Genomic DNA, 239,911 nt, shown 5'->3' with positions numbered 1-239,911 from the left:
TGGTCTCTGGGGTCTGAACCGCTCGCTGGTTTTAAGGTGAAGCCAGAATTCCAGCGGAATGGTCCTCCGGAGCCGGGGTGGAGAGCCCTGCGCACCGTGTAGCAGCGTGGACCAGAACTCGCAGCCTAACTCTGTGCCCGCGTACTGCACGGATATTAAACATCACGATTAAAACTTTCTTAGTGAGGGTCAGCCCTGCTTTCGGCCTGCCTAATAGTTTCTAATCTGAGAGATGATAGCGGTGGCCAGAAGCTCAGCGAAGCTTACGGTTTCACAGTCCTCTGTGGGCCTCCGGTCTGAATGGAGGAGGGTTACGGGCTAATTCTTTTTACGAATGTTTTCTTGCGCACGCTTTGTTGTGACAGTTGCACTTTCGCGTTTCGGGCTGGTCCGTCGCGGTGCGGGAACGACCGAGGCCATTCTGACCCCCATCCGAACATCCAGAGCTCCGCTTCGAGGGGCTGGTCGCTGTTTACGAGCGCCGGTGGGACGCGGAGCGCGACCCCGCCCGTCGTCCAGCCTCGGAGCCCCGCCCGAATCCACGGCGCCGTTAGGAAGGGGCCCGTCGAGATGAAACGGCGGGCTTGTTTTTCGTGACGCTTCTCCTCTCCTCTTTCGGAGGGTTCAGAAATGCGTGCGGAGCCGTCCCAACAGGGCATGCTGGGAAATAAACCCCTCACCTCGTTGCCGCTCTTCACCTCTGCCTCCCCGCTGAACCGATCGGAGGGCGAACGTTTCGCCTGAAGTTTCCCTACCCCTTGCGCGTAGACCGTGTCACCAAAACGCAGATAAAACGTTTTCTTCCTTCACGCTTCTGTCCTGTAATAGACGTTTATATTTAAGCTTTTTTTTTTTAGCGGGATGTTCTTAACTTACCGAACTCGCTTTGCTGGAGTTTGACGGGCTCTAATCCGGCTTACGCTCTTCGCGCGCGCTCTATTTTCGCGGGCGGGTGTTTACCGAAGCGCTCGGGATTAAGCGGCAGCGTTGCGGCGGTGCGGCGACGGCTCTCCGCACGGGACCCGACCCCGCAGCCTCGAGAGTTAGCGTAGCTTTGCCGCTCCGCTAGCTTTCGCTTTCATCACCTGTTCGCTCTCATTTCTTAACTGATCCGGGATTAGAGTCTGTTCTGAGACAGGATGCTGTATTGACGTGAAGATTCGACTCGCATTAATACGATCTTCCGAGAGCCCTTTTGTTCCTGGGCTCTCCTGTTCTGAATGATACTTAGATATTCTGAGATATTCTGCTCATGCCTCCGGCATGTTTATCTGATAAATGCTGATCTGACTCAGAGAGAGTCCCACAATGTGGGTCACCTGAGGTTGGCTGCATGATGGGAAATGTAGTACGACTGTTTAAGGACTAGGCTTGGAATTTAAAGGTCGCAAGTTCGATTCCCAGGTGGGATGCTGCCATTGCACTCTTGAGCAAGGTACTTGTGTGCCTACCCTGCATTGCTTCAGTATATGTCCCGCTGTTATGAATGGATACTAAAAATGCAAAGAATTTTGGATAAGAACATCTGCTAAATGCCTGTGATGTAATAATTGGAATAACTTATTTTCCAGAGGTATGTTTTCACGATTCCATATTTGGACATGAGTTGAGCTACAAGGCTGAGAGACAGGTGGTGGGAAGTGGGCGTGGGTCAACGTTTCAGAAACCCCCTGCTGTAATGCGGTTGGTCAGTCCTGTTTCCTGTTTGAGTGGGTAAGGTAGGGTGCTGCCGGTCTGAAGGGGAGGGGCAGAGCGGTCACATGGCAAGTGCGGCCGGGTCACAAAGTGCTGTAGGGTTAGGGTCTACAGAAGGTTAGGGGCGTCGGCTGCGGTCCGCATTGAGCTCTCTGGGTTCAGAAGCGGTCGATCTTTAAAACGGCGGTCTCGGCGCTTTTCGGGTGAAGGAGGAGCCTGTGTACGTCAGAGACCCGCCCACCTTCCTTCCTGTCCTCAGACAACGTGGCCCGCGTCTGCCCTGAAGCTCAGTAATGAGAGTGCGGCTGAGGGAACGCCAGCTCGCTCGTTCGTGTTTCTCCCTTTAAACGCGGCCTTTTCCCGAGGCTTCTGCAGGGGAAATGGCTGCTGTGATCTCGGGTTTTGTGGGTAAAACCTGGTTTCCTGTGTGCATGTGTGTCTGAGAGAGAGAGAGGGAGCGAGAGAGAGTGAGGGAAGAGAGAGCAAGAGGCAGGGAGAGTGAGCAAGAGGCAGGGAGGGAGAGAGGGAGGGAGAGGAGTGACAGAGGAGAGAGGAGAGAGGAGAGGGAGGGGGAGAGGGGAGGGGGGAGAGGGGGGAGAGAAGAGAGAGAAAGTGGAGAGGGAGGGGTGAGAGGAGAGAGAGAGGGAGGGGGAGAGAGAGAGGAGAGAGAGGGAGGGCAGAGGGAGAGGAGAGAGGGAAGAGAGGGAAAGGAGAGAGAAGAGAGAGAGAGGGTGGGAGGGGAGAGAGGAGAGAGAAAGTGGAGAGGGAGGGGGTGAGAGGAGAGAGGGAGGGAAGGGAGAGGGAGAGGAGAGAGAGGGAGAAGGAGAGAGAAGAGAGAGAGAGGGTGGGAGGGGGAGAGAGGAGAGAGAAAGTGGAGAGGGAGGGGGTGAGAGGAGAGAGAGAGGGAAGGGAGAGGGAGAGGAGAGAGAGGGAGAAGGAGAGAGAAGAGAGAGAGAGGGTGGGAGGGGGAAGGCGGCAGCGGCGGTGTTCTCGTGCGTGCTGTGCTAGCCTGCCATCACTCACCCCACTTACGGGACGCGGTGGCGTGGCGGGTCAGCGCCGTAAACTCGCTGTCAGCGCCACGGTAACGAGGGACGCGATCCGCGGGGCGAGATTGATACGCACCGCTCGGCGGTCCCGGGGAGGGGGGGGGGAGAGGGAGGGGGAGGGGGGGCAAATTCCCTTTGATCCTCCTGACAGGAGAATAAACGCTGTCAGTCCCCTCTGAAATGCCGGCCCAGCCTTCTGACCCCCCCCCCCCCCCCCCGCCCCCCACTGTGATGGATGCTTGAGAAAAAGACAGCAGTGCAGTTCCTGTGGCCTTACAGCAGTGAATGGTGGGTAAAGAGGCTATAGTCCTACAACAGCAGCAGTGCATGGTGGGTGAAGAGGCTGTAGTCCTACAACAGCAGCAGTGCATGGTGGGTAAAGAGGCTGTAGTCCTGCACCTGCAGCAGCATATGCTGGGCAAAGAGGTTGTAGTTCTGCTCCAGAAGTAGGGAATGCTGGGTATAGAGGCTGTAGTCCTGCACCTGAAGCAGTGCATGGTGGGTATAGAGGCTGTAGTCCTGCACCTGAAGCAGTGCATGGTGGGTATAGAGGCTGTAGTCCTGCACCTGAAGCAGTGCATGGTGCGTATAGAGGCTGTAGTCCTGCACCTGCAGCAGTGCATGGTGGGTAAAGAGGCTGTAGTCCTACACCAGCAGCAGTGCATGGTGGGTAAAGAGGCTGTAGTTCTGCACCCGCAGCAGTGCATGGTGGGTGTAGAGGCTGTAGTCCTGCACCTGAAGCAGTGCATGGTGGGTATAGAGGCTGTAGTCCTGCACACGCAGCAGTGGGTAAAGAGGGCAGAGAGGCTGCAGCCGTAGCCCCCCCCCCGCTCAGCTTTGCATCGTGGGTAAATGGGTCCGGAGCGGTGAGGAAGGGTGCGCCGCCCGGCATCTGCGTAGCGCAGATAGCATTAGCTTCTGCTCATTAACTGTGGGCCCCCGCAGCCCTGGCCGCGTTCCTGAGCACCTGCGCGATTAGGGAAGCGAACCAAACCCAGCGCCGCGGCGGGGGAGCGGCGCCCCAGCTGTCCGCCGGCCTCCGCCAACGGCCGCGGGGAAGAGGATTCTCGGCGGCGGCGCTTCCTTTCGCCGGCGCCCGGGAAAAAAAACGGGAGCGGGCGTGGGTTTTTTTTCCTCCCGCCGACTCTTCCCCCCGCTCCCCCGCTCTCTCCCCGAGCTAGCGGCTGTGTTGGACCGCGCCTCCCCTTCCCCAGAGGGAGCCAGGTACTCCTTTAATCTTCCGCGTCTGTTTGTTTCTCAGAGAAAGGAAGTGTTGCATTACAAAGGCGTGTCCCCTGGGTTCCTCCTCGCTCGACGGCGGCGGCGGCGGCGGCGGCGACGATGGCGGGAAAACGGCTCCGGGGCAGGAAATGACATTCCGCGTCGTTTCCGAGGACGGGCGAATCGCGGCGGGGGCCTGAGCTCCGGGGGAAATTGAGGGGATTTGGGCGCGCGTTCCCGTCCCCGCATTCCGATTGGGTGGGGCTGGGGGGGTTTTGGATGCGTCTCTGAGGTTCTCTGCCTCGTGGTAATGAACTAAAACGGAAAGCGACAATGGAAGTAGAAATTACAGTGGGCCAAGGAATTAAGGGGAGGGGGTTGGAGAATATATGCGAGGTGCTAATTGCTTTGTGTGCTCAGATTCGTTCGGCGATAAAACCGGGAGGTAACATTGCAATACCGCGAGTGTTTTCCTTTTTAATAACCGCCGAATGGTTCTGGGAGACAGGCTCATATATTAAGATAACCCTGAAATGTAATGGAATCCTATTTCCCTGGCGGTTCAAATGACTTTTGGGGTTGTAAACTGATAGTGAATGAGATTTTGCTTTAATGAACCAAGACGTATTGTGCGCAGTGTAACCGAGGGGAACGAGCGTGCGCGCGCGCGTGGGGGGGTGGGCGGGTGGTGGTGGGGGCGGGGGCGGGGGGGGTGTTTCGCCGCATCATAACGCGAGGCGTTTTTATTGCGCTTGTTTGTCTCGGCGAAACACGACATTCATCGCCTAAAACAATTAAGGGGAGGGGTTTCCAGATAGCGAGCGAGGGTTGAGCGGGGTTTGCCCACGGACTCCGTCGCCTACCGAGCCGATCGAAAGCGAGGACGGGTTTTAATTTGGGAACCGTCGTCGTTCCCCCGCTGTTTGTTGAGACGCTCCCTCCGCTCGCGCCGGTTAATGAGAACGGCTAACGTTTTATAATGATCTCGCCGAGCGCGGGCATCGGCGTTTCGCACGTACGGGAAGTGTTCGTGTAGCGGGAAGGGGGGGGGGGGGTGGGAGAAGGTGGAGAGGGGGGCGGGAGGCAGACCGCTCTCGGAGTCCATTTGTTAGCTCGCTCACTAAATGAAAATGTTTCCTCTCAGTCTTATTAGAGATGATTCACGGTCCTCGCGGGTCGCGGTGCTGATTAAAAAACAGACCTTTCTCTCTCCGTGCGGTCTCCCAACAAGCTGCAGAGAGCCTCTCTCTCCCTGGCCTGGGGTTCAGGGCTCGGTGCGGTCTCCCAACAAGCTGCAGAGAGCCTCTCTCTCCCTGGCCTGGGGTTCAGGGCTCGGTGCGGTCTCCCAACAAGCTGCAGAGAGCCTCTCTCTCCCTGGCCTGGGGTTCAGGGCTCGGTGCGGTCTCCCAGCAAGCTGCAGAGAGCCTCTCTCTCCCTGGCCTGGGGTTCAGGGCTCGGTGCGGTCTCCCAGCAAGCTGCAGAGAGCCTCTCTCTCCCTGGCCTGGGGTTCAGGGCTCGGTGCGGTCTCCCAACAAGCTGCAGAGAGCCTCTCTCTCCCTGGCCTGGGGTTCAGGGCTTGGTGCGGTCTCCCAGCAAGCTGCAGAGAGCCTCTCTCTCCCTGGCCTAGGGTCCAGGGCTCGGTGCAGTCTCCCAACAAGCTGCAGAGAGCCTCTCTCTCCCTGGCCTAGGGTTCAGGTTCTCGGGACCGGAGGGCGTGGGTTTGGGGGCCGGTGGTCGAGTGAGCCGACCCAAACAGCACGGTTGCGATTCTCTAGAGCATTTATTTGCTCGGCACGTCGTCTTATCCAGATAATGCACCATCATGGCCAGTAACCCACCGGACACAGCAGAGGTCCTGTATGACAGGAACTGCACGTGCGGATTAGCGAGTAAAAATTTCAGCGATAAAGCTTCAAGCATAAACATGCATGAATTGAGCTCACACAGAGTTTCCAATGATCCTAAAGAATGTTTTTGTTTTTCTTATCTGGGCACACAGTTTCCAATAAAAGATCATAAAAGCTGTGTGAATGTACGTCACGCTAGCAGGGGTAAATTCCCTCCGGCGGATCCACCATTGCAGGGGGAGAACCGCGTTTCAGGTAGGGAGCTAAATTTAGCGCGCAGGGTTGCCACACTCAGGGATTTCACCCCAGTATGCGGATTCGAAAAATCAATTCGGGGGGAAGTTTGCGTTAAACAATGCGTGGGAGTCAGTCGAAGGCGGGGGAGATCCCGGGGCATCTGGCAACGCTGGCGGCTGCGCGCGCCCGAGTCCTCGGAGCCGAGATGGCGGGTGTTTTGTGTAAACAGAGGCGTTTAATCTCCCCTGTCTGTTTCAGCGTCTTCGGGTGTCGTGTTTGCACACAACACAGGGCCGGCTGCATTGAATAAATGCAAATGCGGGACGTGTAAATTTCGGCTGTCAGACACCTCCTGCAGCTCCTTCCTCACCTCGCGACGCGCGAACACGGGGTGTGGGGGGGGGGGGTTAGTGTTTATATCGTGAAGCGACGAAAGGCCACCGTGTCACCGCTGTTTCGCCCTCCTGTTGTATCGAGAGCTGATAGGATCTTATTATGGGGGGAAAATTGTATTAGACAGGATTAAACGTTAATAGCTTAAAGATTTATCGACTGTGTACGGAAGGCAATAAACAGATACAACTGTAGTTATAAAGATGTCAGTCTCTTCTGTCACTAAACAGTTTCGCGCTTTTTTTATGGTTAATGCATTTTTAAAGATTTTTTTATTGTTAATTCGTCTTAAAATATGTTTTATGGTTAATGCGTTTTTAAAGATGAAACATATTGGTAACAGTACAGTCTCAAATCAGAAATATTGGCGACGCATTTTGATTCATCAAAAATCTGTGTCATCTTGTGATTATCTCCTCACTCCACAGTCTTATGAGAATTATGAGGGGTTTTTGTATTATGAATAAAGGACATTTCTGTGGAAGAATTTAATTTGGTCATGTTTCATCCATAATATATATAAATATAATATGACATACAGTACATGGCCAAAAGTATGTGGACCTGACGTACAAAATTATGGGTATTAATATGGAATTGGTCTACTCTTTGCTGCTATAACAACCTCCACTCTTCTGGGAAGGCTTTATACTAGATATTGGAGCATTGCTGCAGGGATTTGCTTCCATTCAGCCAGAAGAGCATTAGTGAGGTTGGGCACTGATTGGGCGATTAGGCCTGGCTTGAAGTTGGCTTTCCAATTGATCCCAAAGGTGTTGGATGGGGTTGAGGTCAGGGCTCTGTGCAGGCCAGTCAACTTCTTCCACACCGATCTTGACAAAACCATTTCTGTATGGACCTCGCTGTGTGCCTAGGGCCATTATCATGCGGAAACAGGAAAGGGCCTTCCCCAAGCTGTTGCCACAAAGGTGGAAGCACATTTTGTCTAAAATGTCATTGCATAAGATTTGCGCGTACGGTCCATACCAGCCTCCTGCAGTCGCCCGACTCCCTAATAATGGACATTGCTCCGATTTTTACGTTTTCTGTTCGCTGGCCGTACCGCAGGCCTCGGCGACAAAATAGAAAATAGCGATTCGCCGCGGTGACGTTTGTCGTAAGCCTCCGTTGAAAAGGAGTGCGGGAAGCGTTCCGTTTGGTTCGCAGTCGCGTCTTCGTCTCCCCCGCTGAACCGCCACCGCTCGCTTCCTGAAGGAGGGAACGTCAACGCGCCGTCTGTTGCGTGCCGAGCGTTAGCCTCTGGGAGCGCCGGTTGCTTCCTTTGCCCCGACCGATTTCCCTGGCTCTGCCGCTCCAGTGAGATGAGTTAATTAGCCACGTGCGTTCCAGTTTCCAGGATACTCATTTCCAGGAATGCATTGGAAAAATAATTATTGGGTAAAGGAAACCAATAAGGCCACCAGCTGAGCTGCATCATTTGCTAGCATGTGAAAATGTCACACAGATTGCATTGCTTCGCTAAATGAATCATTAAACGCAGGGCTCTGAGCGAAGCAAAGGCCGTGCTGGAATTGTGCCCGACAGCCCAGATTTAAACCCCACCCCTAACATCTGCAGGGTGAAGTGTTTTCTCCTGTGTGTGTGTGTGCACGCTTCAGTATTAGTGTGAGGTGAGGTGTCTGTGGAGGAGGGGTGTGTGTGTGCTTCAGTGTTGGTGTTAGGTGTGGGGTCTGTAGAGGAGGGGTGTGTGTGTGTATGTGCTTCAGTGTTGGTGTTAGGTGAGGAGGTCTGTAGAGGAGGGGTGTGTGTGTGTATGTGCTTCAGTGTTGGTGTTAGGTGTGGGGTCTGTAGAGGAGGGGTGTGTGTGTGTGTGTGTGTGTCTGTGCGTGTGTGCTTCAGTGTTGGTGTGAAGTGTGTGTGTTTACCCTTTACATCCTCATCATCTCTAATGAGCTGTGAGTCCTGGCTACACAGGTAAAGAAAGAGCAAGCAACTCTCCCAGAGCTTCTACTCTCATAGACCCCTATGGAACCTGAGGAGCCCACACGCTACGTAAACCTGATTGGGAGGGTTGTGTGTTTGAGTCCCAGGCTTTGCCCTGATTGGGAGGGTTGTGTGCTTGAGTCCCAGGCTGTGCCCTGATTGGGAGGGTTGTGTGCTTGAGTCCCAGGCTGTGCCCTGATTGGGAGGGTTGTGTGCTTGAGTCCCAGGCTGTGCCCTGATTGGGAGGGTTGTGTGTTTGAGTCCCAGGCTGTGCCCTGATTGGGAGGGTTGTGTGCTTGAGTCCCGGGCTGTGCCCTGATTGGGAGGGTTGTGTGCTTGAGTCCCAGGCTGTGCCCTGATTGGGAGGGTTGTGTGCTTGAGTCCCAGGCTGTGCCCTGATTGGGAGGGTTGTGTGCTTGAGTCCCGGGCTGTGCCCTGATTGGGAGGGTTGTGTGCTTGAGTCCCAGGCTGTGCCCTGATTGGGAGGGTTGTGTGCTTGAGTCCCAGGCTGTGCTCTCATTGGGAAGGTTGTGTGTTTGAGTCCCAGGCTGTGTTAGCATTGTGTCCAAATGGGAGCGTAAAATTTTAAACCACAAAAGTTGCTTGGGATGAGGGTACGGGCAGTGTGAGAGAGTTTATTGAATATTTATTGACTAAAGCTTGGCAGGGCTCACTCTAAAATAAAAAGCAATTTTGACATGAAAATAGTGGCTCTTCATTTTGGTTCATTTAGTTACTTTTCTGTGTTCCTGGTTTCTCCTCTGTCTGTGCCCTCTAATTCCTAGGAGACGCTCACAGACAAGCTTCTGTGATTGCAGCAGGACTCCCTGTAAAAATATCATCAGAAAAATGACTAGTGCGGGACCTGCAGACATCACTTAAATAAAATGAATATTTAGCTGTTTAAAGGAACACCGTAAAGACGAGGTTCCTGAAGCGATGGTCCTCACAAGGTTAGCCAGAGACACTCTTTGCTCTGGGTGACCTCACAAAGTAATAAATATGAGAAATAAATGTGTGTATGCGTTTGTGTGTGAGATGTCTTTTGTGTGTGCAATTAGACCTACCGCTCTGAATGAAAGGTACGTAGTTGCAAGGATCAGGTCAGATGAAGTCTTTCCTCTGCTCGCTTTTTCTTGCCGTCATTCCGCCATTCCTCGTTATGAAACTCAAACCATCTCTCAAAAGGCTGTCTGTTGGGGAGGCTTCTGATGACAGGCAAGTATTTTCTCTTTTTTTTTCCTCGTCTTGAATCACCCCTCCTTTTCTCCCTACCTCTTCCTGCCCCCCTCCCTCCGATATCATTTTGGCTGACTGTGCCGATCTTCCCCCGTCCCTCTCTCCAGCCTCGAGCGAGGCCTCGCGCCTCTCAGGAGATCACCGGAAGGTCCGTTGGCGAAAAGTAGTCGAATCGCAGGCGAACGCGTGTAAATCCGTGCCCGCTAACGTGCGTTAGCCGACTGTTAACGTCACCGAAATGGATGCCAGGGCCGAGAACGTTGGCAGCGGGTGAAATCCAGGCTGTGCGGAGATCCAATTTCTGGCCCAGTAGTGGAGAGATTGTATAAAGGGGTGGGGGGGGGGCGCTGGTTGCCGGGGGATATTGGCGAAACGGTTAAAGTGGGAACCGCGAGACAGAAGCGCAATTAGCGGCGCTGCGTTGTTGATTAATTGCCGCCCCGTCCTGCCAGCGCCGTCATCTGCGCTCCGCCGTCTGACGAGCGTACCGGGACGATCCGGCGCTCCCGCGTTCCATCGCCACGGCGACGGCGTTCCGCTCCGCGTCGTTGTTATAATGCGGCTGCTCCCCTCCGCCGCCGCGCGGCCCGTCGCAGCGCTAGAACCCGTTGCCCGTGGATCCCGTTGCCATCTTCATCGTTAATTTAGAGTCTGCAGAGTCGAATGATTTCACAGATAGGCCTTTGCTTTAATCCTTTTCCCTCCAAAAATTTTTGAGCAATTTGAGCAATTTTTTTGAAACCATAAAGAGTATTTGAAGGTCTAATTTGCTTTCATGCTGGTGTTTTAGCTTGAAGTCACAATTAATGAGATTTTGATGTCGATCTACTTAGTGCAAACATCTTTGGAACATGCAGAATTCAGTTTTTAATCAGATACTGTATGAGATTTTAGGCTAGATTATTGGTGCATGCTTCTCAGAAACTGAGCGTTTGGATGATATATGGCCGTTTGCCTTGTGCAGATGTGCACGCGCGCCGCCCTGCATGCGGACGGTGAAATGCGTGGCTAGCCTGGACTGGGCTGCTCGTCCGAACCAGACAGGCAGGCTTACAGTAAGGGTGAGGCGAATCTCGGGGACGAGAGGCACATACAGGGAGGGGGCGGGGGGGGGGGAGAGATGTGAATAACGGCCGAGGAGGAGCGGAAACCTGGAGGAGGCGCTTTTCTGGCCTCATCATTCTCCTCTACTTCAGGCCCACTTTGGAAAGGTCACAGCCGAGAAATAATTGTGTCTCTCGCTCGCCCTTTTCCCCATCACTTATACTGGCTCCTGTTGGGCTTCTCTCTCGCTCTCTCTCTTTCGGCGCTCCCTCTCCCTCCCCGCCTCTGTCTCTCTTTCCCTTTTTGTCTGTCTCTTTATGTCTCTCTTGGTCTTTCTTTCCCTCTCTTTCTCTTCATCTGTGTTTGTCTCCCTGTCTCTCTCTCTCTCTCTCTCCCTCCCCCTACCTGTCTCTCTTTCCCTTTCTGTCTCTTCGCCTCTTTTTGTCTCTTGGGCCTTCCTTCTCTTTCTCCTCTCTGTGTTTGTCTCTGTTTCTCTCTCTCCCTCTCCTTCCCTGTCTCTGTTTCTCTCTCTCTCCCTCCCTCCCTCTCTCTGTTTCTCTCTCTCCCTCCCTCTCTCTCTCTCTCTCTCTCTCTCTCTCTGTTTCTCTCTCTCTCACATCACATCTATCATCTCCGGCTCATGCTCTTTTCTCCAGTATGACAGCGTCTGAATGGTGGGGGGGTTACTGAGAGGATTTCTGGAAGGTCGCTGCGCAGTCCCGTTCGCGCTGCGCCAGGGGCGCGGCCTTCATCTGCCACCTCATTAGCACCCAAACCGAGGCGTGATCCCCGCTAAACCGCCAGTCGCCGGCTCTGGCTCAGCGAGAACTCGCGGATCGGTCGACACTCGCCATGTTTACCGTGCGCGGGTCGGCGCGTAGCGGGGGCAAATTCTCCACTTTTGGATTTTTGTTTGCTGACTGAGGGGGGGAAGCATGGCCCCAGCATGTTTCCCAGATCGGGGGGGGGGGACGCTTTGGATCTTGGGCAGTTTCTTTTGGGCTCCAGACTTGCTCTTGCCATCACTCTGATACAAGCGAATCTTGATCTCATCTGTCCACAAGACCCTTTTCCAGATCTCTGCAGGCTCTTTTAGGTGCTTCCGGGAAAACTGTAACCCGGCCATCCTGTTTGGTTGGCTAACTAGTGGCTTGCATCTTGTCTCTAGTTCTGTTCATGTCTTTTGCAGACAGTAGTCACAGACATATCCTCAGCCTGCCTCCTGAAGAGTGTTTCTGATCTGTCAGACAGGTGTTTGGGGGTTCTTCTTTATTATGGTGAGAATTCTTTGGTCACAACTGTAGAGGTCTTCCCTGGCCCACCAGGCGATTACTGACCTCACCAATGCTCTCTTTCTTATTGATGTTCCAAACTGTTGATTTTTAGAAAGCCTAAGGCTTGGCCTACTGTATGTCTCTGACTGTTCCTTCTTATTTCAATCTCATAATAGATTCTTTGGCTTCCATTGGCACAACTGTGGTCCTCAGGTTGTCAAATGCTATCAACAGACCCCAAAGGCTAGAATCAAGGATAGATGCTGAAGGCTCTTCACTAAGGAAGCAATTGATACACACCTGACTAATCGGAAACACCTGTGCAGCCATTTGTCCCAAACATTATGACACCCTGAAACTGGGGGTATGTATAACCACTCTTTACCCACATGTGAACTGTTAGATTACTAATCTAAAATTGTGGAGCACGTAGCCAAATTTTAAAGATAAACAAATTTGTCCCAGACATTATGGAGCTCGCTGTACATGTGCGCATTCATAAGTGGCTCGTGTTGCTGAATGTTTAGCAGAGCATTTCCAGTCACAGATGGGTGTTATTTGATGTGCCACGGCCATGCTGCCACTCGAGGGATTTGAACATATGGCCTTCCGGTGCACTGCCAATATGGTCCTCTGCCAGCGAACCACTGGGTTTCATCTCGCTAAAAAAAATCAATCAAAATTCATTGTTTGTTTTTTCTTCTTTCTTTTCATATCACAATATCTTGATTTACATCACATTTAAATTTTCATTGAAATGCAAAGATTTTTAATTTTTTTTTTTGTTCTTCATTCTTCCAAACCTCCTGGCGCTCGTGAATAGTATTGAATAATCTTTGTTCCCCCTTTGCTCCGGGCCTGTGTTATCTCCCAGATTTTTGATTGGATTCAGCAATGTGAATAAGCCTTTATATGGCGGAACAGTTTAAGAAAAACATTCAGTTACTTCTGTTTGAGTAAACACGCGGAATTAAGAAAATAACGCGCGTGACGAAGAGTTGTCTTAGCAACAAATCCAAGAGCCTCGTGTGAAGGGTAATGTCCTCCATAAGAATAACTTTTGGTGATACACAAAGTGAATAAATAACTAAAGTCTGGATCATTATTTTTTTGTATACTATTATAATGTTCATATTTGTATACAAACTGTATTTTAGTCTGATGCAGCATGGTTAAATGTGTCAATGTATGAAAAAAATGCTAGGGGGTGGTACAGTATACGTCCTAAGACTAGATCACAAAAGGCCATTAATTAGTTTCGGCAAAGACCGTCGCTTCCAACCGCGGGGAAATCGGGCCGTACCGCGCCTCGAATCGGGCGCCCAAAAAAAAAAAAAGTTAAGCGGGTGGATGGCGGCCAGTCTGGCTCGGTCGGCGAAAGCGCTGGTGGCGAGCGCACGCCAGGCCCTGTGCAGCAGTTGCCGGTTCGAGCGTCGGCCGCTTCGGCGCCAGGGATCTGGACCGTGACCGCGAGCGGCGGTTCGGAAACCTAGGCGACGGGCGGTCGCTAACGGCTAAAGCGCCGATGAATTAATTAACGCCACATCTGAATGAATTTAAAATGTCGGACGGCTTCCACCCCGGCCCCGAGTTCTTCCAGACGGGGCGGCGATGCTGCTATGGCGATTACGAATATGCCGCCCAATATGTCATTATATTTAGTTCTGTGCAATAATATATAAATATAAATGATTATGTAAATGATGCATGAAGATATGAAGTGGCTTATATGCATTGTGAAATTACATGGAGAACATAACTAACTAATTGCTGTTCTGTTTATGCATTCATATTATTTATCAATATACATCGTTATATTGTCTATGCTTCACTTCACATGAACAACATTAAAACTGGTCTTCGCGTTCTCACCGACTTACAGTTTATTAAAGTGTCACTAATTACTTACATGTAACTCCTGCGCAATTTTTGAACACATGCTGTAATTGGAGAACAGATTATTGTTTCAGAACTATGTTCAAATTAGGTTTGATTGGATTTTAGAGTGGGGTTGTGGGTTTTGTGTGTGGTAGGTATGCAGTTGAAGAGAGGGCTAGTGGTCATGTTTACACTGCACAGTCTATCCTCCTTTCTTTCGTATGCATTTGTATGAGTCAGGCTCGGTCACCTTGCAAACACTTTTATCAAGCTGATAATAAGAATTTGGATTTACAATGTAAGTATAAAGCTAAATTGACTGTATAATGTAAAATGCACCTGTAGGTATTGGGTATCATGGGAAAATTATATAAAATGAAAAATTTGAAAAAAAACATAAAAAAATTGTAACGATATCAGAATAGATAAACAGCTGTCAGAATCTTTCCTCTTCTTTTTCTATCTCTTCTCCCTTCCTCAGTCTTCTCTGCATGCTGCCTCTTGTTTTCTCTCTTCTTCAACCTTCACTCTCTCTGTCCTCGCCTATGTCTCCTTCCCCTACTCTCGCGCCCCCCCCCCCTCCTTTCTGTTTCCTGCTGGTTCCCTGACAGGGCACATCTCCAGAATATAAAGATTACCCATGATGCCGCTCACCTCTGCCCCTCTCTGCTCTCCGATTGGTGGATCTCCGGAGCCTCTGTATGTAGGGTCTGTGAAGCTTCCGTGGTGTTTTTTAAAGGGCAGGTTAGTAAAACTCTGAAAGAATCGCATTAAGCAATCCTCGGTAGTGTCAGCAGCTCTGTGCGTGTCAGAATCCTTTACTTCTGTCATTTTTCAGCATTACATTGATGACAAATGTATCCTGCGTGGACGTAGCATATGGCTGGCGCATGCTTCGACTACGAAATTGACACAGTGCTGCGTCGCGCATTAATTAGCTGCGTCCTCGCAAGATTCCTTTTCTATCGAGTTCACGAATGCGGCGATGCGAGCATTGCTCATTATTACGCTGTCACTTTTTATAATGACAATTACCGTGATTTATTGTTAAATATGTGGCAACCAGATATTGCAAAATTTGAAAAGGAGGGACGGGAATGTTCGGGTTTAGCGACAGTAGTCCGGGGGTGAAAAAACCGAACCTGCTGTTTGAGATACCCCAGTCAGACGCGCACAGGTGTCAATGTGAAGTTTTATTGCGTGCAGCCTTGTCGGTGAGTTCTGTACAGGCACAAACCTGGACAGCCCGCATTGCAGCCCAAACCTTCTGAACCAACGCAGCTCGCGCCCTAGCAGAAAGGCTCCAAATTTACCCTGTCCAGAGGGGCCAAATTAATAACTGCAGAAACCTTCAAAATCAGGACTCAGGGAAATGTATGGGACATTGGTTTGAAACAATAGATAAAGGAATGACGTAAAACTGCTGGCCAGTCCAGTTAGCCTGTTTATTAGGCTATTAGCGTTTATTAGGTTTATTAGTTTGAAGTCATAAAGAGGCCGAGATTGAACAACCTAATTCTGCCTACAGTGTAAGAAAATGCAGAACAAGGGAAGGACTTTTAAATTTCTTTTTTGGTTTATGCTGACGAGGGTTTTACGCGCTGTAAAAAGCGGTCAGCTCTTCTCGGTCGTGGGCATTTCGCTGCCGCGCTAATGGTCTCCCTTTTCGACGCCGTTTTTCTGCCCCCACAGAGAGAGGAGCTGAGGAAAGGGAGGAGAGAGGAAGGTCAGTCGGTTTCCTCCGTGTTTTATCCGCCTTCTTCCCCCACCCAAGCCTCCCCCCCCACCCACCACCGCCCCAGAGCCCAGAGTACCGCTGGACCGGATCTATCGCGACGTGACGAAGGTACCCTCCGGGTTAAGGGCATAGATGTAGAACAGCCAGACTGGAACTGCTCATTTTTTGATAAGCGTATGAAAACGGAACAGTAAATTTAACCGTTGGTCTACCGCATTAGGCATATCCATTCAAACCCAGGGGGCGTGTGGGACTAGCATTTATGTGTAAACACGCGTATTCAAATGCGAATGGGGTGTTCAGTAACCTTCTGATTATATAGATTTGGCTCCAGCAGATAGCGAAGGGTGAGCGGATGCTGGGGAGGAGTCGCATGAAAACATTCAATCCCCATTTATTATTATTGGGAAAAGAAAAACAATCACAAATGCCAAAACAGAATATCACGTAGCAACATGCAGTGCTTTCAGAAAATATTCTATATAAAATATAAAAAATTATACAGTAACACAAAAATAAACAAAAATAAGACAGGGGGGGGGTGAGAAAAGGGGAAAGAACACACGTTTCAGTCACTTTGAATGCCCCCTCCTTCAGATCTCAATCGCTACCTCTCGTCGGTCAGAAAGCCATCCCACCCCCACTCCCAGTCTCTCTGCGATATCGCCTTGGGCCACAGAAAGCCATCCAGTCAACGTTAAGGTCAGTGGAACCATGAACCTGATGGGCTGAGGCAAAGCCAGTGATCCCAGTCGTACCTCGAAACGAGCCAGGAAATGGTTAACTGTCCACACAATCGCCATTTTGCAACGGTCGTCACAGTCTCCAGACTGGAGCCTGATCAAAAATTTGCGGTTCGGTTTGAAGAGGACAATAATCCGCAAGCACAGACCAAATGGTGTGAAGGTTTCTGAAAGACTCTGCATGGAGGACTGATTAAAGGCCCTCACGAGTGCGTTCACAGATCTCGTAAAACTCAATTGAAGATGACTCAGTGGTTTTATCCTTTGTGAAGGGAGGGTGCAGAGTGAAAACTGGAGTGCCAATAATTTTGACACCTATTTTTGTGAGCTAAAGTGATTGCTTGTTAAAAAAGCTTTTTCCCTGAGCAGTTTTATTAGAAGGAAAAAATATTGTTTTCCCATATTTTTCAGCAGGCAATATAGCTCATTACCCATGTTGGTTTTTTTATTTATTTATTATTTTTTATTTTTTTTACAGCCTTTTTTTGCTCGTCTTTATCAAGGCTGCTAGTAATTCTGCAGGCGAGTATTCGTGTGTTTATCATCATGTGTTTATTATCATGTGTTTATTATCATGTGTGTATTACGGACGGAGTGTAGCACAGTGGGTAAGGAACTGGGCTTGTAACCGAAAGGTTGCAGGTTCGATTCCTGGGTAGGACACTGCCGTTGTACCCTTGAGCAAGGTACTTAACCGAAATTGCTTCAGTATATATCCAGCTGTATAAATGGATACAATGTAAAAATGCTATGTAAAAGTTATGTAAGTCGCTCTGGATAAGAGCGTCTGCTAAATGCCTGTAATGTAATATGTAATGTAATGTATTATCACATATTTATTATCACCTGTGTGTATTATCACGTTTATTATCACCTGTGTGTATTATCACATGTGTGTATTATCACATGTTTATTATCACCTGTGTGTATTATCACATGTGTATTATCACATGTGTGTATTATCACATGTTTATTATCACCTGTGTGTATTATCACATGTTTATTATCACCTGTGTGTATTATCACATGTGTATTATCACATGTGTGTATTGTCACATGTTTATTATCACGTGTGTATTATCACATGTTTATTATCACATGTTTATTATCACACGTGCGTATTGTCACTTGTTTATTATCACGTGTGTATTATCACATGTTTATTATCACATGTTTATTATCACATGTGTGTATTATCACATGTTTATTATCACATGTTTATTATCACCTGTGTGTATTATCACATGTGTATTATCACCTGTGTGTATTATCACACGCGCAGATAACTCATAGAGACCCACTGCAGCCTTTTTTGTTTACAGTGACCGATGACGTCCGCACGTCGGGAGCGACACGCGCGCTCCCAATTTCGCTGCAAATTTTTCACTTCCTTTCGTTGCGTTCGTCCATTCCGGCTCTCGGCTGAAACGTGAAGCGTCTCGCGTCGGAGCGCTTCCCCTCCCCGTGTCTCGCGTCGGAGCGCTTCCCCTCCCCGTGTCTCGCGTCGGAGCGCTTCCCCTCCCCGTGTCTCGCGTCGGAGCTCTTCCCCTCCGTGTCGCGCGGAGGCCGCGCGGCGGTGTTTAAAAGCCGCCATGGCCCGGTCGGCCGCGGAGATCATTGCTATTAACGCGCGGAAATTGGTTTCTACTTTGTCGCGGCCCTTGTCGGTAATGGTGTGCCGGTGCATCCTGTTTTAAATGTCCCACTCTTTTGATTTGTCAGTGATGATGACACTTTATGATGAAGGTCAAACTTTCCATCTACTCTAAAATGGCAATTTGTTTTTTCTGAGATTCGGGGAACGGCATGTGACAACGCATATCAAGGCAAACGGGTAAGAAAAATGGAGGCATGGTGACACAGAGTGTAACTTTTATTTTCCTGTCCGTTTTGGGTCAGAATAATTTATTTTTCAGCTTCGTGATGGTGTTTTGTTTCCTTTTCACTTCTGTAGACAAACACAGTTTTCTCCTGTATGTGCTTTATGTATTATATTTTCTCTGTAGGAGGCAACCTGTGTTACCTCAGTGTTTTCTGCATGTCTTGATGTGATTCGATAAATGCTGTTTCCTGTTATGGGAACTCGGCAGATGAAGGTTAAGGAACCAATCTTCCTCCTGAACAAATAAGCGTGTGTGTTTGTTTGTGTTGCGGAGTGTGTGTATGTGTGTGCGTGTGCGTGTGTGTACGTGTGTTTGTTGAGGAGTGTGTGTGTGTACATCTGTGTGTGCGTGTCTGTTGGGGAGTATGTGTGCGTGTGTGTGTTGGGGGGTGTGTCTGTTTGTGCGTGTGTACGTCTGTGTGTGCATGTGTGCATGTGTGTGTGTGTCTGAGTTAGGTGTGTGTGTCTGTGTCTGTCTGCGTGTGTATGTGTATGTAGATGGAGGTGTGTGTGTTTGTGTTGGGTGTGTGTGTGTGTGTCTGTGTATGTTGGTGGAGGTGTGTGTGTGTTTGTGTTGGGTGTGTGTGTGTGTGTCTGTGTGTTTGTGTTGGGTGTGTGTGTGTGTCCGTGTATGTTGGTGGAGGTGTGTGTGTGTCTGTGTATGTTGGTGGAGGTGTGTGTGTGTGTGTCTGTGTATGTTGGTGGAGGTGTGTGTGTGTTTGTGTTGGGTGTGTGTGTGTGTATGTTGGTGGAGGTGTGTGGTGTGTTTGTGTTGGGTGTGTGTGTGTGTGTGTGTTTGTGTTGGGTGTGTGTGTGTGTGTATGTTGGTGGAGGTGTGTGTGTGTTTGTGTTGGGTGTGTGTGTGTTTGTGTGTGTGTGTGTGTGTACTCTTGCAGCCTCCCAATTCATCCTCTTTAATTTGTGCTTCGGCTGGCATAAGCCGAGCCTGTCTCTCTGTGCTGCACAGGCGTCTGCTCTCCGGTGCCCAATGCGCCTTTATTTCCCCCTGGAGCGGGAGCCAAGCAGGTGGCATCAGTATCGATCCATTCGGCCTGATATTTCTAATACAGAGGACCGGTTAGAGAAATACGACCCTCACAACGCTGCTTATTCTCAGTCAGTCTAGCCGAGCGCTGTTTGTCCACCTGTGCACAGGTGAGCCTGTTACGGCCTTCTTATGAGCCTGCTGTTCCTTACGGTGTGTATCAGACTGAACCTTGGGTCGTGCACAGGGGCGATGCGAGGGGGATGTGTGCTGGACTTTGAGAGCGGGAGACGGGAGAAAAATATACAGGAGAAACATGAGGAGCGGAGAATCGGGAGGAGAAGGTGAGAGAGGGGAGGAAAGACGGATAAAAAGAGGTGAAAAGTGAAGTGTTTGAGAGATGATGAGAATGGGAAGGAGCGTGAGGGGAAGAGAGAGAGAGAGACAGAGATTGAGAGATAAAGAGGGAGTATATGAAAGCATTTGGAGAGGACAGCACCCCCTCAGATGGGTAAAGGATCTGTTTGGTGTTTCTGGTGAGAAGAACAAGGGGTATCCATGTGTGGGACAGATAATAGTGTGTGTGGTGTGTGTGTGTGTGTGCATATATGCAAGTGTGCATGCATGAATAGGTGCTTATGAGTGTGTGTTTGCAGTGTGTTTGCATGCGTGTGCACGTGTGCATGCACGTAGAGATGACTTGTGTGTGTGCTTGTCTTTGTATGGTGTGTGTGTGTGTATGTACATGCATGCGCATGAATTTTATCAATTGGGGAGATGGGCTTTAAATACAGACGCTATTGCATTTGTAGAGAGAGAATGGTGGGACAGAACCGCGGGGATAAGCTAATGTCGTTTGTATGTAAAAGATTCACTCCATCTTCCTGGGGCGTGGAATTGAGCGTGTGCATTACTTCGCCCAGGGCATGACTACACATACAGCAGACATACTGCGGCTCAGATTCCAATCCACCACTGTGGTAAGGTAATAACCCTGGTGCTGTGACTAATTCACTGCGATTCCTTGCTATGTTTATTTGCATATAAGACACCCTTATGGTCTGTGGAAAATTCCTCTTGTAAAACTCTACACACATTCCATTATCGAATCCTGCGCATGGATATTATACTCAGCGACGAGATGACTCTTTCCTGTGGAATGTCTTTTATATATTGAAACGTATTCATTTTTCATTATTTTAGAGTTAGCTTTCTATCTACTCATTTTGTATGGGATAGTGGATGTTTATAGGGTGATTGTTGAAACATTTGGATAAATTCAGGCATGTGGCAGGATGGGATGTGAAGTTCTTTGGCGTAGGTGGGTTGGGTCCAGTTTATATTTCTGAACGAAATAAGAAAAATCGAAATGCAACCGAAATTACATTTAGGCGCTTGGCAGACGCTCTCATACACAGTGACTTACACGGTGTCCTTACACAGTATCCTTTTATGTGGCCGGATATTTATTGAAGCAATTGAAGTTAAGTGCCTTTGCTCGGGGGTACAATGACTGTGCCCCACCTGGGAATCACGCCTGCAACCTCTGGGCTACAGTCCCAGTTCTTTAACCGCTACGCTACGCGGCATCAATCATCGCGCTGATTGGCACTGGCACAGGTCGCAGGCGCTCGGCGTGTTCCTACGAATTCGGAAGCGTCCGCACAGCACACTCGATCTGAAAGGATAGAATAATGCTCTCAGCCCCTCATGCATCCCAATCATTGGTTATTATCCTAATGTTTTTTTTTTTTTAAATGACAGGCCTTGGTGGAGTACGGGAGGATGGGGTCGGGCGATGTGTCCGAGCGCGGAATGCGGCGGTGACGCCGCGGTGACGCCTCGGCCTGTACACGCGGGATTTCGCTGCCTTGACTGGGGACCGCGGGATTCGTCTCCGCACGCTAATCGCATCCCGCGGAATGTTGTGCGGAGAGCGAAGGAGGCGGTCTGAGTCCACAGCAAACCCGATTTCCCTTACAGCATCGGCTCCTCAGTGTGTGTGTGCGTGCGTGCGTGTGCTCGTGTGTGTATGTGGGTTTTTTTTTTGTTGCTGTACTGTTATCACACTTAAACATAGCGCAGTTCAGTTTTGGAATATTTCTGCTGACAGGTATTATAAGTGTGTACAGTAGAACTTCAGATTTAGTTTGGCCCATCTTTATTTATTTATTTATTTATTTATCGTACTATTATTTCGGCGCTATTGCTCGGGTAAATCAGGTGAACGCGTTTACGTTCTTTCACGTTGCTGGTTGCTGTGGATAAGAGCGTCTGCCGAATGAATGCAGTGTCATTCCGGAGTCTGTTACATCTCCATCGGAGCTCCAGGGCAATCAAACGCATTATTGTGCTAACTGAATAGATTAGACAGAGTAATTCTGATAATGGAGAACATGCCCTGTATTAAAGCACTTTCCTAAGAAATGCATTAAGCGCCACAGTGCACTGAATAGCGGTCGATATAATGCATTTAACTCCAGCTGTTTTCACGACAACTTGACAGAAGACCATGTTGACTAAAAGAAGTTCTCATGGTCAAACACTATTTGGAAATACTTAAGAGTTTAATAAATATAATCCGCTTTTTTTTAATCCACTTTTTCGTTATCTTTCTGAAAAAAAAGGTTTACTGTTTATGACCTGCCTTTACATTTTAGAAGGCTCAGACGATTTGAAGACATCAAACAAGTGACAGTTTGATGAAATCTGAATGAATGACAAAAGACAGGGGGCATTGATGTTTTCATGTGGGAATTTTTTTTTTACAATTTATCTTGCTTTAGAATGTGTAAATATTGCATTTTCAATATTCTTTTTGTTACAAAGTAATAAATAATATTGCAGTGTCAGTGTTGATGTGCCTTTCTGATTTTGTGTTTTATTTGAAATTTAATGTTTAAAAGCAAAAACAATTGCCACAGGTAAGCATAAATATACATTGCCTGGCCAAAAAAAAGTCTCCGTTTGGATTTTTTTTGGACAGTGCCCACTGTACAAGCCTCTGGAGGCAGTGTTATGATCTGGGGTGGCTTCAATTGGTCAGGTCTAGGCTCAGCAACATTATGCGGCAATAAAATGAAGTCAGCTGAGTACCTGAATGTACTGAATGACCAGGTTATCCCATCAATGGATTTTTTCTTCCCTGGCGGCACGGGCATATTCCAGGACGACAATGCCAAGATTCATCGGGCTCAAATTGTGAAAGAGTGGTTCTGGGAGCACGAGGAATCATTTTCACACATGATTTGGCCACCACAGAGTCCTGACCTTAAGTCTTTGGGATGTGCTGGAGAAGACTTTACGGAGTGGTTCGACTCTCCCCCCTGTCAATACAATACAACAATGTAATTCTGGACAGAAATAAATGTGGTGACGTTGCCTAAAGTTTTCTAAACAATGGCATGACGAATGCACCATAATCAAAGCTAAAGACGGTCCAACGAAATATTAGAGTGTGCAACTTTCTTTTTGGCCAGGCTGTGTATTACTGAAATTTAAATAAATACTGCTGAATTAAACAAAAGTGCGTGTGCGTGTTTACATTAACAAGCACTGGTCTCATTTTACATGCATATTCAATTAATAATCTCATTCAGTTGATTGTGTGTAATTGTGATGACTTAGATATGTCTGCATCAGGGCTCTCCAAACAGTGCCCTGGAGATTCAGTGGGCCCTGCAGGGGCCCCAAACCCTGTTCTGAAGGGCCACAGGGTCTGCTGGGGTCCCCAACCCTGGTTCTGGAGAGCCACAAGGTCTGCTGAGGTCCCTAGCCCTGGTTCTGGAGAGCCACAGGGTCTGCTGGTTTTCACTGTTACAAAACACCCAATTGATCAATAAAGGCAGTTGATCATGTAATTACCTCTTCTCGTCTGGGTTCTTAGGTCTAGACTGGTTGCTAAATTTAGGACTTCCTTACATCAGAAGACTTCTAGACAACTGAAGTCCGACACACTGTTACGTTTAACGACAATCTGTCATAAGTCATTGGTTTTTAGTCCTAGAGGTGCACACAACTTCACGATTCTATGAAAACGGGGAATCATGCAGCTTCAAACAAGTCAGGATTCTTATGGAGATTTTTCTTTTTTTATAATCTCATCTCATCTGTCCTCTTCCTGTCATAAACTCGCTCAAAGAAGAAGAAGAAGACAGCCCCGTGTAAACTAAATGGGTAGTGGAGAAGCAGCAGCAACAACTTTTGACCACCACCACACGAACATGTGCAAAAACAGCCGAAAAGACCCTTTCCCGCTTGCATCGCCATGTTTACAGCTGGAGCCTGGTCACTGCCGTTGCGCTGATGTCAGACAAAGACAGCACACCTATTGGCTGTTGTCAGTTTAGAATTATAAGCCAAGTTGACTGTCACAAACTTTTTGAGCCAAGACTAAAAACGTGTGATATTACTAAACATTTTATTTTGTCGGAGCGTTCAAGACGTTAAAAAAAGAGTTTGTGACCGTCTCACAATAATCGTGTTTCATGATGAGGGTGTCTGAGGCAAGACTTGTGATTTTCCTCTAACTTGTATGACTGTGAAATCACTTCAAATATCTAGTTTAAGGTCTGCCTTAAGGTGAAAGCAAAAACCAGTGGACCCAGAGCCTCTACAGGACCAGGATGGTTCACTTAAGACCAGTTATAATAGCAAGTTCTTCCCTTTAGTTTTCATTGACCCTATTTTAACAAAATGCAGGTCGAATTGGTGCCATTTTATTTGTCTTTGACTGCTTCGTTTTTCACAAATGGTTTGGGTTCAGTGACCAGGTGTCTACACTCTCAGCAATTAGGACCACACAGATTGCTCTTGTCAGTGAATAATTTAAACAATTAAAAGCCTCTTTTTTTGTAATAATTTGCCATATAGCTCATTACGGAAAATGAAAACGTACATTGATCCGACTGATTAAAAGTCCAGGGATGTGACGTTTGTTTATCACAGCTTGCATGACCATTCCTGACATAATGAGGCCTGCAGAGTGTACATCATCCCTCAATAGATATTAAAACCGTCTAATTAAGCACAATTAACTGCTCGTTCAGAGGTTGAAATTATGGCCGTAGCAAAAACCATCAAACCCTGGAGCTCCCCAAGACCGGGGGGGAAGTAATCTGAATGGGGATTTTGACTCTGGAGGACTGAATTACAGCCAATAAACCACAATCAGAAACATGTAGGGCCTTGACCATTGGATAATAAATATACTTTTTCCATGCAGCTAAAATCATTACCAGCAGTTCCAAGTGAAGGCAAATGTCTTGCTGGCTGTTATTTTGAGTAAATATTTAGAGGCAATCTATTAATATCAAAGAAAGGACTCCAATAGTTTAAAAAATGATTGTTAAAATGTAAAGGGCCTGTTTACTTTCAGTTTTAGTGCACAGATATGTACGGTAGGTTTGTTGGTGGCAGACCGGTGTCAAATACATATTTCTTTTGGATTCAAATAATTTTCTATGCTTTACTGATCTTGTCTGGTGTATCGGAACCAATGAAATACTCTCGAAAAGTGCAAACCCCGCTTTCTGGTCGTATCGGCAGGCTCAATTACATCAGGCAAGATCAATAGAGCACAGAAAAGTATTTGAATCCAAAACAAATAGGTTTTTGACCCAGGTCTGGTTGGTAAGTATGTTTCTGATGACCTCCCGGCTTCACACAAATGGCACAGGGCATTTTGTGGTTTGCGGTTTAAAGAAAAAAAAACCCGAAATAAACGGTGCAGCTTGTGCACTGCTGTTATGCCTCAAAAGGTTGCATGTACAGTCTTTACATGACCTAATATTTTTCCAAAAATTCTGTTTAGTTTTACTTTCCATTAGAACTGTTTTCAACAACCTGAGACCATTGTGTTCAAGGAAGGAATTACCTGCACCGTATAAAAACTGATATTTATGTTTATAATTCTGAATAAATGTAATTTAATGAATCTGCTCATATGTATAGACTCTGGAAACATAACTTTGCTCTTCACTACCTTTGAGTTGAAATGTATTTTCTTACTTTAAACCAGGAACCCCCAAAAGTTTTGTAGCTGCCATTGTGTGAACCTGACAGGTTGTCAGCGACTTCTGTGAGTATCTAAAATATCCTTCATCGTATGCAAAAACTGCCTGGGCCAATTGAAAACATGCACCAAAACTGAAAGTATATAAAAAACTGCAGAATTTGAACCATCCCTTTAAATGTACATATTTTATATATTATTTTTAATGACACAGAAAATGTTTTTCTCCTGTAATATGTCCACAGGACAAATATGCAAGACTTTGGAATGCAAGACATTTCAAAATCTGCATTTGACACTAATTCCGTTGCATTCTGATAAAAATAACTGTTTTTGGTATGAGCTTCTTGGCCCACCTTTGAGTTCAGCTACTTCTGAAAACATATGAACAACAACCCTGCCTGACGTGGTTGGCCAACGCCTCGTACGAACCGCTCTGTTTGCAGCAGACTAAACGGCCGACTGACAGTGCAGGGTGACCTCAAAAAATAAAATTATATTAAAAAAACAAACTCAAGTGGGCTGCTGAAACGCCTGGCTCGATTCACAGTTCCAGTCTGACCCTGGTGGCTGCTGCAGTAACGACTGCATTGTATTGCCAGTTAATCAGCAGTTTCTGGAAATGACAGATCATTCCGGAAGATTTTTCAAAAAATTCTCAGTTTGTTTTTTTAGGTGCGTCAAGAAAAGGGCCAATTTGGTGTTTTCACTAAACAAGACTAGGAAGCCAGTATATGGCTGGACCTATCACACGTGATCCGGTCAACCAATGGTGTAACTTCATCACTCAGTCACTCAGTCACAGACATTCGCGTTTTTAGGGCTGGCCCAGCCAAAAATTATAATTCATGATAATAAATTTGCATTATATGTATTAGAGCAGGGTGTCCTATCTTATTCGAAAAGGGCCGGTGTGTTTGCTGGTTTTTGCTGTAGCCCACCTGATTCACCTAATGAACTAATCGTGGTTTTCAATTAAGACCGTGATAAGTAGAATCAGGTGTCTTAGTGCTGGGTGCTGACTTGGATCACAAAAAGGGATGTCTGAATCAGTCGCTGCAGCTAGTGGCACACGGTGCAATTTGCTGGGGTTTTAGTGTGTAAGGTGTGAAATGAACACTGATCCACACCTCCAAATGATCTATTGAGCCCCCTTTATACCGGACTGAAAAGCCCTTTTCACCTGTCTAGCACTAAAAACGACCAGAGATGAAAATGGCATGCTTTGTACAAAGTGGCGTTTTTATACACGTGTGCCTTTCTAAAATCCCAATTCAGCCTGCACATTATTGTGACTGTTATCTTGGCTCTAGTACAACTGTTGCCAACTGATGTCAAGGATTCTTGTAAAACATGTCTATAATTTGTGTGTGATTCATAGCTGCGTTTTAAGCGCTAACATTTGTTCTCTTCAAAAAAAGTCTGGAATAGAAAAAAGACTTGAAGATAGTGTATCGTGTATCCTGAAGGTTGTCTTTCTTTGCCACCGATAAACTGGTCAGTCAATTGCGCTGATAATTGAATTAAGAGACCATCTGTTTTTTCTGCGGAAACCTGATAATTATGATGTAATTTTCATGCTCCTGGCAGCTGTCTCTATAATATCCACAAGCAGAAGCTTCCAATAAAAAAGCAGGTGGTTAGGGAGACTTCTGTTTCCCTCTAATAAAATCATGCGGTCCTGAAAACCTGTATCTTGCCGGAGATTTAAACATGTTGCCAGGCGACTGTTGCTTGGTTCTGCACCTGCAGGCCACAAAATGAGACAACACTAATAAATGGCTCGACATGTGACATTGTCTAAGAGCCTTGTTGTGCCGTAGATATATACTGACTCTGGAGATGTCAGCCTAACCTGGGATAGCAACAGATTAACCTTGTTCTATTTTTGCATTTCTTCCTAATGCTTAAACAAAAAGTTCTATTTATTTGTGTTTTTACTTTTTTTTCCCCCTCTGTCTCTGTAGCCATGTTTTCGGGACCCTTTGCTCTGAAACACTCAAGCTGGTTCTCATCTTGTTTGTTTTCGTGCAGTTTGGTTTATGCCGCGGAACCTCTGCCATTTTAGTGTTTGTTCTGTGTGTTTTCATCTGGTCTTTCTGTGCTAGCCATCCCAAAATGTTATACTTTCATTGCACGGTAAGTTGTAAGTAGTGCAGCTTATTAAAGTATCGATCCCAGCTGGTGAAGACAGGGATAAGGTTTTTGCAAGGTCCTAGCTTGCTGCTATCACAACGCAATATGTTGACAAAATGGATGGGCTAATATTTAAAATACTTCAGATATTAGGATGCATAAACGGATGGAATACTGTTATAATTATTACATTTGTGACTATTGGCAGCTACAGTGCAGTCTGGCCGTGTTTGGACAGTGACACGATTTTTGTAGTTTTGGCTGTGTGCTCCAGCACATTGGATTTGAAATGAAACACTGAATAGGAGGTGAAACTGGAAAGACTGGCAGCTTTAATTCGAAGGTATTCACATCCACGTTGAGTGATCTGTGTGCAGGAATTGCACTGGAACTTTTTTTGTCCCCACAGTCATATCTAGTACTTTTTAGCAAATCCTTTGCATTCGATAACTGCCTGAAGTCTGCCACCCTCATCCACAGACTCTGGGTACCTTCCTTGGTATGGCTCTGCTAGGCCTGTGCTGTTGCGACCTTCTTTAGCTGCTGTTTGTGCCTGGGGGGCTTTTTGCCTTCAGTCTTGTCTTCAGAAAGTAAAACGCACATTCAATTTGATTCACTGACTTGGCCTCTGGAAAACATTCCACTTTTTTTGTCCTGAAAAACCTTGGCGGTATGTTTGGGGTCATTGTCCTGCTGCAAGGTGAAGTGTCGTCCAATCAAGCTTTGAGGCATTTGGTTGGATCTGAGCAGATAACATGTTTCTGTACTTCTGTTCTGAATTCATCCTGCTGCTGCTGATGGCAGTCACATCATCAATAAAGACACGTGAGTCAGCCCCAGTGGCAGCCGTACATGCCCAAACCATAACACTACCTCCACCATGTTTCACTGCTTTGGGTCATGAGCCAGTTCCTTCCTTTCTCCACACTTTGTTGCCTGTGTAAGTCTTCTCTCTGCGCTAGTCTTTGACACAGCTGTGCCTACATCCCGGAGAGGGATACGGATATAAATATCCTCAAATTAAAGCCGGCAGTCTGCACTTTAACCTCATATCCATTTCAAATCCAATTTACCGGAGTATGGAGCCGAAACGGCTAAAATTGTGTCGCTATCCAAATACTTACAGACTGCACTGTACTCAGCGACCCACACGCGTGAGTCTGGTGATGCACATCCAAAGTGGAGCCTCTGGCCTTTGTGTTTTTCCTTTGGGAGATTGTTTTATGAAAGCCCGCACGCCACGGAGCACCTGACGAGTGCGTGTGCGGTCGCGGAGCTCCGTTCCCGCTTGTCTCTCTGAGCGTTGTGAGTTCCTGTTGGTCCCTCTGAGCGTTGTGAGTTCCTCTCGGTCTCTCTGAGCGTTGTGAGTTCCTCTCGGTCTCTCTGAGCGTTGTGAGTTCCTGTTGGTCTCTCTGAGCGTTGTGAGTTCCTGTTGGTCTCTCTGAGCGTTGTGAGTTCCTGTTGGTCTCTCTGAGCGTTGTGAGTTCCTCTCGGTCTCTCTGAGCGTTGTGAGTTCCTCTCGGTCTCTCTGAGCGTTGTGAGTTCCTGTCGGTCTCTCTGAGCGTTGTGAGTTCCTGTTGGTCTCTCTGAGCGTTGTGAGTTCCTGTCGGTCTCTCTGAGCGTTGTGAGTTCCTGTTGGTCTCTCTGAGCGTTGTGAGTTCCTGTTGGTCTCTCTGAGCGTTGTGAGTTCCTGTTGGTCCCTCTGAGCGTTGTGAGTTCCTGTTGGTCTTCTCGAGCGTTGTGAGTTCCTGTTGGTCTCTCTGAGCGTTGTGAGTTCCTGTCGGTCTCTCTGAGCGTTGTGAGTTCCTGTTGGTCTCTCTGAGCGTTGTGAGTTCCTCTCGGTCTCTCTGAGCGTTGTGAGTTCCTGTTGGTCTCTCTGAGCGTTGTGAGTTCCTCTCGGTCTCTCTGAGCGTTGTGAGTTCCTCTCGGTCTCTCTGAGCGTTGTGAGTTCTTCTCGGTCTCTCTGAGCGTTGTGAGTTCCTGTCGGTCTCTCTGAGCGTTGTGAGTTCCTGTTGGTCTCTCTGAGCGTTGTGAGTTCCTGTCGGTCTCTCTGAGCGTTGTGAGTTCCTGTTGGTCTCTCTGAGCGTTGTGAGTTCCTGTTGGTCTCTCTGAGCGTTGTGAGTTCCTGTTGGTCTCTCTGAGCGTTGTGAGTTCCTGTTGGTCTCTCTGAGCGTTGTGAGTTCCTGTTGGTCTCTCTGAGCGTTGTGAGTTCCTGTTGGTCTCTCTGAGCGTTGTGAGTTCCTGTTGGTCTCTCTGAGCGTTGTGAGTTCCTGTCGGTCTCTCTGAGTGTTGTGAGTGCTGTTGGTCTCTCTGAGCGTTGTGAGTTCCTGTTGGTCTCTCTGAGCGTTGTGAGTTTCTTCTGGTCTCTCTGAGCGTTGTGAGTTCCTGTCGGTCTCTCTGAGCGTTGTGAGTTCCTGTTGGTCTCTCTGAGCGTTGTGAGTTTCTTCTGGTCTCTCTCTCACCAAAGCACTCCACTGCTTGTCGGAGAGGCTGATGACACGTGCATGCACGAAGGATGCAGAGCCCGCATTCCCTACAGGAAGTTTGTGGAGATGGACTTTTTATTACCCTGAGCTTCCCCTTCGGCAGGGCGCGGTACTCAAGGAACGGTATGGATATTTTTCCTCGGCAGATGTTTCCAAGGGAACCTTTATGCGGCGGGGGTACACAATGAGGGATATAATTAGCCGGCTGAACCAAAGACCAAGGTCCTTGGACCAAGGAAACCGATGAACTCTTTTTCTTTTTTCCTCCGGGGGTGAGTCACGTTGCGCGGTGCGCATTCTTGCGCTGGCTCGCTTCTCTGAACTCCGCCACGCGTACATGTAGGTGGCACTTCAGAAACGTTCATCTTTTATACATCGTGTTTATTCTGCAAGGGTGTAGTCTAAATTCCTGATGTAAATGGACTGCATTTTATATAGCGCTTTTATCCAAAGCCTTACAATGATGCTCTCTTCGCCAGAGCGTAGGGTAGGTCTTGCTCAAGACATCGACACGCCCAGGGGGTTGACCGCAACCCTCCGACTGCCAGACAATCGGTCTTACCTCCTGAGCTATGTCGCCCCATACAGAACTGCCACAACAAGTCTGTCAAGCCCCAGTCTCAGTCCGTTCCCCCCGTCAGTACTTCCCAAACAAGTCCCAGTACTAGTCCGACCCCCCAAGGTCATAGTACTGACGCCCCGGTTTCACGGTTCCTCAAGTCTCAGTGCTCCCAAGTCTCTGTACTTCTTCACATCCCGGTCTGCATCCCTCTGCAGTGCTGGTGTGGGACCATAGTCCCATTAAGGGGGGGTCCAATCGGAGTGCACATTCCTTTCTGAATGTGCACTCCGATTGGACAATAACTAACCGTGTGTTTTCACAGACTCCCATAGGCTAAAACAATCAACAGCAGGTCTGCTGTCTGCGATCACCCTTATGAGTCTGAAAATGGGTCAGAGATCTGATCTAATATATGAATATGACCGCATATATTCGCATATCAATAAGAAATGCTTTATAATATTAGCAGGTGGTATTTGTGAATATGTGAAATTGAGGAGTAACATATTTAAACCACTAGGCTACCGGTGACTCAGATATGTACTAATTTGCATACACTGCATATTTAATAAGTGGATAACATTAGGGAATCCATTGTATCCTTGTGTAAAGAGAGAAGTATGTCAGGGACTGCTTGCTAGGGAGTGTGTATGTTATGAGACTGCAGCGTTTCAGAAAGTGTGGCGTGTTACGACAGTGTAGTGTGTCGGACTTTAATATGTTGTGTGTAGTATGAGAGTATACATGATAAAGAACATTTCAGAAAACACATTAGAAAGAATAACCGTGTGTTCACGGCATGCCCTTCGACTTATTGAATAAAACGGAAGATGGAAGAGAGCATTGTGCAGATATGTGTTTCCCCAACCCCCCCCCACCCCGCCCACTGAGAGACTAAAACTGTGGTGGACAGGCTAAGGTTGAGCTGTCAAATGCAATCGTCCTTTTGGACGGAAGAACGAACGAAAGAAAGAAAAAAAAGAAGAAAAAAAAAACACAACAAAAGAGAGCCTGGCTCTTAAACGATGTCTCCTTTATTGATGCAATTTTTCCCCCCTCTTGCACTGAAGGCGCTGGATAGCCCTGGTTTAAATTAAATTCTCCATCCAAGGCTGTTTATGAAGGCAGGGAGGCGTGGGAGGGAGGGAGGGAGGGAGGGAGGCAGGCAGCCGGCCTGAAATTATAAAGCGTATTAAACGCACCTCTTTCAATCTGTCTCTCTCTCCCCGTTTAGCTCCGGTACCGGGCCGCCCGTAAACACGGGCGCGGCCCGGACCGCCACACAAATCAACCAACGAGAGGGGCGGGGCGTGACTGTGCGCCGATACGGGGGGGGGGGAGAGAGAGGGGGGATAGAGAGAGAGAGAGGGAAAGAGGGAGAGAAAGGGGGAGATGAGAGAGACAGACACAGGGAAAGAGAGAGAGAGGGGGGAAGAGACATGGGGAAGAGGGTAGAGAGGGAGAGAGAGATGAGGAAGAGGGTAGAGGGAGAGAGGGAGAGAGATGGGGAAGAGGGAGAGAGATTGTATGTTATGTCTATAAATTTATCCGTGCTCTGGCAATATAAAACTTCCCTTGCCATGCCAATAAAGCTCTTTGAATTTGAACTTTGAATTTGACAGACAGAGAGAGAATGAGACAGAGAGAGGCAGACAGAGAGAGAATGACTGAGAAAGAGAGAGGGGGGGAGGGGGGAGGGGCTTCCAGTCTTCCAGCATGAGTGAGAAAAACCATGGGGTAATCTGCTGCTTTCAGCCTCTCTCTCTGGTGTATTCACACAAGCACCTCGTCTTCAAGCCCTCTGACAGCTGTGACTCACAGACTCAAAGAGCTCTAAGGATGCTGGGAAGGATGGTTTCCGTTCTGATTTTTGTCATATTGGCCCTTTTTAGTCTTCCGAGGTTTACTGCTGCCTCTATGAAAGCACCTTGGGGAAACAGTCTATCGTCCTCCGATTCGCGATAGCTCTCCTGTAGCACCGCGTGGACCGCGGCATGCGAAACGGTCGCTGAGTTTGACCGTTCTCGCTCGTCTGCGTCCTTCCCCTGAACTGACACGGGAGGACACAGCAGCACAAATTGGCTGTTCCAAACATAGAAAATTGGGGTAAAATAAAAATGTTAAAAAAAAAGAAAAAAGGAACTCGTTTCAAGGAAAGGAGTGCCTGCGTAGCTCGGCTCTGTTTACCGGCTCGGGGGCTGCTGAGCGGGGCTCACATCGCCGAGCTTAACGGGGAGCGATGGGCCCAGCTCCTCCGGTGGCTACGGCCTACGCTTCAGTCTGAAGGCCAAAGTGGGCCAGATGCAGGCTGGGAGTTTCTCTGCTTTGTAGTTATTTATGGAAGTGCAGTTCAGACTCCTTTTTTAAAAAAAAATTTCACAAAGCTTCCTGTGCTCCAAATCACTTACCCTGTGATGAAGCTATCGCATCTTTTAATTTTTTTTTTTTGTTGCAATGTCTAAATCTTGTTTTCCACCCCCCCACCCCACCCCACCCCCTTTCCCCACCCTTTCTCTCTCTCTCCCTCCGTCTCCTTCTCCTGGCTCTTTGAAATGTTTCAAAGCACCGAAATGTGGTGTGGTGGCTGGGGAATAGAATCCAGGATGCCGTACCGTCGAACAGGGTGCTTAACCTGAATTGCCCTAGTTAGCATAAATGCGGAAAGCGCAGTATCAACGGGTAATATTTAAAATGAAATGAAATTAAGGCAAAATTATGCACATCGCACAAGGCATCTGATAATCATAATTATAGTCTAATGTATTTTAACTAACTGAAATAAATGAGGGGGAGCCTTTGATTGTTTTTGAATTTCGAAAATATGAGCAGCTAATGTGAAGAATGAGACGAAACCGGTATCCTCACTCTTACTGACGTTCACTGCTATTCTGCAGGTAACAAGGCTTCACTACAGGGACAGTGCAGTACGCCGTGCTCAGAGGGGAATTTGGAAATGAGATGTGGCCTCACCTGTTGCTTTGTCCTGAGGTGAGCTGTCTTTATCGCATTATCTCTCATGAACTCACTGTGTGCTGTTAAACAGTCAAACACTTTGTGTACTATTAAACAGTCAAACACTCTGTGTACTATTAAACAGTCAAACATTCTCTGTACCATTCAATAGTCAAACACTCTGTGTACTATTAAACAGTCAAACACTCTGTGTACTATTAAACAGTCAAACATTCTCTGTGCCATTCAATAGTCAAACATTCTGTCCCATTAAACAGTCAAACGCTCAGTGTCCTGTCTTACCGTCAAACACTCTGTGTACCACTAAACAGTCGAACACTCTGTGTCATATTAAATAGTCAAACACTCTGTCCCATTAAACAGTCAAACGCTCAGTGTCCTGTCTAACGGTCTGTGTCCCTTCAAACGGTCCAACACTCCTTGTCCCATTAAACTTGTCAAAAAGTTGGTTTCTCATTGAACAGTCTATGTCCTGTTAAGCAGTGAAACACTTCCTGTCCTGTAAATCAAACACCGTGTCCCATTTAACAATCAGTCTGAGTCCCTTTAAACGGTCACTCTGCGTCCCCATAAACAGTCAAACGCTCCGTGTGCCATTAAAGCGTCAAACGCTATCTTCCAATAAACAGTCAATGGCTCTGTGTCCCTTTAAACAGCCCAGTTATTTCTGTGTCCCATTAAACAGTCAAACGATTTGTGGCCACCATTTAAACATTCAAACCCTCTGTCCTATTATTAAGCAGTCAAACACCCTCGGTCCTGTTAAACAGTTAAATCCGTGTCTAGTTAAACAGAATCTGTGTCTAGTTCGATGTGTATGGGTGGAGGGATAGCATTTAGCGGGGGGGTTGGGGGCGGGGGGGGGCACAACACACTCCCACCACATTTCAGAATGAAATGTCAGGATGAATATGTGGTCAAATAGATTAGACTTTATTTGGGTTATGAGATACCTCTCAGCAGTGATGAGTCACTGACGCTATACGCGTGTGTGCGCGTGCGAGTGTGTGTGTGTGTGTGAGTGTGTTTGTGTGTTTGTGTGTGCGTGAGTGTGTGTGTGTGTGTTTGTGTGTGTGTGTGTGTATAAAAACATTATGACAGTACAGAAATCACTTATCTATAATGCAGTGCTATTTACAGTGTAGAGGGATTGACTTTTGTGTACCTAATACCATGATGCTATTTAAAACGCTCAAACAAATTGCTTCATCAGTAGAGGAAATTCACCGAGCACGCTCTGCATTTTGTTTTATTTTTTCGCCGGTCTGAGGAGCATAAAACACAGTTTTTTTCCCCAATCCCCGCAGACGTCTTCTCCAGCCCCGTTTATTAAATATTAAACACCTTAACTTCGGCCTCCCAGGGGACGTCATAATAGCAATTATAGCGAAATACATGACAGCGTTATTTCTAATACATGCGGTCCCCGCTGTATCCACGAGCGGAATGATCGCGGCGTTCGGCCCATTAAAACCGAGACCGCGGCGTAGCGGATGCTTCGCGCATGTAAAATGAACACGGCGCGGCGCGGCGTTCAGCTACGTATGCGCAGGACGGCCGGGGTAATTTCAGTGGCGGTTTGACTCCCACGCGCGTGAACATCAGGTGTGCGGTATATGTGCGGAACGCATTCCGGCCCCGGTCTGATTGCGCTGCTTTGCGTGTGCGAACATCCCATTAAGCGCCATTACTCAAAATGGAGGACGGCTGAAGGGTCCTAATGCGGGGGGGGGGGGGGGTAAATGAGGCTGTAATGTGAGCGATGATCTTCTCTTTCGTCTGATGCGCGCTCGTCTTTATGAAGAGGGGGATGATGATGGCTGCGCTGGGGCGGCCGGGGGGCGGCCGGGGGGCTGCCCGCGCTTCCTGCGTAATGAACTGCACGCTCCGCGGCGGCTACGCCTCAGACCACACAGCGACGGGAGGGGTTACTGTGGTGTCCTTTCATACTGAGACTGGCACACTGTCTCTACAAACTGTTACTGTCACGCTGTCTGTACACACACTGATACTCTCACACTGTCTCTACAAACTGTTACTGTCACACTGTGTGTACACACACTGATACTCTCACACTGTTTGTACAAACATTGATACTCTCACACTATTTAAACACTCACTCATACTGTTCCTATACACATACGTATATACACACTGATATTCTCCTTCTGTCTCTACACTCAAACAGGCTCCCAGAGCACACACAGTTGCCCGTAGTGCGTAAACAGTGACACACATTTTTTCACACAGCTTCTCCTCCTTCGTACCGTTAGATTTACACTGACTTAAAAAAGAAACGAGTCAGAGAATCCTGTTACACATCTCTTTGTCTCACTGCAGAAATGTAATTCACATCCCAGACAGGTTGTCTTTCATTTCATTTCCTTGTTCTTGCCGTCTGTAATATCTGCTATTATAATTCTGTGTATTATTAATGTGGGAGGGAGGGGGAGGGGGGGAGCCCAGCTGGGTGAAGGATGAGCTGCCGCCTCAGACAGACAGCGACGCCGGTGCCCGTGTAATTCCGGGCGTGATTCGATGAAGCCCCTCGCCGAGGCCGAGCGCGGGCCGCTCTCCCCGCCGCGCCGCGCCGCTACGCCGCGCCTGGCGGGATCCTGCGGGGGCAGCGGCGATAAACGCGGCGCAATTTTATTGAAGGGAAGTGCGATGTCGCGTTTGGCCTGGTCTTCTACCACGGGGTGGTGGTGTTAAATTTGGTGTGTGTTTTTTTTTTTGGGGGTGGTGGGGTGGGGGGGGGGGTAGATAGGGTAGCAGTATAAAATTTGGTGTGTTTTATGGGAAGGGACAATGGTATTACATTTGGTGTGTGTTTTTTGGAAGAGATGGTGCTGTTAATATATGGTTTGGTTTGATGGTAGGTGATGGTGCTGTTAAATTTGGTGTGGTTTTGTGGTAGGGGATGGTGCTATTAAATTTGCCATGTTTTTTTTTGGAGATGGCTGGTGGGTGGGATTCAATTTGGTGTGGTTTTAATGGGTTATGGGGTATGAGGCGCTAAATTGGTATAATGGTATATTTTGGTGTGGTTTTTATGGTTATGGGGTAGGTGGTGCTTTAAATTTGGTGTGTGTTTTATGGGAGCAGACAGCAGTGTGAAATTTGGTGTGCATTTTACGGGAGGGGGCGGTTGCAGTGCAGTTATCGTGGCCTTCAATGAACATTTTCCCCCTTCATCTCATTACCGCCGTTCTCCTGCCAGCCGTAATGGCAACAGTGTGCACTGAAGGCTTCAGGACAACCTGAACAAATATAAAAATATCCAATTACTTCTTAAAAGGAACGGGAGCAGAGCGGAGAGCAGAGAAAAAATGTTCTCTTGCAGATTCTGAGGAAGATTTGCTGAGGACGCTGCTAATTAGTGTTTCCCATTTAGCCGGGTATTTACTAATAGCCACGCGAATGAACACAATTGCAACATGTTCATTTGAATTGCATCATAAAATCCAAGGGCTGTTTCGAGTGCGTGAAGAAACCGAAATTTAACACGGAGCGTGAGAGGAAACTATTTAGTATTTATTAAGTGTTACAGATATGATCTTGGCTGAGGTCAAGCCGAATCGCAACAGCACAATTTTGCGCCTGTTTTAAGATTTATGGAAAATGCAACGCTTTTGGTGTTGTATTTGGGGAATGCATTACTGCTCTCCGTGCCAAGGCTTGAGCCCTGGAATGTTGCGAGACAGCTGCCGCATGCACCACTGCGGGCTGCGGTAGATCATGAAATGCAGCGCACCGCGTAGTTTGGCGGCTGCACGGACGGCACGGATCCATTCTGTGACAGGCTCCAGGTCAGCTGACTGAATAAAGTGATTATCCCATGATGTGTTCTTATCGTTTTCTTGGGCACCTCAACTATTGCCCATCTTTCAACGCGGTCTGAAGACTCATCTCTTCAGACTATACCTGGACTAGCTAACTATCACCACTCTGCGGGGCACTCCCAATCTGGGATCATCTTTATCACTTCAATCCCTCTACTTTGTTCCTATAGCACTTTCATATTACACGAGCCTCCCGTGTCACTTTCATGTTACATGCTCCTCCATCCAGCACTTATATTGTACTTTGTATTATTATCTTGATGCTGTAGCTTGTCATGCCTCCTAAGTTGACTTAGCATAGGTTAGGTCTGAGAGTAATGTTCACTGCGTGAACTGGACTGAATGTGTCCATGGCTATGAATAACTGTTACAAAACGAGTATTGTACCTTATCGGACCTGTGTCTTGTCGTTGTTCCAATGACCTTCGGTGTGCACTTATCGTACGTCGCTTCGGATAAAAGCCTCTGCCAAGTACATGTAATGTAAATGCAATGTCTGTTATCACGTGTTTTAGGAATGTTCTCCCCGTAGCGCCGCACGCAGCCAAGTAAAAGATTTCTCCTCCCGCCATTAATAACCGTTGCCGTGCCGACGTGCCTGAGTGAAGTCGCCGCCTGCGTTCTCCGGGCGCTAAATAACGCAGGTAAACCCGCGAACCTTGATAAATCACTCCTGACGGTTCGCGCGGACGTATTTTACATTCTCCCCGCCCGGGTTTTTTTTTTTTCCCCCCGCAGCCCAGCCCTGCGTCCCGAAGCCGAATGAGGTACGCGTTACGGCGAATCGCCAACGCTGCCATCCCGCCGGCGGTAAGGGCCCCTCCGGCGCCGCCCGGCCTCCATAACTCCGCCCCTCGACGCCTCGGCGGCTCAGCGGGGTTCTGCCGCGATTCGTCGCGGGGGGGGAGGGGGGACCGCGGACCGTGACCGAAGGGATTCGGGGGGGGCTGAAATTCCGACGGGGTTCCTTCCTCCGTTGCTCGCGGGGTCACGGCCGATAGCTCCCTCAGTTCCGCCGCGGTAGCGCAGCGTGAACGAAATCAAAAAAAAAAAACCTCCAGAGTTTCTGTTGCCGTCTGAAAGGCTGCATTACAAAAAAAAACTAAAAAAAACTAAACTAACAACGAACACAGCTCCGCTCCCTGCTGCGGGGACCGGGAGGGAGGGGGGGGGGGGGGGGGGGTGGGGAGAGAGGGCAGCCGGCGAATGTGCAGTCAAGTGGCGGGCCTTTCCGGAACAAATGTACGAAGCGCGCGGGCGGGCGCAGGTGGCACAGAGGCGGGAACCGCGAAGCGGGGGGGGCGGGGGGGGGGCGGCCCGCGAACAAGCCGCAGGTGTTCGAACACGGCGCCCGAAAAAAGAGCCGGCGCCAGTCATTCATGGAGAGAGAGAGAGAGAGAGAGAGAGAGCGCTTCGGAAGAAAAAGTTAAGGCGCCGGCGAACGCGCGCTACGCGCTACAGGCGAGCGCTTTCTGACGATGGCGGGAGGGATAGCGGGAACGAGGAGATAAATTCTCTCTTGCTGCTTGGCGGGTGGGGGTAAAGCGGTGGTGTGCTGAGCGTCGGTTCGGTGGGGAACGAGGGACCCACCTACGCCGCTGTCCGGGGGGGAGTTGACAGGGGCCCTCAAAAAAATATCTGAGCGTATCAGATTTTCTGGGGTGTTGGGGCCTAACGGGAGATCTTTTGATGGGGCCCAAAATTTGTGGTGCCACCCCTGCCCAAGGCACCTACGTCCGCCTCGCTTACACCACCCCTATAACTGACACCACCACCTACCTCCACCAACACTGCTACACCACCCACAACCGTGCTCACCATGTGGTCCCTGAGAACCAGGAGCGCTCTACCGATACCTCATCCGTCCCAAGGCGTCAGCTGCCTTAACCTCCCCAAACAGCTGAAAGGTAGGTGCGCTTTGAGAAAGTCAATACAGACTGCAGGCATCAAACACCTTAACAAAAATCAAATTGTGTCTGACAAAAAAACATCAAGCCTGTATTTGCGGGTGTTCATACTGTCGGAAGCCTGGGCGAACTGATAGATTGTCAATGTTCACGGACGCATTTCAGCTGCTGAGAAATTTGGCGGGGTTCTATTTTCCGTGTCTATCTTTGGGAAGGAGCTCTCTGGCACTCCTGATTTCTCATCTGTGGGTTGCCGCGGCTCAGGCCGGTGTCTTATAAACGGTCTCTTGATTGGTGTGTAATACAGACGGAGCGGAGGAGCCGGGTCTGGCGCTCTTCATGCTTAAGAGGATCGGCTGGCTGAGAGACCTGGGGCTCCTGAGCTTCTCCTGTGAGGGAACGCCGCTGCTCAACTTCACGCCATCGCACAACACAAACACGCACTTACACACACATACACACACATACACATACACACACGCATACATACACATGCACGAACACACACGCATACATACACACCACATGCACACACACACACATCTAACACACACGCACACACACATCGTACACACACACTACACACACACACACACACATACATACACACACATACACACAAACACACACACACAAACACATGCTCACTCATACACACTCTTTCTCTCTTTCATACACTCCCTCTCTCGGTGTCACATACATACTCTCTTTCGTACTCTCTCTTCCTCTTTTTCATGCACTCTCTCTCTGTCTCATACACAGTCTCTCTCTTCCTCTCTTTCATCCTCTCTCTCTCTCACACGCGCAGCCAGCTGTGTGGACAGAAGCCGCTAGCCTGTGGCGGTTCTGCTTCCCTCTGATCCGGGCGGTTATTGCTCAACGCTTTCTCGTCTGTGTCTCCTTTCAGGCATTTACACTGCCTCCCCCCCCCTCCCCCCAGGCCCCCTCCCCCCTCTGTGCTTTTACTTCTCCCAGGAGGGTCATCTGGGAGGAGAGGTGAGCCGAAGGCCGGGGAGCTGGGGAATGAGAGCGCCAACCCGCGCCTCTCTTCCTGTCCTCTCCCAGCGACCCCGCCGCTTCCACGGCAACCCGGCCGCCAGCTGTCCCGGTCTGCATTCTTTGTGCTTTTCACAGCGAGAGCGAGAGTCTGTCCTCATACCACAGGCATTCGTGCTTTACTGTTTCGTTTTTTTCGCGACCTCGTTGAGTGTTTAACATAACCGTTTAACAGTTGACGTCCTCCAACCAGATTTAGCCAAAGTTCAGCCATTTTTATCTGGAGCTACAGTCCTAACAGGTGCAGCGCAATGGCCAATCAGCAAGAAGAAATACACGTCGACGCATTTGACTGTGCTGTAATAGTTGCAACATTACACAGCATCTCCTGCAAAAATGTTGAATACCATCTGAAATCCTCCCTAACACACACATGCACTCAAAACCTAGCTCTAGCCAGCATAGTCTGCACCAGAATTGGACAGTTTAAAAGACAGAAATATTATCCAACCAGCCGATTTCATATTCTGCAGGCCCCCCACCCCCAGAATGGGCTGAGGACCCCGTCAGTGAAAGTACAGACATCGGTTAAACGAGCTCAGCGCGAGAAGCGTTTTTTTTCCCGGAGAACAGATTTCGCGTTAAGGCCATATTTGATACTGTGCCACGGAAGCAGAGGGGGAGCAGTTCTCTTAATGATTACCTTGATGAAGGTCACAGCGGCTAACGCTACAGCCCTGTTCATATAACTTTATTGCCTTCTAATGCGCCCGTAATCATTTTCGGCATCGCGGTGATTTTGCATAAAATATGGCCGCGGTAATTGTTGCTGATATTGTAAATACGCTGTAAACGGGAGTTTAATTGCCCGCGCGGTGGACAAGCGGCTCTCTGGCACCCATTAAACCCCGCTCCCGCGCGCGCTACACGGGAATCCTTTAACACTGTTACCGTTATAGGCGCAGCTACTGTACGGCGCTACGCGCTAGGGCTAGTGCTCATTAGAGCGGGCGCTTCTGTGAGAGCGCGAGTGCCGACCTGGGTTCAGTTTCACCATTTAAGCTTGTGATTGATTAGCTGAGGCTACGGGTGGGGGAAAACTGATCCCAGGTCAGTAGTCTGAGACTCTTTACGAATACGGGCCCTGGTCTAGATTCAGGTTTGCCGTTAAGCCTCGTATTGGAGAAGGGTAGGATTTAGCCGGGGGGGAAATTGATCCCGGGTGAACAGTACTATTCTGAGAAGCTTAATGACCTTGGTTCAGTTTGGGCTTTCAGCCCGTAATGAATAAGGTTAGGATAGGGTCAGGGGAGACCTGATCTTGGATCAGTATGGCGTACGACTGCGGGTCACCCGGTCACAGCAGCATCAGGGTGCTCTGGGCAACCTGACAGGCGGGGCACCGGTAAGGGGGGGGCGGGGGAGATTTAGGGCCCCGCCCATCGATGGAAGACTGCTCTCTGTATGAGAAGACGACGGGGTGGCATCAGTACCAATTTGACGGGCAGGGGCGGAGAGGGGTTAAACTGCAGCGAGAGGAGCCCCCGGGCCACATTTAAGCGGGAACCCTGAGATTCGCGTGTCACTCAAAGATTTCGAGGTGTGTTTTGTTGCACCACCCCCCACCCCACAGGTGCCGGAGGGCAGTGGGATTTTAATTTACCGTGGGCCAGCAGCTCGGTGTTTTGATTAAATCTGAGCTTTTATTGCTTTTTCTCTCCCGCCCTGGATGGCGGTACGGGCAGGGGGGAGCGTGGGCGGATTTCGGAGAGAGGAGGGCTTAGCGGGCGTTGTTTTTTTTTTGTTTTTCAGACGGTCCCGGGGTGGAAACGCGGGTCTCCCGGGTTACGCTGTGGAGCGGCTCCCCCCAGCCCCCCCACCCCCACCGCGCTTCTTCCCACCCGGCCCTTACGCGAGTGGGGTGCAGGAGTTTAGGGCGTCTCCCACAACGGGGTCCCTGGAGCACCACGCCCGGCGGTGCGTCCTGAGGCTCGGCTGGCCACGCCTCCTCCCGTGGATCTGGCGGCAGTAGTGTGAGGTCACGGCCGTGCTGCAGAGGCTGCGCATGCTCGCCTGCGTGCTCCTGCTGTAAGATGGCTCTGCAACTGACAAGTTACAGATCAGGTCACAGAATGAACAACTGCCACTACAGCCAAATCGGCATCTACAACGGCAGCCATTGCAGTGATGATTAGAATTAATAATTGTCATGATTCAACAGACTTCAGTGCTTTCCTATGCGTGTCTGTACTGCCACAGGCAGAATGTCTTAACAGGGATTTGCTGTCATGACTTGATTAGAAGCCTACCAGAAAATTGCATTTCTGATTGGTAGCTTTCTCAAACTAGCATTTACACCTGTGGTGACATTACAGGTTGCCATTAGCACATAGCAGCGTCTCACTGACGGTGGCGGCGTGCCCAAACGCTCGAATCTTTTAGCCTCGACTTTGCCAAAACTCATGGAGTGTGGACCATATGCGAGTGAGTCACAGGCGAGCGTCGATTCAATTTACAAATACTCCTTTTGGCCCGGGTTGGTTCGGCACTGTTTTTAGCAGGCACTCTTCGTACCCCACGTGGCTGCTAGCTAACCGATTGTGCTACCAAACCCACACACAACATGCGCAACACTCCCTCGACGCCCGAGAACCCCCAAGTAACCATAGTTACATTGCTCTCGGAGTCTAGTCGCACCGCACTCTGTCCCTTCTTTACCCTCCTCGTTACTTTGAAAGACTTCGCGGATGGTCTTTTTGCGCGAGTGACCGGCAGCGGCTGGACTGAAGCGACGGTACGTCCCCCGCCCGAGACACCAAAAGGAGCGCGTGCGACCGCCATGCCGGCCCTTCCCCCGCCCCGAGAACCCGGGGCACACGGCTGGTTCACGGTCTCCCATCCTTCGCTATTGATTTGGCTGTGAATATATTTCACGGCAATAAACCGGAAAATCCCCGAACGCCGGTTAATGTGGAGTCTGCTTTCTCCGCCGGCGGGTGCCTTTCAGAAGCCTGCTGTCATATAAGACATGCTCCGACATAAACATGACCCTGCGCCCTATCGCCGTCGATTATGGAATGGGGTTATATGCAGTCTGATCACACTGCCATTCAGCTTTGAGCTTTTGTGATAATCCATCACGCTCTCGGATCTTTTCAATTCTAATATTTCTATTTACAGTCCATGCATCTCCAGAATTTCAGAAACTAAATGGAAGCCTTTCTTAGGTTTGCTATTAGGGGGAAAACATGCTGTTGTGGGGAGACTGAATGGCGCCTTTTTTGACCAATGAAATGAAAGGAAATTGTATTATGACCTTGTCTCATTGGCAATGCAGCGGAGAACAGAGGCCGGCAGTATAGCTGAGCCCGATAAACTCACAGCTCATGTGACCCCTGACCCTGACCCAGCCCTTTAACGACAGGCTTTGTCAGCAGAAAGGCCTGTGTGACCATGACCTCCGGGAATTCTTGGCCTCCCAGGTCAAGCACAACCTCCCTGTTGTTTGCTTTTTCTCCATTATCCTCCAGTTTGTAATGCCCACTCGAACAAGCATGTGCTCTACTCTGAAGGAAGTGATGGCAGCCACCGCTTCTCATCATACCGTAGTTCACAAGTCAGGTTCTCACAGACGTGTGTCAGAGGAATATACTTTCATGCACAGCTCCTGATTGGCCAACAGGTGTGCGTGACGAGATGCTGTCATCCTGGTCGACCGAAAACCCTCCCATCCCTGGGTGGCCCCAGTACTATTTGTGGGTCAGGATTTGGTATCTGACCGAGGGGCCCATCCATGCACTAGAACAAGGCCTTAACAGGATGAGCCACCCAGCAGCCCTACTCCTGCAATTTATACAGGCTGTGTGGCCCCTCCCACCCTGACTGTACGAAGCTAAGCACATTCACTCTTCTCCCATCATGCACTTGTGCCTTTTTGCATTGTGTGTTTTTGGGGGTGGAGGAAATCCATGATTTTGGACTTGGTAAACATGTTTCAGCTTTGACCATCTTAAATGGATAGCTCAAGTTTTTTGACATTATTTCAGTTTTAGTATGTGTTTTGTGTGCGATGAAGAATATTTCACAAACTCACAGGGCAGTCAGGTTTGTGGTTTAAAACAAAAAAACACTACTGGTTACCCCATAGCCGCTTGTACCAGGACATTACGTTCATCATAATTAGTTTAATAATCTTTATTCACAATTCTATACATAAATATCAGTTTCTGTGTTTTGCCGGTACTTTTTTTCCTTCTCATTTCTGAAGCAGTGCAAGCTCTTCACTCCCAAGGACCCCTGTAGTAATACTGATATAGGACGCCCTGCCATGAGCTCCTCGAGCGCAGGTTATATGGCCATAGAAAATAATTCTTTGAAGAATAATTGGGTAATGTACACACGTACGGCCACCGGAGGCGAAGCGTGCTGTACGAGCTTTGAAGTCGCTTAAAAGTGATTTTCTCGCTTCATGCCACGAAACCCCGAATGCCCCAATACCCACTATTATAAAGCCATCAGGTTGTCGTCTGTAACTACCTAAAATATACTGCATCACACACACAATCTGTCTGGGCCAATTAGAAACGTACAATAAACCTGAAATACTATAACTCCCTTTTAAAGATGCAGACAAATGCAGACAATTATGAAACAGAAGCATTACACAGTGCAAACAACCATGAAAGTCAAAACCTGTAATTGTACCATCTGTACAGTTGGTTGAAAAAGACTTTAACCAATGATTAAATAAGAGGAGAACATAATAAGTTTCACAACTGTGATATTCATCATAGATGGTAGTTCTGGTCATCTGGACAGGACCTCTCAAACAAGCACTACAATTTGAGTGCAGTAATTACCAGGGTTAGATCGGAACTTGAATATCTAACAAACTTTTGGCTAAAAGCAAATATCAACATCCCGGGAGAATACATTTCTTTGTGCTCAAAGCGAGCGTAGCCAGATGGAATGATTAGAAATGGCCATTTTTTTGACATGGCATTTAATGTGAGGGGAAATCAATTATGAGTGTGTTATGAACTCTAATGAACTCGCATTTGTTCAGTTATTTTTGTTTTTCTGCTCTTTGCCTTGGGCACGGAAACAGCTCATTTGAAGAGTGAAAAGGGGACGGGTGTAGGATGAGAGGAGAGGACGAGGTCAGGTTTTAATTGAATCGCCGCGTTTCGAGCGGCCTGTAACAAGCAGCGTGCCCCAGACAGGGGGCTGAGAATTAGAAACTGAAATAATGAAGTCGACGAACGGGAGGCGCGTGATTAATGCGTCGTCGCGGCAACCAAGAAAAATAATTCCAGGTTTATGATTTCACTCCCGGGCAAATGATACAAACTCTGGAAAAAAAAGACCACTTTCATTTTTCAGTCTCAATTTTTGGCAGTTGAATTTGATAATGCGCTGTGCTTTTTTTTTTTTTTTTTTGGTGGGGTGACCACCAGGGGGAGCTGCAGATAGAAGGGAATACAGAACAAGTTGGCGGAGATAGAATACTTCATAAAGCTCCACTACAGCAAAAGCAGCGCAGTGCGGATGTATAATCATGTCGTTTGGTAAAAACAACAATGTGGCGATACAAAGGAAGATGTCCTGGTGTGAGTTTCAGTGACTGACAGCTGAACTTGCTGATGTTTCTAGAGCATTCAGCTATGAAGGATGGGCCTTGTAGTCTTGCCATATACTGTATTTTTATATGTACAGGAAGTGGCCAAAAATGTCCATACATGTCTTATTATGGCATTGGGCCACCGTGTATCTAGTATCTTTGGCTTGTATCTGCCATGGCAAAAACAAATATACCAGCACATGGAATTCTGCACATGGGATGGAACACCACAAAATCATGCCTTGTTGGTGGAGGTGGAAAAAAACCATTTTATATTGTTCCAGAATCTTCTATTGAGCTCAATTGTGCGAAGATCTGGTTACCGAGAAGGCAGGGACATATGGATAACATTGATGTCATGTGCATTACACGATTGTGTGACCACACGTGCTCTGTGGACAGGGGCACTGCTGTCCTAGACAGAGGTGGAAAGTCCAGGGATCAGAAAGTAAAAGCTCAGCCATGCCTTTCTTCCACCTGTGAACCAGCTGATTTCACTAACTGGTTCTACCTCCTGGCTGGAGAACTGTCCTAATTAGCAAATGCATACGACTGGAACAAAATCCTGGGGAGGACTTTTACACTCTGAACCTAGATTTTTCACCTCTAATCCTGGAGGACAGAACCCCCCCAAACCCCCCCCCCAAGCAGGAAGGATGCTGCCGCGTGGGATGACGGTGATCATACTTGGTGAGTCCATACTTGGTGATTAGCGCTGACCTTTCATTCTGAAAGGGTGAGTGCACCCAAAAGAACCGTAGCAGGAAAACGGGCCCCTGGCCATTATGGACCTACGGAACCGTTCACCGATGATTCAAGCACTCAAGCCTGTGGCGCTCTTTGCGCGCGCTCCACGCATCCGTTTGTCGAGAACACAGTGAAGTAGCCTCTCCACTGCCCAGTTGCCCAGGGATACTCACATCTGGTCCTCGAGGCCAGGAGAACTGTTGATTTTCTTTTTTCCCCCACACGAAAGTTAATTGATCGATAAATGCCACCGATTAGCCGGAGATTTAACACATCTGGTGCTCCGGGTTTAAATGAGCCCTGATTAGAGCAGAATAAAAACCAGCAGCACCAGCAAGCCTTGAGGGCCAGATTGAGTATCTCTCCTGCAGGCCCTCGCCTGTGCCCTTTGTAGATATAATGAGTGCACTGCAAGCCGCCTATGCCATTGTGCTCCGTTGAGTTCTCAACAGCCTGCTCTTGATTAAACTCATGCCCTAGATTGAAATTTGAAGTCAATTGATTTGGAGTTGCTCGTCTGTTCAGCCTTGTTCCTCAAAACAATGCAAAAACTCTGTGGTCCAGAGTAGTGCTTCATAAACTTGGTTCAGGGGACCTGCGGATGCTGGGTTTTTTCCCCCCAGAATTTTAAGAAGCTGTTAATTTTACTTAATTGCATGCTTGGATGTACCATATTTGCTTTGTGCTTATTGTGCAGTATTGCAAATGATTACATAAAATAGGCATGATAATAGATAATAGTGTGGACATCTGGCCAATAAAACCAATGTTTTAGTAAATAATGAATTTGAGGCAAACCTGTATTGTGTTAATTAATTTAAGGAAAACATTATGAAAGAACTTAAACACGTGTTCGACCACCTGGATTGAGCAAGAGATAAGGCTATAACAAAAATCTGCATGAACAGGGGTCCCCAGGACTGAGTTTGACAAGCAGTGGTCCAGATTATGCCCAGATTTTGACCATTATCACCTTCTGTTTCTGTCTATGGTCTTGCCCTCAGAGATCCATAGTGACAGCACCTTTTTGTCACAGTCAATATCTTGATCAATTAAGGTTGTTAAAAGCAGGTTCTAACATAATTCAGCACTTTTACTTATTCCAGCATAATGCAGGTTTGGCTCAGTACCACTTGCTCTTCAATTTTCACAAATGTAGTTTCAGTGACCATAATTCTGCAATTAGGACCCAAGTGATTCCATCCATCAGTGTATAATTGACTCAATTTAAAAATGTAACCTCGGTCCAAAGCTTGGTTCACACTTGGCGATAATGTCCCCAGTTACCCAACTACAGTCGAGCTGGCTGCAGCCAGTCCTGCCGACAGTCTTTGCTAATTATCTGCTGGTGTGAAAGGGCCAAGACATCCCCCCCCCCCCCATCGACACCCGACCAGTCAGGGCAGGCAAGCTTTTTTTTTGACTGTTATTCAAAAGTGATTTGCGTGTACACGTGATTGGTGCTCATTGATTGGCCAGAACAGAAATTTGGCGGGAGGATTCCAGTTCTCATTGGATTGGATTGGATAGTCTTTATTGTCCTCAAGGGGCAATTTGGTCATTTAAAGTTTGCATTCGCCTACAGGAAAAATGATGGACTGTGAAATGCATTTTATTTTTATTTTTTTGCTTTTGATCTGACATTATTACCAGCAGCTTAAATGAATAGAACGCCAAGGTGAGCATCTATCCAATAATATTCTATATATGCGTGCAGTACACCGCTCACGTGCTGCTAGGACGACACTGCTAAGGAGAAGGCGGCGAGCTCCGACGTTCCGTTCATTCAGGTTCGGCACTATGGCTTTGTTCGAAAGGCATTCAGTCGGGTAAATGCCCTCTGTTAATCGGCCATGATGGATGCTAAAAGCCAAGAAGGAACAGCCTGCCATTGTTATTCTAATATGCTAATCAATTCAATTAAATTCATTATGTTTTATTCACATGACATACAATGCATTATATGTTGCTTTTGCTGGATTACTACTACTGCTACACAATAATCATAATAATAATTGTTGTTGTTGTTATTATTATTATTATTATTAATATGTACTCTATTGTATGTCATGGCAATAAAACTTAATTGAATTGATTATTATTGTTGTTGTTGTATTTCATCTACTCATCTGGGTCCATCCATGTTCTTGGTGATTGGTGGCATGTGTGTGAGTGCTACTCTGATGCTGAGTGGCTCCTCCATTTTAAAATGAGGAGATCCGCCTTCCTCCGCTTGCGTGATGGTCTACAGCCCAGACCGACATGTCAGAATACGAGGTACAGGCAGCCAGTCTCTGTAGAGCCGCGCGTGCCAATGTGCCTTTGGAGGTCGGCCAACAACCTCGAGTTCCGATCCATTTCACACCTGTTTGATGCTGGATTGTCCAGCACCTGCCAGTTCACACAAGAGGTTGACTTGTTGCTATAAATGACATCTTAAAACCCCAATACTTCAAGGCACCCTGTGCTACAGACCAGAGAGAAATAGCTCCTAGTTACCATGACAAATGGAGGTTCCCACAGTGTGCCCGTGCAGTAGATGGGACTCACATTGGCAGCAAAGTGTTATATTATATACCATACTATTACATACTGTATGACTATTTGCCAGTGAAGCAATACTCCAATATCTGGTATAAAGCCAGTGACATAACCTCTGCCTGCTGTGTTTTACACAATTATTGTGAGACCAACCAGGAAAAATATTCTGAGGAGAATGGTGGAGACAGTGGAGACAATGATGGAAGCCATCTCATTCATGCCAGTCGGAGAGGACACAACATCAGAGATGCATTGTGTGCTTAGTCATGATGGGATATTTCCTTGATTACCATTGAGTGTTTTGAATGGTGTAAAGCCCATGGAGGCTTTATGTTTATGGGTTGTTTTTTTCAGGCTGTTGAGACAATGTAAAATAGTTGCATCTCATTTCATATTATTGTTGCCACTTAGATTGCTGGATAGTTGTAATTATATTGTTCGGACTGTCATATTACTGTAGCATAGGTTATTTGATAGGAGCTACAGAGACAGAAATAGAGACGTTATTTCTAAAAAGAACATTTTTTCAACATCTGCTATGGAACCAATTTAAATGTACTTGTACCACTGTCAGTGTCATATCACACGCTTCACTTCCTTGAACACCTGAGAAATGAAGCGCTAATTTTGTCCAGAAGGGCCTCTTCCTGATTTTATTGTCGTATCCTGGTTTATTTCAAAGCAGGGCGAGTAGTCAGATGAACATACTGAACAAGTACGCTGATTAAACTTGAAGCATGCTGGCAAATATTAGGCTACTTATTTTCCTGCAATAACACAAATGCCAGACTTTTCATAAATGTCAGGGATGAAGGATTTTACCGAATGATCACCTTAAACATAATGGCCCTTGCCACAACTCAAAAAATAAATTACAATTGTAAAAAATAATTTAAGCTTAGTTGGGCCAACATATTTTCCCACAATAGGAGTTCACACAGCTGCAAGAAATAAAAGAGTGAACCTGCAAGTTAAAAAATAAAATGAGTCACCTTAACATAGGTGCAGATTTCACACCCGTCAAAATGAACCGAACTTAGAGAAAAGTCTGATTGATCCGCACCAAATGAGGATGGTGTCAAAGCACCAATAGGGACAAAATAGGGACACAATGCATCAGATGCCACATCATTTCCCTTGTAATGTTAAACTGGAATCCACACCAGATTTCTGACCAATAACCAAACTGACGAGCACTCAGAAATCGCTTCATTTACAAATTGGGGTGCTTGAATGGTTCCAATGTGAAACCAGCCGGACTAAATTAAAAATATGCAATGTAACAATTAGTCGAAGTCTAGTGCAAACTTCACCAAACTAGGTCTAGAAACATCCCATTTAATATAATATATATGGAAAAAACCTTAAGTGGCTCTACCAGTTTAGCCACTACCTGTGTCAGTGGTTCTCTAACTTAGTCCTGGAGACCCCTGTGTATGCTCGTTTTTGTTATGGTCAATATCTTGCTCAATTAACGTTGTTAAATGCAGGTGTGTTTTAATCATAATTATTTCCTTGGACTTAATTAACACAATGCAGGGTTGGCTTGTTATCATTTGCTTTGTGTTTGAATTCTTCCTCATCTACCATTTTAGCAGCCAGGTGTCCACACTGTCACCAATTAGGAGCCAATTGATTCAGCTCAGTCTTTAATTTGGTCAGTGAAATTGTTCTCTCCCTCTTTTTGTCTAATCGTTTTCAATATAGCACAAAAAACATAATGTGAATGCGGGACTTTTATTCTTCATGGCACGCATAGCTATTTCTGGCATAATGTGGCTTAAGAGGGTACATAATCCCTCTAAACATGAAAAGCTTCTGGTTAAGAAAAAAATGAACAGCTCGTTAAGCTTCTGAGATTGCAGTTGCGTTTGGAAGGAAAGTCGACATGCACGGGGTTCCCCAGGACCAAGTTCAACAACCACCAGCCCATGTTAATGTCAGTTTGTCCTCCTGCACCTGTGGGCCAGGTAGAGCACCTCCTGAGGAGCTGGAGCAGGATGTGAGGTCAGAGACTTTCAAGATGGCAGACTGCATTGGGTGTGATTGGGAGTGACTTAGCAGAAAGTAGCAGCAGAAGAGTTTTATATTTCCTCAAGCTCCAGTTTCTCTACCTGTGAGAAGTTCAAGACTCTTTACCTGTTGGAGTGCTTTACCTGCGCTGACCTAAAGCTCAACTGGAGTTTCTGCCTTGAGAACCTTGACTGGGGAATACTCTCTCTTCAGCAGGTAATCCACATAGGTAGGCATTCTACTTTTCTGCATTTCCTTGATATGACTTTGTTTTTGGATGTCATATTTTGCTCGTAGATCCATGAATAAATGAGTGAATGTTTACCCCAATGTCAGCTGTTCTGTTGCTGCAGTGTACTAGTCCAAATGTTTCAACATCATTAGAAAAGGTCAACTGTCGCTGGATTCTGATGCGCGTTAATCGAAACAGATGAGCGACTGCAGAGCATTAAATTTACGAATTTCAATGAATTTTAAACGATGACGGCCCTAAAAACCCTAACTACAAATACCAACATTAGCACAAGTCTTTCAAAGGCATGCCAATAATCTCATCACACTCGGGTGTGTATTTCACAAAGCAGTATTACTGAGTTAGTACAATAAAACATGGTATCCTCCCAAATCTAAAAAATGGACTTAAGTAAAAAGAGCTGTTCCGCGTTTTTCTCAGTGCAGTTATCCAGTTAACTCGGTAATCCGGTTTTGTGAAATAACTCCCTGCTCTGCTAAAGCTGAAAGAAATGTGATGTTTTCTTTCTACTGAAGTCGCGCCGTCGCTTTTACGTAACTTTGCATCTCCTGAGTTATTGAGAGAAAATCATGGGAAGGTGCCAGCGCGTTACCAACATGCAAGTAAAAAACTGCGATCTGTGTTGAGGACGTAAGATTCATTTACGAGAGGAATGGCCTCGATAAGCTACGGATGATTTCCACAGATGAGATCCATTCTTTTAAAGTCATCAGTGGTTTCTAACTGCCGCTGGTTTTTATTTCTTCCAAGTGTTATACTACATTTTTAATAAAAGGCTTATCAGATGCTGCTATCATCATTTCACTCTAGCTGCAGGCACTTTTTTAATCGTTAAGTTTTATTATTCTGTCAAGTTATGCGCATCTATTTTTAAGGCATAAATAGAAATGCATATTTTTGTACTACTTTGTCTGTGTGTTCTGATTATGCGATGCACGTTTATTGTGCAGATAAAAACATGCATTCAGTTTTCTGACAAAACGGGGATACAACAAATCCAGCAGGTCATTTTCTCATGGTTTTATTTTCTTACGGCAGAATCCCTGGTGTCTTGCTAGTTCTGTGGAATTGTTTGATCTGTTGTTTGAGTAGAGATTAAAATGAGCTTTTGGGAACATTTTCTTTATCATATGAATGCTCCTATGTTTATCATGTACGAATTTCCAAGTGTTGAATTTGATGAAATACGCTTTCAAGTAACAGATATTGATCTTGTATTATCTTTTGTACAAAATAAATAGTTGACTAGTAACTGCTGCAGAGCTTGTTTGAGGACATGATAAGGAAAAGATGAATGATTACTGAATATGATAAGCATATTCTCTTCATTGTAAATGAGTGCTCGATCATGATCAGTAACGCAGTGCACAATCGATGCTTAAAACAAATGGTGTCCGAGTGCTTTTGACACAGCCCAGTTCCGTTCCATTTTTCTATATAGCATTTAGATTAGCACTATCAATGTGTCCATCAAGGAAGCGTTGTTTTTGTCGTGGATAATGACACAAAATGCCAGTGGTAGATACTAATCTTGTGGATACTTTGACGTATTGTGCCATGAAAGCTTTAAACTGTTTGTTGGTACCTGGAATGGGAGTTTTGCCATACATAAAATCTGTGGAACACCTAATCGCATTATCCATGTCTAACACTAATTAATGAAATGCTTACAGTGCTGCAAGTATTGTAAAGCAGGTCTTTAATATTACTCATCCGTGTGATGCTTCTGTCGGCTTCATATGGCCTATGGGAACTCTCAAAACCACAGGTATCTGGACCAAAAATGGATTTTTCACAAATCAACTTAAAATGTCACTACATTTTTTAAAAGCCTGCATAATTAAAATCTGCATGAATATTTGGCTTTGTGTGGGTAATATAACTTCCTTGTCCTTGTAGTCTTGTTGCGTGCGTGCGTGCATGCAAGTGTGTATGTGCGTGTGTTTACGTGTGTGTGCACGCGCATGTGCGTGTGTGTGTGTGTTTCTGCGCGCGCGTGTGTGTCTGTGTGTGTGTGTTAGGATACTAATTGTAGGATGCTAGCCATAGGCACATTCCTCGCACACGTTTCCCCTGTACTGTTATTTTGGTATCCTGATGTGAAGGAAAGGAAATTGCATTTCAGGTGAGAATAGAGGGTGTCAAGAATCCTCTGTGTATTTGCATTTTATGGCATGCGTTTGCACTGGATGTTCTAGTTTGCTTGTTTTTGCCTCCCCATAAACATTTTCTTTGGGAAATTGTGATCGAGCTGCGGATGTTTTATGGACCCATTCCTTTTGTTTGTGTATTGTTATCCCGTGGCCTTGTTGGAGTGTTGGGTTATTTTGTTGCTTTGTGTCATGTGTTTTTTGTATTTGTTTGGGTCATTTTATAATTTTAAGTTTTTGCTCTTTTATAAGTGAGTTGTTACTCTATGCTTTTCTTTGTGTGTTGTTTTTGTCCTTTTGTTTGCATCTTGGGTTTGTTTTCTTTTCACAGTATTGTGGAGTTCAGTTGTATAACTGTCTGATGAAAATGTCTACCTGCTTTGGCTGTGTTTGGTTTAGAGTAGGCCAATAAATTATAGCCTTCCTATCAAACACGCCAAGAAATGAGTTTGAGTAAGAGGTTGACCAGTGGTCAGAAATAAATGCCAGGCTGTGGTGGGTTTTCAGTTCTGAAGCTCCTTTCCTAAAAAAAAATGTGACACGCAAGCTACCATCTGTGAGATGTGATCATTTTGTCTCTAGGGCATTTCAGAAAGAAATTTTCTTTCAAAGTTTTGTTCAAGAAACGTGTCTCCGTGTGTCCATGGAGCTTGTGAGAGAGATCCAAAGCTCAGTCACTCATTGCCCCGCCCTGCTTTGTTTCAATGGCCACGAGTGTACTCCTGTATCCCAGAATGCTCGGTGAATTCCATTCAGAGTTTACATCCCAGAAAGTGAGCATTTCCTTTTTATTTCCATAAACAAAATCATTTAATTGTCAAATGTGGTCATTCTTATCCATACAAATTGCAAAGGAAATTTCATCTTATTTGTTCATTGTAAGGCATAATGAGGTTGGACACAATAAACAGAATGATTAAAAATACATAGAGGTTAAGGCAGCTATTAACGGAAAAGAATTATGTTATGCTTAATTAGCAAATGTATTTAGGCGTGGGCACTGAGACCTCGTAGTCTTCAGTGCCTTCACAAAGTTTTGACCCTCCATTGGTTATTTCTTGTTCTGCTGTGTTGCAAAAGTCAAATTATAATGTATTTAGATTGATTTCTTCTACTCCATTATGCTCTCTCTAATGCCAAAACGAAATAAATGATTTAGATGTCTTCGGGATTATATTAAAAATAAAAACCCTGAAAATTTCTTCGCTGGTAGGTTTCACCTCCTTTGTATTCACATGGATCGCTGTATTCCATTTTCAAGAGATCACACTAAATACTTTAACAAGGTCTACCTTGTTTAAAGGCCTAACTTTTTTCAAAAATGTGCTTAAAAAAAAATTGAATAAGACAATTTTTTGTATCAAGCATGTTGAACTGAAGGTGTTGATGAAGGGGAAAATATTTCAATGCATTAACATTTTAAGGTGTAATGGGGCAAAATATGAAAGTACAAGGGTAGTGAATTCTTAACTGAAGTCTGTAAATATTGAATATTTTACGAATAAGATGCACAGCACTTACTTGGGCATGAACATGTAACTTCTATATTGTACCATAAAACGATGATCATTGAGTGTAGTTACTGTCCTATGACATGTATAAAGACTATAAAGAAAGAAAAAGAATGACACTCATTAATGGTGAATATTTAGGCAATACGCCATCATGAAGGATAATTGTGAGGAGGGTAGGTTTAGGGTAAACCTGAAATGGGTAGATTTGTTTTGGAACTGTAGGGGCAAAATTGCCAATGATTTTTCAATCCGAGAGTAAAAGTGGTCTTCACATCACACTATTGCCTACTGTTGCCTGTCAGGTTGCTGTCCATGGTACCACGTGTCTGTCCCAACAGGCATGTCGCTCTCCATGGTCCTGCAGGCTTCTCCTCGCGGTTGTCTCAATTGGCCCAGAAGGAGCTTTCCTTTTCACGCCATGGCTGCCCCTCGCTCATGCCGCCGAGGCATCGGGTGCGCGTAGGGGTTTCGTGCGTCGCGTACATTAAACCGCCGATCGCGAGTCACATCCGCCACCTTACCGACGGACGCGTTCCTTTCTCTCGACCCGCGACCGGCGTGACTCAAAGGTCGAGGTGAACGAGCGCGAGGTCGTGGCGCGCTACTCTCTCTGTCCCGCTGACCTTTTGGCTTTCTTGTCTTCTCGGACCCTCGACCCCCCCCCCCCCCCCGCTGGCGAGAGATCGAGGGTTCCTCAGCCATTTACAGTTTTAATTACCGGCTCGTCAATTATTCATTCCCCTGGGGGGTGGGGGGTGATGTGGTGCCCGGAGCGGGGTTGTAAACCTGCCTCTCTCGAAGGGAAGAGCCGGCCTCCGTCTCTCTCCAGACGCCGCCGCTGCAACTCCCCAGTCTGCGGCGTCATCGCTTTCCGACGAAACCTCTCCTCCTCGCGAGCGGCCGACGCACAGCGGAGCTGGATGTTTTTTTTTATTTTTATTTTTTGTATTTTTTTACCCTCTTCCGTCTACCCAGGGATTCACCGCGGGCCCCGGCCCTGCAGGACAGTGGCACTAATGCAGACAAATAGCCGACTGTTAAATCATCAACTCCTCAGACAGCAATTCCAGTCAATATCAGTCCGCTCAATTACGGAGGTGATTTGTGTCATACGAAAATCATTCGCCACAAATACTTGAACTGCGAGCGGCGCCTCCGGGGACTCCGGCTCCATTGATCGAACAAGCGACTCGCTCGGGCTGATCAATAAACGCGCTGCGCTCCCAGGCCTGCAGGAATTTGTGATTTAGGACAAGCTGTAAAAAAGGAAAAAAAAAAAAAAAAAAAAGTATGACTTTGTTGTTTCCATGGGAACCGGTTCGGACACTCGTCCGGGCCGGACGCGGCGCTGAACTCCTTCCTCGTTGCAAAAAAAAAAAAAAAGTACAAGGCCGTGGCTTCGCTTAAATCCTCCCTGCTGTTGCCTGCCCAGTTAGCAGGAAGGGATGCTCCTGAAACGCGAAATTAGCATCAGACTCGAATGCAAATGGGGAACGCCTCGCTCGGATAAAAAGATGCTAATCGAATAACGATGGCCTTTTGTAAAGGGAACTCCTTTCTTGTTAAAAGTAGGTGTCCTTGCGTTCACGCGATTTAAAAACTCGCATCCATTATTCATTCGCCGTCCGCGGCCGACGCGCTCTCCCTCTAACGCGCGGCTTTCAATTAGCCATTTACAGGGGCCGAGGCGGAAAAAGCCATCTCCAATATGCAAATGTTGACTCGAACCGGCGGCGCGGAGCGGGGCGCGGGGAACGCCCCCGAATCGCGCCGCGGCCCCGGGTCACGGCGATTCACCCGAAGACCGCGGGAGACGACCGCGCAGGGATCTGCGGCCGGGGATTTAAAAAGCGCGTCTCCCGCCCGCTTCCGCGAATCTCTTCAGCGTGTCACCTGTTCTTTTTCTACGGAGGAATTGATGGGTTTGATAAATGGGAATGAGGTATGGGGTGGGGGGTAGGAGGAAGGGAGGGGATGGGGGGGAATGCTGGGATGTGAGGGGCCGGATATTTTTGCCGAAGCGACGTGAGGGATGGGCGCGCCCGGTGCGGGCCCCTCCTGCTCGATCAAGCCCTCCCCGTCGGCGGGACACGGCGATAAAGCTCGCCCCGCTCCCTGTCGGAGCCGTAAAACCAAATTAAAATATTAAATCTGTCGTCCTCCCTCCTCGTAAATAAATTTATAGATTACTTCCCGCCCGTAAAAGGGAAAAAGGTCCGTGTTTTATGGCGGACGAGCCGCGCCGGCCTGTTTGAGCCGTGATGGCCGCTCTCCGTACAGAGGGAGCTAATTATTCGGCAGCGTGGGTGGGGGAGGGGCCGGGAGCTATGCAGCGATGAGGCGAGCCCCCCTGCTGGCGGCCCTCTGCTACATCGCTTTCACAGCCCTGCTCCATATGCTTCAACCGACTCTCCAATATCCTTACCCCCTAAACAATATCCCCACCCCCTTTAATATCCACAACCCCTCACCAATATCCTCACCCCCCTCTGCAGCGTCCCCACTTTCTCTTCAATATCCTTACCCCCCTCTTCAATATCATTACCCTCTCTATTATCCCCACCCCTCTCCTGCGCTTGTCTGTTTTTCCAAATGATTTTGCTGCTGATTCATCTGAAAATTTTTTCTATTTAAAAAATCTGTGCCTTCTCAACAGCAGTCCTCTGCATCTGCTGCTTAAAAATGCAGTTAAATCGACAGGGTAACGGGCATAAAAACCTGTCCTAGCCGCGACGGCTCGCATCGCGGCAAATAGGTGAGAAGACATCATGGCGTGAAGCCGCTTAATGGCCGGAGCAGCAGAGCTAGCCTCCTGCTCTGACCGCGCGTCCGCAGGTCGTTACTTTAACAGGTAGGTCGCACGCTGCTCTGCGTTAACACATTTATGCTGGATCCGCTGCCATCTGTGGACACTGGGAAATCCATAATAAAACCCACGGCGTGGGAATGAAGTTAGAGCCGCTTGTATCACAGCTTACAGGTAACCGAAGCGCACAGAGGCTCCGTCGGGCCCAGCCTGCAGCGGCGACCCCCCTCCTTTCCGGAACTTCCAGAGGAGCGGCTCACTAGCGAGTAGCTGCCGTCTTATTCTGTGGTCACGGGTCCTTCCTCCCGCTAATCGCTCGGTTTTTGGAAATTGTGCTAATTGCTCGAGAATGGCGCTATCTGTCCGCGCACAGGCCGTTGTGCTACAGTCTTCACAGGGGTCCCCAGGAATTCTGTTAGCACCCGACGTGTACCCCACTTTCCTGCATGTGACGCTCTCTGGGTGGGTGGAGAGGGCGGGTTGGGGGAGAGAGACTGACAGAACAGAGACGGGTGTGATATTCCACCTCTCCCACCTCTGAGCTTTCCTCCCTTCCTGTTCTCAATCTCTCTCCTGTTTAATTAGGATCTAAGGAGCCGGGCATCGCTTGAGTAGGCGCACCATTGGATGATTAATTGCGGAATGGGTGAGAGGCTCAGGCAGGGGCCTGGTTTTGGGAACGGCGGGAGAAGCCGGCTGGAGCGTCGGTGCCCTTTCGCAGCCTAGCGCTGCTCGGCCGTGTTCAGCGCGCTTAACTCCTAATGTTGATCTGCAGGGCACGGCTGAGGCTGTCTTATTTGATTTGCGGCGGGTTGTTTTCATCGGGCGACAACGCTATTTCCGCTGGGTGTGTGTTCAGTGTATTTCTCCATTTTTTGCAGCATATGTGCGTGCACACATTGTATTCCTGCTGTAGAATTTTATTATATTTATTGAACCTTTATTTAACCAGGTAAAAGTGATTGAGAACAAATTCTCATTTACAACGCTGACCTGGCCAAGAATGCATGCTTCAATCAAAACATACAAACATTGCTTAAAAAACCAAGTTCAAGCTCATTAGCATTCCCTCCAGACAGAACATGAAACCAGACCAGAGACCGGTCAGCCATGGGAAACATGGAATCTGTCCTGTCAGGCTTGGGGAACATGGAGTGCATACTGTCAGACTTAGGGAACATGGAGTGCATACTGTCAGACTTGGGGAACATGGAGTGTACATACTGTCAGGCTTGGGGAACATGGAGTACATACTGTCAGCCTTAGGGAACATGGAGTGTACATACTGTCAGGCTTGGGCAACATGGAGTGCATACTGTCAGACTTAGGGAACATGGGGTACTTCCTGTCCGGCTTAGGGAACATGGACTACATCCTGCCATCCATGGTGGTGCATATTGCACAGCGACTGACAGAAACACCTTAGTCACTGCAGGTGCCGCACACTGACAGGAGCACTGGGACCTGGGGCTGCTACACCAGGTGGCCGGGCAGCATCACATGGTGTTTGGGGTATTGACAGTGACAGGATGCAACCACACTGCATAGCATTATGAGCTCTTCCAGGTGTTTTCTGCCACAAGCCCTTTCCCAGTAGGAATCGCTTCCTCTCATCACAGATCACAGATCAGCACATAAGTTTGTACTGAGTGCTAGCCTCTGAACCACTATACGGAGGTTAAAAACAGAGGTGGTAATTCTCAAGTCATAATTTCGCTGTAGGTAAGTATGATTTGTTTGCGTGAAGTCGAGGCTCCTTTTCCTCCTCTGTGCCTTCTGACTTAAACATGTCTGGTAGGGTTGCCACCCATCCCTTATAATACAGAATCTTCCCGTATTTGAAGAATAAAATGTGTCAGAGGCACTAATGTTGTCAACTGTTGTTGTCTATCTTTATACATGTATGCTTTTTCTGCATTGAAGGTGGTAACCCTGACGTATGGTGGACTGCACTTTTGGCCGCCATGTTTACTTTTATAGCAGGAGTTGTGCGGGCAGGAGATGGAAGCCTGTCATTCATGGTCAGGTAGCCAATCAAGGCAGAGCATGTGGGGGGAAAAAAATGTGCAACACCCTCCCAAAATGGCCTGTTCCTCTCAAAGGGAGAAATTTTTTCTTGTTTTGTCTTTTCTTTTAAAAAACCTTTTCAACAAGTTTGGCCGACCTTGTGAAATAATGTAACGTCGCCAAAAATAGAATAATTGGGGACCTTTAAGTCTCGAATGTGAATCAGTTTAGGTCAAAGCATCTACAATAGATGAAAGCTTCGTGCTGGTGCTTACTCATTGAATCAAAACAAAAAGACCTTGAAAGTACGGCAAAAAATGGTTCTCCAGACTATTCTTCATTCATTCATTCCCTCTGACAAACTGTTACTTTTGAGATGGAGAGAGCTGCATCAATCTCTTTTCTAAAACCGGTAGACCGAAGCAGCTCGATTCTGATAATGTTGTTTACTATGTACTGGGGCAGAAAGTTTTTCAGCTTGTTAGACGAGGCTAGATAACGCTATGTGGAAATTTAGATTTTCCCCAATAGTCGATTTGTAGTGACTGCGATTGGAGTTCATCCATGAGAGCTATCTTTTGGTGCATTGAATTAGTCATTAGGTTTCTCCAACAGGTATTTCTGAAAAAAATGCATAACCAATTTCAAACTGAATCAAAATGTACCAATCTAGATAACTGGTGGGCAAAGATACTACAATGCATTGCTTTAAAATGTGCCCCAGGCAAAAGGCTGACTGACATTTATTCATATTATGTAAATGTAGATACATTAGCAGAGAAAGAGATGGTGCAGGGAAAGATACATTGCTAGTGCTATATCATTACAGCCAATTTCAAGTGGAACCAGTTGTTATGGTCAGACGAGACCAAAGTGTCATTTTTTTGGCTGTTCACACCAGCCCTGGGTTTGGCATCAAGCGGACACTTCTGTTGAGAAGAATGTCCTACCTTAAATTAAACATTATGATGGGTTTTAAATTTTATAGAGTTGGTTTGCAGTTATTGGTCCTAGGGCTCTTGTTAAAGAGTTATGGAATTATGAACTGTAGTCAAGTACCGGTGCATTTTGGACAAGTTTGAGCTTCATTGTCGTCGTTGTCTTTCAGCAAAAATGGAAAATTTATGGATGGACCTGAAGAGAGTAGACTGAAAGAGAGTGTGTGTGTGTGTGTGTGTGTGTGTGTCCATGCACGTGCAAAAACAGACATACATAAACACAAATATGAATGTGTTTGTCTGCTATAATTCATGCAGGGTCACAGTGTATTGTGTAACTAAATGTAAAGAAATGTAAGGCAGCACTGAGAGTATAATCACACCTGAGAGAATCAGGGCTCCTGTGACATTCAGGTGCATGTTCCCCTTGTCCAGATAAAGAGGGCACTGTGATGTTGGGACAGAGGGAAGAAGTGGGACCTCTGTCTATCCTGCAAAATTTTGATTAATAGAAGCAGAGCTTCACTCCCCTCCACTCACCTCCTGGATCTCTCCAATATTTAGACTGTTTATTCCACATGTATGATTAAAAAGATGTTAACGCCCACAGTGATAGTGTCTGGGAGAGAGAGAAAACAGACAGGGAGGGAAAGGATTCCCCTCTGCTGTGCTCTGTAGCTGACATGTTTTGGATGAACGTGTTTCTCTCGTCCGACTCTCCGCTTCGAGCCCCCTCTGAGAGCAGAGACGCGTTATCATCGGGTATCTCGCTCTTTGCTCCGAAGACGCCGCTCCGCATTACTGCCACTTACAGAGATCATGAATATTCATCAGACACGGGACTGTTGTCTGTTTTTGATTTTATCGCTATCGATGCACGTAGGATCGTCGCATCTGTTAATCATTCAGTGTCAAAATATGTTCCCGCCTGCCTCTTCATAAATATTCATAAGTAGTGTGACGGTGTGAGCTGTCAAGGTTTTTTTTATTTTATTTTAAATTTTTTTTACCAGGTACAGGAGGGACCATAGACTGCCTGCTCTCTGCAGTGATTGATTTTCCTCTGTTGAAGCCATGTTGTAACCTTAATGCTTAGCCCGTTAGCCTGTCAGCCCGTTAGCCTGTTAGCTGGGGAAGGTGGCTGTGATCATGGGGAGCAGAATGGCATTATGTCAGTACGGCGAGCACCCACGGCTTTTGGTCTGAGTCCTGAGTCGCGGAGCCCTCTTGGTGCCGAGATCATTCTTAGAACCCTCATAAAGCGCCGAGAACTTTCTTCCAGAAGATTCTGAACCCTTGAAACTTACGCAGGAGGTTACAAAGTCATTGCAAGTGATCCTCCAGACCATTCTTAGGGAAGCAACATGCCTCATTATAAGGTAAAGAAATGCAATTCCAGTCCTCCCTACTTGCATTACCTGCATTAAACTACACAGTACACATCATTATAACTCAACTATCACTCAAGCAATTATTCGGTGCCATTAGTGTAAGAATATTTGAAGTGTTGTAGACAAGTGAATACAGATGATGCATGTAATAAACTAGTAAACAACTTGTGAACTTGAAAAGAAGGGGAAATGGAAACAAATATACAGGATAAGGTTGTATAACAACATTTGAGGCGAGTGTAACTGCATAAAATCAAACTCTTGAAGGCAATTTTCCATCTCCGACACTCTATTTTAATTTTCACCTTTTTAATTAACCGAATATTAATACAGCACAATATTTATTGGCTGCAGTGAGTATAAATGCTAATTCATGAATAATTATTTAAATAATTTTCCCATCGATTTGACACACTAGTGAACACTACCAGATACTGGGAGCAAAAACTACATTTAAATATTACATCTGCTGAAATAATTGTTAGTACCACTTTATATATTTTAGATTGGTTAGCCATCTTTTTCTGCATACAGTACCCTTAATTATGCACTTGAAATTCACTACCAGATATACTGTATGTGGTGTTTTGGGGAAACCCTCCTTAACGTTTTGTGCTTTAGCAGCATTTTCTTGTAAGAGCCTCCAATAGGCTTATGTCTCCCGCAGACGTTTAACCCTTTACAGGATGTATGTACCTGAACAGGTGAACTCCCTCTTCTCCTTCCTCCTCAGATTATGGTGCCCATGTGTACAGTGTGAAATCCCTGAAAATCCTCTCTTCACACAGCTTAATGCGCCAAATACCCGAGATGAGGCTCTCAATCCACAAACCACCTCTGGAGGAATTATCCTTTAAAGGGGAGATACTGATTTTCTGTGATGCTCAGTCTTCCACACAGCCTAACCATGTGTCCCCATATGCTAATTCTGCCATTAATCACAATGATGCTGTTGCCATGCAGCCGATGCTGTGAATCACATGGCTCATTCAGCACAAATCAGTCCAGTAATAAAAATAAAGTCCTCGGCAGAGGAGAGGGCCCAGAGACCCCGTGCACAATGCAGAGCGGCAGGAACCAATGAGAAGGGAGGGGCAAAGGGCAGAGAGGAGTTCAGATTGGTGGATGGAAAATAATAATGGATTTACATTGTGCTTTTCTTGCACGTGAAGTGCTTTACAGTAATGAGGGGGGAAACTCTCCTCAACCACCATCAATGTGTAGCACCCATCTGAGTGATGCACAGCCGCCATTTTGTACCAGAACATCCCCTACACATCAGTTCAGGTGGAGAGGGAGAAAATTGTTTAAGCCAATTAAACTGGGCGATGATTAGGTGGCAGATAAAGTGCCAGGTTGGGAATTCAGCCATGACACCAGGAACCCCTGTGCTCTTTGTGATGTGCGTTGTGGGATCTTTAATGACCACAGGCAGGACCTCAGTTTAATGTCTCATTCTGAAAGACAGCATCTCTTACAGAACAGTGTCCCCATCGCTGCACTTGGGTATAGAGGTCTGTTTGACCAGAGGGATGTTTGCCCCCTACGGACACACCAACACTACTTCCAGCAGCAACTTGGTTTTCCCTGGAGGTCTCCTATCCAAGTACTAAGCAACTGCAAACCTCCTTAGCATCAGCTATTTGGCAGGAGCAGGATACATGGTGATATGGCTGCCCATAACTGGTAATGGTGGAGACCTGATCTCTGACATGCAGAGTGATGCTGCCAGAGTAAGAACAGAGAACAGTATCTCTGGGTACAAAAGAAGAGTGACCAAATCAATGTAGAGTCAGTTATTTAGAGTGGTAGTGAAAAAGGTGACCAGGGACAGGAAGGAAGAAAGGTTCTACCCCCCCCCCTCAACCAACAATGAGGCAGAACACAGTTTGGTGGAGCCTTCAGAATTTGGTCAGTGACCAGTCTCCTCTGAAGAAATTGAATAACTGCCCTCTGCAGCAAACTCGGAGGGCTTTTATTTTGTAAACTGTTTCACTGGGGCAGGGTGGTTTCCCAGTGAATGATATGATGGTTGTAGGTTTTGGTATCAAATTCAGACAATGACTGTGGCAACTGTGTTGGCAGCCCAGAGGGCAAAACACATTCGAGAAGAGCCACCTGCTAGTCTTTTTGAAGCAAAGGGGGGAGGGGGAGGATTTTAATAAGACAGTTGCATGTTTGAATCTTAGCTTGGACATTGCTGCATAGCAGTATCATTTTATACTTCGTATGCATGTGAGTTATGCCCATTACTCATGCTTCAACAGACTGAGCAACACAGGCAATGGAGACCAATGTCCAATGTTTGCCGGGTGATTCATTCATAAAATGTATGGTCTTAAAAAACGTTATTTCCCAAGATGAGATCTGTCAAACATTTTTTGCCCGTGTTTTGCAGTCATTGCTAATCCCAATCTGGGTCTACAGTATGTTTCATTTCCTTGCAGCTTTAATCTTATACTGGCACATCTTTCATTCTGCGTGGAAAGTCAGAAACTTTTCATGAACACATGTCTCCAGTCTGGACGCCTGTCTGCTGTGCTTCCGCAGCGAGATCCGCATTAGCAGGATGTTTGCCTGCCCGGCCCGTCCCGGCATCTGTTAATCGCGGCGAATAATGCGATAACTCTTAAAAACTGCCCACCGAGGGGGAAGTGAAGCTCCAGCGAGCCGACGGAGGAAACTAATTCCAAAACAAAAGGGGGGGGGGGGGGGAGGAAAGAAAAAAGTCAAAAAAGAAAGGGAGTGTGGAAAATGAAGATTGATTGAGGTGCGAGTCGGGCGCGGAGCCAGAACGGCTGACTCAGCACATCGGCCTGCCGCTGATGAAACCCATTCAGAGGCGCTGATAATGAACCCCCAAAATCCCCCCCCCCCCCCAACCTCACCCCCCGCCTGCCTGCGTCCGCGTGGAGGGCAGCTGTCGGAGGAAATGAGTGAAGTGGAAGGAGAGGGATAGAGGGTTTGGGTGGGGAGGGGGGGGGGAGGGTACAGGATTTTGCCGGGCTGTGCTTTTTGCTTTTGAAGGATGGGAGCTTAATGAGCGTCGGATCAGAGCGGCTCACAGGCACGGTGGCGCCGTCTCCAGTCAAAAACTGTCCGTCACAGGCAGACCTGTTCTGTGAGGGTTTAGTTGATTTGTGTTGATACCTGTACTTCAAGGGGGGGGGTGGGGTTTCTAGACACCCCCCCCCCCCCCCCACATTCCTTTATTTCCATTGATAACGGACCATCTGATCTGACTTGTTATTTCCGAGATTGACTGGTAAGCATTAGAACAGTGAGATTTTTTTATACCCTTCAGCCTGTTTGTTCATTTTGGCTTCACCAGACTGAATCATTCAGCGCACCTGTCTGAAGATAAAACAATCGCGCAAACCCTTTTGATATTCAAATCTCTGAAAAGCGGGAGGTTAACTCATTCTCGTTTCGGCTTGGCATTTCTGTCAACCGTCTCACCTTTTCCTTTTTGGCAGCGAGCTCCCGATTTTTTTTCCGGATATCGATTAAAATAGACATCAAACTGCGGAGGGCAGGATGATCAGATTTAGCGTCGCCTCCCGTGAGACTTCCGCTCGTCGTGCGAACGCGAAAATGACGTGAGCGGTGTTCAGTACCTTTTTTTACCGGGAATTAATTCATGCTTGCGCCAGGATTACAAGCCGTAAACAGAGGTGTTGCATCGGCGTTCCAGTCACCGGCGCCCCGTCCGCACGATCGCACTTTGCCGGTGTTTGCAGACGTTCTGATGTATGCCGGCTTGCGACGCGGTCGCGCCCGCTTCCCCACGTTGCCGTGACGACACGCGCGGCGGTTCCTCCGTTTCGGGGAGAGGAGGCTCTACTCCGTTGCCGGCCCACAGGACGTCCCGTCGCGCGCAGCGTGCGGAGAGACCTCGCGTCCGCGGCGTCTGTTTTTTTTTTCAGCAGTGCAGATGGTTGCGCTCGAAAGCGCGCGTCCTGCGAGGCGATTGGTTGTGTAGCTTTCGTGATGCTGTCACTGTAGCATGTGTATGTGGTGCCCTTCACGTGTATTAGGACAAAAACGTCAAATTGGTGGTGGTGTGTGTGTGTGTGTGTATAATAAACACGTACGTACATACATATCAGACCTGAGTCAAATACGCAATTGTTTTTGATTCAAATAGTTTTCTGTGCTCTGTTGATCTTGCCTGGTGTCACTGAGCCTGCCAATATGACCAGAAGGCGGTCTTCGCACTTTCTGAGAGTATTTCATTGGTTCCAATACACCAGACAAGATCAGTAAAGCGTAGAAAATTATTTGAATCCAAAACAAATACGTATTTGGTCCAGGTCTGATACATGCATACAAACATGCCTGAATCCATGCATATACGCATGCATGAATACATACATACATAACAGTGAGGCGAATGTGAGTTTGTTTCCACGCTCAGTAATGACAGGCTTTAGAATATGGAGTGGGTCAGACTCGGGCAGCGTGCAGGAAGACGTGCAGTGTATCGGCGCCTTGCTGGTATGGCACTAATGGCGCCAGTTCCCTTAATGAGAGGAAGGCCCTTAGCGTGGGTCTTCGTCGTGCTCCTTGATCATGTTTGGCCCGGCTATACACCTCCGGAGGGGAGAGAGAGAGAGAGGGATCATTAAAACGCTCAAACAGGAGCTCGCTCTCCAGCATCTGGACGCATGGCGTGGCTTCTTCAAGCACGCGTTTTTTTTTGTTTTTTTTTTTAAATAAATAAAATTTTAAAACGCGTTGGGATTCAGTTTGCGTGGATGCGTTAACGTCCGTTTCCAGGCCGTGCCGTTTCCAGGTAACCGCCTGCTTTCTTTTTTTTTTCCATCGGAGCGTTATTCTATTTTCTTCTAATTATTTCGACGTTTCCTCGCCGAAGGTCGCCGCTCCGCCGCGCCAGATGTGGGGAGCGCGCGGGAAATGAATTCGGATCAACCGACGCGGTAATTAATGATGATGCTGATGAGAGCTGAAGACGCGGATTAATCGGAAAAAGCGGGAAAAGCGACTCGAAACTTTGCCGAGTTGTTGATAGTTCTCTGAAACGCACCGACACCTTTTTATTTAAAAAATAAAAAGGAGGAGCACGCCCTGTTTAGCTCTGCGTTGAAAGTCCGAACTGTCTGGACTGGAATTTGCCTTCGTCGTCACCTCTACAGAGCATCGCCCGCAAGTGGAAACATGACGCACGCGACTCCCTCTTCATAACCTTCGTTTTTTAAACAGCCATTTTCTTCAGACGTATCCGTTTAAATATCGATGGTGCGGATGACACTGTTGGATGCTAAGAGTTGAATCGTCTGCTAGCGGTGTGGTGGTGGTTTCTGACCTGCTTGAATGGACTCGGTGTCAAATACTGAGAGCCTGGTCTTACCCAGACCGTCATGCGCACGAGAGCTGGATCTGATCCAGTCAGTACTTTAGAACGGAGTCTACCTGTTGGATTAAGTGTGCTGTCCTAGGCCCCGGCCCATTACATTCAGGGCTAGTGTGTGTGTGTGTGCCAGACCTGGGACACGTACATATTTGTTTTGGATTCAAATACTTTTCTGCACTCTATTAATCTTGCCTGGTGTAATTGAGCCAGACAATATGACCAGAAGCCGGGGTTTGCACTTTTTGAGAGTATTTCATTGGTTCCAATACACCAGACAAGATCAGTGAAGCGAAGAAAAGTATTTGACTCCAAAACAAACACGTATTTGACCCAGGTCTGGTGTGTGAAAATATTTACTCTCTGGAACTTTTAGCAATGCATATCTCCCTCTGACCCCATGCCCCAAAGGTTATCATTCCAGCTGAAAAACTCTGTCCCTTCCCCTGATTTGTGGCAACGATGAATTTGACGGTTCGCCCAGCGTTACCGAAACGCTTCGTGTCACTTTCGAATTTTCGGAAGAGCCCCGCCTTTTAAAGCGCGTTTCAGTTCTTCCGCCCGTCATCCCTCGTTCTCCCCTTTCGTCGGATTGCGTGAGCGTTTTCCCAAGGTGGGCGGGGGGAAGGCTTCAATGGGGAAGCAGGGCGAGGAGGGGGGCAGCGGGGGGGCGTAATGGATCTCGTTTAAAGGGACGCGGCGAGCCGGGCGTGTGAACTCGTCGCCTCGTTAGCGGTCTGTCTGGGATTTAATTAAGGAGCCCAGTGGAATTAATGTCAGTTACGTCTTTCTTTTTTAAAAGGCGGAGGGATACGGTCGGAAATAAAATATATATGCACCTAATTAAAGGCCCCGCGCTCGCGTCCGCTTCTCTGAGAGGCCGGTCGGCTCCGCTCCCGTCACCTCTCTCCTCTCTCGCTGGCCTCCAGCGCCGGGGTGTCCGCACGCTAATACGCAAAATGAAGTCTTCTGCCGCGTTCGCCGATTCTCTTCTGCCGCGCTGCCTGAATGAAATGAGAGGGAATGGATGAGATGAGACCGAAACCCGCAGCCGTGCCAACTGCCGTTTGTGCAGCCGCGTTACGGCGGAGCCACAATGGCGTCCGCACAGCGGCGCCCGCGTCACAGAAACGGCGCGTTTCAGCAATTCAGGAAAGAACACCCGACCAGTGCGATCAACATTTAAATACAACTTTATTTAGAACCAAGGGCAAGGGGCTGATGGGGATGTTATTCTGACGTTACTCAGACGTTATTTGGGCGTTTATTCTGAAGTTTGTAGTATTGCACTGCGTTGACCAGCTGCGCCCCGGCCCTCAGGAAGGCTAAGTGTCCGTTAGCCATGGATGCAGCGACTGCATGACCCCTCCCACAAGGCCAGGGTAAAGTCGATTGGTTGGGGGTAAGCGGGGGGGAGGGGTTATGCACCTCTTAAATTCATTGTCCAGTCAGGCGCTCCTGAGAGGGGGGGTACAGAGGTGCTTTGCCGCTGGGTTTCGGGTGTTGCTCCAGAATGGAGAATGTTGCTCCCGTGTCTCAGCAGACCTCAGGTCCTCCACAGGGTTCGTACCCATGGAGACGGGTCATCCGCCCGGATGGGATCGGTCAGAGGGAGTCACTGGGAGGGGAATGAATATCTTACAGAGCAGTCCCGTCTACGACTGGCTGGCGGGACGGGGTGCGGTTTTACCCCCGTCTGGGTGCCCCCCGGAGAGGCCAGTTCTGCAGGATATCAGTACCGGGGCATTGCCTGGGGGGGCAGGGGGAGGAGAGGGGGGGCACACACCAAGGGTTTGGGAACATTCATTACGTCTCGAATCCAACCACGCAAAGCGCAGACGCACATTTTTAACAGCACAGAGAAGTCTGGACCTTAGTTAACCGTCTGTCCCGTGTGTGGCCGTGTAGCTGACTGTACTTCGCGCTCAGAGTGGCGATCTCAAACTGGAATCCCGGACGACGGCTGCGCCTGCTGGTGTTTGACGCGTTCCTGCACTTGAAGCGCCCAATTCAAGTCACCGATTGGCTAAGGAGTCCGCGCGCCTCGTTTCCTAAATCGGCTGCCGATCGAAAGGACACCGCAAAAAACCCGGAGAGGCCGCGGCTCTCCAGGACTGGAGTTTGAGAGCCCAGCCTTTACACGTTCTCCTGATGTGGCCGCGATGCGCGCGGGCGCTGGAACCGCCCCTGCGATCAGACGCCGCCATTAGCGCTCCAGCTCGCCCGTGAAGAAGTTGTGAGAAAGACGAAGGCCGTTATCGCTGCTGCGCTCTCTCGCCGGCTGTGATTTGTAGGTCCCGCTCGCGCCCTGATTTAAACGAGAACGGCGCGTTCCAACGGCGCGTCGAGAGAACACGAGGTTTTTTTTTATTTTTTATAATTACGATTATTTTTTACGGCCTTAACGTAGCCGAACCAAACGCCCGCGCCCGTCTCGAGGCGCAGATCTCAGCTGCGGCTGTCGCTTCGTTAGGACAGGTGTGAGCGCTGCCTCTCAGCGCTGCGATAGGGAAAGCGTGCTGGTATCGATATTAGCGTCGATGCCGTTAGCCGACCGCGGGGGAAACGAATGGTTTACAGGCCGGCCTGCGCGCGTTTCTGCGGTGCCTCGTGAGCGGGGTGTAAAAGGTGCGGTCACACCAGCCTTTCGCGTTCCGCTCGCTTCCATTCAAACACGTGCGGAAGGCGGGAGGAAAGATATGTATCCGAATGCGAAGGATTTTCGCATTTCGCTCCGTACCAGAGTTCAGGTTTAGCGGACTTTGACCTGCGAATCCGCTTCGCGCAAACGTAGCTGACCAATTAGACGACCTCGACGTCGCGGGTTGACCCCTAAGCTGAAAAAAAAAAAACGGAGGAGGCTATCATTTTGGCTGTGTCCCATCATTCAATCTCATTTAATTCAACTTTAAAGGAACACAAGACGCAAACAAGGCAGCATGGTTCGCCGTGTAGCGGGAAACCAGAATCGACGGTAAACATATCTTATTCTAACATTTTTTTAAATGATTTATTTTAGCGTTCGCTGCGGGGTCCGTAATGATTTCGCGAGCGTGAATTGTAGCGTGACCGCACCTTAACGCAATCTCCGTCGGGCGTGGATTGGCTGCGGCCGGAAACGCAGACCGGCGGCCATCGGCGGGCGCTAAGAGGAATTCACTCGGCCTTCGCCTTTATGATTTGCAAGCGAGAACGGCTAGGCGATCACACGTGCGCGTGGGGAAGGTGGAAACCAACGTCATTTGAAAGTACGAAACAAAGACTGGGTTTACGTGCGTCAATAAGCGGCTTCGGTTCCGCAGATGCGTTCGTTTTTTTTTTTTTATAAGGGTCATAATGAAATTCCACGACGGTCTCGGCGGGACGGCGAGAGCCGCGCTGTTTTCACAGACGCAGGGATATGCCGTTACGAGCCAACAAAATAGCCCTTTAAGGAATCAGTCTTTCCTAAAACCGTAAATTAGCACTCTTTCTCTCATCTCCTACGGTTTTCATACGCGGTTATTTTTATTTTGTTTCTCTCGCTGTTTTCCTCTCTCTAAAAAGAAAATGATAAAAGCAACGGTTTTATACTGGCCTTAATGCCACCCCACAGGCGAACATTTATGGGATGTCCTTACTGCGGGTGAACTATGAGCCTGCAGGCCCGGCCTGAACACAAGCATTTATAAAAACCCCAAAGTGCTCCCTAACCTCTGCGTTAAGGATCCAATTTGTGTTAAACCAGTCAAGTTCCCTTGCTTTATGTCACTGTGCATTTTTTCCACAATCTAATTAAAACGCCCGATCGCAAATATGTTAAATGAGACGTCTGGGGGGGAAACGCTGAAGTTACGGTGCTCGATTACTCCAATTTAGCCGTGAAGAATTGACGATAATAAATAAATGAAAGCAACCCAGCTTCCGAGCTTGTTGTTTTGTCAGCTCTGTGAGGTTCCCGACAAAACGGATTGTTACGCCTCTCATATTTTAAATGTGAAATTATCAGGCGCGTAGCGATATTTGTCGCAGAAATGTAAACCGAGAGAAGTGTTTTGATTGGCCACGGTGCCATGCCATCATCAAGCAACAATAATGCAGTTTGGCTATATACATCAAATCTTTGCTGAAGGCTTTTTCCTTTCAAAGTAGAGGTTACCTAGTTCAACTCATTATGTATCAGGTATTATGCGTGTGTGTGTGTGTGTGTGTGTGTGTGTGTGTGTGTGTGTAAATTTTTAAATGCATTTATTTAAAAATACAGCAGTCGGTTGAAAAAGAACCTTCCCCATGCACAAGAAAATGTATCACCTTATCATATCGGGAGCTCTGATGGTAACAAAATCAGATATTTTTTTAATAGACTCCAGGCTGGCAATCGCAGAGGCTCATAAAACGAAGAGAACAATGGACGCAGAATGCAACCTAATGAATGCTCTTTCTCCTCCTCCATTTTAATTCAAATCGCCACAAAACCTCTTCAGGTGTGCGCAAGGGGCGAGCGTAATGAATAACGTCCCCATTGTTCGGCTCCGAAACGCTCCGCTATTCTTTGTTGAACCTGAGCTCGGGCCCAGATGAATGGGGGCCCATTTCGGCTGCAATATTTTTCCACTATCTCTAAATATGGCTGCGGAACAGCTTAATTTTAGCCATTTTTCATTTTGCGTATCTGAGATGAAAAGGAGAGATTTCACTTTAGTGGGAATAATAAAAAAATAAAAATAAAAAAGGAACACTTCTAGAATAGCAGATATGGAATTTCTCCTGTGTAGTGTCCTACAGGACACCTGTATCCAGCCGAACATTCGAAAAACTACCTCTCAGAAATGGAACATGCTGCAATATATTATAAATATGGACTTTTTGGAAAATAGGGGTATGATTCCACAGCAGTGATCTCATTTCAAAGTGGCAATTTTCGTATTTTTCTATTTTTTATGCACATATTGTGAAGTGTTGCAATATCGTGACATGTTTTATTTGGCTGTATTTTCAGTGTGTTCAGACTCCAATAGGAATGTTAAACCTGCACGATGCTAGTTCATAAACAGCAAGCATAAGGCAATAAACCCAAGGGAATTACGAGCAGGGAATACTAAAGCAATTTACAATTCCAAACTGGCTGTTGATAGTTGGGCTGAGCAGGAAATGAATGTGTGTACGTGTGTGTGTGTGTGTGTGTGTGTGTGTGTGTGTACGTGCGTGTGTGTGGAAACCAGCATTATATATTTATATATTTCAATATTTATGCAATATTTTTTTCAAAAATCTTTCAGTATCTGAAAAAAGAACAATAATTGCTATATTTCCTGCACTTTTTATATTTGCTGTATATCGTGAAGGCAATATAATATTGTCGCAATATTATTCCGATTTTATTTCTGTAATATTTTAATATATTGCTGTCTGTTCCACTGCCGTTAGGGTAGATTCATGTGTGCGATTGTATTTCCTCACACAGTCTCGCTGATTCGCTCGCGTTAGAGCACAGGTCCCAGGGCTGTGACTACCCCCCTCCGGAACCCCCAGTGCCCCCTGCCCCCACCCCCTCAACACCCCGTCTCCGCCCCTACCCCGAGGGCAGGTAGGGCATCTCGTTGTGGTAGTTGTAGTCGGGGCAGACCTTCTGGACCAGGCGGTAGTCCGTGCTGTAGAAGGAGATGTAGATGCAGATGACCTTGAAGGGTTTCGAACAGATCCAGGAGACGTGGCTCTGGGTCTGCTCCTGGAAGCAGGTCTTGGACGGGTCGTAGTTGCACAGCGAGGTCTTCTTGTTGCGGTCCACCTTCTCGTAGTCCACGCGGCAGTTGAAGATCTTGGAGTCCTTGGGGTAGACCACGCTCTGGCGCTCCAGGTCGAACTCCACCGCCTTGACGGGCGGCACCAGGCTGACGGAGATGTTCCCCTGGCCCGTGGAGTTGTGGCGGAAGTACACGCTGAAGGTGCCGTTGCCGTGGTCCACGATCTTGCCGGTGATCAGCAGGTTGAGCCGCACCGTCTTGATGTTGGAGTAGAAGTCGCCCCAGCCGAACATCTTCTTGAACTTGCCGGTCTTGACGATGGGGTGACGCTTGGCCCGCGACCCACCGCCGGCGGCGTCCGGCCGCGAGTCGCTCCCCAGGATGTCCCAGAAGTCCTGCTTGGAGAGGGGCAGGGGGGCGGCGGGGGCGCGGTACGGCAGCTCCAGCCCCGTGGCGTTGGCCGCCCGGCTCCTGGTCTGCAGCATCCAGCGGCCCAGGGGCGACAGGCCCTGCCCGTCCAGGACGCCCACCGGCTTGGGCTGCTCGCCGGCGCCCCCCTTGTGGCTGGAGGACTGGTCTTCCTGTCCCAAAGCCAGCTGTGGGGGAGAACAGGAGGAAGGGGGGAGAGAGAAACATACTAGATGAATATAAACGGCTGACATTGACTCCACGGCCATCTCTAGCTGTGCCGAACGAGCCGGATGACGCTTTTAGAACCCGTGCCTTTCCCTTCTTCGGCTCCCCGTGAATGTCTGCGCACACATAAACGGGGCGAGGATATCTATCTGTGGCTCCATTCCCGCTTTTTATGTTCCCTCGGGCCGCGCAGTTATGAGCCTTGTCCCTTTACAGCTTTGCCATTTCGTCGTTTTTATTTATTTATTTATTTATTTTTTATCCCAGCACTACCCCGCCCCCCACCGTGGGCAGCGGGCCCGGGACACAAAGAAAAGCCAGCCAGGGCCGTTTACGGCGACTAGAGCCCTACCACACGCACTTGGGCGGGGAGACCATTACCTCACGCTGAAAAGGGAAAAGGCGAGCGTGATGTTGTGCGCAAATTAGCCTTCTAACACCTTAATAAAAAGTGAAAAAATCCCAATCAGCACATGCGTGAAGCAGTCTGATCTTCAGAAGGAAAGGGATTGGGGGGGGGGGGTGTGAAACAGCCCATGCTCTGCTCAACTTTAGCCCTGTGAAGTGCACGGAGAGGGAACATTGGGGACTCACTGGACGGGAACATTGGGGTGTCACTGGACGAGAACATTGGGGATTCGCTTATACAGTGGATACTCTCGGCATTCGAGTGTGAAGCGACACGGTTCGGATGGTGGAGAGAGGGGGGAGCGCCTGCGTGCGTATCCGCATCGTGGAATCTCGGAAGAGAGGGGATCGGGGAGCATTTCGGCCTTCGCCTTCAGAGCCTGGCGGTTCGGCGCGCGTGTAAGACATTGTACCGCTCTTTAACCCGAGCCTTCGCTCAACGCCGCTGTTCTCGGGGTGTCGCCCTATTCCATCATACACGAGGCCGTCACGTGACAGAGCACGTCTCGTAGACACCGGCGCTGTTTCTTAATTCCGGATAAGCGTTGCCATTAGATGACGTCATGGTGTGACGGTGTGGTAAAGTGGCGAGGAAGCTCACCGAGCACCGAGAAAGCTCCGTTTGCTTATCTCCAATTATATACTGGAGTCGCACCCTCGACTGACTGAAGCCTCTGACATGAAGAGTTTCAGTCTGAATTCCATTTTCATATTATTGTAAAAAAAATAAAATAAATAACAAAAAAACTGCTTAAATTACATGTAAACCGTGAGCCATGTAAATTACTCTGGCCGAAGTTGACTGAGCACACAAACTGTGCAGTTCTGTGGATCCTGTGCACTGATCCAAGGGACTACTGGAGGAAATGGCGATCCCTGCGACAAAACCCGCTAGTGTGCGTGGAGGTAGACGAGGATAGCGTTTGTTCATAAAGTTCCATCAAGACTCATTTCGACAGCTTTACTCAGTAATTCCTTCATCCGCAATGCGCGTTTGGCTTCTTGCAAGGGACCTTATGGAAAAAAATGTGATATTTTAATATCTTCCCTGCGAAGCCTTTCTCTTTCTTAATGAATAAGAAATAGGACGCCGCGGACGTATTGATTTTAATCTATTCAGGCATTCATATTTCACGGAATATTCCGTGCCCCGCATCGAAACCGCTCCGACGAGCAGGCTGTCCCCACTTTGTCGCCGCACGTCTCAGAATGCAAGGGTTTGGGGCCCCTCCACCCTGCCCCAGTACCTAGGGTGCCAGGCATTGGCCTCTGCCAGGCACCCCCCTGCCTGTCCTGCCCCTCAAAGGCGCAGTGCCCTCAGTCTGGGCACTTTATCTCCTCTCAGCCCTGACGCAGTAAAGGCCAGTATGTCTCATCGACCCTCCGCTTAAATAAATCATTTAGTTTCCGTGTTAAAAGCTAACGTTCGGAAGGGTTTCTGAGGAACCTTGCTGACCTTTAAGAAAGCTGATATCCTTACTATGCAAATGGTCTGAACAACCAGAGGGGGACAGTTGCACATACCAAACACTCTTGCAGTGTATTTTAGAAAGCCATTTTTTTTTACCTTTTTGATATTGTCTGACCTCCACCCAAAAACAGGGCACATGAGTAACACAGGCCAGGCGTTTGCATGGGGGTTGTGGTGTCAAGGCTACTGCCAGTGGGGCACGGGCATATCCAAATCAACACATCAATGTGGGATGTGGACATAACGTTTCCCATGATGCACCGCTGATGTTACAGACAGCAGAGTAAAAGCCGCTGATGATGTCAGGAGGTGGTTTTCATCCTTGGCCCCGGGGCGGGGGAGACCCTCGTGTATGCTGGCCTCCTTTCCTCCCCACGATTGCAGTCCCAGAATTTTAACAAGCAGTTAGTTTCTCTCCTGCTGTTTTTTTTTTTTTACTCTCTATTATAGCTCGCTTTTGTCTTTGAATACCTCCTTGTTAACTTTACACAATGCAGGTTTGCCTCATTATCATTTGCTCTTGTCTTTTGAATTTTTCATTATGTACCAAATTGGTCGTTTTAATCACCATGTGTCCACACTTTCGCTAATTAGCAGTGCATTGAATCACCTCAGTCTTTAATTTTATCAGTTAAAAAAAAAAAAGACCTCTCTTTATGCAATCATTCACAATGTAGCACAATAAGCGCGATGTGAATATGGGACTTTTATTCTTTGCGGCGCGCTTAGCTATTTCTGACACAAAACAGGGTAAATAATCCCTCGAAACATGAAAAGAGACTAATTAAGAAAAATTCACGACTTGTTTAGAAATTCTGGGATGGCGGCTGTGGCTGGAACGAGAATGAGCACATGCAGGAGTTCCCCAGGACCGAGTTTGGGAATCGCTGATGTACAGTAGGGGCCTAAAAGAAATCCCTAGAGGAGACGCATGTGGCCTGGTCGAGGTACAGGTAAGAGCTCCGGGCTCAGGAAACAGCGCGAGGCTCGAAAGTGAAGTTATCGTTTGCTCAGACGGTTTTAATTAGGATAAAAACTCCTCAGCACAGTTTAAACTTTGAGGCACTTTCCCCCTCTTATTCTATTTTTGGGTCACTGGTGCCGCTCGTCCGGCTCAGAGCGTCTATATTTAATCTTCTGGAAATTGACGTCGCCTCACAGAGATCCCTGGCAGGCCCCGAAGAAGGGCAGGATTAATTAGCATGGAAATCCTCTGATGCTCTGACAGCGTTTTAAAGGTAACTGGGCGAAACGGAGCAGAGGGCAAAACGGGAACGAGGAGCGAGGTAAACCCCCGGGGGATTCTCGACCAATCAGGACTGCCCTACAGAAGGAAAGCGTCCATTGGGGAAACTGTAATGTGTGACTGACCTGTAGAAGTAGAGTAATCCCAATCATGGATTGGGTGCTCTTGGCAAGATTTGAAGAGCACCTGAAATGGGACGTTAGTGAAATCGGTTTCATTGCAATCTGACTTGGTTCCAGCAAGATTTAGGCAGTGTTAAAGATCACCACCTCCAATGGGCACCCCTCCTACACAAGATTATGATTAGAAGTAACTAACCATTACTTTATAAGCGAAGCAGATCCTGGAAGCTGGGCAGGCTTCTTACATCAGTGTGTCAACCTTACAAGGCAGATGAGGTTCATATGAGCAACTTATCCGGGCTCATAGCACTGTGAGTGTTTAAACAACCTTATCAGGTGTATATAACCGTAAGATTATGAACAACCTGGTCAGGCTCATAGCACTGTAAGAGTTTAAACAACCTTATCAGGCTTGTATAACTATGAGGTTATGAGCAACCTGGTCAGTTTCAATGTACCACAAGGCTATGAGAAACCTAGGAAAGCTCATAGTGTGGTGAGGTTATGAGCAATCTGGTCAGGCCCATAATGTGGTGAGGTTATGGGCATTCTGGTCAGGCCCATAATGTGGTGAGGTTATGGGCATTCTGGTCAGACTCATAGTACTGGAAGGCCATGAGCAAGCTGGTCAGGCTCATAGTGTTGTGATGTTATGAGCAGCCTGGTCAGACTCATAGTACTGTAAGTTTATGAGTATCCTGGTCAGGCTCATAGTGTTGTGATGTTATGAGCAGCCTGGTCAGACTCATAATACTGTAAGGTTATGAGCAGTCTCGTCAGGCTCATAGTGTGGTGATGTTATGAGCAGCCTGGTCAGGATCATAGTACTGTAAGTTTGAGTATCCTGGTCAGGCTCGTAGTACTGCAAGGTCATGAGCAATCTGGTCAGGCTCATCGTAGCATGAGACTATGAGCCTGACTGGTGAGGCTAACAGTAGCAGCCTGTGCCTTCAGGGAAATGTTGTATTGGAGTCAAGTGGCCGCATCGAAGTGCAGGAAGCTAAGCCGCGCGTCTGTGAGAAGAGCCCGCGGGCTTCGACCTGGTCCGCCTGCGGACCGTGACTCATCCCTTCTCCGCCCGACGACCGCGACCGCAGTCCGCGCGGCGGGTGCACGCGGCGGCCGATCCTCGCCGCGGCGTACGCCCTCGTGGCGAACTTAAACAAACCGACAGGTACATCCATCGGCCACCCAAGCGTGGCGGAGCGTTGCCGCGGAAATGAACTAGCTCGCATAACGTTCAGAACAGGATTCCCGTCACGCCGATTAGTCTTGTTTTAACGGCGCTATTATTCCACCCCCCCCCCCCCCCCAATAAATCCAGAGGTTGCCCGCGCATATCGAAAACATCCGCTCTGATTACGATCTGGTGGGCGTACGCAAGACGGCGTTCCGTGTTGCCGCGGCCGCGCGTGAATTTAATATGCGGCGTCGGACCGCTCTTCGCGAGCTGACAAGTCGCATCACCCGCTCTGTTTCTCTTCTCCTTTAAATAGAAATTTCACTCCTTTATATAACGTCAATTTTTAATTAAAAGACGAAGTTCTTTGCGATTTGTAATGCTACTTTTTTCTTCTTCTTCCCCGAGTGCCAGACTCGATGCGTTGTTGGTGGCAGACTTTGTCTTTTATTGCGTGATTAAAACTGCCCTTTTACCTGATCGTTCCACTGGCGGGCCGACAGAGAGGAAGGTAATTTCACACCAAACAAGAGCGCTGACTCTTAATGAATAATTTACGGCGGCCCGACGAGGCGATTGGACCGGGCTCCGTGCCGAGCGAGCGTTTTCTCCCCGCTCGGTTTGGGCCCGGGCGAGCCCGGGGGCTCCGGAACATTCCGCTTCGTTTTAGGTTTCCTGACCAGATGCCTCGCCCCTAATAGGCTGTCCGTTTTCCTGTTATCAGCGAGGAGTCCGCATTTACAGATAACGAGATGGAGAACTCTCATGGGTGGGGTGGGGGGGTGGCGGGGGTTTGGGGGGGGTTGAGAATGTGCAGAAGGGCGGAGGCAGATTTCTTGGCTGCGGGGGCACGCTCGAGTCTGAATGGAACAGATCGCTCTCTTGACGGAATTAAAGGCTCTTCTGCAATGTGCTAATAAAAAGCTGGGGATAAAATGGCTCCACCTCTTCCTCACCCCCAAATCTTTCCCCCATAATGCACTGTGAAGGGTTCTTCCTGAGCACCATGGTATTATCAGTGCTGCCTCAATAGATCCCTGAGGCCATTTTGTGCTGAAAGCCTTGCTGGAGTGTATATAAAAGGGCACTGCGTGAGAGACTGCCTCGCCCGTGCCATCTGGAACACATCATGCAACCCCATACCTGTACACCACCACCTTCCCAGCATGCCTATGGGCATGGGGGTCTGACTCATACAGACAGGGCTACTAAAGAGAAATAAACCCTCCTGCCAGGCAGTGTAGCGAGATAAATGTGGGTTTTATGTGTCATTGAACAATACATGAATGGTACAGCACAGAGGCATGCTGGGGAGGTGGTGGTGTGCAGGTGTGATGTGAACTTATGTGATCAGTGCATTATATAGTGCCACCTATTTGTCTCTATCATGTGACTTGTATTTCAATGGCTGTCCTTAAGGGGCCCCCATAGGCACTTCAACAGCACGGTTAAGCAGCTATTCATACAAATGATTTTCTAATTGAGACATTTTTAAACAATTAGTTGTTCTAATATGGGGAGAGTTGAGAAGGAAAGTGAACTGAAAGTTTAAATGCTATGAAATGCATGTCTTGGCTTAGTCCACAGCTGGCTTTTGTTGTTACTCAGTTCTTGAGTAGCACAGAAATTGATCAGTGAAAGCAGTTGATTACACGGTTAACTCTCGTCACCACGTTTCTTGGGTCTGAACTGGTCATTGATCTTAAGTGGGGGAAAAAGGCTCTCCAGGACCAGGAATGAGTATTGCTACAGTAAGCAAGAGTGTCCAATCTTACCCGAAAAGAGCCGGGGTGGGTGCAGCATTTTGTTTTAGTCCAGCACTAAGACACCTGATTCTACTGAAGGTCTTGATTGAATACCATGATCGGTTAATTAGTTGAATTATGAATCATACATTTTTTTATATAAACTTTTTTGTGCAAATGAAATGTTATATAACTGCTCTCATTTTTTTTGTGGGCATTTCCCACTGCTTCTAAAAAGTTATTACAGTACTTTTCGAAAAAAATTCTAAACTATGGAGTCTCGATTTTATACAAGTGGAGTGTGTTTCTGCAAGGTGACATTTCACACTGCAGCTATAATTTTAACATTGTCCTCACGTGGATTCCACACGAGTCTGGGTTTTGAAATGATACATGCCATGTTCCTTTTGCCGTTGCATTATGGGTTGTCAAAACAGAGCCAACAGAGTATTCCAATCAGAATATAAAGAATAGTGTAGGTAGTCTGTAGGCAGATCTGGAGCACCACATGCACCAACAGGGGAGGATTGACATCAAAGCAGGATCAAAACCTGCCATGCCCCTGTCCATACAAGCAAAAAAATCTAACTGAATTTGTGTCTCTTGTAAACATCACTGTCAATCAGAGTCTGAGCTAGTTACTAGCATTAGTACCTATTTCATTATCAACTCAAGAGTACTGAGGTGGTGCAAATGGGATGCAACCTCTGGCTGGCGGAGGACAAGTACCATACGAGAAAACAAAGGGAGAAACTAGTGACCCTAATTATAGGCCATGGTCGTGCAAATAATATATTCGAAGACGTTTCCCTCTCTCGTGAACTCACACCCATTTTAAACTGTCTATTTTCTCTCTCTGTCTTCCTCTTCTCTTTCTGCTCTCTTATGACAAAGTTGCGCTCATGGTAAGAGTGAATATATCCTCATGAAGCCAACATACTGTACCCCTATGAGCTGGGGAAACTGCCACACTACTCTTTCTTGACATGCCAATAGCTAACAGTCAAACATTCAAATGGAAAAAAGTTTATTTTATGAAATGTATTTGAATTTTAACATTGCTGTCGGTGAATGATTGTGAAGAGCATAGAGCATAGAACCGGCCTCATTAAAGCCGTACACTTATTTGTAAAAATAAATAAATAAACGGCTAAATATATTGCAGCAGTTTTCAGTAGATTACCATAAAAATTATGGCGCAATGCTGTTAGTACAATAAAGAAAAAAAAACTGTAAAATTATTTATTCATTACTTAGTTAATTAACATTAAATTATTATTATTGACTATATTTACACGGAATCCACTTCAAAAAAGATTGCATTAACATAAAGATAGGGTATTTTCAATGCTGAATAAATGTCAAATTTTCAAAGTTGAAACAAGTTAATTACCATTCATTTATTGATATCATTTAATTTGTATCAATTTCCTGTAATCACGGCTCAAGAAAAATATCAGATCATGAAACCGTTTGTTTGGCTAGACCTACATTTTAGAGAGAAAACAATCTATGTGTTTCCTGCAAATCAGGGGAAATACCCAAATGCCCTTCTCCAAGCATATGAGCTGAGATGTGATCGGGGCTTCACCAAACACCCCCAGATTAGCAAGCCAGGGAGACTTTTCCATCAAATTATATAGACTGCAGTCAGTATTTGGACAGTGACTCAATTTTTGTTGTTTTGGCTCCAGCGCTTTGGATTTGAAATGAGACAATTAAATGAGGTTAAAGCCTTCATCTATGGGTATTTTCATCCATATTGGGTGAAACATGACAAATTTTGCAGCCCTTTTTATACATAGTCCCCCTGTTTTGGGAGACTAAACGTGATTAGGCAATTGGCTGCTCAGCTGTTTCTTGGCCTGCTGTGTGTCTTTGCATCATTAGTTCATGCACAAGAAAGCTAACGAAAGGCTGATACTGGGAGTCGAATTTACATTTGGTCGCTGTCGTCTCCACATGATGACCAACAAACTGTTACAGCCAGTAAAAACAGGTCATCATGGGGTGTCAAAGTCAGAAACAAAGCATTTTCAACTGTCGAACAGATCAAGAGCACGCTCCAGGATGTAGGCACAGATATGTCAAAGACTAAAGACTTCCCCAGCATAACCTCAGAGTTCACGTGAAGATGCAAACCACTGGTAAGCCTTAAGAACAGAACGGCCAGGTTAGAGTTTGCTATATTTAAAAAAAGACTAACTAGAGTTCTACGACAAACTCTTATGGACAGAAGAGATTAGTGTTAACCTGTACCAAAGTGATGGAAAGAGGAAAGTGTGGAGCAAGAAAGGAACTGCTCATGATCCAAAGCACCCTCCTCATCTGTGTGGCAGTATAGTCTTATGGCTTAAACATGTATGGCTGTGACTGAAACTGGCTCACTTGTCTGTTATGATGATGTGACTGTTGACAGCAGCAGGGTTAATTCTGAAGTGTACAGAAACATCCTTTCTGCTCCAAATCCAACCAAATGCCTCAAAACCCACTAGACAGCATATCATCTAGCAGCAGGAAAAATAACCTGAAATACTCTGCTAAAGTAGGGCCAAAAAGCGAAGTGTTCTTAACTGGTCGAGTCAATCACCTGCCTGAATTGAACTGAACATGCATTTCACTTGCTGAATACAAGACTGAAGGCAAAAATACCCAAAAAACAATCTGAACTGAAGATGGCTGCAGGACAGGTCTATGGGTGGCAGACTTCAGGAAGTCATCCAATGTGAAGGATTTGCAACCATGTCCTACATATGACAACTTTATATGACAAGCGTCATGCTGACCATAATTAGCTATTGTGGACGTGGATTATATTTAGTAAGGAGAAATCAGTACTATAACTAGTTAATTAGCTATTTACATTTTAGTCAAGATTTGTGATAAAATAGATTAAATAGATCTAAATCTAAAATCTTGGTTTTAATGAAAACCAAGAGTTGAGAAGTGAAATTTCATTTGGAAACCAAGATTAAAGATATAAATATTTTTGCTGAATAGTTAACATTTAAAATAAAATTTTGGTTTTTGAAAACTACTGTTTTATTTACAAGCTTATGCATTATGTATTTTTTTTTTTTTTTTTGAAACCAAGGTTTAAAATTGAATATATATATGTATCTAAATACTTGTTCCTGAAACGGGGATATATTAAAGGAAAACATAATTTTTTATTAAATGTCTGTTTTTTAAAAATCAGATTTTACCTATATATTTTGCAATTTGCCAATTATATCTGAAAATTTGAACTAAAAGGTCAAATTTAGCATGTCCTTCAAGTGTGAGAAAAACTATTTAGCGTAAATGTTTGGCAGAATGTGCTATGTAGGCTGATTCTGAGAAAAAAAAGCACAAGAAAAGCATAATGTGTTATACTTTACATTTGGCACCCCGTATGGATAGACTGCATTTGTCATGAGGGATTGAGTTACACAGACACGCGCTTCCCCAGCCTGGAGGGTGGGGGCGCTTCTTGTGACCTATGGTAAAGTGCCCATGCGTGCTGTTTCCTGTGCAGGACTGGGGGTATTAGTCCTATTCAACCGTCTCTCCTGTTATTCCACACAACGTCTCTTCCTGTCTGCGTTCCCCGCGCGCTTCTTGTGAAATGGCTTGATGGTTCTGAGTGCAGTGCATTCTGGTTCTGCGAGCGGTCATTTTGATCTCAGTACACCATGTTGTGTATTTGCGTTGAGGGCCAGACCACCATGGCTCTCATGGGCCAAATTCGTTTTTAAGTTTTAACACTTGGTCGATCGTTTCTGAACATTTCTGATTCAACCTTGATAAAGGTACTTGAATTGGCTCTGTGAAATATGTGAAATATAAATATAATGGATATATATCCATTGCAACGTTGTTATGAGTTTATTCAACATATACGCTTATCTACAGATGCTTAAGGATGAGATGTATACGTTTCATATTGATACAGAGAGTGGAGAGAGCAGAGCTTGTAACCGTTGGTCGATCTGAGAATGTGCAGTGTAGCAGGTGCTGCTTCATCATATACTGTGGAACACTCTCTCTCTCTCCCAGATCATTAAGTAATTAATACTGCCAAAGTTATCAGGCAAATATCCCACCGCACTTCGAGGCAGCCTGCATGCTGTTTACATGTTGGGGGGGAAGTCTGCCAGTGCCTCAGGCAGTTGGTTGTTGTCGTTGAAGTTGTTCTTGGCACTGCGCTAGGTAGTCACGCACAGGGTCAGACACAGGGCTCGAGCATAGCTTTAGCCACCAGCTCCCTCTGCCTACATTTCCCATAGCCTCCCGTGGGCCTGCTCTCTACGTCAGTCAGAGACATTTACTCTCCAGCTTCTCATTAAAGCAAAGGGAATTCATATCCACATGACAGGTAGATGTGTTTTTTTTTTGTTTTTTGTTGGGGGGGGGGGTTATGCCTTAGAAGCTGGAAGCAGGTGAGCACGTGAAGGTGTACCAGGCAGCGGTAATGGGGGGGATGAGTCAGCGTTGACGGGGATAAACATCCAAAATTAGCACCGCACTGTTCACATGGGTCCACGTGTCTCCTTGGATGCCGAATAAACTGGTCTTATACTGGAAAATTGTGCTGGAGTGGATCTCCGTGACTAATGTGGCTGGACGCTCTCACACTGGGTCAGCTGGTCCAGGGACCACGCGAGACAAGCTGCTCGGTCGCGTCACGTGCCAACCAGACAGGCTTCAGAGGGCTGTGGAGTCGCTCCGAAATATTATCTGGGTGCCTGGTTTACAATTATCATTTCATCTGCATTTCATCTGCATGTCTAATCGGAGCGTGAAATTAGTTTTGCGAAATCTAGAAGAAAAAAAAAAAATCAATAAGTATTCGAGAAGGAACCCAAAGGGAATGCGCTTATTTGGATGTTTCTTCAGCGTGCACTGAGCAAACAGACCTTTGCAGGCAGATTCCTAAGGGCAGGGTCTGGGTCTCCCTCCCACAAAGAGCCTCTACGTGCGTCTGCTAACTTCCGTACTGGTGGAACCACTCAACATGTCTGTTAACTTCCCCTCCATGCTGGTAGAACCATGGGTGCCATAAGGGGGTTGGGGTGGGGGTTGGGGAATTATGGTGATTCTTAGGGCCCTGACTGCCAGGGGCCCTCAAAAGATTTAGAACATAGGCGTTTCTGGGATGGTAGGGCCCAATGTTTGATCTTTTCACAAAGTCCAAAATCCCTGTGACTGCCGCTGAGTTGAAACGTTTGACCATGTCAGTGAACTTCCTATCTGAACTGGTAGAACAGTTCTACATGTCTTAAGCACCTGACCTTGCTGATAGAATTGCTCTACATGTCTGTAACGCATGACAAATGCGTTGCAAATAAAATTTTTGTTTCCCACTTTCAATGTTCTTTTTCTCTTCATTTTTTTGCATAAGGAATGTGGTTATGGGGTTATGTACCACCCAGGATTCCAGGGTTGTGCCAGATTCATAATCATGTTTCTGTGACCTCCGAGAGCAAGCTCATTTAAAATGCCCTGTGATCTGAAACTAGGCACTGATATTTTAACACTAGATCGTCCTACTTTGTCGAATTGATTCCCTCTCCCCAGATCCCCCAGCTCTCCTGGGCTCAGTACGGTCTTAGCAGGGAAAAAGGGATGTCGCTGATCTCGAGGGCCCTGCTTGATCCCGGGATGAACAATGCTGGAGACTATTTTGAATTCGTCTGTATTGCAGCTTTCCGGGGCTTTCTTTTTCTCTGTTTAATGATTAACAGCGCGACCTTGACTCAGGAAATATTTTGACAGCCCGCATTCCTGGCGCGCTACAGTCCCCCACAACACGCAAGCTGTAAGAAAAAACAGTGCGCGTGCCATATACTTCGCCGCGACAATTTTTTTTCATTAATGTATTTTGAGGTGATATCTGTTTTATCATTACGGTTTAACGGTCTACTGTCGCCCAGGAAACAATGAAAAACAAATTAAGAAGTACACCAACTAATAAAAGACTAATTAATCTCGTGCCAGGTGGTACAGAATAAAAGCGCGTCTTTATTAACTCAAGTTATTAGCTCAACACGTTTTCCACTATAATTCTATCAACCATTTCACCCAAATTACCTCTCCAATCATCGGTCTATTTTTTACATCTTGGCTTGCAAAGCTTAATTTACCTTTTCTCAAAATGCCGAAAACAAATTGAAAATTAAGAACCGGTTCTCCTCTAGGTTGTTAATCACGGCTATAACAGAGGAATAAAAAGTTGGATAACTTATAAATTTCTGGGAGATTTATCACTGTCACTAGACTAATGAATTATCAATGACTCTCTAATTCGGCCGCATATTGGGCTGGTGAGAAGTGTGACGCCTGTGGTAGCCTACACCACAAACACACACAAACACTAATGACCAAGCTGCATGGAAAATAATTACATCATTAGACCCGTTTCTTCACTGTTGTGCCTAAGGCATATAAGCAAGTGATAATAAGACGGTCTTTATAGAAAACGCTTAAAACAAGTTACTCGTTGAGGTGGTAGTCGTGAAATGTAGGCTGTCTGAACAAACAAACAACAAAAAAAACTATTTGCTATGCCCAGAGTAAAGAATATTAAGTATAAATAAATATATAAAGTTTTTTTTTCTTTTTATAAAGTTTTGTCCGACGCAACCTTCAAACCTTGGTTATTTGCCAATTGTCAACCTGTTCAAACGTTACGCTTCGTGCCCCTTTCTGACGAATTGTTAAAAATAAATGAGTAAATCAGCAATGAATGATATCATAAACGACCAAACTGGGAAAGTAAACAGAATAGTTTACTAAAGGTGAATTTAAAAAATATTTATTCACTTGTTTCATAGGCCTACTTGCATATTTAGCATCATATTAATCATCTTTTTTTCTAATTTAACGAAGATTAAAAAGTAACAGCACTCAGTTTTAACTGTCATGGGGTTTTTTGTAATTAAAGCGAAGATATTGTGTTAATTTAAGCACAGCAAACCCTGCAGTATCTCTGGACGTAATTAAGCGGCTTGCCTGGTACTCGCCCAATTTTACCATGTCAATGCGCTTTCTTAAGAGACCTAATCGTCCTAATTTAACGTACCAGCTTTATTTCTTAAATCACGGCCTAAATCCAAGGGTCGATTCCGGAAAGACAGTGCCCGGGGACCACACCGACGAAGCCATTTGAACAGTATTCCGCGAAATTATAGTGATGACTTACTGAAGATTTTCGCCGTTTAAAAGATTGTTTGCCCAGTATGGTGAAGAGGATTTTATTGAGCTTCATTATATGTTCTATTTCTCTCAACAGGACTAAATTAGTATTATTGAACTAGCCTAATATTTGGGTTAGTATTAACCGATTACATCAAAATCTAAGAATCCAGTAGGCTAGTTTTAAAAAATAGACGCCGAGTAAAGCTGTACTACTATACCGCTTTATGTAGTTAGTATAGGCCTATATTGGACTAAAGACCAATGTGATATAACTACGTCCACATTCTTATCTTAGTTAGAATTACAAGGCATTTTCAAACACTTGCGTTCCCCCTGTTGGTTAGTTTTGTGCACTTTACAGTGTAAAAGACGCCCACTTTAAAGTGCTGGGCATTCCATGAAATTTACCTGACTACTTATTTTCAGCACGAGATTCCAAAAGCACGGCAAAAGTCCTTAAAGCGGATAGTAGCCTATATCTTTTTTTAAAAAAGTGGTGCCCAACACAGGGCACTTAATCACAATATTAATAGATATAAAATATTCAGGTACCCGATATTACTGGTCGTTCATAAGATCTGTGCGCAAGATACGGTATGCTAGCGTGTGAATATCAGATGATTGCATCCCGTAAGTGCGTTCGGGGCAAGTCACAACGTACGGATCAGCGCGTGAGATGTTAAAATATGTAATCACGAAAGTAGACCGACAGAGTATTCGGTCTTTATATCATAGTATTGTGTGTGTAATACGATCGTTTAAATTGGGAGGACCGGTGTCCCCATTCCCACCTACCAAACACGCTGTCCCATTGAGAAGAAGCAAGATGAAGCCGTGTTTGGTACACATCTTCCCAGCGCGCATCTTCTCGGCTCCAGTCACCAACAAAACCAGCTTTCCTTCAGGGAGACACAGTTCCTCCCGTACAGTATCCCTCAATCCCGCAACAGGGTCCCATGTCCAGCGCGTCACAACACCTATGGAAATCACCTGCTAATTTTACTCCCAGCTTTCAATAAAAGCGTATGAATACTGGAGATCCATTGGTCGGTCCTTAAAGAAACAATGTAAACCATCCACCTCGAAAAATATCCTTACAGTTGGCGATAGACTGATTTAGAGCAAATATGCCTAAAAATAACAACAATAATCATTTAAAAAATCCTTTTTCAAACGGTGTTAAGGTAGTTCCACTTTGCACAAGACTGACTGAAGCGCACGCTTCCAATTGTTTTGCGTGTCAGCCCTGTGCACTGACAGGAACGCACGGACTCGCACCCGTTTAAAAACCTCTCTCTCTCTCCCTCACTATCTCTCTCTCTCCCCCTCTCTCCCCCTCTCCCTCTCTCTCTCTCCATCTCTCCGTGTACCCCTCCTCTGCAACGCCAGTTGACTACTGCATAAGGTACCTGCCTGTCGAGACTTCCCGCATTCTAAAAATTATTTGATTAAGCTACTTCAACTCAGCCTCACTGCTATTTCGCTTACGTCCTCGATTCTCCGGAAACGGGCTGTTGTGTACGATAAAGTCGAATAACTTATCGCTTGTGTGGCTAATTCAAACCAGTGATTTTTTCCCCTTGTGTCGTAAAGTAAGTTCTACAGTGTCCCTGCCAACAGGCATGTGATACGCATATCCAAGATTTTACGCGTGAAGCAGTCTTGACTTATATTATCACAGTAAAGAGGTATAGTGAGATTTCAGCTTCATTAGTTTGATATCACGGGAAATGTCGGGGCCCATTTAAAACTGAAGTCCAGTGTACAATGTCTCTGTAATATGTCGTAGGTCTTCGGCGATTCTGCCGCTAGTGTGCGGAGCAGCAGACAATTATTTCTTCTTTTAGAATTATCATTATTTTCCTTTTCCTAATGGCGTGTTCCTCAGTTTGTAGGAGATAAGGTGTATGTAGGTTTTTCACTTTTCGATCACCCAGTGAAGATCTTATTTAAGGAGATAGCAGAATGGGTTTTTAGAAGTTTATTTTTAACGTAATGTCTGTTTTTTTTACCGGGTTAAATAAAGTGATGTAATAGTTCTATAATGACAGTGTTACATTCAATTATTTTGTTAAGTAAGTTCATCTTTTGTCTGATCCACTGGTAAGAAGACCATCCACATCCAGGTGACGAATATGAAAACAGTTTTATTTTTAAACGAGTATGGCACTAGACCATAGTTATCGCTGTATTACTCACGTAGCACCGAGGGCATTTTTGATGCCTTGTCGATGTACAATGCCACAGCCGTGCCACTTAATTGAATTTAATTTAATGTCATACTTCTTAGACTCGCCGAATGTGATAGGGGCGTGTGCACGAGCTGTTTGTGTGGTAGAATAATAATCACAGGTAGCAGCAAATGACACCTTTCACTGTCCGTCAGCCATTCTGGGTGAATAACCAACCCGTTTACTTTTAAATTGTTGACATCTTCCTTGTCCGGAAGCACAGATGGGTTGTCAGGCTGTTTGAAAAGTAATCATGTTCTCCATGAGCATGTTGATGGGAGGATATCTAATTCAGACAGTTGTTTACTTTAAGGCTCAGACGGTTTTCTCCCAGGAGTTGAGGAGGCTGTGGGTGTCTGTTTTGCTCTTCTCCTTATTTTAATCTATTCTCGCAGCCTCTGCTCCATTCAGTCAGTGTCAATATGTTCATTCCTCTCCATCTGTAAGGCCTCTTTCTGTCATTGCACACACAACCCATCTTTCTCTATCAATCTGTCCATCTCCAATTGGAAACAGTCACATGCAGCACTCAAGCCAGGTTGATTTTTTTTCTTTTCTGCAGCTAAAAACCCCAATTTAAACCGGATCGAAAGGGCAGGTGTTAACGCGAGATTAGTTCAGAGGTTAATTGCCACTGTGTAATTTCAAGAGTCTTGTCAGGTTAGGGGTCAAGGGTCAGCTGGCATGGCTGCTGCCCTCCTCTGACCTCTCCCTGGAATTCACCCTGCCCAAAATGGTGGGCTGCTGAGGTTACTGTGCCAGAAATGCACACACACAAACGCACACGCGCACACACACACACACAGAGACACTCACAAAGACACACACATACTACATCCGTACATACACACATACCTGAACAGCAATCTCAACTTCGGCAATACAAAGAGACAAGGACAATTACTGCTTATGTTATTTTGGGGAACGGAGTGGGCAATTTTCTTGTGTAAATAATGCAAAATTACGCCACCATTTTTCCCCACAAAGTGTGTGTGTGTGTGAGAGAGAGAGAGAGAGGGAGAGAGAGACTCTGAATGTGTGTGAGTGCGTATTCTATGTTTGGATATCTTTTTCACCAGGCTGTCAGGTTGTAATCTAATTTCCACACTTAATTCAATTGAAACACCCAAGACCATGAAACTTATTTCACATTGCTCATGATACACTATGATGAGTTTGAGTGGAGCGCCCTCTAGTGGTAAACTATGATTTTTTTTTAAAAAAATCCGGCATGAAGAGATTATGCAGTGAAAAAAAAATTAGTATGCCAATATGTGATGTTAATATATTAGCACTATATTAGTAATACTGACAAAATACATAATCAAGTTGTCCGGTAAGAGTGAGAACGGAATGCTTATCAAACAAATCTGACTGTTGTAAAGTTCAGTCAGTTTTCCAGCAGGAGAAGGAGAGGTCACAGGGAGGACGAATGCTGAGTTTCTCTTTGCAGGCTTGGAAGAAGGACTTGAGTAACAGCCTTAAACGACCAGAAAGTTGAATGAATCCAAGAGGCTTGATTTGGGTCATTCCTTTCTTTGCACTAGTCTCTTCACCACTAGGTGGCTCACCTGAGTGACTGAGTCACTCTCAAAAGGAAAACAACACAAACAACTTACTTTGATTGGCACTGTTGTGGACAAAAATGCTGTCAGCAAGCGTAATATTAACAATGGAAACCTGATTGGTGATACCTGCCTGTGTAGCCCAACAAGCAAGTAAAGTTTGCAATCCTCAATCTGCACAAAAAAAAAAGTAAAATGACAAAACTTACTCATTTTACATGGTAAGAATTAGAACAGGTCTGGAATCCTGGGCCTAAAAAGCCTCAGGAGCAGCTGCTTTCTATTTTTAACCTAAAAGGTAAGTTGTCAAACTGTGAAATCTACTGTTTTTACAGATTAAGTTAAGGGATGAGCAACCACATAAATTGGCACACCGTTTAGCTCTCCAGGGTAATAACCATGGACCCTGTCAGACCCTATGACTCTCCAGGATAAAGGTTGGGGACCCGAAGATTTGAGCACACGTGATCACCTCAGATCTGTTTCCCGAGTAACAATTTCTATATTCATCTCTGACTCACCAACTCCCTGTAAATGGGTGCCACTTTAAAATCAATTGTCCCAGTATTGAAGTACTAACGCCAGCGTGGGTTGCAGCACTGGTCCACGGTATAAATAATCCATATCTAATTTGCGAGTTCAAACCTCACCTGGGAAGTAGCCTAACTCTTGAATGAGCTCGAGTTTCTCCGTTGAATATTCAGCCGTAGAAAATGAATCGCACTTAAAATGTGTGTTATATTAGCCGTCCTGGGCCAGGCTAAGCAAATAAATAATGTAACGTAATCTTCGAAGTGGCCACACAGAGCTGCAATTACAGAATGATTCATATACAGTATTTGCTTGTTATTGTTGCATCTAATCGACGCGCATATTGAACTTTTTCCACCTCGAGCTGTCTGCTAGACGGCCTCCTGGCTTTTAAGTGGGCTGTTTATTTTGTTCTGCCTGTTTATCGAATTGATCGTGAAGGCTAGCTACAGATTTGAGCTGAATGGCGGAGATGTGCTAGCAGATCTGGCATTAGAAGAGCGGGTATAAATGTGGTTGGCTTGGGATTGATCAGGATTGGAAAATAACAGGTCACGCTTCATTTTTTCCCCCTTATCTTTGCGTTATATTTCATTTCTGTTGCGTTAAGAGCCTTGCTTGTCCATTTTTAAGTTGTTTTGGCTTTCTACACACATTGAAGGTCCTCAAAACTGTATCTGAACTGCGATGGTGGTGACACAAAGGCAAAAGCCCTCTGAAACGAGGATCTGCGGGAACCCTAGTCCTGGAGAGGCCCGCGATCTGCTGGTTTTCGTCATTGCCCGGCACTTAATCAACTAAATCTGTTTATTACTCAGTTAACACACCTGGTTACTTTGGTCTGATTGAACTGGGTGCTGGTTTTAAGGTGAAACTAAAAACCAGCAAACCCCGAGGCTCTCCCGGGTCCAGGGTTCCAGACCCCCGCTCTACAGACCACCACCGGTTTAACTTTTGACAAAATAATACAGGAAGAAAAATGTGTGTCTGAACGGTGTTTGCATTTCAAAATAAACCTGCTCTCCAGGGTTCCCCTCTGAACGCTTGTTGCCTTTTCTTAAACCAAAACCACTTTCATGGTCCGATGAGATGAATATCTTAAAAGATAATTGCCAGATAAGTTGGGGAAAGTCCCACAGCGACCTTAAATGTGTGATGAAGCGGTTTGTTCCAGATGGCCTTAAATATGCTTTGGCATACCTCTTAAAGATCCCTTCGCTACGCTAGTTAGGCTACCATAGTCATCTTTATTCCCCACTGTGTTCTGTTTTTCTCTGCGAGTTTATCCGATCTGATCCCTGTGTCTCTTGTTAGTGAGTCATCCTCTGGTGTAGTTACTTTTCATTTCGCCATTGATGCCAAGTAGTGTATATACACACTGTGTCTGAAAAATCCTGACGTGACTTCTTTGCTGGGCAGAATACCGGTTCGGTACGGCGATACGGGTTGAATCGATTCTGCTATGAGTTCTGGGTAATTGGGCAGCTGAGTTGGCTGCTCCCTGAATGAGGCCATAAGGGCAATCGCCCGCCTGGGATTTGACCCAGAAACGGTCTGGATTTACTATAAGCTCAACGCCCGGTCTTTTTGGCTGACGCTGTGCTCTGATCCCTGGCTCCGATAGCCGCGGGGCGACAGGATGCATTACGGCATCGAAGCGTTTGTTCGATAAGACGCGCGAGAGAAAAGACGACTCTCTCAGAAACGGCCTGCTTCAGATCGGCCCCGTTGTGGAGCTGCACGCTGCCCCAGAAAGGGTAGACATCGCTGCGTCAGCCTGCATTTGTCCTAATGCCGATGTTACTTAGTATTGCCAAGAAATTGCTTGCTTTGGTCTCTAGTCCGAACGCCCATTTGAACGCCTCCACCGCGTGTTCTCTGACTATAGCGAGGAGGAGGAAGGATTAGCAAGGAGTTAATGGGTAGTAGTGAGGAGTTGTGGTGAGAAGTTGGGGTGCTGTGGGGAGTAGGCCGGAGCAGTGGGGAGTATTGAGTATTGAGTATGAGCCTGCCCAGCTCACCGATGGACACGATATAAAACATGAGGCTTATGCTAAGCAAATACGCAATGTCATTCTACGGCTGTGGGATGATGAATGCACTTTGGGGGGCTGGACTGAGTGCTGGGGAGGGTGGGGGGGGAGAGATAGCAGGGTGGGGGCGAGAGGGAGCGCAGTGAAAGGGGAGGGAGGGGATGGGGGGTGGAGAAGGAGCAGAGGGGAGATGTAAATCTTGCTGGCTCACACAGAACGGTCAGGCTACGCCTCATTAATCACTAATACATCTCTCTTTATGTTTCCTTTACCGCTCTCCTTCCCGAAGACGAGCATAAATCTCCCGCTCGTCTGGCGCTCTAACGTAGGATAACGGGCGGTGTTTACGCGGTTAGCGGCACCGCCCGCCGCCGGCGCGCCGTCATCTACGCCGCGTGTTTCTCGCCGCTCCGTTCCGCTGGCGGCGGCGCCTGCCCCCTCCCTCTCCCCCCTCCTCTATGCCAGTCCTAATAGAAAGTTAATTGCGGGTGTAATGGGCGATTGTTTCGCCGCGGTCGCGGTGGGGAGGGAAGTGGATTTTGGCACGCGGCTCGCCGAGATTGATGGAGCGTCGCTCGGCGCTGCCAGCCGGGGCGTGTAATTCGGTTACGTCCCGCCCCGTTCCTCAGGGAGGGGGCAGGCGCATCCCCCCCCCCCCCCCCCCCCCCCCCACGAGTCCTAACGGTTTTAAAATGCGGGCCCGGGACACGGTAGATGGGCTCGGATCTGGATCCTGAGGATCCGCAGAACTGGGTTTGACCGGCGTGGAATGCCGTTTGTGCTAACGCTAATATGAGTCTGTTACACTGCTCTGGAGCAATCGCCCAGCCCGAATTCTGGTAGGGTCTAAGGGGTACATTTTATGCGGGAGCGTCGACATTCCCCTCGTTGGCTTGCGCGCTCGTGCCAGGAGTGAAGTTCGGGGCCTTCGCCCACCTTTTCTTATCCTCTCTGTGTGGAATTTTCCAGAAGAGGCTGGTCTGCTGCTGGTCTTTAATCTGAGCCATAGGGGGCGCTGATGGAGTTACATGGCCGTAGTGCAGGAGTGTCCAATCTTATCCGAAAAGGGCCGGTGCAGGTGCAGGTGTTTGTTTCAGCCCAGCACTACGACATCTCATTCAACTAATTAACTAATCATGGTCTTCATTCAAGACCTTGATGAGTATAATTAGGTGTCATAGTGCTCAGCAAGACCAAAAACCTGCACCCACACCGACCCTTTTTGGATAAGATTGGGCACCCCTGCCTTAGTGTGTTTCCCATCAGCGTTCTGCCCCACAGCTCGACACACCACCCAATTCCGGCTCCAGCTTCCTCTCAGGCCCCCCTCCCCAAGAAGCCTTAGAAGGCTAATGACTGTTTTAGTGAGGACCTAACAGCCCGCACGCCTGTTCACCTTTCACTCCCTCTGCAATGTTTCATCTCAGACAAAATACTAAAATAAATAACAATCAGCCTCGCAAGGAGTCCTTTGAAAAGCCCACGAGGGGCCAGCTCATGGTTAATGTTAATCTCGGTGTCTTTGCTGCCGAAACGGTACAGGAAACCTGGACTGAATTTAAACTGCTGCATCACTGTGTTTTAACACTGTAGAAAATGGTCAGATATTGGGGTACAGTACAATGGGGGGGGGGGGGTATTTCAGTTTTGTAACCCTAAAAAGCGGTAGATACTGGGGTACACGGAACAGATAATCTCCAGTTAAATTTTTAGGTGGTTTGCGTATAATCTTTTTTTAAAGATCTCTGAATAGCAGTGCTTTTATTGCCCTCTGCCAGTCATTTCTGAATCAATAAATCTTTCATTTCAAACCCCACAGATTAAATTAGACGAAAGCAATAAATCTTCACACTTGCGCTGTCCAAATTGTACTCCATGGCTGTGTTTCTGTTTCAGATAGTTGGCAGCTGCCTTGTTTCCCAGGTAAACAGCTGTCTTCAGAGGCAGTTACCTTTGTGGGCATACGGGTAATCTCTCACTAATGGAACTGCCTAGGAAGGCAGTGTCACCACACATGTCATGCATCACAATGGGAGCCAATGTTTACACTATCAAATGCTTATGGTAGGCAGCTAAAGAAGAAAAATATATATGTATGCATAGCAAGCTATTTAGCTATTCATTCAAGCTGTTCATTCAAACAGAAATTATAGCTGTTTGGCTAAAACTCCACAATATGCATTTTTCTGCCTCCGCTTGCTGGCTGTGATAAATAGGTAGCTCTGTGGGAGTTCTCTGATCCTGGAGGGCCACAGAGTCTGCTGGTTTTTGTCCTCAACCCAAGGACCCATGGAACCAGGTGAGGCAAGTTAACCCTGTAATAAATTGCTTCAATTTAAAAATTATAATTGATGAATGAATCGCTGAGCAACAACAACAACACCCAGCAGCCCTTGCAGCCCTCCGGGCCCAGGGTCGTGAAGCTCCGGCTAGTAGCATTATTGTGATTAACTAGCCGGCCTATAAAAAGCTATGCGAGTTGTGAAACGTTCAAGCTATTATTCAAATGCTTATTACGATAAAATGTTTTATTGATTTTTGTTTTAAGACGTAACTGTATCGGAAGGTTGACTCACTACGCTTGTGAACGACTTCCCGTTGTACATGACGAATCACGGCAGTAATACGTTTTCAAGGGTCTTTGCAAAGATTTATGGGATATCTGACAAAGCACACTTCTGTTGCCGCTTTTGAAATTTGGCCAAACCACAGCACCTTAGCAGACAGCGTTCCGTGGTGCCCGTGAATCGGATCAGCACTCAGAAGCGTGAGTTCCTCTCAGTCAGCGTTTTAGGGAACTGGAGCGCGGCCTAAAATGCTTTCCCCGAGGCAGACGAACGAGCAGGGGGTCAAAAGTTGATTAGCAGGAGGCTATGTTTTCCAGAAGACGAGATCACAGCGCACAGGTACAGTGTGTTTGAAGTCGTCTGCTTCCTCTGTTCCCTGCAAACTGCAGTCCTTTTATGGCAATCAGAATCTGATCTGACATGCGTTACTTAATCAAACCCAATCTTTTCACTCATTCAGTGGCCTCCTGCCGCTTGCATTGCACCTGTAAAAATTCTGTTTAATTCACAGTGAAGCGAACTAACATTAACACTGTATTTAGACGACATAGAGCCCACAGAATGTACAGTAAATACTGTGTGTTTTCCCTTCAAGCTGAAGGTATCTTCTCTACAAAGGGAATTCCTTGAAACCGGGAAACCCGGCAGTATATTTGACTTATTTTCAGTGAGGAGTTTACTGTCAAAACGGGTCTGATTCACACTGGCCACAGAAGTGCTACAATCCCTAAAATGGCATCGCGCTAAATCACCCAGCCAGGCCTTACAGCTTAGACCTAACATGAAGCCGGGGTGGACATATGTCCTCTCAGTGACAGTGCCTATTACAGGCAACCAGTCAGCTCTAGTTTTGTGGCAAACGAGACCAAAGTTGAAAAGGCCAAATCACTGAGCATCTGTCACTGGCCTTGGCCGTATAAAAACTGTCTGAAGTGAGATTGGCTGTTAGACATCCATCCCACAGTCTTATGGGCACTTTTATCAGTCTCACAGGCCAAAGCAGGTGTATCATGCTACTTAGCCAATGCAAACCTCTTAGCATTTATAGTGTTTGTATAGTCTTCCATCGTTTGTCTCTCATACCACACCAGCATACATGTTCTGTCTGAAAATATTTCAGTTCATTTCAAACATACTGTGTATGCTAGATATAACATCATATGTAACATTATGCAGTAGATTTTCATTTTGTTTAATTAGCTGTTTACTATACATATTAATTGCTGTTGTCATAAATGAAATCAATTTAGATGAATCTCTTCTCATTTGCATGCTAAGCAATTTATCAGTAATTTATTGCCAGCGAATCCACGTCATGGGGACTCATTATTATTCAGTCGGTCTGGTTATTATTTTAGAGACACTTATCTCTTCTTCCTCTTCCACTAAACTGTCTTTATTTGCGGCTGTCTCCCTGGCGCACTGCTGGCTCGCGGCGCGTCTGATCTGCGCTAACGAGCTCTGACCAAAGCGCAGCCTGCCGCTCCGCCCCGGCCCTGTGATGTCCGCGCTGCGGGCGGATCAAAGCTAGCTACCGCGCGCGCGCGATTGGCTGAGGAGTGCCAGGGAGATGGGCATATGGCCGCGGCTCTCTGTGTCAGATGTTGGCGTGTGCGATTCCCCCGGTCTGGGAGTGACGTTAGCCTAGCCTGGCGCTACTGCTCGTGTTGTTCAGGTCGGACGCACTTAGGTTCTCCTGCACTGGAAGGTGCCCTGGAAAAGGGAGAGTGATACATGAATGTAATGTATCAGCCTCCAGGTTCCCACTGGGAGGAGCTACAGGATCAGAGGCTTATGAAGGGGGAGGGGACCGGAAGGCAGGTTCTCTGATGTCAGTCTGCTGGTGGCTCTGTGGCCGTGTGACCCTAACCCCCTGCCGGGGCCCCAGGGTTGCAGGGTGTGGTTGCCTTGCAACATGAGAGGTGCTGCGCAGACCCCATCCAGGGGCAGTCCCTCTGATTGGCTGACTGTTTAGGTGTGTTAACAGGGGGTTAACACACACAGACACACCCAACACTCACACACATCCACCCACCCACCATGAACACACACCGAACACACACACATTGTATTACAGGCATTTAGCAGAGGTTTTTATCCAGAGTGACTTGCATTGTATCCAATTATACAGCTGGATATATACTGGAGCAATGCAGGTTAAGTACCTTGCTCAAGGGTACAACGGCAGTGTCCTTACCGGGGAATCGAACCTTTAGGTTACATGACCAACTCCTTTACTACACTGCACACACACACGCACACATACACATGCACGCACAAACACACCATATACAGACACACACAATTGCAACAGACACAGCAATCAAGTTATTACAGTGGATTTGTGTGCACTCTCTCTGACATTGATACATGCACATTAAATGCATACACCAGCTCTCAGGGGCAACAATTAGACTTACTGCAGACATCCATGTGGACCCTTTCAGACAGATAGGATACATAGATACTGCAAATGCATGCACACACACAGACACAAACACACTAGAACAGAACACTCCTCCTTACTAAAAGCAGCAATTTTTCTCTTAATTTGTTCTGTTCAGGAGTCAAGGAGAACTCTTTTTACATGTAGAAGTTAAAGTCACTTGGTTACAGGTGTAATGAGGCTCAGTATTTGAAAGCAAACACACGGACCCATGCAAGCTAACGCAAGCGCACGCATGCCTATATTGATGTGGAAGACCGAAGTCCAGGGATTAAGACTAGCAGGTACATCCTAGTCTCTCCTAAACTCCGACCAAAGCACCATGAATGTACATGAAGTGAGCTGAGCCAAAGACAACCAACCTGGTAGAAGGGAAATGGAACTTCGGAACTCTCAATGCTTTTGCGTTATGATTGACACTTCATGGTGTGGTGTATGTAGTGCTTCCACTGTTATGGTGCTGCAGCAGCGATGTCCATAGCCTGCGTTGCTCATCCCCCCGCTGGGTATGGGTGGGCTCGGAGTGGTCTGCATTCGCAGCGCACATCTCGGGCCAGCGCTAATTCAAGGAGACCCTTCAGGGATCAGACGCAGACCATCATCGCTAATGGGCTCCATAATTAAAAAAGCTTTCAGAGGAGCGTCAGCCATTAGCCCTGGAGATCATGCAAACGACACAGGGCATTAGAGCCAGGCTTGCATAGCTACTGACGGAGGGGGAGAGAGGTTTGCATCGGACTGCTTGATGCGGATGAGACCATGGCCCAAACCGCCGCGAAGGGGTCGCCGTGACCCCCTTACTCCTGTGCGAGGGTCGGAGCAGAGAAGAGCTCCGGGTAAGAGACGCTGTTTTTCGGATGAGCACGAGGTCCTGACGCTCACCGGCTTCATTAAATATTCCTAGTAGAGTGTACCACGGTATCCTGGCAGTGAGTCATCCCACGGCTAGTGGTGTTTGGTGAACAGTGTGTGTGATGAGCACTCTGGTGCAAAATGGATGCTGTAAATCAGCCAAATGGGCTACATTAGTGGTGACTCAAGAGTTTCACCCCTTTACTGTGAAGTACTTCCTTCTCCTCCTACTACGTCTCCTATTATTATTATTATATGCTATATGATATGCTTTTGTAATACCTAAACAGAGAACCTGTGAGTGGCATACCTTAGAGTTATTGTAGAATGTGCCTTCTACATATATGTAATTGCTTTATAATACAAAGGTAAACAGAAGTTCGATGTGTGAAGAAATGTTGGTGAAGAGGCTACTCATGCGACGTATACCTGAAATCTGACACAGCCACAAGAGGGGGCAGCATTGCTCTGCGTAATGAGAGCAGACTGTGCGAAGCACGCAGCATTGAGTCATCACGTTACGGTCTCGTCCAGCCTGAGCGGCTCTGTGCTGTTATGGGCTACAGGAATAAACACATTCAGAACTAGAACTTCAACTGAGTAAAGAATGTCTTTTTAATGTAATTGAAACCATGGGCGAATGCACAGACTTGCAAGAACCGCGAAACATCAATGTGGCTAAATATAATGCGGTGAACTTTGATAAGACCGATGGAAAAGCATGTGTGTGTGCGTGTGTGCATGCGTGCGTGTGAAAAGTATTAAAGTGTCAAAGCTGAAGCACTGTTCTGGCCCTTATTTAATAAAATCTTTTGCTAATTGGGTTTATTATTCTTTGAATACAAAGTGCCGTGAAAGTACTTCCCCCCCCTTCCTGATTTCCTCTATTGCATGTTTGTCACACTGAATGTTTTCAGATGTTCAGACAAAATATAATATTAGACAAAGGGAAACCGAGCAAAAAACTATTGTTTTATTTTGTGAAACAAAAAATTTGGAAAATATAATCCCCACCTGGTGGATATAAAGTTATAGCCCCTCTTAGTAGCATAGATGTGCATGTGTGTGTGCAAGTGGGTATGTGTGTATGAATGCATTTTAAGTATGTCATGCATATATTTATGTGGCAGTGTGGAAACATTTTATGTATCTCTATGTGAATTATACATGTGGACAGCTGGTGTGTTTATGAGCAGTTCATCGCCTCATTTTTCATTGTGTGTGTGTGTGTGTGTGTGTGTATGCGTCTGTTCGGGATTATAGATTATGTTCTCAGTGGCTCTGGGACTGAGCATCTATGTTTTTGACCACCTTGTGTTCATGTGTGTGTGTTTGTACATGTGTGTTTGTGCTTATGTATTATTAGATTATGATGTCAGTGGCTGTGAAATTGAGGCTCTGCATGTGTTTTTGGCTCATTATGTGTGGCAGCGAGCGTGCGTCTGTGTGTGATGTTGGCTTTGGCTGTGTGGTAGCGATTAGCATCCCCTCTCAAACTTTGCGAAAACACCCAGAATCTATCCGGGGATTCGTTGAGGCGCCGGGGTAGAGCACGTTCTCGGTTCTCGTGTGTTCTCGGATTGAGTGACACGTTTCAGGCGCTCCGTTCTCTCAGCAGTCCTCGGGGGGAAGCAAAGCCCCTCTGTGCCGTAGCCCCGAACGAGCATGAGAGAACGAAGAATGTTCCGTTAGTCCCCCCTGAGTCGCACGGCTATGCTTATCTCTGTGTTACTTGGAGTCTCTCTCACTGTATCGATTTCATGTTCCTGTAATGGAGAGAGAGCCCGTCACGTCTGCTTTTAAACTTTTCACCTGCTCAATGTTTTGCTTGGAGCCGGGGCGCGACGGCTCTGTTTCCGCTCTGTGAGTGAATGTCGTGGCTGTCTGTGGATCCTGTACGGTGTGAGGTTGGCTGTCGGTCCCATTTTGTGGAGAGAAGAGGTGTCCCCCCCCCCCCCATCCCTGTCTCTGGAAGCCCGTGATGTTGAGGGCTTCCATCCAACAGCTGATTGGCACGCAGAACAGCAGGTGATTCAATATCCCGTCCAATCGGTGACTCCGGTGAAATAATGAACACCCGGGCGAGGGAGCAGAACCCTGTGGGTCTGTGGAGCGTCCCACTGATTTCGACCGCCATGCCTGCAGGGAAGTATCCGGAATGAACCTAGGAGCGTGCAGAAGGATGGACGTGCTTTTGTCTGTATTTCTGATGGGCTGACTTGGAACTCTTTGTTTGCTCCAGTTTTCCTTCTATTTGTCATTTGCTCTTTTATTCCTTCACCCTCTCTCATTCTCTTGGTCATGTCCTCTTTCGTTCTGTCTGTTGCTCTCTCTTTTGCTTCCTCTCTTGCCTCTCCATTCATTCCAAATTCCCTAATCAGAACTCAAAGTTCCTTGATGCTACTATGAAGGATTTCATTACATTACAGGCATTTACCAGACGCTCTTATCCAGAGTGACTTACAATTTTACATAGCATTTTACATTGCATCCATTTATACAGCTGGACATATACTGAAGCAGGTTAAGTACCTTGCTCATGGGTACAACGGCAGTGTCCTAGCGGGGAATCGAACCTTTAGCACCTTTAGGTTACAGGACCATACCTTACACATTATACTTCAGTGGACTGCTTCAAGATAATTTAGCAATGTTAACGCACGTGGTATGGTTATCCCACGTATGGGTATAGCTCCCATATATCTAAATTTAATGAGCATGCCTAGTCAGCAGTAGGGAATGCACATACCCTGCTGAGTGGGAGTGGGTCGGCGTGTGGTTGAGAAGCAGACCCTAGATCAGCTCTTCCGTGTCAGTTCACGCGTGAGAAGTTTAAAACCCAGGTCTCTTTTTTCTGCCCTGCTGATTAAACGTCACACTCCGCTCAGGGGTCACCGAGTTCCTGACCCGGCTTGTTTTCATGTTTTGGAGAGACCGGGACCTTGGGACAAATTGAATTATTTGGGTTTGTGAGGACTTGTTTATTTGGCAACAGTGCCCGAGTGTATTTACACGGTCTGAGGCGAAGGCAGCCGAGTGAGTAAGAGCAAACGGATAGCCGCGAGCGAACGAGGCCCGCTCCCCGTGCGCCACCTGGGACGCACTGCAATCAAATTTTGGATATCCTGCACCTTGGTCATGTCCTCAGCATGCAGATTAAATGGGAACATTTCAGCACTCAGTCCGGTTTGGATGCAGTCCATCCGCATTGTACTTTATTCTTCTTTAGCAAGTTCCTTAAGGGCGTTCCTTTTTCCTGTGCTGATGCAATATGTTTTTATTCATTTCATGATTAATTAACATATTTTTGAGTGTTAAGAAACTAGCTTAATTTCTGAGTTTAAGGTAAAACATGTTTGATTTGATTAATAAGGGGCTCTAAGGATCTCGTGATTTTTTTTCCTTAAAATGACTTGACAGGGGGTTAACAGGGAGACGTTATGAATTAAACTTATTACTAGATTTGAGTTAGCACACAATTTAAAAATGTGAAAAACACATACTGAAGGTGAGTATTTTAGGGTTATATAATAATAAAATGCTTACAGTTATCTGTAAGTACTATCAATGCTTTTTATAAAGAGCAGCTTAATCTTAAATACTGATAATATCCACTTGATATAACTGTCTGAACACAACACACCCACAGACAGAGTACATATTGTCATTTGAATTCCTATGTCTGGAATAAACAGCTTCACTTTCCTTTCTTGTCAAACCTTAACAAACCTCCATGAAATTCAGTGGTGGGGGAAGGTGAAAATTGCTCTGCTTCATTGGCTGCTGTCAGTTATTCCCGTTTGTTTCCCAAAGGACATTGGACAGTGCTGGCCTCAACTGCAGGCGCACACATCTGAGGCTTGACTGGCAGTCATCCCCAGCATGTGTCATTGCCTTCATTAGGCCAGATGCAGCATACAAGACCTCTTGAGTCTCATTCTAATTCCAAACACGAGAGCATCGTCGATCTCGGTTTACCTTACTTCCATGATGTGAAATATAAATGATCACATTCACAACGATATTTTAATGCATAATAGATAGGAAAATGGCTTCTTCTTTCTGTTTTCATGAAGAGCCGCAGGTTCTGTTTTAGGGGGAAAGTGAAAGCAGCACACCGCAAAGCGGTTGTCCTCGCGAGTTTAACCGTCAACTATTTTTGTCAACATTTTTCCGTCGTGAAACAGGTGCTCACAGCGTGGGGAGCGAGGGTCTTCTCCAAGATTAATGGCTGCCATTAAAATGAAATCACTCGGTTTCATTTCCCTAATCCAGGATCAGGCTATGACACGACATGGCCGTGCTATCTTCCAGTTGTTTGATTGCACAAAGCTAACGCGGTGAGTTAGGATAGGCGCTAATGCGCGCTAACGTCATCCAGCCCTGGGTGTTATTCCCAACTGCACACATTCCTGTCTCAGCCGCGCAGCTGACTTGTACCATCCGGGGGAACATCCATCACCCCTCCGTGTTTCCCCGCAGCGGAGGAACCTCAGGCCCGCACCCCGGCCACAGGGAGGCCTCGTGGAGCGCTGGCGGCCCCTGATGCTGGGGATCGGGACGGTGATGAATTCGGCCGTTTACTGACAAGGTGGCGCCGTTCATCTGCCTATGCAGGAATTCTGGAAAGAATTAGCTCAGTCGAGCTTCTCGTTTTGAGCCACGGTGCCCCTCGGGGGGAATGACCCGCTGTCAGGGGGAGTCTCCCCGGCTGGGCTTTAGGACCCAGGACCCTGTGGAGCTCGCAACCTCACTTTTAGAGGTACTCCTCAAAAACGTGATTGTGGCGTGTGGTGGCAGTGTGTGCGTGTGCGTGTGTTTATATGGTGACCTCGATAATGTTGAATTAAGTCGTGATGATGAAGTCATATTATTGTCTTGATTTGGCTCTGTACTCCACAATTTTAGATTTGTCAATGAAAGTCAAGGAAGAATTGTTTTGACATGTCAAACAATTCACATGTGGCTGAAGTGCAGATTGATGAAGGGTATTTATTTAATCCATTTTTGTTTCACCAAGTGCCCCCCCCCTCCATTTCAGGGCTCTATAAAGTTTGGGACTAATGGTTTCATGTGTGTTCCCGACTAGTCAGGTGTGCTTAGTTGCTTTCTTAGTGCAGGTATAAAATAGTTTTTTTGTATCTGGAAGTCTTGATTCCAGGCTTTTCATTGCCTTTGGAGTTGTGCCAATGTAAGTCAAGGAAGCCATACCGCGGTTGAGAAATAAGAAAAATCACTCGGAGACAGAGGCCAAACCTTAGGCTTACAAATATCAACTGTTTGTAACATCATTAAAAAGAAAGAAAGCACTGGTGAGCACAGTAATCGCAAAGGGCCTGGTAGGCAAAGGAAGACTTTTACAGTTGATGACCAAATAAATCTTACCATACACCATAATGAAGAAAAAACCCCAAACACCTGTCCGACAGACCAGAAACACTCTCCAGGAAGCAGGCGTAAACATCAAATCAAGAAATTTTATTTGTATTGTGATTTTTACAGGAAACCGTCACAAAGATGCTTTACAGAGTAGCAGAAAAATAGCAAACACCAGTCCTGAAACCCCAAATAGCAAGCATATGAGGTTAAACAAAAATAAAAAAAACTCCCCGGTGGGGAGAATAAACCTCGAACAATGGTAAGAAAAAACTCCGCGATGGGAATAAATCTCAGGAAGAACCCGGCTATAGAGGGGAAGCCCATCCTCCACTGGCCTGCCTGATGTGAAGTAGCGATAGAATGGATGTTAAAGAAATGTAATAGGATGTGTCAGTGATTTCTGTCTGCAGAAGACTTCACAAACAATTACGGAAGCTACACTGCACGATGTTAATTAGTTTTGCTAAGAAGTACCTAAAAGTGCCTGCAGAGTTCTGCACAACTGGTGGGGGGCTATGTATAAAGAATTCTGTAATTTCTACATGGTGTGTCCTTAAATAAAAGCTGAGAATGTGCACTTTAACCGCATGTGAGTTGTTTGATTACAAATCTAAAATTGTGGAGTACAGAGCCAAATCAAGAAAAAAATATGGATCTCACTGTATGTATTTATATATTTGTTCAACTGACAAAAGTATTTTTATTTCTATTTGTATTTGGATAGAAATTGGAAGTGGGAATATTTTAAACTGGGAGTGACACAAAGGTCAAGAGGAATACATTTCTACTGTAGCTTTATGTCCAACAGTTTTGTTTATATCCACTATCATTGATATCCATCATATACTCTGACATTCGTCATAGTTTCTGTGTATGCATTGCTGTACAGTGGACCAGTGTACCCTTGCTCTGGTGTACCGAAACCATTTTCTGTGGAGCGATATGTAGGCCAGTCTACGAGTAGTTCTACCGGCAATGTTTCTCAGTCCTTTAGATCTTACCTTGACTTCAACATTTCCCCTTAACTTCCGTGTCTTAATGATGTTTCTGTGAAAATTCCAAGCTGCAAGCGTTTATATAGCTCCTAATAGCCCTCCCCTGCTTTGTAAGTCAATAATCAATTATCTTTCTCAGTCAGCTTAGAGGTTATAAGGGTCAGAGCATTTATTAAGGTCTGGAATTGTCTTAGTCTGGCTTGATTGACTCGTTAGGTCTTAAATTAAGTCGAAATCAAGTGCACATGTCACATTTACAGTTTTAGTAAAACTTGAATCCAGTAAAGAAATAGTAATTATGCATTCAAATTTGCAGAAATTTGTTTAACCCTTGTGTTCAGTTTGGGGTCATATTGACCTGGTTTAACATTTTGGGGTAAAAGAGGAATGACAGTTTTGAGAAATGTGAATTTGGTTCATGTCTTGTGTTTTTGTTGTTCGTCATCTGAATTTGCTTTGTCTTTTTGCCTATATATTTTCTTTGAATATAATATGATAAAGACAAAAAAAATGAGTCGTATCAAAAGAAAAAATTTTTAACATCATCATTAAACAGATGAACATGATTTATACTCACCATGTCTTTGTTATATTACATTTTTATATGAATTACATCTTTATCATAAAACATTCATGACACTTTCATTGTTGAATGTAATCTAGTAGAGGTTAATGGAAACCATGAACCTTGTATATTGTTTATATTGTTTGAAACTGAGATAAAGATGATGAGCATAAATTTCATTTCTGTATTGCTTTACAATCCCGATGTCCTCTGAATATTTGACCCTGGCTAACAGTTTCACAGGTGCTAATAAATAAACAGAGCGCAAGTTAAGTTTGTGCCCTGCAGCGGTTGTGTTAACTTCTCTTAAAGATTAAAAAAGCATTTTGACCAGGGGTACCCTAAATATTTGCATACAAATGTATGTATTAAAATAATATATGTATGCATGTAGGGATGTACATTTCTGTGTGTGTGCATGTGTGTTTGTCCAGATCAGTTGGTCGTGGTCCAGATCATATACATTGCCGTGACATACAAAGAGATGGAATGGGCTAACCTGCACCAGATGTATTTACAGCTTTGATAAGCCTCGTCTTTGTGAACTCCTGAATCTCGCTGAAAGCCGAGACACAAAGTCAGTAAATTTAGTCCATGCTTCCATGTGAACACACAATGAAAAACTGTCTGTTTCTTAAAAATACTCTGGCTGTTTTCCTCTTTTGATCACAGAGGTAGGCGTATTTTATGTGACCACACAATTTTATTCGGCTTTGATATGACATGAGCAGATTTTCATTTAACGTGGTGCGTTCTTTTTTTCTAAAATTCAAAACGTTTTGTGAAGGCCTCTGAAAGAACTTCCCTTGAGGGCTGAAACTGTAAATACCAGTAACTTAACCAAATCAGTAACGATGGCCTGGCATTCTGTTACCATGGAGAAATCAACTACAAGCTTCCATTGGCCAGCTCAGCCTTCCCTGTCACCAGCTCCAGCCTGTATATTTTCTCTGCACTTTAATGGAGGAAGCGGAACACTGCGTTCAGCGTGTCGATGCCAACAGAGGAACCTTAAAAACAAACAGGCCTCAGAGCTCTGAGGAGAGTGCGTTCAAACATGGCCGCCTTGATGTGAGTGAGCCTCAAGATTAAAAACGTGAGGGAAAATCTGTTTACAGAGACCGTTTCTGCTCCCCCCCGTAAACTGAGAGCTAATTTGTCTTGCTAATATACTAATCGCGCTCTGGTACCTGCCTGTATTATGTCAAGTAATTCCTTCCAGATTCCTGTCAGAACAAAATATTTTTTTACATAAGTTAAAGTAGAGTAAGGCTTTCTAGGGGGAGCAAAAATGATGAAAGTGAGTAATCGGAAAAGACGGTGGTCAACATGTGTGCAGTTCAAATGCAAACGCCCAGGGAGAGCGTAGAATATTTCTACTATCTCTACAGTCGTAAATTTTCCTTTGAGGTGATGCAGTAATATTAAACGTGACACAAGATGATTCTTTAATTTTACTCCGTTGGAAAAAAAAATGTCAGGCTTTTAATGATGCTCTGTTTCAGTTTAAACCACGGAACACCTTCTGTGACATTCCGCTGATGATAAAGGCAGGGCTATTCCTTGCATATTTTTCCACTTTATCAAATATTTAAGCGTACGCACAGGGAGAGTTTGTGAGTCACCGTGATATTTTGGTCTTTAATCTCCCGGTGGGTTCCTGGGCCAGTGTTTGGCAGAGTGGGTGGGTCGGGGTTGCCAGAGAGCACAAAGGACAGTAACAGTCCGAGCGTCATCTGCAGTGTTAAAGCACCTCGACAGGCGGCCAGTTACTCTGGGTCACTCTAGTTCATTCTAGCTCAGTGTTAATGCACAGATAAAGCGTGCTGGCTAATGCTTGCTCAGTGTTAATGTACAGGTGGAGTGTGCTGGATCATTCTGGCTCAGTGTTAATGCTGGCTAACTCTGGTTCAGTGTTAATGCACAGAGGGAGCAGGCTGGCTAACTATCTCAATGTTAATGCAAAGGTGGAGCATGCTGGGTAACACTGACTCAGTGTTGATGCACAGGTGGAGCATGCTGGATCACTCTGGTTCAGTGTTAATGCACAGAGGGAGCATGCTGGCTAACTCTGGCTCAGTGTTAATGCACATGTGGAGCTTGCTGCTAACACTGGCTCAGTGTTAATGCACAGATGGAGCACACTGGATCACTCTGGTTCAGTGTTAGTGTACAGATGGAGCATGCTGTCACTCGAAGAGTACATGGTACTTTATCTTCCCCAAATCTGGAGTCGAACCTCTGGGCCTTGATTTTGAGTTTGTTATGGTACGGCAATGATTCTCATATGGCCGTTTTGCAATCTGCGGAAGATTATAAAATAGTCCTTTTGAAGTGCGCACAGCAACATAAATACGGAGCTATGGTAGGCAATGAGAGCTCTGCATTAGAAATTCCCTACAGTGGTGGCTGGTAGTTGGTCCCAAGTTTAAGTGCCAGTATGTGTGTGTCAGTAGGTGTGTGTGAGTCTTCAGTTGGAACCCCACAATCTCATTGGCATGCTGGAGGGCTGGGTTTTTGTCTTGGGTGGGTAGGCATCTCAAACGTCTGTCTCTCGCTACTGAAACTGGAACATATAATTTTTTTGTAGACCATATGTGAAGGGAATGCAAGATTTTGACATGAAATATTGGTCTGTTAGTGGGGCATTTGGAACATCCTTCAGCTACCCAGATGTCCATAAAATTGTTTTTTACAGTTCTGTTGGCGGCAGGTTAGAGAATATATAACGACATGTGCCGTTGTCTTTTATCACCTCCAAATAAACAGAACAAATTCTTGAACGTCAAGATATAGAATCGCTTAGATTTATCAAATAATACAAATCTTTTTTTTTTTTTCTTTCTGAATTGGTCCAAATGGAAATAAAAAACCACTTTTGTTTTTCCCTGGTGCGTATGGAACCACATCGCATTATACCGTTTTGCAAAGCTCTGCCGCAGAAACGTAAGGCTTATTGGCTTTGACTGAGTGGTGAAGTGACCCGTCAAGCAATACGAGAACTGTGAGAGAGAACTGGGTTTTTGCTGAGGTCCCTGTTTGCTAGAGTTGGAGAGGGGCCATTTTTTTTTTAGGAGGGACTTTCAGTCCGCTTCAGCTTCAAACGTAAAAACAGCAGCTGATTGGCTTCCAGTCCTTACCGCGGGATTCCGGGACGGGGGCGTGGCTTCTGGTTGGGGCGCTTGGAGACCCTCTCTCTCACGCGGGTTCGCGGGCCCCGCTTCTCGGAGCCGTTCGGGGCCGCGTCGGCGACATCCCAGGATGCCTCTGGTGCGTTCTTCAGTTAAATGGCCGCTTCCTCTCGGCGTCTGAGGCTGAGCTGAATGGTGGGTCTGAATGGGCCCGTGCTCCAGTTTCACAGGGCAAAATTAAATGGTAAAAGATGTCTTGCTCTCCTCCGGCTCTCTGGCTCATTCACACTGTAAGTGAGAGTGATTTACTGCCAACACACACACACACAAACACACACATGCATGCAGTCAGACTCACACACTCTCACTCACACGCACACACACGCAGACACATATGCACATACACACACACACACGCACACGCGCACCCACAAACTCACGCGAACGCATTCCGGAGCCTCTCTCCCATTTTTAACGCCACTTGATCTTCACGGGTCTTTATTTCTCTCGTTCTCCATCCCTCCGAAACATCCTGCCTCTATGCTGCAGTGATAAAGGCACAGCTGGGCTGAATCTGTGCTGCGTTTCTTTCCTTTCTCCCCCTGTCCCCGCCGCAGCCGGGGTTTTATGGAGTCGAGGGGAAGTGCAGGTTTATGCAGCAGGTTGTGAGGCCGTGATGGGAGTGGGCCCCTGGATGCAGGCAGTAATTTATGAGAGACAGCACTTGCATTCAAGCTGTAATCTGTGCGAGAGCCCCACGATGCAGGCAGTTATGTGTGTGAGAGGGCCCCTGGATGCAGATGCTAATATGTAAGAGGGGCCCCTGGATGCAGGTGGTAATATATGTGGGAGGGCCCCTGGATGCAGGTGCATGAGTGGGCCCCTTGATGCAGGTAGTAATATGTGGGAGAGCCCCTGAATGCAGGCAGTAATGTGTATGAGATGCCAGGGATACAGACAGTAATGTGTGTGGGAGGGCCCCTGCATGTAGGTAGTAATATATGTGGGAGAGCCCCCAGATGCAGGTAATAATATATGTGGGAGAGCCCCCAGATGCAGGTAATAATATATGTGGGAGAGCCCCGAATGCTGGTAGTAATATATGTTGGAGGGCCTCGGGATGCAGGTAGTAATATATGTGGGAGAGCCTCTGAATGCAGGCAGTAATGTGTGTGGGAGGGCCCCTGCATGTAGGTAGTAAAATATGTGGGAGAGCCCCCAGATGCAGGTAATAATATATGTGGGGAGAGCCCCCAGATGCAGGTAATAATGTGGGAGAGCCCCCAGATGCAGGTAATAATGTGGGAGAGCCCCCAGATGCAGGTAGTAATTTGTGTGAGAATCCTGGGTATCAGGCAGTAATGTGTGTGAGAGGGCCCCTGGATGCTGGCAGTAATATGTGTTTGAGGCCAGTAGTACTGTTGCTTTTCTTTTCTACCTAATAGTTATTTGATCAATTAAAGCCCTTGATTGGCCAGAAATTGAACTCACCTGAGGTCCCAGTTTTAAATCAGTCCTGATTACAGGGAAAGAATGAAAACCATCAGTACTACAGACCTTTAGGGCTAGATTTGAGTATCCCTGGTTTAGGCCCATTTACAATACTGATATCACACAAACACCCCGGGGTCTGTGTGTGCTGTACAGCACAGGCTCGTTAGGTAAGTGATTCTGCTCAAAGGCACAGGGGAAATGTCCTGCAAAGATCCTGACCCTTAACACCGTCCACCCTAACACGCTGATCATCTCCGCAGGCTAAACACACACATGCTTTACGTAGAGTCTAAAAGCCGTTTCCCCATGCAGCTCACGCAGTTTCCCACAATCCTTTGCGTCGGTTGCGGACACCTAGTGCACTCACGATCAGCAGCCCGGAGAGGACATGCACAGGGGACTCCGCCACTTCTGGGCACGTACAGGAATTGGGTGAGGAGCACGTTACCGAGACCCCCAGCCCTTAGAGTGTGCGGCCTTCTCCAACGAGCCATCCCCCCAACACCGCTGGATCTCTTCCATTTGGTCGTACTTGCCCCCCACCCCCCACCAGCCCCCCCTCCAAAGCCTTGGCGGATCACCCATGATTCAGCGCTCACACAGACGCCAGCACACCAGCCACCATTTTATATGTCTGCGCTATGACTGTATATATTGACCTGTAATGTGACAGTGCAGCCCCCAGAGCTCCGGCTTGCTCTCCGAGCTCATAAAGCCAGGCCATGCAGACTGCATCGTTACTCGCCAGCGCCTGAGAGAAAAACCATTTTCCCCCGCAAAAAAACGGCACACCGTGCGGTTGGGGGGGGGGGGGGGGGGGTGTTTTAGAGGAGTGGGGGATGGGGGTTGGGAGAGTGCGGGGGGTGTGTCCAGAATGTGCCGGTAACGTGCTGGCAAAACCGCGTTCCGGCGAGGAAACGGCGGGGCAGTAATGGCCGGCCTACTGCTGGGAGGTATCCGTCATAAACTTAAAACGGATTTGGATAAGTGAGTGTGAGCGTGTGTGTGTGAGCGTGGCGGTGTGTGTGTGTGTGTGTGAGAGAGAGAGAGAGAGAGAGAGAGGGTGCTCACTATATTATTCATATACTTATGAATGCATACTGCACGACTGATTTCAGATGACATTTCCCCCTCAGATCCACTGCCGCGAGCCCAAGTGCGGTTTCTCCATTTGCATTTCATAACCGTTAACGATTTCATTTATGATGAGAAAATAAAATCTGAACTTCATCATCCAAACACAGCTCCGTCTCTCCCTTTCTCTCTCGGTGAGTTTCCGTGATGATGCCCATCATTGTCTTCTACTTCTAGCACTGCTTGGGTCTAACAGTGGAACTTTTAGCCAATGAGCTCTGTCGTTATAGCGTAGCCTATGAGCTCTGTCGTTATGGCAAGTAAAGTCCAATAAACAAATTATTAATTACAAAGCTACAGGTTTGAAAAATCCCCATCAAAAATGGACAAATATTTCAAGTTCTGGTTAATAAAATGATTTTCATGGATAAAAATATGATATTGTCTAAGGAAGATTTTGCTATTCTGTGGATCTGTAGGCATTGTGTTGGTAAATAAAATAGTGTACTTACACTGTTGATATTCTATAGATAAATAAGGAAAAGTGTAGGTATTCTGTCTGTTAAGGTTAACTAGGTACTCTGTTGAAAAGATAGGAGGTAGGCATTTTGTTGGTAAGCTGTGTGTAGTATGATAGTAATCAGTAGATATTCTGTATATGATTAAAGTAAATTGTAGGTATTTTGGTAAACAAAAGGTATGATTTAAATAAACCACAGTTATAATTTAGGTAAGATGTAGGTATTATACAGGTAAAGTGTATGCATTGTATTCTGGATTAACAGCTCCAGATGTCCCTGCAGCTCCTGCTGTGGCAGTGTGGGGTGTGTTGTGCTATTTGATGCCCCTCGGGTTTAGTGAGGAGGAACTGAGAATGGCAGTGTGTTGACTTTCCTGTAGGAGGAGCTTTTTCCCGAAACTGAAGTGGCCCCTCTGTGAGGTCCCCAGCATGGAGTGACGGGGGGGTCAGCGATGGAACACATTACCCCTCGGTCATTAATGCCGGCCCTCCGGCCAAATGAAGATCCATGCGGTCAGGCAGGGTAATCGGATTTGAACACAGAACCAGACCTGGTCACTAAATATATCCTCTTCAGGCGGGGGGAGAGGCGTATGGCCTGGCAGTACAGTCAGGCTATTCATTCAGCTGAATATGCCCCATAGGCGATGCGCTGGCAACATGCCATAATGACATAATGTAAATCACTGAAAAGCCATAAATTCTGTGGCTTAGATGACCTGTGTCACTTAACATGCACATTTAGGTCTATGCCACTGTTGTCATAGATATGTGCTGCTGTAGTTCTCAGGTCTGTGCTGCTGTAGTTCTCAGGTCTGTACTGCTGTAGTCTCAGGTCTGTGCTGCTGTAGTTCTCAGGTCTGTACTGCTGTAGTTCTCAGGTCTGTGCTGCTGTAGTCTCAGGTCTGTGCTGCTGTAGTTCTCAGGTCTGTGCTGGTGTGTCCTCTGGTCTGTACTGCTGTAGTTCTGTGGTCTGTGTTGCTGTGATCTCAGGTCTGTGCTGCTGTAGTCTCAGGTCTGTAGTTCTGTGGTCTCAGGCCTGTGCTGCTGTGGCCTCGGGTCTGTAGTGCTGTGGTCTCAGGCCTGTGCTGCTGGAGTTCTCAGGTCCGTGCTTCGGTGGTTCTCAGGCCTGTTCTGCGGTAGTCTCAGGTCTGCTGGTTTGTGTTTGGTCAGTGATTCCAGTCACCGTTCAGGCAGAATCTGGTCCCTGACACCAGCGTTCAGCACCTCCCCTACAGCTCCTTCCTCAGGCCTGCGTGTAGGGGCGGGGCCTTAGTCTTATAAACTGGGACCAGGAAAATGGCCATCACTGAGATGAGATTTTCTATTTATTTGATTTATATAGATTTTTAAATGATTTTTTTAAGGTAAATTAAAAAATGTCCATTAAATCAAATCAAATTTAAATAGGGAAGCACGTGGGCTTGTTCACTTGATAGAGCAGTCTGTTTTTGGGGCCAGATGCAGGGCTGGTAAGTCATCACTGTCAATGTTTGTTTTTTCTAGATGTTTCTGGTCAGAACAATCTGTTCTTCTATTTCAAAAGGTTTCACTGTTCAAGTTTAGTTCATTTCAAATAAACTAGACAAACTCAAGCTTAGCAACCCTACTTAACTGATAGCATTTATTTAGGCACATATTATCCACAAAGGACTTTTTCCTATATGTAATTAAATTACATTTGGTAAGACTTTACTTAAGGTGACATAAGATTCCACTTATAACATCCTTTTGTAACATACTGGTGACATGTTTTGCCAATGTATGCATGCTTTATAACATTTGTATATTATTTCTCATAATCTGTAATATCAATTTGTCCATGTTTTGTCTCTAATCCAAAGTACATTGTGAGTAGAATAACTAATACCCTTAGGCTTGATTGTGACATGGCTTTGAGGGTCGGTCTGTACCATGTCTAATGTTTGTTTATTGCCTGGAGTGTTTTGATGCAAGATGGAAAGTGAGCCAAACCAATATTTATTTTTTGAACCGTGCGAGGAAACCAAGGAATTTGTTATTGAAGCTGAAACAAAATGGCTATCAAATGTCCAAGAATAATTTGGGCTGGATGAGATGTTTTATCCTAGCTTGGAAGGAAGCTGGTTTGTGTGGCAATGCTGTGTATTTACATTGTGCTATCTTTTGGGAGTTTACACAAAACCCAAAGCTGTAACAAGTAGGCCCAGTTCACCCTGGGACACAAGTAGCTTTCTATAAGGCTGATGGCTTTTCTGTTTGGTGGTGTGGTTTCCCAACCTTGGAATCTGAAGGAACTTCCCATGTTAGTCTCCCGTGCCCATGCACGCTACTTCTCTTCACATTGATGACAGCAGGAGACGAGAAATCTTCATGGCTCATACTGTATGTGGGCTGTCAATCTGTCAGCGCTGATCCTTGAGGACACTGCGGGCTGTCCGTTGTATTGTATTGAGTCTATGAGGTTGGAAATAGGAAAATAGGGGACTCTGATGCTCCTTCGCTGAAGTGGAATAGAAAACAGCTGCAGCACACAGTAGAGGAACACTCCAGCCACACTCGAAGCAGTGAGAGAGACCAAAGTTCTTTTACTGTTTAAAACCAACCGACGCGTTTTAGAAATTGCTTTGGTTAGGGTCAGAAATGGCTGCAGGGAGACCATGAGATCAGTATTACACTGGTGTCAATGCACAAGTTGCTGGCTTTCTCGTCTCGTGAGAGCGAAACCGTTGGAACAGGGTAACCGTTATCCAAACGATGCCACGACGCTCTCCCTTTTGACGAGCGTGTTTGATCCAGACGTGTTTATAATTGTGCCCAAATATTTCCATATGTGTATATCTTATGGCTGGAAGCTGAGCGGAGCTGTAACATTTCCCCAAAGTCATTTCTGATGTTTTCCTGAGCGTTAATCTGTGTTTACGCAGTATCGTAATGGGAACAAATACAAAAATTTACCAGGCCGTTCGTCGGTGCCTTTCATGTTGGGTGGTAACATTACTGTAAAATAAATAACTTTCAAAGGAAAAGATACACTGTGACCTTGTTTGTTTTAGCTATCCCTTTTCTAATGAGCTAATTGTGATGCTGTGTGCAATTCACCCTGGAAGAGGTAACCTGTAAAGCAAATAAATATAGTTAGGCTGAAGTATAATAACTGAGATGCTTTTGTCTACCCATAATTCCCGTGAAAACTGTACTGAACTGGTGGTGTCCCAAGACAACACAGAGAAACAAAATCCTGGCTCTGGAATAGTGCTTTTCTGTTATTATAAACTAAACCTTCGGCCCATATCAGTGTGGTTCCTGCAGGTGCAAGACCAGCCAAACATTGGTGTACAGTGTATGCACAGTTTCCCAGCACTAGGCAAACACGACTGCTGCTTGGAATCGAGTCTTTCGCTCCGTTCCTGTATTCGTGCACATATTCCATGTAAAGGTCTTACACTGTCCGGGTTCAAGCCAGTGTATCTTGGACTTCATAATAACCAAATATAATTTAGCAGTAAATTTGCCATAGCTAAGCGTAACAAAAGCTAATTAATTGTTTCGGAATCTGCGGGTAGGATGAACTGCATTGCTAGGCCAAAATAAATTGGCATTAGTCAAAGTGACTAATGTATGCTGGAGTGAAAAGTTGCGTTTCTGTCAGACAGTCACATCGCTGTCATCGAACGTGGGGTGCAGTCTAAAAGGAGGACGATGCATGGCACCTTGTGACCTCTGACCCCTTCTGTACATGTTACCCCCTCTGCATTCTATGAAAAAGTAGGGTGGACTGTCCTCTGTACTTGTATGGGAAAAAAGCATTGTATATTCTCTGGTGGTAAACTAGGTATGCTTGGGGAGTTTTCTGGGTATTACCAGGTTACAGGATAATCAGGGCATTAGTTGTGTAATAATATTTTGTGTGTGTGTGTGTGTGTGTTTGTCTCAAGGCATTATCTGGGTATAATATTGACATAGTTTAGAAATAACCAGAGTTTAAGGAAGTTTACTGTGGCTTTAACATATTGCTCTGAAATACTGTACGGCTTTGAAAATCAAAAAGTTCTCATTTGCGGCGCTGTAAAATAAACTCATGAGTCATTTGCTTGTTCTCCTCGGTGTTTAGGCTTGTGTGATTGCTGCGGTCCCTGGGCTAAACCCGATTGTTTTTGTGGGGAGCGGGGTTTGCGGGGGGCTGTTTTGTCGGGCGGATGTTTGGTTTCGTGCCTCTCGAATTGACCGCGCGCCTCGGAGGGCCAGCATCAAACCCGTTTGGGTTTCGGCCTGGGCTCGCTTTCATTTGCCAGAAGTATGGAAATGATTGATTATTGTTATGATGTTTTTGGCAGTAAAAATGTCACTGATTGGATATATATATATATATAAGTACATAAGTATGAAAAGATCAGCAAGGATAATCTTAGCAGAACCACGCTATGGTATATCATATAATCTGAAACCACCTTAGAAAATTGAATATATTTAGAAAATCTCTCTGTATGTTTTCAGAAACCATGTGTTCCTGATATTGAGTGAAAACTGTTATTTTGAAGCTGTGTGTTGTTATATTCAACGTATTGTGTACTATTTGTTTTTTTTATCACTTGACAAAACACCCCGTTCAAAATTTTGTCTGTTTTTCCTTTCCAGTTTGTTTCAGGCAACAAGTCGCTAATCAAATAAAGTGCTCGCTGCCGCTTATTGGCGAAGGGGTCGTCATGGGAACGAGCGAGGAAAGGCGTGCTGCAGGTCGGTCCTTTCCTGTTCGTGGGGGGGCTCCAGTTAAAGTCGGGGGGGGGTGGGTGCGGAAACGCTTCGTGCCGTCCACTCCTAATTCCCGGATTGATTCGGGGGGTATCGGAGCGATCCCTTCCTGGGACAATTGAATTTCGTTCCCCCCTGTTTTCTGAAGCGCGCGGGGCCTGCGTTGGATACACTTTTGGCAGCAGGCGCTTTAAATAGCCCGTGACCGGAGCCTGACGCGGGCCGAGTCGGTGGAAAAAAGGCGCGCCCCCCCCCCCCCCAGCAAATCCAATTGGTAATCTAATACACCGCGCCGCGATTGATCGAGATCTCCTTTTATACGGCCGCTTTGTGCCCCATTAAGGGCTGATCTGCTTTGCTCTGTTTTTAGCGTCCGCGCGGGGAGCGGCGGGGCTTTTTATCGGCTATCTGCGCTTTTTTTGCCGCTGCGAAGGCCGGGCCTCAGCGCCGGGCCCGAGAGCTTCAGAGCCAAGGGGAAAATGGCGGGACTCCTGACCCCTGAGTGTGTTAATTTGGGCCCGTTATTGACCCGCGGAGACGGGCTCGATCGGAGCGCAGAAAGGCCCTGCGCGGGGCTAGCGAGTACGCTAAATCAGGCTCTGTTATCTGAGCGCGCTCTGGCCCCCCTGGCGAACGCGCGGACGCGAGGGCGGGGCTGCCGGCCGTCTTCAAAAGCGACGCCCCCTCGAAGGACAGCAGCTGAAAGTAAAACCGAAAGGAGGGGGGGGCGTGCTTATACGCCTCCGTCAGACCGACGAAATGACGACCAGCCCCATACGCTGTATGGCACTCCACATATGCTAGCGTCGGAAACACACCGACCGCAGCCTCCCGCCAACGACTGCAACCACCCACCACGAACGGCCACCGCCAATATTAAAGCCATTACCGCCCCCATCTGCGGTGTAGCCGAGTGAATTAGAATTTAATTACCATTCAATAATTATACTCAAGCCTATTTCACGCTTAATTTGCGTAATGATGGTCCGACCACCTCCGCTTGACTCACCACGTGCTACCCGAAGAGCCGGGTAGGTCTCTGAATATGGCGTGCGACAGTAGGACTGCGATGGGCTGTGTCACGCTTCAGCATGACCCCCCTGGAAACCCCCACCCACACCAATCCCCCCCCCCCACGGCTCTGTCTTCCCTCCTCTGATCTGTTTGTTCCCCAGAATAAAGGCTTGGGCCTGTTTCTCTTCACAAAGACAACGTATGTTGAACGCTGCATGACCCCCCCCCCCCCACACGTGCAGATTGCACAACCATCTAGATGAGCTAAGAAAGCACCTTTTCCATCTGCGGAGTGGCATGTGGGGGGGGGGGGGGTCATCCCGGCTTTGTGTCCCCGATAACGCTGGGTTTGGGCGGGGACGGGGCCTCCTTTGATGTGCACTCAGAACAGACAGGCGATACTCCTGCTTCACCCCCTCTTAGGCCCCACTGGCAGTGCTTAAATGGGGAGAGAACAGTGTGGGGCGGGGTCGGGTACTGTTAAAGAACCAACATGGGGGGGGAACAGAACCTAGGCCAGGCAATGCCCTGTGGGACACAGAGGAGTCTCTCTCTCTCTCTGTGTCTCCCTCTCTCCGTCCCTCTCTCTGTCTCCATCTCTCTCTCTCTCTCTTTCTCTCTCACTCTCCTGTCTGTGACAGTGCCAGTTTGTCTTTATTCCTCCCAGGGGGGATTCTGACAGGTTATTATTGCCCTGACCTGGGTGTGTCACCTCTCCGTGATTGACAGGGACACAGAGGGCTGGGCGTGTGGACTGGGCCCTGGGTGGTCAGCAATGCCGAATGTAGGTTCCTTCGTTTTCTCTGCTCTGAGCGCTGTGCTTTTGAGGAAGTCCGCATTGGTCACGTGTAGCAGAAACACTTCTGCTGGGTCTGAAACTGAGACAAAAGAACTTTAAAAAGAACACTAAAATCAATTTTTGATGGTTTTGATCTGTCCACTTATAGCATAGTAAAAAAGGTAACATTTGCAGCATACCAATTTTCTAGATTATGGATACCCAAATCTGGACCTCAAATCCAGCCCTGGTTTTCTTATCCTCCGGGCAATTAACTGAATAATTCGTGCTACTGATTGGCCAGAGTATTCACACCTGACTCCCAGGTAAAGGGAGGGTGGAAAACCAGCAGCTCTTGGACCTTGAGAACCGTGATTTGAGTAACAGGGTTCTAGATATCCGTATCTGGTATCCGCATCCGTGTCCCGTATACCTATCAGTATCCCGTATCCACGTCCACGTCCCGTCCTTGAAAAATATCCCCGAGTGATTAATGTTGCTGGTGCAGCCCTACCCACGCTCTGCGTCGTAGAGACGCGTCCGAATCGAAGAGGTGTATTTTTGGCCCTCGACACCGCAAACAAGATACCCCCCGACAACCACGACTCGGGGAAAAAACGACTGTTTTAACCTTTTGCGACCGCAAAGGGATCAATAAAACACACTGATATCAATTTAGGGCGAAGTTCCCCTTTAAAATGATCGCAAGAACCGGGTGTTCGGCGAGCGTAGAAATCACACTGTGTCCGTTTAGACGAATATGGACTGAGGCGTGTTCAAACACTCTTCCCCGCTTAATGGGCGCGGCCTAATGAAAGTCACATGTGAAACGCCCGTAATGGTTCGGGCTGACCTTTCCTCGGCTGCCGAAGCTTAACGTTTAGGGTCCCGGTGGAAGTCACGGTCCATTGGCTGCCCTGCCAGGGCTCCTGGGACCGTGTCTTCCCTGGCCGGCTTCCACGGGAAGTGTCATTAAGTCTCTCCTCCCCCCTCCACGCCTCAGGGCAGTGCGACCGACTCCTGGCAAAAGCTTGCTGTCTTTCGGTCTAATTTCGGCCATTTTGCAATGCCACATCTCTCTCCCTCTCTCCTTGCTGAAGGTGTTTTTTTTTCGGCGTTCGATTTTGAATGTTTATTGGATCCATGTGTAACAGCTTGGCTCCAGGGACACTTAGGAATTAAGGATTCTAAAACACAGGAACTGCTTTAAAGGCACCAGCCACAAAACCTCAACCTCAGTGAGCTGGCACCCAGCAGCCTGGCACTGCATACCAGCCCTTCCATAGCCAACCCCATTCATCTCTACACAGATCCACAATTTCTTGCATCGTCCGTGCATAAAATTAAATGTGCGCACATTTTTAAATATGCATTCGCATCACATTCGGCTACTCTTCTGCAGTTCGAAAGCTTCCGGGCGCCCTTTTTCCCACATTAGCATACGTTATCGTAAACCTTGGGTTTCTTCGCTGCGAACGAACGGTCGTGTCACGCAAGATTTGAGCCGCCGTCGGGAACGCCGACGGCACTGAGCCGAAGGGCGCCGTTCCGCCTCTGACAGGGATCGTTTGAGAATGCCGTTTGAAAGAAAGGAAAAATTAATTTTTTTTGCGCCAGGGTTTTTTTTTTTTTTCTCCTTCTCCTTCGGGGGATTGCGGCCCACGGTGGCTTCCGAGCTCAACACGCCACATTGAACAGCAAAGCAAACAAAGTCGCGGACGAGGGCAATTACACCTCGGCCCGCATGCGGCAACGCTCGCCCCCCCCCCCCCTTTTTCGAAACGACGGCGCTTTTTCGAAAACAAACACGTGGGTGAAAGGGCAGTTCTGACCTCTCTTTTCCGTGTTCTTAATGAGCTGCATCGCTGTAGCCGGTGCTTCATTACTGCAGTTTGCTTTTCCCCCCCCCTTTTTTCGTCTTGGCCAATAACTAACCTCATATTTGGTTTGGCGGTTAACCTGCGCTTGGGGTCACCAGTCAGTTTGTACATTCTGCTCGGTGTCCCTTCCTCGTGTGTTTGCTTCCTCGGGGAGCTTGCTTTGGCAGGTGCGGACCTGATCGCGAGCGGTTGGGGTAATTCTGTGTGCGGGGGAGGGGGGCATGTCCTTAAAAAGACAATAAAGGTTGGGCTGTGCGAGAAAATAAATCTCGGGTAAAAAAGGTTTGCAAGATCCATAAATAAAATGATACTTTCATACAATGCACAAAGCATCTATAAATCTGTTTGGCAAAGACCATTTTCCTGTGGTCTGGTTCCAATCATTTATGGACAGTTTCCATAAAACGTTAGAAATGTATTTCAAGCTAAAATGCGATATTGAAGCTGATTCATAACTCCAAGAGCTCTCCTAACCGGTTCCAGTGTAGAATCAAAGTACCTGAGCCGCAAAGACCCACACAGCAGCTGACTTAGCATCCACATCACCAGCTGCTGGTACAGCTGTTGTCCTGTTGGTATGGGATAGACTGCGCAAAAACTTCAGAACATTCATAGTTCTGTGCGAGAGATGTCTTCACAACGTGACGGATGTTTGGGAAAGGCTAGCTGGCTGGACGCGTGTAAATATATGGTCCGCGGCGGTGGAGGAAATGCGACAGGTAATCCGGGCGTTCAGGAAGGGGCAGGTGGTCCGCATTACCGGCTCAGAGCTCCACGGCCTCCCTTTCCCACACGCCGGCCCCTCTTTCAAGGTTTGACAGCTGTCCAGGAAGTGTTTAAATTGATTAGACAACCTGAAAGGATTGACAGGCAGCCAGCTAAAAACAATTTGCTGTTCTTTATGCAAAAGCGGGGGGGGGGGGAAATGAAGGCGCCGCCTTTGATTGTTTTGCTCTGTGTCGGTCTGCGGAACACAAAAGGGAGTCCGTGGATCATGTGACTTTACCGCGGGGCCGCGCCGCGGCTGATGGCGCCGACGGCGTGATGGGCTGTGTGGAGGATATGTGCCGTCTACCGGAGGAGAAACCCTGACCGCCATCATCCGAGCTTCCGTCTCTCACCGTGGCTAACGGGCCGACCGCGGGAGAGGCCATCGGCACATCGCCGGGACGGCAGCGAGCGTCGGGAGGCCCCCGCCGTTTCCGCGGGACGACCCGCGGCTTAGACGCGCGGCTTCTCGCGGTCGCCGTGTTTGTTTCGGCCTCGTTCGCGCATCTTGGACCGAAACCATCTCTGCGGCTCAGAAGCCCCTCAGGAGCAGACGCCCAGACAGCTGGACCGAGCCGGATAAAATGGCGCCGTTCCACTCCTCTTATTCCTCGCCCTGCCCGAAACCGACGAAGCGAATCGGTCTAAAACCCCGCGTCGCTTTCTCATCCGCAGGCTGGGGGGGAAAAAAGGTCCATCTGGCCGGCTCTCAATGCCACCTCCTGCAATCCCTCCAGGCCCTCGAAGCAACATTAGCATTTAAGTAGCGGCCGATAACCGCGCAGGTGACAGAACACTTCTCCGGCCCATCCGTCTTCATCAGCCCGGGCCGGCCTCCCCCGCCATCTGGGGCCGGTTCCGCCTGGCCTTCGGGGATGATTAGCGTCCGTGGTCAGTCACGGACGTTTAGGGGTCCTCCGTGTCCTCTTCCCTCGGCAGGAAGCCCTCTGGGGGCCTCCGGAAAAAGTCAGGCAGGCGGCCAGCTAGAGGGCCCAGGAACGGCTCTGGGGCTGTCAGCTGAACACACAGGGAGGGTGGAGGCATCTGTGGGCTCTGGTCCAGCGTGAATACCACTGACTGTGATGAATGCGCTGGCTACATTTAGCGTTTTCTGTCTGAACTGAGAAGGGGGGGTGGGTGGGGGTGGGGGTGGGGGGGGAGTCTTGGATCGGCCAGCTCAGTGTTTGCTGCTCCACGGGTGAGCAGATGAACTCCTGAACCGCGCGGTCCTGAACGGCTGTACGCCAGCAAATTCTCCTGCCCCATGACTGAGCCTGGTCTGCATTACTGCAGTCGTGAGTAATGCTTGTAATTGCATAGATTGTCCTTCAGCTTAACTCATTCCATTGCAGTGCTCTCTCAACAGTTGCATGGGCAGGAAAGTATATTCTTTGGTGGGCCTAAGAATGGATTGGAATTGATGTGCTTAGACGTAGAGAGTAACTGCAACAGAAGACAGTTTACAAGCAGCATTAGATTTCTTCTTTTGTGAAAACCCTCACAAACACAGAACTTATTTTCTCTTTCCCGCAGACATTACAGAGAAGCTGGTTTAAATGTCCGTGCAATGACAGTTATTGTACTGCTGCACATGCAGCGGTTAAAATCTCACCATGTCTCTTAAGCCCGCCGTGCTCAAGTTCAGGATTGGTCAACAGTTGGAAGCGGTTTCCGAAAAAGCGTACAATTCCTGATCTGATCCCTTAGCCGCCATATATTAATTCCATATCATCTCATCTCAGGAAACGCTCGATTGCATCAACGCAATGTTATTTTAATGGCAACTAAAACGCTATTAAAATGCAGATAAATACAGTAAAACAAACCCAGATGCAATAAAACAGCTGTAGACATCTGCTAAAAAAAAAAAAAACACCGTACAGCCACGTCCAAAAAACATTTCCATCTCTTTGATCGCAGGAAATTGCTCATGTGAAACACGGACTCGCTCGTACACGTATGCAGCATCTGGAGCGATACCGCCTTTGACCGCCGCTGCCTTTGCCAAAGCGTGATTTTTAACATCCTGAAGACAAGAATGGGGTGTGGCCCGGGACGGGACCTGCTCTTGATATCCACCAATTACGCGCCAGCCAATTCGGCTTCAACTTTTCAATCGGTCAGTTTCTATTCTGTGATACGCCGTTCACAAGCAAAGCAGTCACAAGATGCTTTACAGCCAGCTTTGTGCTGGTATCAGATCAGCGGTAATAATAAATTCAGTTGTATAGCACCCGTCAATGTACAGCAACAAAGTGCTTCACAACCCATAGCATCAAAATAGTACTTTTTAAAATGTATTTATTTTTATTTATTTTTTTTGAACAAAGGGACAACTGTAACACTTTGACAGTGGTCATCATGACATCATGTCATGAATTTATATACTTTTCTGCATAGGTTAGGATGAGTTCATCATGACAGATAATGACAAGGTGTTTTTTCAAACTATCACTATCTGACAGGCTGGTACATAGTGGCATAGCTTTCAACCAAAAATTGACATTCATTTTCAAATGTCTTGGTAAATCGGTGGTATGGCATCCCTGTCATAGAGAGCCTTTTATGCAGGTGGTTATGGCAGTTGTGTCATAACACAAACTGCAGATTGTGTCGTAACAGCGGTATGATATAGTTATGAACGGACATGGCACTTAATGACAGGTATTATGTCATTAAGGTATTATGTCATGGTAATGACACTGCCATGTCCATGCCACGACGACCACCGTCAAATAGAGCGTTGCTGGGGAAACTGTATTCCCTGGGGAAAGTCATTCCATAGACGGGGGTCCCTGAACCCAAAAGCACTGCTGTTGGTTTGGGATTTTGAAATTATGATCCTAGCCCTTGTCCTGTGATTTTGAGGTCATTTTTGGAGGTACAGAGAGATGAGAGAGCCCAATGTGTGCTGGTCTGAATTTATGCATTATAGATTAATACGAATTTGAAATGAACTCCGTATGTAATCAGGAGCCAATCAAGATGAGCGTGAAGGGGTCTAATGCGGTGATGTTTCTTAGTCTTAATTGTGAGCCTTGCTGCAGTGTTTTTTGGACTAAATTTTTACTTTTTTTTTCTGAATGATGACTCATAGCCGGGAGCTTGGGGAATGAGCGGTTGTACTGTATATTGTGCATTAGTGTCTTTTGTTATTGCGAATTGTTTGAATGGAATTAAAAACACGGGGACCGTGTCTGAGACAGAATAATAAAGTTGAGTGACATGCGGGATTTGTTTTTGAGGCTTTTCCATTCTTTGTGTTTGCAGTATGTGGGCTCTTGTCTAAGATGCATCATGTGAGTGTTGAATCATCTCTGGTTTCATTTCTGTGGCTTTCATCCTCGTCCTGTTTGAAGTGCACCGATTCCTACAGTATTCCCTCATTCCTATTTTTTTATTTATTTTTTTTGCTTATGTTATTAAGGATTCTTCTATCGTACTGTACGTGGGCTGAGACTGGTATCGCCACAGTTACGCTCTGCGATGGACACTTTAAAGATTTATGGCACTCCGTTACAGACAGGCACACCTTCTTTTCCACATTTTTGAACGAATAGCCACGGACATCAAAAGCCTTAGTGCAGACGCCGGCGTACGGACACGTTGCTGACCCCCGAGAGGAGGTGGCTCAAATTGAAAGCAGAGCGTGAACATTTATTGGATGAGTGCGCTTTAGACTGCCGAGTTGCCGCGGGTTACCGCCGGAACCAGGCGCGCGCTCTGCCACGTGGCACGGCGGGCTCCGTTTCTCCCTGTCCGAAAAACGGGGCGAGCCACGCGGCAAGGTTGAGGCCTCGTCAGAGCTGCTAGGTGGGGTACTTAGAGTAGGCGTTACTGAAAATGACTGCGCTTTCTGATGCTAGCACTGTAGACCGATGTCCTCTGCACCACCACCCCCCCACACCCTTCTCAATTCCCCCTGCACCGCCAGAGTTGACTACACTGTGACTGCTGAGTCAGCTCTGACGTCACAGTGTCCCGCAGGCTCGGTGCGTTAAATTCGGGGGGCCCGTTTCGCCTAAAAGCCTCTCGCTGCTCAGCCTAACGTCACCTGATTAATCGTCACGGCCGAGAATAAAACCGGTCAATAGGGAAGGGTATAAATAGACAGTCGCGAGCAGAGATTTATGGGACGGCGTTCAGCAGAGGAGTTTTTTGGAAAGGCGGGGCCAGCCTGTGCGCCTGAGAGAGCCGGGTCTGCGACGCTGTATTTTTCCCGCTATTTTTAGCTAAAGAGTAACCGTGGCGATTTTCATTTTTCAGTACTTGTCAACATGTCCTGTGAAAATACCTAAACCAAAAATGTTTCTGTCCAACTCTTGGTACTTTTTGACATTTTCCCACCCCATTTAGGGCTCAACCAGGAAAGCCTTTCATTTCCGCTGTGCGCCGAAGCCATTAAATACAGCTCAGAGAGACATATTTTCATTTTCAGAAAATGAAACCTGTTATTATGGCCAGTCTAGTTTTTGCCAAATTTACCTCAAAATGGAGCAGTGTTTTGATGGGGACTGCTTTCAGTATTTTGGTGCCGCGCCAAACTACTCTCCACATATCAAAAAGCAATCATTGCCACTTTGTGAAGTTGTTTCAGTAAAAAGTACAAAGCCCAGGTTCTTTGTAACGGTGAATTATGCTGACCAAAGCCGACAATATGTCTCTTTGACATACTTTGGACAGTAATGAAGTCCTGTGACTTCCGGTATATTGGCGTTGGCTAAATGGACAATAATTGTTTGCTGGACAAACATTATAGGTTTAGGTCTTTTCATAGGATATGTTGATACTGGATAAAGACAAGTACTGGTGTTATCCATTAACTTTCTGCTCTAATGGCTAGGACTGTTTGATTGTGCACAGTTTGGAAATATATTTCAAACATGTTCTTAAGAAGGATATGATTTTTATCTGTCCTCAGTTCCATTAGCAATGCTATATCTTAAACACGCGAACAAGGCTCATGCAAATCATCAACTGCAATACCAGTGTACGTACACGTGAGTGTAGTGGACAGCTTGTAGTGTGAAGTCCAGATCTTTCCTTTAATAACACGCCGTGCGCACACACCATTCAGAGGTCACATGACTGCGGTGAGTGAGTGCATGAGGGTGGAATGCGGGTTGAACAGCTGGTCACTTAGCGATATTGATCTATTGCGCTCGTTCCGTTTCAATTAGCCTCTTGCTCCCAGTAAGAGAGGCTGCCATTTCACCCATAAACACATCTGAGGACCTATCGTGGGCCCTAAATGTCACAAGCGGGCAGATTGCATTCCCCGGCCTCGTATAAGCTCCCCTCTTTGGGTGGCGTTGAACCTGCCAGGGTCTCCATAAACATTTAAACGTCTGCCAAGGCTCTGGGGCCTTCCTTATATGGGGTAGAAACGGGACATGTTAAATTGTTTGATAGCACGTGGTGGACCGAATAGATCGGCTCTCCCAGTGGAGTGGTGGTTAAAAACGGGATGGGTCATCGCAGGTCACCCGTAACGACACAGAGTAATGGGGCCAAATTTTTTATTTCAGGTGTTGAAAGAGGAATTTGTGGCAGTTTGCAGGCTGATTAAAAAACATGGATATTCAACTAAAACTATAATCTGTCTTTAAAAGCTAAAGGTCCCTTACAATATTTTACTGCTAAATGTATTTTATGTGTCTGGTGCGCAAAATAGAGGAGAGAGAAATGAATGTTCTGCTTAGTGAGAACCTCTAAACAACTGGACAGGCCGTTATCTTTTGTGGGAACATATATATTTGACTACTATTTGGACAGCTAGTCTTGAAAATGACTCAAGATCATTTTCAAACTGGTATGATTTACTGTCATATGCACAGACGGTAGACCAACAAATTTTGTAGACTCCACATTTTGGAATATTTATGATGCGGAACAGACACAAGCAGTTACTTTAAATAGCTATTTTAAGTCCACCACACACAATGAACTAGCTGCAGTATATGTGTAAGTGTACGTACAGTATGTACTTGCACAGTTTAGCAGCTTATAATGACCCAAGGTATTTTTATGCTGTAAGTGGACCTATAAATACCTACAGTAGGTGGAACCTGCGCCTAATTCAGATATAGAGACATCTTATAAAACAGCCTTCTAAAACAATTTGTGAGCACTGATCTCTGATTTACCTGCTTTCAAATTCAATCTAATAAAGGACATTTTATATCTTTGGTAAAAAAATCGCTTTCCTGCTCTTTGGTCAACAATTTTAAAATAAGAGGGCAAACTTTTACAATAAAATGTGTGTTAACGCATTCACACAGCAGTGTGGCCCTGTTCGGTTCTGCAGGTCACAGAGTTAATGCTTTATCCCCTTTGGACCCATATTAGTGTTTCTGAAGGTCAACACTTTCAACACTTGAAGCTAATTTGTCTGTTAGTCCTCGTGTATTCTCTACAGGGCAAAGCCCGCCATAGCCTGTTAAGCATGATACGCTTTCCCACAGATGTGGCTCAAGCAAATTCACCGTCAGATAAGTAACCTTCATGCCCCACCACCGTATGATAAATATACAATATAACACATTTCCTGTGAGAATTGTTTATTGGTCAAAAGCTGGCTTGCAGTTACTTCACTTTAGGGACTCTTAAATCTTGAGAGCGAGTGTTAATGACAAGGCTCGGTGTCACGAGGGACCGAAGGAAAGGTTGTATTTTTGCTGTGGAGTGATCGGTAAGGCAAGCTGGCCGGTCGTGACTGGGGGCAGGTGGGGTTACACGGGAGCTGGGGTTGAGGGTGGAGGTCCTCGGTGTCAGTGTTAACATGCCCTCAGTGTTAACGTGCATCCAGGAGGAATCCATTTTGTGGCTGCCCTGAAGGACCTATTTCCCCATTCAAAGATTCCTGAGGAATCCTGAATGGAGCTTCATACCTGCATAACATGTCCGACCGATGACATCACCAAATAAATTTTAAATGACTGACGTTGAAGGCTGTTTGACAGATGTTCACAAAAACAGTCAGGAGTTCGCAATGCTTTGCCTTTGTCCAAAGTGTGGCCAGAAATGGCACCTGTGACATGTCTGCATAAGCCACCTTTCGCTGCACGGTTTTTGGTAATTCTGTGTAAAAGCGTGCTGTTAAATAGCTAGGAAATGCTATTAAATATGATTGGCCGTATTTACACACACATATTCCGATTATTCAAAATACTCAAGTATACAACCCATGTAAACATCACATTACAAAAAGCAAAAACCAGTTAAGACCTTATTCCGAATATGCTAGATCCGAATAGCATAGGTTGCATATGCCAATAATAATCTTAAAATGAAATCATGTATTTCATTTATAACTCCAGACTACCTCTGGAACCAATATAAACACAAGAACTGCTTGTCAAGAGCTTCATGAAATGGGTTTCCATGGCCAAGCAGCAAAGCACATCACAATTGGATGCTGGGGCAGTGGAAACGCGTTCTGTGGAGTGATGAATCACGCTTCACAATACAAGACGTGCACACCCAAATAATTTTAAACACTTCATTCACATGAAGAATTACAAGGGCGCCATCGTTTAGCGCTGGCTGAAGAAACTAAACAGAATATTTGGCTAACCATATATGCAGGAATAAGATTGGGCTATTCTTCTCATAGTATGCACAGTAAACGGAATAATTAGAATATGACCATAACCAGAATAAGGATTGTTATTCAGAATGTAGTGTGTGTGTGAATGGGGTCACTGTTTCAGATTGTACCATTAACAATGCTGTTTGTTCCACAATTGGAGTCTTATTTTTATTCAGGGAGTATATGTAAAAAAAAAGCTAATAAGTGTTGCCTTTAACTCAATGTTATGGAAAACAATTGCAGAAGCACTCATGGAAAAATTCTTTGGAAGGGGGGGGGGGAAACGTGGCGTGTTCTGAGTGTGTCGCACGCCTCCAGTTTGCATGTGGAACCCTGTTTGTAGCCTAGCCTAAACGCAGCCGATGTAGCACAAAGGATAGAAACACAGTGCACAGTATTCTCCAAAATAGGTTAAATACATAATTACACTCAACAATAAAATGCACTGACTCTCCTTTGGCGTGCGTTGTTCATAATGGCTGCCAAATGGTTAAACTGTCCCCATAGAAGTAAATAACAAAATGACCTCTTGCTCTCTCTGATCTCTCCAAGTTGTCAGATCAGAGACTGTTTAGTGAACTTCTAGTCAATCAAACTAGACTATGCTGGATTTCATTAACTTTTGGTATTTAGGTGGCACTCTAATCCAGAGTGATTTACATGACTTATTTTTACACACAATCCATATGTGCGGTTGGATGTTTGGCTGACGAAAGTCAGGTTGTGTCCCTTAACCATTATCCTACACCACTGTCTGAGTAGGAGTCTGACTGACAACTCAACGGAAAAGCAAACCCTTACCCTGGATGAGAAGATATTGATCACACAAACGGCTAATGTATGTCAATAGACGAGGCCTCTGGTGAAATAATGATATTCAGCTTTCCCTGTAATTTTCCCTTTGTCTTTGGTCATATCCATCTCTGGAAGTTCATTCTGCACTATGGCTTCACAGTCTTCTCTGAAATCCGATCCATTCTGTCTGAACTTTCAGCCAAAAAACATAAAAATGGCTTCTACTGTACAAAAGAAAAGTCCTAAAACTAGGAATAATTCCCCTTAAACTTTCTGTGTGAACCATAATTGATGTTCCTTTTTGACCACGCACGGTTGTAATCTTCAACTTTTGAGTGCCATTGGAAATTTGGACTCTCTGGATCTTTGTAACCTTGTGAATGGTGCCATATGTGAAGTCACACGATTTCACTGCACGTCAGAAGCATGAATCACGCTTAACCTTGTAGGATATCATTGGAGGTCAAAGATGAGAACTGTAATGTATTCCACCATATACTCTAGCTCTCTGGTGAGTGGGTGCATGGGCCACTGTTATTGCAAAAAATTAGAGAGTTTTCATACAGTATTTCTGACTAACCAACCAGATGCAACCACTTCAGGTGACATCATGTTAAAAACATGCATTGAAATAATCTCTGGGGTTCAGCATTCTGTGTAATCTACGCTTATATGGATCACAACAATGCCCAAGTGTCAATGTAAGTACAGTGTTAGTTAAGACAAGTTACACCCACACTGTACATGATATGTACCATGTGGGTGTAAGTTCTCAGCCTTTGGAACCTGCCAATGGACATAAGGGGGAGGTTTAGACTTTAGGGGGAGGGGAGATTCTGGAGGCATATGGCATACATCGTCTCCACCCTTTTATGTGGATGTAGACACAGAGGCGGCTTTGGAAACCCACACCGGGCCCAGTGTTTAAAATGGGGCTGGGTCTGGGGCGTTTTGAGCATCTTAAAGATGGCAGAGCCAATCAGTGCCAATGGTGCAACAGCCATCAGGTGTTTCACACGGGCAGGTAACACCCAGCTAAAGACCAGCAGCTCGTTGCTACCTGTACATTTAAACCTTAAAATGATGTCAAAAGGTCAGTTTAACTTAAAGATTAAACCGTTAGCTGAGCTCATTACTTTTCTTCTTTTATGGCAAGTTATATAGCTTTGTCAGGCCTGTTCACACCAAAAGCTTCCAGTCCGGTTATTGCAAGTTATTGCTTTGGCACATCATCAGTCATATGAAACTTGAACAAAGAAAAATAAACCAGGATTTTTGTGGATCAAAGCACAGGGGGGAAAAAAGTCATTTGGCTTAATGGTGAGGTTTTTCTTTGTGTCAAAATGTGCAGTGAGACTGGTATCTGATTATGTTCTGCTAGCTTAGGGTGGTCTGGTGCCACCTTGTCTTTGTCTTGTGCCAGGTGGAGATGGTGGGGGGGATGGTGGGGGGTTGCAATGAATGAGGGGGGATTGAGGAGGTATGGGAACGTATAGTGGGCTGTAGAGTTGTTATTGTGTGGGGGTGCTGGGTTAACACACAGGGTTGACGTAGCAGGTCAGATGTAGAAGGCCGTGGGACCCAAGGGGGGGGTGGGTGAGGTGCAGATGTGGGCCCTCCCACTGGGCCGTGTGGAAGGCGGACCCCCCCAAATTCCCCCCGCGCTCCTTGGCCTGTCAGAACTGCAGCCTCCAGTGGTCCATCTCTTAACACCTGGACCGGCCTTTCACCGGAGCGGAAAAGCACACGCAACGTGGCAGGGGCAGTCCACGGCATTCCGTCCAGTCCCCGGCATTCCGTCCGGTCCACATTGCTCGCTGCCGTTCCCGTCCGTCCAGAGGATCGTTCTCTCGCTCGCGTTCGTGTTGTTTATGGACAGCGAGTAATAAAGGCTGCCGCGTAAATGTCACTGTTTCGCCGGCGTTTTTATGGCCTCCTCCAGCAATAACCGGGGCCTTTCATTGCCGTCTCAAGGACCTCCGTCGCTACGAAGCGCGACCGATTTTAAAACGAGCCGGTCCGCAGTTTAAACTACTGCCGCCGTCTAAACTTACATGAGAAATAAGGCGTCTCCTGTCACCAGCCGTCTGGTTTCTCTGATGTACGGCGCTCTACAGGGAACCGTTCCAGGCACTGATCTGCAATACATGCCTCAGTGACTTATAAATGGCCTTATAAAGACACTTTTAAAAATTTAGGCTCGTGCTATTACAGAAAGCCCGCCCCCCATCACCGACCCTCCTTCCTACCGCGGTGCTGCCATCAATCACCAGAGCCTCTTAATGCCTTTTTATTTCAGGGAACGATCGTACGACACAGACCTTCTGAAGTTTTTATCGCCGACCCCAATTAAAATAAAGTCTTTCCCAATAAGAAACAAATGGAAGCTACAGCCCACAGCGCATCAGGCAGGATTTCCTATGACATAAATCGGCGCGCCGACCGACGTTCCTGGGAGAAGCAGCGTCCGGCGGCGTCCCTCAGATTACCCGTGGGTTCTGTAGAACGGAAAGGTTGGGATGCAGGCGGGTCAGAGACAAACTCTCTCTCACATCCAATATTAATGCACACACATCTAAGAGAAAGCCGTAAATGTCTTATTTCTTAGCTATAAATAAAGGGTTTTGAAAAATAACAGTGCCCAGGTTACTTCAACTCCTTACTCAGTCCATGACTGTATATTAGTCCTGTACTGTGGGAATATATTATATATTAGTATATTAGTCCTGTACTGTATGTGCGGGAATGGTAGCGGCGAAAGCAGATGAATGCTGACTGGCTTTCTCAGTTTTCAGTTGTCTCAGGGGGTGAAATGGACAGCTGGTAGTTTCGTGGAACCCGTTTGCCGAAGCAGGCCATAATCGAGGGACGGACTGTTTCGAGCCTTCTCTTCTTGGAAAGCACATATTAGCGATCGATACCCAGGACCGATAATTCCAATGAGTCATTTCAACCCCCCCCCCCACCCCGGGCTGACCTGTTTACTGCTCACCCGTGCAAGTGCAGAGATCATGAGCACCCCCCCCCCCCGCCTCACTGTAAATCACAAGATGAGCCTTCCTGTTTTGCCTCTGGCCTGTTCGTCCATGTCATTGGTTTTATGATCCGCACTCTCCATGCCTGAAAGGGGATGGTAAAAAAAACTAAAAAAACCCACAGGGCGTGAGATGGATGTCGGAAAGATTGAAACAAGTGGATTTCCATGTGGCATGGCCCATAGGCTGCCCCATCCATCTCTGGCTAATATGCCCAACACAGAAAGGCCAGCCAGTCCTGCTCTAAGTGAATCTCTCACACAACCGCAATATGTGGGCAGAAGAACCACCCAATTCTGTGTCTTTGATGAGCAAAGTGCACTTTTCATTTTGGTTGCAGGGTTTCACGACAACCTTGCTGATTCTTCACACTGACCGTAGATCATTTCAAACAAAGTCATTAATAAAAAGGTTGTATGTATGTACTGACACCGAGTTGTACATGATTGCTAATAGGAGATGGGCACAGCATAGTGTGCTAAAGTCATCTCTTGTGACAGTGATGTGCAAAACAGTATTCGTCACATGTATTTTCACATTGAAAGCAGTACTTTCCACATCCCAGTATGTTATGTATGTACATGAGCTCTGTAACGTTTGGGCTATATTTTTACTTGATTTAGCTCTCAGCACCATAATTTTAGATTTGTAATTTAAACAATTAACGTGGTGAAAGTGCAGATTCTCAGCATTTAATAAAGGGTGTCATTTGATTTATACATCTAACTGTGGAGTGCAGGGCCAAATCAAGAATAAAAAAATGTCTCTGCCCCAAACATTATGGAGCTCACTACATACGTATATATGCATGAGTATATACGCAAGCATATAACACATTGTTTTTGTAATTCAAGCTTGTGTATGTACAATCTTTTTGTAGCTCAGGTGCTTTTTCCTTTTTTTTACCCTAGAAACCTCTTTTCCAACTCTTCTAAACACCAAAAACGTCCAATTTCAGGAGTTCTCTGCCTGGAGCAACATTGAGCGACTGGGTTCAGGACGCAACAGGTTATTTTGCCACAGTAAAACAAGGCGCTTTACTGAGGTAAAATTTTGAGCAGACGCATAAGGAAAGCAGCCTCACAGAGTCGAGGCCGAAATGTTTTATTGTGTTTGCGGTTGTCTTTCTACGGTTAAATGTCGCGGTGATTTTCCCTCTAAAATGCATTACTCGCCCGTGTATTGTTTGATGAAATAAAAGGAAGGGCCTGTGGGTCTAAGTATCAAGTGATTGTTTGGGGGGAGAGTACACTTTAATGAGAGCGATACAGAAGGAGAGCGGTGGCTCTATGACTAATGCATGTCCAGAGCCTTCCTCCGTTCGCCGTGACAAATTAGATTTTGTAGCCTTTATCTCCCTCGAACTGAACAGGGGCGGAATAATAGAGTCTGCGCTGAAGAACTTCTCCCATAAAACAGCCCCGGGCGTTTGTGTACGGACGCACGGGACTAAAACAGCCCTGAAGTCGGAGAGAGAGAACCGCGCAGTCGGCGATAAACCTTCTCTTTTATAAATGCGCACGGTGAAGCGCTTCACAACGCGCGTGAAAGGCAACGTTCTTCTCTCGCTATCTCGAGCGCGTTGTGTTCCTTTTTGCGCTGCAGCATCTGTCAAAAGTATTTAAATTGAGATGTCAGCGTGGGTGTAGTGTAACGTTTAGGGAACAACGCTCCGGGTTTGAATCTCGGCTGTGGTGCTCACGTTGTACCCTTGAGCCAAGGCACTTAACCTGAAGTGCTTCGGTGGAATATCCAGTTGCATAAATGGGTTGTACGTATAAAACCGTAGTCTGTGTAAGAGTTTGCTGACTGCCGTTATGTAAAGTACAGTAAGCTCAGCCGTGGCGTGCTATCGCCAGTGACTCAAGTTTCAGAAATAGTTATTTGAACGAGCTCCAGCACTGAGGCTGGAGATCCTCTATCTATCCTGGCAGTAGGGATGCAACCAAACTAAATTACCCATACTGCTCAAACGACTGCAGTGCATCCGGTGAATTCTACAGCATGTTCATAACTTAATGCATATTTTACGCTAATGGCACATGGAAATGAATTACATAGTTAACTCTCAGTAAAGTATATGTAATTACTCAATAGCCTTTGTTCAAGTACATTTAAGTCAGTTTAATAAGGATGGAACTGCTTAACTTGTCTTTATTGTGCCATCTCATCTAATTTACAAGTTGTGTCTCAGCTCTATATTCAGCAAATTCAAATATTAACTGTATCATCCACCGTACACTAGGTGACCAGCAATCTTCCGGTAACTTCTGTGATTCCAGGGATACATTCATCCTGTCATCTTGTGGCTCAACAGGAATAATTACTAAGTGCGCCATATGTGACTGCACTGTTATGTGTCTGCCCGCACACATGCCTGTGAAAGGTGCTAGCACACTACCCGTGCGGATGCTGGTCTGAACTCACTCACGCATTAAAGAGCGAACAAACATGGGCCTTGCAAGCGGAATGGTTTCCGTCGGTTGTTGACAGTGTCAACATTCATAACAAACAATATCCGCAACGCTCCGTAAATTCAGAGAGCAGTCAGGGACACAGTGTCCGTCTGCGTCTTAACTGCTCACCATCCTGTTGATAAGCTATAATATTCTTTATGTATTTGCTCACCGCTGTTATTGCTGATTCCCACATGTAGGATCATGCTCATTTGCATTCTTCCTGGTGTTAGCAATCAAATGTGTTAACCGCTGTTAGCATAGTGCCAGCACAATTGTTCCTACTTTTCATCGTCACATTGTGTGGTGACGAGCGTACAAAGAGCGGAAAGGTGAACTTGGGGAACACAGCATTCAGTTACAGAATGTGACTAGAGTGAGGATGATTAAAAGGAACTAACAATCTAGCAAGCGGTTTATAGTTAAAATAGCTAATGTTGTTAGCTACAAAACTAGCTTGCTGTGACCATGACCCAATGTTACTGTACATAGTGTAGTTCTTGTTTTATATACTTTTTTTTTTTTTTTGGTGCTCAGCATGGTTTGAGGCCTTACATGAACAACGTCACTGTTGATTTACCTGGTAGGATAGAAGCTGGATTAGCACTTATTTTTCTCCAAGTCTACTAAATCAGCCCCAGGACATACTGGAAAAAGCCTTTCGTTTACTTGTCTGCAGACAGCACACATCACTACTTCTCTTATAACAGTGCGCCTGCTTGCGTAGATGAGTGTGGAATCAGCTGTGGAAAGGATGAGTCTGTACGCTGTAGCCCCAGCAGGCTACGTTGCCAACAGGCTTTTGATCAAAGCCAGTTTACCCATCTCCCTTGTTCTGTGTTTGTCTTTCCATTGATTCTGTGGGTGTTTCTTTGATACAACCAGAAGCCCAGTGGGATTGCTGGTCTCCAGGACAATAGTTGAGTAGATCCACTTTAAATACATTCTTGGCTTATGGAATTGATGGCATCTGTCAGTGCGTTTCGGATCACAACTGGCATCGAGCCCCTTTGCGCCTTCCTCTCGACCCCACCTGTCGAGCGGGCCGATTTGTGATTAGACACTAACGGCTAATATTCCTGGGCTGCTCAGACACTTGTGTTCCGCTGAAAGTGAAACGTATTGATCCCATCCCATAAGTGTTACCCTAAATTTCCCTCTCTTTCATTAAACAGCGTACCGTCCTGTCTCCTCCACCACTCAACCCCAGCAGGAGTACCTCCAAGAACCCACTGCCCCCACAACCCCTGCTTTCTCTCTTCCTGGGACGATGGGCCAGGCCATTAATCTCATTGCCTCTAGGAGCAGCTCAAAGTGCTTCTGAGGGCCGTCTCGGATCTGGCTGTTATTCAGTTATATTTCCTTTGTTTGTTTTAGCGGAGTGATGTTACACTGTCTTCAGGCTTTTTGTTACCGGGGAAAATTTAAAAAAGAAATGGCTTGAAAAATGTTTATGTTGACTTCATTTACTTAAAAAAAAAAAAAAAAAAACAGTGCCATCATTGCCAGTTGCTTAAATTGACAAGATACGACATTTAAAAAACAACATAGAATTTTTTCTGTTTTTATCCATATTCCACTGAAGCTTAATGCATCTCGTTTCAGTTTGAGGTCTGAGAATATTAACACAGGGGCTTACGTAAGCATTTAATGAAATATCTAATAGTAGCCCATTACCCATGAGCAGAACTACTTCAGAAATGGGCCTGGTCTTTCTGAGCTCATATTTGCAGGACATTGGCTGCACCGGTAGATTCAGTGATAGCGTGAGATCAGCTCCAGTGACAGTGTGAGAGCAGCTCTCATCAGCTTCATGAGTTTACATTGCCTGGGCACAATTGACACTCTATCCTGCTGGGATAGAGTGGTTGTAAGTTGGCCAGTGTCTCATGCTCATCCCAATGACACCCCCAAACAACCAGTTTTTTGTCAATGAGTAAAGCATACACACCTGTGCAACCTGTCCTTTGTATTGCTATGTGGTCTTTAGAATAGCCACTGGCTCTCTGGTAGTACTGTGTGGCCCACAGCCTCCTGGTTCATCTGCAGCACTGCATGTGTCCTGCAGTGTGGAGGCTAGAACACAATGGCATGCGCCGGAGGCATGTGCATGCTTCAGCTGCAGCGATTGTTGCATGGGGTGCAGGTGGGACAGAGTAGAAACGGAAACACAGTTTTGAACAGACCGGCAATCTGTTTTAATGGAACAGGCTGGTATGGAGGATCATTGCTATGATTCCCGGACAGATCCTGTACAAACCTTCACAGTTCACCTCCCTGTCATAACCTACTCATTTCCCTTTTCGATTAGCCACACTCTGTGAAACTGACTGTGATCTGACCCTTCTCCATAATTTAGTTGCCCTGAATGGTGGGGCACACGCTGACAGGGAGGCCTGGTGGTGGAATGAATTTACATCGGCCCTGTGAGAGAGAGCTGACCCCTCGTGTTAACAACAACACTCACATCTTGACCCTCCCGGCCTTTTCAAAGCCACAGTTCAACCAGTGCATAATTTACATGGTGAAACTACTGACTGGTATGTCTTGGTCATCTTGGTCATCTCAAGTTGATATATGTTTTCCTCAAGGAATTCTTGGATCTTGCAAATCCTGTCATCAGTAGTAATAAATTATAGATTGGATTCTGTTTAGTGAATTCAGCTGGCCTTATATAGCAACTGATAAGTAATAGATTGTACATACAGTAAGATAGCTTGGAGACAATGTTTTTCTCTTTGGGTGTAATTTTGCAGTGTTGTAGCTTACCATTAGAAAACACATAAATCATTGGAGCAGAATCAGGATAAGCACAAAGAAAAACAAAGATAGGATATTGGTGAAAGAAGGAAAATGAAGACAGTAAGGGGCTACAATAAATATGTAATGTAATGATTTCAAAAATCTCAACTCCAAAGTTGCTAGAAACTCACAAATTGTGACCAGTGAAATTATAAAGATAAACACACTACTGCACAGGTCATGAGTTTTTAGTAAGTATAGTCCATGCAGAAATTACGGATAAATTATGCTCTACCAAGAGGAAATTTAAAGAGTAGTATTTTACAGTACCGTTTCCAGGCTGTATCTCACTGGGAATGTGACGTATGGAATGTGGAGTTGAGATTTTCCAGCATTTCACCCCCCATTATGCGTGACATCACATGACTGACACGCGACCTTTAACACACATCTCTAACCCTAATGAGAAGTGTGAGATCCTGGGATGGGGTTTTGGTCTGACCCTGCTGAGAAGAGCAGAATTCTGGGATGCAATCAGCACAGGAGCCAAAGGGCATTGAGGCTAAACGAGGATTGGCCGGTCCTGCGGGCGGGCGGGCGGAGCTAGACGTCGGCCGCAGGTCAAAGTGCGGTGACTGCTCACCCAATCTCGCCGGGGGCGGCGTGTCCATCACTGCCTGTCACCTACCCTTTTCAGGGGCTCTTCGTCACCTTTATGGCGACAGATGGAAGGCGGGGGAACCTAACCTCAAAATCTTAAGCCCGTTCATTGTCTGGACATCTCAGAAGTGTACGTGTATACCTTTACAAGTTCAAATTTCGATCTCCCCCCCCCCCCCCCCCCCCCGCGGCTAGCAGGTCAGAAGGTTCGGCGGAAAGCCGTTTTGTAAGTGCGCACCTGGCAGCCCCCGGTAAATGGACGGGCCGGCAGACTCGATCGGACGCAGCCCCCCCCCCCCCCCCGGCTCACCGCAGCGCCCTGATCGCATTATGAAGGGGAGGACGGTGGAGTTAGGGGGGAGGGGGGGGATGTGAAAAATGTACCCATTATGAGCCCGTCTGCAGCTAATAGAATTTGCGAAAGCCCCAGATGGAGGAGGATGGACTCTCCCGCTGTCCATTTACCGGCCGGAGATATCGCCTCGTCCCCTGCGGTGCGGCCGTGCGGACCGGGGCTCAGGGCGGCCGGCGCGCTCGAAAAACCAGAGAGAGAGAGAGATCCCCCCTTGTGCTTCAGAGCGGGACGTCCCTCAAAAAAACCAGAGGGGTTCAGAGCAGGTCAAAGCTTTTAACACTGGCATTAAAAAAAAAAAAGAAACCTCTGCTTCAAGCCCCCCCTCGCCGAAAACCCTAAAGCAGTCGCCCAAAACAGCGTGTTTGCAACACCCAGCAGCACCCCCCCCCCTCCCCCCCACCACCACCACCATCATCACCACCGCCATCCAAAGAGTCCACTTCTGATTCAAACCGCACGGAAAACACTGTCCCAGTCAGACGCGCTCCCAATATCCGCTTTTATTTCTTGAAGTGGAAACAAGAGCTCAGTGTGTGGAAGAGGCACACAGGACGCATGCCGTTCGGCCATATTGCACTGGCGTGCCAATGAGGCGTGCAGCCGGAGAGGACCGCAAAATGTCCGCCGCCAAGCATACCGGTTCATTCGGGGTGTTGTGCTCCAGGCCCAAAGAGCCCAGAGGTGGTTTTGGGATGCATCATACCCGTGCAGCGACGGCATTCGGTTTTTGGTTCACTGAGCACACACTGAGCAATTGTAGTGAAGGGGATGCACAGAGCGCGGCTGGTCCTGGAGCACAGTGAGGATCTGTGACATGAGTGAATAACGCATCAACAAATACTCCAGGCTTCTGATTGGTCAGGGATGCGCTTTGTCTTAGTCCGTACTGTAGCTTCTGATCACTGGGCTGAGCAGTATGGGGGTATCATGGTCTCAGAAATAAATAAATGTACCTGATCCACAAATAAATGCAGCTAGTTCACATTTGTGCATCACCTGTTGCTTGCTTTTATTTGCGCCTTTCTGCGACATTCCTCATAGCACATAGCCCCTAGTCAGCTAATCAGATTTTAAGACATCCTTTCGCTAATGCTCACATTACTCCAACCAATCACAGCATGTACATGCTTCAGGATTGTGTTGCACCAAGACAGCTGCTTGTTTGAGAAGATTGCTGTAACGGCTATCTCTTTAATCAACAAATTAAGCCTTCAAACCTTGAACCAAAGTGAAACCCCATCATCTTATGTGTGTACTGTCCCTTTAGGTTTCGAGAGGGGCTGACAAAAAACCTGTAACGTATGGTCAACATGGCCGCTCGTGAAGACTTGCAACACAACTTCTTATATTTAACTAGTTAGCTTGCTTACTGTAGGCCCTGCAGAAACACTCATTCTGAAACATTATTATTGACAGAGCTAGTGTCATTATAGTACTGAAGGCACATTAGTGAACCACAGCTGATGGAACAAAGATGTTCTTTGTGCTACTTCATTGTGGGATATAACTTTAGCTAGGACTGTATTCAATAAGTGCACTAATTAGCAAGATAACTACTTAAAGTTGTCGCTAGAAAACTGCAAACTGATGTCAGTATTGTTTAGCCTTTACAGAATGATACTCAAGTCTTCAGGTCACATAAATTGGAGTGTATTGTCCTTGGGTTATATTATGAATATGTTAGTGAATGGTGTGTGGGCCCTGCAATGATTCGGGGATCTGTCCAGGGTGTATTCCAATCCTGCTTTTCACCCAATGTGCCCCCCTCCCCCAACCCTGACCATAAGCAATTAAGAAAGTGGATGCTTAGGAGGTCCTGTTTTGATTAAAGTTTCCAATGAAATAAATGCATATTGGTGTTGGTGTTCCAGTCCTGTGTACCTTTCTTTGTGAATAACCCTGGAAACTAGAGAATTGAAAGCCAGATGGCACAGACATTCTAGAAGATAATACTCCCTATATACTGTGGAACATACACCAAGAACATACAGGTCGCTAATGTAAAAAAAAAAACCCTTCAGTTTCTTATCGATTATAGCAGCGGCTATTTAATGTAATTTGACCGTGGCACGGAAATATCCAGAGACAGAGGGAGATGCGGTTATCAGATTATCCGTATTACCGTCTTGCTCTCTGGGCCTGTGTGTTTAATGTTTAAATATCCAAATGCAGGAGGCCCGAGGAGCAGTTCTGGGGCCTGTTCCTCTGTGTACAGTGAGATTACTTTCTGGGTTTCGCTGTTTGATGTGGTAACCGCTGCACATTTCCTACACCAAGCTTTCTTTCATCGAGTAGATGGTGGATTCTGGGAAAATTACGGTACCAAGCAAATTTGAGTATTTAAAATGGATACAGTCGACTCAGCACCCTTTAGCCTTTAAGATGTAAGATCAGAAGTATGTGATTAGAATGTTCTTAACACAAAACTTCTAATGCTGATGTAACTATCGCTACAGGCAACTGAAAAATAATGTTCTAGTTCTAGAACACTGACATTCCAGAACACCTACTCTTCAAAGGGTAAAAGAAAGCATCTGCACACTGTTCTCCACCAGTCTCGCACACCTCCAGTCTGTGTTCACTGTAGACATGCCCCTGTAACTGTGAAATGTGGAGAGTATCAGAGTTCTCCTTGAAAGACCCAAGTAGATTCTCATGCTATGAGTTGGATCATTTGTAAATAATGGTGGCGATAAATCTGTGGCTGTTTAAATCAACGGGACTGTTTTACATTGGCTCATTGTCCCTGGAAACCCCCAAAGATTGAGTACTCTCAGCCAGTGAACCATTATCTTTTGGGTCGTCTTAAATATCTTGTTCTGATGTTTTTGCCAGACACCCAGAGACAGCGGAACAGAGGGTTCTGGAAGGTGTGCAGGGTCCGATGGTGTTTTGAAGATATAACAGAGCAGACCTGTGATGCCTGACATTCAGCTAGTCCCACTGATATGACAAATCAGAATGTTTATACACAAAGTCAAACTGCCACTGCCCAGTATAAAATGGTCCTTTCCTGTTTCTGCTGGATGCTTGGGTTGGGCTATCTATAGATATTGAATATGCTAAAGTCCAATAGGTGTGTGGAGCTGTGCATCCACATTGTACAAAGGGTGTGGGCAGGGTTTTCCCCTGGCCTTGACTTACTTTGGGAAATCACGAAAAAGATCTCCAGCTTCGAGCTTGCATAAGACTAAATATTTAATGATAATGTATTTAACAAATTAGTTTGAAGAACATTGTCATTGTTATTAGGTAACTAGTTGAGTGTAACAGTGGTTCTGTTTACATGCTCAACGATACCCCGATTATTATGAGTGAACAGTTTAAGGCGATATTCCACTTAAGTGTCTATGTGGTTCAGAACAACGTGATTTCTCGAATACCCAGGTTTACATGGATTCTTTTAATACTCAGTCTAAGGACAGCATAACTGACATAACAGTAATGCCATAATATTTCTTCATCTGTCCAAAAATGAGTCTTTTTATTAATAATTTCACCCCCAAGCTGGTTTGAGTTTGAATTGTACAAACAACATCCTTTCCATTTTGAGTCAAGTTGATTTGTCAAATACAGAGAGACAGAGGAACGCCAGCGGAGAGGGGGTCGGTCAACCTTCGGGCCCATAAATTTCTCTTACAGTGTGTTTTGGTGGCCAGAAGAGGCTCATAAAAGAGAACAGCTGGCCCTGGATTATTTTGATCAGATAGCCCTTTGATGATGTTACATACAGGGCTCACAAAGCGAACCGTACAGCACAGTTCATCCTCATATCTGAGCCTGTTTGACACAGCCGGACACCAGTCGTAAAATGGCGACGTTCTTCGTCTTATATTTCGGCCTAAGCCAAACAGCCGCCCTCGTAAAGTGTCGCTGCTCCCTCGTATATATACTGGCGATAGGATCCTCTGGATCAAATCGCCTGTGCTCATCTCTGCTAACGGAGAGGTGCAGAGGTTTATGTCCAGAGCTCATGAATCAGAGCAAATTTGTCACCAGTTTTAGAAATAGTTTGAGGGACCTTTATAAACTGACAGTTACTGTTTATGTAGACATTGCTTTTTTCCAACGAAAAAAAAAAAACTTTTTGTGTATTTAAGAGATAAGATTGGGCTAAAATAAACCTTTCAAAAAAATATGCTACAGCAGACATAAATGGAAATTATACAAACAGGAGACACAATGGAGTGGGGAAAAAATTAAACCGATAATGATATATTTTAATAAATATTTCGATGAGAGAAAAAAACTGAAAACATGAAATACTTCTGGTCATTCCAATCAGTAGCAACAACCCAAAAACTGGAGCACGGTGCAGTACCCTTAAAGCCGCCATATTGAATTTATTTTTCCCATGTAACCTGTTTATGTGCACGTGGCCGTTGGCCAGGTTTGCGATAATGCTTTCAGTGTTCGGTGGAGCATGCGATCCAGGCTTTTCTGGGTGCGGAAGTGATCCTTTTCAGAGTACAGGTGGCATGTGCATGAATCTCTCTCCATCTGGGAACATTAATATGGCCGTCTCTGCTTTTATATACGGAGATGAAACTCCCCACGACAGGCCGTAAATCGGAATGCTATAGTTACACAGGACAGCACAGACCAGACTAACTCTAAATCTTTAAATAGCTGCGTTTTCTATGCCATAGGAAGCATATATATTAGTCCTGCTTCCTCTTGTTGCTTTAACCATCAGTGTAATATATTCATATTAATATTTATAAAATATAAGCATATGCAAAATTATACATTATGTTCTAACTCCCTCGGTTGATACATTTTTGAGAGGCAACTCTCATCACTTTCCTTTATGCAGGAAGCGTATGTGCAGGAAGCCGTCATTCTGAAGTGTAGACGATATAAATATTAAATTATATTTAAATTTATTCTTTTTTTTCATTATTTAAATGAATTTATTACTCGCGTATTTTACTTATTTCCCTAACTTCGAACTTGTTTCATGTTATGAAGCTGAACACCCTGGAAAATTTGCAGACTAGTTCTAAATAAAAACCAAGGAAAATCAACTCTGGCGCACTCTACTCCTGAACCCCCCGGGATCTACACTTGGAAAACACAACGGCATACACCATGCGCGTTGTATTCTCGATTCGCCATTAATTGTCTCTGATCTTTCTGTTAATGTTGCTCCAAAACCGAAAATACAGTATGAAGGCACAAGTCTCCGAACTGCTTGTGCACAATGTAGACAGGTGAAGGTAGTTAAAATTGTGAAGCTGCTTTAATCAGATTAAATAGTTTAAATGTTAAACTTTTAACAAAAATAATTATTTTAAAATAAAATATTTTAATAAACTATTCAGTACATTACATAAAAACGTTTCAATGCACTTTTGTCTATTGGGCATTTGGTGAGCCTCAGTCAATTGACAAGCCTATATTTACTTAAATGAGGTGGGGCAGGGTTCTTGGAAAGGAAATTGTAGACCTGCCAGGACAACCGTGTGATTACCTTTGTTTCGGATTCATATCCCGGGCTCAGAGGGAAATGAAGGATTTCAGGAACTGTAATTGATGTCTCGTACCCGTCAGTGGTCTCAACAGCAGGGCCGAAAGCTCTCGCATGTTCCATATCATTAAGCCGAGTATGGATTTCACGCACAAACAAACACACTTTGAAATAATTGTTCAGACAGAAAGGCTCCGGCCTAATTTTCCGGGGGGGGGGGGGGGGTTTCACAAGGGAATACGTGAAGTGTATATACCATAGAAGTGTATTAGCTTCCAGGGCAGGCTGCGCTGTTGAAAGGGCTGCCTCGCTTAATGCCTATGGATCTGGGCAGATTGCAGCGGACGCTAATCCGGCTCTGCGCTCTCCGGAGGGGAACGGCTCCGCACGCCGACCCCGCGGCCTCTCGGGAACCCCGCGGAGTGCAGTCTGTGATTAAGTGGGGGGGGGGGGGGGGGGGGTGAATATCGGCCAGCCGGCAACGATTCCCTTTTCCTAACCGTCTAATTTACATGCCGGGGTGTCTGAGCCGCCGGGACCGCCGCTGGGAGGGAGAAGCAGCGCCGAGCCGCCTGGCTGGGAAGCACTTCCCGCAAGCCCGGGAACGCTGACCGGCGTTCCTCTGAGTGTCTGCCTGTATTCGGGGTGAAGGGCAACACATTATCCTGTGTTCAGCAGACCTGGGTCAAGTACGTATTTGTTTTGGATTCAAATACTTTTCTGTGCTCTGTTGATCTTGCCTGGTGTAATTGAGCCTGCCAATATGACGAGAAGGCGGGGTTTGCACTTTTTGAGAGTATTTCATTGGATCCAATACACCAGAAAAGTAAAGCTTAGAAAGGTACTTGAATCCAGAAAAAATAGGTATTTGAGCCAGGTCTGATGTTCAGCCATGGGTTAGTGAACTAAGTATTCCTTCATGTTGTGTGAGTACCGTGTACAACAGCTTCTCATTAATATAAAATAGCTAAGGCCCATATTACCATTTTAAAATTGTTGTTCTGTGTCTTCAGATATGAACAGCATACAAATTTGTGTCTTATATTCAAGATTAATAATGGAATAATAATGGTAGGAAGCACTCCTCCAATGAGATGTAAACTAGGGTTTTTTTCCTGCGAGACAGTAGACATACTGTAGCAAAAGTTTGGACATACCAAACGTAACTCATTTTTAGTGAAATTTCATGCTCTAATTTGGCACACATGCTGAATGCTAATTCTAAAGTAATCTGCTGATGATTTCATTTTTCAGGATAAGGCCCTTGGCTTGCAAATGGTAGTGTTTTAAAATAATTCACTTAAAATGGTTGGAACACTCTCAAACACCGCATTCCAGCTATGTGTGTGTGTGTCTCCGTGTGTGTGCAAGTGTATGCATGTGTGCGTGTGGATGTGTGTGTGTGTGCGTGCATGCGTGTGTGTGTGTGTATGTGTGTGCGTGCATGCGTGTGTGTGTGTGTGTGTGTGTGTGTTAATTGGGTCTGAAGTTTGTGAGGCTGCTAATTGAACGCAGAGCTGGGGGTCCTTAAATTCATACAGCATGTAATCCTGGGAGATGCAGTTTTCAACAAAAGCCCTTTCATCCTCTGGACACAAAAAAATCCCAAATAAACAAAGCAATTCAAAATGTCTTTGAATGATTCATTAGTTATGAAGAGTTTTGCCCCAGGAGAGAGGGTGAGCGCTCAGTAATCTAGTAAATGCGGGGAAGCAGTACATCAGCTGTGTGTGGTGGTAGCACGTGGGCCAGTTAATCGCAGATACAGCTGCCATTTTGATTTATCTGCACAGGATCTTACTGGAGGCGGGAGGCGGGCAGAAGGAACACTGGAGATTACAGGCAAAGAATCTCTATCTGCTGTAACAAGATATCGGACTCTTTGTTCTTTGCATCCGACATAAATGTTATCTCTGACATTACCGCATCAAATGTTCATTGGAATCAATAATCATTGGAACTTCTCAGAGCATAATGGTGGGGAGGGGAGAGGGTGATAAATATGAATTTGCAAGAGAAAAGGTCTTTTTATAACAATAACATTACACATAGCAATGACGCCATTGTCACGTGTTGTCTATCTGTGTACCTAAGGATAGGCAATACTTGTTTCATTCTTTATTTGTTCTCCCAGATTGTCATATTTATGAATGATGTCACTTGGATTCGCAGCCAGACACGGGATGCACATTTTGGCATGCGATGCCGTTGATCTGACGGGGCTGAGAAGGCTTTCGGCTTCCTGCTGTTTACGTTCACACGCAGCGTGGAAAAGATCCAAATGCTCACGTTACCCAGGCTAAACAAACGGGACGCTCGTAAACTCAGGCATGTCTCTGCCACGCCCGTTACGAGCTTGGGAAAAACATTGTAAAGGGACGTCTGTCTGTCTGTGATCCCCCGTGACGCCGAGAAGCCGTTGGGTTATGCTGGAGACTAAAGGTTCACATGTCACCTTTTGGTTTTTTTTTGGTCAAGAGACGGTCCCAGTGTCTGTACTGTTTTTGCCTCAATGTCTCACTCTAATGTCATATTCTTCAAATCTTTGTTTTTTGTTTAAATTCTCTTTCTTTAGATCTTTCAGTATATATTTACATGCAGAACACACACACATACACACAGTTAAATGCTAAATTAGTCTGACAGTGAAACAGAGACATTGGATTTTAAATAAAACAATGAACATGAGACAAATGTGCAGACTGTTAGCTTTAATTTTATGGCACTTACATCCATATCAGGTGATCTGTGTAGGAATTACAGCCCTTTCAATATGTAGTCCGTCCGTCCGTCTAACCACCCCCCACCCCCCCATTTTAGGGGAGCAAAAGTAATTGGACATAGAAGCACAATCTGACAACATCATTTTAGTGTTTGGTTGCAAACACTAAATCATCCATCCATAGGACAGTGTTCCAGAACCCCTTCCAGAACTGCCATTTTTAAATGTACTTTTTAGCAAACTCTGATCTGGCTGTTTTGTTCTTGAGGCTAATTAGTGATTTGCATCTTGCAGTGAACCCTCTGAAGTTATGCTGGTGTAGTCTTCTATTTATGGTAGTCTTTGACAGATCTATGCCTTCATCCTGGAGGGGGTTCTTGATCTGTTTGATAGTTGAAAAGAGGTTATTCTTCACAATTGCAAGTATTCGTCGGTTATTCACTCTAGTGTTCTTCTGTGGTCTACCAGATCGTTTGGTCTACCTAAGCTCATCAATGTGGTCTTGCTTGCTAACAATTTATCAAACAGTTGATTTTGACAGACCCGATTTTTTGGCTATGTCTGATTTATTATGATTCTTCAGTCTCAAGATGGCCTGCTTTACTGCCATTGGCACTTATTTGGTCCGCATGTTGAGAGAGAACAGCAACAGATGCCAAATGCAAATTGCGCACCTAGAATCAACTCTAGACCTGCTGTTACCTTTTGTGCATGAACTAATGATGCAAAGACACCCAACTAACCAAAAAACAGGTGAACAGTCAATTGTCCAATTGATTTTGCTCCCCTAAAATAGGGGGCTATGTATAAAAACGGATATAATTCTTAAACGGATCACCGGATGAAGATGTAATACTATCAGAATAAAGCTGACAGTCTGCACTTCAACCTCATAGTCATATTCATCCTCATATATTGTTTAATTTCATGTCCAGTGTACTGCAGTACAGACCCAAAACAGCGAACGAAAACTGTGTCACAAAAATTGTATAAATATAGCCTTGTTGCTTTCAATGGTTTTAAGCAGCATTCTTGGTTAGCATACGATACACTTCTAACCCCAAGCTGCCTAAACAAGTTAAATCAACTTACAGTTGAAATAACTGTGCATGAATAATGAAGCACTGGGTAATGTTTGCAATGATCCATTTCATTGAAGTGCCATTTTTTAAGAGTTATGGCATAACTTATCCATATGCAATAGTGCAGTGGTTCTCAATCTCAGTCCTGGGGGACCCCTGTATATGCTGGTTTTTGTTACTGCCAATCTTTTCCTCAATTATGTTTACTGAACACATGTGTGTAAGTTCTTTCATAATTTTTTCCTTAAAATTGCTAACACAACACAGGTTTGGCTCATTACCATTTGCTTAGTCTTTGAATTTGTCATTTATTCAAAGCCTATTTATTCACCTTTATTTTATTAGTTAAAAGAAGTCATCTTTTTTTGTAATAGTTTGAAATATAGTACAATGTGAATATGGGAATTTAATTCTTCATGGCCACCCATTGCTATTTATGACAAAAGGTGGCTTCAGAGGGTAAATAATCCCACTAAACATAAAAAGTGTAATTAAGAAATATTTCACAGTTTGTTAAACTTCTCGGATTGCGATTGTGGTTTGAATGAATAACAGCATGCACAGAGGTCCCCCAGGGCTGAGTTTGAGAACCACTGCAATCGTGTACACAGTGGCACAAAGTCACAAACAGTCTCCAGTGAAATAGTTTTTACTTTTCTTTGATTGCCTACACCATATGAGTGAGTCTGCAGTCCACTGCGGCAACACCTGAACCTCAAAGAACAAAAGACATTTCTGCAAAACGGTAAACACAACACAAGCCTGAACACATAACACAAAATTCAGTTAAGTCCTGTCGAACTAGATTTTCACGATCTGATCCCAGCATAAAACAGTGATGCATGAGTGTGTTTTTTTTTACTGCACACATGGAACATGTGCAAAAACACGCACATGTGCAAAAAGTTCATCTGAAGTCCGATCTGTTATTGAACAAAAAAAGAAAACCGAAAGTTGGCATAGAGAAATGGATGAAGACGGAGGACAAAGGCAAACGAGAGAAAGAAAAGAACTGCAAGCAGGAGCCCAGAATGAAAGGGCAGTCTGTATCCTCAGCAGTAGACCAACGAAGGGAAGAATGGATGTGTCCAATCAAATTAGGGCCACTGTTGTAGGCTATTTCATTAGTCATGGTTTTACATTAAGAGAAGCTGAGCAGAAGGTTCAGCCAAATTTAAACTCATTGGCTGGTGGCGTCAATAGTTATGATATTTAGAAATGAGCGTAGACAAGAGACCTTATTCTGCACTTCACTGTATCACAGCATATGATGTAAAGAGTTTTATGATTACAGTATATCTTCTTTGGCAATCAAAATGTCATTATTGTCATTTAACAGTTGAAGAACAGGACCATTCTGTTGATCATTGAAAACTTTTCACCACAGAAGAAGAGGGGGCCATTGTGTTCATGGTGTTGGCCAATAAAGAGATACGCTTTATGTGGGGAAGTCATAGAAATATCACAGAAGACCATGACATTTTCAATGATGTCAGTCTCATGTTTTTTGGTCATAAATTTCTGAGCGAGAATTATCCCTGGTTGACCTCCACAATGAGGTCTTCACAGGCTTGATCCATATCTTGACGGAGGGCAGCTTGTGCAAATGGCCAATGACTGAACACCTTTCAGTGCCAGGCAGAGAAGAAATCTTCAGCGGGTTGTGCCTAAAACCACTATGGAGGCTCATATCGTTCCAGATCGTTATGTAGTTGCCTTCAGTTTGTTCCTTCAGGGAATCAGTGAGCCACTGAAAAAGACCGTTGAGGAAATTCAAAAGGTGGTCTGAACTGCAGGGGCCTTCAAGCGCATGGTGGTGGATGGCACCAATTTGACATGTGGCGGCTCGCACGGCAATACGTACACCAGGTCCATGGTGTTTCTCGGACTTGCAGTTTCCATGGAAATACTATATGCAGCAGAACACAGCACAGGCACCGAGGCTAGGGTAAAGCACAGTGTTTTAGTTTTGGGTTTTTCAGTGTTTTGGTACTGCGTGAGGTTGCTTACTGGTTTTCCCTCTGAAAGATCTGCATGGTGGAGGAAATTGTTGACCTAGAGAGATGAGGCTGGATTCGTCTCCCTGCTTCAGCCAAGGGTGGCCCAACAGCTTACAATATGCTCCATGACAGCAACTCTAATGCCGATTGGTGTGACTGGTACCCACTTCCTGCCCTTTGTTACTGCCCCTGTTCCACTCTCCCACCTTTTGTGTGCATACCTCTCCCTCTGACCCTCCCTCTTTCTCTTTTGTCTTCGTCCAATCCAGACTTTACCTTCGTCAACCTTTTTTTTTAAATATTAATTTGGTTCCCAAAGTGGGGCAGAGTTAGCCAAATTTCCACCGTAATTTGGATTGTCCAACTGTCTGAAACCACAGCGGCACTTGTGCGCAAACCCCACTGCCATTTCCAGAGATATTAGACTGTTGTGGTTCTCCTCTGAAAGACAGGGTGTTACACGTCTGCTTCTTTTGGCACTGCAGACTATAGCAAAGCTTGCATAGAGAGGAAGACATTTTCTATGGTCTTCTCTACCTTTTATGTAGGACCTAGGACTGATTGGTTAATTAAGAATTCTGTGCCACAGCATTTGCACAATGGGTGAAATGGCTAACACGAGTGCAGCTAAATATCTTCTATTGAAAACCACTTCTGAGCTATTTTTGAACCAAGCACTAAGAATTCAATCTTGCATTCACGGAAGACATTTGCATTTGCAGTTTCGCCAAACAGTGAAAAGCATTTCCCATTAGTGAACGGAGTCAAAAGCAATTTAGTTATGCAAATAAGTTCAGAGATAAGAGCACAGTTTATTGTCATTTAGCTGTCTTTGCCCACAGTTGTTTTAAAAAAAATGTTTTCGAGCAATTGAGAGACAATTATCTGATCACAGTGTCATATCGATGCTAATAGCTTTGGGTTTGCCTTTGTGAAATGTAGAGAATAGAACTTAAATTTATGAATATGAAAATAAATGCTATTCTGTATGGGTGTGCAATTCAAGGTGGTTTATTGTTGTGACCTAAAAAAAAAAAAAAAAGAGTTAAAATGGAAACTGCTTTCCAATTTATGCTCATATATCCAATTCCTGTGCCTAATTTATCAGCGTTACCAGATACAGTACAATCCTGTCTTAGGCCCATCAACTCGCTGAGGGAAATGACACATTCTCATATTGGCGATTCTCAGAAGAGCTGAGAGCGACAGCCAATAAGACGACTGCATTAACGCATCACACATGGGAGAGCACACGGACAGAATATACCGCCCGCTCCTACTCCTGAAGCCCTGGATTATCCTCATTAAATCACACTGTGTTAGCACTGTCTGGATGCCTGATTCAAAGCATGCGTACGCTAAGGACTGAGCTCTTTCTTTTTTTTCTTTAAAAAAAAAAGACATTTTCCTTAGTTTGCAGATTTATTTCTGTGAGAAGTACAGTCGAGGGAGCTGTGGGAATAGGATGCCCGGGATCTTGCAGAAATCCTCTCCAAGGTCTTCGCCTTTAAAAAAGAAAGAACAAAAACAAACCAGCATGAGAAAGGGGACGTAAATGTGCATGTTCAGCTAATTAAACTGGGTAGCTAAGAAATATGAGGGAGAAAAATCTGCTCTGCCTAGTCCGAGGTCTGGATTCAATTAACATTTGTCTTTATCTTAATTAAAAGCAAGAATTTTTTTTTTCCCCCACATACAGTTTGGTGAGTTGAGCAATTGCAAAAACTAGTGTTGCCTACAGTTTGTGAAGCAAAAGTGTAGTGTTTGTGTTTACCCGTAAGCCAAAGTTAAGGACACGTGTCGGAGTGCCAAGGTGAACAGGTTGGGACTCCCACACCTTCTCTGAGTGTCATAAGTGGCATAATATGCCCGTGAGGGATGTGGTCTAATCCGTGAGCGAGAAACGAACAGATCGTTCCCGGGTAGTTACACCTCAATGGAAGGCGGACGCAGGGCCCTGTCGTTAGCCATTACGTTCCAGCTGTGTGCATTTGGGGCATTGTGGGTAGAAGAGGGAGCAGGGTCTTTACCGAAGGTTCATGACGCTGTGGAAAAAAGAGGTCAATACGGATGAGAATTATGACTGTTCCTGACGCATTCGACACTAACCTGAGCAAGATGGGCTCTGCAGTGAGTTTCTGCTCTGAGGAAGCCAGGCTGGTCTGAGTGAGAGGGGATGAGAGAGGGAGAGAGAGAGAGAGAGAGAGAGAGAGTGAGGAAGAGAGAGTGAGGGAGAGACAGAGAGAGAGAGATGGAGAGAGAGATCATAATTACAGTCAAAACCTCCATAATTTGGGCTGTAGCCCACCCTCCTTTTCCTGCATTCCTAATTAGAGACCCCTCACCAGCCCTTAACACTTCTGCCCACTTGCGCCTCTCCTCAGCCCCCTCTCGCAGCTGTCCATTTTCTCTCCTCCTTCTTCATCCTCTCTTCTGCGGAACATGTGGCACGCACATTACGCTGAAATATTTCTGAGGTATAAAGGCCAGAGAGATGGAGAAATTCCGAAGCTCGGGGGCGGGGGTTCGGCCTGGCACAGGCTCCGCCCTCACGCAGAAATGGGCGGAGCCTCTGGGTGTGAAGTTCCACCGAGCCTCGTCTTAAGAGCTCCATCCGTTCCCTCGGTCACCGCGGAGCCTGCCTGTGGAGGACTGGCTGTCTGTCGGGCCAGCAGTCTGTGTTTCACAATGCTGGCCTGCGCGTGTGGCCCCGCATTTCAGAGGGTACCGAGCCGCAGTGCATTGTGGGGGCAATGGGAAGCCAATGCTGTTGACATCAGTGTGGAACGGGAAGAATGCACTACTAAATGCAATCAGGTTCTCAGGTTTGGCTGTGCCCTACTCACGTTACCGCGACTCCCTCAAAACAATGACGCCATTGTCTGTTACCACAACACAAACACACACGCGCTTGCTCACGCTAAAAAAATCCGCAGACATTTCACATACGGTACGGCACGAAACCAACGTGCACTCGGTAAAACAACACCAAACCAACACACATTCTACACATAACACAAAACCCACACACATCACAAAACCCACACACAGTCTGCACTCAGCGCAAAACCAGTACACATTACATGCATGCGAAACAAAACCAGCATACATTCCTCATACTTTAGGTTTATCAGCCTAATCTCCAGTTCAGTAAAGATTCCCTGCAGTGTCTAGAATGTTATACGGCTATACTGGTGAAGAAGCTCAAATCAAAATTAAGATTGAATCTTGAACTTTCTCAAGCTTGGAAACCACATTACTGCATTTATCAGGAGATTTTCATCTGGCTGGATATTAGGTCAGATAAGTGGACATTAGTTCAGATAGGTGTAGAGTAACAGATGGATGAAGATTATCAGAAGGCTGGAAATTATGTCAAATGGCTGCAGGTTAGATCAGGCAGGTGTATCTTTTCACATGTAGGTCAAGTAGCTGGACACTGAAACAGATAAATGGACCGTAGAGGTGCATGTTAACAGATAGGAGTAGATAATCATATCGGTCAGGATATTGGTGGGGTGATGAGAGAGAGCTGGGCCTGTTTGCAGAAGGGTGGAGGACTGGCTCCCGGATGAGGTTCTCCTCGTGTACCATTGACTCAAAGGCTTTGTGGGGAAAAGTCTGTGGTGTAAAAACTGTAACATCCAAAATGCCAGCTGTCAGTCCCTCAGACGGGGCATAACAAATATTGATGAATGTTCCCTGTGGCGGGCATAAGGGGGGCGCCGACGTGAATAATGGAGACGTAGTTACTGCGGGGTACAGATGTGTACCCCTCTCGGAGGCCCTGCGACTGTGGTCTGGATGCTTTTCGGTCACAGCTGTTAAACTGACAGCGCAGCCATGTAGTAAAATGGCCTCTCCAGAGCAGAGATTTCTCTCTGCGCTCCGGCCAAGTTACAGTTACAGCCAAGAATTTACGACAAAGTACATGGATAAAAAAAACTATCTGTTTGCAAAAGATTCCTTCAAATGATTTTTGTTTGGAGTAATTTAGTAATTCCAAGCAGGGGTCATTGCTAAAAAGATGTATATCTCTGCCATTTCTTTGACAATATGGCCGTCATCCTCCCAACTGTGGCAGATTTACTGGGTATTCGCAGTTGAAGATTTGTGTGTTACATATGGCATAAGCGGCCCTATTTTGGTGAGAGCAGTAGCCTGGTGCAAATGTGGAATATGTTAGTCCACCAAGACTGGTAGTTTCGTGGTCTGCAGTTTGAACCAACATGCATTGGGAGTTACAATAGGGGATGTGTCAATAGAAAAAATCTGGCGCTGTTCGAGTTTGAGGTCTAATAATGCTTTTTTTTTACTTGAATGACCACTTTTTACTTGATTGTACAATGCAGTTTTGCAACATTGTGTTATTTTGGGGCTTTGGCCAAAGCACTCGTGAACATTCCACATATGGTACAGTCGAGTGTTTACACAAGACTCTTTGATGGATGTTGAGATGAGAGAGAGAGAGACCACATATACTCAAAAGATCAAAAGATATGCCTTTGCCAAATAAATATACTGTATGTGTGATAAGTAGAATTTTAGGTTTTGTGTGGTAACACACCAATTTAAAGAATTTTGTTCCTTTCATTGGAATAGTTATGAGCTTTCCCCTCATTTAAATAAGCTACTCTCGTTTTGCAGCTAATGACCAATAAATAAACCAGCTGTAACGGGGATCTCATTAGAACTGTATGTTTTTTTTTTTTTTTCGAATATGCATCTCCTTTTCTCTGACCGACTCTCTTTGGTATCCTTAGTAAGCTGTTTGATTTGATTAAGCTCCGTCTTTATATCAAACAGCTGCCTGGGCTTTCTTAATTGCGCCCAGTCTTGAGGTAGGCTACCTTACAGGATCACACAGTGACCTGCTCAAATGTGCACACTGGAGAAAAAATAAAAATAAATAATACCCAGATGCACATAAACATGAAACAAAGTCGAGGAAACGTGTTTCAGCTGATGCGAGTCATTTTCTGGCAAATACATCACACTCGAAAGTCTTGTTGCAGAAGACCTGCATCAGTCTAAATGTGCGTTGTGATTTTGTGTTTAAAAGCATCTGGGTAATTATTTAAGCTATTTGCGCTTTTTTCTGTCGATGGAGTGCTAACGGTCTCACCCTGCTAGGTGGGTTCTGCTAATAAACCGCACTTTTTTTTAGTAATACCGTGACTCACACTTTGAGACATTCTTTTATCTTTTTTTATCAAACACTCTTTTTTTCCCAAATTGTGTTCTTTAACAGAAGTGCTGGAATACTTCAATTTCTTGGAAAGTAATTTGCATCAGTTTATTGCTTGTTTTCCCTTCTCAGATTAATATTGATAAGGCATAATTGCGTAAAATGCTTCGGGTGACGGTGGCGCACTTTCTTGGTTCCTCTTTTCATTCAACCCAGTATAGTGCAATTCTGAACTAGCATTTGATATCAAGCGTTTCTGATCATACAGCCAAGAAACGGAATGGTACGAGAATGATTCAACTAAATTCCATTTATGTTTTACCTTTTAGAGGGGGGAGTTGATTTGTTTTTGTGTTTTGTTTTCGGAACATATGGGGCTGCATATGGTGTTATGGTTTCAGCCCTGGATGTGATGGCCTTGGGTTCACATCCCAGATGGAACGCCGCTATGGTACAGCGAGCTACATTACCTCCATTTAATTTCTGACCGGGAAAACGCACGCGTGTACGAAGGCATCTGCTCTGCGATTTAAACGGAACAGCTGGAAATTCTCCTCTCTATTGTTCTCCGGAATAATTCTGCAGGTTGAAAAATAATCCTTTTAATCACAAGGCTTTCGGGGTATAGGCTTGATTGGCAGAGAAAATAAATTAAGCGAACTATTTTATCATTCTTGCGGTATCTGACCTGTGGAGCCGCCAAGCGCGTCCTGTTCGGACGCAACGGTTCGTTGCTTGCGGCCGCTGAAAACAATTTGCATACGGAGATGCCCTGGAAAGAGCAAATATGCGCGGGTGACAGGCGTTCTTTATTGTCTCATTTTATTGGTTTTGGCGAGGCACGGAGGCATCGGTGTATTATCATAAAAACAATTTATACGGCTCGTTAAAAAAACCCGACTGCCTCCTGATCACGGAGACACAGAGCCTTTTGAGGTGAAGAGGGGCGCTCGTGCTTTCACCGTCGGCACGGGCAGCCCGTCCGCAATGAACCGACAGAAACGCGTGAACGACTTGCTGTGGCTTGTAGTGTCAGGTATTGTACGCACCTGCCTCACATTTATATTACAGGGGTTAATGGTTTCTAATGAACACAGAGTCGTATCATTGGAGGAAAGCTGATGGACTGCTCTTCTGAAGAACTGTGCCTCATTCAGCAGTCTGGTCTCTAGAAACAGTACGCAGTAAAATGTCTGGTGTTAATTCAGCTTTAACAATGTTAATTCAACTCAGTTTGGTCAGAATGTTATCTGTTAGAGTTGAATTAACACTGTTAGAGATGAATTATCACTGGAAATTGTACTATGTACCCTGTCCTTCCCTCCGACACACCATGCCATGGATGGACAAGGAGAGTCATGTCCGTCTCTGAATTGCAAGCCCGCTCTTACTCTTAACTAATTAATTAGTCCTGTCGTTATCATGATTTCACATTTCAGTGAATTTCTCACCAAGGTCATGAATAAAAGCTGAAGACTGTGTTTGTTTCCCTGTAGAGAACACACAGAACATTGTCTATCTACGATTCTAACTACTGTGTTCGTGTGTTCAGCTGATTTTGGCTGGAGTAATTGGTGGCTACAAAACTGCTTACACACTGGCCCTCTGGAGACACAGTTGCCCACCCCTGTTCTGTATTCATTCTCTGTTTCTAAACCTACTTCTGCAAGCAATGTCTCTACAGCTCAGTTCTAAATGAGAATTAAATTGCTAATTGAAGGTAAATTAAAGGTATCTGCTGTTAGTGTTATTTTTTTAAGTAACGCAAATGATGGGGTGTAAGTAACGGCATTTCTTAAACTATGAAAGAACACTTTCTTTTAAACCCTGCCCCATCACTGAAAGTACAGATTGATTGTATATTTGAACTTTTGTGGGGCTAAGTGTTTTCAAATATATAAAGTTGCTGGATTAACTGTAATTGGTATATACACTGTATGACCAAAAGTATCTGGACACCCCTTGGTCTGGGGCTGTTTTTCATGGTTTGGGCTAGGCCCCTTAGTTCTAGTGATGGCAAATCTTAATGCTACAGCATGCAATGACATTCTAGATGATTCTGTGCTTCCCGAACAGTTTAGGGAAGGCCCTTTTCTGTTTCAGCATGACAATGTTCCCACGTACACAGTGAGGTCCCTATAGAAATGTTTTTTTTTTTGTTTTTTTTGAGAATGGTGTGGAAGAACACAGTGGCCTGCACAGAGCCCTGACCTCAACCCCATCCAACACATTTGAGATCAACTGGAAAGCCAGGCCCAATCGCCCAAACAGTGCCCAATCTCATTAATGTTCTTCTGGCTGAATGGAAGCAAATCCCTGCAGCAACGCTCCAACATTTAGTATAAAGCCTTCTCCGAAGAGTGTAGGTTGTTATAGCAGCAAAGGGTGAACCAACTCCATATTAATGCCCATTATTTTGGATGAGATGTTGGATGTCAGGAGTCTGCATACTTTTGGCCATGTAGTGTAGTTGAAAATGAACGCATTACTCCCTAAACAACCATAGAACGTCATGGGAACAGCTGTCTCATATTTATGGGGATTTTACCAAAGATGTGTTGAATAAATGTTTGTACTGAGATTAACTCTAAACGATACAGTGCACACAAACTGAACTAAGGGCTCCGTTGTTATGAAACGCAGAATTTTTGTGGCTCGTTAATGTCTGCCAAAGCTGTCCTCTGTTTGTTGAATTCACAAGTTGCAGGGCCGGATTCCCACAGGTCACTTCCACACAGCACTGCGTGCTCAGAGACGCACATATGTGATGGAAACGGTCGTTAAGACTTCCTGTCCGTACTCGCTCCAGCTGCAAAAGAATATCACCGCACAGGGAAATCCACCGACCGTTCTCTTCTGAGCGTGCTCTGTCCACCGACCGTTCTCTTCTGAGCATGCTCTGTCCACCGACCGTTCTTCTGGCATGCTCTGCACCGACGTTCTAGCTGCCGTCCACGTCTCTCTAGCATGCTCTGTCCACACCGTTCTCGAGCATCCTGTCCTCACGTTCTCTTCTGAGCATGCTTGCCCTCACTGTTCTCTCTGAGCCTCTGCCACTCACGTTCTTCTGCATGCTCTGTCCACCGACCGTTCTCTTCTGAGCATGCTCTGTGTCCACCGACCGTTCTCTTCTGAGCATGCTCTGTCCACCGACCGTTCTCTTCTGAGCATGCTCTGTCCACCGACCGTTCTCTTCTGAGCATGCTCTGTCCACTCACTGTTCTCTTCTGAGCGCGCTCTGTCGTTCCATGGAGCATCAGTGCAACGACAGTGAGTGCAGGGATCAGGAAAAGAATTTCCTGTTTTTACTTTTCTTTGTCTGTACCCCTGCTTATGGGGGGGGGGGGGGAGCTGAGCAGTTTGGAACTGCTGGTGTTTGGGACAGTGAGAGCCGCAGTGCGGGGAGACAGCTATGCGTTTGCGTGCAGGAAGACACCAGCACTGGGGCATGCTGCTCGCCTCATATTGAACACATTTGTGTAATATGTTGTGGTTTGGATGAGTTATCCATTGCAAACAGGAATCAGCTGAGACCAAAGTGAAACCGAAATGGGGGGTGAAAGTTCCCCCGTCATGTGATTTGTTGCCGGGGGAGACAGACAGATCTCTCGTCACACTTAATGGCGGACATGGGAGGAATCTCGAAGATGTCACAGCAGTCTGCGATAGCTTTATCTTACTTAAAAGTGTGTGTGTGTGTCCATGCGTGTGTGGTGTGGGTGTGTGTGTGTACGTGTGTGGCGTGTGTATGTTTGTGTGTCTGTGTCTGTCTGTCTGTGTCCATGCATGTGTGTCTGTCTAATTCTGTGCATATGTTTGTGCATGGATGTAGACTGTGTGTGTGTGTGTGTGTTTGTGCATATGTGTATATGCAGTATGCCCTTTTGCCTGTGTCTCTGTTTGTATGTTTGCGCATGGGTGTCGTGTGTGTGTAGTGTGTAATGTGTGTGTGCAGGTCAGCAGGTTCTTTTTGATGGCTTGGTATCAAAGGCAGTTTGTTGGAAAGTTGCATGTTGATCAGAACGGCATGGCTGCCCCACTCTCCCTTTTGGTTGTGGGATCAGTACTTAAGCCAATGAGCTGCATGGACTCAGTCTCTCCTTGCGTTTAACATATTCCTCCTGCTCCGACTCGATCAGGAACATCCTCCTCCGCATGTGGCTAGCCACACGTGCGGTACCGCTAAGACTTGAAAGGGCGGGTGATTTAAGTGGACCGGACACTGGGATTGCTGACTGTGCACTGAGACTGATTCCACTGTGTTTGTCCACTCTGGGCTCTGAGACAGTAGAACACTGAGTCACACTGGGAAAGCACTCTGTCACGGCAGATCGGCAGCAAAGGACCATGGGAAACTACCCGCTACCTTTTTTTATTTTGCAGCTTGTTGTGGCAGAGCTTGGTCCAGCAGAGGGAATCGGATTAATCTGTGGCCACGCCTACCGGTTAAGTAGGCACACACATCTAGGTCGCATCAACCAATCAGCTCAGGGCTTATAAAAGTGTGCTTCCCTCCACTGTAGGTGTCTGAGCCCAGGGAATCCCTGTGACGAGAAAGCAAAACCAAGTGAGAAAGCTTTCATTCATGTTTTCGCTTATTTTGTGTTTCTATTTTTGTTTTTATTTTTACTTTTTTTTGCCAGGATCCCGTGAGGGCGAGTGTTGAAGATTTGCTTGTTTATTTGAAGAACTCGCTACGCTAAGAATCTCCCCGTGTCCAGCTGTGCTGTCTCTCCCCGCGGTGTCACCCGGCGTGTGACACTTGTATATTTGTATTAATGCTTTTTTCTCCCTCTTTTTCTACCAGTTCGGAGCACCCAATCGTTCCCTGGCTGCGGGTATGCCCCCCCCCCCCCCAGTGCGGACGAGCCCACGCTCCCTCTCGTCAGCGGCTGATTCCGAGGCTGAGCCCGCACGGGCAGGAAGTGGGGAAGTCTGAGGAAAGAAGCGCGTCACGTACCGCTCGAGCGAGCAGATGGGGAGCATCGGACCGAGCCCCTCCCTCCCTGGGTGAGCTGATGGCCAATTACACTGTGGCCTGTAGGGGCTGCCGGGCGGTACTGGTTTAATATTTAAGATTTAATACCAGACTCTGGGGTCTATCCTTACATTGGAACCACGCTTAACAGGATGTCCTGCCTCACATATACGAGCCCCCAAATATGTATTTTTCCCGTTCCTCATACCACATCTGTCCGACTACATCGTAAACACATACACACAACATTTAGAGCTTTTTTTCCAGCTGGAAAATGATATGAAATGTTGCCCAACACAATCACAAGAACATGTGACCATATCTTTCTATAACATGAAGACGGGTGTGGTAAAAACATTCTTATGACGTCACCGCAGCCTTTGTGCAACGTTGTGGTAATGTTGAGTGAGGTCTTTGAGGCTGGATGAACAGCGAGCTGGGCGACACGTGTCTTTCACATGAGCCAGCAAAGCTCTCATCAGTACTGCTCTCCAGCTGATCGCTTTGGCACAGGATGAAAAAACAGCCACATTCTCAGCTGCATCCCACACTGAGCGGTATCGTGCGAGTGTGTGTGTGTGTGTACAGTATGCGTGCAAGCGTGAATGTGTGTTCGTGTTTGTGTGTGCAAGCACGAGTGTGCGTTTGTGTGTGAATGTGCACATGTGGGGATGAGTATAAGTGTGTTTGCGTGCATGATTGTGCATGCCTTGTGTCTAGGTGTGCATTTGTGTTTCTGTGTATGTTTGAGTGTGTCTGCGTGTGTTTACACTCTAGTGCTTTACAGATCTACAGCACATCTACAGCCAGAATCTCCAGCTCTGTAAAGTTACTTGCTCTTTGAGAAGGTGCCATGTAAGATATCATCTGCCTTCCCCAGAATCACTTTGTCTTCAGCATCAGCATCGTACCTGCAATACATCATCTTTGCTGTTAAAATTATACATCTGGGTGCCCTGCAACTGCAGTCTGGCCTTAAAGCAAAAACAACTGTGACTTCACTTGGGACAAACAGGAAAGTCTCGCATTTTTGTCTCGTGACATCTTCTCACATACATTGTGTTTTGGGGGGAACTTTGGTGCTGAAATTCTTCATTTCCTTTAATGTTGTCTGTTTCCCCTTTACTCGTGCGGTTATTATGTCAGCGATGTCGCTGTTTGTTGTCGTCTTTATTCTGTTTTTTTTTTTTTACTGAACTGAAGTGTAAAACTCAAAGACGTTGCGCGTTAGCCTGCCTCGAGAGTTCTGCCCGTAATGCGAACCAGAATCGTTTCGGTTCTCGAACCTCAGACCGGCCTTCGTGCAACGGTCGGTTCTCTTCAACGAGCGCGTCTGGGAAACGCGTTATAAAAAGAAGTGCGTTGGCCTGTCGCGGGGTATCGTATGATCGGCTGCTATCGATCATGCCAGATAATCCCAGCGGCCGTATTGCGAGCTGATTCGCCCGCTCAAATCATCTTAGAAGAAAGGGCATTTATCACGAGGACCTGCGCTTCCATTTACCAGCAGGCCTTGATTGATCCGCTGATCAAATTAAACTGCTTCACAATGGCAAACCAATGAAATTTATAGCGGCTTATATTGATCTTATTTCTCCAGTAATGTGTCTTCGCTCTCGCTGAGAGCATTGCTGAGCATTGAGTGAGCCAAACTGTATTTGCCATTTATTTCCAATTACTCTGTAATTTTCCTATCATAACCGCTGACGATTTTTTTTTTTAAAGGACATCTGGCATTGTTTCTGAAAAAAAAATTGCAGGCAATTTACCTTCAAGCAATCCTTCTGCATCTTTTTCGTGATGGGACGGTTTGCTTCGAAACGTGTGTAAGTTAGAAAATGTATCCCGCAAATAGTAACAAATACGGGCATTACAGGAACACTCACAACACGAGTCATCAGATACCAACCTCTGCACTGAACTTTGCTGACCAACAGACGTGTTTCAAAAAATAATTAGAATTTGCTTAAATACTCAAATTTAAGGACAAAAGCCCTCACGGCAGTTGGATTGTATCGGTCCCCTTCATCCCTGATCGTGCATCCATGAGAGGACATTCTGTAGATTTAATGAGCTATTAAAAACATAAACACATTCTGTTTGGCTTGCAGGTGAGTATAGTTTGGTTTATTATTTTCACTAGTCGATTCATTTGTTCACTTTTATATTCGATTGTGTATCTGCTGCAAAAGTCTAATAAATTCACATTTACATAATACAGTGTACATTATTAGTTGGTACAGAGGACATTCGGACTATTCACTCTTTAAGGTTGCTTCCCAGAGATGAGATTTCCAGATCAGCACCTTGGAGAGCCACAGTGATAGTCTTCCCTCAGCCTGCAGTTCAAAGCTCCACCGTCAAAGTCCACCAGGCGAGTACACTTCAATCACACAGGACCTGTACAATACAATCACACTGGGCCTGTTGAAATTCCCCGGACCTCTTTGCGAAAAGACCGGCCCGCTAACTAGGCACAAAAGTTAACCCGCTGCTGTTACTCTCTCCCATTATTTAGGCCTGTAAATATGACTTGATAAAAAGAGAGCCATCCCTTCCGCAGCAGTTTCCAGTCCCCTCAGAGGTGTGAAAACTATATGGGGAATGCGAACAGATGTCCCGCAGGTCAAAGGCCGCGAGCGCACGACCGAATCGGAAATGGAATCTTCTAGAAAAGATCGGCGAGCGGGGTGTGCGGGCCTGACCTCGAGAGACGCGCTCCTTTTCGTGGAGGACATGCTTGGGAATGTACTGATCAGGACGGCCAAAACAATCACAGCTCAGGCTCTTTGGTATGTAAGACCAAAAAAAACAAACAAATTGAGCTCTCCTCGGTACTGGGAGTGTGGGCTGGGCGTGAGTGGGTGCATGGGAGGGGCATGGGCAGGGCATGGAAGGGTCGGGACACAGCTGCGATGGGTCATGTTATGCAGGGGACCAGCAGTATGGCAGTTTGACCCTAACATGACACAGGCACATGACATGAAAGCAAAGCCTTACAATACGGGCTGCAGTCTGCAATATTCCACCGCACATTCCAACGACTTGAGTAATACGCACATAAACAAATGAAAACAGAGCAAAGGAAAACATGTTAAGAGACATGAAGTGAATCTCAGGACCGTACACGCTCGCGTTTAAGTGCTACAAACCCGGTCCTTTAGAACACTGATTTTTTTTAAAAAAACATAATACTATTCATAACAGAAAAACAACAATAAGGAAAATAATGGACGTGAATCTTCATTCGTTACGATAAATGTTTAAGTCGGCTGGCATTTATGCATCGGGTGTGTGTTTTTTTTTTTTTATTCAGACACTTGAACAGGATGTTTGTTTGACGCAAGACTGCTAACAACTCGTAAAAAAAATAAAAAGCCCTGCGTTTCTGACAAGGAATCTGATTGGCCGCCTGTGTGTTGTCACCCGGCTTCCATTAAAAGCACGGGCTGCGCGAGGCCTTCGGCGGCGCCGCGGGTCAGCAGAAAATTGATTGGCTCGCTGCCGCGCCGCGTAACTAATGGCTTTCCTAATTGGTTGGATTGGCCGTATTCACTTGGCTGTCAATATCAATGAAAAATGCAAACGGGACGGCACTCAGTGATCTGATGCGCGCTGAAGCCTCGCCAATAACACCCTGTGCGCCCCCTTAACGACGCCGCTGGGATCGGAGCGCCGCCGCGGAAATGCGCTCGCGGGCCGCGCTCGTCCCCGCGTTCGGCAGGGGATGCGAATTCCAGGCGTCGTTCTTCACGAACGCGAACCAAAAGCCAGAACGCAGAAGCCTCACAACACAAATGGAAATGGATGTTAGCAGTTTATCAGTGTGGCTAAGTCTTAAAAAAAAAACAACTAGTGCCAATCTGTGCAGCCTGACTGTGTTTAATTTACATTATTTTTGTGTAGTAACCTCTCCGGTCCTGGTGGTGGCGCCCTTGCTGAGCTTCTCAGAAAAGCTCAGACAGACACACAGACGTGTTTCACACCTTTGGCTACTTCCGCCCTTGACTAGGAGTGGCCTTTGTCTTCACGCAAAGGGCACTTGACGACGATTGGCCTCATGACCATTTCAGACCAACCGGAACGGAGAACACGTCGTGTGCATTGAGAAGAGGAAGCCCTGGCTGTCTGCTTTTCAATGGCTCCGTTTGGCCTCAGCCCAAAGCTGTCAATCAACAGCGCAACCTGTTCCAGGTAACCTGTGGGGATTCAGAGAGTCTGGAGCTCCGCCCATTTCTCTGTTGTTCGGCAGGATCAAGACAACAAGGAGACTGACTCCTCCTCTAAGTGCTACTGTACTGAGCTACTTGGCCTCCAAGCACACATTAATGACACAAAGCCACTGTCAGGGTGTGACAGTGACATTTGCGGTAGCCTCCAACTGAATTTGAATTCAACATTTTTGCAGAGTATTTTCCCTCCAACATTGATCTCTGGGTCTGCTCTTTTATTTTTTTGACAGTGCCACCGTGAAAATGTCTTTTCTGAAAGAGAAACCCTGAGAGAACTTTGGTAGGGTGACCAAATTCCCTGGAGTACCGTGTAGATAAGGCTAATGAGAACCTACAGCCATTTAAATTTTAATTTTAAAAATCCATACAGACTGAAATACGTAACAAATAGAGATTTTCTCAGAATAAATCGGAGGAGTTGAAATATAGGGCTGTCTTGGGAAAAACAGGACATCCGGTCACCCTACCCTTACCGCCAAATGGTACGGTTATGTTTTTACCGTGGTTGTTCCAGACGTGCATCGTGTGGTTTACAAAGATGAGCGTGAAGGAGGCGGCACAGGGGTAGTCCACTGGCTGGAGTAACGTCCTTAAATCCTCCACACGAAGCAAGTTTCTAATGCAGGTAGAAGGTGCCAGATTCCACCATACTTCAGATTCGTAAGATTCCAGTCAACTCATAGTGCTGCTAGTATACAGGGCATATCTGTTTGGGTTTTCCTGTGATGTGATGTCATCTGCATGTATTACATTGTGTGTGTGTGTGCGTGTGTTGTGGTTAATGGAGGGAAGTGAGAGTAGACGAACCTGATATGCAAAGCATGTACTCCCTGGCCCCGCCCACTGCTACTGTTGCACGTATACATCTGCGTGTCTGTCTGAGCCAGAGAACATGTGTACCTGCGTGTCTGAGTCAGGGAACATGTGTACCTGCGTGTCTGTGAGCCAGAGAACACGTGTACCTGTGTGTCTGTGAGCCAGAGAACATGTGTTTCTGCGTGTCTGTGAGCCAAGGAACACGTGTTTCTGCATGTCTGTGAGCCAGAGAACATGTGTACCTGTGTGTCTGTGAGCCAGAGAACACATGTTTCTGCGTGTCTGTGAGTCAGGGAACATGTGTACCTGTGTGTCTGTGAACCAGAGAACACGTGTTTCTGCGTGTCTGTGATCCAGGGAACATGTGTACCTGTGTGTCTGTGAACCAGAGAACACGTGTTTCTGCGTGTCTGTGATCCAGGGAACATGTGTACCTGTGTGTCTGTGAACCAGAGAACACGTGTTTCTGCGTGTCTGTGATCCAGGGAACACGTGTACCTGCGTGTCTGTGATCCAGGGAACACGCGTGTCTCTGAGTACAGGCGTGTACTGTAGCTGTAAATGCGAGTGCGCCCGTGTGTGTGTGCGCGTGTGTGTGTGAGTGTGTGTGTGTGCGTCTCACTGTACACATTCATGTTTGCGCGTACGTGTGAGGGAGGAAGGACAAATCCAAGCCGAGTTGCGGGTCATTTCCTCTCTCAGGGGATGAATACTCATGTCCCTTAATTTGGGGACCACATGCTACCTGGATACGAAGGTCTGGGACTACCGCCCTGCCGCATTCTGAGAGTCACACGCTCACGCGCCAGAGCTCGATTCGGTTGTAAACTTTGGAACCACGGTAAAGCAACGCGCCGCCAGTAAAGGGAAATAAACGGAGCAGTCTACATTCAAATGTGGAATTTCCGGAAAAAAGGATTCTGTCCGTCCCGAGTCAATTCCCGTCGGAGGGGGCGGCGACGTTGGCCGCGGCGGGCCGTCTGTGGAAGCAAGTCCCCGTGGCCAGGCCAATCTCTCTCTCTGTCAGTCCCAGAGGAAACCCACCCGGGCGTAGTCCAAAAAGTCCGCTAGTCTAAGATCTCTACACGACGACGCGCTAGTATTTTACATAAGTATACAATTTGATTAACATAGTGCTATTTTTGGTTTGCTTTTCTGTAAAAGGAAGGGGGGGGGTTGTCGCTATGACAACGGAGGGTAAGTGAGGGGTTTGAGGCTCGTGAGGGACTTCCGCAGACGCAGGCGAACGTGCGGCTTCCGCTCCTACGCGGTGACGTTGAGGAGGAAGAGGAGGAGGAAGAGGATGGATCGGAGGTGTCGGGACGGAACCAGGCGCCTGCGGAAGAGCTTCGGCCAGGAGACGGAGAGGAAGCGGGGTTCGGGCTGCCGAAGGCGGCGGATCTGGCTACGGCTAAGGCATCGGGTCCACGGGTCACGTCACAGTGAGTTTCAGTGGGTTCGGGGTTCGAGGTTCAGGAGTTAACACTGAGCGAGCCGGATCGCATACGGCAGACCCAGAGCTGCAGTATGACTGGAACAGGGTTGCAGGCAGGGCAGTTTGGTAAGGGTGGTGGTGGGGGGGTGGTTTTGGGGGGGGGGGGGATGAGCAGGCAGGGGTCCTCTTCATAGTCCTTCAGGAGGAGCCAGTCCTCCATTTTGAGAACAAACTTGACTCGCCACTCTGAGGCGTCGCACAGTGGAGGCTGTAGTGGAGGGGCGGGGTTATAAGTGGGGTTCGGGGCGGGGCCAGGGGCGGGGCTTAGGGATGTCAGACGGCGGAGGTGGCGGTGGGGTCGCCGTGGGGCTGGGGCTGGAGGGGGGCGAGGCTGCGGGCGATGTCATCGCGGTTGATCTTGCGCAGGGCGGTGCAGAGCGCGTCCACGCTGGCGCAGTCCTTGCTCGCCCAGTCGGAGAGCAGCGCCCTCACGGGGTGCTCCTCCTGCTGGAAGGAGGCGATGTGCTCCTCCTCGTAGCCCAGCAGCCCCGCCAGGCTGCACCAGCTCCGGCCCTCCTCCTGCTCCACCGCCCCGCCCCCTCCGTTCAGCAGCCGCTCCACCTCCTCGCACTTGTGCGGGGGCAGAGTCGAGCTGGGGCCCCCGTCCATCCTCACCACTGCGGAAAGAGAGGGAGAGAGAGATGGAGGGAGAGACAGAGAAAGAGAGGCGTTTCACACTCGCTGTTCTGTAGTGTAAAATCATTTGTATGTCCGTGTATTTCGCTTCACTGTCACCCCACTGTGATTCTATAAGGCACATACAGAAAGCAATATGCTTGAATATGTCATTACGTTGCATTCAGACCGCTGCATTCATTTAGCAGACGCTCTTACCCAGAGCAGCGTACAGTGAAAGAGAACATGAGTGCATTGACCTGATTTACATGAGTAATTGTGCCAGACCTGGCTAACCGCATTCCCAGACCATGTCATGCCAATAAAACATTTTGTGTTATTTCAAAACAGAGTAAGAGAGAGGGAGGGAGAGAGAGAATGAGAGGGAAAGAGACGGGTGGGTGGAGAACTAGTCACATGTACAATAAATGTGTTTGTTATTTACTGCAGACAAGCCCGAGGTCAGCAAATCAGGTCAGTTAGCCGATAACCAAATCCTTCAGTCTGCCATTACACAATGACATCATTTTATGTCGTTCCGATTCTGATTGATAAGCAGATATGAATATAAAAAAAGGCGGAATGGCTCTGTTTGGGTTTTTGAGCCGCGTGTTGGAGCTGTCTGAGACAGAGCAGACGCGGGATTGCGTCCGTCGAATCCGAAACACGTCATTCTGTCACCCGCTAAGGCGTCGCGTATTCCACACGGTCCACCTTAAATAATTTGATTGATGTCATTATTTGAGTGCGAGCAGAGACACACAACCCCCCCCCCCCTCACCCCCTCCCTGTTCCCACCAGCTTTCAATCTGTTGTCAACCGAGAGACGCCATGGAAACGGCGGAGGAATGCGGAGTCGCCGGGGTGTGGGGGGGCTCGGTTTGCGGCCCCCGCTCCGGCCATTCCCGGGCCAGGACTGACGCCGAGCCCAGAGACCCCACAGGAACTGGAACAGATCACAGAACAGCTTTGGAGCTGAAGCACTATGACATCGTGAGTTTCGGTCTGACCATATGCGCACCATGCACGCACTGGGGGAAGGCTGTTGCCCAGCATCACCCAAACCCCCCCCCCCCCCAACCCCCCTGCCCTTGATAACACATTTCATTTAGTTTTCCACAAAGGAAAAAAAAAAAAAAAAAACACATCTAAAAATATATCTAATTTGGTGCAGATTTGGTTTAGTTTTTACAGCCTGATTTTCTCAAGGGCAAGCTGATCATGATGTTTGTGATTTCCGCCGTAAACTCCTTCTGAAGTATTTTTAACTGTCAAGGACACTCGAGTGTTGCCACACTTCTCTTACCTATAATGAAAATAATTGTTTTAAGACACAGGCCGTGCGATGAGAATCGGTCCAACGTGTTGTCATTAAGGCCGTGGGATTCTTTTCTTTTTAATTTCAATCCTTTCGCCCGCCTCGTTGCGAATCGAGACACGTTTTCAATACGAGATCTGGTTGTTTTTTTTTTTTTTTTGTTCTTATTATTTATGACTACAGCAACTGGGATTGTTAAATTGCGTCTGAGTGTGTGCTTGCATCACGCTGCTAATTGAGAGTAATGACTCGCTCCCATGACTAGCACCATGCTAAACGTGGTGCTGCATGCTAAGAGGAGCAGCCCCTCTTCAGCTTCCCTCAAGCACCAATGGAATGTCTAAAAACAAAAGGCGGACGGGGGCTCCAGCCACTAGAACGGCCTGTCTGAAAATTTGAGGCTGGCACCGTCTGCGTCCCCCTTGTTCATTTTGAGTGATGTTCAACTTTGTTAATGTTAGTTTGCCAGTTTATATGTTTGTGCTTCTTTTACCTAATCCCGCTTTGATTTTCACCACTGTACTTGCACTTCATGTCCTTCATGTAAACAGCTTGATCTTGCCAGTGTGGTCAGTGGTTTAAGGTTTCGTGTTTCATTCTTCCCATCGCCGTCCCATTGGCAAGAAGCAGGACATGTACATTACATTACATTATAGGTTCTTAGCAGACGCTCTTATCCAGAGCGACTTACAACAAGTGCATTACAAAACTCAGAGACAAGCGCTTTACAACATTCCTGCAAGAGAGCTACAATAGGTATAACTTTGCTTAGGTATAATTTGTGAATTGTACACCCATATTTTTTTTTTTTTTTTTTTTTTTTTTTTTTTTAGAAAAAAATGTTAGAGGGTAGTGGGGGTGATGAGGTGAGATGTAGCTTGAAGAGGTGAGTCTTCAGTCTACGTTTGAAGACGGCCAGGGTCTCTGCTGTTCTGACTTGCACAGGAAGGTCATTCCACCACCGTGGGGCTAGAACAGACAGGAGGCGTGACCGGGTGCTGGTGCGAGCCGGGCAGGACCAGGCGACATGTGGCAGCAGAACGGAGAGGTCTAGCTGGGTGTAGGGTCTGATGAGTTGACGTAGATAGGGAGGGGCTGACCCCCTGGCTGCTTTGAAGGCAAGCACTAATGTTTTAAATTTGATGCGAGCCATCACGGGGAGCCAGTGGAGGGTGGTGAGCAGGGGGGTAACGTGGGAATGTCTGGGGAGGTTGAAGACCAGACGCGCTGCTGCGTTCTGGATGAGTTGCAGGGGTCTGATAGATGATGCTGGGAGGCCAGCAAGCAGGGAGTTACAGTAGTCCAGGCGGGACAGGACCACTGCCTGGACGAGGAGTCATGTAGTCATTATCAGCCTCATAATTAGTCCTATAATTTAGTAATCACATGGCACAAAGTAAATTATACTCATTAGTCGAAATTGTCATGGCTACAGATACAGCTCTTTGTCAATCATGAGAATGAGTGTTTAAAAACTCCTACTCATCGTAAATTAAAGATAATTATAAAATTGTAATTTGATAATTAGGTGACCTAATTATCCCATAATTAGTTTACCGTCTATCCTGCTTATAGGGAATCGATGTCATAGTTTCAAATACGGTGAGGGAGCACAGGCATCATCACCACCACCATCATCATCATCGCTGTCATCATTATCATCCTGTCACTCATACCTGGAACTGAAGCACTGCACCCTGGAGTACCAGGAAGAGGCAGCGATCACTGTTTCCATTTTTAAATGGAGAATATTCACCTCTCTCCATTCAAATAGCAGATGTGTTCCCCTGCACCACTCTGTAAACTGGTTTAGTCCAATCAAAAACACATATTGGAACAAATCTTAATAAACTCCAAACCCAAACCTAACTAATATTGATGGCTAGCTTGATTTGTGATGCCTGGATTCTTACAGTGAGCAGTTATTTTATATAATCTTCACCCATTTCCCCAATCCTCTAAATGATGGCTGATAAAAAAAAGTACATGACTTCAAAAATACTTTGAACTTGACTTCAGAACTCAAAGATGTGCACACATGTACATGAACAGCTTCAGTATTACTTGAATGAACACCCTGGGACTCTGTAAAAAGTCCGAACCAATCAAACTCAGAGATCAGGAAAAATGTACAACCATTTTTTTTCCCAAGGTCCTTTAGTTTGCTGCACATATCTGTCAGTTTTCCACAGGAAGTTATTAAGATATCCACGAGAATGAGATGGGGTTCGGCACTGATTGAACAAAATACTCCAAACATATCTGGGTCTTTAAATACCCTCATAACTTCAATCTTTCTAACCCTTTCCAAGATTGTCAAGAGAATATAAACATCCTTACATAACCATGGCAGTTGGAGGCCAGATTTCCTATTTTCTGTTAACCTATCCTCCTGCCTACTTTTAAAGGCCAGTGACATAATGTCTGGCATGATAAAAAATCCTGTCCCTCATTCATTTCGCTACATATTTTTTTAAGCTTGCATGTGTGTGTATTGGGGATATGTATATGCCTTACCAGTGTCATATATGAAATATATCATTGATAATGACACTTGTTATGAAGCCATCTTCAGAATTTGGACAGTTGTCGTGAGAAACCTTTTGGACAAGCTTACACTCGCTCTAGGTGAGTCAGCGTAAAATGTGGGATTTCTTGCAGTCGTCGAATAAACAATTCCGAACAAGCTGTAAACCACTTTTTTTAACCTGGGACTGATTGCATTGCAGGTATGGCTGTGCTGTAATATTTTGGATCATTTCAGTATTTCAGAGTCTGGGGTTAAGCCTGGGCAGCCTCATTCTGGATCAGCTGTTGGGGGCGTCAAGCACCACGAGCAACGAACGGTCGCACGCCGGCCCGCGTAGAACTGGTTCTGCAGGGCGTGCTCCGAACTGTTCCTCGTGTCAGCGGGGCGTGCGTGGAAGTCTCTCCCCATTGGTCGGTCTTCAGCCGTTCTCAAGGCCAGGACCGGAGAGAGAGAGAGTGCGGAGAGGGCATCGCTTTTAACGCGACCGCTCGACAGCCTGAGCGCTTAATGCAGGCCTTACCGCAGAACTCGAGGCGCGTTGACTTCCTCTTCCCGTGCGGTCACGGGGATCAGTGTTTGAGGCCCCTCTCAACGGCGCAGTCTTCGGCCCCGCCCAACCCCCCCCCCCCCCCCGGGCGACTCCGACTGACGGTTAACCTAAATTACGCTCAGAGCTCACGTCGGAACAGGATCAGATGAGAGAGCAGACGGGCGAGAGGATTTTCTCTCTCGTTTTGCTCTCTCTTTAAAATTTAAATACCTTTGTGGGTGTAAAGGCGGTGCACAGAGGGGGGTTTGCGGGGGGAAGGGGGGAGGGGGGGGGGGCGCGGCAGGATGCCGGAACGTTCGCTGATCCTACTCCGGGGCCTATGGGAAACCGGGCTGCGGCTCGCTCTGAAATCCTTTTCAGACCGTCGGCGGAAGAACGGGGGATTTGCGGCCTCTTGTTTGGCGTTTAAATTTTTATTGAGCGGTTTTAAGCCTCGCGCTGTGAGCCAAGATGGCCGTACCTCCTCTCTCTTTGTAAAGTAAAGCCCTGCTCAATGGAACCCATGGAGATTTGAAGAATATAATTGCACCTCGTGCACATTTTCACATGCACATTAAAACGGAGACAGACTGTACCTTATGTGCGCTTTACTGTACTTACAGGTTTCCGTGGTGGCAGATGGCTCTAAAATGTAATTATCACCTATTAAAAAACCTGCAGCCCCACTAAATTACACAGCCAGCAGTGGGAGGCGGCTTGGCCTGCGCTTCATCACCACACACCTGCTAATAAGCCAATCGCACGAAGGCCTGCAGGGAAAACCGGCGAGCCCCTCCCGAAACTGGCCCCGAGGGCCCGGGGACGCGGGAACCTCCGCGGCGAACGAACCGCAAAACATTTCAGCCGAGCGCCGTGCTACGCGGACCAGTCGCGCAGCCACAGCGAGTACAATTACAACTCTTATCCCTTGTCCGCCTGTTAGCCCGTTAGCTGTATTACTGTTTATGCTACATTGTTAGCGAGCCTTCATAACAGCGATACTGCCGCCAGCTGAGAATGTGATAGACGGCGACGAGAGGGGAGGAGGAGTGGACACGCAGAGCGCTGGGATCCGTCTCTCAACCAGTCACGCAGCCAAAGCGATTAGAAGCCACGACTCTTATCCCTCGTTCGCCTGTTAGCCCGTTAGCCCGTAGCACTGTTTGCGCTACATCGTTAGCGAGCCTCCGTAGCAGCGACGCTGCTGCCAGCTGAGAATGTGATAGACGGCGACGGGGGGGCTGGACACGCGGAGCGCTGGGGATCCGTCTCTCCGCGTGTGGAGCAAACATCCTGTGGCGATTCATTCCCCTCAGACACCCGGGAGAACATCTGCATCCCCGCGCCTTCACAGATCGGGGGGACGGGGCCGGGATGGATGTTAACGCTCGGCAGCTTGTGAGCAGATGTCATTTTTGTTTTCCCCTCTCTCGTCCGGAGCCGTTTTTGATGCCTGTCTCACAAATGACTGCTTTAGCCAAATCTCAGATCCATTAACGGCTCTCGCGCCGTCGCTGGTGGACCCAGAAGAGCTGGTCTGGGGAACCCTTGTGCTTCATTCACTAAAGATACTTCATATTCCCTTCAGCTAGCTCTGTTTTTCTGGCCCATTATTCTCATAATAAGTCTGTCATATCATTGATCTTTTTTCTGGCAGAATGTGGTCTTGTTTTTGACAGAAGCCCCCCCCCCCCTCCCAACACCCCCATAAGGCATAAGCCTTTAGAAATGCATGAGCGCACAGGAGAGCACGCCTTCCACAGGGACCCGTATAAAGCCCTTGAGCGGCTGCGATTCCCCTGCTCTGGGGGACGTGCTCCACGCGGCGTTTCGAAAGCGTTTCTTTCAGGGCGCCTGAGGAATGGGTCGTTGTGCGTTCGGGGGGGGGGGGCCTCTGAGAGGCTGTATAGCGCGGGAGCACTTCACTTGAATCCTGCCACGAAAGAAGGCTGCCCTTGTTCGACGTCCGTTTCCCAGAATCCTTCCGGTTCTTGTTCATTGTGAGATTTGTTTTGGCTGCTAGTCTTTTGCCTTTGTCAACTCTTGAGTACTCTTCAGAGGGCACTCTACGTAGTGCACTACAGAGCGTGGCCATGCGAGTGGTTTAGAGTGGCTGTGTAATTGGTTACTACAGAGCCTGTGTTCGGTGGTTGGCTGGGAGGGGTTGTGTGATTGGTTGCGTAATCAGAGACTCTGAGTCATAGGGTGCTGATTCAGAGAACGTGTGTTTGGTTGGTTAAAGGTTCAGAGAACAGGTGTGCTATTGTGTGATGTAATAACAGGCTGCTGGTTCAGACAGCAGGTACATTATTGGCTGCTGTTTCAGAAAACAAAGGTGTGATTGATTGATCAGAGTGTGGGTATTTGATTGGTTGCTGGTTCAAAAACTGCAGATGATTGGTTGCCATTTTAGAGAGAGGACGTGTGATTGGCTGCCGGTTCAGAGAGCGGGCATGCAATTGGCTGCCGGTTCAGAGAGCTTGTGCACAATTTGCTGCCAGTTCAGCCAACAGCAGCCGTGTCGAGACCCGGCGTGAGATTGGCTGTCGCTTCAGAGACCTGGCGTGAGATTGGCTGTCGCTTCAGAGACCTGGCGTGAGATTGGCTGTCGCTTCAGAGACCTGGCGTGAGATTGGCTGTCGGTTCAGAGACCCGGCGTGAGATTGGCTGCCGGTTCAGACACCCAGCGTGCGATTGGTCGCCGGGCGCTCACCTGTCTGCGCAGGAGCCTGCGCCTGTGTCTGCTGGCCCTGCTGCTGCTGCTGCTGCTGCTGCTGTTGCTGCTGCTCCTGCAGGCTCTGGCTGTCCACGGAGATGCCGCTGTCGCTGTGCAGCTTCTCCCCTTCGGGCGACGGCGTCTGGTTCACCGTGCGGTTGTTGGCAGCCTGCTTGTTCTGCTTGCAGCTGTTCCACCTGCGCCGCGCAAACGAGCAGGAAGAGGAATCAGTGACTGCGTAATGTCCCCTGTCACCAAAAATAGGAACCCAGCAACACGAGCATATCCAACACTTCTCATTCACAGTGGAGACATTTTAATTTCATGATAAAGACCTGCATAGCTGTCTTTTAGGCAGTTACTGCTGTTTACTGTTCATAAGGTACCCTGCTCAGCAGTACACAAACAATGAATGCATCTTTCAGGGCAAACTGAAAAGAACCACTTGGCTTCCCTCTCATCCCCACCCCCTAGCATTCATATAACATTCATATTTAATATATTCATTCCAGTGATTATGGTATTTTTATGGTTTTATGTTTTTCATGGCTGCACTTTGTATGTATTCGGGAGTTATATTTTGGTACTTAGTTAGCATAGCTTATCTGCATTAATGCGAATGGATGTTACACAGGAACTCACTGGGAATGCCGTTAGCCAGGTCTGGAACTGTCGCTCATATAGCTCAGGTGGATGCACTTATGTTCTCTTACACGGCCAGTCACTTTGGATAAGAGTCCGTCTGCTGACAGTAATGCAGTGGATTATGTCCTCTGATTCCTATGCAGTGCACAGTCTTCCTACTGACACACCCCAGCTGTCATTTTCACTGTGGGAGCCATAATGGCCTCTGAGTCCCATGCAGTGCACAGCCTTCCTACTGACACACCCCAACTGCCATTTTCACTGTGGGAGCCATAATGGCCTCTGATTCTTATACACTGCATAGCCTTCCTACTGACACACCCCAACTGCCATTGTCACTGTGGGAGCCATAATGGCCTCTGATTCCCATGCAGTACACAGCCTTCTTACTGACACAGCCCCCCGACCTGCTCACTGTAGGAGCAGTAACGGCCTCCTTACTGACACACTCACAATGCCATGCTCACTGGAGGGGCCATAATGGCCCCTGATTTCCATGTAGTGCATTGTCTCCTTACAGACACCTCCCACACTGATCTGCTCACTGTAGGAGTCGTAATGGCCTCTTTACTGACAGGTCTGCTGCTACCTGACCGTTCGCCCACTGAACAGGTTGGAGAAATTGCACTAAAGTGACATGGTGCCAGATCTCCAGAGGGGCACTCTCTTCAGCATGTAGGGCCAGAGCTGGCAATGAGATCACTGCCAGGCTGTGTGCTTTGACATTGCTACTGTTTGTTCCACACACAAAAAAAAACATAAAATGGAATTTCAAATGTCATTTTTTTAGATCAATGAAAGATGTCTTCTGGCTAATGCATTTTCCAATGCTGTTCCAGCAGCCACCCTGCCTGTGGGGTGAAAGTGGGTCAATGTCAGACCTCCCGACTGCTGGCTTAAATATTTCATACCCTCCGTACCCATCAGCACCCAGACCTGGTGCTACTCTCGCCAGAGGCTACGTCGCTATCTCGGCAGAGCTGGGTTTGTTTATGAATTTATTTTTTTGATATCTTTTTGGTGACTGGGTGAGTGTGAGATGAGCGGACAGAGAGCTGTGTTCGGTTTGGCGTTCAGGGCCACAGGCAGGCTGCAAATGCTCAGGAGTTGCCGGGATGCAGGGTTTACTCAGAGCTCTTGTAATTGATGGATTGTGCCAAGTTCTACACTCACACCCCATGTTTGTGCTAATTCACGGTCACCACACTACCTCATTCTCCTGCATTATCATGACACAATGTCTAATGACAAGAGGAGAGAGAGGGTCTATCAGCCCCATAAACGTACAGGCCTGTGTTATCACTGGTTCCCTGATGTCCACATGTCACTGGAGAATATCTTCTGATTAGCTTACTGTGATCTGTATATGGCAGCTCCACCCATCATGTCTCGCCTGTGGATCACCTGATCCAGTGTTCCCATAATCCCCTTATTATATCGAAATCCTCACCTCTTAATCAACTTTTTCTACAAAGAGCCTCACCTCCCATAATCCCCCTTTTCCACAAAGAGCCATACCTCCCATAATTTCCAGTTTTCCACAAGGAGCCTCACCTCCCATAGTCCCCAGTTTCCCACAGAGAGCCTCAACTCCCGTAATGCCCTGTTTTCCACAGAGAGCCTCCCTCCCATAATGCCCTTTTTTCCAGAGAGCCTCACCTCCCATAAGCCTCTTTTTCTACAGAGAGCCTCACCTCCCATAATGCCCTGTTTTCCACAGAGAGCCTCCCTCCCATAATCCCCTTTTTCAACAGAGAGTCTCACCTCCCACAATGCCCTGTTTTCCACAGAGAGACTCACATCCCACAATGCTCTGTTTTCAACAGAGAGTCTCACCTCCCATAATCCCCAGTTTCCCAAAGGGAGCCTCACCTCTTAAAAATGATGTAGGCCAGCAGCCCCACCACCACGGCGGCCAGGATGGAGCAGTAGATGGGGATGAGGTTCTCGTTGAAGCCGTGGGTGAGCACCTTGGTGGAGCTGGCCGTGGTGCCGCTCTCCGTAGGGGCGGGGCTGTGGGCGAACTCGGGCCTGGAACCATCCGTGAAGGGGAACGGGGAGTCGGAGGGAGAAGGGGAGGCTGACGGAAGAGTTGGGTCTGAAGACAAAAGGAAGAGCGGGAAGGGTGAACAAGTTAGGTTTTGCAAACTGTCAAACGGGGCAATGCAGTACTGGTGCTGGTACATTACACAGATAGTTATGAAATATGTCCCGCAAGGTCCATACCCACGAGTGCGTGAACTTTGCCTCAGGTGAGACCGAAATGAAAGTGAACTGGAAGGTGTTCAGTTCCCCTCATCTCAATAGGCGCAACGCTCAGGTTAAACTGTAGGCCAACGATCTTCATTCCTGGTCCTGGAGAGCTGCAGGGTCTGCTGGATTCTGTTGTTGCTCTGCACTTAATTGATCAATCAAAGCAGTTGTTACACAGTCAACTCAGCTCACCTGGTTTCTTGGGTCTGAATTGACTGCTGAGATCGTGGCGAGAACAGAAACCAGCCGACCCTGCGGCCCACCAGGCCCAGGAACGAAGAACGCCGCTGTGAGCGTACAGCCATCGGCGACAGCATGATGACATCATCCACGCGCAACCCGCCGTGGCTAAACGCTGCACAGGGAGGAGGCGGGGAGCGTTGCGCCGCCCCTCCGACAAAGACCAGGAAACCCCTTTCCTTAAAGGGCAGAGCCGCCATCGCTAGATTTAATTGCGATTTAACTGCCGCGTTTCCCCTGAATCTAAATAACACAGAAATGCTCAGGAGCTCAGTGCAGTCCACCAATCCTCAGGGACAGGGTATCCAACAGTACAGAGGGCTATTTTTGCAATAGGAAACCTTACATGTTTATTTAAGAAAATGTCTGCTTACACGTATCATTATTATTATATTATTGAAAATGTGACTTATATGACCATAATATCATAATATAATGAATCACAAAAGACTATGTTTTTAGCGAAATGTTTGCATTCTCCGAAAGCCCCAGAAGACAGGAAGTTAAATAGATTAGCCCGAATGCTAATGTCATCCTGCTCTCCGTCAGGGGGTATCGGCAGAGATCTCTGACAACTGCAACAACCGGCGCGCAATGAGGTGCTGTTTATCCGGCACACTGGCAACGCCCCAGCCCCTTCCCCGGGTGGCGGTGGAGCCAGATGTGTGCCACCTGGTGGGGCTGCTGGTCAGTCGGCGCTGGCGCAGTCCGGATTTGACGCCAGACCACGTGCATTAGAACAATACCGTAACAGGATGAGCCACCCAGCAGCCCCCTACAGCTAATCGTTAGCTAGGATATCGGAAACACTTCTCAAGAAAAGACTGAGCTGGCTCACATTGAAACCCTTAAAAACACTTTTGAATTTCACCGTAGAGAGGGAGGTCTGGTGCAGCCACTGTGGGTTTAGTGCCACGACATCCTGTGTAAATGAAATGAGTTGGGTTGGGTCAGGCAGTCAGAGAAACAACTACCCTTAGCATTACTTTTAGCGTACATTTGGCATTTCTTTGCAAGTCTGTCTGCATTTTTTTTTTTTTACCCCTGGATGGTTTTAATGCAAAATGCAGTCGTTGCCAATTCCCCCTAAACATCCCCGAACTCTTTAAGACTTTGAAATGGCTCTGGTGTAATCCTCCGCGGTGCTGGGACCCATTAGGTCTTATTAATTCCATGGCCGTTTCTTCGGCGATGACAGGGAAGTACTCCTTTACTGTGGGGTCGAGCTCCAGAGTTTGAGGGATGCCAGATTTTGCTGAACGGCATGCGCGGATGGGCGGGGGGGCATCACAAAGGAAACGGGGAACGAAAGCGCCCCTGAGTTTTGTGGGCGGGGGGCGAAGCGGATTCCCGCGCGAGACGAGGGCAGTCCGCTTTCGTTACGCAGGGGCGTGGCCTGCATGACCGCGAGGAGGGATACGTGAACTTTCACAATACGAGTCCCGCTGGAACGCCTACCTGGGTTTCGTACTGAGCAGCTGCACTGCGTCTTTAACGCGCTTTTAATGCAACCGGAGACCCTGCGTGTCCCTTCTGACCTCCAGGACCGGCGCACTGAGCAGTCCTGGTACAGTAACGGTATCACTGCAGTTCTGATCTACTGATGTTCCTTTCTCACTGTCCACAATGAGCGAGACCAGAGACCAGCGCCTGTAGTTATAAAGCATTGAGGAAAAGATGGGTATACTGATCCAGGATCAGTTTTAGTGATCGGGCGGCAGTGCAGCATAGTGGGTAAGGAAGTAGGCTTGTAACCGAAAGGCCACAGGTTCAATTCCTGGATAGGACACTGCCGTTGCACCCTTGAGCAAGGCACTTAACCTGCATTGCTTCAGTATACATCCAGCTGTATGAATGGATGCAATGTAAATGCTGTGTAAAACGTTGTGTAAGTCGCTCTGGATAAGAGCATCTGCTAAATGCCTGTAATGTAGCTCATTATGGGTAAGGTTAGGATATTGACCAGGCCGAACTGATCCTAGATCAGTGCACATACTCTTTTATGAATGAAAGCCCAGAAGGTAGAAGAAAGCCTCCGTAGCGCGGAGTTGGCGTTTTAGCTTAGCGCTCTCCAGGTGTAGTCCTCCATCGCCTACTTCACGACTTTTGAGGTTGAGACTTTAACCGCCATAACCCACCGCTTTATCGCCTGGCCAATAAAATATAATTGCCGTCACTTTTGTGGAACCCGAATACCTGCTTCCTGTCTGAGGAGCATCAGTAACGGACGGCTCTGAGCCTTTTGAAACCCCGCCCCTTTTTTTTCCTTTTTTTTTTGTCAGCTGCATTCTTTCGCAAAGTCGCTTTTGATGCTAATTGCACCCCGATGCTTTTAAAAGGAAACAACAAAAGCCCAAAATAAAATGCGGGTTCCCACAGATGTCTAATGACTGAAGGAAATGCAATGACCCGTCTCCCAAAGGGTGTTTTATTTGTGGGTTTTCTTTTTTGTTGTTTTTTTTGTTTTAACTTTGGTTAATTAACAATGGTGTTGAAACGATGAGCTGAGTAAATCCTGTACTTGCCAACCGAGCTCGTTAAGCTCGTTGTAAGTGTTAATCAAGGGGCGTAGAAAAGTGCGGCTTGTTTCTATCGAGGTTTTTTCCCTCCCAAAGTGTGTGGTGAGTTTAAACTATAATAAAGGACTCCTTACCCGGGCAGCTTCACTGGAACTAATCCGAAATAGGGAAAGCTGGACCATGCAGAGCTCGGAACAAAAGACACGTATAATGAACAGGGGAGACTGATGTGTCTTCCTCAGAGTCAAAAGAAATGCAAGAGCTGCACCGGTGCGCATGTGTAAAGACTAATAGCTCCTGGCACAGAATCCACGTACATAAAGTAATTTAGGATTACATCTGACATTTTCATTGTTACTTTTAAAGGGATAGAGAGAGGAAAACCAACCCCCCTACCCCTGCTCTCTGCTAATTCAGAGCTTCAGTTGCCTGGGGAGTCGGAGGGGGGTCGTGGGGTGTAAGCTAATACCAGACAGGCTGCACTGAAGAGGCCCAGTCTCTTCCTCAATGACACTCTCTCCTGTTCAGTTCGCTTTACACCCATCTCTCCCTCGTATCGCTCTCCCTTTTTGCCACTCCCCTTTTTTAGCCTTTAATGTCGTCATCTCTCGCTGTTTCCCCCGATTCCTCGATGTTGCAGTTTGCCACTTTTCACCCTGCTTTCTGCCCATCTCTCTCTCTCTCTCTCTCTCTCCCTCTCCTGCTCTCTCTCACTCTCTCTCTCCCTATCTTGCTCTCTCTCTCTCTCTCTCTCTGCTGTGTTCCTGGGGGAGGGGCTGAACGGAAGCATAGCTGTAAAGTGCTGTGATTAGCAGCAGTAATTATGCTGCAGTAAAAGCTCTAAGCACACAATGAGACCCCCGCTCCTCCTCACACCAGAGGGAGCACACCGCAAATGTGTGTGTGCACGTGCGTGTGCGTGTGTGTGTGTGTGTGTCTGTGTCTGGTCAGCCTCTGTTTGATGATATGTGTTCTTTCCCCTAAAGAGTCCTGCCACATCAGGTCTTTGAGGGGCGAAATGAAATTGGGCAGATAGCGATATGTTTACTTTAAGAACCGGCCCCTTCAGAGCAGGCCTGCCCCTCCCAATTTATATACATCTTAGCGAGAGTGAACGCAGTGCTCGGCGCCAAATTACATTTACGAAAGACATGCGCGAGAGCAGCAGGCGCTAACCACCGTGTGCACCTGTACACCATCTGCTACTGTACTGTAGTGGGAGCGTCACAGCCAGAACATTCACATGCACTCCGTAAACTAAGAGTATGTCTGTCTGTGTGTGTCTGTCTGTCTGTCTGTCTGTCCATCCACCTGTCTGTGTGTGTGTGTGTCTCTCTCTGTCTGTCTGTCTGTCTGTCGGTCTGTGTGTGCGCCTGTGCGTGCGTGTGTGTGTGTGTGTGTGTGTGTCTGGCTGTATGTCTATCGGTCTGTGTGTGTGTGTGTGTGTGTGTGTGTGTGTGGTTGTGTGTCTCTCTCTCTGTCTGTCGGTCTATGTGTGTGTGTGCCTCTGTATGTCTATCAGTCTGTGTGTGTGTGTGTGTGTCTCTGTATGTCTATCAGTCTGTGTGTGTGTGTGTGTGTGTGTCTGTATGTGTGTGTGTCTCTGTATGTCTATCAGTCTGTGTGTGTGTGTGTGTCTCGCTGTCCGTATGTCTCCCTGCCTGTCTGTGTATTATTGTACTGGCCCGCATTTGGGAACATCGGCCACTGTGACTTAAAAGCATAATTCACACCATTGCTGCCAGCTCAATCCATCAATCCATACAGGTGATTCGACGTGACCGTCACATCCATCACACCTGCTCTCCGGGGCCTTGGCCGCCTCGCCCTGCGCTCGTCATCGCTTTCCCTCGCTCGCCGAGCGCCAGCCGGGTATGACGTGGCACCGGGGTAATGCGACGGACACGCGGGTCGCGCCGCAGCAGACACCGCTTGCTGCTCCGTCGCTGGCGGCAGTGGCGGCCAGCAGCTGCGACGCGCTCGTTAAAAATAAACCACGCGGCACGGGATGGACGGACGGACGGACGGACGGACGGACGGAGGGAGGGAGGGAGGGAGGGAGGGGGGCGGAGACTATCGCCGCTTTGGCCCGCGGATACGCTCGGCCCAGCTGCTCGCTAAGGGCCCGGGTTCCGCCTAAAACCAGCACAGCCCAGGCTCCTGTGAAGACGAGACGCCGGCACCAAAAAACGAACCGGAAAGCGCGGTCAATTTTTCATCCGCTCGCTACGCGGACCATGCCCCGCAGGGTGAAACGCCGTATCTTTCCTCCCCCCCCCCCGCGATTCACTGTGTTTGTGAACGAAACAGAAAAGGCTTGTTTATTCTTCTGTGAACAGTGTGAACAGTTTCGGTCTGTGCATAATACTTATTGGCTGGTTCCTGGGCCTGGACAGTGTACGAGATCAGCTCCTCTGTGTGTGTATATCTGCTTCTGGGCCGTCTGCGGAGATCACAGAAGTACGATCACCATTACAAAGCAAAGCCCAGAGACTTGTGAAGACCCAATACACAGAACGCCTCTGATTCACTCACACAGTGTGTGAGAGGTAATAAGCATTTCGTAGCACAGTCTGAATGGATCATAATGATGCCCAAGCTATTACAAAGCTCTCACGGCACACTGATGTGCCGCTCTGTCAGAGGTATCCAGGGAAAGTGGGTAACAAGCTGACTCGGGGAAAAAAAAAAAGTTAATTTTCAGTGGTGGGCTCATTTTGCACACGAGCCGTTGATGTATGCCAGTGATATTTCCTGTCAGTGAGTCGACTCACAGGTATCCTTTTTCTTCAAGGTCAGTGGGAAAAGGGATAGGCAGTACTCAGAATGTATCTGAAATATATATTTCAACTGATGCAGCTCACGTGTAAAATGGATTGTGTTTTCTATGGGTTTTTTTATCTCTGTGCCACCAGAAAAGCAATCTATCCCACCACATAGACATTCAGCAGTTGCAGTGGTGACAGTGAGTGATGCAGCAGTTGCCGTGGTAACAGTGAGAGGTGCAGCAGTTGCAGTGGTGACAGTGAGAGATGCAGCAGTTGCAGTGGTGACAGTGAGAAATGCAGTGGTGACAGTGAGAAATGCAGCAGTTGCAGTGGTGACAGTGAGAGATGCAGCAGTTGCAGTGGTGACAGTGAGAAATGCAACAGTTGCAGTGGTGATAGAGATGCAGCAGGTGCAGTGGTGACAGTGAGAAATGCAGCAGTTGCAGTGGTGACAGTGAGAGATGCAGCAGATGCAGTAGTAACTGTGAGACATGCAGCAGTTGCAGTGGTGACAGTGAAAAATGCAGTGGTGACAGTGAGAAATGCAACAGTTGCAGTGGTGACAGTGAGAGATGCAGCAGATGCAGTAGTAACTGTGAGACATGCAGCAGTTGCAGTGGTGACAGTGAAAAATGCAGTGGTGACAGTGAGAAATGCAACAGTTGCAGTGGTGACAGTGAGAAATGCAACAGTTGCAGTGGTGATAGAGATGCAGCAGTTGCAGTGGTAACAGTGAGAGATGCAGCAGTTGCAGTGGTGACAGTGAGAAATGCAGTGGTGACAGTGAGAAATGCAGCAGTTGCAGTGGTGACAGTGAGAAATGCAACAGTTGCAGTGGTGATAGAGATGCAGCAGGTGCAGTGGTGACAGTGAGAGATGCAGCAGTTGCAGTGGTGACAGTGAGAAATGCAGCAGTTGCAGTGGTGACAGTGAGAAATGCAACAGTTGCAGTGGTGATAGAGATGCAGCAGGTGCAGTGGTGACAGTGAGAAATGCAGCAGTTGCAGTGGTGACAGTGAGAAATGCAACAGTTGCAGTGGTGATAGAGATGCAGCAGGTGCAGTGGTGACAGTGAGAGATGCAACAGTTGCAGTGGTGATAGAGATGCAGCAGTTGCAGTGGTGACAGTGAGAGATGCAGCAGTTGCAGTGGTGATAGAGATGCAGCAGTTGCAGTGTGACAGGGGAGAGAGCAACAGTTGCGTGGTGAAGGATGCAGCAGTGCAGTGGTGACAGTGAGAGATGCAGCAGTTGCAGTGGTGATAGAGATGCAGCAGTTGCAGTGGTGATAGAGATGCAGCAGGTGCAGTGGTGACAGTGAGAGGTGCAGCAGTTGCAGGGTTAACAGTGAGCACTACAGCAGCTGCAGCATTTTCTGTAGTGGATAAACTGGGGAGGCTGAAAAAAGAAGGGGGAAGAGTGAGCTGAGGGAGAAAAGGGGACGGGGAGAGGGCCAGAGGAGGGAGTGGGGGGAGAGGGGGAGCGGTGCAGGGGTGCGTGTGTAAGTGGGGCTCTGCCTGAGCCAGCGCGCTCTGCGGCAGAATGTGATCGCTGCTCACAGAGGTCACCCCGAGAATCCTAAACAGGCTCCGGAGAAACCCCATCGCTTTTATCGATCCTGCACTCCTCCACACTTTCTCTCCCCCTCTCTCTCACACAATGTCCCCTCCACATCCTCTCTTTCACTCTCTCTCTCAATTTCAAAATTTCAATTTAAGAATGCTTTATTGGCAGGGTATATTTGAGTATATTGCCAAGACTTTGCAAAGCTAAAGAATTATTTAACTACGAAACGATGTACCATCAAGTAATAAACAAGTAAAAAGTACATATAATGTATACACGTGTCTCTCTCTCCCTTCCCTGTTCCTTTCTTTCCTTCATCCTGTCTTTATATTTTCCCTTTCCCTGCTCAGAGGAGAAGCAGGAAACCTATGCATAGAGCAGCATAGTCTTATCAATACTTTATCAGCACCTGAAGCCACACCACTCCGCTTGTGGATGCGCCGCCAGGAGACCCTCGCCGTCCGAGTTAGCGCCACACTTATTTTCTCGACGACTCGAACCCTTTTCCGGGGCTGTGCACTGATGGAGGCGAATGTGAAGGGAGGATATTGGGGCTTTAAAGTATTAATGACCCCCCCCCCCCCCCGCCCGGCTCCGGGGGCCGCTATCTCAGCCGCCAGGCCCGGTGGAGGCCGCGCAGAGGAGGCCCTGTCGTGCGGAGAAGGCCGCGCGCGTTCCGCCTGACCGGCCCGAGAGCCGTAACGCGATCTGAGGGCAGATGGCGGGTGCAGCGGTAACGCAGGCCGGCACAGCTCAGCCTGCGAATATGCTGACAAAGCTGGGGGGGAGGGGGTTGTGGGGGGACAGAGCTAAGCATGAGGGACCTACGGGCAGAGAATCCTCGGTCATCGGGTGACATCATCGTTGCTAAGAGCGATGCTGTCACACCTGGCTGCCACGCAAGAGAACCGAGAAGTCCCTTCGGCGCAACGGGCGGTAAACCGGCTTGGATTTCCCAGGACTTCTATCTTGGAGAGTGGGGAGGACGCACTTTTCTGACTGTGCTTTTCCCAGCAACCAAACACAGAGTGATAAAAAACGGACCACCCATCTCCCCGACAACCGGCACTTCCCACCCATCATCCTGCCCTCCAAGCCCAACCCACCTATTACCTGGGCAACCAGCCCATCCCGGGGTTCCTATTGCTTTAGAGAGAGGACACAAAAGAAAGCTCCGGAGGGGTCAAAGGCTGCCATCTATGAAACGGCAGGAGGCAACTTTGTGCGGACTCTTGTAGACAGAATAGTCTCGACTCTCAACAAGTCTTGGCGGTTTTATGTGGTCGCTCGCTAAAAAGCAATCAACTCTTCTTGTAAGCCTGGGATTGGCTCAGGCGCACAGTATTGATCGAGCAGTCGGGTCCTCTCTTGAGGGAATCTGAGAGACACTTGTAATTCTGGCCGATGGGTTTTTTTTTTTGTAGCTCCATACCAAATACAGCTGCGCGCTTACACAATACCGTCGTCGGCACATCTCACCTGGTAAAAGAAGTGTCTTAACTGCGCTCCCCAACTCACTTCTGCAGCAGCCGCAACACGTAAGCATGAACCTCTATGTCCATCTGTGTCTAAACCCAGCCTAACACCCTTAATGTTCCTCAGAAGGCCAAAGGGTTATCAATCCAGTATTAATCCACTTTAAACAACATTTCCATCCATGCAAACTTCTGCTCCTGCTGTGTTATGTGGAGATCTGTGTGCCTCTCCTACCAGCTCAAGTCCTCTCACTGTCTCTCTATACAGACTCTCTCACACATTCAGGAGTGAACAGAGCCAGATTCGCCACGAAGAACACGAGAAAACAAAGAATCAAGGGATGCGTGGGACAGCAAGTCATTTGTATCGTGGCCAGCTTTCCCTTTCCTCAATATGGTCCTCTGGAACGAGTGCCAAAGACAAGAAATCTCATATCCACAAAAGACGATCAATTTATGCCTCCCATCTGTCCAAGTAAGCGCTCTCCTATGGCCAGAGTTTGGGCCGTTCCTGGAAACCATGTGCATGTCTAGAGAGGTGTCCCTTGGAACGACGCATCAGATAAACCAAACCAAAGGATTCGGCGCCCTACTTAAAGTTGGGGTGCGCTTACGCCTCTACCATCGCGCCAGCCGCCATCTCTTTACACCCGTCCCCCAAGACCACCCCGCCCCTTCAAACTGGCCATCCCCGAAAACCACCCTTTAAACAGATTACATGCAGATTTCACACCCCGTTAACTGCTTTTAAAAAGGACTTCCTGTGTTTTTAATTATCGAGTGCACCCCTCCCCCCACCGGTGTGTGTAAATGTGGAACTGTCTTTTTGATGTCCAAGGCCTGGAGGAGGAGGAGGAGGAGGAGGTCGGTTTTTAAGTTCGCACAGGAAACGTGAGAAACGTGGAGACTCTCCAATCTGAGTTTTACAGAAATTTCACTTGGAACTGCATTTTACGCAGCCATTCAACATCCCGCCCCTTGATGCCCCTTGACCTCTGACCCTGTGTAAGTTAATCACTTGTGATGTAAATCTGTCCCTTTCACAAATAAAACACTCTCTGGATATAGACAAGTCCCGAGCTGCATGAGGTCTGTTATTCATTAAAACACTATTTCTGCATCTAGGCAGTCTTGCATTCGTGGTTTTGGAGTTTTTACTCACAAACGCCCAGATGGCTGGCTAATCTGGCACTTACACGGTGAATATCGGCGAGTCTTATTACCGACCGCTCGGCTCCATCAAGATAGAATTCACACAGACGAGTCAACATTCTTCAGAAGAATCTAGAAGGTATTTCAGTGCATTTCTTGTCAACCCAAGTCACGATTTCCGAAAGCTCCAAAGCTCGTGGATTTTTGGTTCTTTTGAGTTTGAGCCTCAAATCCAGTTAGGGACAGGTGGTGACTCATTCTACTGCAACTTATCTATTTCAGGCCATCTGTGCAGTGCAGACCTACCTGCAATTATGGAACTGGCAGGGGCCCCTCCCTCACCTTCCATTCCACCTACTGTCTGGAACTGTCTGACATCAGCACTATGTATAGAGCCTCTATAAATTCTCTTAACCGAACTCATGCTGATAAAAACGTGGTTCGCTGAGTAAGTGGCAGGAACATGAAGATATTCCAAACTCCCGTCGAACTGCTGTTAGACGCCAGCCATTACCCTCTGCCACTGTGGTTAACGCTCCTCTTTTTTTAAACATTTTTTTCAGGTTCCTTGCCCAGCTCGTTAGCCGCTGCTTCAGCTGGTTGTGCTGCGCAGCCGTTCCCACTGCTGCCACGGGCAGTCTTCAGGCACCCCAGTCGGGCAGAAGGGCCACTCTTCCGTGGAAGGGAGAACCTGTCTCTACCTCAGCTGTGCTGTGGCGAATTGTGCAATGCCCCGTGGGACTCCTGGGTACAGGTAGCAATGTTAGCACACACATGGTCAGGATTCGACCTCAGTCTGTGGTGTGTGTCTCTCCAGTCCCAGCACCAAGGACTAGCACTTCAGCTGGGCTCAGTTACTGCACCAAAGGCTAGCACTTTAGCAGAGCTCAGTTACTGCACCAAAGGCTAGCGCTTTAGCTGGGCTCAGTTGCTGCATTGAGGGCTAGCACGTTAGCTAAGCTCCGTTACTGTACCAAGGCTTAGGGATTTAGCTGGACTCTGTTACTGCATCAAGGGCTAGCACGTTAGCTAAGCACCACTACTGTACCTTAGGCTTAGGGCTTTAGCTGGACTCAGTCGCTGAGGGCTAGTACTTTAGGTGGAATTGCTAGAATTACTTTATGAGCTTTTCAGATCAGGTGCACATAGACGGTGAGAAACATGACAGCTCCATGACAAGCACAGCTCTCCTCTCTCATACGGTTTAAAGATCACTCTCCTTCCTGAAAGCGCCATAGCCATTCAAATCCACTAATCCAAACTCTATCCCCTCTAAACTGATTTTCTATTGGCTCACATGGCTGTCAATATTGGTCAGGAAGCAGGCCTGCTGTGACAACATAGCGATTTTCCAGGGCCCGCATTTCTACCAGATTTCAGAAAGACTAACGAATCTGATTGGGCCACACTTATGAGTGGGAACTGGCTGTGGCTCGGATACAAACACGCAACCTGCCATTCCAGCGCATAAACTGTTATTGCACCAGGCAAATACTTTCTGCAAATTGTCTCCGTAGGTGTTTAGACACGTGTCATGAAATTGGTGATTTTGTGAGCATCACCCTCTGATTGGGGAGGATGGCTATTCAGCAGTGGAAAACCTGGTCCCCTAAGGGACTGGTTGCACACAGAGAAAGTTCAGTATTATTGAATTTTTTATACTTACATCAGAGAAGTCTTTTTGACCTCTCCCCTTCATATCCCCTCTGCAATCTTCTCTGTGATAACAGTGCTCAGAATGTATGCCATAAAGTTTACATAATGCTGTCATAACCATAGCGCAGCATCTGTCATAACCAGGCCAGACAACACGCTATATCTTTATATCTTGTGACTGATCTAACACTGTCATAATGCCTGCAGTGATCATTTTGTGCAAGTTATTTTGAACCTGTCTAGTTACATTTTTTTTTTAATGACATTATGACAGAATAATGACATTTGCTATGCGCTGTAATGTTTGTTGTGTAAGCTCTACAGTATGTATTTCTGTGTCATCTCTGCCGTATGCTACCAAACGGCCTCGGGCCATCGAAAACTGTTGTTCGGTTTCGGGCACGTGTGGAAATCGGCGCAAGGCCCTCACCGCGGCAGATGGCGTCGTTGATGGGCGAGCAGGGCCGCATCTCCAGCTCCACGCCCTCCTCGCAGATGCTGCAGGGCAGGCAGGGGTCGAGCGAGCTCTCCTGATCCGAGTAGGTGTCGTCCAGGCACTCGTCGCAGACGGTGTCGTGCTCCCCGGCGCAGCCCTCCACCACCCCGTGGCCCAGCGGGCAGGCCGTGCAGGCCCGGCAGTGCCCCGTCAGGCTGCTCAGGTAGTAGCCGTAGTCGCACACGCACACGGCGTCGTTGGAGTCCGTGCACGGCGTCAGCATGCGGAAGAGGCCCGTGCACTGCGTGCAGGGCTGGCACACCTCCGTGTGGCTGTAGTTCTCGGAGAATGTCTCGCCTGCGGGGGGGGGGGAGACACAGTTTCAAATACAGGTATCTGGACCTTGATTGGTTGATTGATTTGTTGGTTGGTTGATTGATAGATTGATTGATCAATAACTTTATTGCCTTGGGGAAATTACTTTTGCTGTTATGAAAGAAAATTCACAACATGCACAATAAGCAAAAAATAAGTACAGCAGTGTACTGTATTTGCACATGTTTGTGATACATATTTAGATGAACAATACTCAATTACATGAAAAATTTAGTCCGCTGAATAAGGTGTCATAGCGCTGGGCTGGAATAAAAAGTCAGCACCCGTATCAGCCTTTCCCGGATAAGGCTTGACAATCCTGTGGTAACTGAATGATTAGTTGAGATGATTTAAGGTACGGCAATGTGTTGGGTGCTTAACAATTAGCTTGTGAAAGTTCTGTATCGCCCTCTTTCTGTCGGAGGACAGAACTGCAGTTTTAGAAAAGAAACCTCAAGGCTAAATTAACACAGGTTGCCTTGCCTCTTTTTATGTATGGTACCTGCAAAGCAGCCTACAGCTCTATCGTTCTGATTGCAGCTTGCACGCCAATGTTCTTAGCATTTTGCAACAAAATACATTTGAGTGTATTTTTGCCCATTCTTGGGATGGGGAGCAGGTCCCCGGGGTCAGTCCTATCATCCTGTGGCGCTCACAGAAAGAAAACACTTCAGGAACTGCGTCAGTGCCGACGAAATCAGAGCACACGCCATCAGGCAGCTGAATGTCAACTGTTACTAAAGCAAGGCAATCAGTCAGACCCGACTGCCCACACAGGTCTATTCAGGTGCAAAGCCCTGCCCGTGCGGAGTTGAATTTACAGGTGAAGAGTAAGAATCGAGGCGATGCGCAGGCAGCCGATATCACCGGCAGACCCGTTCATCACTCTGAGAGAGTTTTCCGGGGGAAGGACTCAGGAGTGGTGAGTGGGCTTGAGGAGTTAAGCACGCCCGTGCCACTCTGAGATTGGAGGTCTTGGAGGTCTCTGAGACAGGGAGGTCTTAGTGGTGAAAAAAGAAGTAATCAATATTGCATGTTATTGTGGAATTGCGCTGGGATATAATTAGAAAGGGGCTAAATTATGCAGCAGAGGCTTTGTGCAGTCCTGGCGGAAGGGTTGTCTGGGGTACTGGGGCAGGACGAGAATCTGCTCCAGAACAATATTCCACTGTACGGCTGGTCTTTGGTCTGTACTGCCGGGAGGGAGAGGAAATGCGGAGACAAGCTCATTCTGTGATGAGACAAAGCTGCGTGTGTGTGTTTGTGTGTGTGCGTGTGTGTGTGCCTGTGTGTGCGTGTGCGTGTGTGTGTGTGTGTGTGTGTGTGTGAGTGCGTGTGTGTGCGTGTGTGTGTGTGTGTGTGCGTGTGTGTGTGTGAGTGCGTGTGTGTGAGTGTGTGTGTGTGCGTGTGTGTGTGTGTGTGCGTGTGTGTGTGTGAGTGCGTGTGTGAGTGCGTGTGTGTGTGTGTGTGTGTGTGTGTGTGTGAGTGAGTGAGTGCATGTGTGTGTGAGTGCATGTGTGTGTGTGTGCGTGTGTGTGCCTGTGTGTGTGTGTGTGTGTGTGTGTGTGTGGTGGTGCGTGTGTGTGTGAGTGCGTGTGACTGTGTGTACGCGAGGCTGTGTGTGTGTGAGTGCGTGTGTGTGTGTGAGTGCGTGCGTGTGTGTGTGAGTGTGCGTGCGCGTGTGTGAGTGCGTGCATGTGACTGTGTGTACATGAGGCTGTGTGTGTGTGCGCATGTGCGTGTGTGTGCGTGCATGCATGAGTGTGCATGTGTGTGTGTGTGTGTGTGTATCCGTGTGACTGTGTGTGCCTGTCAATGTGTGTGTGTGTGTGTGTGTTCATGTGTGTTACTGCTTTCATACTATACATTCATGTCTGAGTGCATATGTATGTTTTGGGGGATGGTGTGTGTGTGTGTGTGTATGCACACACAGCCATACCGTGCATGCATGCATCTGTGCATGTTTATGGTGGTTGGGGGGGTAGGATTTATGGTTAGCAAGAAAGCAAAACTTCTGGAAAGGTCTGTCTCTGGCTCTAACACTGTGGGAACGAGTTCGCAGTTCAGCGCTGCAAGGGAGGCCCGCTGCAAGCGAACCGTCAGACCGGCGTTTCCGTGGGAGCCGAAACACACTCTCCCGAGGAGCGTGGCGGTTGCCATGTTTTTAATCTGCTCCTCTCCTGAGTGCTGACAGGTGGAATTACGATTGTGGATTGCCGTGATAAAACAAAAGGAGGGCGTGGCGACCCTGATGATCCATCATCGGCGGGGCCGCGCTCCTTCGGGCCGGCGGGGCGAATTCCCGCGCGAGTGCCGTGACGCCGCGAAACGCGGCTAAGCATAAACATGTGTTGGCGCGCGGCGCTCTGTGGCCCGCGCGGTGGAGAGAGAGGGATGAGAGAGCGCACATCATGGGACGTACTGTACAGCGGGGCCTGCCAGATCAGCCTGGCTAATGGGATCGGCGTGAGCTCGGCGACCAATGGGGGACGGGGAGGGGCGGGACCCGAACGCGATCGCCGGAACGCGAACGTGGTGGATTGGCCGACCCGGCCCCGCTGCCTCTAGTCTACCCTCCATCCCCATCGCCCCTCTCCTGCCCCCCAAAAATCCCCCCCCTCCTCCCCCACATCCATCCAACCCCCATCTCCGCCTACCCTCTTCCCTCCCCCAAAACCTGCCCCCCACCGCCCCCCCCCCCCGGCCCAGCTCCCCCTCCAACGTGTCCTCCTCAGTCCATTACCATAACGGCTGACATCAATAATGCATAGCAGTGCCTTCAGATGCTCCAGCATGCAGCTATGGGCCCTGTTATTTACCACTAGCAAAATTACAGTACAGTGTTTCTCACTAACATTCCTTACAAAACCTCAGTCCAAGTCTGGTGACACAGGAAGCCGCTGTAAGCGTACGTGTAAGGGCGGGGCCTTGAGATTCAGGGGCCCACTGTGGGGGTCAGTCTTTTATTCTCCTGTGGTTCGTTTCGCTACCCTCCCCCCCCCCGCCCGCCCCCACGTTCCCAACCCCTTTACACCCCCACAGGGTCTCTTATCTCTCTACCTCATTAACTATTAAATGCAGTAGACTGGCCTTATTTTGCTTGTGAGACTCATCTAACAGTAGTCACTCGTATAAAAATTAAGCCTGAGAAAATATCACGCCAAAAAGTTAGCCCACCCCCCCAGGCTGTCAAACTCTGAACTTTGAAATTTCAATCATGTGTTAGTAAGGCAGAGCTCACTACCAAGGCTTCACTTCAAAAGGCATCTTGTGGTTACAGTGGAGCCTATCACATGCTGCACTGTCTAATTTTAGTTTAAGAAGTTTGGTTTAATTCAGAACCTTGAGCATTTACCATGACTTTACTAGCCCTGCCTGTGTACCATTTCAAGCCCAGTTGTTACTTATAACATTACAGTCTCAATCTCCCTCTTCTACCTGCTATAGCTCTGAACATTATGTTGTCAGCTTACATATAAAAGACCATCTGTTATGACACTGGTGATGTGGAATCAGGTCTGCTCATTGCCTAAACCTTGCGTGTGCAATAGCTGTGCCCTAACCCGGAATTAAACCCGCAATCTCCCCATAACAAATTCAGCAAGTCGTCCGTATGTATCTGTGGATAAGAGCCTACATATAATGCGAAGTAAATGTAAAACATAGCATGAATATGTAAGGTGTTTAAATCACCATGGATACGGATGTACGCTAAGCTAATAAGGACTGTACCGTAAATCCCTTCCCCACTGAGACTCACCGCGCTACCTGTGCTGTGCACTACAGGGTGGGTCATCCTGCACCAGCGGCGAAGAGGGAAGGGGGCTCCCTACACCCCACGACCAGGCAGAGGTTTGTGTGCGTCAGTCTAGCCAATGAGGGCGACTCTGAACGGCGGTGTGCTAATATTAGCACCAGAATCCTCAGAATCATTACTGTGAGCTTAATAGCAGTTGTTTCTGTCAAACGCCGGGACAGAGATGACGTAATTCCATCATTACAAACGGGAGTAGCTGAACCAGAAAGCAAAATTCAATTCCCGTCTTTATTATCTGCAGTTAAATACCTGCGTGGGCTGCTTTATCTCCCCTTCCCACTCTGACATCTCCCATTAGCTTCGTCTCTGCGGAATGACTGCTAATTAATCTCCTCAGCAAAGCACCTAACACAGCCCGCACCCATGCACACACACACACGCATACCGCACGCCCCCCACACTCACACGCACACACATACTCCCCCCGACACACGCATGCACACACACACACAGCATACCGCACGCCCCCCACACTCACACACGCACACACACACTCCCCCCCATACACCCATGCACACACACACACACGCATACCGCACGCCCCCCACACTCACACACGCACACACACACTCCCCCCCCATACACCCATGCACACACACACACGCATACCCACGCCCCCACACTCACACACGCCACACACATACTCCCCCGACCACCATGCACACACACACACACGCACACGACACCATACTGCCCCCCCACACACACACATGCACACACATATTGCCCCCCTCACACACACACACATGCACACGCATACTGCACCTCCCCCACACACACACATCACATGCCCCGCAACCACACACACACACACATCAGCAAGCCACTAACAAAACCCCCCACCCATGCACACACACCACCCCAACCCACCACACCCACACACACACGACTCCAACCCACACACACACACACACACATGCACACGTGTACTGTCCCCCCCCCCTTCCCCCACATACACACACAACACCAGCAAACTGCCTAACACACCCCCCACCCATGGACACACGCACATGCACACACATACTGCCCCCCCACACAGAAACACACACACCTGCACACACCTCCCACAAACACAACTCCAACAAACCACCTAACACACCCCCCACCCATGCACACACACGGATGGATGGACGGGACTGGATATCATGAATTGAATATATCTACACGTTTGACTGATAAACACTCAGCGCACTGATATCCCAGTTATATCACTGGTGACGGACAGGGTCAGCGGCAGGACAGTCTGATTGGCTCAGATACACACCCACGACAACGTGATGACACTGCTCTTCACTCTCCAAACAGATTAATTACGTGTCATTGTTCAACTCCCTTTCCGTGTCTAGTTAGGACAACTCATTTTGTGTTATTTTCAACACAGTCTATGCTAAAAAGTCTCCCTTTGTAATACATGAAATGCATACTTGTAACACAAAAGTGGTGACTTTTACACTTTCAAAATGTGTTGAAAGTAACGCAAACGTAGTAACAAAAGGCGTGTGGGATATTAACATGTCGTTTTTGAGTGTTGTGGCGCATTTTCCTTTCCTGTACCATTGCTTCACACACGGGCCGAGTCTTTCCCTCTTCTGACCCAGACTAATTAAAGAGCTAGTACTGCCAGAAGAAATGATTCAGAGCACTAATGGTGCCTTTTTCATTACTAAATTACTTTTTTTACATCTATGATTCACTCAGCGACACCACTATACAGAGTAAATTTCATAGATCACAATTTGCAATTATCTGCTTATACGTTTTTTTTTTGCTTTCCTGTAACAGTTTGGGGAAAGTGTTAAAATAGGGCTTTGCCCCTCCTGGGATTCAAACCTGTAACCCTCTGGTCAGAGATCCAGCTCACATTTCACTGCTTTATTAGGCCTTTCTGCCTGAAGGGGCACCTCGCCAGCACTCGCACATTCTGCGTGACGCAGGAAAACCAACCGACGCCTTTCTTAAAGGGGTGTGTGTGTGTCCGTGTGTGTGTGCGTTCATGCGAGTCTATATTCATGAGAGGATACATAAAACAGGCAGGTTTAATAGACCAGTCTGTGGTTGCAACAGCCTACCCTATATTTAGCACCAGTGCATTTCAATAAAGACTCTTCGCTAATACTAAGCAATGGCCTGGCTGTTCCCAGCACTCAAAGCAAGGTGTAAATGAAACACACGCCATTACTGAAGAGTCTCTGTCCAGATTTGGCCAAATTGCAGGACTGCACAGTGCGTATCTATCTCCATCCCAGCAGAGGGCCTCCTCTTTCTGGAATTATTCACTATGTGAATATGTAATCGCTTGCTGCATAAGTCTAAACATCACAAGAATTATTTAATACATGGCATTTTATAGGTGCATCAAGTATGTCATTCATAAATAAACGAATCACGGGAAGGTTGAGTCAACTGGGTGTAACCCTGTGTGCATATAGGGCAGAGAACACTGTCCAGCGTATCCCCTGTGGTAGGGTGGTACAGTAGTTGGGGAACTGACCTTGCAACCTTGAAGAGCTTGCAGGTTCAATTCCCAGGTAGGGCACAGCCATTGTACATTTGAGCATGGCACTCAGCCTGAATTGTTTCAGTACACAATCTCCGAAGAAAGGCCTCCAAAAGGCTCCTCTGTGTCTCCATAGAGGAACCCTATCTAGTTAAAGTGTTCTTTGTCAGGCAAAATGGTTAAATCTGGGAGCTTTAACTCTTGTCACACCTACCATAGATGGTTCCATAAGGAACTAAAAAGTGTCTCTCTGCTCTGTAGAGACAAGCCATAGAGTGTATATAATCCAGCTGTATATGTTGATACTAGTGTACTGAAGTAAAAGTGTACTAAAGTCTCAAATACTGCCTGCTATGTCCTGGTCATGCATGTCTCTCTGCTTCACCAACAGCAAGGTGGTTTTAACAGCAGCAGGTTAATTACATTTCCAATATATTCATTCATAAATTCAGAAGAAGCCAATTCATTTACATTATATTTCTTTTCAGGACATTCATTTCATAATACATATTTAATATATCATTTTATGTTCTGTACCTATTAGGTTTATCTACTTTAGTACTTCAGTACTTCTAGTACTTTATTGTAATATGTGCTCTGTGTCAATTTTAAATGAGAAATATATTTATTGAATGCTTATTGACATTTACTTTTGTACGGTAGTGCAAGTCCGTCCTACAGGCTTCAAGGTGGAAGTGAGATCAGCCAGGACAGTGCGCTCTCAGTGGAGAGCTGGACTTCCCTGGACGGAAGTGCTAACGCTACGGGGCTGCCTGAAAGGGTTCAATCAGGAGCCATTTCGAAACAGGCAAGGACTCTCTTTCCCTGATACGTGACTCAGTGGGCTGCCAGGTAATGGGGGTGCTGTGGGCTTGCGGGTACTGAGGACATTTTACCGTGCTCTTTTTAAAAAAAATTTATCCAATCAGGGTTTGAAGCTGACTCAAACTTTCCTACACCAGAGGTCTTACTCTATGCAGGAGTGTATATATGCAACTACACGTGTGTATGTGCACGCACCTGTATTGTGTGGTTGTCGAACCAATTCAGCTGGGTTCAGATGGCAGACAGAGAAAATAGTACCAAGCACCCTGCCCTCAACACTGGTTTTATGCAAGGAACAGCACAACACAACTAGATACTTGACAGACGCATTTCTTGTTTAATTTAACCTTCATTTGTACAGGGTAGGTTGACTGAGCACACATGCCCATTTACAGCAATGCCCTGTTAATTCCTCCCCCCCCCACCCCTGTCCCACGTCCCACGTGTAGCCTAACCTGCATGTCATTTAAAAACTGCATGCAGAGCCAGTGCTGTTGGAAACCCTCAGGCATTTTGGTGGCACAATGACAAAACTGCGGCTTTTTGCTGCATAAGGCCCATTTTCCAAAATATTCCTGTAAACCAAGTTATGCCTGTAAACCGAGTAATGTTGCAATAAACCTAAATATCTGAGACGTGTGTTCCACGTGCAATGGCATGTCTGCCACATATGGACGACAGTCTGAGATCTTTACAGTTTAAGGGATTTTTTCCAGTGAGCACAAGGCCGAACGCAGATGGAATTTAGACGTCTAAAGGATTGGATCTCTTGGTTGATTGATGTTAAACACAATAGGTTAGCTGAGATTAGCTCCAACAGGTATATACCATCTAGGCGTTTGGTGAAACCCCGGCTACATTTGGTTGAGAAGTGAAAGTTTTCTGGCCGACTAGGACATAGGACTAGGAGTTAAATTGGAGCTACCCTGAGCTAACCTAGTCTGTTTATGTCAAAGCATCTCTAAACCCAGTTTTCCACCCACTGCATGGAAGCAAATCCCTGCTCCAACATCTAGTATAAAGCCTTCGCAGAAGAGTGCAAGTCGTTATAGTGGCAAAGGATGGACAACTCCATATTAATGCCTGTAATTTTAAATAAGATGTTGGGTGTCAGGTGTACACGTACTTTTGGCCATGTGGTGCATGATTTATCCTCATTTCAGCAGACTGGTGGTTTCAGTAAAAAAAAATTTAATTTTAATTAAAAATTCTTACTTTTTATTCTACATTATGGAATAAGCAGGCTTAGATCTCTGGGGAATTATATATTTTTTACTGTAAGTGGATAAACAGGTGAGATCATTTTCATGACAATATTTGATTACTCAGTCATGTTATGTTTTGTTGATGCAGTTTACGATACTGAAACAACATGTATGTTAATAGAAATGATGAAGGCTGTGTGTAAATATCTGAATATCCTGTGAAATTACCGCCGGTCCTTCTTTAACAGTAACTATAGTAACCGCCAGCTACAGTATAACTGCGGTTGAACCACAGTCAACCCCGAGAGGATGCTGACTCAGCTGACCCCGATCAGCTCATCAGTAACCATAAAACTAAGATGAAAAGTGACTGAGATTCACAGTCATTTTGGCCATATCTGAAATCATCTGTGCAACAAATCACAGAGAAGTATGGTGTGGAGTCACCACTTTGTAATTAGTGAAGAATATAAAAACAACAATAAAAAATACATATTATTTTGAAAGCTTCCATGTGTGAAAATATATAAATAAATGCATCATGCATTATATAACAGCTCGTTGGTACAACTTAACATTCTCAATATTTGTTCACCAAGACAGAGTTTGCATGAAGTAAGGCCAAGTGGTAACATGGATTTTTGCCAATATATTTGCATGGATCGTTGAGTATGTGCAGCATGCAATTTCATGGTTTTGTACATTTTGAAACATACTGTAATTTACGAGTAACAGTTTCACGTGTAAAATTTCTTAAGCTGGTATCAGTAAGAAGACACTGTCTTTAAAATTCTTCAAGACACGCCAGACAGCACATAGATACGCGAAGTGTTGATTGTACACTTTCAGACTTACGTAAGTTGCGCGGTTGTCAGTATGCGGGTGATTTGTGTCACGCCCCAAGCAATTTTTTTTCAGCTTTATTTGATAGAACAGTGTAGAGAGATAGGAATAATTGGGAGGAGAGAGAGAGAGAGACGTGCGACAAGGGTAGGCGGTCGGATTCGAACCGCCGACGTCGCGGCTCGCATTGAGCATGTGGATAGCGCTCTACGGGCTGCGCCACTAGAGGCCCCCCCGCCCCATGCGATTTTTAAGGGAGTGTTGTTGTGCGGAGGGACGGCGTGTGTGGCGGGTGTAAGCGTGCTTGGCGGAGCGGCGTATCGCGGTACTCACTGTCCAGGCACTGGGCGCAGACCGTCTGCTTGGCTCCGCACTTCTGGACCACGCCCTCTCCAGGCTGGCACTGCAAGCAGCACTCCCCGTCGCTGGTGTGCTGGCCCGACTCACAGTCGCTCTGAGCCGCCAGGACCTCCATCTGCCACGGCAACCGCACAGGCGTGAGACCACACCCACACGCTCGTGACAACCACACCCACACACCTGCACACAACTGCACAGACATGAGACCACACCCACGCCTGGTCGTGACAACCACACCCACACACCTGCACACAACTGCACAGACGTGAGACCACACCCACGCATGCTCGTGACCTCCGCACCCCATACAGCTGCACGGCAACCTCACAGACATGAGACCACACCCACACACCTGCACACAACTGCACAGACATGAGACCACACCCACGCATGCTCGTGACAACCACACCCCATACAGTTGCACGGTAACCTCACAGACATGAGACCACACCCACACACCTGCACACAACTGCACAGACATGAGACCACACCCACACACCTGCACACAACTGCACAGACATGAGACCACACCCACGCCTGGTCGTGACAACCACACCCACACACCTGCACACAACTATACAGACATGAGACCACACCCACACACACACGCATGACAAGCACACCCCACACACATGTGCGTGGCAACTACATAGAAATGCTACCACAGACGCGTGCGTACACACACACACACACAAAGTACACAGACATGCAGCCACACCCCCACACGTCACTTCCCAACACACATGCAAACGGCACCCAAAATGAGACCACACACACACACAAAAACGCAGGTATATAACCACACACATCCCACACACGCAAACATATACCGCATGCCACACACAAGTAACAGCACACACAAACGAGTCCTGACCCGCTCACTCACACGAGTAACAATACACACTCATGCATGAAACCACACCCACATACACACACAAGAATCGCAACCACACACCACATATGTACATGTACGGCTCCTACACACCATGAGGCCCCACCCACACAACATGAGACCACATCCACACAATGTGAGACCACACCCATACAACACGAGGTCACACCCACACAACATGAGACCACACCCACACAAATGAGACCACACCCACACAACATGAGGCCACACCCACAAATGCAGACACAACAACAACAGGCATTAGTGGAACATTGTGACAGTTGTTAGTGCTGCGTAGTTTTGGTAGTGTTGTGATGGTGTAAAATGTGTGACAGTGACTGTTTCAGGAGCGTAGCAATGGTAATGGTGAAAAGAAATCCTCCATTTTAAGTATTTGCTTTCATTTTATTAATCTTGCATTAACTTTTCAAAAGGCATAGCAAGTCTGCATTTATTGCATAGCCATCTTCGGTCATTTTCCTACAGTTATAAGTCTTTTTTATTCTTTTAAAAGTTAAAAACAAATACTGGGGCAGAAAAAATTAATATGAAATCCAAAGCATACTATAGGCTCTATCTCTGGTGACCATCAGTTGTGTTTCCATTGTGGTGGAAATTCTATCTACATCCACCGGCGGTGAGAAGAGCCAAACGACTTACACACTATATTCTTTTCAAGCTTTAATGCTTCCGAACATAAGCTTATGCTGAGAGACACTCTTACTTAGTGCACTGAGGCGCAGCCCAGAGACTTCCTTTTTTATAGCATAACCAGCGACAGGCTGTCATTAAAAACTGATAAACAGGATGCATGTGCATTTTCAGTAATACTCATTTTAGGAATGACATCTTGGCAGATGTGTGCGGAGGTGGCTTATCTGTCTCTTGACCTTCCTTTTCTCAGAATCGTTTCTCTGCCTTACTTCGCAAGAGAGCAGGCAGGTGTTTGTGGCACGTCCTGTAGCACATCTCACCTGCAGGCCTCTTTTGCACACTCGTATCTTTGCTTTGAGTTTTACCAACACGCCTTTCCAACAGTAATCAATCATTGGGCACAGAGGGTTAACTGAGTTACCAGAATTCACAAAACTCTGGGGTATGGCTTGAGTAAATAATTTGTGAATTATGAATGAACTGACATTTAATTTCATTGAAAAAAATGGCAAATAATAATCCAACCCGATCTGACCCCAACCCGATTCCCTGTAAGGAAATAAAAAGCGGAGCCAGAGATGTTTGTAGGCTTTGGGTCTCTCTCTCTCTCTCTCTCTCTGTCTGTCTGTCTCTCTCTCTCTCTCTCTCTCTCTCTCTCTCTCTCTCTCTCTCTCTGTCTCTCTCTCTATCGCTCTCTCTCTCTCATTCTCTCACGTGCACACACAGGCATACTGTCTCTCCCTCACAGACACACACACAAACAGTCCTTTACACCTTTGTTAAATTTCCTCACTAAAGTAGATTTCCTAATTAAGTAAGCCTGCCTCAATGCGCAGGTCCATATTACCCACACACTTCCAAGATCTTACCCCTAATCCCCCCTCCCCCCCCCCCATCCTGCTCCACAGTCGCACACCAAATCCAATCACAAACACATTCTCTCTGTCCAGCACATTCCAGGAACAGTGTGTCTGGCTGCAGTCCATCCTCAGAGCTCTTCTGTCTTTTATCTGTTTTGTATCACCCAGCGTTCTGAGTGTATATTTAAGATGGATCTGAGTATATATTTAAGATGGTTCTGAGTGTATATGTAAGATTCTTCTGAGTACATATTTAAGATGCTTCTGAGAGTATCTTAAATATATACTATCTATTTAACATGTGACCACTTGTTTGCACTGAATTTGGCTGAAACACATTCAAATGGAATTTGATAGTAGTTTGATAGTTTTACATCAAATTTTAATCTTACGATCTGCACACGCACACAGAAACACACTCAAAGCCCCCATTCATTCAAAGGGGCAGCTTAGGACCACAGGTCACATGATCAGGGCAGTTTGCATGCCCCAGAGCTACACTTTGACCTGAGGAGCAGGCTGGCAAGATGCCAACTGACGTTTTCCCCTAACATAGTAATCCAACAGTCACCTTACTTACGGTGAACATAATATCTGAGACCTGCATGAATTCACACTCATACACAGACACGTGTGCACACACATACATGCACAGGCATACATACCTACAGTATACCACAGCATGCTATCAGTCTGTTGCATAATCTTACACACATTATGACGTAGACAGACAGACTCGAACACAAACATGTTCACAGTACACACAACATATCTGTTAAACGCATTCATTGGTCAGTTCAAAATAACCATGATGTCTGCCATGATTATCGAAATTCATGTGGCTAAATCCTGTAAAACAATTTGAATTAAAGTACTGATAGTGACTTCCCCGTTGTGTACAAATTGACTAGCAAATAAACTGTTTTCAAACGACGTCGTTATTGCCTATTACGGAAATTTAGTCTGGGCTATCACTGAGTGATATCACTCAGCCGTTCTTGAATGGTCTCGCGGGACGCCCGTCACTAAATGTAACCCAATGTGAATCGGTGGAATTGGAAGACTTTGATTGGTGTCACATTTGACTGTAGGTAAATTTCTATGCAGTTCTAATTCATTACATACTGTTTAGGTGCTTAAACTATTTTTTTTCACGATTACTGCTATCACAGGCTATTGCTGAAAGGGTGAATGTTGGAAGCAAAACGTGTAGATCAGATTTTTTAGTACCACGGCACTACTAAGCAAAAAACACGAGCGTTCACAAGCCCATTTAAAATGGAGATGTGGAAGAGCAGGAGCAGGCGTTAGGTTTAGATTTGCGCCGAATAATGGAGTTGCTAACAAACATTTGAAACCATTAAAACTAAAGAAGCTATTGAACTAATGCAGACGCAGTTTTTCCTTTGCCATGCGGTTTCGAGGTATTTTTGGGAACTCCTGAGCAAGTTACAAAAGGCGTCGATAGTGACCACAATAGTCACCTCACACGCTTAGCCTGCTGTTTATGTTTTTTTTTTTTTTTTTAAGCCGTCAGGCTGCTGTGCTTTCATATAGCCTATGACGCATTCTGAAGCGTGCCTAGCCTAAATATAGAACACAATAATTCATTATTAAAAGTGCAATATTTCTTATCATAGGAGTGGTTAGTATCCTGCACCAGCTCATACGGCGTATAGTTTCTGCTTAGCAGGCACCTGCTCTTCCAGCATCCAGTTGCTATTAAAGATGTGCGAGCGCCAACGGAGTCTCCGCGCCACACAGAAAAGTACAGTAGAGACGTTTTCAGTGACGAAACGAACAGTAAAATAATGTGTGAATGAAGAGGGCGAGGTCCGTTCGCCAGCTCTTCCTAGGGTCGCACTGCCAGCCTCAGCCTCTCTGGATACAGTATATCCTACAGTAACTGAATCACCAGAAAAGAATACCACAAAATCAGCCCTGATACACTGAACTCGCACAAAGACACCAGACACAAAATAGGGATAAAAACTATCCCGGTTGTGGATGAAAAATACAGCAACATTAAATTAATACCAATACATCGAGGAGGTTTAAAATACGGCAAATACTCACCGCTCCAAGTAAAACCATTAACATCAGGGTTCTCATCCTGCGTTTTTATTTGTGTTTTGGAAAAGAAATACAGACGAGTAAGTATTGAATATTTAAAAAAGAATTAGTCATGTATCGGGAAAAAATATTCTGCATTGTTAGTGTGTTATCATATCAATTAATTTATCCTCGTGCGTTTCTTCATTTCTTCCTGAGTTATAGTTGTAATTGTGTCCTACAGTCTCCGCAGCAAAGACAATTTAGTCCACGCGCTCCAGTCGCAGTTTTCGGGACCTTTTTGCGAACGATGCGCGGTGGTGGACAGGTAGCTGCTGTCGCTGTCTAAATGAACTGTGCTGAGTACTATCCAGAGAGCACTGCGGAGTGGACGGGCTTGCACAGTTTGACTGTGAGTCATTGAACAGATTTTACTCGCTGCTTGTGCTAGTGACTTGTGAGTCACTCCTCCCCTCCTCTGACACCAAAAGAATCAAAGAATCTCGCATGTGCCCTTCCCACCGGGTTGCCCCCCCCCCCTCTCTCTCTCTCTCTCTCTCTCGTGCTGGACAATTGCAAACATTTAGCGTACTGTGTTGAAATTTGAGTTTTCACATGGATACGCACAAATATCGATGGGGCCATTGCCTACGTTAACTGCCATGTAAACCACCGTTAAATTACTTAATGCTGTGGACATATAAAATTGCTACAATCTTTACTTGAGTGGTACAGTGCATTTCACACGATGCTCAATAACTGATTACCTCATCGTTTATGTTTCCCCCTAATATCAGCTGCACTGTGAGCAGGTTATCATATAGGTATAGTCGTATATACTTAAGCTACCACAAGAGGGCGACTAATAATCATATAGATTCTGAATACATTACGGTGCATTTCGGATTCAGTAGCATGTACGATGTGTAACCACTGTAACTGTACCGCCGTCCTCCTAATTGCCCCTTCCTGTTCGAGCACACCTACTGGATTATTTATTGAATATCCTTAACTAGCAGATACGACACATTTTAGGTCCTCTGTCCTATTACAACAACAATGGGTTAGATGAGATTTTGCCATTTCTGTAAAACGGGCCTACAGCGCAAAACGTTCCTGGCCCGTATTACCGGTGTTGTTCGTATCATTCTTTTTCAGTTTGGGGGACTTGTTAGACAAGGGAACTATTGGTGCATATATCAGTACCTTCAGTCCTTCATCCTCAGAATTTTGCTTGACTGAATTTATTTATTTACTGCGCAAAGTTTTAGCCGACTACAGTGAGTGTATGTTAACCAGGATGAGTTTAATTAATTGTTCTGGAATCGCTTGTTAGCTCCCCTTTCCCTTATAGCCGTGCATTTCTACAGCTGGCAGTGATGACCGATTCTAACGATATGAGGCTAACCATCGTTACCTTATCAGGTAGACTACTGCATCTTCCTGCCTGTCGCGGCTTCTGAGTTTTGATCAACACACTGACAGATGACTACAGTGTGGGAAAGTAGCCTGCTATCGCTTTGACGAGAGGTAGAGCATTTAGCATTAAATGCACAGATAACGTAAATTGAAAGCTGGTTGAACTGGTTTACTTTTTCCATAACTGCCAGAACATGTAAATTACACTCAGGAAGTTCAATGTTATTCTGGTTATTTTAATGTCTTCAAGGTGCTTATTTTGAGTGGTTTGCTGTATAGGGTCTTGGTGTAAGAAACAGCCTAGTCTACCTTTATTTTGAGGACAGCTCTACAGCTCTATCCTGTAAAAAGTATTTTCTCAAAGAAAGCAAATAGTTATATTGCAGATTATGTGCAGGTGAACATACCACCCACCAAAATAAAAGCAAAGCTCGAATCCATACAGCTAAGTAAGTGGGCAAGTGATTATCCATGGTGCTTGGACGTTGCTCCAGATTCCCCTTAGGAAGAGGGACAAATTCTTAAGGGAATGATGCTCATACAGCACTAGTGAATGCATTTATGTTCTCTTACATTGTAAGTCACTCTGCATAAGAGCATTTGCTTAATGAAAGTATTGTCATCTGTCATGAAAATATTAGCACTAATGCATCTTAAACCCCGCCAATACCGTGACACTGCCGTTAATGGCAGGCACTCACTGTTCTTTCGGGAGAGGCATTTTGCCACTTGCTGAGTCTATTTGAATATTTAAATAAAGCTAAGTGGCCCTGCTTGTGAATCCCATGGACTTCTCCTGGGTTACTGCTATATAAGGTCTCCAGGTCTGCAGCTCACAGCTCTATAACTCACACTTCCACTCATGCGTAGCAACGTTTGTTCTCTACCACAGCAGGACACATGGATCCACAGGAACCTAAACATCTCCATCACCAGGAACTCTCACAAGACAAAACGCACGAGAAGCTCGCCACAGGTTTTTTGTGAAGCTGCACATGCCTTTTTAAGTTTGGGCTGAAGGACCACATATCGCGAACTCTTGACTTTTATGAGAAACAGTGGAATAGTGCCACGCCCACCTCTACGGAGACAGCTGCTGATGTCATCTTTTTTGCCTGCTATAGTACCATCCCGCCCCTCTCCTTATTCATGCCCTGCAGGGGCTCTTACTGTGACATCACATCCAGACCTCTGAAGAGGGTTTAGGGGGCAAGGGCATTAATGAAGTTTTCAGGTGTTGCTGCAAACCCTCTCTGTTTCTCCCCTTGAATCCCTCTCTGAGTTGTCTACTTAAATAGAACCACTGGCGCATGAAACACAAAGAGCCCCTGGGTTGCATCCACGGTCCGGTGTGCTCAAATTTTATTTTTCTAAAAAAATACAGGGATTTTTCAGGGTTTATTTTGAATCAGGAAAAGGTTCAAATGGGAGAAAATTGGTGAGGTCATTTTGAACATCTTGGCATTGGTTGCAAATAAAGTCAAGGAGACGAAATATGCCAGTACTTGCACATTACTTGTTGTGTTACATTAACAAGAAGTAACCAATTTTAAATAAACTGAGTAAAAAAAATTGCTGGATCAGTTGAAAGGTGGAAAAAAGGTTTTTGTTAATCTAGGCATTTTGTAAAATGTAAATTGGTTTGAACTGAGAACGTAGGGTCTTAATCATAGCTTGTAAAAGTGGGATCATCATAGGATCATGATTTTGAACATGCAAAGCTTAACACGTCATGATCATGCTATCCCAGAGGGAAAAAGTAAATTGCTATTTTCTTAGCGAAAGTTCAAATCTCTGCTTCAATCCCCTTGACCACAGAACTGCATTCCAACTGGAACAGCTACCGAAATCTGTGGAATTGAAGGGTTGGAAAGATTAGCTGTTCCAGTTGTAATGCAGTTCTGTGGTCTAGGGGTTTAAGCCTGTGGTTTAAACTCCAGCTAAGCGCACTGCAGTTGACCCCATGTGCTTTCCAGAACCTCTAGGAGTCTCACAGATTTAAGCAGGAGCTTGTGCACTTGCGCTATCTGGGTAAAATCTCCCCAAAATTGCTCACTATCACAGAACACCTCCGTTTGTCTGTTTCATTGAGACCTCATGAAAGACTGATTGGTTTCCGCTGGTTGCTGAAGTAGCAAACGTCTGTTACATTTCCTGAAAGACTTAACCCCTCCCCAGACCCCCTCCCATCCCCCACCCCCCAAAACAGTATTTCTGCTCCTGCCCCCCCTTCCCAACCAAATGCCTTCCAGAAATCACTTTAACTAGGTTGGGATGTGTGCTTTCCCCTGCTGAAATTCACCATAGGATGTTCAAGACCCCTTCAAATAAATATTGTACTCCATACTTAAATATCCTCATCTGCTTAAAGATTTCACCCATTTGCTGGTTTCTGATTGGCCGTGTTTTGCAGAAGGCATGAGTCAGTCTTTAATGAAAGGCTGGAATAAATTTCATCTGTGCACCCACATGCAGGAAAGGGCACGTGGGCACGTTTGGAAATCCTCACTATTGTAAATACCCCAAATTACACAAATGGTTTAAGGGATGACTGTCAAGCAGAAACCTGTGTTGCTGTTTTTGGGAATTTCCATAGCTGGGCAGTTGGGCGTTCTACGGACAGCGCGGTCTTGGTGGGCGCTCTTCAGAGAGAGACCGCAGTAGACGTTTTTAGGGGGAATCACATGGCCCTGTCCTGTAGTGAGTCTGGTTGGTTTGGCATTGGGGAAAATGACCTGATGCTGCATTATTTTCAGCTTCTGTTTGCCTGAAGCCATTTCATGGTCATTTGACCCTCAGCAGTTATTGACTTTTCGGCTGAAAAAGTACAGGAGATGTGATTGATCCGTGGTCACGCTGGACCAATCAGGTCTACTCGTCCAGTAGGAAACCCTTGCGTCCGACCTGTCCTCCCCCTGTTATGAGAGGCTCCGCCCACTCTTCCCCACCCCCCTTTCAGAAATGCTGCATCAGTGAAATGGCCGGGATGGGATTTCAGGCAAGGCGTTCAGATCTTATCTCGTATTGATCGCTGGCTCAGTCGATGGACCCACATCCTACATCCTGTCCAGAAGCCCCCTTTAATGAACTCTTGGGACCCATGGGGTGTTCTGATTGTTTCCTCTGCATTTCTATGGTTTTGCATATGCATGAGGACCCAAATACTACATTAGCATGTTTAATTAGGGGGCTGTTTTCAAATACGATGTATCCAGTTGTTGTTGATCTTCTTCTTCTTTTCTTCTTCTTGTCCTGCTGCTGCTGCTGCTGCTGCCATTTTGATGAAATTGTAAGGAAGTCTGAACAGATCATTTAAATTGGATTCTGGTTGTGTAGTTATGCAGAGGGTCGGGTTGCCACATCTGTTGACAGTTAGCACCCGCAGGTCACTTAGTTTGGGGAACATACTGCATTGTGTGCTACATGGGCTCAAAATGTAGCTACCTTAAAATGAAGCCCAATTCTGTAAAATCTTCATAATGATTTCAAGTATATTTTCTAGTCACATAAACTGTATTCTTAGAATTCCAGTGCAGAGACCAAGTAGCCTACTGAATAAGTCTTTGGAGCTATGAAAATATGGCTATCACAGAATGGCCAATAAATCACTATTCCAGATGTGAGTAGTGGCACATTAGCCATGGCTACTGTCAGAAACTCCCAAGAGGCTTCCTACTCTTGGACCTCTGATATAATTACTTGTCATGTGACTACAGTCAGATTCCAAGAGTTCTCTAAGAGTTCTTGTTGTGCTACTGCCAGAGACCACCCATCGAGGAGTGAGTTTCCCAGGGCTCTCCGACTCCACCTCTAAATATGGTGTGGAAACCTGGACACAAAAAAGTACACTCCATGATGTTTCTCTTCAGACTATAAAATCAGCTTTTGTGGAATGTTCTTTTTGCCCAGAAAGGCTTTTTTATGGTCTAAGTATGCCCTCAGACGAGCATAAATCTATCTATAAATGAGGGAATGCAACATAATTAACAGATAAATCATATAAACCTTACAAAAACACAACAATTTGCAACTCAAATTTGCAAGGCATGCGGTAGCATGGTGGGATTCAACCTTTAAAAACAAAGCTAATCTAAATCATAACAACTGAGAAATCTGAACTGTACAAAAATGAAAAGGCATTTTAAATTCTGTATTTGATGATAGTGTTTTATGCAGAAATGTGCTCATCATTGACGTTCATTCATTAGTCGGCATTTACAGTATATTACACTGTGAAACACAAACTCAAATAGCTTTGATCTCCATAGCTGTGTGGCATATAGCTCAAAGATCTAGAGGTCTCCCATTTTAGGTCTCCCCCGTTTCTCCTGACATTTGATGTGTGCTAACTGGAAAAATAATTTAGGAGCACATGTACAGATTGGGTTCCATTATTGTGCTCATTAATTTTTTTCAACCATGAAGCACATGTGTTCCTTGAAGGGAAACAAAATAGTACCATAGAGCTTTGTAACTATGTTTGCATAACTGGGTGGCAGTGTAGCTTATCACTTATTTGAAAATAGGAGCTGATGGACAGATGGCCCAGTGCCATTCATATACAGATAGAGTATATCCACAATCAAACATACTCTATATGTATTTGTTTCATTATTAGTTATAGAAAAAGCTATTGCTGTCAGATGGATGTTTGCATTATAATACTACAGTGCCATGAAATGGTATTTTTGCCCCCTTCCTGATTTTCTCTATTACATATTTTTCCCACTGAATGGTTTCAAATCTTTAGACGAAATATAAGACAAAGGGAAACACAAAACACATTTTTTATTATTATTTCATTTATTTCATGGAAAAGACTTATCAAAGGCCCATATCGTCCATGTGGTACAGTAATTTATAATTGGATTCAGCTGATTGAACACAGCCAGGCTTGATTGCAGCCAGCCCTGTTCAATCTAAACCTCACTCATATTGAACCTTACCATCAGACCTTACCAAGTAGTCACCACAAAATTTATATGAGCACACCATTCCATGATCAAATTACAGAACAGTTGAGGAAAAAAGTTGTTGAAATATATCCGTCTGGGAAGGGTTACAAAGCCATTCCAAAGGCTCTGGGACTCCACCAAACCACAGTGAGAGCCATCGTCTCCAAATGGAGAACATTTGGAACAGTGGTGAATCTTCTCGCGAGTGGTCGGCTTGCCGAAATTTCTCCAAGGGTGCAGTGACAACTCATTCAGGTCACAAAAGATCTCCAAAGAACTGCAGCCCCACCTAAGGTCCGTGTCCATGACTCCACAGCAAGAGATTACAGTACATTCAACTGTTTTACTCAAAATATGTTGATTATTATGAACACATGTTGGGTTAGACTCGACACTCAATAATTTATGGAAACCAGCCCCAAACCAGCTGGCTGTCAAAACAGAATGCCTGAAAGAACCTTTGAAAAGTTTCTGTGAGAACTCTGGAGTCTGAACTCCTGTCCTCTCACTAGGTGGACCAACTTCCCTGCCACTGTAAAGTTTCTCATCACAGACTGAAGCTCCATCTCAGAGAATACGTGCACATACCCTTCAGTCATCCTCAATAAGATAAAAAATTTCCCTAACCCTAAATAACTCTACCCTGATTGCATGAAGTTCATTATGGAAACAGTTGTGATTGTGACTAATATGTATTTACGTGTTGTTTTTCCTGCCATACCTGTATTATGGCATAAAGGAGCAGACAATGAGGATGGTTCTTCACCACATCCGTTTCCTCTTTCTCTCTCTCTCTCTCTCTCTAACACACACACTCTCTCTCTCTGTTGATGGATATCTTCAGCTCACAGAGTCTGTTGCTCTCACAAACGAGCTGGCTCATGAAGTCCTCTTTCAGCACGTCCTACGTCCGGCGGCGGTTTTTGACAGGGACACCTCCTCCTCTCCGCGGCCGATGGCGGCGCGAGGTCGCGGTTCGCGCCGGCTGCAGTGCACGCTTCCCGCGCACCCGCTCCGAGGCCGGGGCCCAGCCGCCAGGCCGCGCCGAGAACGCGGTTAGCGGGAGCCCGGCGCGGCGCGGTCCCGCGTTCCCCTGAAGGTCGGGTTCAGCCCGGTCGTCTCTAAGTGCAAACACATTGATGACGCGTTACCTGAGGTACGCATTTCGCGCGTCTCTGCGGTCGGTGAAGGCCACGAACGGTCGAACCGCTCTGATCTGTGCCGGAAATAGGCCAGCTCTGTAGGGAGCATCGACAGCGGGCGTGTCTCATATCTGCGTTCGGCAGTCCTCATATGAGGTTAATTTTCAGTGTAGCATTTCTTGGCTTTGGTTTAATTGATAACATGGTGAAGCTTGTGATGTTAACAGTGGACATCTCTATATCTTTGAGGAAGCTGAGGATTATCTTGATCTCACTGTGTGATGAGTGTGGCTGTATTCAGTCCAGATCTCCAGATACGCTGTGCAGGATGGTTGTGGGGAAAGTGGCTCGTTCTGAATGTGCCACATGGTTCTGGGTTGTTGGTGGAATGTCCTCATCAGGAATGGTGTAGCGATGTACTTCAACTCAAAAAAAAAAAAAAAAAATAGATTAAAATTTTCGGTTTGATCAGTCTGAAATTTACTCAGATTTTTCCTGGACTAAAGTGTTTATGGTGCCAGTCCTTAAATATTGTAAGGAACACTATCTCCTTAGCATATAGAAGGCAGCCAAAATGGATTTCCAGTCACAATGAATGAGACAATGAAATAGACTACACCTGCTTTAGAGAAGTGATGTAGCTTAGAAAATAAGTGCATGTAGGTATATCATTTTCAGTCATGGCTTACAATACAGCACCTACACAACTTGCCCTGTCTGCCTCTCGTGGGACAATACTTCCCCCCCTAGGGAATTACTACACTACGATCTCTGATCTTTGCACCTGTGTTTGCATTGTAGGCCGCTCTAGACAAGAGCAGCTGCTAAATGCCATAAAGCAAAGAATGTCTGAAGAACGCATTATAAATGTTTCATCATAATTAAGATGGCTTATAATTAGGCCCTGGGGCCCTGGTGAAGTAGCTACTACTCAGACGATTTGCTGGATAATCATACGTTCATGTTTCAACTGGGGTTTATATTTCAAAATATGAGTCCTGGTATTGTATTTTCCGTATATCCTCTTCAAAACAAGATTCATTTTTGTCCCCTTTAGAGGACATGTGCCACCCTCGGTGAGATCACAGAGCATCGGGGGGTGTTCGGTGGTAGCGATCACAGAAGTGATAGTTGGTGAAACCCCCCCACGGGTGACTGTCTCGATCGCCTATGCCTAAAACCAGCCGTGCAAGACAGCCGTATTGCCAAAGAAATTCACTTAAACTCTTTTTCTGACAGCTTTCTCTATGAGGATATCACTCATGATTTGTTAAAACATGTCTCCTAAAATCACCTGCCTGTCCTCCTCGATGTCAAAATTACGTAACTAAAGCCATTTAAGCCCATATACTGAATATTCCCCCAGTCCAGGAAGTGGACCCTTCTAAAAACCCACCCTATTATCCTAAATTGCGCGGTTACATCACGGACTGGGTTCTGGTGCTACGGAAATCTGACGCTGGTGGCAGCTGCTATCTGGGGCTCGGTATCGTCAGCTTGTTCATGTGTATGAGCGCCGGGCAGGTGCACAGCGGGTCCGCCGTTCCGCTATCGTACACATGCAGACGAGCGGCGGTAAACCCGCCGCGGCTGAAGCATCCATATGAAACGGCTGGGAGGCGCGTTGCGCGGCGTCTGTTCTAAGCTGATACCGTGCGCGCCTCTGTGGAAGATTACACTTCATCAGCGGAAGTCCAGCCTTCCTCGCGGATACTTGCAGTTCGTCTCTGGTGTGGGTTTGCCGTCACACACGCGCACACACAAGCGTGCACAAGCACGTTCAATTTGGCGAAATGCATCTTACAAATACATTTTTTAAAAACGGCTATTCGAAAGTGCTAGTGATCTATAATGAGATTATTTAGAAATGAAACCAATTTCAAATAGCTTCCATATTTAAGGTTATTATTCTTAAACAGCACCAAGGGGAGGAAAATGGAAAATGTTTGGAGTTACATGGTAGAATTCCAGACATGTCTGTTACAAGCATTCATTACATTTTAATTGACTATTTCAGAAATGGAATGGATGAATAAAGCATTGTGGTGTGTTTGGGATGTTGAATCTTCACTTGATTTATGTTATTAGTAAGCGCTCATTTGCGTCATGGCATTGCATCGCAAGAGAAAATGCCACAATAATTTCACAGTTCTGGTCCAGTTCTGTATAGGCTAGCTACGTGCTCAGATTTGCTACTGTCCTCCGACAATACTTTCAATATTAAATGGCACGCGTTCTTCAGTAACCACAAGTTGATCTTAACAATGTAAGTCAAAAAAAAAAAATGTGTTCATTGTGTTGAGACCGAAACCCACCATTGATGTCAGATCAGAGCTCTCCTTCTGTATCACTGCTTTATTTGTTGAAAGATGACCGATCTGAAAGCGATCCATTTACCATGCATTCAGAAAACGAACAGTCTTTTCATTCAATGCTGCCAATAATGCAGCCAATGTAATGAGCTGCTCTATGTCTGCGTTGCTTGGAGAGGTCTTTAATGGTCAATGCTCATAAGTGTCTGAGGACGTGTCTGTATCCCTTTGATATGGTCGCGAGTGAAGTTTTCCATATTTGTATGAGGCCTTTAGACCCACTGGTTTGATCGGAGAATGCTTTTTTCTTCGTTTTATTACTGTAATGAATAGCGAATCAGTGTAATGTAAGGTGTGAGATCACAAATATGTGGTTAGAATGTTCTTAACTGAGCATTCTAATGCTGATGTCACAATCACTAGTGGTAACTGAAAGCAATGGAGTTCTTGAATTCTGACTTTTGACATCAAAATTTTTTAAATAACACTCCCAAAAGCCTACTCTTCAAAGGGTTAACCCAGGCTGGGACATGTTAAACCTTTTTATGGACAGAGTGCAGCGATAGGATCTGGGGAGGGGCAGGGAAAGTTTGCTTTTATACAGGCTAACGAGTGCTACTCGTCCCCCTCTGATGAGATGCTTGCCGCTGATGATAATGACTCAAAGGGAATGTGTTAGTCACACAGGAGGTGGTTAGAGTGGCCAGAGCGGGGGGCACTGGGGTCATGACTGGCAATCTGTAGCTCTACCCCCCATCTGACGCTCTCTAGGAACTCCCCTGTTTTGGAAATTGAGGCGGGAGACACACTGCTTTCAAATAAAGCGGCTCAAAATGGCTTCAGCCCATTATGAAGGATATAAAACAGACCTGAGAAATCTAGAACTTTTGCAAGTGGCTGATTCTGAACCTTTGCACTGAAATAAATAAATTGTGCCTATCCAAGGTCCACATCTCTAAATTAACGACCAAATTCTAACGTACTAATCACTATGAGTAGGTACTGTACATATATCAAAAGCTATTGCCCACACTGCAGAGCCATGGTGTCTACTCCCTTTCTATTTTCTTAATTACGGTAGTTAAATTATCAGGTTTAATCAGCATAATGGCGCTTGCGTTATGAGTGCTTATTAACGGGTGACTTTGAATGACCTTGACCCTTCGTCCTGTGGTTCTGCTCAGGTCTGGGCACCTGATGGATAATTCCCAATAGGCCCCAAATTTCCACTGACTGTCTGTGACATTCGTGATCAGCATGAAGACCAGCGCGACTCCCCAGTACATCCAATACCACAGCGCAGAAGCATCAGTTGAGTACAGGCAGTGCGATGGGCTGTGGATACTGTAGCTGCGTATTCATTGTGGAGGGGGTGGAGGAGCGGAAAGGAGGGTGGATAGATGGAGCATTAATGAGTTCTGACAGGCAGGAAGAGAAAGACAGGAGGCCGCGCGGGATTATATCCAATAGCCACCGGCAACAACTCGATCTCCTCGGATTCATGCCCCGAACGCTTCCTATCCCGGACTTCCGAACCGCGCTTCCTTTAGCCGCTTCCGGCCCGTGCTTCCGAGCTGCAGCTCCCGGCCCTGAGCCTGAGTCTGGCCTCTTCTGAACAAGGGCTGGGTGATTACACCACAACAGTAATCATCGCGTGCAGTACCAGTCATCACCACCATGTGGTGTACTGCCATCCTTTTTGTATTTTTTAAATTTAATTATTCCCAACTGTGGTACTAAAATATCCACATTTTTGAAGGCTGCGTGAAATGCTTTCGGGAAAAACGCATCCACTGTTATCTTCTGGGTGTTGATAAGACAGCCAATCAACAGCGAGGTCATATGACTTCCGTGTGATCATGTGATGTGTTTGTGCCAATCGCATAGAAACTGCATGGCTTTGCTGCTGTTTGGCTGTCTTGTCAACACCCAATAGATAACACTGGTGACATTTTTTCCTGTAAATATTTCATGTGGTCTCTGAAGTTTGGATGTTTTGGGGAAAAAAAGACAAAAAGAAAGGCAATACACCACATGGTGGCGATGGCCGGTATTGCAAGGGATGATCATCGTTGCAGTATATCACCCAGCCTCAACTGCTCTGTGTTTCCTGTCGAAGTCAAAGTCCTGTATGTTTGCCAGTATTTTTCAACAAGCTCACGCTGGTGCACCCGCAGCTGAACACAAACAAGAACTGAAACCGATACTGTATGTTTCTGAAACTAGCGTGAAAAAATGTTACAACATATTAGGAAAATAAATATACTCTGTTATATTTTCAAAATATAAGATAACTTAAATGCCATTAGCCTGCAAGTGTATCTTAAAAACGATATACACACATTACATACAGTACATTTGTAATTCATTTTGGAATAGATGCATATAGGAAAATATGTTTTTGTGTGTTTGAGTGAGAGTCTTGATATGTGGCAATTTTTTTTGGCTAATTCTGTTCAGTGATCATAGCAGAAAATAGGTCACGTTCAGTGCATATGATCAGCAGAAAATTCCTGCATCCTTTGGTTTTTTCAGGAAATGCATTTGCTTATTTTCACTGCAGTACCAGACCATGTGGACATTACACCATAGTATTGTTATATTTTATACAGTGATTAGCTCTCCTGCATTGTGTACTTTGATATCAGATGCTACACGTTCACTGGTGAAAGAGACTACTTTGCATGAGTGCTGTGATTTGATAGAGGCAGTTGAAACAATGGAGCAATGCATCTCATGGGACAGACTGATAATCACCTAATCTACAGAAAGAGAAAGAGAGAGGGAGGAAGAAAAGAATGGAGAGAGAGGAAGGGAGGAGAATGGGGAAGAAATGAATGGGAGAGAGAGTGAGAGGAGGGAGGAGGGGGTAGGAAGGGAAAGATGGAGGGATGAAGAGGGATAGAACTGAAAAATGGAGAGAGAGAGAGAGAGAGAAGAATACTGGGAGTCAGTGATATCCATCATTCTAATCACTGACATTTCAACACCCCAGAATTCACAGGCTGATCCCTCTCTGGGATAAAGAGAGATCTGCATATCTGTTATCTGAGAAGTGGAGTGTGTGCCCGTGCAGCATGGGGAGTGTGCCCGTGTAACATGGGGAGTGTGCACGTGCAGGGGTGTGCATGTCCGTGCAGTATGGGGAGTGTGCCCGTGCAGTAGGGAGTGTGCCCGTGCAGCATGGGGAGCGTGCCCGTGCAGCATGGGGAGCGTGCCCGTGCAGCATGGGGAGTGTGCCCGTGTAGCATGGGGAGTGCCGTGAGCAGGGAGCTGCTCGTGCAGCATGGGGAGCGTGCCCGTGCAGCATGGGGAGTGTGCCCGTGTAGCATGGGGAGTGTGCCCGTGTAGCATGGGGAGTGTGCTCGTGCAGTGGGGAGTGTGCTCGTGCAGCATGGGGAGTGTGCCCGTGCAGCATGGGGAGTGTGCCCGTGCAGCGTGGGGAGTGTGCCCGTGCAGCATGGGGAGCGTGCCGTGTAGCTGGGAGTGGCTCGAAATGGAGTGGCTACAGTCAATGACATGCCATGCAGCACGAGCAGCGTTTCCGTGCACTGCCTGTCGGATCTGTCAATTGACCGGGTCCCAGTAGATCGATGGGCCGATGACTTAACCCTGACCTTCATCCTCACCTCAGACTGCTCGGCTTCGGCTAACGGGCTGGACCAGCCTGGGTGGCCGTGCACCTGCGCTCGCCTCGTATGGATTCCACCCCATCCGGCCCAGTTCCAAGGTCACTCTGCCTCAGTCTTCCTCCGTCAGCAGTGTCCACTTGTCACCCAAAACTCTCTACCCTCCCCCACCATTACACACTCACTCCTCGACTTGAATTACGGGGAGGGAAAGATCCATACAGTCACCTTTACACAGACCAGCTCTGGTCTTTTTTCATATTTCACCCGTAGATCCCTCCTCCTGTTTACATAACAAAACATTATGAGCGTAAATGTGCTAACGTGCTACAGACGTGCTAACGGGCTAAAGGATTTGTTGTTTGTTCTACCTTATTTCATCACACCTTCGCTAAATGCAGCTTAAACGGATTTATAAAGGCTGAGAGGTAATTGAAGGTGGTGTAAACACATGAGCACTATGACTGGGACATCCTGATCTGACTGGCCAGAGTCACACCCAAGTGGAGATCTGTTGAAGAGAAATGGGCCCAAGCTGCTCAGGAAACATTGAGTGATGTCGCCCGGCAGAGTCATGTGATTCTTCTAATAAGTGAGCCTCTACAGCTGTGAAAATGCACCCCCCCCCCCCTACAAAACAGGCAAAAAAACACAAATTCAACCAGTTAGCTATGATATTTGTGTACATACATGCAATTTGTTGGGTCATAGTTGTTTGAGCAGCGATTGTTATTTCCTTGAGCACAATTCTGTGAGCAGTAGCAAGCGTAGCATGCAAGAAGCAGAACTATTTCATGTGGTTTGCTCATTAACATTGCATAAATTACATAACATAAATTTACACAGGATCATGACATCAAATGAGAAACCTCAAAGGCTTTTTGTGGAGTGTATTTAATTGTTAATAGGAGTGCAGGAGTTCAGGGACATGACATCAGTTAAAGGAGTTGGTTCATGTTGTCAGACTTTTAGGCAGGATGTAGTTATAGAAGGTTTTGGGGTACAGTATACTGTGTTATGTTAGGCAGAGCGGTTGGGTGGGGCTATAGAGAGTTTTGGGGTACAGTTTACTGGGTTATGTTAGGCAGGGTGGTTGGGGTGGGGCTATAGAGAGTTTTGGGGTACATTATATTGTGTTATGTTAGGCAGGGTGGTTGAGGTGGGGGTATAGGGAGTTTTGGGGTACAGTATACTGGGTTATGTTAGAGAGGGTGGGGCTATAGAGAGTTTTGGGGTACAGCTGATGCACTAAACGGCAATTAACGTTAGCATGATATTTTGTTAAAGCATGTGGGTATAGTGTTTGCAGCGATGTTATTCTGGCATTATGTGAGAGTAGAGGTAGCATGAAGGAGGCAGTACATTTATGTGGTTTGTTAATTGCAAGCACAAAGTTTGGGATGGGACTAATGATATTTTTTGTCACATGTGAATAATTGGTTGCTAATGGAACTAAGGCTTTGTGGAGGATTAATGTTAATAGGGTGGGAGTTCAGGGACATGGGACAGTAAGAGTTGGGTTATGTTAGATTAGAGGATGTAGTATAGAAAGTTTTGGGGTACAGTATACTGTGTTATGTTAAGCAGGTGGTTGGGGTGGGGTATAGGAGTTTGGGGTACAGTTTACTGGGTTATGTTAGGCAGAGCGGTTGGGGTGGGGCTATAGAGAGTTTTGGGGTACAGTATACTGGGTTATGTTAGGCAGGGTGGTTGGGTGGGGTTATAGGGAGTTTCAGGGTACAGTATATTGGGTTATGTTAGAGAGGGTGGGGCTATAGGGAGTTTTGGGGTACAGTATACTGGGTTATGTTAGGCAGGGTGGTTTTGGTGGGGTTTATAGGGAGTTTCGGGGTACAGTATGCTGGGTTATGTTAGGCAGGGTTGTTGGGGTGGGCCTATAGAGAGTTTCGGGGTACAGTATACTGGGTTATGTTAGGCAGGTCAGACACCACACAGCAGCTGAGGGCCCCTCGTGAGTGCTTCATTCTCTTGACTTTGGTCCACCTGCCGGTCGCGTCGTCGTAGCTGCGCACGCAGTCGGTGGTGGCGAAGGCCTCCAGGCCGCCGGCGGTGAGCAGCCGCCCGTCCAGCACCGCCAGGCCGAAGTTGCTGCACGGCCTCGCCGTGCCGCGGACCGAGCGCCACCGGTCGGCCAGCGGGGAGTAGGCCTCCGCGGTCCGGAGACGGACGGCCCCGTCAAACCCGCCCACCTGCCGAAGGTCAGACGTTTCATTTCATATTTTCGACTGGTTTCACATTTTACTTTCCGATGCAGTTAGTTTCAGACAGACAAAAATAACAATTGTTTCAGACTGTGTTTTCAAATTCGTTCAGAGAAATGCTGTCTTTAAGTTTTATGAAGTGGAGCCTTTATTGACGCATATTGCCGGTGTTGTGCAAAATTTGAAAAACCTTGTAAAAATGGAAATCTCCGGAACAGTAAAAAATGTTTCTTCCCCCCATTTTCCTGACAAAGTTTTATAGTCATGTGGGGGTATTGAATCAATTTTATCAGTTATGATACATTGACGGTAAATAGAGCTGGCTGAAACTTTGAACTTAAGAAATGAAAAATGATACAGAAAGTTTCCATCTTCCAAGTATGATATAATAAAATGGAGAACTGGCTTTCTTTCAAGTCCTGTATGAATGAGTACAATTGTAGTACAAGTATACATAACAGAACACTGTCAGACAGACTACATGTAAAACACATTTCCCCAGAAAAACTTCCATAGTAATGTGATGTCATAGTAATGAGTAGCGGACATGAACCATGAGGGCTTTTGTACCAGTGTGATGTCATGAGTGGTGGGCTTGAGTCTCAGACACTGTTCCATCACGCATACTTACACACATACATTCGTACAGGGTTAAGATTGGCGGACCAGGGACAGTACAGCGCCTCTGCACCATTGTGATGTCATGAGAGGCGGGCTCGGGGAGTGAGCTCACCGCGTAGATCTCCTCTCCGTAGGCGGTGACGCCCAGCCCGCTGCGGCGGCTGCCCATGGGGGCGATCATGGTCCACTGGTCGGTCTCGGGGGTGTAGTACTCTGCAGTGAAGACACACTCCTGTCCATTGAAGCCCCCACAGATGTACACCTGGACGACAGTGACATGAGCTCCAGGTGAAAAGTGATTAGAATAAAGGCTGGGGCTAGTTTGGCAGGGCAGATGGTTGTTCTCTTAAGTCGTGAAGAATGCTCAGGCTAAGAATACTCTTGTTTTGAATCTCTCTCAAGGAGCAAATCTGAAGAAGTTATCGGCAATTGTGTTGGTAAAATCTTTTTATGTCCTTTTAAAATGTTTGGTTATAAGTTAAATGAAGCCGCTAATGTAATAAGGTCTGATTCCGTTCTGTTGAGTATGCGTGTGGTTTGCTAAAAGCCGTTAATAGTGTCGCTGGCTCCTGCATTTTTTGATAATTTTATCGTAACATCCAGCTCCTGACGCAAAGGAACAGATTTGCATGAGGTTTGTTTCTTTTTAAAACTGAAGTGGAGCTTTCCTGTTGCAATATGGCCGCCGGCCCCACCTTGCCGTGCAGCGCGGCGGCGCTAGCGTCGCTCCTCTGCTCGTGCATGGGCTGGATGTAGCTCCACTGGTTGGCCTCGGGCTGGTAGCGCTCGGCCGAGCTGTGCCCGACGTGCCCGTCGAAGCCGCCCATGGCGTAGACCCGCCCGCCCAGCGCCGCCACGCTCACGTAGCAGCGGCGCAGGTGCATGGGCGCCGCCTCGTGCCAGGTGAGCGTCGCCGTGTCGAACCTGCGCACGCTGCTGAAGAACTCCTCCTCGTCGCGGCCCCCCACGCAGTACACGGAGCCGCCCAGGCAGGCCGCCCCGTGGTAGGCCCGGGGCCTCTCCTGGTCCTGCGCCACGGAGACCCACTGGTTGGCCCGCACGTCGTACGACTCCAGGGCGCTGGAGGGGCTGCGTTCGCTCCAGCCCCCGACGGCCAGCAGGATGGCGTGGGGTAGCCGCGGCGGGCAGGGCTGAGCGCTGATTAGGGAACTGAAGAGCCTGGTGACCAGGCGGTTCTGCAGGAACCTTTTGGTCCTTGTGAGCAGGTCCCTGCACTCCCGGCTCTCCTTCACCACCGAGTTCTCCATCACATTGTGCAGGAAGTAGTTGGGATCCAGGAAGGACATCCGCACCTTGACAGACAGACAGACGGACAGAGCAGCAGACTGCAAGCACTGGCAGCGCTATGCATATATTTAAATATTAAATCACGTTGTTCTTCAAATGAATCCATATTTATGTTTCCCTCTTCTTCCTGTATGCACTTTTACTGAGACCCATATTTCATAAACAAAACACATAAAATCCAGACCATTAAAATGAGTATCCGAGGTATGAAAGAGTTATTTTATGTGTCCCTTTGAGTGATGTGGTGAGAAATGTTAAAGGCATACTATGCAGGATTTTTGCCATATAAGTCATATTTTTGATGCACTGGCAATCTCTGTCTTGGCAAACATTTTCTAAATCCATGCTCTTCTGCTTGTATTTCTTCTAAAATGTGTTCGGGATGTTACTGGGCATGGTGCTCTTTTCTTTGTGGGGAGGGGTGGATGTGGCTACAGAGCCTGTGGGGTGGGATCAGATTTCAGCTGAGCATTTGTAGCTAGCTAGCTACTGCAATGGCGAAGAAGCACAAGGAAGCAAAATGACCAACAGGTCCCGTTCAAAAACCAGAGTCAACCTTGGAATTGCTTTTTCTCAATGGCGGCAACTGTCAAAAAATAGAGATATGAAAATAAAAACCATATAAAAATGGATATCAAATATAAAAATGGAGGTGATTGTGTGGGACTGAAGAAGAGAAGGTTTCCTTGATTGTAAACAGCACCGCAGCAAGGCTAAAAATCCTGCATTATATGCCTTTAAGACCATCTTGGTTACCTTGGGCAACAGTACAGAGATGTAGGGTTTGCGCTCTGAGAGACAGTGTCCGATCCACCGGAGGATCACGTCGAACACCACGCCCTCCTCCTTGACGTTGAGCCCATCGTCCCCGACGATGTCGCAGACACGGGGCAGGGGCAGTCCCAGGAACTCCCGGGAGGTGCGGCCCACCTCCTCGAAGTGGCGCAGGATGAAGCGGTACGCGCGGAGCTCCAGGTCGGGCTGCGGGTAGGACGCGGCCATGCCCCAGATCCCCACGCAGTTCCGGGGGCACATGCGGGCCTCCAGGAAGCCGAAGCACACGCGCGCCACGCCCGCGAAGCCCAGGCCCACGGCGGCCTGCACGAGGGGCTCCACGGTCGCCTCGGTGACCGTCGGGTAGTGCGCGTAGACGTGCTCGATGAGGAGCCTCATAGTGTCCGCCGACAGCCCCAAGACGCTGAACTCCTGCGGCTCCGATTCGTCGCTGCTGCTGGTGAACAGCGCGCTGCGAGAGAGGGGGCCGCACGAAAACAGTGGCTTCGATGAGCCACAGGACCAATGGGACGCCTCGTGTTCTCTGAAGAACACCAATAAAACGTCTCTACAGCCACCTCGCTCGCCACAGTTGCGGACAATTGGCCAACTGGGCCGAGATGAGGCAGAAGACAGTTTTGAGCAATTAAACCATGCTCAAATTTAACCCGTTTCACGCATCCAGTCCAGTCCCAACATTTATTATGTCTAATTTAGCAAGTTATTCACTCAAACTTCCCTTTTCGCTGTCGTGCAGATTTCCTGAGCCTTCCCACATCTCTTTTTGAAATGCTTTTTTTTTTTGTTAACCATTTTTCTCCACGTCCACTTTTTTATGTTCTAATAACCTTTGCTATGGATTCAGGAGAGCGCAGAAGAGTTTGTGCTCTCTTTCGAAACGTGATGCCTCCCACCACTTCATATCACTCTGCAGTTCACAATTCAAGCCAGGACAGACAGTCAGAGATACTTCATGTGTAGCTCAACAGGCAGGCTTTCAAGTACCCGGCTGACCAGTAGGGGTCTCTGGTACGCAATGACGAGGTATTGTCATCCCAGCCGATGAAACTCTCCCATCCCTGCTGGTCACAGCCAGCACTGGCACATTCTATACCAGACCATGGGGCCCATCCGTGCACTAGAACAGTGCCTTATACAGGGTGAGCCACCGAGCAGCCTGTTCCTGCCCTCCATTTAACCTCTGGCTCCCAACTCCGTATTTCATCATCAGAAAACTTTGCTGTTGCTGTGGAAACCCTGAGGCCCATGGATTTTGCCTCCGTATAGAGATCATTGTGGCAATTTTGCTCTCATTCAAAACCTGCTTTTTCACAATAGGCCCTTTTTTTACATTTTTGTTTGATGTAGAAGCTAAATGTACTTTTTTCCATTCAGGTCAACACAATTTTAGGCTTTGTGAAGAACACATTTAGGTTACATGCAGGCTATGTGAATACTTTCTAGACAAGACATTTACTGCAGTAAATCACATCAACCATCAGCAAGCCACAATTTAGGATTCATGCGCATTTATGGAAATATGTAGCACTTTCACTGTGCTTATAAAAAGCTTCTAAATTGGACACCATTAACTTCCATTGAGAATAACAAGTCCGACCTGAGAGAGATGAATAGCTATTCTCATCCAGGATTTCTCTGAATATTCAGCTTTTTAAAACACACATGGAACACAAAAACATACGTAAATATCTATTTACTATTACGTACTTATTACGTACATATTTATCAAAATGCATTTAATAAAAGTGGGTGATCTAACATGGGATTTGGCATGCATTCCCCGCCAGCATTAGCGCCTGATCATAATGATGACGATGGATGCCCGTCACTCATTGCTTTCCCATGAAAAACGCAAACATGCTGAGCGTGATCTGTCGTGCGAGGCCTTTACTGTCTGTCACTCACCAAAAGTAAGAGCTGCTGGCGGACAGGACGGCCTTGTGAGCGCTGAACTTGGTGCCGTCGACCTCGATCACCACGTCGCACAGCTTCCCCTCCAGACGCAGCTTGTTTAAGATGGTGTAGTCCATACGGGCAGATTCTCACTCCCACCACTTTGAAACTTCCCTGAAGTTCTGTGAAGAACTGGCACCTTCTAATTTCATATAAGGCAGTCTAGTAACACTTTCTTTAAATGAAAACATAGATAATTATGCCATATGTCCAGTTTCCATTCCTTTACCAGTGACAAAGGGAAACTGTACCTCTTGTTTGTGGTACAGCTACATTCAAACTATAGCAACAGTATCTTTCCACTTGTACAATGTTCTAGAATGTTCTAATTATTACATAACAGAGCAACAAGTGCTGTTAAATATGGTATCCTGCCATGGTACCACCAACTGTGTCACCATTCACCAGCAGTGAAAAACAGAAGTAGGACTTTTTTTTTTGGTCAGTAATGTTTTATGTGTACAGCCTCAGGTCTGAAAAAAAGATGTGCAAATGCACTGTTTTACACAGGGGATGTGCTATGATTTCTCCAGTAAACTTTACAATAATACATTTATTGCTGCATATAAAAGAAAGAAAAAAAAGTCTCCCTTAAAATGTCCCTTCAAAATTAACATGGTATGCCCATACATACATGGAGAAACTTCAGCAATGAAAATGAAATAAAACAGCAAACAGTGTCCCATAAAATGCAAAACTTCTGTTAGCAAAGCAAATAAAAAATAGATGCGTTAGTTTTGCATAGTCATGCTGGAAATGTGCTGTAAGTGCTGAAGCAAAAGGATGCACTTGTTTCCCTTAGTTCAGGCCATTATCAGTGCATTCCAAAATTTAATTTACTATAATGCTATAGTAATTCACTCATAATTGAACAGCAATTCCAAGTGGTTATATAGACCACATTATTACAGAAAAAACATTATAGGGTTTGCACATCTACAGCATGTTTTAAATTGCGTGGTTGACTGACTCACTCAAGCTTTTGACATGTGCATGTGAAGTAGTGCCAGTAGAAACCTTGATTGCATTACAAGTGATCTACTTCAGAGCTTTGCTTTCCACATTCGGACTCTTCCACGTGAAACCAGATCTATTCTGGCACGACCCCCACAGACCTTCTTCAAAGGTGGAATGTCTATCCTAAATAATTTACGATGCATTCTCGACGAAATGTAGATATCGAAAATGGACGGCTCCGTTGTGCACTTCAACTGTACTTTCCCATTATTTTTGTGGAGAACTTTAAGTGTGGTGCTGTGTCAGGGCCAGTCTCCACGGCCAATTATTTCAGACGTCGTTTGAAAAGCACGGCGTTCACATTTCCGACATCCCGAGAAAGCTGCGACTTGGCAAGGCTCGGAATGAAATGAGGAAATGGAGACCTATTTACGAAAAAATAACACTGGGAGTCCATTTCAATGCCGTCAACGTGTTTCGCAGTCTGTGCAGTTCGTGATGATTGGGGAATCTTTTAAATAAATGTCTCGGAAAGTTTTCTGGTGTGAAAGATCATAGCACTTATTGCCTATTATGTGTGGGGCGGCCATATGTGTACAGTAAGTTAGAAGAGACCCCCCCCCCCCATTCCTGATTTCCTGCTGAACAAAGACAGAGATACGGATGAATGAATTCCACTGGCTCTCCGAGCCTCAGTCTCCACCCGCTCTCTACCTGATGGCACCAGTTTCTCATTAAACAGTAGATCCACCGGTGCAGCTGTACAGGTACTGTGGAAATTTAGCTCTGCATAAGGAATATATAAATACATATGCATACGAGCCTCCTGTCGCACAGTTTTCCGCACGCTCGCTCCAAGGTCAGGGCCTAATGCGGATGACTGCTTTAAACTGCTGTCTTTTCTTTTAAAGCCAGTGGGCGCTTGGCATGTCGTTGCCTGGAGATAATGTACTGGGGTGGGGTCAATTGATACTGCATGACTGGCTTAACCCCTGGCAGGACAAAGTCAATTCGGTCCTGCAGCAGTGGACCCATGGTGTGCCGTTGCCCAGGCATTACATTACACTGCACTGAAGCATTTAGCAGACGCTCTAATCCACAGAGACATATACAGCTTCTTTTTTCTTTCTTTTTTTTTTTTTTGCATACATCTGGATATTTAGTGAAGCATCTTGGGTAACATGACCTGCTCAAGGGTGGCAGTGATATATCTGGAACCTGCTATCTCTGAGTTGCGAGTGAAGTTTCATAAACCATTGTACTACACTGCCACCCGGACCTGTTTAGATCATTGCGACAAGACTGTTTGCCAAATAGGACACAAATTTACCCTGGACGATTTGACCGTTTTTATTTATTTGGTCTATGCAGATATCAACATATTATTTAATGGTGTAATTATGGAAATTAATATAAAATGTGGTGGCTGAAAGTGCACAAATCTTTCAGAAAAAAACTCTAAGATATTGTACACCTGGATAACCGTAACCCGGTTAAAAAAATAAAAATAAATTTTTTTTTTTTTAAATACAGGGCAGAACGAAAAGGAAAACAACCTGCACCTGAAAATATACAGCACTTGTTAGGTCCACACAAACCTTTATCATCATGCTGCTTTAAGAATGTGTGGCTTTAACATTGTTTTTGATTCCTAATTTGCATATGACTCTGCTATTGGCTCTCCGTGCTCTCTTTATGATTGGTCCCAGAGTGCAAATTTATCTGCGGGGATGCACAAATAGAGCAGGACTGCCGGTGAGCATGGTATTACTTTTTTCTATCCAACGTCTGTAAATATCCATTATGATTCCATTACACAAAACAGTATGCAGTATTAATATTATCTCTCGTTGCAATAATTCTACTGTCAATCATAAAACTGTGACTGCGTCTCTTTGTGACTCAATGTAAAAATGACAGAGGCCCAAATCAATTAATTGTTTTCTAAAACCTCATAATCCATTTCTACCATAATTACATCTATTACATCCCTTAGAGTTTAGGGCTGGAATTCATCCTGAAGCTAAATAAATATTCCAGAAAAGAAAACAGTTTGATGAACAGCCCCGACATTTGATCACTTTTTATTCTGGGCTGTGTAAATATAAACGCCTCTGTGTAGCATTTGCGAAACCCCCGCACACAGAACAGAGGAGGCCGCAGCGGCTCTCGAGCCAGAATGTCCGCTGCTGCCTCAGAGCCAAGCCGAAACGCCTCCGCTCGCTACCGGGTCCCGACCTCTGACCTTTGACAGGAAGCGAAAGCCTGACTGACTCTGGCCGGGCCCAGATTGCCTTCTCTTCTCCGCCTTCTTCCCCCCCCCCCCCCACTCTCCACCTCCTCGGCCACCTGGAAAAATAAGTCGGTGAGAAACTCGATCCTCAGAGGTCAGACTGGTTTCTCTGCAGTCCCGCTAATGGAGATAGATGTACCGGTGTAATTGGTCTTTAAAAAGCAGCAATAAAAGAGATCCATTAATCTCTCATTTCCTCTTTCAGATCTATCTAAGGAAGCAGGAACTACACTGCTGGGGATTCTTTACCTTGTGTACCTTCTTTACATTAATTACCTTAAGATTTTCTTTTTCATAAAAGAGGAGAAATGACATCATTTCCTTTTTTTTTCCCCCGAGAAATGTCATTGCGAGAAAATAAATCCTAGGATGCATGAAAAATGGGAGCTGCTTGGTATTATTTCCATGTGATGATGCAGTCCTGTTACGCATTACTCTGAATTACTCCATTGCATCACCATCTTTTCACTCGTCTCTCAGCCTCTCTTCTTTCTCTTTGTCACCCTCATCAGTCTCTCTCTCTCTCTCTTTCTCTTTCTCTCTCTGTCTCTCCTCCATCATGAGACCCACCTTGTTCTTTATCTTTGTCGCTCTTGTCAGTCTCTCTCTCTCTCTCTCTCTCTCCCCATCTCCCTCTCCCTCTCTCTCTCTCTCTCCCTCGCTCCTCCATCATAAGAGACACCCCCCCCTGCAGCTGTCAGGGTTTGGACCTCCCTTTGCTCCCTTTCAATTAGAGCAGTGCAGTGGAGGAAACAGGCATCCTGTCTGTCACTGTGACTCAAAGCAATTACACCCACAGAAAACAGCAGCGCAGGCTGGCACACTGATTACACCCTGCATCCTGCTGCGCTCCCGTACATCTACGGTTTACATTAAAACAGGAGGGAAAAACATGCATTGATTTCTAACATATCATATGATGAAACATGATGAATGTGTGTTTTGTGAATATATATATATATAGTGGGGAGCAAACGTCTGAGTACATTCTATTATGTATTTAGTACTTATCAAAGAATAATGGCATTAAGATGCTTCAATTACACTTCTTATTGAACAATACTTTACATTTTTGCACATTTCTAAAACACTTTTATGAAATGGAAAGCTATGTTAACATGTGGTTTGTCCATCATATGGTAACACGCCCTTTATTGCTTCAACTATTCATATATTTGTGTATTCCTAAAGCTCAATCTGCAAATATCTGGGCAGCTAACAAATTAAGCCATCTATTAATTGAATGAATCTACCATTCCACCCATTAATGTGGCTAACGCTAGTGCTCTTACATGATATATCTACACACTTTTTTAAAAAAAATAATGAAAACAATCAGTATTGGTATTGTCTTCAGACTTTTCATATATATGTGGGTGGGTGGGTGGGTGTACACACATACTGAACAGCTTCAAAACACTGGAAACTAAAGAAAATCTGGGTCAGGATTTTTCCTAGTGAAGAAAAAAATGCAAAAAAAATCTTTTTTTTTTGCATGTCTCTGTGTGTGTGTGTGTGTGTGTCACCTAAAAGGCTCTTTTCTAACTGTTTGGACTTTTGAGGCAGTCCTGTGAGGTTTTTAACAGGCATATCTAGTGCAGCAATGTAAACTGCACTACGGGAAGTGTGCTCCATTCCCTCTGTTCACTGAGAAATGCATGTCTGGTACTGGGGTCTAATAGAGCATGGATCTTGCAGATAGATGAGAGCGCACACTTTTGCCTCCCCCTGGGGAACTCTGGGAAATGTTGTTTCCGTGGCTCTGGTGTGCATACGGTCACGACCTCATGAGCACCGGATCTGAACATGTTCTCTGCCTTCAAAAGACCATGTCAACGGTCTGGTGTGACTTCCTGAGGCTCTAGCGTTGTTGACAGATTTACACTAAAGGGCATGTGCTACACCTTTGTACTCTCTACCATTCTCTTTCTCTCCATCTCTCTCCTTCCTGCACTTGCTTCCTCTCTCCCCCTCACACCATACAAGTGCCGTTAAAGCTTGTCTGCACATGATTGGCCTGACTTACTAAGACCTTTAGCATGTGCAAAACCTCTTAGCAGGGGGTCATCTCAGGTCCTGAGTTTGAATCCCAGCCGGGGCCTTTCTGTGTGGAGTTTGCCTCTTCTCCCCATATCCGTGTGCGTTTCCTCCAGGGACTCCGGTTTCCTTCCACAGGCCAAAGACATGCAGGTAGGCGAATTGGTGAGTCTAAATAGCCCCTAGGTATGAGAGTGTGAGTGAATGGTATGTGTGCCCTGGGTTTGACAAGTGTACTGTCCAGGGTGTATTCCTGCCTCTCGCCCAATGCATGCTGGGATAGGCTCCAGCACCTCCTGCGACCCGGACCAGGAATAAGTGGGTATACATAATGGATGGATGGAGGAATCATGATGTTCTTCAATCAAGGCAGCGATAAGTAGAGTCAGGTGTCTTAGTGCTGGGTGAAAACAAAAACCTGTACCCACACCGGCCCTTTTTGTATAAGATTGGACACCCCTGTATTAGCGTTTATAGCTAACCACTGACTTACATAAAGATTTTGCAGATCACTATTTGTCACCCTGCTGTAATGTGAAATGTTCATGTGTTTGTATGCACGTGTGTATATTATTATTATTATTATCCTTTATTTAACCAGGAAAGTCCAATTGAGATACAATATCTATTCTGCCAGGGAGTCCTGGTCAAGACGGCAGCAGAAAAATAAAAGTTTCATATTACAAACATACAACAACAAAAAAACAGAACAGACATACAGACATATGATATATGCAGTCACGTGCATGTATGCACGCACGTGTACGTATGTGTGTGGTTACAGGGGGTTAAGAGAGCGAAAAGGTGTGCGCTAACAGTATCACCTCTAATTAGCGGTCCATAGACGGTGTGCACGTGTGTCCGTATGGTGGCAGGGGGTTAACAGTGTGAAAAAGCCGTGCGCTAACAGCATCAGCGCTCCAGAGACGGAGTGCAGACCCGCAGTCTGCCTCGCGCCGATCAGAAAGCCGTCGTGACGCATTATTGCGGCGAACAAAAGCCGCCGTCGTTTGGGGGTATATTTCACGCCGGTTTTTATGGAGCTGCAGCTGGATGAGTCACAGGAGGCGGGAGCCCGAATCGGCTACCGGTCTCCCCACAAAGCGCTGCGCCCCACCCCCCCCACCACCCCGACTCACACACTCGCTCACACACCTTCACAGCATTACCGTTCATCTTCCCTCCTTTCTTCGTCCTTCACTGTCTCCTTTTCACGCCGCAGAGAGTGTGACTCACAAAAGCGCGAGCGAGCCCAGCCGTTTCTCGTTTCTGATGTGCAGCCTGGGTTCGTTTCCAGGCTTATTTATTATTTATTCCCATTATTAATACTGCGCCTCATAGCTCGTTGTGGGTGTTTTCCACGCAACACACTGAGATTCATTCAAGAGGCATTTCACATTCTTTCACTAATAAATGCCGGTGTTTGTTTTATTCACCGTAAACACAGTTTGTTGAATTAATTTCAGCCGCTGCTGAACTCTCCTATGTTTCCCAAGAAAAAAAATTAACACTTGTATTTTAATTGCAAGCAAAAGGTAAGTGTAAATTTTGATTGAATTCAGATCTAGATTTTTGCTTTTGCCTTGTCTTCAACTTTGGCACATTTAAATGCCCATTCTTATGGTTTTCTTCTCACATTTTGGTGTGCTAAGTGATCGCCAAAATAAGTCAACTAGCTGTGTTTGCATTGAAAAGACAGTCATTGTGAGTCAAAGTCTGAGACAGTGTTGGTTGAGTCCAGGCCATTACCTCCCTTGCAGACATAGTTTGATAAACTAAAGGAGCAACTAAGCAGGTAGCCCTTCAGTACATTTACTTACAGTCTCTCTCACTGTATATCAGTTTATGTTTTAAGGTAGAGTGTGTAGTAGATCAGGGCGTTCTCCTTGTTCTCCAGGGAAAGAGGCCAAAGCAGGAAGTTTTCAGCTAATCCAATCATATTGTAACACAGAATCACAAGCTTACTTTGTCACAAGCTGTCTGTCTGCCTGTTTGTGTGTTTGTTTGTGTTCTGTTTCGTATGAAGAATATACCTTCATTTAGAGCACACGAGGAAGTGATTAACTTAAAAATCAAGACTCTGCATAAGTATTTTTCCATTTTACATTCGGTGTAAAATAACGTGTACTATTACTGTTCCTTAGGCTGGAAGAAGTCTCTTCGTTCATATGGTGATGTAAGAAGATTGGCTGTGAGGCATCGAGAAATTAGCTTCTGCTGTTTTTGAGTGGTAGCTGCTGCCCTCTAGAGGCTGTATTTCAAACACACTCAAGAATAAAACATGCTTTTCCCAGCAGTGTAATGTCGCTGAGCAGAAGGAGGAGCAGTGAACACAGACAGTAGCCTGGACACTGTCACTGTTTTTTTCCCCTCTCCCTTCCTTCAGTATAATTGAGGTTATACACAGCCATCTACATAGAAGTCCCCAGGAGCTTGTGACACGTGTTAAGTGCGTGACCTGCTGCTTCCGGCTCGCAGGCTCCTGAGGTCCTCCCTATTCCACCGACCGGCAGGCGGGCACAGCTCTGTTCCCACGAGCCACTGTGTTCCTGCTCTCCTCGTTTCATTATGAATCAGTCACATGGGTCACTGTGGGAGGGTTACCTGCCTGACAGGATTTCAGGTCATCGCAGAGCTTAGACATGCATACACAAGCACATGCACACACACACACACACACACACAGACACACACAAAATCCAGATCCTGGAGGGTCATGGCACAGCTGAAGGCTATTGTAATTTACTGGCACAATTGTCCCAATCAAGAATTAGGAATTATTTCACACATAGTCATTATTAAATTGTAATCCTGGATATGCAATCTAACACAGTCACTGTGTTCCTTATCCCTTCAAGATCAGTTAACCTAGTAGTGAATAACTGCATGTTCATTCCCTGGATGAACACTGTGAAATACTTTTCAACCACCAAAAGAAGCATAACTTCAACTTGTCGCTCACTAAAAATATGGGGGGGAGAGGGCGGGAGGAAAAGTATTTATGATGATCTATAAGGCTCCTGGGTCATATTATCTGTGCTTAGATGTAATTCAAACGCACCCCGAAGGGCATTCGTGATAGAATCTGCTGAAGCGGTACCATCCCAGCCCAGATGCAGTCCTCAGGTACAGGGCTTTATGATTGGGAGATTACGGAGGAGTCCCCCACTCAGCCGGCCCCCGCCCCCCTGCAGACTCTCCTCCCAATCCCATTATCAAGGTCAGACTGGCAGGGGGGGAGGAAAACCCATCTGTATCCGTCAGGCTTTCTTTGCGGAAAAGACCCACGGTTGTCAGGAGACCACTGAGTGTCTCATTGTTGAGAGTGATGTTGCCAGTGGGCCCGGTACATTGATCATAGCTGTCAGCGTTTCGTTTGATGGATTGAGAGCCATCCTATATCCCATGATCCTTGGCGTGAAGGCAGCTGAGCCAGTGGCTTTCGCTATTGAGACTCCGGCAATATAAAATTGGTTGATTTGTTCGGTCCAGTTTTTTACACACACAGACACACGCACACACAGAAGTTCCAGCTTCTGGAGAGTTGTGGCACAGCTGAGGGTGATTTTAATTTATTAGCCCAAGTGTTGCTTGCTCACTTCTTCCGGCCTGTTAATGAAGGTACAGTCCTAGCCTTGGGCTAAACGTGCATTGCTAGCAGGCTCGCCAAATAAGCCCTCTGGAACATTAGCCTGTTTGTGATGTTGTTTATGCTTTGTTTCTTTTCTGTTCGGCCTTAACCCCTGTGCTGTCTGAAGGAGACATTTTTTGTGTGAAGATATAATCCTAGCTATTTGGCTTTCATTCAGTCTTTGCAATGAGTTTGCTCATTCTTTATTCTCAGATCACCAAGCGTGGATAAACTGACTCCAGTAAATGTGCTCATACAGGGTCACTGAACAGGGTCCTGTTTTTGGCGGCAAGGTGGTGCAATGGGAAGCAAGATCCTGTATAGGTTCTGGGTTCGAATCCGGCCTGGGCTTTTCTGTGTGAAGTTTGCATTTTCTACCTGGGTCTGTGTGGGTTCCCTCCAGACACTCCAGTTTCCTCCCACAGTCCAAAGACATGCAGGCAGATTAATCGGAGACTCGAAATTGCCCATAGGTATGAGTGTGTGAGTGGATGGTGTGATAGATTGGCCGCCTGTCCAGGGCGTATTCCTGCCTCTCGCCAAATGCACGCTGGGATAGGCTCCAGAACCCATACCACCACCCCCCCCCCCATGACCCTACCCAGGATAAGTGGGTATAGATAATGGATGGATGAATATAATGTAACATATAAAATCTGGTTTATATTTTAATATGGAAATGAGTGCACTAATGCTTGTGTTTTGTATGAAATAAAAAGAATTATCTCTCTCTCTTACATGCGCAGATAAGTTAGAGTTTAGCACATCTGTACCATTGTCATAATTCCACGAGGTTGCATAACCTTGCACTACGATGTGGAGGGCTCGGTTTATACTGGTGCCTGGAAGGTTTTGGCATTTAGTGGTTTTCTGTTCCTGAGAAGAACCACCTCCACAGCACTGCCCGTGACAGCCACTCAGGGGCTAAACAGTACGCATGCCCTGTAATTAGCTCCAATGTGAGTGAGATCAGTCTCCGAACCGCGCGCATAAATCCCCTCCGTTCCAGACGATGCCCGTATCTTCCAATCCCCCAGGTTGGTAGATACTGATCTTTAATGACGATGCCCGCTTTTTACGCCAGCACTGCCCAGCCGGTAGCCAGCTCTATTGGAGGACGCACAATTGGTGATTGCATCACCCAGGGTTCGACAGGTCGGTTAGTGGTCTGCATTTTATCTCCATCTAGCGACCCCCGCTGGTCAATTGGGCGTCCCTGGACCGCATCTTATAGCAGCATACGAAAGGTCCTCCTCCGACTCCACTCTATGCAAGCTTAGTTTTAGTCTGAGGAGTGAAAAGAAACAAACAACACCACACGTTTCAGAGAACTGCGGTTGTCTGCACCCTCCTAAATCGGCTGTGAAGTTTGTGCATGAATGCGACTGCGGTTACGGACAGTTGGCTGTTATAAATTAGGGTGGGAACTAGACGTGCTCAGCCCCATGTTGGGTGGCAAGTTCACACATATAAAAAAAAGAAGCACAGGAAATGAACGCCGGCTGTCTGACTGTAAGACTGGCTCTGCCGTACACCAGGCAGCCCTCTGATTTAGAACATTAAGCCTTTAATGATCCACCGCGAAATGCTGTGGGTGAGGAGCCAGCTACACAAGCCCTTATTTCCTTTCTGCTTTGTGATTCAGGTGCAGAGCTGGCAGGATACCAGGAGATTTTGGAAGGGGGGTTGGAGGGAGAGGAGTGTCCCCTGAGTTGCCAAGCCCAGGAGCCAGGAGAGGTCCCCGCTCGCTTGTTTTTGTGCTCTCGGATCCAAACGCTGGCCAGAGTTTTAAAGTAGATTTCCTTTTCGGTTACAGTTATGCTCTAGCCTTTCAGATGCTTCGTGGTAACTGGCAACCACACAAAATGGCTGGGACCTAGAGCACCTTTGGCCTTACTGCAGAACTCAGCACTGGCCAGTAGAGGGCACCACACTGTATGCGAACTGCTCCACTAACCACCATGTACTCTATCCACTACCTTACTGCTATTAAAAATAGCCTGAATGCAGTTTAACATTGATACTGTTTGATAGTGTTTAACTGTGTAATCGGAAGCATTTGAACTGACTGTGTGTCAACCCTCCTCATATTTTTCTTTTCAGCTTGTACCCATTGACCTCACAGACGCAGGGCTTGACTGGATGCCAGTGCAGTGCAGTGCAGTGCAGTACCCAGCGAGGTGGGTCCCCTAGCAGGCCCTGCGCGATAACCACCCCAGCCCGCTCGGTACCCTGCAGATAGAGCTAATCGCTGGGGACCGTGCTACGCGGCTCCCCCACGTCTCTCGCGGTCCAACCCACCCGCTCAACCAACAGCTCCTTTTCTCAAATAGGGCATTATTCAAAATGCAGGAGGCCTCTATTTATTGTTGGGTGGCCATGGTTTCCGTGGCTACGCAGGTTGTGCGAGCTGCTCATTGGTGGAGACTCACCTGAACTGTGAAGTGAGCCTTGTGACTATCTCTGCAAATGGGCCTTCCACAAATGGGGGTAAAATTTGCTGTGTCACCCCTGCTACGTGGAAACAAGCTGCGTTCGTTATATATCTTCATCTCATTAACTATTTTCTTTACCCCTCTGCAGCGGTATACAGTTTAGTCATGTTTTTACATAATTTCTGTGTACTGTTCCAGCATGTACCGTCTGCTTTACTTATTTTATTTTTAGGGTATTGTGAATAGACAGTTGGTATATTGCTATATCTTTTATATATTTGACCTGTGTCACTATACTGAATGTGGCTTTTAAAATGGCCATTATAGCGAAATGACCACCTGTCATATAGTATTCCGACATGTCTGTACAATATACCTGGATATACCCTGTATTCACTGTATTAAGATTTCTTGTTTAGGAAGTCTAATTCTATTAGTATTGATTGCAATTGTGTAATTCCATCTTTCATTCTGTACAGTGCATTGAATCTGTAAATATTGATGATCAAATACAATTTATTATTGTTATTGTTTTCAACAGCCCTTTTCCTAGTTGCAGAGATAACCATTTCAGAAATATAGAAGAAATGTATTTTCTGGATGTTTGGATTCCCCATATTCCAGAAATGAACTAATACTTTTTTAATTGGCAAATGTGAGGCCTCGTCTAGAGTGAAATATTTTAATTGAACATCCAAACCTGTCCCACAGCAACAAGCCAATCACAATCCACCCCAGTGTGAAAGCATTGGAAGTGGGCGCACTTGGCAATCTTACGATGCTAATTGAATCATTGATTTTAACATAAATAAATAAATGAGCAAATGCTGAACGCGGCTATCGTGTTGAAACGGCGTGATGTTTTAGCGCTCAAGCCCTCATTCTGAGGGATTCTGGGAGCGAGCTGGAGCTCCGTTGGCAGGGTTCGTGAGTCTGTTTGTGAAAGCGCCGGACTGAAAAATGTTCTCACACGTTTAGCTTGAACTAAAGCCAGCTTACTGTAAGCCTTCTATCAGGGAGGGAAAAGGCCGTTGTTCACTTTTGAAAAGGACATGCTCGGGTATTATTTGTCAACAAGAACCAGTATATTCTACTTCCTGACCCCTCCAGGGGTGCAATAAACAATTTGTTCTGTTGCAGCTTACTCTATAGAAAATTGGTGAGGAACCCATGTCCTGACTGCAAATAGAAAGCTTGCTTGTTTCCCCGTTCTGAATGCGGTGAAAAAATGTGTACTACTTGTTCTTTGTGGTTTGTTTTGAATGTAAACTGGAAATCTGTATCATTCATACAAAACGTGCTTTTCAAGCAGCCTGCACCACCCACCTTTTTTATAAAAGGGAAATATTTAGCGCGTAAAACAAGGAGGGGAGTGAGAGACAATGAGAGAGAGAGAGAGAGAGAGAGAGAGAGAGAGAGAGTAAAAGAACATGTAGGGTGGAGCTTTATATGAGATAATGTCCAGATAGAGAGGCATATGGAAGCTATAGATAGCTGGCTCACTCTGAACAGTTCTGAGGGTAACGCAGACTTTCACTACAATGCTCCTCAAACAAACCCTACTCCTCCCTGTGACCCCTTACCAGTGTCTGTCTGTATATACTCTAGGTGGACGTTTGGGACAAAGTCATATTTTTTCTTAATTTGCCTCTGTACTTTTGTAATTAAACAATTCATATGTGGTTAAAGTGCACATTCTCAGCTTTATTTAAGGATATTTTTATACATCGCAAACCAGTCAAGGATTTTCAAGTTTCTGCCCTTTAAAACCTCCTTTCTTGCTTTAGCAGTATGTTTGGGATCATTATGCTGCTGTAGGATGAAGCACTGTCCTGCCGTCCTGCAGGATGCAGTCCATCCTGTCAGTTTACCAGCATTTGAAGTTGAGCAGATAGGATGCTTCTCTACACTTCAGAATTCATTCGGCTGCTGCTGTCCACAGTTACATCATCAGTGAAGACAAGAGAGCCAGTACCTGTGGTAGCTCAAACATGCTCAAACCATAACTACCCTACTAGTGGGGGTGCTTTGGGTCTTGGGAAGTTCATTTTGGCCTCCACACATTGTTTTTGCCATCGCTCTACACGTTCTTGCCATTTTTCCAGAATTCTGCAGGCTATTTTCGGTACTTCTTAGCAAACTGTAACCTGGCCATCCTGTTTTTTGTGGCTAACTAGTGATTTCCATCTTGCAGTGTATCATCTGTTATTTTGTTTGTGAAGTGTTCTGCAGACAGTAGTCACTGAAGTATCTGTGCTTGTCTCCTGAAGAATGTTTCTCATCTGTCGGATAGGTGTTTGTGGGTTTTTCTTCAAGATGGTGAGAATTCTTCAGTCATCAACTGTAGAGGTCTTCCTTTACCAGGCCTTTTGCGATTACTGAGCCCACCAATGCTAGCTCTTTTTAAAAATTAGGTTCCAAACAGATTTCGGTAGGCCTAACATTTAGCCTATATGTCTGACTATTTTCTTCTTATTATTTCTCAGCTTCATAATGGGTTCCTTGACTGTCATTGGCACAACTGTGATCCAAACGCCAATAACAATCTCCAAAGACTTCAAAGGCAATCAGAAGCCTAGAATCATGACTAGATACTGAAAACTAAAATATGTCTTCGTCCCAAACATGGATCTCAGTTTATATTGCTGAATGCTTCTCTTTTACGATCATATGAACAATATAAAAGACTGTTCCTGGGGAGAAAAGAAAAAAAAAAGAAATCTTGGGGAAAATAACTGTTTTACAGTTGTGTTCCAGCCCATGTCTTGATTATTATTGGACTGTAGCCATCGGCCTGGAAGAAAGCCCTGAATCACTTTTCTGTTTTAGGTCATTGCTTTCTCCAGGTGTCAAGCGTCTTCTAGTAAGAAAGGCACCTGTACCACCTCAGGGCTGTGCGTCTCTGAAATTAAAGGAAGTGAAATTCTCGTGTGAAAGGAGACAGTGGCAGAAGAGCTGGAGAAGCTTGAGGGCACTGAGGAGGTAAAGAGGAACATGGAGTTCTGTTTGACCTCAACGGCCCTTCCTCTCCACATCACTTCTCAATGGCCTGCCAGGGCTTTAGGCCCAAAACTGGCGTTTGTTTAGAAGATTTGCACTATCGACCATAACTGCAAAAAAGGTAATGTTCTGACTGAATGGTAGTAAACTAAAAGATTGAACATACTGTTATCAGATAATTTAGATAAATACTTTATATAGAATAAATGCCTAAAATAATCCTCAAATAAATCAGGAGTGTAATAAAAGTAGTCTGAGATATAGGGATGCACAAAGGTTTAACAGTTTAAAAAAAAAGTAAAAATAAAGAGAACTTACAGGATTTTATGGATGTGGTTTTATAACTAGGGTGATGTAACCTGAGGTTTAAATATAGTGACCATCACAGATTGGAGAATTTTTATGATCCGTAACAGAAGCAGCAGTAGAACTGGTTTCAGTATTTGGCAGAGTTTTTACGTACAATCATTTTGGACTTCCCAAACTCAACTGTTTTGCCTGCCAGAGTTTTCCTCCAACTTAAAACATATTCAAGGCCATTGAAGGGTCCCTTAACTACACATGAGGGTGTGTTACAAAATGACATGTTATGTGTTGTTTGTAACACATCTGTTTTCAGAGTGTTAGTGTGTTTGGAGGTGAAGCAATGGAACCTGGAGGTGAAGCAATGGAACCTGGTGATGAAGCGATTGAACCTGGAGGTGAAGCGGTTGAACCTGGTGATGAAGCGATTGAACCTGGAGGTGAAGCGGTTGAACCTGGTGATGAAGCGGATAAACCAGGTATGTAGCTGCCCGATTGAGTGAATCACAGCGCTCATCAAATTATCTGAAGTCCTCTCCCTAGTTCTTGCATTTTTAGCGAAAGGTCGCCATCCGGACTTGGTCTTCCAGGACCAGAGATGAGTTGGAACTGAGTACCTGCGCTTGGAGAAAAATTCAAAAAATCAGGAAACTAGATTTACGCTCTACATGCAGGGTTTTTGTAGTTTTCTAGTCTACGGTATGGTCTTCTTCATTGTATGTGATTCATATGATTGACAGGTTTATGATTTCACTATCTTCATTTTATTTTTATTAAAATTTTTAT

At 46.4% G+C, this 239,911-nt stretch overlaps 3 protein-coding genes and 2 long non-coding RNA genes across 6 annotated transcripts; 2 read left to right on the top strand and 3 right to left on the bottom strand.

Annotated features, from left to right (window-relative positions):
• Positions 1-50,588: 50,588 nt before the first annotated feature.
• On the top strand, positions 50,589-163,948 carry LOC135243238 (uncharacterized). Its single transcript, XR_010326587.1, has 3 exons — positions 50,589-51,234; positions 160,603-160,805; positions 163,045-163,948. It is a non-coding gene; the product is annotated as an uncharacterized LOC135243238 (long non-coding RNA).
• LOC135243771 (neurexophilin-1-like) lies at positions 68,613-88,414 on the bottom strand. Its single transcript, XM_064315796.1, has 2 exons — positions 87,941-88,414; positions 68,613-73,754 (listed from the first exon to the last, which is right to left on the bottom strand). The coding sequence occupies exons 1-2, from the start codon at positions 88,007-88,009 to the stop codon at positions 72,987-72,989; spliced, it is 837 nt and encodes a 278-aa protein (XP_064171866.1). The 5' UTR covers positions 88,010-88,414; the 3' UTR covers positions 68,613-72,986.
• A 9-nt stretch (positions 163,949-163,957) lies between the features above and the next one.
• On the bottom strand, positions 163,958-204,601 carry LOC135243237 (tumor necrosis factor receptor superfamily member 16-like). Of its 2 annotated transcripts, XR_010326586.1 has the most exons (7): positions 204,138-204,601; positions 199,629-199,770; positions 189,728-190,090; positions 177,542-177,767; positions 175,022-175,221; positions 165,936-167,933; positions 163,958-165,905 (listed from the first exon to the last, which is right to left on the bottom strand). XR_010326586.1 is itself a non-coding variant. In XM_064314920.1 (6 exons), the coding sequence occupies exons 1-6, from the start codon at positions 204,171-204,173 to the stop codon at positions 167,590-167,592; spliced, it is 1,311 nt and encodes a 436-aa protein (XP_064170990.1). In that variant the 5' UTR covers positions 204,174-204,601; the 3' UTR covers positions 163,958-167,589. The 2 variants fall into 2 exon arrangements, 1 of the variants encoding a protein (XP_064170990.1); XM_064314920.1 differs by having other exon boundaries at positions 163,958-167,933.
• Positions 167,128-189,553, top strand: LOC135243239 (uncharacterized). The gene is made up of 3 exons (XR_010326588.1): positions 167,128-167,263; positions 168,733-168,924; positions 188,205-189,553. It is a non-coding gene; the product is annotated as an uncharacterized LOC135243239 (long non-coding RNA).
• Positions 204,602-220,925: 16,324 nt separating the features above from the next.
• LOC135244072 (kelch-like protein 10) lies at positions 220,926-224,546 on the bottom strand. The gene is made up of 3 exons (XM_064316271.1): positions 224,422-224,546; positions 222,478-223,105; positions 220,926-221,726 (listed from the first exon to the last, which is right to left on the bottom strand). The coding sequence occupies exons 1-3, from the start codon at positions 224,544-224,546 to the stop codon at positions 221,001-221,003; spliced, it is 1,479 nt and encodes a 492-aa protein (XP_064172341.1). The 3' UTR covers positions 220,926-221,000.
• Positions 224,547-239,911: the final 15,365 nt, after the last annotated feature.

This window comes from Anguilla rostrata, chromosome 17 (assembly GCF_018555375.3).
Source record: "Anguilla rostrata isolate EN2019 chromosome 17, ASM1855537v3, whole genome shotgun sequence".
NCBI lineage: Eukaryota > Metazoa > Chordata > Actinopteri > Anguilliformes > Anguillidae > Anguilla > Anguilla rostrata.
Note: the sequence above shows the minus strand (reverse complement) of the source record. Positions and strands in the feature narration are given on the sequence as shown.

Coding starts and splice junctions, on each gene's coding strand:
- LOC135243771 (XM_064315796.1), bottom strand. CDS start 88,009: ATGCGCGCTGGGAAGATGTGTACCAAACACGGCTTCATCTTGCTTCTT. Junction 73,755..87,940: donor TCAATGGGACAGCGTGTTTG/GTAGGTGGGAAT, acceptor TCTCCCCCACAG/CTGGCTTTGGGACAGGAAGA.
- LOC135243237 (XM_064314920.1), bottom strand. CDS start 204,173: ATGAGAACCCTGATGTTAATGGTTTTACTTGGAGCG. Junction 177,768..189,727: donor CAACGACGCCATCTGCCGCG/GTGAGGGCCTTG, acceptor TTTTGTCTTCAG/ACCCAACTCTTCCGTCAGCC. Junction 175,222..177,541: donor GCCTACATCATTTTTAAGAG/GTGAGGCTCCCT, acceptor TGCGCGGCGCAG/GTGGAACAGCTGCAAGCAGA.
- LOC135244072 (XM_064316271.1), bottom strand. CDS start 224,546: ATGGACTACACCATCTTAAACAAGCTGCGTCTGGAGGGGAAGCTGTGC. Junction 223,106..224,421: donor GCCAGCAGCTCTTACTTTTG/GTGAGTGACAGA, acceptor ATCTCGGCCCAG/TTGGCCAATTGTCCGCAACT. Junction 221,727..222,477: donor TCTCTGTACTGTTGCCCAAG/GTAACCAAGATG, acceptor CTGTCTGTCAAG/GTGCGGATGTCCTTCCTGGA.